Below are 243,793 nucleotides of genomic sequence, written 5' to 3'. Positions count from 1 at the left end.
TAAAGACCCAAATACAGCTATATTGGGAACTAGGTCTTCAGCATATGAATTTTGGGGATATAAAATTCAGTGTGGAACACAAGCAACAATGATAACCCCCAGCCGTGCATCTCTAATTAATCCTGTTTTAGGTGGGCTTTTATCCACCAGGAGTCAATTGTTTTTATGATTTTATAGTCTGAGAGTAAATGTGCTTAGGTAGCTTCTAATGGATGCTGTGAGGAACACCCAACCATGCATTCAATCAGGTTGCATCTACTTAACGGCCATGAATTAAGGGACCAAGGAAGTTCCTGGAGACTGACATTTAGTTATGATTCTAGGACTACGAAAAAGTTTGAGAATCACCAGAAAAGAGACCTTCTGCCTTTTTGGAGCTCATCTTTCAGAAGTGCCTTTAGTGAAAAGTTATGAGCTCCACAGTAAAGGTGGAGACTTGAGACTACAGAATCAGACCCCCTGACATTTTGAATAACAGTGATGTGGTCCAGCTTAATCGCCCACACGTTCTGTCAGATCTGGCTGCAAATGATCTTTGGATGTTAAAATTTCCTCTCAAATAATGAAGATTTCCATAGTTTGAAGACTCTGCTACATTAATTAAAGATAATTCCCCAAGACGAGCTCTGAAAACGTGATAAACAGGAACAGTATCTTTGCAAAGAAGGCATGGCCTTGCAGGAAGGCCAATGAAGGAATTGCTTGCAGGGTTACAACTCTGATTTCTTAATGTGAGTTACAACGAGCTTTTAAAAACTTCTTGTATTACTTTATCATGAATATTTATACATTATGTATTTATACACACACCTGCATATGCTTTAGAGAGTACATATGTGAGCATATATTCTCTTAACCATACATGTCAATCTTTTTATAAAATAAAAGCCTGATATTTTTATAGATAAGATTACCTTTTAGTAAGGTTCACTTGGAACTTCACTATTGTATCAGTCAGAATAGGCTAGGTTACGCTGCAGAAACAAATAACCCTTAAGACAGAGAAGATTATTTCTCCTCCTGCTCCATGTACAACACAGTTTGTCCAAACATGAGACTTCATGGTTCACGGTGATAGGATGAAGAGGAAGTGGAAAACCTACTACTAACTATTAAGTCTTCTGCCCAGGAGTAACACATGTCATTTCTGCTCCTTTTTCACTGGCACATGCAAGCAATGTGGATTGGTGATGGTAGTGGTGGAGGGTGGTTTCCAATCTCTGCTGGGCCAGGAAGGAGAGGGGGCAGTGTGGTGTCTAACACAATCGGGATCCCATGTCACACCAAGTTGGGCTCGTGATCGGAAAATTCAAAGGTGAAAAGTTGGAATTTATGGGGCTTCCCTGGTGGTGCAGTGGTTGAGAGTCCGCCTGCCGATGCAGGGGACATGGGTTCGTGCCCCGGTCCGGGAGGATCCCACATGCCGCGGAGCGGCTGGGCCCGTGAGCCATGGCCACTGAGCCTGCACGTCCAGAGGCTGTGCTCCGCAATGGGAGAGGCCGCAACAGTGAGAGGCCCGCGTACCGCAAAAAAAAAAAAAAAAAAAGTTGGAATTTGTTCACCTATTCATTCAATACATCTTTACTGAGCACCTAAAATGTACCAGGCACTGTGCTCAATGCTAGAAGTACAATGGGGAGACAAGATAGAAATGTTTTTGTTGCTCATAGAGACCTTCCAGTGGGGAGAGGTTACAACAAGTAAGTAGATAATTAAAATTCAGAGTGAGATGAGCTATGGCGGGCAAAGAACAGTGTGCCTTGGAAATACAGAAAACAATAGTCGGCATAATGAAGGCTCCTACTGTTGTCTATCTCTTGCTTTCCAACTCAGTCCCTACTATTTTTGTGGGCATCTCGTGCCCTGTTTTCAAATCATTCTACTTGGACCCAATCAGCAATTGAAGTATTTGCTAAGTAGCTACCACATGTAAAGTATCCTGCTTGACACTGTTGTAACTGTTAGGAAGCTTATGGAAGAGGGTGAATGAGAAGATTTCTGTTTAACTCAGAGTGCTTAAAATCTAATAGGAGCAGTAAGACTATATAAATATTAATACAGAAGAGAATGTGGTATTTATCGTGAGACAAACCACCTAAATGTCAATGGGGGTATTTCTGATTTGGGGAATGGAGAAATGCTCATGATGAAGTGAATTTTAAGATGGATTTTGTTGAATAAAGGGGATTTAATGATAAAAAAAATTGAGGTTGAAGGTTATATTTCAGTAGGAAAAATCAGCTGGTGCAAAGAAACAACATTTGGAAGCTCCACATGTGCAGGGACTGTGATTACTTTATTCTTTATTACATTCCCAGCACTGTCTTGTGTCTTGTATCTATCAGGTGGTCAAAGAATAGTTTTTCAATGAATTAATGAAGAAATAGGAAAATAAGGCATGCTCATTTGAGGAATGCAAACTAACAGTTTAACTGAAAGCTGGGGGTTTTTTTTGTTTTTTTTTGCGGTACGTGGGCCTTCCACCATTGTGGCCTCTCTTGTCGCGGAGCACAGGCTCTGGACGCGCAGGCCCAGCGGCCATGGCCCACGGGCCCAGCCACTCCACAGCATGCGGGATCCTCCTAGACTGGGGCATGAACCCATGTCCCCTGCATCAGCAGGCGGACTCCCAACCACTGCGCCACCAGGGAAACCCAAAGCTGGGGTATTTGAAGGCAAGTCATAAGTGATAAAGCTGGGGCCGAGTCAAGGTTTTGAATGCCATTGAAAATTTTCCTTACTCTTATGTTTATATAATACCAGAGTTTATGGAGGTGTCACAGACACATCGGTCCGTTGATCCTAAAACAGCCCCTTCAGGTGGGCAGGGTGGTAATTATTGCTCTGAGGAAGGACTCTTAGAGAGACCAAGTCACTGTGGGGTGTCTGTCAGGAAGTGGAGGACCCAAGACTCGAACCCAAGACTTGGGGTCCACATGCAATTCCCATCCCTTCATACTGCATTGCCTATCTGTTCTGGATCAAAGCAGCACATTTTGGTGTTTGGAAGTAGCAGAAATGACAATATCATAGATGTTTCTTGCAAAATATGGGAAACTGAGAGAGAGGGACCAGTGATAAGAACATTGGAATAACATGAGAGAAGACTAAACTCCTGTAGTAGCAGTGAGCTTAGACAGGCTAGGATTTCTTTTTAACAGAGCTACAAGATTTGGGGATAAATTCCACCTCTGCTTGGCTATGGCTTAGGCCAGTGTTTCTTAGTGTCGGCACGATTAATGTTTTGGGACTTAAGTTCTTTGTTGTGTGGGGACTGGCCTGTGTATTGGTGGCTCTTTATCAGCATCCCTGGCTTCTACCCATCACACGTTAGGAGCGTAGCCTCTCCGCCTCACCCCTCCCGTGGTGACAACCCCAGATATCTCCAGACGTTGCCAAACTTCCCCTGGGAGGCAAAAGTCATCCCCATTCAAGACCACTGACCTAGCCAGTCAATTTTGATTTGTTTCCAGAAAGGCAGTGGATCTTAAAGAGCACACTGGGCATTTAGTGGGAAAACATGAAGGAAAGAAATGCGGTTTCATCTTATGGATTTGGGTTTCCTCCACTGACAGTGTGTAAACCACCTCCAGTGATATTAACTAGGAAGTGGGTGGCCGATAGTTAATTCATATGACTGGTGCTGCATTTTCGACAATGAGTTTTCATTTTGTTCTGTTTATGGTCATTTTATTCAACTATTTGTATTCAGCACCCAGCTTTATAAGTGTATATAATCCTATTATGTTCTATTCCATTATGGGAGCTTCCTCATAGAAGAGCACAAAGTAATAAAATTAACTGAACATCTTAGCTATTGTGTCAGCCTCACACATTTCCTGACCTTGGCTGGATTTAAGAGTGTTGGTCGGGGGTGGTGGGGGGGGGAAGGTTGACAATGGGTCACTGGAAAGAAAGACAAAGGTGCGGGCTTCCCTGGTGGCGCAGTGGTTGAGAGTCCGCCTGCCGATGTAGGGGACACGGGTTCGTACCCCGGTCCAGGAAGATCCCACATGCCGCGGAGCGGCTGGGCCCGTGAGCCATGGCCGCTGAGCCTGCGCGTCCTGAGCCTGTTCTCCGCAAGAGGAGAGGCCACAACAGTGAGAGGCCCATGTACCGCAAAAAAAAAAAAAAAAAAAAAGACAAAGGTGCATGAAGCAGGTTTCCAAGATTGGAGAGAAGAATTTGGATACAACTGAAAATATTTTAAAGTGAGATGGCTAGAAATGCTGCCATCCTCCTACTCTTTCCAAAATTCCATAATAGAACCACACAAAAAAATTCCTACATGGTGCTTTGCATTAGCTGCAGCAAATGTTGGTTTAGAGGAACTGAAAAAAGAATTTGCATGTTATATATATATATATATATATATATGCATAAATATGAATATAACTATGACTTTATAGCAGCAATTACAAAAGCATTTTCAAATGCATGTCATGTGGCGACAGTCCTTGTACAAGGAAGAGCAGAGAGCACATTTTGACCTCACTCGGTGACTGGGCACAAGAGACAGGTCTGAGCAAGTCAGTTCAGGTCTCTGAGTCATTGTTTAGGTTTTCCATGGAAATGAAAGCTCAGGGGAATTTGACATAAAGTGTTTGCCAGCCTCTCTGGGTTTGTTACTCTCTTTGAGGGCCACTAATATCACTTCTCAGATGATGAGTATCAGCCAGTTTCCCTCCCAGAAGACTTGCTCTGAGTGCTTACCAGTGTTGCTTTGCAGAGAGATGGGGGTTTGGGGATGAGTCTCAGGCAGCCATTCCCTCAATGTGAAGACAGTATTAGGGAAATTTTGTGTGTGTACAACCAGACATCGCCTGTCTTCCCAGCAGGGAGCTTGTGACAGCTGAAAAAAATTGTTTATAGAGTGTTTTGAGCTCTCACTGGGGTGGTACCACAGAGACAAAGCTTTGATATGCCTCTTTCATCTCTTTCAACTATTACTAGTAAACAGAGAATGCCTCTACCTTTCTCAAAGTCCCAAGTTTAAAACGAACTATTAGGAGTCCCAGGTTCCATTTTTTACCCACTCAGAGAAGATCGTGTGACCTCCTTTGTTAAAGAAAAAGCCTTCAGAATTTACAATAGATTTTAAAAACTCCACCACTCTGTAATGTTTAACTGTGAATGACTAAGATGTAGACCAAATGAATTTTCTTTGAAATATTCCACACGTTCAAATGAAAGAGGGAAGTAGTTGGCAACATTTTGTGCTCAAAATTAAATGTTTGAAATATGGGAAGGGGACAGTTTTCCACATTCCGAGCAAGTCTATTTCATCTACTCCCACTTGAGGCTTCTGAACTTTGTAGCATTTAAAAATCATTTGAGTCTGGTTTTATTTTTTTAATGCAGCAATAGAAGCTGACCAATTTTCCCTGATTAAAGTAACATCTAATCTCTAGTAAGTGTCCTAGCATCTAGCAAGTAATCAATAAGTACTGTTTTTCAAAAATTGCTTTTGCAGAGCACAGGCCCTTCTCGCAAGATGAGGAAATAGTGACCCCAAAGCATCTGAGTAGGAGGAAATCTCGGCCAGTTGACTGAGTGCTTTTCTTTAAATTGCACATGATCTCACATTCCCAAAATACCCATGCTCAGGAAAGCTATATAAGGCCATGTGGCAATTTACTCCCAGTCATATGTGCCTGATGGTTAGTACTATAGACTGCTAGGGCTCAAATGGGCCTTCGATGCCACTTCTCAACCTCTGTCTTCATGGAGTAGGAAGCAGAGCCTATGAGGGAGGGAAGTGACTCACCCAAGGTCATGCAGTTCATTTCTTACAGCATCTAGAGAGATCCCGCGCCTGACATCTGATCCAGCATCTTTATTCCACACTCCTGCCCAGAATGCTGGGTTCTGGGTATTGCTCACTTTTAAATACTGTCTACCATGAGATTCCATGGGAGGGCCATAAATGATTCAAGAGGGCAGCAAATATGCTTGCAAAATATTGTGGTTTTTACGTTGAGTGTATAATTTGCCTGTTGGTATTTTCATTACACTTGCTGTACTTCATATTGTTATGCTTTTAAAAATGGTTGTTCTCATGCATTCATTCAACAAGTATTTATTGAGGGTCTGTACTAGGCACTGAAAGTGGTGGTGAGCTACATAGACAAGATCCCTGTAGCAAATCCTGTTGGTGCCCCACCAGGTCCTCCCAAGTCCCACCATCCCCATGCTGGCCTCCGTGCTGGCCCCCAGTGTCCTGCTGCAAACACCCGGGAATCTACCCCAGTGCTCTCTCTTAGCAGAATGACAGATGGTAGTTGGAAGGTAAATGACCCAACTTCCTCATGGTTTGGATGGGACAACTCTGAGATGCATTCTACACCCTGTCCCCAAGCACCCCAGGGATTTGAACTCTAGTTGTCCACAGTGTAACCTGCTGGATAACGCATCCACTGCAGGCTTCCCTCACTTCCTGTGTCACCGGCTCACTCCCCCTCTAGTTTTCCTGGATCCCTTCCTACTAAACTGCCTTCACTTGAATCCTTGTGTCAGAGTCTGTTTCCAGTGGGGGTGCGGGGGCTGAGCCTCTTCTAAGACAGTCACGGACTTTGTGGAGCTCCAGTTCTAGTAAAGGATACAGACAAGAAATAATACCTGAAGTGAGTCAGGTCCTTTCTTGGTACATACTGAGAAGGAGGAGATGATACTTAGTGAGAGGGGCTGAGAGAGGCTCGGGTTAGTGGTGAGGTCGGGGCTCCTCTGGGGTGTGATAGTTGCCCTGAAACCCGAAGGATGAGAGGTGGTGGTTAGGCATGAGAAGAGCCCAAACAGAGGATTCTGGAAGGAGGCAAGGAAACGTGCAGAGTGAGCAGGAACAGGAAAGAGGCCGCTGTGGTCGTTTCACAGGAGATGGGGGGGGGTGGGGAGGCTGGGGGAGGCCGCGTCGTACGGGACTCTAGTCATCATCAGGAGTTTATTCTAGATGCAAGGAGAAACCTTTAAATGATGTTAAGCAGGGGAATGCAATAATCTGACTGATACCTGAAAATACTTATCCCAGCAGCTCTGCAGAGGAGAGATTCCGGGGAGGCAAGAACAGAGCAGGAGATGAATGAGAAGGTTGCTATAGAAGTTTAGGTGAGAGATGATAGATGGTTATCAGCACCCAGGTTCAAGTGTTGATAGGGAATATAATCAAATAGAATTGAAATGCAGAGTACCTATGCATTGATATCTTTGTCTCTGAAACCATTTGTATGTATTTCAGGGGTTCTTAGCATTTTGCAATGAAGTAGCTTTGCAAAATCTAATAAAATCTGTGGATTTTCACACTGTGGATTTAAAAATGTAGATATACATGGAACACAATTATGAATTTGTGATGGGGGATTTAGAGGTTATGGAGTCAGTTAATTTCTGTGTGTACATCTTTCCCTTTGTACCGGGTTAGGATAGGCTCTCTACCATAGTAAAAAAGTCCTGAAGTGGAAAATGGTTCAAACACAATAGTTTATTTCTTGCATATGGATGAAAGTTGGAGGATACATAGCTCAGCTTCACTGGACCTCAGGTAGAAGAACTCGGTTTCTACACTGTCTGCATTCACCAAACAATACTGGGAGAATGAGCAGAGAATTTCTTTGCTATCTTCAAGTCATAACTTCCAAGTTTACTGTAATCATTGTCTTCAGTCTTCCTTCTGGACAAGTAGAAGGGGAAAGAGTGTGGGGTAGCATACATTTATAAGTCATCCAGCCCAGAAGTGGTGCTCAGTGCTCTGCACACCTTCCATTGGCTGGAATTTAATAGTATGGCCACGACTAACTGCAGGAAGGGCTGGAAAATGTAGTCTAGCTGTGGGCCCAGGGAAAAAGAGGGAAATACAGACTTCAGAGAGCAGCTAGCAGTTTCAGCCACAAAACACATATTTTTCTTTAAATTTGTCACATTGGAGGTCTTCAGTGTTCCTTTTCTTAAGAACAGTGGACATAACTCACATTGGAAGTTTGAGGGAAGGGAAAGTATGGAGCCAATGAAGGCTGGTCAGGAGAAATCCAGGGACCCTTTTTTTTTTTTGCGGTACGCAGGCCTCTCACTGTTGTGGCCTCTCCCATTGCGGAGCACAGGCTCCGGACGCGCAGTCTCAGCGGCCATGGCTCACGCGCCCAGCCGCTCCGCAGCATGTGGGATCTTCCCGGACCGGGGCACGAACCCGCGTCCCCTGCATCGGCAGGCGGACCCTCAACCACTGTGCCACCAGGGAAGCCCTCCAGAACCCTTTTGAACTGTGATTTCAGGAACTAGTTTAACTCAAAATGAGCCCTCTTCTTGGTCTGTGGAGATGGGACTTATATATAAAGGTTGTGTCCTTAAGTAAAAGATTAAGTTTAAATTGAAGTGGAAACTTGGCCCCAAACGACACTATTCTGTGCCCTGAGGAACTGGAATTAATTTGAAGCAAACTATTACTCACTCCGATTATGTGTCAGTTGGAAAGAGAGATGATTATATTGTCCACAAAGCGGTCCTTTGCATTCATTTCCTTTCCACTGCAATGACCAGTCATCCTACTTTGTGTGAGGTAACAGGCAGTCGGCTGCTCACCCAAGCACTTATGGAGTCTACTCTGGGCTCAACACTTTCCCTGCAGCAAGGAGCCCATAGCTCCTCTCTTATGTGTCCTTCGGGGAGTGGGTATGGCCCACTCCCCGAAGGAGAGGAAGAAGTTGGAAGTGAAATGCATTTCTGTCAGTGAATCATATTCTCCCATTAGCTTCCACCATTAGAGATGCTTTTCTTGGGGGCAGAGGGTGATGAGTTTTGCCTTAAAATATAAAGAAATTTCAATAATTAAAAAAAATATATATATAAAAAAAGAAATTTCAATTGAGAACACAGCAAATTTTAATTCCTCCAGAGTTAGAAGAGCTGCTTTTCCTTCTAATATACAAAATCAATTTTTTCTGAAACTTACAAAAAAAATCCAGAAATGGCATTCTCTTGAGATCAGAGCCCTTCTAAAAATCACATTTAGTGTTTGTACCATTCAGCAGCACAGGGAAGATTAAATTTCTTCCATGTTGCCTGTTTCTCGCTCTTTCCTCTGATTCTCTCCTTTGCATCATAAATATTCCTTTTCAACCCCCTAAATTTTAGTGATTTCCTCTGAGAGACATTTGAAAAGGAATCTTTATTGCTATTTATTTTATTTAGAGTCCCATTTTAGAGCTGTTAATACGCTATTTTCTTTTCTACATTCCTCTTCTCTGGATAGGGAAGATTGAACTTTCTTCAAGAAGAGATGGATTTAATTGGTTAATTTCATAATTTAGACTCTTTGTTGGTCTAGATTCCAAAAGAAGGAGTTCCTTTAAGCTCGCTGCAACTACATTTGCTTTTGAAGGAGCCCTTTATGTTGCAGTGAATAAAGTGTCTCTTATTAAGTAGAAAATAAATGAATCTTTGGCAGGACTCTGCTCCCAATGGGTGAAACATCACAGGAAATTGAGAAATTGTTTCTTTTTGGCCTTATGGGAAATTTTTGCGGGTGAAATTTAGTACCACGGTTTTAAGACTACTGCTTAAATTCATCAAGAAAAAGTCGAACAAAGGACAGTTTTTGGAAGGGAGACGTATCAATGTGATGATGCTCTGCCTAATTTGTTAAATTTTCCAAGAACCCTGGCATATGGTCAAGAAGATTATAGTCTCTCTTATGTAATAATTGTGTTACTGTTAAAAAGAACTTAGAAGTATTTTAGCAATTTAGGAATAAGTTTGTCAAAAGTTAGCCTTGTTGGATATCCTTTTATTTGTACCTACAAAAAAGGGTGTTTTTTTATGTGTCCAAGAAGAAATGTGTCCCAGCTGCAGCATCCAGCTTCTGTTCTCAGTTGGACTCTGGGCTCCGCTTAAACTTGAGCAGATCCACTTGGGACACTAGACCTGGGTTCTGAGCTCCAGACCTGAGCCCCAGACACTGGATGCCTCCCTCTGAGGCTTTCTGCACATAGTCACCTTATTTGGGAATTATGCCCCACACGCATGCTGTGAGTTGAACCCCTTGCCTATTTTCCTGCCAGGTTCCTTGGAGACACTGGGCAGCATCACCATGTGTCTTGTAGTCTAAACCCAAGAATGTCCCTGTTCATTTCCGATATTCCCCTCAACTTGCAATCGATCGCCATGTCCTCTTGATTCCCCTAAAGAGGCCGGACAGCCATCCCCTCCTCGTCCCTGCCCCACCTCCCCACTACCTGGCTCAGGTAACAATTCTCTCAGGCCCTGATTTCTCCAGCAGCCTCTTCAATCAGTCTCTTGCCCTCAGTCTTTCCGTTACATCATCCTGTTTCCATCCTGCAACCACTTTCTAAAATTAACTGTGATTATGTTCCTTCCTGGCCTGAAGTTGGTTGGTTGGTTTGTTTCTAGGGCCTATCTGCAATTTTCACCATAGATTTCAAACTCTTAACCTGGCCCTTGCTTATGTGTTTCAGCTTCTTTCCGCTTTCCAGCTTCATCAGCCCCTTGACAAATGAATGCTTCCCTCTCTAACCAGAACTGGACTATTTACAGTGAGAATGTTGTCCTCTGCTTTTTCCCATTCTTGGCAAATTTTAATCTATTGCCCAGAATCCAGAGAGCTCTCCCCCCTTACCTCCTCCCCCCCGCCAACCCGCTTCCCAGATTCAGCTAGATACTCCTTGTTTTGAGTTCCCATACACCCTGGTTGTACTTCCACGAGAGTTGATCCTTGATTGTAAACTCCTTGAGCGCCATACAGCTCTCTGGATTTGAATCTTCTGCTGTGCCTGCTGAATAAATAAATGAGGAATGAATAACTACTTCTAGTGCTTTTCTATATATAAGATTGAATCCTAATTGTAGTGTTGTAAACGCTACAACATTTACATCAGCTTTGGCTAATTTTGGCTAAGTATTTTGGAGGATTGGAAAGGCAACTAAGAAAGAATGGAAACATTGGATTTGGCATAGAAAGGCTGTGGCCTTTGCTAAGTCTGTCGGCCTCTCTGAGTCTCAATCCCTTGTTAAGGAACTGGGATATATTACAGGGTTTGACTGAGGACTAAGGGAGAAGTGTCTGAGGTGGGGGAGGCATTTTGTGAATTATGATGACTGCACAAGTGTTACCTGCTTTATTCTTATGCTTTTCATACCTGTAGTTCTCCCTACTGCACCTGTGTCAAACACAGCCTAGGGCACGTGGGGGGTGAGTGGTGTCATGCGGCACAGATGGGAGGGGAGTACTTACCAGGTCTCTGTTCAGTTAGGTGGAGACCTACTAATGGCAGGATAGACGTCGGAAATGGTTCACCCTTAGCTTTCCCATTGGAAATACACTCCACCCTCTTATACGCTGTTGGTGAAAGTAATACCTCATGTAGTGGGAAAACAATTAGATAATGTGCATTGAGAACCTTAACAATATTTCCCCCTTTTGACACAGTAATTCCATTTCTGGGATTTATCTTGAGGGAATGATTTCTGAAAATGGGGATGGGAGCACCTAAGACATGCAAAGATGTTCATTGCAGTTGTGGTTATGATAGTGGATGGTGGACAATAATCTGAATCAGGTAACCAGTGAGGAGTGCTATGGCCTTGCCCTTCAGTGGGCTCTCTGTAAGACAGAAACATGATTTTGAAAAAATACTCAAGTGAAAAAAGGAGTCCAGATATTCAATCCACGATTTAATTAAAACTATGTAAATCAAACAAGTATAGAAAAACAAAAAGTGACCAGTAGGAAAATACACTCCATTTTGAAAGAGATAAGTTGTAACTAAGAAATCCACAGGCACAGCCTGGCCTCGCTACACTGAGGACCCAGTGAATGAGGTCACTTTCTTCTGTGCAAACGAATCTTTCTTTGGCATTGGATAGAGGCCAGACCTTCCTCCTGCCTTTTAAAATCTGGAAGAAAGCATTCAGAGGAATACCAATCAGAAGTAAAAATTGGCTTAGAGCTGAAGTTGTAGAATACTAAGAAAGGAAAGGCTAAATGTACTTGAAAAAGATAGTAATCATGACAACTTTGTAAGGCATTTTTGAGTGTGCAAAGTGTTTTCGTATGTATTTTTCATTTCGATGGGTTCTTCTCTTATGTAGCTTTTTATCCTGCCTGTAAAAATCACTACAGATGTAAGGAGCTGAGAAACACAGTTACTACTTATTTGGGCTCCATTCCCTTTATTGGCCTCTTATCCAGGGATTTCCCCGCTGTGCAGAGTTTACTTTGAACCCAGCGGAAATTACCTAGAAGGGAACAGTCGGGCCCAGGAAATAAATAGGCATTTCATTGTGGCATTATTCACTGGAGGACCTCCAAACATTTGGCACACTTTTTCCCACACGTGCCTCATGGAACCTTGTGTTATAAAGAGGCGCAGAGCTGCTGGGAGCTGCCCACCGTCACACAGCAAGTCAGTTGTAGAATTGTGGTCCCCTTTTCTCCTCTTGAATTCCCATCTAGCCCAAGTGTCAGTTCTCCCAGAGGATTTCATGTTCCTTTTTTGTACTGTCTGTCTTAGCTCCAGAAAAGATCTGTTTTCTTTGATTATTTTCCCATATGTCTGTGGTTGAGAGCCATGGTGCATTTGTTGAATGCACTGTGTTGTTTTCATCCCTGCAGTTCCCTGTTTGATGATTCGGTACTTAGGGAGAAGAGAGACAGTGAGAAGGAAAATCTGCTCAGTGCCTTTAACCCTAGGTTTGGGCCATTTTTCTCAAAGACAAGCTCTTGCTGTCTCTTATCTTATTCCAACCTCCATGTTCTCAGGATGAGAAATAAATCTTTACACAAAAATCCAAGGGTTAGTTTCCAGGTGTTTGAGGGGAAGCTTCGGTCGCCAGTGGAGCTTTTTGGGGCAGTTTGTTATTTCTCTAGGGACAGTGCTGAATGCTTCTGGTTTACGCTTCTGTTTCGAAGTTTATTTTATGTTTTGTTGTGGTTTTCAGATTTCTCATGGTTTGGATTTGGGAAAGTAAAATCAAGACAAGGTGTTGGTAAGTAGTTCCTCATTCTTTGGATAAGTAATGAGTTTGTGTTGTTTAATTAGGATGAAACTGCTTTGACTCTCTTTATACTTGTTGGTCCTTGATTCTTTTTCTGTGTTTCCGGTTTCTGATTTGCCGAAGAAAGATGCCTAGAATTTTCCAGAGAAGGAATATTGACTTTAGTAAATGATTTTGTATTTTTGACATCACCTTGTTTTTATCCTATGGGGGAGTGTTAACTGTCATCCAGATCTAGCTTGTTGCTGCATTTTTAAGAAGGTTAAGGAAATAAAATGCAACTACACTCCAACTCCATGTACAGCAAACATTTGGCTGAATATTCAAGTCTGGGCAAGTTCGGATCTTAACTTTCTTCCATTGGCCAACATGTAATAAATTTCTGAATTGGGAAATCAGCTGTTCATTTATGACCACTTCTCTTTCAAAGCAAGACTCTAACGTCCAGACGCTATGATTTGTGCTTGATTGCATTCTGTTCCTTGCATTCAGACTATATGCTGGAAATTGAAAAGCAGAGTTTGTAGCTATGAAATGAATGCAGATAATGTAACTCATCACTGGGACTGGAATCAGGTGTGATCTCCTGGGACCTCCAATTTGTTCAGTATTTTCTATGGGTACAGAGACAATGAACAGGAATTGCTTAGAAGGCATGAAAACACAAACTGTCTTTACATCTTGCCTGTGTGTTTCCAAGATCTGGCCCCATCTTTAGTATCTGTTGGTTAGTATTTATTTCGGTAGCAAGGTTGGCTATAGGGAAAATTGTAAAATAGGGGAAGTGTACCAGGGTCATGGAGCCTTCCAGTTCTGAGCCATCCGCCCCATACGTGTTCATCCCATCCATACCAGGAAGCCTGTTTCCTTTCTCTTTTTGAGCCCCATAGCAGACCTTTCCTATTGGACAGCCTTTCTCAGTGTCGGTCCAGTGATCCAAAATCACTGAACCGAGAGGTGGCAGACACTGAGCCAGAGAGGGCCTGAAGGGGGAAAGTCACCCTGACCCTTAGCTAGCCCCAGGAATTCCAAGACTAAAGCTCTTAACCAGCAAAGAGAAAGTGGAGTGTGGCACAGTTGGAACATTAAGCTCCACCAGCTCAGGACTTGTCTGTGACTCCCCAGGGACAAATTTCAGATCCAGCTGATCATAGGCACTTTGCCAAGATAGCAGAGAGATTGTCCATACAGTCTTGAAGGCACCCTGTTCCAAGGCTTTGTGCTCACTCTGTGTGTGGAGGTGAAGAGGGGAGTTGAGTGACAAACTCTCTCAACAGCGCCATGAAATGGGGTCTTCCTTCCACTAAACAGCAAATCGGTGCAACCATGTAAATGTTTTGCTTTGCTTTTGTTTTAAATTTTTTTGAAGTAATATTTATTTTTTTAAAACAGAAAAGGATAAAGAATAAAACAAACAAACGAAAACACCATTTATCCCTGTACCCAGAGAGTGTTTGTTAACATAGAGAAAAATTATACATCCATAAGATTTTTCAAAAATTAACAGTACAGAAATGTAAATATTAAACAATGTCTCTCTTACCCACCTCCATGGTTTCCCCCCACCAGCTCTCTCCCAAGAGATGTATCTATCACATATTTCTTAGGTCCTTACAAATAAAATAAATTTTATGGCATATATAGATCCTTTGAAAATGTATACACCATACTCTTACTCTTTATCTCCCCTTTAAAAATAAAATTAATAGTTAACTATGTTTATTGGCATTTTACATGGTGCAACCATGTACATGTTTTCCAGGCCAGTTTGCTCTGCAGAGAGGCACTTGTTCCTGGAAAGCTTCAAAAACTGGGCTTCACCCTTTTAGGCTACAGCAGAGGGAATTCTTCTCCAGAATTGTTATTTCAGCTACAGTTCATCAGAAGTGCCGCTGCTTTAAAATGTAGGTTTTATGATTTTTCAGCTGTGGGGAGGCCACAGGTCTGGAGACGACTGCCACTGAAAATATCGCTTGTTACTCACAGATCCCAAGAGAAGAGGGCAGGCCATGACACAGTGGGGACAGTGGTGCTGAAGGGGGCACAGGGTCCCTCAGGAGGCAGAGGGAGTAAGGGGAAAACATAGACAAGAGCCTCTATTGTGGTTTCTGCAGAAAGGAATGGCTGAGGCAGGGTAAGCAGGTTTAGGACTGGCTGGGTTGAGTAAGGTCAGTGGGCTCTGGGATGTAGGGACAGTCCCCAGTTGTCTTATACCTGGCTCTGGGGTGATGGGGCAGGTGGATAGCGGCCTGGAGTGTGAGAGCCTGGTAAGTAATGCGGTTGGGGGCGTAGACTGTGGATTGGTCAGTTTGTATATGAAACGTACTCTCGTAGGCAGGTACTTTATTATCTCTAGGAATTGGCAGTCCCTCCTCTGTCACCAAAGCCTCAGATGTTGAAGCAACAGAATACAGAAAATAAAAGACATGGTTAATACAGCTATTTAGGAACAATAATCTGTCTCTCTCCTTGAAGACATGTTGGTCTTGAGAGAAGGAATCTCTTTCTCCAGATGACTTACATCAATTCTTACCAGGGAAAAAAGTCTCAGTCAGGTTTAAAAATGTCTGTAAAGTCATTTATGCAGGATACGTTACTGAGCAGCTCTGGTAAAAGAAAAATGCCTCTTTGCATGTGAGACATATTAAAATAAAAATGGGCTAAAAATGTTTCCAGGCATAGCTCCTACTTGTCAGCTCAGTAATTAGAACTATGTACCCCAAACTCAGCAAGCTGAACATACCCAGCAATTTAAAACTTTCTGTTAATATTGTAAGACATTTTTTCAAGTCCTCCTATGAATTTCTCACCCGCTGTGATGTGCCCCTGACTCTTCTTCTGTCTGTCTTTTTGGGGTGTTTTCCCCACGTGCACAGACACATAATGAGACATCCATGATATGCGCAGACAGGCTGCTGTCAAATTATATAGACATTCATCTTGCCCCCGAGAGCTTTCCCCCTTTGCAGCTTTGCTGTTCTCCATTCGATCAAAATGTTCATAGAAAAATGGCTGAATCTCTGCAACCTTGCCAGCCGTATCAATCTTCCAGGGTTTGGAACATCAATAATGAAGAAAACAGCACTTGAATTAACATTCCACTTGATAAATTGTTGAGGTTTATATGTTGCTCAGATTTGTCAACAGTGACCTTCTGGCAAAGTGAAAAAGCTTTTGAAAGATTACCTCTGGTGCTTTATACCGCTTCTGTGCTTAAAAAATTTCCCCCCAAACAGAGAACCTCTCCCCTTGGAATCTGTTACCTCAGAGTTGGGGGTTTTACTCAGCGAGGCCACAGGAAGGAAAGGGTGTCCTCTGATGATGGAGAAGCGAAGAGCAAGTCCCTTGGTTGAACTCTTTAAGTAAGGCTCCACTGTGTGCATGGCAGATGCTTCAGAGCCCAAATTCCTGGAGGAATTTCAACATTGTCTTCTAAGTATCATCCTCCTCCTAAATGATTGAATGCTATGGGAATGTGGATAGCCTGTCCTGGGCCAAAAGGGAATCAGAGGAAAAGCAACTGGGATCAGTGCGTTTCTAATTGTTGCAGGGAGTCCAGAAGCAGATATCGCTGGCCTTCTGACAGCATGTGGAGTGTTTGAACATGACAACTCTTGCATTTCTGGGGGTAAATGTGAAGCCTGGAATCTGTTGAGAAATGTGTGGCCTCTACTGCACCCTTCCCGGGGAGCTCGGACAGTAGCGTGCTTTGGTAACCTCGAAGGAGGGGACAGCTGCACGGGGACTGGAGCAACGGAGCCCATGATGGGAAGGTTTTATTGACAAGATGCAGAAAGCTTAGCATAACACATTTCCATTTTCCCCCTCTGGGTTTAAGCTCTGGGTGATCGGGGCCTGTCAAGAATGATAAAACAGGGATGGTTAAGGATATTAGAAAGGACTTGTCCGTGTAGCTATTCTTGGCAGAATTTCCACTGTTTACTAACACTGGTGAGCTAGGCTCAAGATGAATACAACTGGTAAGTTTGCCTTTGCTTTGAGTGTTCTGTGGCTTCTAAATTGGCTGTGTAAGGACTTGCTTGTGGAATTAAGCCAGAGTGTATCATTAAAAGCAACTTAAATACACAACCCCTTGAGAGAGTGTTTTTAAAAATTACCTATAGGGCTTCCCTGGTGGCGCAGTGGTTGAGAGTCCGCCTAACGATGCGGGGGACACGGGTTCGTGCCCCGGTCCGGGAAGATCCCACATGCCGTGGAGCGGCTGGGCCCGTGAGCCATGGCCGCTGAGCCTGTGTGTCCAGAGCCTGTGCTCCGCAACGGGAGAGGCCGCAGTAGTGAGAGGCCCACGTACCGAAAAAAAAAAAAAAATTACCTATAATAGCAGTTGGCTGCCTCCTGCCTAGTTTAAGATTCAGCTAGCTGGGGAATGTCGTTATCCCTACAAACTGTGATAATCCCCATATAAGAGGGAAAATGGATCTTGGAGGTTGGGGGATGGATTACCGTGATATTTCGTAGGGAATTCAAAAAAGTATGATACAACAACTTTTGTTTCTATCGCTGTGCTTCTTACAGAATAAGTAAAATGTGAGGAAGAGGTAGAGATTTGCTGGAGGTGCTGAAACATCCTGGGGGGCTGGGCAAACACACATGGTCTTGCTCAGGAAATAGCGATTAAGGCTTTCATTTCCCCAGTACACATTTGTCTTCTCTGCACATTGGATTTTGCCTTCTCATTGCCCTCCCTTTGTCTTTCCTCCATATCCTTTTCTTCCTGTCTTCCTCTTAGCTTATTATAGTAGCCCTGGCCAGTGGGAGCCTTCTGGAAGACCCTGCACCTATTCAGGATACTGTAGAATCCTGTGTACTATACTAGGGGGCTTTGTCTACTTTCCCTGTAGGGCGTGTCTGTCAAAAGCCACTGAGATCTTAATTGTTTGCAAGTTTTCAATGAATGTAGACCTTTATCTCTGTGAATGTATTTTTGGTTGCAAACATTATAGGTCAATGGTTGAATTGTTTAGATAAGATACAGTAGACTGTATTTATGGGTATATACGTTCTGAGACTCTGGACTGGAAAGTTTAAATCTGGTATGAAAAATGTTTTGGTTATTGCTTTAGTATAAAGACATCCATGTAATGACACTACAAGTAATGTTATGGCTAAAGGCAAAACAGGGAACTTTGCCGTGGGATTGGTCCATTATTGCTGTGAAAGTATTTTGCGTGCAAAAGTGGTGCCGCTGCTGAGAGAATATACAGAAAGTGGAGCATGGTAGTAGGACAGGCCAATGCAATTGTAGTCGACCAGTTATTCATAAGTTTATTTAGTAATACTTAGTAGTAATTCATACTCATGAAGCACATTTTCATATCAGTAGTTTCATTCCAGTCTCAGAAAGTAACAAGCAGATACTATTTTGCATATTTTACACATGTAAGCAGATGTAGAGGTACAAAAAAGTTAAGTGATTTGTCCAGAGAGTGGTGAAAGGATCAGATCTTTGAACTTCTAGGACGTCTTTCAGTACACTGTACAGCAGGAATCCTAGATTCATGCTGGGAGTTTCAATGAGAGAGTGTTCTAAAGATGTTCAGAGAACAGAGAGGAAAGCTGCATATTGAATTACAGGAGAAGGAAGTAAAGAAATTGGAACCCTCACACATTGCTGTTGCGGATATAAAGTATGTAGTGCAGCCACTTTGGAAAACAGTTTAGCAGTTCCTGAAAAGGTTAACCGTAAAGCTACTATATGACCCAGCACTTCTACCCAAGAGAAATGAAAACATATATCCACACAAACACTTGTACACGAATGCACATAGCTACATTATTCATAATAGCCAAAAATTTTAAACAACCCAAATTTCTATCAATTGATGAATGGATCAACAAAATGGGGTGTATCCATGCAATGGAATATCACTTGGCAATGAAAAGGAAAAAGTAATGATGCATGCTACAACGTGAATCAACGTTAAAAACGTTAGGCTAAGTGAAAGAAGCCCCAAAGATCACATATTATATGATCCCATTGATATGAAATGTCCAAAATAGGTAAATCCGTAGAGATAAAAAGTAAATTTGTGGATGCCCAGGGCTGGAAGTGGGGAGAATGGGAAGCGACTGCTAATTGAGATGATAAAAATCTCCTAAAATTAGATTGTAGTGATGGTTTCATAACTCTTTGAATATGCTAAAACCCACTGAATTGTACACTTTAAATGGGTGAATTTTAGGTATGTGAATTATAGCTCAACAAAACCGTGAAAAATTACAGGAGAATATGTATTTTTCCAACTCCAGGCCCAGCCTCAGTTATCAGCAATGATGATGACTCTGCCAGCCCACTCCATCACATCTCCAATGGGAGTAACACTCCGTCGTCTTCAGAGGGTGGCCCTGATGCTGTCATTATTGGAATGACCAAGATTCCTGTCATTGAAAATCCCCAGTACTTTGGCATCACCAATAGTCAGCTCAAGCCAGACACATGTAAGTACAGCTGTTTATACTTATTGGCCCATTTGCTGCATAGCTGTATCAAGCAGCATGCTTATCAGAGTCCCTGACGAGGATGACTGAGGGGAGGGTACAGTGTGAAATGTCTGAGGATCCTTGGGGCTTTGAGCCCAAGGAATAGATCATTTAGTTTGTTGATTATGGAGTTCTCAGGGTGTGTCTCCTGCTGGGATTGGAACTGTGGGAAGATACTGACTTCTCTTGAGATCCATTTTCCAAAACCATTTGTCAACATGAAGTTGGAATCAAGGCATGCTTATCTTGAAAAAGATAGACAGAAACTAGAAGTGTCATTAGAATGCACATACATCAGTTACAGAAGACAAGCAATTGGTGGGATTTAAATTTGGTTCATTGAAAGTCCTTAAGATATACACTAATGGTAGTCAGGAATTCTCTGTGTTGCACACAGGTGGTATCAACTTAGGTAGTTCTGTTTTCTTTGTTCAGTCCTAGTTCCCAGTATGAGGCTTGTTGTGATATCACAATAGCAAAGGGACATCACAACAGATGGTCTGCCTGTTAAGTACACTGAGTTATATTTCTTAGAACCAAATTAACCCACTAGCCTCTGTTGGGAAACTTGGAATCTTTATCTTATCCTATCTTCTGAGCCAGTGCTCAAATATAGAGACTGGAACACAGCCTGGAGGACAAGAAATAAAGTCACAGTAGACAAACAGCCTTATGCCACTGGAACTCCAGGCCTTCCCTTACACATGAATAAGGGGCCATGAGGGCTAGAATATCAGGTGGCTAAGGTCCCAGGGGTTCTCTGGCACTGACAAGTGGGTACCTTTTGTCTGTCTGCATGTTCTTGCCCCATCTTAAATACTGTTCTCCTGCCCTGTCTCAGGTAAGGTAGGACTATTTCAAGGTTAGATATTGGGGACTGACTTTCCATTGAGAATGCTCATGGATAAGGGGACTTAGCAGTGAGTATCTTTTCAAATATAAAGAAACATCTGTAATTTCCTCCTATTCATTCAAATTTATCCTGAGGTATGTTTAACAATGGATTTGAATTTAATCATTAGGGTGAACAGTATTACAGTCTTGTAATGTGTGAGACAGAACCTCAACATAGCTTTCAGTTGAATATGTAACATGACAAGATAAATAGAATAGCATACGTGAAGAATATTGAGCTCCTTGAAATAAAAGGTATTCTTTGAAATCAAAGTATTATTAATTCTAATATTATTATTATGGTGTGAACATGATGTGTGGAGGTTTGCTTAAAATGTGCATTCTTTGTTGAGATACGCATCCTCCAATGGTTCCTGAAATGCCCTGCATGTGTAACAGTCAAATACTGAACAAAGCAAAGCAAGATAGTGTAATGAGAGATTCTGTCATCATTTTGATTGTTCTCCCTAGGAACAGAGTACTTTGACACCCCTGTCACCACCACCAGCACCAGTCTGTATGATGTACTTTAGTTAACCTGAGACTGCATTAAAATTGAAGTTGACTAAAATCAACCTGTACTCAAAAATTTGCTTTTCTTTGTCAATGGAGGAAAGATAAAGCTGAATAATCAAGTAGAGAGCATTAGCCTAGCAAGTCCAATAAGAGAAAATGAACCAATCAGCAAGAAAGCAAACAAATGAGAGCCTATAGAATCAAGTGAGCTAGATGGCTTCTGAGTCTGTGGTTCTTTCTAGAAGTGCTTTCTTCCCTTAGAAATTCCACAAGAAAATTTCCAAAGGTCATTTCCCTAATCTAGAGTTCATAGAAGTTTTTACAAAGGTTTTGGATTAGACATTTTGGTAATTTTGGAGGAGTCTTGGTTTTGTGGCTCAGCCACTCCCACTTAGAAAGAGTTGGAAGAGTTGAGGAGACTTGCAGCTTCCCCTCAGCTTCTGCCCTCTACCAGAGGGCGCCAGACCATTGATTGTTTAGTTGTTCCTTATAAAGTCTTGTTGGGTCCTTCACTCAGCAGTCCTTACTGGCTCAGTGTTCTCAATCACTTAGTATCTTATATCAGAAGAAATTTTATTTCTTCCAAGCATCAAGCCATATGCTCTTTCATGATTTTAAGAACACTTAAAATAACACATCTTCCATAAATCCTTTTTCAAAGAAATGGGAATGAAGAAGCAATTTACTTCTCTCATTCCCTCTACCCTTTCTTAAATGTCATCCTTTACCCCATACTTTTTATCTTTATCTTCAGTGTATCTGTTGCCTTTTGTGAAGTCCTGAGTATGACCACTCTGGTGTATGTTTCTCTAGTCTTGATTAGGTTAGATTGTAAGCTCCTAGAGAGCAGAAACTATACTTGTTGAACTACATCTTCATAGCATGGGACATGATGTGCCTTTGATGTTGGCCAGATGTTGACCAGATATGGCTATATATTGCTGAAATATTAATTACTAACAGACTTGTAACAAGTATAGAGGACCTTTTACATTGAGCCTTTTACATTGGGTCCTTTCCTATTAAATTTGCCTGGGTAGACTTTGTTAGATGTATTTTTAACAACATGTTAGCCAGTTTAAATAGATTTAGATAGCGAATTTAGCAGAAATAAGCCTTTAACAAAAAATCCTTTCTTTGAAGATCCTAATTGTAGTCATTCAGAAATTTAAATATTTCAAAATGCATAGATCTGATGTACAGAGGGATCTGTTGCTATAGACCCATGATATTTTGGGAGCTTAGCTTTCAGTTAAGTTATTCCCATCAAGTATTTTTACAACCAATCTCTAAAGAAGGGCTCTTCCAAGAAGTTGGATAGGTTACATCTGAAAAACAAATTTAAGAAGCTCTCAGAAAAAGTATGGAATTTTTCCCATGTGCTTAAAGCAAAATATCACATAGACAGTATACCACCAAGCTCTGGATCCATCAGAGGCTTGGGTCACAAACCAGCACTTTTACTTCTCTTTCCTAAAGCTGCCTGCTATTCAAAGATGTTGGCTTTATATGTGTGCTCTTACAAACAGTGATCCCAGCTTATTTCACTGAATTGTAAGAATCTAATGTAGAAGGTGAAGTTCAATTCATTACATATTTATTGGCTACCCACAATATTCCTACAATACTAAGAATTGGAAATTCGGTCATAATGATGGCATGTTCCTTGCCCTCAGGGAGTCTCCTTGGGGAGGCCAGTGGTGAAAGACTTCATCGTATAATCACAATGCACTATGATAGCATAGCTTAGAGCAAGGATCCTAAACCCTGACAAGGATCAGGCAGGTCAATATGAGAGAAACAGGCTAGATCAGAAAGACGATATGGTATAGTGAAGGTCATGATGGCATGTGGGCTTGGTATTACCAGATACTCCAATTTTTCCAGAGAGAGCAGGCATTTTATATTTTATGTGAATTCTCCAAGATTTAAAACGCTGGGTGGAACCAACAAAATACATCAGCAGAGTCAGATTTGGTCCACAATCCACCAACTGTTTGTGACCTTAAAGATCAATGAATACATACACCTTATTTTACAGACAATGCTCAGAAATGGCTTGTCCAAAAGTAATACAGCCTCCCTACTCGTGTAGGTTTGCTCTAAAAACAGAACAACAAACAAACAAAAAATCATGATTAAACCATATTTCTTTAAATGATGTGTAAGATCATTTGAGTGAAGGATGATGATAAATTTTATCCCCCTAAGTAATTTTTCACTCTCAGGAGCTATGTGAGGTTTTCATTTACAAAGTCCAGAGGTTGTTTGCAGGATTTTAGAACAATCTGAACAGGGCTGAATTGCTCCTGAGCACTTTCCAATAGCAAGTCTGTCTACTTTATTGCAGGGCCCAGAGGTTCCCCCAAGACCGCCTGATAATAATTTGGTATTTGGAGGCTCCTGTGTCACTGCAGGAACTAAAGGAGGCTAAATCCATGCCTGATGGAGGAGAAGAGTTCTATGGTTATCTGCAAATTCTGGCCAGAGAACAACTTGACGTCACTCCTTAGCTTCCAAAACCTAGCCAAGCAAGAAGTTGCCTTCCCAAGAGAAAGCAGTGTGCTCTAATGACTAAACCCTCAAAGTGCTATGCCACTCTAACTATAGACCCATCTCCTCGATCAATCAGGATGGCAAGATGGAGCTGAGGAGCTCAGCAACATCAAGGCTGGAGTTGGTCTTTAATTCAACTAGTCTGTGTAGACGTGTCTGAAAACCACATCATCTGTCCGCACGGGGTGTTTTCCCAGTAGGACTGACCAACCCGGCTCAAGGGCAGCTGTGCTGCTATCCTCTCCTTGACCGCTAAGAACATTTTTGACAGGGTACAATGGAAACACACCTTCTGAGCTGGAAAAAAAAGAAAGAAAGAAAGAAAGAAAGAAAAAGAAAGAAAGAAAAAGAAAGAAAGAAAGAAAGAGAAAAAATACCACTCTAACCAGCAAAACCCCCGAATCATCAATCTTGGGTTCTCTTGAAGGGTGGGAATGCGTTATAGCTTCCCCTGCAGGAAAAGCAAATGCCATAGACTCATTGTCATCCCTAGAATTGTGTCTTTCCTAGAGCAGCCTTGTAAATTAGCTAGGGTCCTAGGCGGAGGGCCTAAATTAAATGAGAATTGTCCTGAAATACATACTGTATGTGTTTGTTCTTACAGCGCATGCCCTCTATGTATATCTAGGGCTAGTAACTCTGTGGCAGATGCAGATAAGGAATTCTGACTTTTTTCCACTTTAATTCCATTTCCAATGAAATGGATGTTTATTGATTTCCTGCAGCGTGTGCCATACTTCAAGTATTATAGTTCACGTGTGTATATATGTTTGTGTGTGTGTTTTCCCATTGGTTACATGCTTATTAGGCAACTATGTAGATAAGCACAGATTCATAGACCAGCTAAGACTAAGGAGATTAAATATAATAAAGGGAGGGAGTGTTTTAACAGTAGTTGAAAAGATCACACAGGACACCCCTCTTGCGCCCCTTAACTGCCATACCCACCCTGTCATTTTGTTACCAACCAGGGGAGGGAATGGAAGTGGTATTTTTCACAGAACTGCAGAGGTTTTGAAAATGTTTGTAACATTACTTTGAGTACACATGAGCAAAAATTCTGAATCATATCCAAGACCTCAGGAGCTCGTTATATCAAGGGATGAGAGTTATCAGAGGTTATCTTTGAACTTCAGTGCAATCTGTGCCCATGGTCCATTTTGATGGTCCATTTGATGGAAGTAAAAACAGGCAGAAACAATTGCTATAGCACTTTCCTAGGTCCTTTGCCTACTAATTTTGTCTTTCAAAAGTGTGTTTTCTTCTAAGTATTTAATTGGCCAAACAATAACTACTTTGGGAACTGTTTATATCCCTTTGAAGGCCATGGCCTGCACTTTAAAAATAACCTAAGTCTGTTTTGCCCAGCATGAGTGTTAGGGGCGAGAGAATGCAGTTATTTTAGGATCCTTAGAAATTGCTTCGTTTATGGCACAGTGAGCTTACGACTCATTTCGTGGGGGTCTTCATGGCACATTGCTCAGCCTCTGTAGGTCCCAGTCCAATTCTGTCTCTTGGTGCCATAGTCCCCCATTGCCAGCTATAACAGCTTGATACTATATTCTCCTTTCAACTCCAGAGGAGATGGTAAGAAGCTATCAAATAATGCTTAAAAAAAGCAACTTGAGTTCCCTCGAAGAAAGGAAACGAATACGTGCTGCACAATTACATGTAAAACGTAAGCCATGTTACAAACTCTATCGAGGAGATTTGTTAGGAAACCAGTTTCAAGCACATTTACAACTAAGTAAAATAAGAGACATCATTCTATTAGCATTTGACTGCTGGGTGATATTATTTGTTATCAAAAAAGAAATACCACCCAGTTACAGGGTACCTAGACCTCTTAGAGAAAGCAGTCCACCTTACATTTAATGACTAAAAGGGAAAAACAATTATAGATTTAGATCAGGGAGACACTCACAATGGTATTCTGATTTTACTTCCACGTTATCGGCCAACCAAGAGGGACTTATGCACCCCTCACACATCAGACAGTTCAGTCCACTTTCACCAAGTCATCAGTGATGTGCTGGAAGCATGCAGGCAGATGCAGGATGCTACTGCCTTTCTTCTGGGTATTTCCCAACGCCCAGCCCAACTAGAGAGCGGATACCAGCATGATGAATTTATCAAATGCACCCCCATTTTGGTATCTGGTTGGTCACTCTTGCACGTGCCAGCAGATTGGGGGCCAGGACCAGCTCAGCAAACACATATGCAGAGGAACCTCTTATGTTGCTAAGCAGCTCCTGCTACCCAGATGCTTTGAACACTGAATGCTCCCTGTCGTTAAGGAGAAATGAAAGAACGGGAGTTTTTCTTGGATGCGATGCTGGCTCACAGTTCAATTCTTCATGGCAGCTAATGTAACAGAGTGCAGGTTTTCTCCTTGTGAAGTTTTCTCTGCCTTTGCTAATTCTGCCAGCCAGAGAGGGTAAGCCACCATGGTTGGGATCTTCTCAGATTAGTCATTATGCCAGCTCTCCTTATGAAGTGCAGCCATGCTGCCTTTCATTCACGATGTTGTACTTGTTTATTTGTTTGCTGTTTTTCTTGGTAGTTGTTACTTCTCTTGAAAGGCATGTAAGATGAATTTGCTCCACACCATGGACAGGAAAGAATTGGAGAGAGATCTACTTAGTTCAACGTGATAACCAAGCACAAAGGCAGTCTCACTCCTTGAGCTCAGCCTCTAGGAGGAAAGCTGCTTCCTGAGATGGAGACAGCAGCCCAAAGGGTTCCTGAGTCCACGCTGCCCTCTGTCTGAGCCGGCTCCCTTTGGCTGAGAAGATGCTGTGTGTTTCTGAATGCTTGGGTTCCCTCAGGGAGGGAAAAATTAGAAGGCGGCATTTGTGGCTCAAAGGAGAAGGACATGTCAGTATCACAGTGACCTCCCCTCCACCCGCAGGGCTGAGGAGGTTCTTAGGCTGCAAAACTTTCAGTGTTAAAACTGGGACAGTCCCGGGCAGATGATAATGGATTGGTCACCCTAGTTGGTGTAGCTCTGATGATTTCTGCCAGTAAGACAGAATTGAGTCCTCCTTACCCAAAATGCCTGCAGGTACCCTAAAATGTGATTCTTTAAAATAAATAATATAGGTTGTGGTTGGAAATTTGGAAAACATAAGAAACAAAGATGAAATAAAAACTCATCTATAATTCCAACAGACATAATTGTTGATAATATCCTTTGGATATCCAACTTCCTCGTCTTATGAGTGTCCTTTTAACCTCCTGTGATATAAAGTCTAACCACTTGTACCCTGGCCTTTATTTGTACTGGGCTTTGTTCATATTTCTATAGTAAAGGCTTGTCTTGGGTGAATTGTGTTGGAAGGTCCATAGGAGGCTCGCTGGGTATATTATTGTCAGCGTCAGATTTTCTATTTGCTTGGTGATGCATAGGGATTAAGACAGAGCTGGGCTGGACTGGCCATGGCAGGTCAGGTTTTGAGGGACCGTGAATCCAGAGGAGCTTAGCTTTTCCAGGGTGAGTGTCACAGAGGAGACGAGCCTTGTGTTATGGGCCTGCAGGACTCAGGGAGCAAAAGGGTCCCGGATCTGCCAAGGCAAGCTGAGCACTCCAGTTTAGGGTCAGCTCTCTGGATGACTCCAAATGTAGTTGTCTGCTCAGCTGGAGCAGAGGATCAGTTTTTGCCCCCAGTTCTTCACCCCAGCTGGGTAGCTCCTTTCAGAGAGCCAAGTGTGCTGGATCTGAAAGGGCCAGTCTGGTTACATCTGATATGATTCTCACTATTTAGAGATGCCTTTTCTTCCACCCAGGATTCCTCGGCTGTGCAAGGACCTCTGATGAATTGGAATCTCCCCTTAATCATTCAGCCTCACCTAAACTTGATGGAGTCAGTAGCCTAATATTCTCCAGTCTTCCCCTCATGAAATGCTTCCTCTTCTCATGCCTCAGGCATCAAGGCCCAAGCTGGGGTTCTGGCCAGGGGACTTCTATCAATAGTATGACATACAGGAGTATTTCAGAGTTGGCATTTTGCACAGTAATATTAAGGTTGATAGGTTCTAAACACGAGTTCAGAACACATATTTTCCTATGATTTGTAAGAGATTAGATTTGTGTGACTTTGAACCAAAGGGGGTGGGAAGAATTCTAGAAAGGAAACAATAATCTAATGCCTAGTTTCTCTATTATGCTTATCAGTTACTATATACGTTATGAGTATGGGTAGACATCAACATTCTTTTTACCCTGTTGCTATTATTTAGCACATTTATTTAACCATGCCATTGACCTTCTGGGTGCATTAAAGTAGAACCTAGGTCATTATGAGATAATGATGGCATTTAGACTAAGTGCAATATTCCTAATGTTCCAATAAGTGGTTGATATAGAGGGGACAGGATACCATCCCGCACTATCTAATTATATCAAAAGAGCTAGTCTCCATATTATGGAATGCTTTCCTTAGAGGAGATTACATGATATATCTGCTTATAAAATAAGCAGAGATGACACCACTGAGTAGCCACCTCACATGTTTTCCTGAAAGAATGATGGATTTTCAGATCTGTTTATACTCTCATACCCACTACCGATCCCCACCCTTGCTCCTGAAAGGAGTTTGCTTTTACAAGTGAGTTTGCTTTTACGAGTGAGTTGCTAATGAACAGAGAGAAGCTAACTGGTTACCCAGGGACCTAGTCTTACTTTCTGTTAATAGAGTACTCCGGCTAGCTGGACTAATTGGCCTCACATTGTCTCTATCCTGGCTTTACTTCCTCTGACCCATAAACATCAAGTCCTTTTCTGCCCATCTCATTCTGTCATCTTCCCTCCTTTTCTCTATATATTAGGGTTCAGGAACCATGATGCTAATGATGACATTTCATCCAAGTTCCTAGTTCCATTAATGCCATTTCCTGATATCCAGAGAAGCAGTTATGATTCTGTCTCACTGCTTAAGCCTTATTTTGAGAGGACCATTTTCTTCTTTTCCAAGTGCTGTTCACTTTTAGGATATTTCTCTCCCTCTTAAGAGCCTTAGTTTTGACTAACATACCTTTGTGTACATATAAGGTCTTAGTTTTCCTTGAGCCCTACCTAGACCTTTATCAACATTGGTTTTGGAAGAGGAAAACTCTCATTTTCTTAGTAACATTTTGATGATGGGGAGCTCTGCCTTAGATTCCTGAACTCCTGAGCTTTGAGGAAGAAGACAATGGCCGAGTAGCAAAGGGAATGACCTTATCACTCACTTCCTGAGTCATGCGTCTCCTCTGGGCTTGTGTATACTCTCTGCTGTTTCCTGCACATTGCATCCCAAGTTTTAAATTAAAGTGGATCTTAGCCGGAATGGGGTCTAATGACTGATGCATGGGTACAGTCCTTGGTGTTAACAACCCAGGGCCTTCTTTTGTTCTTGTAGAAGAGATCTGTGTTTTCGAGGGCCAAGCTTCTGCATGGGGGCCAAGCTATGGGAGGGGGTTGTGAGGTTGGGGGTGAATCCATATGGTCTTCACACCTTCTGCCCACTTTTGGAAAGAGGGGGCTTGTGTGGATTGGTATGGATGACATTCCCCAAGCAGATCCTTCTGCTAACGGGCACCCAGTGTGGGTGTTAGCGTGGTCCTCTCTCGGAGGTCTCCCTGCTTCCCCATGACAAGCAATGAACCCCTTACCGCTTGCTGGGCACCTGCCTGCTGCTTTGCCGTGCTGGTCTCAGCACGGCATCTCCCTCTGATGCTGCACCACGATCTGCAGAGGTGGGAGACGGAGGGGTCTCTGTTGACTGCTACGTGTTGCTTAACTTTATTTCCCTCTCTTATGTTTGAAGAGAGTGGACTTGAAACATGACCTGCATTCTTTTACTATGTTCAGAACCTCCAGGGCTTGTCCACACATATGTATAAATGATAATAGAGCTTGGAAATCTTTATTATACAGACACGCTGATGGAAATGAGATCTGTTGTATTGGAATTTGTGATGTAGTTGATCAGTCAGAACCAAACTCGTACACCAATAAAGACAAGAGTGTCAGATAAATGGTCTCCATTGCCTACTTTTTATCACCTACTAATAATTATTTTTACATAAACTTGAGAATATAATTCAGTGTTGGGATTCCTAAAAGCACTACAGACAGCCTCCTAGAAGTTGTCCTGCTGATTTCCATTTAGCTCCCAAGCAGCCCCCTCTGCACCCAGCAGGACCAGGATTAGGGTAATGTGGGGAGGCCCTCAATTAAAGTGCAGAATTTAAAGGGGCACCAACAAACTCAGCCATCAAGGTAAATCATATTTCAATGCAATATTTTAAAAGCCAAAAATTAATGAAAGAAATCTATGAAGAAAATTTAAAAATTTTTAATTAAGACAGGATTGAGAGCGTGGGGATTAGGGTGAGGTGAGTGCTACAAATTCAAGGTCAAATACTGTCGTTATTTGAAATTTCAAGTTTTTTTCTTCATAGATGTTTTTGTTAAATTTTATTTTTTTAATATTACATTAAAACATTATTCATAGTGTTTTGATATTTTATATTAACTATAAATGGAATATAATCTTTAAAAATTGTGAGTCACTATATTGTACACCTGAAACATATGATATTGTACATCAACTATACCTCAACAGAAAAATAATTTAAACAAATAAAGGGAAAAAATAAAACATTATTCATGTCGATTACTGAATTTGTGGTGCTCCCTTAAATTTTGTGCACAAGGCAAGAATCTCACTCCCCTCACCCTAGCTTGGCCCTGGACTCAGGCTCCTTTTGGCCAGGATCTTGTGTAAACCTCTGGCCTTTGCAAAGCTCTGTTTTGTATCCATTAGCTGCTGGGTTGATTAGCTTTCGGTCTTCTCTCCTTTCCTGCATTCCTGGCCTAATTGTCCTTCCTCCCTCCATCCCATCTGCCCCTGGAGATACATTTCTCTGACTCCCTTTTGCTCAGCCAGCCTCAGCATCCCTGGCACTAACCATCTTGTGCTATCTGCTGAAATATCTGCATAGATGGGCACTCTCATCTTCTGATGGCCTTTTTTCTGTATGTGACTCTCCAGAGTGAGGAAATGAACAAGACTGCCACAAAAAAAAAAAAAGAAAAGAAAGAAAGACAAGAAAAGAGAGAGCAAGAGAGATTCTTTTAAAAAGGCAGAAAGGATAGGAGGGTCCAGGGATCTTCTTAGCAAATTTGAGAATTAATCTAGGGAAAAATTGGCTAAAATCTTTAAATATAAGTGAAATTTAAAAATATATTAGATATTGCTTCATTTCCCCACATTTGGAGTTGTAGTGTTAGATTTGCTAAGTTAGAGATACATACTCTTTGAGATTTAAAATACTCCATTTTCACTTAGCCTATTCCTTAATGTCATGAGCCCCTTTTGTAATGTGTGCATTTTTGATTATTTTAAACAACCAATATCAAATGCCTTTTATGTGCCAGGCCTTATGAGTTGCATTTTCACATTAAAAAAAAAAAAAAAAAGAGGAAGCCCTGTCAGCACTGCAGGATAGATATTATTACTCTGTTTTATAGATGAGAAAACTAAGGCTCGGAGAGCTTGAGAGGAAAAATAATGAACCCAAATTACAGCCCCAATGTGGGGGAGTTTCTGTTCAGTCCCCAGTCGGCCTCCCTGAAGTCTGGGGCTCTTTCCAGCTGAGTGCACTGCTGACCTTTTCCAAAAATAGCATGGAGCAATTTTGAAACTCTGCAAGAGGAATTGTAATGTTGGTGTTGTACCTTTCATGTGGGCTTATCAAGGTAGGCTGAGGGTATTAACCTTCAAACATGCAGCCAGGGTCGTGCCAGACAGCGGGGAGTGGGTTTATTGCTGGGGAGAAAGGAGCCAGTAGTAGGCTGACCCCGGGCCCAGTCTCTAATGTAAGGGTTGACACAGGGGTCACTAGGGAGGTCTTCTCAATGGAGTCGTTACCAGAAGTACTAAATAATCATGAATAATAAACTCTTATTTTTATTTTTTGCTGGTTAAAATCATGTAAAATCCCTCTTCCCCCACCCCAACCCACTCTAAAATGTTGGCCTTTTTTGTTTTATTTCAGAAAACCCTAGGAAAAGAATCCTATATCATAGATCTCTGACTCTTTCTTGGACACCTTCACTCCTCTGAGATAAGCACATCACCTTTCCTAGGTGAACTTGATGTCTATCTCTCCAAAGACAGAGTTCAAAGAGTACCAAGAGTTTTAGGAGCCAGATGAAGTGCACACATTTACTGAGGCTTGTAAACCAGTGTTGCGAGGGTTAAAGCACCCACAGCATCTGCCTGGGTCACCCTGTTCCAGGGAGACCAAGAGGACACAGGCTAATACTGCCTTCTCGATAACCATTCTACAGACAACCAATTTCAATGCCAGCCATGTGTGAACATCTTGTAGGACAGACAAGTCACTTTTCTGGCTTACCCTCTATGACTCATTGTTTTCATTTTCCATGCAAAGGTCCATGTTTCCAAATTGCCTACTCGAAAGGGGTCAAGATTCTTATAGATATTTAGCCTTTAAGGAGTCTTTTTAAAAAACAGGAATCACCTTTGGTAAGTGGCATTTCTTCCATGGGAAGAGCATGCATCAGGAGCTTCATAAGGTCAGGGAGCTGATATTCTAAGGTATCTACTTTGTCACAGGGGCATGTACACCCACAGATTTGTAAGTGTGACTTCATGGTAATCTTGTAATAAGTAGAGTAACACGTGCTCCCCCAAAACGTCACATAGCAATGCCTCACTGCGCATGACGAGTGCAGATGAATTAGAAATGGGGAGGTTAGCCAAAATGAATAAATTCTTTTCTGACCCAATGTTTTACTCTCTTAATTATCTTAATAACTTAGAAAAGACCAGAGTTCGGGGTATGAATTATTCAGTTGCCGTTCAAAGGCCATCATAACAAATAAGGTTACAATCAAACTATTGTTTGTTGGAGACTTCTAGGCCCCCTAGACACCCATGCCTGTAACAGTACAAAGCTGTAAAGCTTGGGCAACCCTTTAGTGTTTGTTAATAAGATGCAGCCCGAGAGCGGCTTGGAGAGACTACAGAGGATCAGACTTCACACAAGCAGAGTTGAAATATTTCCAGAGAGAATTTGATGAGTCTTTTGCTTACCCTGGAATAAGTATTGTGTGTGTTTTGCTTGTACCTACCATTTGCCAATATGGAAAAGTTTCCTAATGAAATGAAATCAAACAAATCTCTGACTAATGATACTGTGTGAAATCTTTAACAAAGAAACTCCCAGATAGGGCGGCATAGAGGGGATGAGGGTGAAAGTTCAGATTTGGTTCAGCCTGTATAACCATATGTCTTTGTCGGATGATGGATGTGTATCAGGAAGTCACGTCTTACCCGGGAATTGAGTGGCAGTAGTCATCGAATGATATTGAAAATCGCAGATGGAAAGACTTATTGACAATTGTGTAAGTTTCTAACCACAGACTGTTCAATGGACAAACAAGTGCTTTGGCATCTCCAGCTCTTAGAACGGTACCCAGGACATTGCATAATTAACATGTGGTGAATAACTGAAGGAACACATGAACGGATAAGTGTATTTGCTGTGCTTGTAACTGTACTGTAGCTTTGGGAGAAAAGTACGTCTCTACTTCACCAGGCATCTGACATGGCTAATAAGTTAAATTCTCCTCTGATTCTGTTAGGAGCAGAAGTTAGGCAACCTTTCCATTTGAATTGCTGAATTTGGTTACCCTCTCTGGTCTGCAAAGAGCTCTTAGAGGTCTCTAAACATGGAAATATTTAACTCATGATGGGTTAAGGCATACAAATTGTGATTTGGAAGGTATGGTAGCACAGGGGTTTAAAAGGCATTTAGGGGATAATCTTGTCATTCTAAGTATAACTGCAATGTCTCCATGAGAAAATGACTCCCATTTCTAAATAATCAACGTGGAAATGGACTTTGGTAACTAGATTCATTTATGACTTGAGGAGTCCCTACGTATGAACAATATACCTGCCACAATGAAATAGGTAAATAAATATTTTTTCACAAACACTTTTTATAAAGTTACCAAAATTTGAGAATTCCTAAACTCCACAATTTGAAGAGGAAAGTCAGTAGGAATTTGGCAAATTTTGCAATCCATTTAATAAACAAAATGTCAAGGTGCCCAAATGGGGTCAGATTAGACTCAGCGCTTCTGATGATTCTGTATCAAGACAATTAGAAACTACGATTACTTCAAAAGTTTACTTAAGAAAGTCAAGTTCGCTAACTCGGTTAATTTTCTTCAGAGAAAATATGCTATTAGAATGCAAAGTGATAAGAATGCTAACTGTGGTATAACTTAGTATTCATAGTATAAGAAATTATTCAGATATCATTTCATTCCCGCCTGCAAGTTCTTAAGTTTCTTTCGGAATTTCATCTTATGTGATTTGATCTGTACCAAATAAAGTGAGAAGAGATAATGGGATTTAAGGAGAGATATGATTGAATCACCATGTCCCAATAAAAAGTGTTCAAATTGGATTTCACTACATAATGAATTCTGCTTCAACTTACTTTGACATAAATAAGATTGGGTAAGGGAAACCAGAGTAAATCAAATAAATTAATAAAAGCTATCAGAGCTGCTTCAAATTTGTCCCCCAGACAGTGTCTGCTTATTTGTATAATAAAACCTGCTCTCATAAATTAAAACCTAGGCATGCCACTTGGTTGAAAGCAAAAATTTAAGGAAAAGTTAGCACATTTTTTGGGCCTGATTAAGGTGCCTTCTGGTTTCATCAATATCAATAGTCCCTTTGAAAACTGAAACCTGAAACCCAGAAGAACAAGGTTCAACTTTCAACTAGAATTTTTTTACAAAATAAGATTGGAGATACGGACATGCATGCAATATTGATGATTAGCTGTCCTTCATATTTTCTTAATTACACACATTTACTGAACACGAAGAAATTTTTTCATTTTGTCTAGATGGAGGCCGTGTCTCCATCAGCATAATATATCACAGTATTTGTGAGTCTCGTGCAAAATTGAATTTGCATCTCTCCTGCCACTCACAGGGAGTTCATTATCTTACAGTACAACCGCTGGGAAAAATGCAATTTCCAGTGCTTAATAAAACTGTGGTCTTTTCACAAGGCTTATGATGCTTGAGCAATTTGTTAGTCACAATTGATCACAGATGCTTAACACTAATTATATGGTGGATAGTGCCAGTAAGGGTGATTTTAAATATTTATTTACTATATTTCAATGCAAACAGGGTATTTTGCAACTGCACTGTTATTTGTATTTCTCAGAGTTGAAGTGTCTTCTCAAAATGTTAAACATAAAAGATATGTCACAAAGCTAAACATACAATGTATAAAATATGTGCTGGATGTGGTTAAGAGGCAAGGAAACTGATGGGAAAAGCCTCTTCTCTTGCTTCCTAGTTTAGCCACGGACAGTGGAAAGAAATAGGGCGTTGACTGTCCTGAAATGTGTCCCTTGGACTAACTAGTACTTTTTAACTCTCTGGGGTAGAGATGATCACTGCGGCCACTTTAAGCTAGTCAGTTTGGAAATCTGTGATCTAATTAAGCCTCACTGATCAAAAATTATTAAGCATTTAAAATATGACCTCAATAATTGGAAAACTGAAAGGCCAGAAGCCTGTTTTCTGATGATCCCTTAAAAATGAAGTTCAAGTGACAAATCACTGAAAAAGAACTGAGTTCTAAATAGTGAGGTCGAGCCCTCAAAACGTGATCTTCAGCTAATTAAACAGCTTTTTGAAGTATGGCTATCATATGTGCATGATTTCAGTGGCCCTAGATCTTTATATTAAAGATGCAATTTAAATTTGAACCACATCTGGTGTTCTTTGTGCTGTAATAAACCAAGTGTGTGAAATTAACTTGTAGTAGAAGTTATCCTTTATTTTTTTTGCTTTGAATAATCTAGAGAAGCATTATGTCATGCACTTATGAAAGCCCTAAGCTGAAAGCATAAACAAGAGTTAGCTTGGGCAACTTCAGAAGAAAAAGGTGTCAGGAGGACCTATTTCCTATGAGGTTTTTTAAACCCAGTATTCAAAATGGTTTTCTAACAGCAATTTTGAAGATGCTGTGCTTTCTTACATTGTTTCTACCAACAGATTACTTAGCCAGAAAGATGAGATCTTCAAAGAACTCATAACACACAGATGGGAAATGGGATTTATACTCGTTAGGGCAGCACTGTACGATTTTGTAGATGTTCCTGACTACTATGAAGAATTTGATGTGGACTCAGCTAACGCAGTTCACGGGCAAAGAACTTTCCACAGAGAGAAAGTTAAGGTTACCATACTTTATGAGGTTGAAGATTGTATCCCCATATTTTCTTTTAAAGGTAAAATTTCAGTTTGGACCGTGGATCCATGGGAAGTTGCTTCCCAAGCTTGTGGAGCTGTTGGGCCCCTAATCTCCAAATTGTCCCACATTTGATGGTTTGGAGAAAGGTAATTGCTACCTGAACACTATCTAGGCTTGGCGTTCAAGTTCAGCCTTACTTATTATCACCCAAACCTCGTGCTACTGCCACCCCTGGAGCACCCACTCCAACTTGGTGCCTCAGTGTTTCAGACCAACTTTGCCTCAGTAACATGCACACATTTCTGTTTGTTCTGTCGCCATGCAGAGGTATCTGAGACTGGTCACTGGAGTCTGGAGGCCAAATGCCTTTCCCTGAATGAGCTGATTGAGAAGATTCCATCCTGTCTTTTCATCTCACCATCTCCCATGACCTTTATCTCAACACCTTCTCCTTGACCTGACCCTTCACCAGCTTGAAACTAGTTCTAGCTTCCAGGTTTTGCTTAACAGGCATTTTCTGGGCCACTGAGTATTTTTCACTGGGTAATATAAAAAGGAGACAGAGTGAGCCAGGAAGCAGATGTCTCTTGGGTGGTGCGAGTCTTTGAGAGTTGGAATTTGAAATCTCTGTCTGAAAGAAACAGTGAATGGGTGTAATTAGTCAGGCTGATGAAGGAGTAAAACCTGGTAAGCAATTTTATTTGACTGGCTTAATGAAAAGCATTAGCTATCAGTTTCTGCCTAGACTCACTGCGGGTAAAACAAGTGTGGGGTTTGAACAAAAGATAAAGATTCCACGTGGGTTTGGACTCTGTTCCTGAGAATAAGTTTTGCTTGGGTGGTTGTTCATCCAAAACAAAAAAAAATCTATGACTTGTGTCACTTCTTCACACATTTTATTTTAAGAGAATGGATCATATTTCAGGAAATGGAAGAGGTTCTTGCAAAGGCCACAACTGGTATTTTGTAACCCAGTGTGTGTTGCTCATTTTCTTCTCATCCCCTTAAGCCAGGCGTTTTCCCTAAGTTAGTTTTCAAGGCAAAGGAATTTTTAAGGATTGACTTGAGGTTATCTCCCATCGCCGTGCATCCTCCCCTGATGGCGTGAATCTGGCCAACAGCTGCCAAAGGCCTTGAGACCTATTCATCATCAAGTGACTAGCAAGAAATTAAGTGCCCCATGGAGGGGATGCTTTACTGCTGTCAAAGGAATTAAAAAATGATCCTCTAGCATCATTAATGACAGCTGGTAAAGCCGTGGAGCCAAAAGATGTGACATTCAAGAAGAAAATGGTTTGATATCCAAAAACAAAAATGGCAGCCTCTCTGAATCTTGACTGTAAGCTGTACTGAGCATCCTTCACAAGGCCAGACCAAATATATCAGCGATGTGTAAGCTCGAGTCCAGAGTGTGGTCCCAGATGCTGTTTCTCTTTCTGGCCATCAACAGTCACTGCTTCTTGAGATGTTAGGTAACCATCTCCAGCAAGATGGCAGTATCCATTCTCAGATTCGCTTTGTTATATAAATTTCAGCTTTCTGGCTTGGATCCCAGTAGAAAAATCTCTTAAATTGGGATTGGACAGAAGGGCTGAATATACACTTTATTTTTCCTTGGGGAAAGATTATTTATTAGTGTTACTTGAGGTCACAAATTATTTTCTTGATAAAGTGGGGGAAAAGAGGGACACATGATCTTGTTTCGTGTCCTACTTGCTTAAGATTCAAATTAATTTTACAAGAAGTGACAAAACCCATTTTTTAAGGTACATGGCTTCTTGACAAACCACAGAGTAGAACAGAAAACAAAATAAATTCTGCCTCATTACTTTCCAAGTAGTTAATAAGGCAAACAAAAGTCAGCCAGGACAAAGAAAGCAGAAGAAAATGTTATTCTTGGGTTCAGATGTTAGAGAGGAACTTAACCAGTTCTAGAAAGGGATGAGGAAAGGAAACTTTTTTGAGACTTACCATGAGCTGTTTCCATGTACATTATCTCAGCTAAAGTTCAGGCAATTTCTTATGAATGAGGAGCGTGAGACTTGGAGAGTCTAAGTAAGACTCATGGTCTAGGTAGAAAGTGGAAGAGAAAAGACAAAAACCCAGCTTCTCCCACTTCAAAGCTACCTGAACACTTCTGTCTCCACCACTCATCACCAAGCACCTGGCCGCCAACCCTATGGAAATCCCTAAGGGACGGGGCTCCATCCTTAGAGAGCCACACACTATGAAACTGACCTGACCCCAGACACTCCAACCATAGTAGTGGAAGGTTGAGTCCATTATCAGGACAAATCATGGGTTACAAAATTTGCTTTGGTTCAAATCCTTGAGAAGCTCAGCCTTTATCTGCAGGCCGATTGCCTCATGGATGAACTTTCTCCGTTTGTTACCACTGATAGCAATTAATTTTTTTTTTTTTTTTTTTTTTTGTGGCACGCGGGCCTCTCACTGTTGTGGCCTCTCCCGTTGCGGAGCACAGGCTCTGGACGCGCAGGCTCAGCGGCCATGGCTCACGGGCCCAGCCGCTCCGCGGCATGTGGGATCTTCCCGGACCGGGGCATGAACCCGTGGCCTCTGCATCGGCAGGCGGACTCTCAACCACTGCGCCACCAGGGAAGCCCAGCAATTACTTTTTTAAATGGCTCTTTTAAAACATTTTTCCCTTCCTTTAATTCCAAAACACCCCTGATGCTTTAAGCAGGACCCAAAATATTTTTGTATTTTGAATTTGTATATAACATTATCATTGGGGCATAGTCTAAGGGTATAACTTTTTCAGCCCATTGCCAGGAGGAAACAGCTGTTCTTATAACACCATCATTATTGCTCGTATGGAGACAGTGGCATAAAGAAGATTTGGACTTTAATTAATCCTGGCCTCCCACTGTTGCTCTTGTGTGACCTCGGGCAAGTCACGTAACCTCAATCAGCCTCAGTTTCCACTCTGTAAAATGATATTAACATGATAAAAAATACTCATGGCTACTCTCTTGGGGTACTCATTAAAGCCAGCTGCTGTGCTAAGTACTTTGCCAACATCATCGCAGTATGCACAAAATGAGGATAATAATGCCCAGCAGGTCGGATTCTTGTGCATCTTCACTGATTTGGAATGCATATAACGCATCTAGTATATTATGCACAGCTCACTGTGGTCAATGCATGTCAATCGTGGTCAATAGATGTTCTCCTGTGTCTCCCTTTCCTTCTCTACCTCAGCTTGGGTCACATTAGGTCCCCATCGCTCAGGCTCTGGTGCTGGGAAATAATGGGTCCATGGATGTCACTGATTCGTACTAATGATTGCGGCCCTTATTGTCCTCATGTGACAGATCCTGACCCAGGCCGGGGCTTCTTCATTATGTGAATTCAGATATTTAACCCTGCTGGGAAGAGCTAAGGGTCTTGCTATGCAGGGGCCATTTGATGAACTGCTGGAGTGAGGGTCCAATCCTTAGCCTTAGCTTTAGGTTCTTCGTGCTGCGTAGAACAGATGTAGACCAGACTTTCCTGATGTTTTCTCACCGTCTAGGATTAGTTGCAACTGGCCATCTGGCTAGAGGCTCTTAGTAACAAGAGCAGTAATTTGAGAGAAGAAAATACACTTGATATAAATGAGGTTCCTACTTCCATAATGTCTTGAAATGATCCCTTGGTACGAACAGGCATGATTAAAAAGTGCTTATGTCTGATCATCTACCAAAGGCTTAGGATATGAGGCTCCTCTTGATCATGTAACAACTAGAAAATACTCTTGAATCTGGGGGATTATCTTCTCGTGAATTATATTCTAAGGAAATGCCTCTTGATCATCTTCACTGAAGTACCTTGACTGGTAGATAGAGGTCTCAGGGAGTAACTCTAAGTAAGATGCCTTTTTCGATTATAAAATTTCTTTGAGGGGCTTCACTGGTGGCGCAGTGGTTAAGAATCCACCTGCCAATGCAGGGGATACAGGTTTGAGCCCTGGTCCAGTAAGATTCCACATGCCACAGAGAAACTAAGCCCGTGCGCCACAACTGAGCCTGCTCTCTAGAGCCTGTGAGCCACAACTACTGAGCCCGTGTGCCTAGAGCCCATGCTCTGCAACAAGAGAAGCCACTGCAATGAGACGCCCGCCGCACCACAACGAAGAGTAGCCCCCGCTCGCTGCCACTAGAGAAAGCCCTCACAGCAACGAAGACCCAAAGCAGCCAAAAATAAATAAATAAAATAAATTAAAAAAAATTTTTTAAGTTAAAAACTAAAACAAAATTTCTTTGAAATCACAAATTTTATTTTAAACGTAAGTTTTGGTTATCTAATTCTGTGTAACAAACTGCCCCCAAATTTAGCAGCTTAAAACAAGAACAATTGATTATTTCTCAGAGTTCTGTGGGTTGACCAGAAGGTTTTCTACTTCATACGGTGTTGGCTTAGACTTTTGGAAGGTCCAAAATTGTCTCTTGCACATGGCAGGAAGTTGGTGATTGCTGGCTGGGAATTCAGCGGGATTATCAGTCAAGGCACTCAGTTCTCCTCTACGTGGACTTCTGCACATGGACACTTGTACTTTCTCACAGCGTGAAAGACTCAAGGTAGTCAAACATCTTAAAAAGCATAACAGTGAAAGCTGAAAGGCCTTCTTAAGTCTTAAGGTCTAGAACCAGCACAGTTTCACTTTCAGTTATTGGTTAAAGCAGACTGTAGGGCCAGCCTGGATTCAAAGCCAGAAGCTCACACAAGAACATGAAAATAGGGAGTCATAGTTTATTGAGACCACCAAAGTAGCAGTCTACTACAACATGGGAATTTTGCACACTGTCCCAGAATATATGTGTTATATTTTAGTATGAAAATATATTCCCCCAGATAGTCAAGTAAAATGAACTCTTATGGAAGTTCCACGGTCTTAGTTAACCTTGGCATACTACCATGGACATGCCACTTGGGAAAGCAAGTTCCAGGTTTTTCTTCTTTTCTCAGCTGTCTGGTTGGGTCTTGGGACTTAGCAGGAGGGATGATCTGGGAGGAAAGTGGGATACACCCTAGATAGTTAGTTCATGTATTTACCTCACTTAGTAAGCATCTAAGTGAATGCGTAGATGAAGACTGAATCCCAAAGCAAATACCAGTAATTTTTATTGATATTCATGTCTTTGTTCTCATCCTTTAGCCCTTAGACTTGAGAGTTATAAATTAGAACCTAAAGAAATTTAGAAAGGACCCTGTGTTGTTAAGGTGTCCAGGGATGTAACTTAACTTGTTTGGTCAGCCAATATAGTCTGCTTTTTTTTAAAAAACAATTCTTTACCAGCATGTATCACACTAAAAGAATTTTTTTAAAGAGGTGAACTTAGGTCAATATGATAGTAAGATGGATATAGGCAGGAGAGCTGTAGGGTAAGGTTTTAGTAACTCAGTCTGATTCATTTCCCTGATGGTGGAGGAGTTTTCCATCACAAGCAGTAACAAAGATACTTTGAAATAGCACAGCAGCCAGAAAACAAATCATATATCTAAATGTATCTGCCCTTATTTCAGGTCAAAGTCTGCAAATTATCCAAAGGAATTTTTTCTTGCTTAAGTTATCTGAGCTCTGCTGCCAAGCAGAATTGTGTATTACAGTCCAACAGAGCTGAGAGAGAGAGAGAGAGGCCCCAAGCAGTAGAATCCATGCAGAGCATAGGAAGAACTGTGTGTACTGCTGTTGTTTGAGACAGCCCTGGGTCTTACATCTTAGACTGCTTTCTGGGTGAGAGATTCCATCTGGCACATGCCCCAAATCACCAACTCTGAAACCTGACTTCTGAAACATAGAATTGAATTTCTTCCTTCCATTCCCTGTATTTTATTAACAAAAAGTTTCAAACATACAGAAAAGTTGAAAGAACGGTTCGGTGAACATCCATACACCCATCTGGATTCTCCAGTGAAGACCTCTTTATCATCATGCATCCCTTCATGTTTAGAAGCATTGCAAAGTAAGCTGCAGACAATAGGACACTTCAACCCTAAACACTTCAACAAGCACAAGCTAGAGTTCAATATTTGTTTATGGTCTCTCTCTTCCTCCCTCCCTTCCTCCCTCCGTTCCTTCCTCCCCTTTCTTCCTTCCCTTTCTCTCTCTCCTTTTTTTCTCTTTATTTCTTTGAGATGAAACTTACATGCAATGAGATACACTAGTCCTAAATGTCTTATTCCCTGAGCTTTGACAAATACATACTCCCGTGTAATCAAACCCCCATCAAGACCCAGAGCATTACTGTCACCCCATAAAGTTTCCTCCTGTGCCTTGCCAGTCAATCCCTTCCACCCACCCTCCATCAACAACAATCACTGTTGTGATTTTTTTAAGGCTTAGATTCATTTTGCCTATTCTAGAACTTTATATTAATTATACAGTATGTATTCTGGGTTAGAACTGGGCTTCTTTATCCAATACTGAAAAAAAATCTTAAACCTTGAAAGTGTACCTCTCCTTTGTGCTCTCAGAGCCATGGCTCCTTTTGCTGCCTCATGGAGAAGCAAGAATTTTTCCGCAGGGAGTCATCCTTGACTGCTCAGCAATTTGGGGGCAGTTGACCCTGAGTCTTGATTTCGGTCCCTGCAAGCCTGCAGCAACAACAGCTTCTCAATGACAAGGAGGATGAGAATGTTCAGGTGGGCACGTGGCAGTGATCAGAGAGCCAGGGACACCCACGCAGACCCCACACATCCCCTGGCGTGGCTGTGTTTATTAGCGGGTCTGCCTTTGTGTCTGTGAACTGGACTCTGTATTATTGGTTTGATTCTGGTTGTTCCGTGGGACAAAGGAGGAAATAGTTTGCCTCAAAGCATGCAGCGCAATCCAGGGACAGAACTGTGTTTATCTCCTGAGCAGGGTGAAGATTCTCAGCTAACCAAGCAGATGCTGCCCTCTCTGCCTCCAGTGTAGAAAAAGGAGCTGCATGGGGAGCTGACGTTATATTTGAGGCTTTTCCAAACCCACAGGGCTCTTTCGAGGACAAGAAACAGGTCACCCTACTTTCCGAGATAGATGTGGTACATTCAGTAACAAAGAGAGGGCAACCCAGATGAAGTGCACCCCAGGAGGCCTCTCCAATCAAGTGCTGCAAGGAGCTATCATTAGGCTATGAAATCCAGAGGGCCAGGCTGTGCAGCAAGTGTGTTCCCAAATGAGTATATTCAGTGTTATTTGGATAAATGAAAAGTCTTACAGGTACCTGGCGATCTCACGCACGCTCGGAGGGGTTTTAATAGTCTGCATCGTACACCCACATTAATCTAAGAAAGCTGCTGCTCCAGCGCCTTGAACACATGCCAACCGTGAGCTCGTTCTCTTTGTTTTGCATCTCACGTGCTTAATTTAATGGGACACAGTTTGTATAACCAGACCAGCAGCAATCACGCTTATCTCCACTCAGAGGTGACTTTATTTAGCTTTGTGCTTTAATGGGTCATTGGCTACTGAGCTAAGGCAAAGGTGAGCAGTTTTGGGGGGATTATTGCAGTTTAGTCGTCCCGACTTTCTGTTCTATCTCATTACATGGATCAGTCAGCAAATAACAGGAAGATTCCCTGTCTTCCCCCACCTCCACCAAAATATCCAATCTGAACTTTAGCATACCTTGCTTAAGGCTAGCCAAGAGCGAGAAGCTTCCTTGAGTTTCCCAGTATGGAAATATTGTGTTCATGTAAAATTATCATCCAAGCAATAGTTCCTCTACAAAAATCTTACCCTTAAGTGTAATTTACAAATACATGGAACCATGAGTGATGACAGACATCAAATTAATGAAGTGCCGTATGCATCTCAAGACAACAGATACTATCAATCATCTCTAATATTATCTATGATGACTTCAAAAAACAATACAGGATTGGGTGCACAATTCATAAACCTTTCCTCTAATTAGCTGCAGACAAAGCTTAATAGGTAGAGGGGAATTGGACAGGCATCGGAGAAGATAAGGCATTTGCTACTTGGCTCGGCTGGAATAAAATTGCAGGAAGATATAGAGATCTATGATTTAAGCTTATCCAAGAATAATGGGGAAAATATAATGCTTAGATAATAAGACAACCTGAGACAATAACGTGCACAACTTACGAAACTCGGGACAGAGGAGGAAGTGAAGGGTGAGGAGACAGCAGGATATTGGCTGTAAGACAAACAGACAAGAGGCTCAGTGGACTTTACGCTCTTTCTGTTAATGTCTTTTAAATTTTCAAGACATGCTTTGTAACTTTCCAGCTCTAACATTTAAGCAGTGATTTTGGCACAGAGACTTCCACTTTCTCTGAATCCAGGGATGCTGCCTGGATGCGAGTTTAGAAGTGGATAGGTTGGGAAGTTCCTGGCACCGTCTGATCCATTACCTGTCTCATTCACTGCAGCAGTTTTTGATGAAAGGCTTTTTTAATTGCTTTTCCCTGGAAATGATTCTCCCCAAGCAGTTCTCCTTCCCTTTTCCTGCCTGTCATCCTGTCCTGGCAGCCAGTTCATCAAATCCTAGAGGAGGGATGGGGAATTTTCTCCATGTGTCTCTGGAGCCGGTGGCCAGGCATCCATGGCCACAGTTAAGAAAGCAGAGGTCAGGAAGGTAGGGGCTGTCTGTGGCGCTGCCTTGGCTTCTTGGTAAGGTTTATGGCTTTTAAACTGATGCTTATTGCCTCTTTAAATGTTAAAGAGGGAAGTCCCCATGAACCCCTGCTGGCATTCAATTATGGTCACGGTTATAAAATGTCTCAGATCTTTGGGGAGTGTGAGCCAGTCAATTGAGTATTGCAGAGAAGGAGCGTAGAGCTGCAGAGGCTGGTCTTTGCCAGGTTTCCTTTTGCTCCCTTCTTCTATTTTGCTGCTGGAGAAGCTTGTTTATAAGGGGCTTGTTTACTGGCTGGAGGGCATTTGGGGAATTATTATCTAACAATAAAGGATGAATGGTGCCGGAAGAGGAGGTGTGATAGTTGTTCTCTTTCAGAGCCTATGTTAATTTCTTTTTAAAAAATTTTTTTAAATGAAGTATAGTTGATTTACAATGTTGTGTTAGTTTCAGGTGTACAGCAAAGTGATTTAGTTATACATACCTATGTATCTATGTTTTTCAGATTCTTTTCCTTTATAGGTTATTATAAAATATTGAGTGCTATACTCAATATACTCAATACTTCCTTCTCACAGCTAGATACCTGTGCTATACAGTACGACCTTATTGGTTACCTCTTTTATATATACTAGTGTGTATCTGTTAGTCCCAACCTCCTAATTTATCCCTCCCCCCTTCCCCTTTCATAATCATAGATTTGTTTTCTATGTCTATGTTAATTTCTAAACAGCATTTTCCTAAGATTCTCAGGCTGCTCACATTTGAGTAAGCCTCTCTATCTGTCTTTTGTTTTGTTGTTCTGTTGAAATAGGGTCTCTGTGAAATGAATCAAAGTTTGTTGGTTTGTTTAAAATTTTTTTTCTGAACATGGCAACTTTGGTTATGCACGTGGCTATGCTTGTTGAAGAACTTACAGAGCTACTTTAGATCTAGCGGCATGGTCTGGTCATTAGGGTGAAAGTGCACACACGTGTCCATGCAGCAGGCACTGTACAAGAACGTAAGCCCCACGAGGGTAGGGATTTTGTCTCATTTACCCACTGCTGTATCCTCAGTGCCTGAAACGCTGCCTGGCACCATGGAAGTGCTCAGTCACACGTTGCATGGATGGAGCCTGCGGTGATGGGAATTGAAAGCACATATTTTCCTCCGCAAAACTAACCTAATTCTAATGACTTGTGTAATCCCCCAAAATTGGAAAGAAAGAAGTAATTTCATGTTAGGCCTCTGTGGTGTGTCTCTAACGTGATTTAGCATCCTGCAGGATTCTGGGCCATCTCGCTCTTTTAACACATCCCTGAAGGGAAACTGGCAAAGTATAAGTGCATTTGAAGGGTCTGCTTGTTTAAAAGAAACTGATTTTTTTAAAACACCTTTTTTAAAAATCCCGTTACTTTTGACTATACTTTTACATAAATGACCTCATACCATACATTTTAAATTTTAATAATGAGATATTTCAAAGCCCCAACTTCAGGATGGCTCAGGTAGCAAAATTCTTATTCTGCCTTCCTCTAGGAGTGGCTTCTGGTAAGCATGGGGAGAATGACGACTAGGAAAGGTGAGAGGAAATGGGTTGGTGAAGAGTCAGATAGCCCTTGGGAATTCCATGACAGTAGCTGGAAATTAAGAGCAGGAGAGATGGATGTCACGTGGGGAGTGAGTGGGCCACCTTCTTTCCCAGAGCTGCTCATCTGACTCTTCCCGGAAGCATAGTCACAGACCTAAGAGAGAGATGCTAGTATTATTAATGCTGTTATCTGCATTCCACACATGAGGCAAGCAAGCCCCGGTGGGGTGTTGTGCATTCCTTCTCACAGCTAGGTACCTGGCCAATGGAAGAGCTAGACTAGCCCTCTGGAGGTCCCCTTCTGAGCCCAAGCTCTTAACCACTATGCTCTACATCCCTCGGGACCCCGTGCTATGGGTATTGCTGTGACATTGTTTATGCTGTGGCTCTGACTTCTGCTCCGGGACCTCTAACACCAGCCACCATGGTCACTTGCCTGTTCTGGCACAAGAGTCCCTTGGGTGCTGGCACCTCTTGTCCTGTCCTTGGACAAAAACAGCGGGAGGCTGAGAATGATGCCTGCACCCATGTGTGATCAGTGCCTTAGGACCCAGAAGGATGGGGCGCAGAAGCAAGCCCTCTGTCCACACCCTCCCAAACCACTTCCTCGGGACGCTTCTGTTCCATCACTCGCTTCTGTTCCATCACTCGTAGGTTGGTCATCACCCACGTTAGGTGGGGGCAGTCGTGAATTCCATCTGATTCCTGACACACGGGGATCTGAAGAAGATACACGAAATGCCAACTGAAAAGGCTCCTGAGGGGAAGCCCAAGGAATGTTCTTGTCTTTGTAGCCATGGCAACTACAGCCTAGCCCCGGGGTGGGTAGAAGGCGAGACCCACTGTCTTGTGTGAGGTGATCCCTTTGACTTGCAAAGAAACCCAGAGGCAGAAAAGCCTACAGATCAGACAAAGGTGAGGGGTTCTATCTGCTACCATTTGTTCTTTCCGTGACATCTATAAGGGGTTTTGAAAACCCCTTTTATAAGACAGATTCAACTCTGATGGAAATGCTACAACCTCTGATGCCTTAGTGGGAAATGACTTTAGCTGATGAGATTTGCTAAAGTCCCATAAGAGTGGCTTGGAAATCTTACTCCTGGGCTTGAGGAGCCTGCTTCTCTCACAGCTGGCATCCATGGTGCCATCGTTTTCTCAGAAGAATATCTATATTTCACAAGAGGCACACCTCATTTTGTTGCACTTCACTTCATTGTGCTTCGAAGATATTGTGTTTTTTTTACAAATTGAAGGTCTGGGGCAACCCTGCATATTATATGTGTTATGGTGATCTGTGATCAGTCATCTTTGATGTTACTACTATGAGTCGCTGAAGGTTCAGAGGATGATTTATCATTTTTCAGCAATAAAGCATTTTTAATGAAGGCATGTACATTGTTTTTTAGACATAATGCTATTGCGCTCTTAATAGACTTCAGTAGACTATAAGCATAACTTTGATTTGCACTGGGAAACCAAAAAGTTTTGTGTGACTCGCTTTATTGTGATATTTGCTTTGTTACGATGGTCTGGACCTGAACCCACAATATCCCTGTAGTTGTTTGTGGTTTTCCAAGTAATGCTGTGATATAAAAAATTGGGTTTGCCTGTGGCCGGGAACAATCTATTTAGGTGAAGTAGATTTTTCTGATTGGACAAATGGACCTGGTTCTTACTATAGACACACTCAGACTTGAAGAATTACACGGTGGTTTTAAAGTTACTGAGGAAAGAGCTTTTTTAGCGTTTTCAGTTTATTTCTGAATGAAGGCTCGCTTTACTGAGATACTTGTCTTCAGTGCCAGCAAAGGCTACTGTAGCACAAATGTGCCCTTTTTTGAGTGACCTGAGCACTGAGATTTGGGGGCAGGAGGCTGATGATTCTCAAAACTGATGCATTACTACTTCCTTTGGAAGGATGGGTGTTTAGCTCACTGCATTGAGAAACACTAAATATGTTTCTATTAAAGACAGTCAGAGTATTGATTTTTCAGAAAATTCTAACGACCTAGAGATTTTATTCTTTCTCTTATCTAATTCTACAGTAACTCTCCATCAAAAGCTGAATATGTATTTCAGGATATAACAGGAGAGTGTGCCTAAAATATCCAAAGGGATGTGCAGAAGACTCTAGGCATGGTAGCAATGTTTTTGTTTTGGTTTGTTTTATTGTAGGTCCTTGATGGTTGTCTCTTTTACATATACAGCAGTGTGTATATGTTAACCCCATCCTCCTAATTTATCCCTTCCCCCACCACCTTCCCCTTTGGTAACCATAAGTTTGTTTTCTATGTGGGTTTTAAATATGTGCCTTCAATCCAAAAAGAATGTTTAACAGTTCTGTCCGTCATTATCATCTGATTATTTTTTCTGTCTCTGGAAAGTTGGGAGGTCACATGCCCTTCCAACTGTCAGGCCTCACTCCTGTGTCTGGTGTTCCCATCCCTGGGACTATAGCTTTGAGAACGAAAAGGGCATTGTTTTCTTTTTATTGAAGTATAGTTGATTTACCATACTGTGTTAGTTTCAGGTGTACAGCAAAGTGATTCAGTTATATACGTACATATTTTTCAGATAATTTTCCGTTATAGGTTATTACACGATAGTGAATATAGTTCCCTGTGCTATACAGTAGGAACTTGTTGCTTATCTATTTTATATAATAGTAGTTTGTATCTGTTAATACTATATTCCCAAATTATTATCCCTCCCCTCCTCTCTTTCCCCTTTGGTAACTGTAAGTTTGTTTTCTATGTTTGTCAGCCTGTTTCTGTTTTGTATATAGATTCATTTGTATTATTTTTTAATTCCACATATAAGTGATATCATATAATATTTGTCTTTCTCTATGTGACTTACTCCACTCAGTATGATATTCTCTAGGTCCATCTGTGTTGTTGTAAATGACATTATTTCATTCTTTCTTAGGGCTGAATAATATTCTATTGTATATATATATACCACATCTTCTTAAACCAACCACGTCTGTTGATGGCCACTTGAGTTGTTTTCATGTCTTGGCTATTGTAAATAGCCTTTCCTTGAACATTGGGGTGTATATATCTTTTCAAATTAGAGCTCTCATCTTTTCAGAATATATGCCCAGGAGTGGGATTGCTGGGTTGTATGGTAATCCAATTTTTAGTTTTTTAAGGAGCCTCCACACTGTTCTCCATAGTAGCTGTATCAATTTACATTCCCACCAACAGTGCAAGAGGGTTCCCTATCTCCACACCCTCTCCAGCATTTATTGTCTGTAGACTTTTTAATGACCAGTGTGAGGTGTTACCTCATTGTGGTTTTGATTTGCATTTCTCTAATGATTAGAAGTATTAAACGTCTTTTCATGTTCTTGTTAGCCATCTATAGGTCTTCTCTGGGGAGATGTCTATTTAGGTCTTCCAAAAGGGCATTGCTTGAGTAACATATGTGAATGTGGGTCAGAAATTTGAACCAGCTCTTAAGGTAACATGCCACACTACCCTATACTATTTACGTGGGTATTTCTATTTCTATTTCTACTGCTTATATTTGAGTCATAGAGAAAGAGAGAGAATCAGGGACAGAGAGGACTATGAAGACTGAGAATGTGTCTGGACAAAGAACAGAGCAACATAGCAACGTGTGCAAGCTAGGAACCCCCCAGAACAGGAGTCTAGTCCCCTATCGTGTGGACAGTCAGCTCCTCAAATTCTTAGTTCCTTGGTCTATGGAAAGAAACATTCCTGCACTGCCTATATTTTAGGGCCAGGCAGAAAATCTAAGGAAAGAGTAGATTTAACAATACCCATCAGTGTGGATATAAAGGAAGGAGGCCATGTTAAGGAAACAACTTACTTTGGGGACATCTCAAGCAAAACAAATATTTCATAACTCCATGTTTTCCCATGAGACACAGCACCGAATGCTTCTCTTGTTGGAAATCAGATGTTTCATTCGTATCAAGGAAAGGAAGTGATGGCATCTCTATAGCCATAATCACATTCAGAATGTTAGTGTTGGCTGGGGCTTTAGAGATCATCTAGTTCTACCTCTTTAGTTAAAAGATAAGAAAACTATCCGAAGGGTAAGGGACTGATCCAACATCTCATAGCTAATGAGTAGCAGAGATGGGATGAGAAGCCTATTAACCTGTTTCTGTCTGGGGCTCTGTTACTGCCCTTCTCTCCCCTGCCCTCCTGGGGTTCAGGGTGTGTGAAAGATTCTGTGTGTTTCTGGGTGTGTTCGTTGGATTGAGGATTGTGAAGAGAGGATATTCTCAAAGTTTTCACCCTTAAATCTGGAACCTCCACACAGTCCTAAGAATACCATGGGCACAGTGAGGGCTTGGCTTCCATGGTTTCCTTTTTACTTTGTACATCACCTGTGTCTCTGAGCCTCGACAATTCTAGATGGGGCAATTCGAAAGTCAACCACAGCAGCTGCATTTCAGAGGCATGCTTTGGGAAGATCAAACAGTGCTTTTTTTAAAAAAAATTGCACTTGTGAGTCTAAATGTAAATTGTCAACTTTTCCAGTGACTGAATCATTAATATCATCTTCTCCAATCATTGAATTGGAAAGGAAGTCTCCCCAGCTCTTCTGAGATGACAGAGGGCAGCCTGGATAAAACCATAATGAAAAGGCCTCATTTTATTGATTCATTTAAAATGTGTTTCCCCAAATCTTCCATTAAAAAGTTTTTTTCACAGCGGAAAACATCTATCAATTTAAGTACAAAAACTTTTTTTTTCAAGTATAAGGAAGCAGCACATTGATCAAAAGATGAGTGAGTAGGTAACCGGAGGGCGGAGCCACTTGTGCCAGTGAACTGCATATAGTTGGTTCACATTTTAACTTAGAAATAAAATCACTAAGGAAAACATTGTAAATAGAATGATATTTTCTAAAAGAAAACGTGCAATTACAGGTTACGTGTTTGCTTAAGCAATTAACTTGCAGATAGGACCCCCCAAATGAAGAGATAAATATAAATTACTCTAAGCTCTTTTATAATTTTAAAAATTTAAACGATTCTGAGTCTTGTAACATAAGCATGAATGCACCATATTAATAATTATATAAGAAAGCCCAAATTATTATGAAGAGCATATGTGTTTTCATCTGTCTCTTTATTTATAACCCCGCTTTATCCAAAATATTATGGTTGTGCCCAAAATGCAATAATGATGGTGGTTGCAGAGAAGGTGACTCACCCCTGGGTCTTGGCTCCGCTTTCCCTCTGCTACCTCTCCCGCGTCCACCTTTGGGTGCTTTCTTCTCAAAAGCCCCAGCTCCACCCATATCTAAACCATAACTCCACAGCTCACAATGCCCAGAAATTCACCTTTCCTTTGAAGTATATATGCATGTTACTTCATACCATTGCCTAGTAAGAGTTTAATCTAAAGAGTACCATCAATCTTTTCAGTGCTTTAGACTTTAAGGAACGTTGTCTTTTTCCTACCAGTGAGAAGGCAAGAAACGTAAAAAAATTCTTCTGTGTTCTTTGAACAGCTTGAAGGATCCATGTGCACATCCTTTAGAGACGTGGGGATTAGGGTGAATCTGTGAATCTGTATTCTATTTCACAGCAGTTCAAGACAAAGAGAGGTGAGGTGAAAAGCTTTAGGACTGGGGTGGGATTTGGGGTACTTTTTTGTTTTCTGTTTTTAGCACTTTTAGAAGAAATCTGAATTTTTGCAAACAGTGAGTGTACATTGGCTTAAATTTCTTAAACATTTTAAAATTTCATATTATTGTAGGGAGAAGGGAAGTAGGCAGACTAATACACAGGGCTAGTAGTAGAAAGGTAAGGATGGCAGAAGGGCACTCCAGTTAAAAAGCACCTGCTACCTCTCCCGCCTCCACCTTTGGGTGCCTTGTCTAAGAATCCTGCTTCCTCCTTGCTGGTCCCTGTGACTTCTCTGTGATGGTGAAAACAACATGGGCTCTGCTGTCAGGGAGCCCCAGGTTCAAAGCTCAACACCACTGCTATTAACTCTACGGTTTCAGCCAAGTTATTCAAACTGAGCCTTAGTTCTTTCTTCTGTAAAATGGGTACAGCAAAGCCTGCATTAGCTTTTGTAGCTCTAACTGCAACAATAATTATCAAGTCCCTAGCATGGCTTCACATGTTTACAAACAAGCTATCTCAGTGATTCTTCATCCCTTTCCTCACCCCAGCTCATCTCATCGCAGTCACCATGTAACTTGGAGACTAGGGAATTTTCTGATTCTATTGGACTTCCTAGCTGAAAATCTACACATATAGTTATTTAAAGTTGAGTTAATTAAAAGGAAATAAAATTAGAATTTCAGTTCCTTATTTCAAATGGCTATGACATAGAACAGCACAGATAGAATGTTTCCATTATTGCTAAAAGCTTTAGTGTTCGGCTCTCTTGACTGTCTTGCAGCTATAGGTGTGATGCAGTTCTGGCCAATAAATATAAGCAAAAGCCCCTGGGTAGAGCTTTCTTGGAGGGCAGCTATAGCTGCAGGGTCAGTGTTGTGATCAGAGGTGACTTTGAGGATGGAAGTTATGGGGATGGGCTGGAGACAGAGCTGATCATTTAGAGATAGACTATAACTAATCATATTCTTACAACTTCATCTTCTTTCCCAATTCCCATGTTACGATCATTCCAGCACTAAAACACTTACTAACTCTGTCTTAAATTGGACAAAGTCTTTGATCTCAATGTATCATGTTTTGTTTTTGTTTTTGATGGGAAAAGAGGCCAGTTAGAAAAAGCAATGTACTCTTAGTAGGCAGGAAAATCTTTCCTTCTCTGTCCTGACCTCCATTAGTTCATTCATCCTTTTCTTCTCCTTCTTCCCTCCCTCCCTCCCTCCCTCCCTCCCTCCCTCCCTCCCTCCCTTCCTCCCTCCCTCTCTCCCTCCCTCCCTCCCTCCCTCCCTTCCTCCCTCCCTCCCTCCCTCCCTCCCTCTCTCCCTTCCTTCCTTCCTTCCTTCCTTCCTTCCTTCCTTCCTTCCTTCCTTCCTTCCTTCTGGCTTTACCTCCTTCCAGAATAAAGACATGACCTGACCTGGGAGCTGTGATCTTTTTATTGAATCAGGTGGATGCTTCATCAAATGAATCTGCAGAGCTCCCTGCCTAGAGTATTACTAAGCAGATGCTTCAGCTATTACCAAGAAGCTGCTTCAGGCTGTTCAAAAACTAGTGAATCTAAGCAAACGGTGCCTACAATTTCAAAGAGAAGGAATGAGACCAAAATCTGATAGGTGCTGCAAAACAGCTTACCTATGGAAATGCCCTTACTTTGAAATACCTTCTTCTCTGGCCTCCCTTTCTTAATCAGAAGTTATTATAGGTTATTTTCTTCTACCGTGTATGCTAGGCACATGGTGTTCTGAACTGAGAATTCATGAATTCTTATCCTCATCATTGAATTGGCTTCTTGCCTAACCTTGGGCAGAGGACACACCGTGTCTTTAATGCATTCCTCTAGGAATCACATGGAATGCTATAAAAGTTTTAATTATTAATGGAATTTGCAGAGCACTTGCCTAGCTGCGTAACTCCAGCCAACCTTGATTTTTAATCTTTATAAATACCTTTGAATTTTAATAAGTTCTCAGCAAGGTAGCCATTTATTCTTTAAGCATGATTTCTACCTTATGGTTTGTTCACATGCGTTGCTTTATCTCCTCTTCATACCTCCACTATGGATGGCATTTTCTGCTATCATCCACTGCCCTCATATTTTATCTTCTCATAACAACTCCAGTTTAAGAAAATGTAGTTAAGAAAGTGCAAGCTAATTGCTAAAAAGGGCATCTGAATTTTCTGTGAATGTTTGCATTCAAACTCTGTTTCCCTTTTGATATCAGAGATGAAAATTCAGGGATATCACTTTAAATAACAAGATATTCTGTGAAGAGAGAGGAGAGATTTTTCTCATATTACATATGCTTGCTGAATATAAAGCCAGGTTTTTGAATGCAGTACTCTCACAGGAACAATTTCATACACGGTGGTTAGACTGTGAGGCTAGCTCACACAAGTCTGTTTCACTCACAGTCAAATCTCTAGTTTTGCCATGAAAAATAGTGGAAAGTAATGCTGTTTTAATCCAAGTATTTAAGTGAAATAGAAAACATCTCCATTTTAGTTTATAAATTGCTGCCTTTTCTTCTCCTTTATACCAGTATTTTCCTAGCCTTACTTAGGCTTGTCAACCTTAAAGAGCATTAGAGATTTATTTTTTTTTCCTTTAATAAAAAGGAGAAAAGAAAGGTGGATAGAGAGATGGTGCTGTTGTGACTGTGTAGGCTTAGGTGAAAGGAGGCACACAGGGCTTGAGGTGTGCCCTCAAGGTGTACACGTTCATGAGAAAGGATTTGCTAGTGTAGTTATCTTTATTGTGGAAGGTACCATCCAAGTGGAGAATAGAGGAGGATAGTATGTCAGACAGTCCCTCTGAAGGGGAAGAGGGAAGATGTTGGAGATGTGGAGGGAAGGGAAGTTTCCTCAAGTGAAATACCAGGTGATACTATTGTCCCCATATGTACTCCGTGGTGGAGGTTTGGAAGGTGTGTGTGTTTGTGCATGCGTGTGTGTGTGTGTGTGTGTGTAATAGAAACTAGGAATGTGCAGGGAAATGATATGGACACAGAAGCAGGGCTTTAAAAGTACAAGGTAAAGCGTCCATCGATGGATGAATGGACAAACAAAATGTGGTGTGTACATACAATGTACACAGTAGTCAGCCTTAAAAAAGAAGGGAAATCTGACATATGCTACAACATGGATAAATTTTAAAGACATTATGCTGAGTGGAATAAGGCAGCCACAAAAGGACAAATGCTGTATGATTCCACTTATATGAGGTACAGTAGTCAAATTCATAGAGACAAGATGTAGAATAGTTGGTATCAAGGGCCGGGGGTGAGGGGAATGGGAAGTTTTTGTTTAATGGCTACACAGTTTCAGTTTTTCAAGAAACGAGATTGGAGATGGATGGTGGTGACGGTTGCACAACAGCGCGAATGTACGTAAGGCCACTGAACTGTATGCTTAGAAATGGTTAAGATGCTAAACTTTATGTTATGTGAAATCTATCACAGTAAAAAATGTGCTGGGCATAATTAAAGAATGATGAAATTTTCTGCTTCCCCTGAATGGTAGAAGATAGAACATGAGAGGGGATAAGAGGACAATGTTTCTACTAAGTTGTCTTATAAACCTATGCTTTTTAAACTGCGTGTTTCAGTGCATTAGTAAGTCATACTGTAAACCATAAGTGGGGTCTGGCTGCTCACCACTCAAAAGCCATTAAAGAGGCAAGGCTGGTGGAAAGGAAAGCTTGCTTTATTTCGGATGCTGGCAACCGGGGTTGGGGGCTTGGGGAGGTAGGACTCCTGTCCAAAGGCCGACTGCACCCCACTGACTATCAGTGGAGAAGCGCATTTAGGGATGGAGAAAGTGGGTTACATGCAGAAGCAGCACGGTCAGCTCTGACAGTCATCTTGAAATTGGTCCTGCGGTGGTCTGACCAGCATCATCCTGATTGTTTTAAGTACAGGTAATCTTCAGTGCCAGGGTCAGTTTGTTCCCATTTCCTTGAGGCCAGTTCTTGGAATTGGGGCAGCTTATGTCATGGCTACAGTCTGGTCATCATGTAGTTGACTTCTTCCACCTGGTGGCGGTTTCAGCATCTATAAGACAGCGCACAGGATGTGGCTCTGAATATTATCTATAGCCCTTGAGGAGGAACCTAAAGGTCCTTGACTTTGTTTCATGACTAAACTATTATTATGTGGTCTCCTTTGACTGTTTTCCTTTGTTTCTGCATTTTCTCACTTCTCTGATTAAAGTTATTCTTTGGCTGAAGTTGTTCCACAGACAAAAGGCAGGCTGAGGACATGGGGGGAAGGACTATAGGGTCCTGCTCTGTTTCAATACCAGTCATTCTTTTAAAGAAATTAAAATGAAGTCAAATTGAATTAAATTGACTTTCAAAAAGTGACCTTATTGAAAGTAGATATATGTGCTTTATGAAATTTTAGGTAAACAGTGGCTTATGTGTACTAGGTTACAATGTAAAAAATATTTCTTCATTTGAATTGCAGTCAAAATCAGGGAAGGATCCTGTCTGTCTTGTGCCCTAAGATAGTTAACTGGGAGTGTCAGGTAGGTGGGTTCTACATAGGTGACTATTATATTAACACAGATTAAAGGACGAAGGGCCTTTCTTGTGATGGCAGTGAATGGAATGAAGACAGGCAGACGTGGGAGAAATGAAAGAGGCAGGATAGATGAGATTTGGCTACTGATAGGATGTATATTGTGAAGACGGGGAGAAACTTAAAGTTGATTTGTTTCCATCTGGGTGTGTGCGAGAAAAGATATCAGGGACATACAGGGAGGATCAGATTGGGGAAGCCAAAGATGCATTCAGTTTTTAATGCTTGCATTCAAAGAGCAGGAAAGACATCCAGGGGAAAGTGTCCTAAAGGAAGCTAGAAATGGAAAACGAGCTCAAAAGACTATGGGACTAGAGATGTTGATGAAAAGAGATCAGTACAGAAAGAAGATTTGAGGCTTGGAAAAAAATGGGTAGTGGTAGTTGGAGAGAATGTGTAAAGAGGAAGAAAAAGAGGATATCAATTCCAGAATTCAAGGCGTGGGAATGCCTAGAATTCAGGAGCAGAAAAAAAGAAAAAGAAAAAAAACAAAGAGGGAAAAGAGGAAACAAGAGAACTGGTGTCATGGAAGAGAAAACACAAGAGAGGACAAAGAAGATAAAGGCAGAGAGTAAAACTGGGTCCAGGAGATGGAGCCAATCAGTGGCCTTGGAGGGCAGTTTCACCAGACCACCAGTGGGTGGAGGGACCACCATGGGTGGGGATAGTGGCTCTGTGATCTGGTGGTGAGGCCCCAAGGCAATGAGAGTGGCAGAGACAGGGAGAGTGAATGAGATTTGATTTGGCGCTTCCAGTTGACTGGTTTTTCACACTTCTGCCACCCCTACATCAATGACCTTTGCTGAATTTAGTGTATTTTCCGTCAAAATGGACCCATCAGAGCCCTAGGATTGGTGGATGGTAATGAGCCCTCTCCAGTCACATAACATCCAGTCCGTGAAGACTGTAGCTCACTCTGGGACTGACAGAGCTGCTGAGAGCTAGTTAGGGAGGTTTTCAGGCAGAAGGGTCCTTGGTGTTCTTGATCGCATGTGGGCAGTTGCCCATTGCGCCTGTGGACAGACTGCTTTGTTTTCACTGCTTCTGTTTATTCCTTTGTAAATTGTACTTATCAGTATACAACAGCACCCCACCGTTTCTGACCCGCTGCCTTTTTCCCTTTTGTAAAAGTAATGTTTAAATGGGTGCTCTTTTTTTAAAAAAAAGGAAAACTTTAATCAATTATGTGGCTCGGAAATTTCCAGTATGCTTTTGGGGAAATTCAAAGCATTTCTATAAACACAGTGGGTGTTGGGGCACTTGCAACAATTCTGGAGCAAGTGTGGAATCAATCTTTGTTGAAGTGAAACATGCGAATCTCCTTCAAATCACACAAAAAATATATTTAGCATCACCTACCACTAATAATAAGTGGTGGTGAATGTGAACTCGACACCTACCACTCTGTTCATAGCTGGCAGGACTGCTTCTAATGCAGGTTTTGACTAGATCATTACATATGAAAGGTGAGGAGATATGGTGAACCCAGTTAGAAGGTCCTCACCTGGGAAGAATGGTTTTCATTTGGATAAGTTGAAAGCCATTTCCATAGCAACAGAACTTTTTCAGGAAATGAACTGAAAAGCATGTTGCTTTTGGCATCGCACTTAGTATTTTGGTAAAAGTCTGGGTTCTTTGGTTCCCCATTATCGTTAACAGGGGCAATAAATAAACAGAAACACACTCTGAATTAGTTTACTTTTCTTTCAAAATGTGGAACAAACAAGAGCACACATAATTTTTGTACCTGCCTGGCAAAAATTCCCAAAGCTTTGCTTAATTCTTCTCAGGCTGGTAGATAAAATCTATACCAGCAACAAATATCAGGAGAGGAAAATAATGCATTTCTCTTAATAAAGTAACAGATTTTGCCTGGTTGTCTTTGGCGGTATTACTTTTTTCCCTTTAAAGGTTAATGCTTGTTTTGCTTTTCCTAGTTTTTCCAAGAATGTGAATTTGATGTAAATGTAATGTGGTTATGGACCCTAGCATCTTGTCCTGTGTTGCTTTTTGCTATCTTCTGTTTCTGATGCATTTGAATACATTCAGAATCTTGCCCAAGTTTACAGTTTCTGAACTCCCAACCTCTTATTTAAGACTAGTCGATAACCTTTCGCTATTTCTTGCCTTCTCTGTTGATTGTGGAGCCTGGCCGGGAGATGTGCCCTGGAGATGTCCTCTGGAAACCTTTACTGCTGGGGAAATACTCAGCTGTGTTTATCATTAACCAGGGAGGACTATCCTTCTAAGATATCAAAATACAGGAAACAGGTTATTCTGATAACAGAAAAGAGAAACAGGCTTCCTCTGGCTGAACCCTTCAAACAAGTGTGTTCATTTTATTTATAGGAGAATGCAGGGGGCCACGTTTACTTCTGGGTCTGCATGACTGCCCTTGGTAGGTCCTCAGGTAAGTCTGATGAATGGATGACTCAATGAACAAGAAAATGCAGGTCAAGCACTTTGGAAACATACCATGTCAAATTAGAAGTGACTCATCTGGTCATTAAAATAGTACAATGAAAGCCCTTTTCACCTTTCTAGACTTTAAAACTTTCCTACAATGAACATTGATTACATCTGCAATCCGACAAAAACAAAGAAAAGTAAATAAATAGAACACTAGTGAAAAAGCAAAGAAAGAGATCTAATTGCTTTTTTAAGGACGGCATTCATTTACTCCATGACACATTTATTTAATATCTTCTTCATTTGCAGCAAGCAATGTTTTAACTGTGCAGCATACATGTACTCACATACTCAAGGCATTACTGATAAAAACATTAAGTCAACAAACATTTATTGAGCACTTATTACATAGCAGGGTGCTTTCTATGCACTACGGGATATTTATGGATAAATAATACATGAGTCAGGCCCTCAAGAAGCTCACTTATGATGCAGGTGGGCCCAAAGCCAGAATTGTTCATAATGAATGGTAGCTTTTAGTGGCAAACTGTTCCTTACAAGCAAGTAATGTGCTTTGTCCATATTAAAAACTTACCCGATGGCACAAGGCATGTCTCTGACATTTTCAAACTTTTTACTTTGAGATAATTGTAGATTCACAGGCAGTTGTAAGAAATAATACAGAGTGAGCCCATGTATTTTTTACTCAGTTTCCCCCACTGGTAATATCTTGTAAAACTATAGGACAATATTACAACAGGGATATGGACATGGGTACAGTCAAAATGCAGAGCATTTCCACCACTACTGGGATCCCTCATGTTGCCCTTTTATAGCTACACTCTCTTACCTCCCTAGACTCCTCTTTCCTATCCGTAACAGCTTCGCAACCACTAATCTTCTATTTCTATAAATTTTTCATTTCAAAAATGCTATGCATATAGAGTCATAAAGGATATAACCTTTCGAGGGTTTTTTTTTTCTCAGTCAGCCTGATTCTCCAGAAATTCATCCAGGTTTTTGTGTGTATCTATAAATTGCTGAGTTGTATTCCATGGTATAGATGTATCACAGTTTGTTTAGCCATCCACCTATTGAAAGACATCTGGGTTGTTTCCATTTGGAGGCTATGATGGATAAAGCTGTTATAAATATTTGTGTATACAGTGTGCACATAAGTTTTCATTCCTCTAAGATGAATGCCCAGAAGGGCAATCGCTGGGTGGTATGGTAGTTGCATATTTAGTTTTTTTTTTTTAAGAAACTGACAAAACGTTTTCCAGAATAGCTGTACCATTTTACATGACCATTAGCAATTTATGAGTGACCCACTTTTTCACCCTCATCAGCATTTGGCATTGGGTCACGATTTTTATTTTAGCTATTCTGATAGGTGTATAGTGATATCTCATTGTGGTTTTTCTTTGCATTTCCCTAATGACTAATTATTTTGAACATCTTTTCATGTCCTTTTCTGCCATGCCACCTGTATATACTTTTCAATGAAATGTCTCTTCATGTCCATCTCATAATTGGACTTTTTGTTGTTTTTTAACAATTGAGTTTTGAGAATTATTTATGTATTCTAGATACTTTGTCACATATGTGGTTGCAAATATTTTCTTCCAGTGTTTTGCATGTCTTTTCATCCCCTTAACAGAATATTTAGTAAAAGTTTTGCTTTTGATTCAGTCCAGTTTTTTAATTTTTCCTTTTATGTATCATGCTTTTGGAGTCAAATCTAGGAGTGCTTTGCCTAGCCCTGAATCCTGAAGATTGTTTTCTGTTTGTTTTTCTAAAATGTTCTATAATTTTATGTTTTACATTTAAGCTTAATTTATTTTTTAGTTAGTTTGTGTATAAGGTGTGAGACTTAGGTCACAGGTCAGTTTTTTGCCCAAGGATGTGTAATTGCGGGAGCACCATTTGTTGAAAGGCTATTATATTAGTTTCCTACAGCTGCCATGAAAAATTACCACAAATGTGGTGGTTTAAAACAACAGAAATATATTCTCTCACATTTCTGGAGGCCAGAAATCTGAAATCAGTGTCAATAGGGCCTTGCTGCCTCCAGAGGCCCTTGAGCATGGTATGCTTCTCTATTTATTTAGACGTTTGATTTCTTTCATCAGCATTGTAGTTTTCAACATGTAAGTCCTGAACACATTGTTAGATTTCATCTAAGTATTTCATATTTTTGGAGAATTTTAAATGGTATTGCATTTTTAATTTTGGTGTCTACATGTTCATTGTTAGCTTAGAGAGACAAAATTGATTTCATGTTTATTTTGTATCCTGCAACCTTGCTGAACTCATTTATTTTAGAAAGGATTTTTTAAATAGACTTTTTGGAATGGTCTGTATAGACTGTCATGGCCTTTCATTTCTTCCTTTTCCATCTGTATGCTTGTTATTTCCTTTACTGCTTTACTGCACTGACTAGAACTTCCACTACTATGTTGAATAAGAAGAGTGAGAGCTGACAACCTTGCCCTGTTCTAATCTTGAAGGGAATGCATTGTCTTTTACCGTTAAGCATAATGTTATCTGTAGGTTTTTCGTGTATACTTGTATCAAGTTGAGGAAGTTTCCCTCTATTCTCAATGTTTTGAGAGTATTTGCCAAAAACAGGTATTGAAGATTGTCAGATGCATTTTCTTCATCAGTTGATAAGATCATGTGATTTTTCTTCTTGAGCCTGTTAATATGGTGGATTGCATTGATTGGATTTTGAGTATTGAACCAACTTTCCATCTCAGAAATAAATCCCCCTTGGTCATGGTGTATAATTCTTTTTATATATTGCAGAATTCTATTTGCTAATACATTGTTAAGAATTTTAATATCTATATTTATGAGGGATATTTGTAGTTTTGTTTTTTGTGCTATCTTCATCTGGTATTGATATCAAGGTAACACTAGCTTTAAAATGAATTTAGAAATACTCCCTCCGCATTTATTTTTTGGAAGAAATTGTATGGAATTGGCATTAAATCTTTAAATGTTTGGTAGAATTCTCCAGTGAAACCGTTGGGAATTAGAAATTTCCTTTTGGGGAGTTTTCAAATTTCCTTAAAAGTTATAGGACTATTCAAATTATCTCATTTTAGGTGAGTTGTGGTAGTTTCTACTTTTCAAAGAATTGTTTCATTTCATCCAATTTGTTGATCTTATGTGTGTAGAGTTGCTCATAGTAGTCCCTTATTATCCTTTCAATGTCTGTAACATCGATAAGGTTTCATTCCTGATTTTGTTAATGTGAGTCTTCTCTTTTATTTTCTTTGTCAGTCTTGCCAGCGACTTGCCAATTTTATTGATCTTTTCAAAGAACCAACTTTTTGGTGCAGTGTTTTTCTCTATTGTTTATGTTTTCTTCGTTGATTTCTGTTCTTATCTTTTTAAATTTCTTTACTTGTTTTGTGTTTACTTTGTGCTTCTGGTTTCTTGTGGCAGGAGCTTAGATTATTGGTTTGAGGTTCTTTTTCTTCCTAATGTAAGAATTTCGTGCTACAAATTTTCCTCTCGGCATTGCTTTATCTGTGCTCTACAAATTTTAATATGTTGTGTTTTCATTTTCATTCAGTTCAAAGTATCTTTTAAAATTTCCCTTGAAACTTCCTTTTTGATCCATGGATTATTTAGACATGTTTTGTTTAATTTGCAAGTGTTTAGTATTTTCCTGTTATCATTCTGTTATGATTTCTATTTTGACTCTATGGTGGTCAGAGAACACACACTACATGATTTCAATTCATTTACGTTTGTTGTTGTTTGTTTGATATGGTCTACCTTGGTACGTGTTCTATAGGTACTTGGACAGTTGAGTTGAATGTCTTATCAATGTCATTCAGATTCTGTTGGTTAATGGTGTTTTCAGGTCTTGTTCATCCTAGCTAACTGTTCTGTCTAGTAGTTTTATCAATTATTGAAAGAAAGATATTGAAGTCTCCAATTACAATTGTGGATTTGTCTATTTCTCCTTCAGTTATCTCACTTTTTTCTTACATATTTTTCATCTCTCTTGGTGCATTTACATTTAGGACTGCTATGCCTTTTTGGTGGATTGACTGTTTTATCAATTATGTAATGTCTCCTTCTGTCCCTGGTAATTCTCATTGCTCTGAAGTTTACTTTATCTGATATTAATATAGTCATTTCTGCTTTCTTTTGACTAATGTTTTCATGATCATCTTCCATTCATCCTTTTATTTTCAACTTACCTATATTGTTATATTTGAAGTGACTTTCTTGTAGATGTCATGCAGTTGAGTCATGCATATATCATCATATATCAATTTCTATCTTTAATTGGCCTATTTAGATCCTTCCATTTAATGTAATTATTGACATCTTAGGGCTTAAGTCTTTCATTTTTTGTTTTCTGTTTGCTCTTTTTTGTTGCTGCTTTTGTTTCTCTTTTTTCTTCTTCCTGCTTTCCTCTGGGTTATTTGAACATTTTTTATAATTGCATTTTGATGTATCTATAGTATTTTTGAGTGTGTCCCTTTGTATACCTTTTTTAGTGCTTGCTCTTGGTATTATATTAACATAGCTTATCATAGTCTACTGGTTTTGCCATTTTACCAGTTCAAATGAAATGCAGAAAAGTTACCCCCCTTATTACTTTCTCTTTTCAATTATAATTATATATAATTATAATCTTCAATATTTTTTCTACATATATCTACAATGAAAAAATGTTATAATTTTTGCTTCATCCCCCAAACACAAGTTAGAAAACTCAAAAAGAGAAGGAAAAAATTTTCTATTTGCCAATGATTTTTTTTCTTTCCTTGTTCTTTTTTTTTTTTTCATTTTTTTATTGGAGTATAATTGCTTTACAATGTTGTGTTAGTTTCTGCTGTACAATGAAGTGAGTCAGCTATATGTAAACATATATCCCCTCCCTCTTGGACCTCCCTCCCACCACCCCCCATCCCACCCATCTAGGTCGTCACAGAGCAGCGAGCTGAGCTTCCTGTGCTTTATAGCATGTTCGCACTAGTTATCTATTTTACACATGGTAGTGTATATATGCCAATCCTAATCTCCCAATTCGTCCCATCACCCCTTCCCCCTCATGTCCACATATTCATCCTCTATGCCTGCCTCTCTATTCCAGCCCTGGAAATAGGTTCATCTGTACCATTTTTCTAGATTCAGCCTACATGCATTAATATACAACATTTGTTTTTCTCTTTCTGACGTACTTCACTCTGAATGACAGACTCTAGGTCCATCCACATCTCTACAAACAACCCAATTTCGTTCCTTTTTATAGCTGAGTAATATTCCATTGTATATATGTGCCACATCTTCTTTATCCATTCATCTGTCGTTGGACATTTAGTTGTTTCCATGTCCTGGCTATTGTAAATAGTGCTGTAGTGAACATTGGGGTACATGCGTCCTTTTGAATTATGGTTTTGTCAGTGTATATGCCCAGTAGTGGGATTGCTGGGTCATACGGTACTTCTATTTTTAGTTTTTTAAGTAACCTCCATACTGTTCTCCACAGTGGCTGTATCAATTTACATTCCCACCAACAGTGCAAGAGAGTTCCCTTTTCTCCACACCCTCTCCAGAATTTATTGTTTGTAGATTTTTTGATGATGGCCATTCTGACTGGTGAGGTGATACCTCACTGTAGTTTTGATTTGCATTTCTCTAATAATTAGTGATGTTGAGCATCCTTTCATGGGCCCCTTGGCCATCCGTATGTCCTCCTTGGAGAGACGTCTATTTAGGTCTTCCATCCATTTTTTGATTGGGTTGTTTGTTTTCTTGATATTGAGCTCCATAAGCTGTTTGTATATTTTGGAGATTAATCCTTTGTCTGTTGCTTCATTTGCCAATATTTTCTCCCTTTCTGAGGGTTGTCTTTTTGTCTTGTTTGTGGTTTCCTTTGCTGTGCAAAAGCTTTTAAGTTTCGTTAGGACCCATCTGTTTATTTTTGTTTTTATTTTCATTACTCTGGGAGGTGGGTCAAAAAAGATCTTGCTGTGATATATGTCAAAGAATGTTTTTCCTATGTTTTCCTCTAAGAGTTTTATACTGTCCCGCCATTTGGAGTTTATTTTTGTGTATGATGTTAGGTAGTGTTCTAATTTGATTCTTTCACATGTAGTTGTCCAGTTTTCACAGCACCACTTATGGAAGAGGCTGTCTTTTCTGCATTGTATGTTCTTGCCTCCTTTGTCATAAATTAGGTAACCATATGTGCATGGGTTTATCTCTGGGCTTTCTATCCTGTTCCACTGATCTATGTTTCTGTTTTTGTGCCAGTACCATACTGTCTTGATTACTGTGGCTTTGTAGTATAGTTTGAAGTCAGGGAAGCCTGATTCCTCCAGCTCTGTTTTTCTTTCTTAAGATTGCTTTGGCTATTTGGGGTCTTTTTTGTTTCCATACAATTGTAAATTTTTTGTTCTAATTCTGTGAAGAATGTCATTGGTAATTTAATAGGGATTGCATTGAATCTGTAGATTGCTTTGGGTAGTAGAGTCATTTTCACAGTATTGATTCTTCCCAATCCAAGAACATGGTATATTTCTCCATCTGTTTGTGTCATCTTTGATTTCTTTCATCAGTGTTTTATAGTGTTCTGCATACAGGTCTTTTGCCTCCATAGGTAGGTTTATTCCTAGGTATTTTATTCTTTTTTTGCAATGGTAAATGGGATTGTTTCCTTGATTTCTCTTTCTGATCTTTCATTGTTAGTGTATAGGAATGCAAGATGTTTCTGTGCATTAATTTTTTATCCTGCAACTTTACCAGATTCATTGATTAGCTCTACTAGTTTTCTTGTGTCATCTTTAGGATTTTCTATGTATAGTAACATGTCATCCGCAAACAGTGAGAGTTTTACTTTTTCTTTTCCAATTTGGATTCCTTCTATTTCTTTTTCATCTCTGATTGCCGTGGCTAGGTCTTCCAAAACTATGTTGAATAAGAGTGGCAAGAGTGGGCATCCTTGTCTTGTTCCTGATCTTAAAGGAAATGCTTTCAGTTTTTCACCATTGAGAATGAGGTTTGCTGTGGGTGTTTCATATACATGGCCTTTATTATGTTGAGGTAGTTTCCCTCTATGCCCATTTTCTGGAGAGTTTTTATCATAAATGGGTGTTGAATTTCGTCAACAGATTTTTCTGCATCTATTGAGATGATCATATGTTTTTTATTCGTTAATTTGTTAATATGGTGTATCACATTGATTTGCATATATCGAAGAATGCTTGCATTCCTGGGACAAATCCCACTTGATCATGGTGGATGATCCTTTTAATATGTTGTTGGAATCTGTTTGCTAGTATTTTGTTGAGGATTTTTTCGTCTGTGTTCATCCGTGATATTGGTCTGTAATTTTCTTTGTTTTGTGATATCTTTGGTTTTGGTATCAGCGTGATGGTGGCCTTGTAGAATGAATTTGGGAATGTTCCTCCCTCTGCAATTTTTTGGAAGAGTTTGAGCAAGATAGGTGTTAGCTCTTCTCTAAATGTTTTGATAGAATTCACCTGTGAAACCATCTGGTCCTGGACATTGGTTGGAAGATTTTTAATTACAGTTTCAATTCATTACTTGTGATAGGAAAGAGAAAAAAAAAAGGCCAGAAAAGCCTTGGCTGTGGGGGCAGAGCTTAGGCGGGCACAGGCTTAGGTGGTGGTGGGGTTTAGGTGGGGGCGGGTCTAGGCTTAGGACCCACACAGCCAGAAAAGGCCCTGGGGGGTAGGGGTGGGGCTGCGGGGCTTAGGCTTAGGGTGGCCAGAAGGCCCCTGGAGTGCCTCCAGCCTCAGAGTGTGGATGATCAGGCCTGGGGCCTCAGTAGGCTCACTGGGGCCTGAGTGGGAGGGGGAAACTCTAGCCACATTCCTCCCCATCCTCGGATCCCAGAGGGTCACTCCCCGTTGGCCTCTACTCTTCTTCCCCCCACCCTCCCTCCCATGCCTCTAGGACCCATGTGGCTGGAGGGGGCCCTGGAGGGCAGAGGACCAGGCCCAGGACCCCAGCAGGCTTCCTGGGGCCTGAGTGATTGGGAGAAATGCTAGCTATGTTCCCCCGGATCCTCCAGATGTGGGAACCTCTCCTATCCCCCAGCCACCCCTCAGGTTCACCAGTCCCATCTGGCTTCCACTTCTCCTCCCCCCTCGCTCCCCACCATGTCCTACCCAGTCCCTCTGGGGTTCCTCCTGTCCCCTTGGGTGTCGAGGTCCCCCACCAGCATCTGGTAGGTGCCCTAGTACTCTTTCCTTGTTCTTGATGGATATTTTCACTGGACATAGGATTCTGAGTTGACAGTACTTAACTTTTTTTGATCACTTGAATAAGGTCAGGCTACTTTTCTTCTGGTCTCCATGGTTTCATATGAGAAATCCACCACCATTCAAATAGTTTTTCCCTTACAGATAAGGTATCATTTCTCTCTCACTACACTTAAGAATTTTTTCTTTGTCTTTAGTTTTCAGAAGTTTGACTAAAATCTTCGTAGTGTATATTTCTTTGGGTTTACCCTGTTTGGGGTTAACTTCTTGAATCTTTAAGTTTATGTCTTTTGCTAGATTTGCGAAATTTCAATCATCATTCCTTCTTTTCTCCACCTTTTAGAGTATTCTTATGTTTGCTTAATATACATTGTTAAGGGTCCTTAATGGTACTTAGTGGGAAACATTGAGAAAATGTTTCTCAATGGTACTTAGTGGGAAACATTGAGAAATATTTCACTGAGAAAAGTATACCTACTTTGTCTTCCTAGAAGCAGAGGTCACATCTCTCACATTTTAATTTACCACTCTATATTCCACATTTTCTGTTTAGCTTTCTGAAAAATTAATAAAACTGCTCCAATATAGATTCAGGACTGGGGGAATTCACCTGGCTAAAGTCTGGCATTTGAAATCTATCAGTCTTGAGAAAGCAATGTACAGTGCCCTGAAGAATGGGTCAGGTCTGCCTCCATTCCAAGGGAGTCCAGTCTGGTTGCTGGATCATGGCATCAAGAGCCATGTAACAAACAACAGAGTCCCAGTTTCAGTTACTTTGCCCTCTCAGAATAGAGTTCCACCAGGGGCCTGGGAGGATGAAAAATAAAGTGCAAGCATTTGACAAAGAGACCTAGAAAGACTTGGCTGGGGTTCAACGTGGGTTCATGACTCAAATGAGAACTGAGATGCTGTTTAGGAAACTGAAGAAGAGTACTCACCAAAGATAGGACTTTGGTGATCAAAGGTCAAGGTGATCAAAACAAGAGTGCTGATACCTACTACAACACGAACCTTGAAAACATTAAGTGAAAAGATGCCAGACACAAAGGACACATATTGTATGATTCTATCCATATGAAATTTCCAGAATAAGCAAATCCATAGAGACAGAAAAGAGATTAGTAGTTTCCAGGGGCTGAGGGGAGGGGGAAATGGGAAGTGAGTGCTTAATAGGTTCAGGGTTTCCACTTGGGGTGATGGGAAAATTCTGGAACTAGATAGTAGTGATGCTACTATGTATAAAATAGATAACTAATGAGAACCTACTGTATAGCACAGGGAACTCTACTCAGTGCTCTGTGGTGACCTAAATGGGAAGGAAATCTAAAAACGAGTGGATATATGTATATGTATGACTGATTCACTTTGCTGTACAGCAAGAAACTAGCACAACATTGTAAAGCAACTATACTCCAATAAAATTTTTAAAAAATGATAGTAGTGATGGTTGCACAGAATTATGAATGCAGTTAATGCCACTAAATTGTACACTTCAAAATGATACATTTTATGTTATACGTATTTTACCACAATTTAAAAAAATGGTGGAAAATTAAAACAAAACAGAACAAACAAAACCACAGTGCTTCTAATCCTAGTGCCTAGCAGACATTACTAGTTGCTCCTGGCACTCTTTCCCACTAAGCCCCAATCCTTTCAACATAATGTTCCACACAGGTACTTCCAATCGATAGGAGGAGACATAAATGAAGAAATCTGTTCTCTGTCTCAGGCAGGAAGCTCCTTTTGGGAACACTGGACATCCAACTAGGGTAGCACTATGGATCCCAGACCCTACCAGGAACTCGGGCTGATCATTTCTTGCCTTCCTTAATCAGAATTGGTTCAGGGCTGGGGTACAGTGGAGCCTACTGATGCCAACCTCAGTTACAACAGCTGAGATTTGTCAAGGGCCAAGTAGCAGAGCAAAAGCTGTCTTGCTTTCATATTAAGATCCAAGAGATAGCAGGCAGCTCTGTATTGTTCATTCCTGAAGATTTCAAGGCAGCCTACTTGCAAGTTCAGTTTCAGGGGAGAGATGAGAGTGATTTATGGTGACATCTATTAAGCTTTTATAGAACATAATACATGTGTTCTTGCTCCTACTGTAAAATTAATTGTTGCTAATTAGTTAGGGTTGCCAGCTCACTTGTGTGTCAGACTCTGTCACACTCCCTTCCCTGGTCCTGTTAATTAGCCATCCAGGGTCTCATCCTATCCCAGTGTCCTGGAGATTTCTCCCACTGTACACTTCTTATTTGAACAATGAAGCCTGCTTGTTGGCTTTGGTTGGTTTTAGATAGAGGTTTAACTCTGGGGGCAGGGAAGTCCTTGTAGGTAGTCTAACAATGTCAGGTGAGACAAACCATTATTTGCACACCATCAGGCATTATGTAAGTGTGTTTGACCCAAAATAAACATCTGTCTTTCATAAGTTCTTGCCATGGAGTACAAAATCCCTATGGAATAATAGAATTAAGCTCTCAGGTACTTGGTTTAAGTCATCCATGTCTGGGTTGCTGGAGTCTGGGATGGAGATTATTCTGCTGGAATAAGCCATGAATATGCGTGCAGCCAGGGGAGCGCCGGGGCTGACAGATCCTTGGCAGCAGTGACAACTGCCTGGCATGGAGCATTGTGATCATCAGCACTAAGGGAGATGCTTTGAGGTGCTGAAGCTACCATGGCAGTGATGGAGCTTGTCCACAGCTTTGGGGCCATTGGAGGGGCTCTGGTATGCCTGCCTAGGGTGTGAGGGTTGTATGTTGCTGTTGACATTTTCATGGGAAAAAGAGGTCAATTCTGTTGGATTTTTCTGAAAGCAGGGAGCCTGTTTCATCCAACCAGTGTGAATCTAAAGGTGACAGTCTCCTGAAGTCATTATCACATACAATGGCAATAAAAAGAAAAGGTTTTTCCTAGATACAGTTCTGCACCCAGTGAAGCTTGTTCACTTCTCTGCTCAATGAGCCAACAAAACAGGCGCAGGAGACAGAAAAATCCTGTTTACATTGATTGCATCGTGCATGCCTCCGCCCACCTCCCGGGAGACGGCTGATTTCACACGTCCTCATGACAGAGTAACGTGACTTCATTGACTGGCAAGCAGCTGTCGGTGCAGCGTGCGAGGTGTCTGTGTGTGTGTGCGTGCGTGTGTGTGTGTGTGTGATGCCCACACGCTGAAATGAAGAGGGAATGGAAAACACAGCAGAGCTGTTGAAATTTAAAGGGAAAGTATGTCTTTATTAAAATTCACTTAGGAAAACGGAGGCTGTTCAAATCAGACCATGTCTATGAACCCACCTGCCAACCAAAGAAAGGGGACCAATTTCAATCCTTAACCTCTTTGCTTTGGGTCAGGGTTCAGGTAAGTGTTGAAAAGGCAGACTCAGGCACTGAGTTCAGGCTGGACCAAGCAGCCAAGTTATTAAGATCCAGGCTCTCCATCCACAATACCATACTGGTCCACATCTTCCTGCCCTTCTCCTCCTTCTCTGCTCCACACTTGGCACTTGGGGCTTCTTTGCCTCTGCTTCTTCTCCCCATCTTCACGTCACCTCTTTGGAGATGGTATGGATCCAATGAAAGGTGACACGACAACATCTTCTGACATTAGATGCAGGGATTCATATGATATGAATACAGAGTTAAGAGCATTGGGAAGGTCTGAAGGTGACTCTAGTGATGTTTATGTGTGTATACAATCGTTTCACTTCTGAGAAGTCTTCTTGGAAAGAAGACCAAGGGGTGAATTAAAGAACATTTTAGACAAATTCCAGAGATTTTTAATGAACTCTTTGTTTTGGCAACTCTGGGTCACTTAATTTGGCAGCATGGTTAAGGGAAAATATGATTAAGAAAACTATTGATGTTTCTGAGAGTCATTTGGAGTGTGGTAGCTGAGTGAGTAATTCTCTTGCTCTGATTATCCAATGACTTGACTCTTAGGATTTGTAGCTTTCCTTTTATTTTCATTGCCACCACTGTGACACAGGGACTTCATGACTATGCTGTTATTAATGCAACAATCTTCTAGTTACTCTCTGTGCTTCTGGGTGCACTTAATACACTGTGCATATTCCTACCAGACAGTATACTACATATATAATGCCACTCCCTTGTTCAGGAACCTACAATAACTCCATTCTGCTTATAGGATCAAAGCTAGACCCCTTCATCTAACCTTCAGGCTCTCTATGATCTTGTCCCATTTAACCTATCAAAACTTCTATTAAAACTTCTATCCCACCACCTCTTACTATACCCCTGGTTAAACAGAGCAATCTTATTCCCACCATCCTGACTTCATGCTTTCGCTTCTTCTCCTTTAACTCCAACTATTCAAAGAAATCCATTTTTCACATGAAAACCCAGACCTTTTTTAATATGTGAAGCCTTTCCTGTGATTACCCATCCACATTAATTTCTCCTTTCTTGAGTTCATATCTGTCTAGTAGACAAATGCCTGGCACTATTTTTGCACGAGTATCTTGCATTGATCTTAGCATCATATCTACAAGTCTTATCTCCATAATGAATTTTTTTTTACTTTTGTCATTCGTAGTCTCCAGAATCCCTACTATGCCACTTTGGTGTAAAGAATATCAAACTTGGAATCAAAAGGCCAAGCTTGGTGTCTAGTTCTATAACTGTCCAGCTGTGCAACCTTGGATGAGCCCCTCAGCCTCTCTGAGCCTCTGCTTCCTCAACTGTGAAATGGAACTTGGGAAATGTTCATAGCCCATTTCACAGAGCTATTTTCATGCTCAAATAAAATAATACGTGAGAGTACTTTATAAGCTTTAAAGTGTTCCGAGAGCAGAAGGCACCATTAGTATTGTAGTTTGTCTATAATATTTAATGTTCAATTGAACCAATAAAATGTATCTGTAAGGCACTGTATAATCTTGAGCACCAAATTGCTCTATAGCAGTGGTCACACCATGTAACATTTATAGTACATTTTACTTTTCAGAATGCTTTTTATTTAGAATACCATTTTGTTCTCTCTAGGATGCAGGGGTCAGGTATTTCTATTCGCATTTTACAGTGAGAGGAGAGGAATCAACAGATACATTAAGTGAATTGCTGTGACTTACGTAGTTAGTTATTAGCAACAATTGGACTGAGACTTCCTTTCTGCCTCTTAATCCCTGCCTGCAAATTGTGGTCATTTTCACTCACTGCTGGCCCCATCATTACCCTGGGCCCTGCCCATGGGACACTTTCCTCCTCGTTTTTCACTTTTCTTCCTCAGTGGACATTTTCCTCCTGGGCCTTCATTGGTTCTTGCATAGTTATAGTGTTTTCATCTGGGCTTGTACTGATCTCACTCCTGTTCAGTTCATTATAATCATATGCAAATTCATAAGGGGCGGGGGACAAAAGTTAAGAACATTTTATTGTTCCTTCCAAATCCTTTTGGTTCACTCAGGTATTTTAAGGTGGAGGAGCCTGGATCAGGTAAGTGGCCTGAGTCCCATGTTAGGTCCTAACTGTCAGTTCAACCCCAGGCAGATATCAGCCCTCCTGAGGAATCAGGTTCTCCCTGGAGGCCTGTCCACTCAGGCCCCAGGTGGAGTTACAAGGCAGGGCTGGACATTGTTTAGCCACACCCATAGAGACAGATTGCCATCAGCTGACTGTTGCCTCAACTTCAGCACACCATATGATCTAACACTGGCTGCTTCTTTTTATTGTATGGGGTTGGCCCAAAAGTTCGTTTGGGTTTTTCCCTAAGATGGAATGGGAAAACCGGAACCAACTTTTTGGGCAATCCAATATTTTTCTTATTTATTTTTTTAATTGAAATATAGCCGATTTACAATGTTGTGTTAGTTTCAGGTGTACAGCAAAGTGATTCAGTTATATACATATATATATCCTTTTCCAGATTCTTTTCCATTATAGGTATTATTGTAAGATATTGAGTATGGTTCCATCTGCTGTACAGTAGGCCCTTATTGTTTATCTATTTTATATATCATAGCATGTATCTGTTAATCCCAAACTCCCAATTTATCTCCCACCCCTTTCCCCCTTGGTAACCGTAAGTTTGTTCTCTGTGAGTCTGTTTCTGTTTTGTAAATATGTTCATTTGTATCATTTTCTTTTAGATTCCACATGTAAGTGGTATCATAGGATACTTTTCTTTCTCAGTGTGACTGACTTCACTTAACATGATAATCTCTAGGTGCATCCAGATTGCTTCAAATGGCATTATTTCATTCTTTCTTTTACGGCTGAGTACTATTCCATTGTGTCTATATACCACACCTTTACCCATTCATCTTCCATGTCTTGGCTGTTGTAAGTAGTGCTGCTATGAACAATGGGGCGTGTGTACCTTTTTGAGTTAGAGTTTTCCTCTTTTCCAGATATATGCCCAGGAGTGGGATTGCTGGATCATGTGGTAACTCTGTTTTTAGTTTTTTAAGGAAACTTCATGCTGTTTTCCATAGTGGCTCCACCAATTTACATTCCCATCAACAGTATGGGAGGGTTCCCTTTTCTCCACATCCTCACCAGAATTTATTATTTGTAGATTTTTTGATGATGGCCATTCTCACTGGTGTGAGGTGATACCTCATTGTGGTTTTGATTTGCATTTCTCTAATAATTAACAGTGTTGAGCATCTTTTCATGTGCCTGTTGGCCATCTGTATGTCTCCTTTGGAGAAATGTCATTTTAGGTCTTCTGCCCATTTTTGATTAGGTTTTGTTTTTTTTGACATTGAGCTGTATGAGCTGTTTGTGTATTTTAGAAATTAATCCCTTGTTTGGTCCCATTGTTTTCTCGAATGAATTTGATATAATCTACTCTGAATATTTGATGCCATTTTAATAATTTAGACTAAACTAATCCCAGCTGTAAATGGTTCATATTAACATATAACAACATAATTTTTAATCACCCAGCATAAGTAGTTCCCTTTGTAATAGTTGCATTGAAACTCTCTCAGGAAAAGACAATTTCTAGAAGGGACTTCATTATAAAACTTGGGGAACCATAGCAGGAGCCAGATTTGTCTGACCCTCTACAGGATCCCCAGCAGTACCCCAAGCCCAATGGATAGGAATGGCCCTTTCCTCTCTAAAGCAGTGTGATTAGGTACTGTAGCATAACTGTGCACTTTTTATAACTGTTCTCCAAAAACCGAGTTTGTAGCATCGACTGTAAAGTTTGGAAGTGTTCCAGTTGACAGAATCACAAAAAATACATCCTTATCCCAAGACAGAAAGGAAGGAAACCCAAGCACCACGAGCCTCACGTTATAAATCTGCCCTCAGCTCATAAACTGCCTTCAACACCATGCTTCTTGTTGTGAGTTCACACCCAAGGTTTTGCAGCTCATCGAAGATGGAGCGTGTGAATAGGCAGAGGACAAGAGAGATAAATCTGGTAGCTGCAGAGGAAGGGTGATGTGACTTCTGAGGACAGGCTATAGCAATATTCTGCTGACTTCATACAGCCTTTATCTTCCCTGCCTTCCCCTCTTCTTACACGTTTGAACTATGTGTTGTGTTTGGTTGATAAATATCTATAATGAGAAATATCATGGTATAATGAAAATGGCACTGGATTTGAGGGCAAGCAAATGGTGGGTCCTGGCTCAGCTCTGGGAAATTAGCACTTTTACTGTGCCTTGTTGTTCTCATTTGTGAAATGAATAGGTTATTCAAAGTCCTCAGGCACCCTGGTTGAGCTCTTGGAGAACATTCCATCTGTGTGGAGACTCCAAGGAACACTTCCCTAGTAAGGTATTGAAGACATTCCATCCAGATTGCTGAGCGGAACATATCTGTTGCCTCTTATTCATAACAGTGAAGCAGAGGCTGAGGCTTTAATGGCTAAGATTTTTCAGTAGATTTCTGAAAAAGAGGTGGTGCCTGGTTGCCATGTTGATGCATGAAACATAGTGGAAGAATCTTCAGCTCAGAATATGCTATGGGGGTCTGCAGTGGAGGCAGGAGTGCCCTGTTTGGTGGAACCTGGAATGGTTGCAGGCTTGGGGCCATCATGTGCATGCAGCAGTTTCAACAAGGAAGCAGTGGGAAAAGGCTTAAAACAAGGGAGGCACTGCATGAGTGGTATGCACTCCCACCTCCAACTGGGCAGAGAAGCAGATAGCCCATTATTTATCCTCATACCAAAAAAAAAAAAAAAAATCTAAAAAACTTCTGTGCAGAAATTGCCTGATTGTCCTAGAGGATGAGGGCTAATATTAGTATGGGTATGGGAGAACAGAGTACTGTTCTCTTTACTCTGGCATGTTTATACTCCAGCTGAATGGTCCATTCTCTGCCTATTCACCCTAAAGCAAGCCCTTCCTATCTATGTGTTCTACCAATGACCCAATTCCTAACCAAACTTCCCACCTGAAATCAGAAATACTGACATAAGAGCCCAGGAAACCCTTATTAGCTATCCAGTCTTTCTTTCTTCAATACAAATAGAATTCAAGATCCACTCTACATGTAAGGACAATAAGCACCTGAAAGAGAAGATACAAAGAGAATAAATGACTTGGAGGGAAAAGAAAATTTTTAGGAGTGTAAGAAAATTTAAAAGAAAAAAGTGTTCTCTGATCTGAGATTTTATGCACATAAATCAAAGTTAAGTAGCTAGGAAAAAGGAATTGTAGGATAAGGAACTCATAAAAATTAAATATATGGTGGTAGAAGTAAAAGTTTCAGTCACAGGTCTGAAAGGCAAGAACATTTTCCAAAATAAAGAGCAAAAAGGCAGAAATAGTGCTGGAGAAGAAGAGAAATAGATAACCAACTCATGAGAGAGAATTCATACAATTCAATTGTATCATGAGAGGCGACATATGATTATTAAGATTTCCAGATAATGATGAGAACTGAGAAAAATGGCAGGGAGAAAATTATCAAAGAAAAAAACAAAGATGACTCCTCAGTGTTGAAGAAGCACCATGGACCTCAAATTGAGAGGTCCACTGAGTGCCAGCAGGAGAAATGAAAAATCTGTCTGCCTGAATTTGATGCTGTAACAATCTTGATGCTTAAGAAAGAGAGGTCTTTTGATCTTGATGCTATGAACATCCTCCTTCAAGTGGCTCAGAAGTTCTCTGCATGACATTAGGCATGAAAAGCGAATGCAGTCCTGGTACCCACTTAGCCTTGTAGTATACAGTATTAAGCTGGTCATATTCACATAAATTCTGTTTATTGCTGTTCAATTTTTAGAAGCATAAGACACTTAATTGTATCATATTGGGAATGGAATGTATATAACAATAATATTGACACAGTTGTAGGTCAAGCTCAAAGAATATACCTCAATATGTGAGTGGGGTAGAGGGAAGATAGGGGTGCTAATATGCTCATCATATACAGAAGAGTGTCAGGATACTGGCTGAAATAGAGGTATAGCATAATAGATAATCAATGGAAGAACTAAAAACTAATACAGCACCCAGTTATTGGGTGGAGGTGGGAGACAGTGCAAGCAAAATCCTCCTCTTATATAGTGGAGAATCAATAAGTGTCTTAAATTGAGAAAACAGGAACAAGAGGTATACCATATTAATTAGAGTTATGGAGCTCACCACTTGAAAACCAAAATCTAAATTGTATTGTATTGGTTGCCCAGGAGAGTAGGACCAAGGACAGGGATGAGTATGGAAGGGTACAACTTCTTTCTATCTTAAGGCTCGTGGTTTGTTACCATGCGCATGTATTGCTTTCCTTTATGTTTTTTTGAACATTAAAAGATATGTATTTTCTAATATTCAGAGTTTCTGTTTGTAAAGATACAACCTAATGTTAAGCCACATGAAATAGCTGATATTTGTCTCATTTGGGCCTGCACAAATGGAAATTGCATTTGGTTCAACCTAAATAGGTTTCAGATTTTGGACTTTAATGCAGGTATGTCTTAACATGAAGGTCCAGTACATGATCAAGTCAGTGACATCTTGACAATTTGAAAATGTCATAATTCATTACATTCAACAATGCCCTTCTCTTCCAACCAACATTTCAAGCCCTGCTCAACTTACAAGGGAAAATTCAAATGACACCCTCCAACCCCAAACCCTGTATTCAAAGAATGTTTTTCTTCTGAACACCCTCAACCCTGTATTTCTAACATCTGTCATGGTGGGTTTTACATTCTTCTTTTTACAACTGTTATTTGTGTACTTTGTGTCTCATCTCCCTATTAGACTACAGTTCCTTTAGGGGAAAGATTTGTGTTCTACTGTGTGAGACTGCTTGGTTTTGAAGCCATTTCTAGCTTGCCTTGGCCACTTTCCAGCTTGTGTGGCTTTGGGCAAATTACTTAACATCTCCAAGACTTACTTATTCCATTCCCCAAATGGAGTCAGTGATGTCTCTTCTTAGGTGCAGAAGGATGTCTGAATAAAAGATTGTATGTACAATGCTTGACATGATACCTCTCACGCAGCAGATGTGCAATTAATGAACACTGGCTTCCTGTTGCCCTTATTCACCCTTGAACCTTCCACAGCATCAAACACAATTCTTTACACATAGGTGCTTAAATGGTGAAATGAAGAGGAAAAAAAAAAGGTATGTTGGGTTGAAAGATGCTGAAAATATTGCAAAATCCTTTAAGGAAAACAAACATTAGTCCTACCTTTGAAAATATGAGTTCTCAAATAATCATATTGAACAGGAAATAGCATAGTACTCTGCTTGACATATCAATTGGACAGAAATCCATCCAGAGATGGAAAACTCTTGGGATGCAACCAAAAATCTTGTCTGTGATCCTGTCTCTTTCATTCACCACATATCATTGGTTGTGAGCTCTACTGAGCATTGCCTTTCTGTGGAATTGGGGCAGAGTCTACAGCCATGTGAGGCAGCCTGGGAACCTGGCACAGAACTCCGGACCTCATGAAGTGCCCACTGGCTCCCCACTGCTTCTTAGGCTAAGCACTTGCCCCGTTCTCTTGTGTTCAGAGCTTTCTTCATAAAGACTCTAACTTGCTTTTCTAGAATTGGCTCAATGACTCCACAGAGCCTTTCCTGAATGGCCTCACTTACAGAGCACTTGGCTGGCCCCTCTCATTACCGTTTATCGCATTCTGATCCCATTTTCATTATATCTGCATTTCTCTTACCTTCACTAGAGTGTGTGCACAGAAAAGAGACTCAATATATTTATGCTGGGGCAAACTATTCACAATTAAGACACAGGCTAGGAAAGCCCCTGAATGCACACTGGTGTGTGTATGTGTGTGTGTGTGTGTGTGTGTGTGTGTGTGTGTGTGTGTGTGTGTTATGTGAATTATCTCCACCAAAGACAAAACATTTCTTTCACAATGGAGCATTCATTCAGATGTGCGTTGGTTAAGGCCAGCTGACTTGAAGAAGTCAATTAGGAAGACATAGTGGCTACCAGTTGAAATTATTGAAGGAAGGAAGGTTTCTGTTTGGAGGGCATGGGAGTGGAGGATCCCAAATGATAAAACAGACATCAGCATAGAACTCTCAAATGGAGGTTGATGCACACAGCTTGGGAGGGGGGAAGCAGGACGTTAAAGGGGTGTTTTCCATCCTCGGCCTCAGGGACACAGTGTCGGAGAGGTAGACAGCTAAGCCTGTCTGGCCCACCTGCCAGGATCTTGTACAATCACTCTGCATAATTATTCTTGAAAATACAAACATTGCCGGGGCTGACTGACAAGTATTGTTCCAGCAGGGAGGGCTGTCAGGGCAAATCAATCCAATTCTACCACATGCCAGTGTGTAGAACAGATATAATTTTGTCTGTTAGGGGCTGTCAAAGCGAAGGATGTGCCGTATGTGTATTTTGAAGTGTGGTGTTCCCTTCAGTCTAACAGCTTGAAAGATTTCTGGGGCTTTCCCCCTCCCTGGCTGTTTTCTACAAGAACTTTTGGGAATTTTAACTTCAAATAACTCAAGTCTTTTATCTGATGTGATGTTCAGGTTAGATTAAGCCCAATCCTGCCTTTCTCTCCATAGCTGCTCTGTTCTCATTCAACATAGGGTATTAATATTTGGGTTAAGAGGAAAGGGTCCTTTGCTGCTGTTGGATGTTGTATGGGGCATCCAAGTAAGTACCTGGTGCCCTTCCTTCAATGCAAAGTCACCTTGCAAGAGTCTTATCTTGTCCATCACTGGACCCAATGCACGGTTTAGTCCAAAGGCTCCTACTGGGACCCTTGGGAATCCCTGAAAGTCCACTTCCTCTTTCTGTGGCCCAGTGCTGTGTCCTCTGCCCCCAGAAGTCTGCCTTCTGCTCTCCTCATGCTCATCCCTGGCCCTTTCTCCTGCCTCTCTCATTTGTCCATTTGGGTCTTGTTCTATTGCACCTTGTTCTCTGTCTTTCCCTGAAAACATCAGGATTAGTCCTTGGTGACATCCTCTGTTCCCTTCAGGGTCACGGACTTGACCTCAGCTTCCCTGGAGTCTGTCACCTTGAGCTGTGTGCATTCGATGGGCAAGGGGCTGGAGAGGAAAGATGGATGAGTGACTGCTGGAGCCCGCTCTCTGCTCAGCACAGGCCTCTGTGAGAGCGAGGTCTAAGTTATATCAGAACTGGCTTCTCTGCCTCCAGTTTGATCACTGCCAGAATAATCTAATTTGTCCTCGTCACTTTTCTTCCATGCTCAAAAGTCTTCTACATAAGACTTACATACAGAACCAAGCTACGGGCTCACCTATTATGGAACTGCGTGTGTGCTAGAGCAGATCTGAAATGCTGTTTAGTCTAAACTCCTTCATTTAAAGATGATGAAATGAAGGCAAAATAGCAGTGAAGCATTTGTCTGAGTCCATACTTACTAGTGCCCGAGATTGTTTAAACTACTTAGTGAGGTGTTCAGGGCCCTCTATGGTCCAACCTTGTCCTCCTTTTACTGAGTATTGCCTGCTTTTTCTCTTTAGGAAAAAACAATATAAATCAGAGTTTCTTTTTTAAAATTTTTATTGAAGTATAGTTGATTTACAATGTTGTGTGAGTTTCAGGTGTACAGCAAAGTGATTCAGTTATATACATATACATGTTCTTTTTCAGATTATTTTCCATTATAGGTTATTACAGGATATTGAATATGGTTCCCTGTGCTGTACAGTAGGTCCTTGCTGTTTATTGTTTATCTATTCTATATATAGTAATGTGTATACGTTAATCCCAAACTCCTAATTTATCCCTCTCCCCACCCCCCTATTCTCCTTTGGTAACCATAAGCTTGTTTTCTGTGCCTGTGAGTCTGTTTCTGTTTTGTAAATAAGTTCATTTGTATCATATTTTTTTGGATTCCACATATAAGTGATATCATATGATATTTGTCTTTCTCCAACTAAACTTGGTATGATAATCTGGACTTTTCCTCCTCTTCATCCTTGCTTTTTCTCTTCCCCCACTTTAAATGCCCTCCTTCCCACCATTCTCATCCCTTGTTCAACCACTCATCTATTTTTTCATGTTTATGTTATTATTTATTCATAAAATACTATTGATTGCCTAATATGTTCTAGACCCAGTAGTGGGTGTGGGAAATTACATCTATTCTTTAACCCCATCCCTAAAGCATTCTTTTTTTTCTTTTTAATTTTTGCATTTTATTTTATTTACTTTTTTATACAGCAGGTTCTTATTAGTTATGCATTTTATATATATTAGTGTATATATGTCAATACCAATCTCCCAATTCATCACACACCCCCGCCACTTTCCCCCCTTGATGTCCATACGTTTTTTCTCTACATCTGTGTCTCTATTTCTGCCTTGCAAACCAGTTCATCTGTACCATTTTTCTAGGTTTCACATATATGCATTAATACATGATATTTGTTTTTTTTTTTCTGACTTACTTCACTTTGTATGACAGTCTCTAGATCCATCCACGTCTCTACAAATGACCCAATTGCATTCCTTTTATGGCTGAGTAATATTCCATTGTATATATATACCACCACTTCTTTATCTGTTCGTCTGTCGATGAGGATTTAGGTTGCTTCCATGACCTGACTATTGTAAATAGTGCTGCAATGAACATTGGGGTGCATGTGTCTTTTTGAATTATGGTTTTCTCTGGGTATATGCCCAGTAGTGGAATTGCTGGGTCATATGGTAGTTCTGTTTTTAGTTTTTTAAGGAACCTCTATACTGTTCTCCATAGTGGCTGTATCAATTTACATTCCCACCAACAGTACAAGAGGGTTCCCTTTTCTCCACACCCTCTCCAGCTTTTGTTGTTTGTAGATTTTCTGATGATGCCCATTCTAACTGGTGTGAGGTGATACCTCACTGTAGTTTTGATTTGCATTTCTCTAATAATTAGTGATGTTGAGCAGCTTTTCATGTGCTTCTTGGCCATCCATATGTCTTCTTTGGAGAAATGTCTATTTATGTCTTCTGCCCATTTTTGGATTGGATTGTTTGTTTTTTTAATATTGAGCTGCATGAGCTGTTTATATATTTTGGAGATTAATCCTTTGTTTGCTGATTCATTTGCAAATATATTCTCCCATTATGAGGGTTGTCTTTTCATCTTGTTTATGGTTTCCTTTGCTGTGCAAAAGTTTTGAAGTTTCATTAGGTCCCATTTGTTTATTTTTGTTTTTATTTCCATTACTCTAGGAGGTGGATCAAAAAAGATCTTGCTGTGATTTATGTCAAAGAGTGTTCTTCCTGTGTTTTCCTCTAAGAGTTTTATAGTGTCCAGTCTTACATTTAGGTCTCTAATCCATTTTGAGTTTATTTTTGTGTATGGTGTTAAGGAGTGTTCTAATTTCATTCTTTTATATATAGCCGTCCAGTTTTCCCAGCACCACTTATTGAAGAGACTGTCTTTTCTCCATTTTATATCCTTGCCTCCTTTGTCATAGATTAGTTGACTATAGGTGTGTGGGTTTATCTCTGGGCTTTCTATCCTGTTCCATTGGTCTATATTTCTGTTTTGGTGCCAGTACCATATTGTCTTGATTACAGTAGCTTTGTAGTATAGTCTGAAGTCAGGGGGTCTGATTCCTCCAGCGCCTTTTTCTTCCCTCAAGACCGCTTTGGCTCTTCAGGGTCTTTGGTGTCTCCATAGAAATTTTAAGATTTTTTGTTCTAGTTCTGTAAAAATTGCCATTGGTAATTTGATAGGGGTTGCATTGAATCTGTAGATTGCTTTGGGTAGTAGAGTCATTTTCACAATATTAAGTCTCCCAATCCGAAAACATGGTATATCTCTCCATCTATTTGTATCGTCTTTAATTTCTTTCATCAGTGTCTTATAGTTTTCTGCATACAAGTCGTTTGTCTCCGTAGGTAGGTTTATTCCTAGGTATTTTATTCTTTTTGTTGCAAGGGTAAATGGGAATGTTTCCTTAATTTCTCTTTCAGATTTTCATCATTAGTGTATGGGAATGCAAGAGATTTCTGTGCATTAATTTTGTATCCCGCAACTTTACCAAATTCATTGATTAGCTTTTGTAGTTTTTCTGGTGGCATCTTTAGGATTCTCTATGTATAGTATCATGTCATCTGCACACAGTGACAGCTTTACTTCTCTTTTCCAATTTGAATTCTTTTTATTTCTTTTTCGGCTCTGATTGCTGTGGCTAGGACGCCCAAAACTATGTAGAATGATAGTGGCGAGAGTGGACATACTTGTTTTGTTCCTGATGTTAGAGGAAATGCTTTCAGTTTTTCACAATTGAGAATGATGTTTGCTGTGGCTTTTTCGTATATGACCTTTATTATGTTGAGGTAGGTTCCCTCTATGCCCACTTTCTGGAGAGTTTTTATCATAAATTGGTGTTGAATTTTGTCAAAAGCTTTCTCTGCATCTAATGAGATGACCATACGGTTTTTCTCCTTCAGTTTGTTAATATGGTGTATCACATTGGTTGATTTGCATATATTGAAGAATCCTTGCATCCCTGGGATAAATATTGATCATGGTGTATGATCCTTTTAATGTGTTGTTGGATTCTGATTGCTAGTATTTTGTTGAGGATTTTTGCATCTATATTCAACAGTGATATTGGTCTGTAATTTTCTTTTTTTGTAGTATCTTTGTCTGGTTTTGGTATCAGGGTGATGGCCTCATAGAATGAGTTTGGGAGTGTTCCTTCCGCTGCAATTTCTTGGAAGAGTTTGAGAAGGATGGGTGTTGGCTCTTCTCTAAATGTTTGATAGAGTTCCCCTTGAAGCCATCTGGTCCTGGACTTTTGTTTGTTGGAGGATTTTAAATCACAGTTTCAATTTCATTACTTGTGATTGGTCTGTTCATATTTTCTATTTCCTCTCGGTTCAGTCTTGGAAGGTTATAGCTTTCTAAGAATTTGTCCATTTCTACCAGGTTGTCTATTTTATTGGCATAGAATTGCTTGTAGTAGTCTCTTAGGATGGTTTGTATTTCTGCAGTGTCTCTTGTAACTTCTCCTTTTTCATTTCTAATTTTATTGATTTGAGTCCTTTCCCTCTTTTTCTTGATGAGTCTGGCTAAAGCTTTATTAATTTTGTTTATCTTCTCAAAGAACTGTCTTTTAGTTTTATTGATCTTTGCTATTGTTTTCTTTGTTTCTTTTTCATTTATTTCTGCTGTGATCTTTATGATTTCTTTCCTTCTACTAACTTTGGGTTTTGCTTGTTCTTCTTTCTCTAGTTCCTTTGGGTGTAAGTTTAGACTGTTTATTTGAGATGTTTCTTGTTTCTTGAGGTAGGCTTGTATTGCTATAAACTTCCCGCTTAGAACTGCTTTTGCTGTATCCGATAGGTTTTGGATCATCGTGTTTTCGTTATCATTTGTCTCTAGGTAATTTTTGATTTCCTCTTTGATTTCTCCAGTGATCTCTTGGTTATTTAGTAATGTATTGTTTAGCCTCCATGTGTTTGTGTTTTTTACGGTTTTTCCCTGTAATTTATTTCTAATCTCATAGCGCTGTGGTCAGAAAAGATGCTTGATGTGATTTCAATGTTCTTAAATTACTGAGGCTTGATTTGTGATCCAAGATGTGATCTATCCTAGAGAATGTTCCATGTGCACTTGAGAAGAAAGTGTAATCTGCTGTTTTGGGATGGAATGTCCTATAAATATCAATTAAATCTATCTGGTCTATTGTGTTGTTTAAAGCTTGTGTTTCCTTATTAATTTTCTGTTTGGATGATCTTTCCTTTGGTATAAGTGAGGTGTTAAAGTCCCCCACTATTATTTTGTTACTGTTGATTTCCTCTTTTATAGCTGTTAGCAGTTGCCTTATGTATTGAGTTGTTCCTATGTTTGGTGCATATATATTTATAATTTTTTTATCTTCTTCTTGGATTGATCCCTTGATTATTATGTAGTGTCCTTCCTTGTCTCCTGTAACATTCTTTATTTTAAATTCTATTTTATCTGATATGAGTATTGCTACTCCAGCTTTCTTTTGATTTCCATTTGCATAGAATATCTTTCTCCATCCTCTCACTTTCAGTCTGTATGTGTCCCTAGGTCTGAAGTGGGTCTCTTGTAGACAGCATATCTATGGGTCTTGTTTTTGTATCCATTAAGTGAGCCTGTGTCTTTTTGTTGGAGCATTTAATCCATTCACATTTAAGGTAATTATCAATATATATGTTCCTATTACCATTCTCTTAATTGTTATGGGTTTGGTTTTTGTAGGTCCTTTTCTTCTTTTGTGTTTCCCACTTAGAGAAGTTCCTTTAGCATTTGTTGTAGAGCTGGTTTGGTGGTGCTGAATTCTCTTAGCTTTTGCTTGTCTGTAAAGCTTTTCATTTCTTCGTCGAATCTGAATGAGATCCTTGCCGGGTAGAGTAATCTTGGTTGTACGTCCTTCCCTTTCATCACTTTAAATATGTCATGCTACTCCCTTCTGGCTTGTAGAGTTTCTGCTGAGAAATCAGCTGTTAACCTTATCAGAGTTCCCTTGTATGTTATTTGTCATTTTTCCCTTGCTGCTTTCAATAACTTTTCTTTGTCTTTAATTTTTGTCAATTTGATTACTATGTGTCTCAGCATGTTTCTCCTTGGGTTTATCCAGCCTGGGACTCTCTGTGCTCCCTGGACATGGGTGGCTATTTCCTTTCCCATGTTAGGGAAGTTTTTGACTATAATCTCTTCAAATATTTTCTTGGGTCCTTTCTCTCTCTCTTCTCCTTCTGGGACTCCTATAATGCAAATGCTGGTGCATTTAATGTTGTCCCAGAGGTCTCTTAGGCTGTCTTCATTTCTTTTCATTCTTTTTTCTCTATTCTGTTCCGTGGCAGTGAATTCCACCAGTCTGTCTTCCAGGTCACTTATCCATTCTTCTGCCTCAGTTATTCTGCTATTGATTCCTTCTAGTGTATTTTTAATTTCAGTTTTTGTATTGTTCATCTCTGTTTGTTTGTTCTTTAATTATTTCAGGTGTTTGTTCTTTAATTCTTCTAGGTCTTTGTTAAACATTTCTTGCATCTTCTCGATCTTTGCCTCCATTCTTTTTCTGAGGTCTTGGATCATCCTCACTATCACTATTCTGAATTCTTTTTCTGGAAGGTTGCCTATCTCCACTCATTTAGTTGTTTTTCTGGGGTTTTACCTTGGCCCTTCATCTGGTACATAGTCCTCTGCCTTTTCATCTTGTCTATCTTTCTGTGAATGTGGTTTTTGTTCCACAGGCTGCAAGATTGTAGTTCTTCTTGCTTTTGCTGTCTGCCCTCTGGTGGATGAGGTTATCTAAGAGGCTTGTGCAAGTTTCCTGATGGGAGGGACTGGTGGTGGGTAGAGCTGGCTGTTGCTCTGGAGGGCAGAGCTCAGTAAAACTTTAATCTGTTTGTCTGTTGATGGGTGGGACTGGGTTTTCTCCCTGTTCGTTGTTTGGCCTGAGGCGACCCAACACTGGAACCTACCCGGCTCTTTGGTGGGGCTAATGGCAGACTCTGGGAGGGCTCACACCAAGAAGTACTTCCCAGAACTTCTGCTGCCAGTGTCCTTGTCCTCACAGTGAGACACAGCCACCCCACACCTCTGCAGGAGACCCTCCAACACTAGCAGGTAGGTCTGGTTCAGTCTCCTATGGGGTCACTGCTCCTTCCCCTGGGTCCTGATGTGCACACTACTTTGTGTGTGCCCTCCAAGAGTGGAGTCTCTGTTTCCCCCAGTCCTGTCGAAGTCCTGCAATCAAATCCCGCTAGCCTTTAAAGTCTGATTCTCTAGGAATTCCTCCTCCCATTGCCGGAGCCCCAGTTTGGGAAGCCTGACGTGGGGCTCAGAACCTCCACTCCAGTGGGTGGACTTCTGTGGTATGACGTGGGGCTCAGAACCTCCACTCCAGTGGGTGGACTTCTGTGGTATAAGTGTTCTCCACTTTGTGAGTCACCCACCCAGTAGTTATGGGATTTGATTTTATTGTGATTGTGCCCCTCCTACTGCCTCATTGTGGCTTCTCCTTTGTCTTTGGATGTGGGGTATCTGTTTGGTGAGTTGCAGTGTTTTCCTGTTGATGATTGTTCAGCAGTTAGTTGTGATTCCAGTGCTCTCACAAGAGAGAGTGCCCAAAGCATTCTTGAATAAGCCCATAGACATTGCTTTTTATGCCATTACGATGATAAGCGCTGTGCATATTTGACTGAGGGTGGCTTTTGTGTCATGTTTATTTCTCATTGAGCTCTGCTATGAGAAATATTCTTAGGAAACTCACTATTTACTTTACAGACATTGTTAAGGACATTGATCTCCTGTGTAAAATCCATTCCATAAATTCCTTTCAAAACTAAATGCTGTGAAGAATCTTACTTACCATAAGACATATCTGTGTTCTTACTTACGGGTAGTCAAAATTTTATAAATTATTTCGTTTCCTCCTGCCTTCGTCTGCCAGGAAACTCAGAATCAATTTATGACTTAATCTTGATAAGCATGAGGAACCTTAGAATCTGCATGTTTGCATTTCTACTTAACATCTTGTTTTAGCCTTCTTTTCCGTTTTCTCTGACTTCAGTTCTTGTTTAAGTTTTTGCTTTCTTTTGCATGATCACATAAAGTACCTGAAATCTTTTGTGAATGAAGCAGAGGTACAAGTAAAAGTTACGATAGGTATAAGCATGTGTTTTTCTGCCCTTTTATGTTGTGAGTTCCTTGAGAAAAGGGATTATTTTGTGCATCCTTTATACTAGGCCACAGAAAAATGCCCAGGCTATAGTAGGTGTTTAATAAAGGTTTGTTGAACTAAGTTGATGAAAGTCGACCCATGACTCCCTAGGTGGGCAAAGTCAAGCTCACTTTCTCTTACACTTTGTCTGTTGTAAGAAGGCCAAGGAAAGGTGGAGTGTTGTAGTGGAAAGAACTTAAACTCTGCCTGTTACCAATCGTACAAACTTGGGTGACTTATTTAGCTCATATGATCCTCTTCTTTTTACTTTAATCTGAAAATGGAAATAAGGATACCCTACTGGATAGCTATGAAGATTGATATTGCTTGTAAACCTCTCAGCACATTTTCAGGCCCATAATAGCAATCAGCACATGTTAGGGCTCCTCTCTTCCCTCCGTATTTCCTCATTTCATTGGAAATTGCACTTGGAAAAGGATAAGTGGCTTGCTCACAAGGTAGTCAATTAATTGAGGTGTCATATGTAAAATAAATGTGACTATTGACCTCATGCAGAGGGATATAAAAATCAATCGATGGTAATGCACATTGAGATTTTTTGCTGAAAAGTGCTTAAGAATGGCTCAGTATTATTATGTTTTATTTCATCATTAATATTATTTACGAATATTTGGCTTTGTCTTGTCCTGGTGTGGTTATATCTCTGGTCTTAATTGCATTTATTTTCAATTTAGTCCCAATTTATATCTTAATAAAAATATAGATGAAATCAAAAAGCATAGTTCCTGTCTTTCATACAAACTTATTTTTACAAGGTGGATGATTTAACCTGTTTCAATATGCCCCCTATGAAATAGACATTAAGATATTTAGTAAATAACTTTTGTTAATTGCATTTAAAATCAAGCTCAAGCATTTTTCATAGTTTTGACATCACGCTTTTTGCACTCATATTTTATGTTTATTGGCCATTTTCTAATGAAATTCTTCATTATGAGATACTTGGTCCATTTCAGATGATAAACGTCAATGTTTCAAGTATTTCTAGTTGAAGAGATAATTAACTAAATGAAATACCTGTTATCACTTTACTGTCAGGGAATGCTCACTGCCTGCGGTCTCAAATGGGGTTTGTGTTACAGAGTGCAAGGTCATTCTTCTGAGAGTCAGGGGATCTGAGTTCTAGCTTGGTCTCCTTCTAGCTGTGTGGTCCTGGGGAAGTTATTTCACCTCTCTGAGACTCACTGGCTGACTGTCAAACACGAGGGAGTCAGCCTCAATGATCTTTAGCTTCTGTTCCCATCATAGCATCTGGTCCTTTGCATTGGAACTATTGAGGCAGGCCCTACATTTAGGTCTGTAGGGCAACGGAAAGATTGCTCCTAATACACAACATTATCTTCTGGGGTATATTACTTTTTACCATCCTACTCACAACTTTAAAATATCTTTCCTTTTAACTGCAGGTCACTTAGTACTTGACATATATTAGAGACTCAATAAATGTCTCAAATGTCCAGGTTCTGAGCAGGATGCGTCCAGGAGGCCAAGGATCTCTATGAAACCCCATTACTGAGGAAGTGGGAGGATATATTTCCGATTTCAACCTTAAGTGGGTAGAGTTGTATTTATTTATTTGTTTTGTTAGTTTTAGATTTAGTAATAATGAATATAGAGATGGGTTGATACTATAGCCTATGTGTAAATATGGAATATTTACTTCTGGGAGATATTGATACCAGGAATTTGATTTAAACCATCTGAAACTGCAAGCATCTCCATAAACTACTGAAGCTACTTTGTGACAAAATACATTTTTCAGTGGCTGTAATGTGATACTAATACAAAACCAGAAATCTACTCAGTTCTGGTACTTAGGAAGCAAATGACTAAGGGCACCAAATTTCCACTCTGGGAAATTCCATTAGTGATAAAGACATCCAGACAGTTTTTAGCCCCTCATCACGATTATTATTGCTGGTCATCAATTTCTCCCCAATTCCACACAGCAGATTTCTTTGCACAATAATCTAATCACACCCTTTGTTTTGACTATGTGAACGTACATAGATCAGTCTGCAGACCACATGAGTTTGTTGGTATAGCTCCTACACCACCTACACCTCTTCAAGATACTCCTTTTTTTTTTTTTTTTTTGGCATGGTGAATTTCAAAGAGATACTTTTTTTATAAAATTTTTTTTTAAAAAATCAATTATTGTTTTGAGTTTTCCTCCAAAACTAAGGAGCCATTTATGGTAGAGTCTGGGCTTTCATTTATTTTTTTTATTAGTTATTCATGTTGGGTTTGAGGTATTTTTACTGGGGTCTCCAAAGTTAAAAGCAGAGAATTGACTGACCTCAGAGAAATGAAGCGTGTAAAAATTTTAACATGCTTACCTGATAGCTTATTTATCATGGAATCTTTAGACTCACTTCACTGAGGATATTTTGTGTACAATGAGCCCAGGGTTCCTAGGACCCTTTAAGGCAGTGTTATTCAAAGTGCTTGTCCACAGTGAGACTGTCTAGAATAGGAACCAGTGCGTTGCTTCCTTCATTAAGAAAGTCTTGGGACTTCCCTAGTGGTCCAGTGGTTAGGACTCCACACTTCCACTGCAGGGGGGCACAGATTGATCCCTGGTCAAGGAACTAAGATCCTGCAGGCCACATGGTGAGCCCTACCCCACCCCCGCCAAAAATAAATAATACAATAAAATTTTAAAAAAGGAAGTCTTGCTCCCAGAAAAAGTCAGCTAAATGCCATGCAAACAGCCAAACCAAACTTCCCAATGCCTCGCCTCTCAGCCACACTATTGAAAGACACAAGACAAATGGCAGCCAAGTGTTTGTACAGCTTGGGCAAGCTACTTCAGCCCTCTGTGCCTCGGGCCCTGAGAATGATGGCATCGGGAGGATGGAGAGGGAAAGCTTGAGCCAGGAGCTCAGTGGGTGAGAGGAGTAGCCAAGATGTCAGAGTGAGGGGGCAGACATGGTCAGGCTGATGGTTCCATAAGATAGATGCTTTCAGCTGGCTGGGGCTCTAGCAGGAGTGGGGTGGGTAATGGTCAGACATCAGGCACACAGGCCTTGAAGAACTTGGGGGTGAGGAGTGGGGATGGCTTTCATTTGAGAGGGCTGCAGGGGGAAGGCATGAGTTTCCTCAGACATAGCCAAGGTTTTGTTTGAGTCGAGGAGGTGAAGGGAAGTTTATGGAGAGATTGAGGATACAGGGAGCTTGTGGATGACAGGGGAGCGAGCCCAGAGGGACCGATGGAAGGGGTTGTGAGGAAGGTGAAGACGTGAGCATTGGCTCAGCCTTGGGCACTTATGAACAATTTGGGGGTTTGAGGCTGGATAAAGAGGGAGGCCCTGAGAGGGTACCAGGGACTTCCCTTGATTGAGGGAAGCAGACAGTGAGGCAGGTTGGGATAAGTCCCGATGCTCTCCTGGAATGGGAAGAAATTCTTAGCTCAAGGATGTAATAGCTTCAGACTAGCTGTTCTCCCTACTCCTGATATCTTGGAGAATTGGGCTGCTTTATTGCCTACATACTCAGTAGGGTTATTGTCAGTTAACTGAAATAATATAACTAAACAGTATTTGTCTGTTGTTTTTATTATCATTCGGCACATTTTTCAACAAATGTTTGGGTAGCACCAGCTGTGAGACCCTGGCAGGAATGCAAATACAAACACAAAATTGTTACCTGTGCCCTTTGGTGGCTTCCAGTCTTAGAAAAGAGAAATTCATTCTATTTAGAGGGACTACATTGGCAAAAGGCCAGCATTCTTGTAAACTATTATATCTCAAACATAGCAAAACAAATTAATGCAAAATAGCCCATTTCTTAAAGAAAAGATGCATTTACTGCCTTCAAGGTCAACATGGGAAAACTGGTCTCAATAATTTTAGTTGTGGCTTTATCCATAGCTTTATGAACTTATTTGCCACCAACTTTTTTTTACTGCTTGGAATGAAAGAAAGAAAGAAAGAAAGAAAGAAAGAAAGAAAGAGAGAAAGAGGGAGGGAGGAAGGAAGGAAAGAAAAGGGAGAAAGAAACAAAGAAAAGAAAGAAAGAGAGAGAGAAAGAAAGGAGGGAGGGAGGAAGGAATGGAGAGAGGGAGAGAGAGAGAGAGAGGGAGGGAGGAAGGAAGGAAAGAAAGGAGGGAGGGAGGGAGGGAGGAAAAGTATAAATCAAATGCAAAAAAAAAAAAAGAGTTAAATACTTGCCTTGATCTGGTTGGAGTGTAAAGTAAATCAAGCGGCAATTTAATTCCCAATGAACATGTGACAACCATGGAGTTAAATATTAGATTTAAATAGGGCAGCTAATTCTCTGCAAGAATTACATTCGTCTCTTCATATGGGCACTCTTCCTAATGAACACATTTCTCCCTCTTAAATTCAATCATTGCTACTGGAGCATGAGAAATTAATATACATTCTTAGATTCATTAATAATGTTGCTCATAAAAGACCTTTTGGTTTTTATCACCCTGAGTTCCCAGAGGCCCATGGAAGCAGCCGTAGCTCCAAACCACATGAATTATAAGTGGAAAAATCCTATTAAAACAGAACCTTAATCACCAGTTGCATTTTATATCGAGCTGTATCTAAAAAGAAACTGTATAACATATCCATCAACATAGAATGGATAAATAAATGGTGTTACAGTCCTTCCACAGAATATTATAAAGTAGTAAAAGCAGAAGAATTACTACTACACACACAATGTAATTCAATCTCAAGGACATTGTTGAGTGACAGATGTAAGACATGGAAGGATGCTTGTAGTATGATTCCATTTATATAAGTTCAAAACAGGCAAAGCCCAGCACTCTCTGGTTTAGGATACGTCATTGATAGCAAACCAATAAGGCAAAGGATTAACACAAAATACAGGATAGTGGTTACCCCTGGGAGGTGAGTAGGAAGTGGGTACAATCAAGAAAGAACACAGTGGTGCTTTAAAAGTACTAGTGAAATTCTGTTTCTTACAATGGAATGGTGGGTTCATGGGTATTCGCTTTATTATTATTAAAACTACGGAGATATGCCTTGTATTTCCTTTTGAACTTTTGAGAGTTTGAACTGGCCTTTGAAGAGTGAACTAAGCACAGAGGAAGCTGGAGGACTATTTTTACTTTTTAGTCTATTATATATTTCTATTTCTCTTGTTATACTTAACACAATTTACAATTGGAAAGGAACTTTGTGGTGTCAAAGAAAAATCACGGACTCTGGATCCAGACAGACCTAAGTTCAAATGCCAACTCCTCCATTCCCATGCTATGCATCGTTGGATTTCTTGCAGACTTAGTTTCTCCAAGTATAAAATGTCGGAAGGAATGCTTCCCAGTGTGGTGAGAGTCAAATGAGAGAATATTGTCGGCTGCACATTCCAAGTTCTAGAGGGAGTCACAGTCCTTTTAAACTCTGCCATTCAGGGATGAGTTGTCCAGAAAAGCATGGTGCCATTGACCTGGTGGAAACCCTGGTCTAAGGGATCCAACACTTGATGTGCTGGGTGAAGAGGCCCAAGCTCACACTGCAGCTCCGTCCTCTGCACAGTCTCTTTTTGGGCTTCTCCACTGGCTCTGTCCTGAGAATCACTCACTCCCCTCCCACCTTGCACTACTGGGCTCTAAAGGACCCTGGACCACTTCCTGCCTCTTTCCCCAGTAAGGCGCATGGATGAGTGACATGGGCCAGCTCTGCTCTGAACGAGAGGGAGGAATATTCTCCCTTGCCCAGATACTTCTATTCTTGTCTCCTCTTAGCTTTGGAGAGCCAAGACTAGGACACAATCTTAGAAAGGAGCTAAGGAAGCCAGCCTTTTCTAGACATTTCTGGTCTAAACAAAAGGAGTCACTACGGCTCAACCATGGAGCCTACCTCAGCAGGAGGTGAAAAGTGAGGTGAGGACACAGCCTTAATCAGCAATGCACAGATCTTGCATTTTGCCTTTGTATCCTCTGAGCCTCTCTCCCCCAGGAGTCTGAGGGGGCTTAACAAAGACTTAAGGCTTCCTGGCGAGCTCTCTGCCTTTCCCACCAGACACGTAACTGACAAATACATGCAAAACATCTGGCCTGTGAGAGGCCTGCCATTAATATCCATTCCCTTCTCGTTTCTCCCCTTTCCTAGTCTGTAAAGCTCATTAACGACATGCTGCAGCCAACGGCTCGGTGGCTCCTCTAGTTCTATCAGAAACAATAATTCCACTCCGGAGAGCAAGCCAACGCCGCCACCTTCCGACCCTTTGGGGCGGACCTTGCGGATGGACACGGAGCTTCCCGTCTGGTTATCCTCGTGCGGAGGAGAGAACCGGGGGCCTGCAAGCTCAGGGTGCAGCCGCTGACTCCCCGTCCTCTGCCTGCAGCTCCACATGCCTCTATTCCAATGTCCATTCTGTCTTTGTTTTACAGTTGTTCAGCACATCAAGCGACATAACATTGTTCTGAAAAGGGAGCTAGGCGAAGGAGCCTTTGGAAAAGTTTTCCTAGCCGAATGCTATAACCTCTGTCCTGAGCAGGACAAGATCTTGGTGGCAGTGAAGGTAAGCGAACACCCCAGAACGTCTCACTATCCGTGGTCACACCCAGGTGTGGAGGTGATGCTTTATTTTATGTTATTGTAGTGGCCAATTCAGGAGCAAATTACATCTGCTGTGGTGGATGTGTTCAAATTCCTTTAGAGGAATGGACAGTGGGAAGGATATTTGGGGTGCAACCAACTGTCAGAGGTTCTGCTCAGGGACAACCTTCCAGTCTACAGGCTGTGAATGGCTCTGAGCTCCTCTTCCCGGTCAATGTGAACTAAATTCTGGATAGGGGTCAGTGAGGTCAAACAGAATCCAACCGGCTAAGTCTTGGAGACTCCACTGTCTCCTCAGGTTGCTTGGTGCTCGTCCAAGCTCAGTGGGAGCTCGTCTCCTGTTCGAAGGTTCTGGAAGGGAGACTGTGGCCTTCACTTCCCCTCTCAGCCTCAGTTCTGCTGAGAACTTCTGTTATACTTACTTTGTCCCTCCCAAATGTCTCCAAGGCCCTAGGCATGATTCCATCTGGGATGGGTGACATCTCTGGTAGATCCCACCTCCCTAGGAGACACAAGATTTTACACAGAAGTCTGAAAGTCCTTCATCATAGCCATGTCTTCGTAAACTCAAAAAAGGAGACCTGTTCTTCAATAAGATAAACATTATTGAAAGGGCTAAAATTTCCACTGAGCTCTCTAAATTGCAAGAATCAACATAAATAGCACAAAAGACTTCAGCATATCTTTTACACATGGCATTGTCAAAATTACAAAAAAAACAACTCACCAAAGTATAATATATAAAACACTTAAAATAGGCATATGTTTATAAAGTGAATTAAATGCCGAATGAATACGGATGTGGCTAATGTAATAAAATGTAACTTCTTGGCCTCACATGATTGAGTTTGGGTTTTTATTTGTTTGTTTGTGTGGCCAAACACAGAATACCTGTACAAATGACATTGATTTACTCATTATAACCAGGACAACTTTTTAAAAATGAGACATGTGTTCCATTACTGTTGTATTTAGCCTTAAAATACTTTAATACATGTGTAATGGGTAACAGAGGAGAGAAATTAAATGATTCTTGAACTTCCCCAGCCTGCACACTAAACACAGTTTCTGTTAAAGTTCATCCAGATGAAACACTGTGTATTTGCTTTCCTTGTCATCAAAAGTAACTAAGCCGACTGGCACGGATACTCTTAGACTCTCAGCAAAGGCTCCTAAAAAGCTGCACTCGGGGGCGAATAAAGGACAGACCTTTCTAGGGATGAGCAATGTAATATCAATCAAATAAACATCATCTCTAAGATAGGTAAATGGAGGAGGGGAGTGAGACAGAGGAGAGAAGAGGGGAAGGGGGATGCTAGAGAGATGCGAGGTGAAGTGCGGTGAGTGGCGTAAAGTGAGAATCCTGAGGGGACGCTGAGGATGCTTAATTCCTGCTGCTGCAATTGCTTCCTCTTTTCTTTCATTTACTCAAAAAGTTTGTTATTTTTTAAAGCACAAAATGTTCAGAACATTTGGCAGTGCTATATCTGCAGTCTTTGCTTTCTTCTGCTGCTATCTTTTTTTCCCCCCTTTGGAAAAATGGGACCGAAAGGTGCCTCTGTTTTTGTAGATTCATAGCCTGATGCAAGGTTAGAGCTGGAAGACACTTAGGGAACATATAAGCCTAGTCTAGCATGTGTCATAGGCAGGGAGACTGAAGGCCCTGGGGCCATGTTTCCCACTGATATTTGGAGGCCATCCAGGGAGCTAAGTCAGGCCTTCAGAAATTCACTTCATGGGGTCACAAGGTGAAATCTTTGAATGTGAGAAAATCCTGGGAGATTAGGGAAACCTAGAGGACAGTGTAGGAATAGCTGAAAGACCTCAGCCTGATAAAGAGATAGACTCACAGAATTTCTCAGTGGGTATTGCCTTTCATTTCCGTATCACTCCTAATTCTGCTCCTGCTTCGGCATACTTCTTGCGGTGTCCTTAAGGAGACTAACTCCATGGCGCCCTCAACTCAGACATTGCATTTCCTTCCAAACTAGTGCTAAAACAGGATTTCAGGGCTCGGGCTCATCATGATGAAGGATCAGCCAGCATCAGCAGTGTGTAGCCAGCTGTTCTGTCCACAGCATGCTTCCCAGCACTACTGCCGGTGAGGCTTCTTTCTGGTTTAAATCCCAGTCATAGCCCTAATCCCACCCCTGACTCCGACCCAGGCCCTAGTCCCCATAAACCTCCTGGCTTTGCCAAATAAATGTTTATAAATTAACGACCCGCGATGAGCGTTTGCTCTTTAATCAACACTGCTGAAAAACAAAACAAAAACAAAACCAGGGCTTCCCTGGTGGCGCAGTGGTTGAGAGTCCGCCTGCCGATGCAGGGGACACGGGTTCGTGCCCCGGTCCGGGAAGATCCCACATGCCGCGGAGCGGCTGGGCCCGTGAGCCATGGCCACTGAGCCTGTATGTCCGGAGCCTGTGCTCCGCAACGGGAGAGGCCGCAACAGTGAGAGGCCCGCGTACCGCAAAAAAAACAAGCAAATTTGTCCCTTTATCTCAAGTAGAGAGAGCAAAATATCTACAGCTTAAAAATTCATTTCAACTTCAAGGTCACACAGCTAAGAAATCTCATCTCAATGACCTTGAATGTGAACTTTTGTTGAAATTGGAGGCTTTGCTTACATTGGCCAGAATGATTTCAAGCTTCAGAGAGGAGGCCCATTTTAACTTTCTGGGATCCAGAGGCTACAGCCACGGAAGAAACGAGTCTGATTTTTCATGGGCTCCGGGATGAATTGGGTCAGAAAAACACATGAACCTTTCATAGAGCTGCCTCTTACCAGCCTGATCTGCTCATTTTTAGGCGTGTGGGCCAATTGAAAGTGTATTCAAAGACTATGTAATAAGCCTGGGAGGAAAATGTCTATGGTTCCGTCCTGACCACAATAAAGGGATTTTTTTAAAGGAATGAGACAAGCTGAACGTGGCCTCCAGGGCCTGCATAGCCCTTCACCTCTGAGGAATGGCTGCCAGGGCTGCTTCTCCTCCATTGGAGGCACCCAGGAATGTTTGACGGTCTTCCTGCCTGTTGCCTAGCAACCCCTGCAGCATTGATTATGCATGCTAAGAAATAGCAGCTATTGTCCTTTTTCCTTCTCTAGAAGGAACTGACTGGTTTGAAATCCGAGGTTTTGCTTTCAGACTGACAGATGTCAGGTTCCTGTAAATTCTGGCATCGCTTGCCCCGAATGACTTAAGGTTTGAGGGATCCACAGAAGCCAGTTTAAGGTGGGAGCGATCCTAAGGCATGCGCAAGCCCCTCAAGGGTGCATGGGAGGCTGAGCACGCCTCTCCCATTAGAGTATCTGCTTGTTTGGATCCAGCCGGATTGCCCTTTTCTTGATTTTTTGGAAGACCTTTGTTTTTTAGTGAAATGGATTTATCCCTTTCCACTGAATGACAACCGAAGAACCCACAGAGAGGATGAGAAGCAGAGAAACTGGTCTTTGATCAAAATGAGTTCCTTTACCTTTAAGTAACTCAATTGCCAAGGAAACACTGCATCACCATTTCCCTGCATTAGCTGTGGATGCGTTAACTAATTTTGGCTCCATCCAACCTGCATTTCAATAGCTACAATTCCTACAACCTTTCCTTGTGCTGTGAATGTGCGCTAATTTTCATTTTTTAAATACAGCCACAAGTGGGCTTTGTAGGATTCATGGCCTCTCTTCCCCCTCTCCACTAACTCAGGTGTACTTCTAGAAACAGAAAAATGGTGAACACAAGAGAGGCCTTAGGAATCATATCTATAATCCAAGTCCCATGTTTTATAAATGGCAAATCCAAGACCCAGAGAAGTTGAGTGGCTTCCTCAAGGTGTAAGTTAAAGCGAGTCAGGGATTCTGCACAGGAAGACTTGGCGAGATGCGAAATGGTGACATCTGAGTTCAGCAGGCACTTTCTTTAGCATCTAATGAAGGCCTTTTGTTTTTCATATTTCTGAATATTTGCTTGTCAGCAACAGAGGAAATGATGCAAGCGTTTTGGCAGAGTTGACTGATACACCCTGTGGCACGTTACCATGGGCCAGCCCAAAGTAGCATCCAGCACGCCGTGACCATGCCCGTGCCTGGAGGGCCCCAGTGCAGCCTCGGGGCCACACAGCTCCCACTCACCCATCAGCTCTCAGCTAGAGTTGCTCCTTCAAGGAGACTTCCCCTTGCTGCTCCCCGGTTGAGGTCAGAACTCCCAGTTCCACGTATTAAGGCCTCTGTACTTGTCCTTTACAGCATATGTCAAGGTTGTTAATTATACATGTATTCGTGGGTATATTTAATCAATGACATGAGTGTCTATCTTCTCCATTAGAGTGGCATATTCTTGAGGGTAGGAACCATGCCTTTTAGCACATTGCCTAATATATAGTAGCAGGCAATAAATGCTTGTTGAATGGATGGATGGATGGATGGGTTATTGAAATAATAGCCTTTTGAAAAAGTAAATAATTGGCAGTTGGCATTTCTAGGTAAGAAATAATTTCATGAGATTATATATATATATGATATAATCTAATGAGAAATCATTTTAGAAACGATTGAATCACTGTGCAGATATATAGAGCTATTATTGAAATTCTTTAGCTTAACTGATACATTTTGCCAATGAGGTCCAGGGAAGATAAATGACCTATCCAAAATTACATGGCTTGAATGAGATCACTTAATGTCAGACCTAGGACTAAAACTCCGACCTCCTCACCAGCCCCATGCCCACTGTGCACCACGTTTTCATGTACTGAATTCTACACATGCCCTAATAAACCGAACTGAGGAAATTCAACGTAATACCACTTATCAAGTAATACAAAGGAGTGTGTAGTTGTGCTTATTTGTGTGTAATGACGAGAGAGATTTTCATGTTTTCCTGGGTAGCAATGTAATTCAAGGCAATAGGTGGAAATAAGGAAAATGATTCCGGATGAGTGCTTTGGCCTCAGGAGGATACAAGCAAAATACCTTAATCAGTTTTGATAATAAGAGCAGTATAATATTCATTGAAAACCCAACTCAAGCTGGTTTAAGTAGAAAAGAGAATGTATTTGCCCAAGCTACTGGAAGACCTTGCTGCTGGTGCTCTAGCTTCAGGCACTGAAAGATCTAGGGCATCAGCAATTCTCTCTCTCTCTCTCTCTTTCTCTCCATCTCCTGGCTCTGCTTTCTTCTCTGCTGACTGTATTCTCTGGCAGGTTCTCCCCACACTATGCTAAAGACTCGTCAGCAGTGGCTCTGGGCTTAGATGCGGCCATCCTAGCAACCCAAAAGAGAGCTCTTCTTTCCCAACAATTATGCAAAAGTCGAAGGGCCAGCTCGTATTGGCTTGTCTTGAGTTGTTTCACCAGGCCCTCCAGACAAGGGAGTAGAATGTTCTGGTTATCTAGGCCTGGGTCACGTGCATATCCTTGCAAATGGAAGATGAGGTCAGCTCTAACCACACACATGGACCAAATGTAAGGAGGCATTGGTTCTCTGAAAGAATATTAGAGATGCTAAACAAAAAGACAGGGGAAAGAGATCTGACAGGAAAAACTGAAAGATGAATGACTCAAATAGGACCTGCAGGACCACTGGGCCTCACTGTGAATGAAGCAGCTGGGATCCAGAAGCTCACCAGGATCTGAGCTGGCCCTTAGGACGGTCCCTTTGTTATCCTCGCAGGAGGCACCAGGGCTCTCCTCCAGGCTTCCCTGCTGGTGTGGCGCAGCTGTCTCTCCCCTCCACTGTTCCCTAGCACTGGGCTGCTGCCTCCTGCCCGCTGCTGCTCCCACGGTCTCTATTACTCACCTTCAGATTCCTTAAGAAGGAAATGCCATGCCACCAGTTACTCCAGTCAGTGTTCCTGCCGGGCAGCTGCCTGAGGTCCAAGCATCCAAGGTGGTCATGTGACACAGGCGAGGCCACTTATGGGCCAGAAGCAACTAGAGCCAGTTGTCTCAGAATATGTGTAAGGGCAGTAGAAGAGCTCGAAAAAGACAGCTTATCCTTCAGTTCTGGAACAGGGAAACAATTTGTAAATGAGAAAGAGCGTCAAGAGTTCATCCATTCAAGTGCTTTCCCCAGGCAAGTTTATTTTTAAGGCAGATGGCTATTTTCTTTCTCCTCTCCTCCCTCCCTTCCTTCCCTCCTCCCTTCCTTCCCTCCTCCCTTCCTTCCTTCCCCTCTCCCTCCCTTCCTTCCCTCCTTCCTTCCTCCCTCCCTCCCTTCCTTCCTCCTCCCTCCCTTCCTTCCTCCCTCCCTCCCTCCCTCCCTTCCTTCCTCCCTCCCTTCCTCCCTCCCTTCCTTCCTCCCTCCCTCCCTTCCTTCCTCCCTCCCTTCCTCCCTCCTTCCCTTCCTTCCTCCCTCCCTCCCTCCTTCCTTCCTTCTTTCCTTCCTTCCTTCCTTCCTTCCTCCCTCCCTCCCTTCCTTCCTCCCTCCCTTCCTTTCTTCCTTCTTTCCTTCCTTCCTCCCTCCCTCCCTCCCTTCCTCCCTCCCTTCCTTCCTTCCTTCCTTCCTTCCTTCCTTCCTCCCTCCCTCCCTCCCTTTCCTTCCTTTCCTTCCTTCTTTTTATTTTCTACTGATAGTTGTCACATCAGTCTTCACATCTTGATTAACTGTGAAGCCTCTCAACCATTCCTTCCTCCTCCCATGTCCCCCTCCATTTCTCCATTTAAATTGGTGTGTGAAATCCCTGTTCCCACAAAATTGAAATTGATGATGACACGGTTAGTGTATTTAAGAGAACATTGGTCAGTGTTGCCCTAAAAAAATTGATTGTATTCCTTAACAGAATATAATGTTGCAGAAAGTACTATCAATTCCACCTTTACAAGTTTCTGGGAACAGAAATGGTAGAACTTTTAACAGTGGCTTGTTAAAAGGCTTAATCATCTTTATGGTCCGGGCATTGCTTAATAGATTTCTATGTCCTTTAGTGGAAGTTCATTCTTCCCTGGCGCATGTATGAGTGCATGTGCTTGTGTGTGTGTGTGTGTGTATGTACACACCCACATGTGCTGTAGGATGGTCAGTAACATTTTCCGTGTCAGAATCCCTCTTGTACTTGTCACGGCGGGCCCCCATTATTAAGTTTCTCCATCAATGTCCCTTTCCCAGTAACTTCAACTTTTAACCTTTGATGGGAGATCTGTTTTTTGTCTTGTTAATTTGTCCTGTGAACCCTTTTTTTCTGGCTTTTCTCCAATTTATCCACATCTTTTCAGAAATGCTGAAAACAAGCAGTGCGTTTCACTCTAATGAGGACTCATCTGATACAAAACATAGCTGGAGTATTCATTTCACTTCTCTGTATCTCTAGAACATGTACATTGTGATAGATGGGCTGCTTTTTAATTGACTTTAACATGACAGCAGAACTCGTAATCGAGTCATGGTCTACTGTGATCTACCAGCTCCTTTCTATCTAGTGGAATTGTCTCAGTCAATTGTATGCTAACATATTTAAAGCCTGTAAATATCTTGCAGTTGTCCATGTCGGAGGCCAACTTCTGATTCACTCTTTTGAGTCAATATTTCTCTAATATGACAGTTGCTATGAATTAGTTTCTCATCTTTCAAAGATTTAGCATTTGTAATATGCAACTCGATGTAATATACACGCACAAGCCATCAATTTTATCCCCCAAATTATTGCAAGTATTTTAAAGTATATGAATTAGAAATTAACCTCATGTTTCCCATTGGATGGTTGGCTTGTTAGATTTGGAACCATGAGAGCACCATTGTGAAAATAAACATGGCAGCAGTCAACACCCTGGCTGTGAATCTTGTATTTGATGCTGGCACTTGGTATAAAATTAAAGTCCTTGCAAAGGCCAGTTACATATGATTGGCTGGCCTTTGCCGTCAATCATATGTAACTGCCAAGTTACACAGTGTTGGTTTCTAGTACAGCGAGCACTATCTGAGTGTGTGTGTGATCCTTACTGGTTTTATACAGTCATCTAATTAGCTTTTACATTTGTAGGAATGTTGGGGAGACAGCTACTACACTCTTCCTAGTTTCTGAGATTTTCTTTCTATCAAGCTCTTTCTATCTCTGAATTTATTACAATATACTCCTCAAAAGTTCACTTTTGTAAGCATTGGTTAGAAGCTTCCTCTACTTTTCTTTAGAGGAGACCCTGTAAGTTAGAAGAATCACATAGCCTCGTGACTGTGGCTTACCCTGAGTACTTGAATAATCATTGCCTCTAAGGACCTTATAGGGAGGGTGTCTGCCTTAACTCTATTTCAGTTTAGCATTGTTTTCCAACATTCCCAAGAAGTAGGTTGACCCATTAACAGCTTACTAAGGTGACTTTTATAGAACCGGTCTGTCCAATAGAAGTATAACGTGGACCACAAAAGCAAGCCACATTTCTGTTTTAAAATTTCCTAGTTTACATGTTAAAAAGTAAAAAGAAACAGATGAAACTCATTGTATTGATGTGTTTTATTTAATTCAACCTATCTAAAATATCATCACTTCAATATACTATTAATCTAAAAATATTAATGAGGTATTTCATGCATACCAAGTTTTCAGAATCTGAAATCTGTATTTTACACACATCTCAATTTGGACCGTATTTCAGATGATCACTAACCACACGTGGCTATTGGCTACCATATTGGACAGTGCAGGTCTAGAGGATATCAGAAGAGTAAACAGTCTCCATTAGCAACAGATCTTGACCCAGAAGAGCTTAGGCATGTGGACAAACATTCTAATGCATCTTGGTTGCCTCGTAGGAGGGTTTACTCATTTCTGTCTCTGCTTTAAGCACAGTGGTGTGCATTGGGCATTGTGAGGTTTTGCCATAATAATCTCTTCTTTTTTTTCTCTTTCACCTTAACTCTGTTGCTATGCTCTCTAAAAAGTATAGGAGAAGAATATGACATCAGTATTTTAAAAAGGACACAATCTTCGTGTTACCTTGTGCCTCCAAAACCACCTATACTTTGAAATGCACAATCATTTGTCATGACTCACAACATCCAATCACACCAATGATTTCAAATAAGTGATCTTGCCTCCCCTACCAGCTTCCCATTAGCCTTAATATTCTGCAGAAGCATTTCAGACGAATGTTAAGCTTCCTTTTGTTTTTATTTTCTTACTTCTATTTTACTTTCACTAGTTTCTCAGTTCTGTGCTTGACTTTATGTCATGCTAACCCACTCTTCCAACTCTGACTCAGTGTGTGCTCCAGACGGCAACTCGCTGCAGCTCAGGATAAGACCTCTCCCTTGAGAATGTCTTCAGAAAGGATGGCATCTTTAGAGTGTCAGGAAATTCACCAGGAATAAGAAGAAATGAAGCTACAAAGCAGACACTAGGAATAAGAAAATAGCAATGCTCAGTGATGGGGCAAATATGCCTGTCAAAATGAAACTTCAGTGGAGGGAGTTGTCAGTGAGGGAAGCTGCCGCCTCATGTCCATTGCCAAGGGACACAATCAGCCATGGTGCTAAAACAGAGATGAATTCTATAAATAGGGTTGATAGCGGGATTTTTCCAGCTTCTGATTGCTGTCTGGCTATGGTTCCACCCTTAGAAAAATTCTGTCCTTCGAGTGCCAAATTCAGAAGATGATTTTGCCCAACTCGTTACCGCCATATTTTCTGAATCTCTTAAAATAGAATTGGATTATAATTTAGAAAAAGAACTTGACATGTAAAAATGGATGGGCACATAGGATGAGGCCAGGTTTGTGAAATGCATTGGTCCCATGAATAGTGAAATCTCCTCTTAAATTCAGAAATGTTACTGAAGCACAGTTTTTAACATTGCACTAAGAGCGGAGTCTCTTCGCATAGGATTTTGCTTTGAGGAAATGGAAATATGAAATGCTTGTTAAGTCTTTCAGTTTGGTCCCTCCCCAGTGAAAATCCTATCTTCTTTCCCACTATACCCCACTGTCTGACATCCCCCCACCTCTTTCTCTAACACGCACACACACAGACACACACAAAATTTAGCATTCTTGAATCAACACTACATAGCTGAAACTTGAGAAGAAAATTTACATGCAGAATTTGTCCATGCTTTGTGAAAATGACCTGAAAGTTTCATTTGCCTTCTCCAACACACGGTTAAAGATGGACCAAGGCCATAGAAATAAGCTATCTCAGCGACTCAGAGAAGCCCCTGCATAAAAAGACTGGATCTCTGAGAAAACTCTGCAGGCTTCAAGGGATTTCAGGAGGGAACCAGTGGCAGACTCAGGGGCACTTTCATGCCTTGGGCTGGCCCCCTGCCTTATCCATGCACCTTCTGGCCTTCTTGGATCCTAGAGTGAGCAAATTGAATGCAACTTGGTTGGAGTTTCAAAATTCAAATCTCCCAAATATCTGTCTGTACCAGGGAGCCTGGGAGGCATCTCAACTTAGTCTATCTCATCCAATCCTCCCAGGGACCCTGTGAAGTAGATGATATTGTTACCCTCACCCTACAGAAGAGAAAACCAGAGTTCAGAGAGGTCCAGGGCAGAGCCAAAGTCTGTGTTCTCCTTTCAGTCAAAGGCAGATCCTCACGCTATGGTACCCAAAGGGGAGGAGTTCTAGCTTCTCATCAAAAGGTCCAGGTTTAAACCCTGGCTCATTGCACAAATAAATCTTGAATACCTGCCATGTGCCTGGTGCCATGCCCAATGCCGGCAGTGTAGAGGTGGAAGGCACAGTCCCTGGGTCAAGAAGCTCACCATATACACCAGAGATAAGCAAATAAACATGCAGTGAGAATGTACTGTGGCTGGCAATATGATAGAGGTGGATACGAGGTGTACCTAGAAGGGTCATCCAACCTAGCCTGGGAGGCCAGGCCGTGGGGATGTGACAATGATGAGGGGGTCAGCGAACCCACCTTTGAGAACCCACCTTTCTCAAAAAGGTGATGGCCAAGCCCAGTCTTGGAGGACTGCTAGGTGTTAGCCAGGTGTATTCGTTGTTATGGCTGCTGTAGCAAACTACTACAAACTCAGTGGCCTAAACAACGCAAATTGTTTCTCTCACAGTTCTGGAGGCAGAAGTCTGAAATCAGTTTACTTAGTTAAAGTCAAGATGTCCTGGCTCCTTCTGGAGGGCCTAAGGTAGAATTTGTTAGAATTTGTTTTCTTGCCTTTTCCAGCCTTTAGAGATGCCCACATTCCTTGGCTCATGGCCTCTTCTTCCTTCTTCAAAGCCAGCAGCACAGCATCTTCTCTCCTCTCTGACCTCTGCTTCTATCCTAATAGCTTCTCTCTCTTCCCCCTCCTGCCGGTGTCTTAGAAGGACCCTTGTTTATGATGACACTGGGGCCCACTCGAATAATCCAGGCTCATTTCCCCATATCAAGATCCTTAATCATATCTGCAAAGCCCGTTTTGCTCCCTGGTGGCGCAGTGGTTAAGAATCTGCCTGCCAACGCAGGGGACGCGGGTTCGAGCCCTGGTCCGGGAAGATCCCACATGCCGAGGAGCAATTAAGCCCGTGTGCCACAACTACTGATCCTGCGCTCTAGAGCCTGTGAGCCACAACTACTGAAGCCTGTGTGCCTAGAACCCGTACTCCACAACAAGAGAAGCCACCGCAATGAGAAGCCCGCTCACTGCAACGAAGAGTAGCCCCCGCTCTCCACAACTGGAGAAAGCCTGCGCGCAGAAACAAAGACCCAACACGGCCAATAAATAAATAAATAAATTTATTAAAAAGTCCCTTTTGGGGCTTCCCTGGTGGCGCAGTGGTTGAGAGTCCTCCTGCCGATGCAGGGGACACGGGTTCGTGCCCCGGTCCGGGAAGATCCCACATGCCGCAGAGCGGCTGGGCCCGTGAGCCATGGCCGCTGAGCCTGCGCGTCCAGAGCCTGAGCTCTGCAACGGGAGAGGCCGCAACAGTGAGAGGCCCGCGTACCGCAAAAAAAAAAAAAAAAAAAAAAAGTCCCTTTTGCCGTGTAAGGTAACATTCATAAGTTACAGGGATTAGGATGTGGATACCTTTGGGGCGGGGCATTATTCAACCTCCAACACCAGTGACCCTGACCAAGTCAGCATCCCAGGCAGAGGGATCAACACGGGCAGGGGCAGGGGGACATGGCCCGTGTCATTTGGGCAGCTGCAGACATTTCATAAGGTGGAAGTATAAGTTTCAAGACAGGCATGTCAAGAGATCAAGCTGTACAGAGATGCAGCGGAGCCGGTTCATTCAGGCATTGTGTTTGGAGCTTGAATTATCATTGTGATGTATCACCCTATTTGCTCATGAATGTCTGAGGCCCCTGTCTGGGTCATTGTCTTCTTGATGCCACCGCAGCTCTGGTCAGTGACTGACACAGGACAGGAGCTCCGCGTGTGTGCATGGCACCCACAAATGCCAGCTGTGCCCTGCTGTGACACCGTGGTGGGTGAGCAGAGAACTAGAGGCACCAGAGGCCAGCTGGCATGCTCCTGGGCATTGTCTTTGTGGCAGCATGACTGGCCTTCTTGAGCTCACTGGCAAGGGTGTTTCCTGAGCCAGCAGTGTGTGTGGGCACACGTTGGGGAAGGCTTTTTGGAGAGCTTACATAATAAAGACTGGCAAAGTGATCATTGTTGAAGCTGGAAGATGGGTACATGAGGGGTCATTATGATCTTCTCTCTACTGAATATTTCCATAATATAAAGCTTTACAAAGGTTATATGAGCAGAGGCGAGGTGTGCAGAGCAGCCTAGAAAGTACAACCAGCCCCCAAATGGGAGAGATGTCCGAGGTAGTAATTGGGACCAGGGTTAAAAAGGATGAAGGTGATAAAAAGTTAATGTCTGCACCTTGCACCCATCAGAATGGCCATCATCAGGAAGTCTACGCATAATAAATGCTGGAGAGGATGTGGAGAAAAGGGAACCCTTCACATTGTTGGTGGGAATGTAAACTGGTACAGCCGTTATGGAGAACAGTATGGAGGTTCCTTAAAAAACGAAAAATAGATTTACCGTATGATCCTGCAATCCCACTCCTAGGCATATATCTGGAAAAGAAGAAAACTCTAATTCTAAAAGATACATGCACCCCAATGTTCACAGCAGCACTATTTACAATAACCAAGACATGGAAGCAACCTAAATGTCCATTGACAAATGAATGGGTAAAGAAGATGTGGTACGTATGTACAATGGAATATTACTCAGCCCTTTAAAAGGACGAAGTAATGCCATTCGCAGCAATATGGATGGACCTAGAGATTATCATACTAAGTGAAGTCAGACAGAGAAAGACAAATATTTGTGGAGTCTAAAAAATGATACAAATGAACTTATTTACAAAACAGAAATAGACTCACAGACATAGAAAACAAACTTATGGTTACCAAACGGGAAAGGAGGGGGGGGGTGGATAAATTGGGAACTTGGGTTTAACAGATAACAGATACACACTACTATATATAAAATAGATAAACAAGGACCTACTGTATAGCACAGGGAACTATATTCAATATCTTGTAAAAAGTTCATGTCTGTCACTTAATGAAAGAACATCTATGTAAATCCTTCATAAACTAAACCTTTGCGTACCCAGAAGGAACTTTTCCTCAGTTATTCATACAAACATTATTTCCTCAGGAATTAGGCTAGTTTTTCAATCTTTTGGGTGATACATGAGATGAATGTCCTTCCCATCCAGGAACCTCAAAGCCCCCTAAAGGAATTCCTCTCAACGCAGCTTCCCTCTCACGCCCTCAGTCTAAGCTGTGTTGGTTTTCTCCCCTCTGCCCTGGTCCCCAGACGCTGAAGGATGCCAGCGACAATGCACGCAAGGACTTCCACCGCGAGGCTGAGCTGCTGACCAACCTCCAGCACGAACACATCGTCAAGTTCTATGGCGTCTGCGTGGAGGGTGACCCACTCATCATGGTCTTTGAGTACATGAAGCACGGGGACCTCAACAAGTTCCTCAGGTATGGGGGGCACCGGGGGCCACGTGGGAGGTGGGCTCCAGACAGCCTGGGGGTGAGGAGAGGGGGCTTCCTGGGAAGGACCAAGGGGCCCTTGGACCTTTCTCTGGAACAGCCTGTCCTGGTGACAACATCAATGCCTACTACAGAGAAAGAACCTGAGGCCACTGCATTGCTCCTTTTCCTGAATCAACAAACTCTACATAATGTGATAGTAATGATTCCACTCCGTTTCACCTGTGTTTATTGAGCGTTGCTTCATTAAATGGTACATGACATGTGCATTTGAGATGGGCCCTAGGCTCTGTAGGAGTTTGCCAGGTGGATAAGGGAAGAATGTTATTGGGGCGAAGGGAACAGCAAGAGTTCAGGCACCCAGGTGTCACAGGGAAAGGTCTGGTCTGGTGAGAGTGGAGAGTCTGGAGATGCCAAACAACACAAGAAACCAGGGCAAAGGGAGGTGGAAAAGGGGGTAGGAGGGGTCACGGCTGGAAAGGTGAGCATTTGGACTTTACTCTGAGGACAGAAAGAAGAACCAGTAAGTCAGTTGGTCAGAGGATCGAGTGCAAAGAACAGAATCAAAAGAGCAAAACATCTAGGAGGAAGGAGGTAAAACGACATTGGACAGGACCATTGAAGACTGAGGATTGGGGCCCTACTGAGTCCCAGAGGTCAGAAAAAGATGGTCAGCTTCGACACGAGAGGTTTTGTGACCAGCGGGGAAAACTGGAAGGCAGCAAAGCGAGGAAAGAGAAAATGTCGAGGATAAAAGGGAGTCGTTGGGTTGTTAAATAGCGTTGTAACTTGGATTTCTAGCATGGGCCTAATTGGGTTTTGGTTCAGCAGCGGGTTCTCAGGAAGTCCCTTCCTTGGGGTGATGGGTGCGGGGGCCCGCGAGGGGCCTCGGGATAGAGCAAGTGAGAGACGGTTTCGAGTGTGCATAACCGGGGGTGGGGTGCGCGGGTGGGCGGCGCTGCTTTGAAACAGTGAGGACAACGGTGCAAAGTAAAAGGGATCGCAGGGCAGCGTCTCTCGAGGAGATAGTAACGATCCGGGCAGCATGCTCAGCTGGAGTTGAATCTCAGCTCTGGCATTTACTAGCTGAATGACCTTGGGCAAGTCTCTTAGCTGTTGTGATGATGATATTGAGCCAGCAGGGTAGGCAGGAGGGCTGAATTAGAATAAATAGAAAGCTCATAGCATAGGAGCAAGTAAGAAGTTTTCAACAAGCAGAAGCTTGAATTCTGCTAGTAGTGATTTCTAGTTATACACCAGCTGAGAGAAATCAAAAGGAGAGCTGAGTTTGATGAGAGAGACAGGAAGCTGGTGGTCACCCTGCCGGAGCCCATAGTGAGTGTCCTCATCCTGTATCTACCAGGGGAGAGAAGAAATGTGCTGATCCAGACCCTCCTTGGTGAAGGAGAACAAGCGATGCTTTCACTTGCATTAAGCAGAGGCACGATGGAAGCCGCACATTTATGATCTCGAACAAGGGAAAGAGTAAGAGGTCCCAGTAGTGAGGGCTGTGAGACCCGGGTTCTCCCTCCTATTCCGCATCAGATGCTTGGGTCCCTTGGGTGGGTCCCCAGCCACAGCACCTCAGCCACCAGAACTCTCAGGTGGGTCTGAGTTAGATACTCTTAAAGTCACATCTGGCTCTAGCACACTGTTTTCTTTAAAATATAACTAATCTTTGAAAGATTAGTATAATTTAGAAGAAATAAGAAAGATGTTCCTCACTGGCCTCAGTTTCCTCACCTGTAAAATGGGTGTGATAACACCCATTTCAAGGCCTAGTGTCAGGACTCTTGTGATGGCAGGTAATCAATAGATGTTGTCCCCACAACCCTTCTTCTCTGACACATTTTCCTCTTTATTTTGGCTGAGGCATCCGTAATCCCGGGGAAGTGATGCCTTTTGCGTTACAGCAGCACCTAGACTGCTCTGTCCTCCTCTAGCTTCTACGGGCACTGAAGAGAGCTGTCCACAGAAATCGGCACCAGTAGCTTCATGCAGCCCCTGGAAGGTTCAGGAACTGTACAGTTTAAGGAATAAGTCAATTGCTGAGACAACAGTGGAAGGGTAAGAGAGTACTGCTGTGTTTAGAAATGTCATCCCATGGTTTGTACAGTCTGGATCATTTTGACCATCCCTAGCCTCGTGAATACATGTGCACGGGTGATAGGGGAGAGGATGATGGGAGCTTTTGCACATTATCTTGACAGATCTAATGTGAAAGGAAGAAAAGAAGCTGAATTTGGTTGAGGTCTGCTGCTTATAGAGCTAATTTCCTTTGTTCCCATGTTTTAGGATATGTCCCTAACTTAAAATGGTACTTTCCAAAAACTGTAGCATAATAAATTCAAATGTACTCACCTGGATGCAATTAAATGCCTCTGTGAGCTCAGACTGTGTGTGTGTGTGTGTGTGTGTGTGTGTGTTGATTCTTTCAGTTCCATCCCTTGCTCTCCTTCCTGCCTTCCAGAAGGAGCAGGCACCTAATTCTCCCTTGGCAGCTTGCACAGGGCATGGAACTGCTGAAAACCTCCTGTGCTCCATTTCAGAATCTGCTGAACTCTGGGAACAAGAGCTTTTCCATGCCAAGAATCAGGTTCTCAGGTCCAAGGATGTGCTGTGAACTAGTCTGTCCTCTCCTTCTGGAAGGGAACCCAGCCCTTACACTGCCATGAATGTGTCCCCAAATGTCATTGGAACTGCCCTATAAAGACAGCTGTCTACAATTACCCTCCCACCCTTTTTATTCATCCAAAAGCCATACATTGAGAACCAACATGACCAGGCCCTATGCTAGGTTGACTGGGAGATGAGCAGTCAAACATTGTCCTTGCTTTCAAGGAGATGACAATGTTTCCCCTTAGAATTCTCCTGAATTCCCTTCCAATGAGGGAAGATAGAGACAGCTTTTTTTTTTTTCCAAGAAATAACAGCTATTTATCAGGAATTCCCCGGTGGTCCAGTAGTTAGGTAGGATTCAGCGCTTTCACTGCCAGGGCCAGGTTTGATCCCTGGTCAGGGAACTAAGGTCCTGCAAGCTGCGTGGCAAGCTAATTATTTATTGAGCCTTTCTAAGCATTGTAAATGTTTTGAATGTATCAGCATAGTAAGCTATTATTACCATCATTCCCATATTACAGTTGAAGAAAGTGAGTCAAGCAGTTAGTAAGTGACAGAGTTGAGATTCAAACCCATAGCCAGGGCTGCAAAACCCATAGTCTTAACCATGTCAGTACTTCCTCTTGAAGGCCATTAAAAGACCAGAAGGAAAGCAGTGTCCTGTAGAATTCTGGAGCCAGAGGAGTGTGGCTAAGTGCTGCCGTCCCCCTCATTGGGAGGCAACAGGCCCAACAAGGCAGGGTGGGCAGCCTCCCTCATCAGAATCCCGCTGAACCTACTACCTGCTCCCCGAGCCAGGGCACCGGTGGTGCTTTCCCCTCTTACGGTGTGTTCTCCTGGAAGAGGTGAAATACGTTTTTATTTCCAAGAGCTGAGGGGTAACCCGTGGAGTGAAGCAAAGTGAAGCAAAGCAACATTGTTTATACTCCTCTTAACTTTTTTAGAAGACTTGCCTGCCCTGTTTTTACAGCAGGACTTTCTGCCCAAGCAAGGCATTCAAAGGCTTCTTCTATTAAAATGAGCCTTGTTCAAATACCCAGAAGCAAGCAGGAGCAACGGCTGGTTAAAAATGCAGGAGCCTGTCCCAACCCACAGGGAAGGAGGTGGAGTGCAGAGGGCCCTGGAGGGCACCAGCTCTCCGGTGCCGCAGAGTGGAAAGCTGGCAGATGGGGGCTTTGCACAGAGGTGGCCTTTTGTGCTTGGCCTCTAACGTTTCCTCTTTCCTGGAGTCTTTGCAATAGACAGATTCTTAGAGGAGTCTGGATTTCTGGAGCTGAAATAAGGCTGTGAAAAATCAACAATTTATTTCACTCTTTGAACTAAATCTATGAAGATTTCATCCTGGCTTATATTCTCTGGGTGTTTCAGGATTTCCCATAATTTATGTGCATCCCTAGGTCCTTTTCCTGGTGTCTCCTATGATGAGTGAAAACACTGTCACTTTCCCCTGCCCCTTCAGTGCTAGGAAGGGTTGGGCTTCAGCGACCTTTAGTGAGGTGGGCGGGGCCGACCCTGAGAGCCCCATCACAGGCCAACCACAAAAAGAAATGCACGGATGGTGACTTGTGTTTTCGTATCACCATCCATTTCTTTTTTTAAAGAAAACTTTGTTTGCAAAGCCTTTCTCTCCAGCTTTCCAATGAAAGTCTACAAAGCACCATACAAGCAGAGTCTCAAGTGTCCCCTGTCAGTGTCATATTATTAGGAAGGTGTAGTCAGTGTCTCCACTTTACAGAATGAGGAAACAGGCCCAGAGACGTTCTGTAGCCTACCTGAGCTCACAGCTAGCATGTTAGAAGGAGACCACATTCAGTTCTGATAACCCAGAGCCTTGGCCGCTGCAGTGTAAGACTTCTTACTCCAGAGGGAGATTCTGAGCTGGAGAGAGCCCGAAGCTTTTCCCGTATTCTCCTCCGTGTGACCATTGGCAGTCGGGGCTGTAGTTTGAATGGAGGTGAAATAAATGTGTCAGGACTTGCCTTGTACAGAAACAGGAATGGCTAAATCCAGATATTCAGAGATAAAAGGAACCTAAATGATCACCCAACATAATACCCCTATGGATTTTTGCCTAATGGAGAAATTACAGACTGGACAAATTAAAAGTCTTCCCCAGATCATGGGGCTGGACACCGCGAGGACTGGGAAACTCCTCACCTCCTTGTCCAGTGCTTGTTCTCTGAAAATGCAAGAATGACTGATCTGGTGACAGCATGTTTTGGGAACCACTGTGGCTGGAGCCATGACGGGAGGGTCTATGGGGCTGGTGGGTTGGAGGCGGGGCAAAACGAGCTGGATGTTCTTGGGTAATTCTGGCTCTCTTATTTTCAAATACTCATATAGCTCTGGACCCCCATAGGTGGGGTCACCCACTTTAAATTCTAACATTTAGAATCCTCTATGTTTGTTTTAAGTGCTTCCAACTGTCCTGAAGGAGATCTCCTCCCTTGTTTCCCTTTGGGAGACAGAAGCCCTTTGACTCCCGCCCTGGCACGTCCAGCAGCAAAGGACACATTTACTCCTTGCCCTGCAGCACCCCTCCGGCCCTCAGGGGCAGTGGCTCCAGTCAGCTCAGCAGGGTTCCGGGGTGGGGAATGCGGAAAGGGGGGTGGGAGCGGTTCATGATAGCGTCCTAAGACCGGGACCCTCCCCTCCCTGAAGCACATGCCAGTGTTAAGATGCCTTAAGTCGGGCTTCCCTGGTGGCGCAGTGGTTGAGAGTCCGCCTGCCGATGCAGGGGACACGGGTTCGTGCCCCGGTCCGGGAAGATCCCACATGCCGTGGAGCGGCTGGGCCCGTGAGCCATGGCCACTGAGCCTGCGCGTCCGGAGCCTGTGCTCCGCAACGGGAGAGGCCACAGCAGTGAGAGGCCCGCATACCGCAAAAAAAAAAAAAAAAAAAAAAAAGGTGCCTTAAGTTGTCACATAGCTGGGAAAAGGCTGGGTGTGTATGACAGAAGATAAAGAAGGTATAAGACACCGTACTTCACAGCTCCCCCCTGGCCCCGCCATGGTGTGGGGAATAAGACTTGCCCCAGTAAAAGAATAAATGTGTTGTGATTCAAAAGGCTCTCCTATGTGGTACCCAGGACATGTGTTGAGCTGGAGGTCAGGGGTAGGGGTGGGCCGAAGGAGATGGTATTTTTCACTGGGAATGAATGTCCGGGATGAGGATGCCCTGGGATTCTGCTGAGTTGAGCTTGGGGAGAACATGGGCAGCTTGAAGCCATGTTGGGCCACAGGGCAGGTGGAATAGGGGAGAGCAGAGCTGCACTCTGGAGGGAGTGAGGGCCCTCTGCTGCAGCATGTGGCTGGGAGGACAGAGTTGGAGCTCCTGCTAGTGTGCAGTGACCCCTCACTCCAGGAGAGCCAAACTCTTCCCCCAGTGTTTTATTTTGATTTGGGTTTTTTTGTTCGCTTGTTTTTTGCCTCGTCCACCCACTGCTTTTCAGGGTCTTGGGATCTAGCCAGTGCCTGATCCCAGCATAGTTCCAGAACCCTAAAATGTGAACCTGTGTGTCGAGGGGGGCACTGTTCAGGCCCACCTGGCCCTGGAAATGCTAGACTTTCTGGGAAATAAAGCCTAGGTGCTCTAGAGGCTTTAGAGGTAAAACTGTGGGTGAAGCATCCTTCCCTCCTCTTTCGCTAAGTCAGGCAGCATCTTTCCACACCCGCAGCTGATGTGGGGCAAAGGGCCCCTCAAGGCAAAGAGCTGAGGCTCCAGCAAGGCCTTCTGTGTTCTCCCCAGGGCGCACGGACCTGATGCCGTGCTGATGGCCGAGGGCAACCCGCCGACGGAGCTGACGCAGTCACAGATGCTGCACATCGCCCAGCAGATCGCTGCGGGCATGGTCTACCTGGCGTCCCAGCACTTCGTGCACCGAGACCTGGCCACCCGAAACTGCCTGGTGGGCGAAAACCTCTTGGTGAAAATCGGGGACTTCGGCATGTCCCGGGACGTGTACAGCACTGACTACTACAGGGTGAGTGGCTGTACCGAAAAAGAGACCCCAGGGCCATCCTTCCCTGGGGCTCCCTCGTTGTATTAGTTTGCTAGGGCTGCCACAACAGAATACCACAGACTAAGCGGCTTACACAACAGAAATTGATTTTCTCACAGGCTAGAAGTCCAAGATCAAGGTGACGGCAGTGTTGGTTTCTTCTAAGGCTTCTCTCCTCGACTTATAGACAGTGCCTTCTCACTATGTACACCCTCACATGGCCTTTTCTCTGTGCACGGGCATCCCTGGGGTCTCTCTGTGTGTCTAACTTTCCTCTTCTTATAAGGACACCAGTCAGACTGGATTAGAGCCCACCCTAAGGGCCTCATTTTAGCTTAATCACCTCCTTAAAGGCCCTATGTCCAAATACAGCTGTGTTCTGGGATTCTAGGAGCTAAGCCTTCTACATATAATTTTGGGGGAGACACAGCTCAGCCCACAACACCATCCTGCTCTTTCCATGGCTCTCCAGAGCTGTGTGTGAGATCTCCAAGAGGAAAGTTCTCAACATGAGAGTTCTGCCAGGGGAACCCTTGGAAAAATTCCAGGAGGCCATGAGGTTAAAGGATTTTGAGGTTTGGATTTGATTCTGTGAAACTATGCCAGGAGCCTTTGCTTGAGGCTTGATCTAAGGTGAACTGGTTCACATAAATGAAAGTACACTAAGACCCTGGAAGTTCCTACTCAGAACCATCTTGGCTGAAAGTGGATTGGCTGGTGGCCATCTTGGTAAGAGGTTCTGTCCTACCGAGTCTGCCTGGGGTTCCACCATTTGAAACACTAACAGCTAGAGTTATAGACAATAATTCAAATCCACTGATTACCTGGAGTTGGCATCCTTGGTATGTTAGATTTGTTAACTGACATCTCAGAACTTGGGTATGAAAGAAAAGGTTTATTTCTGGAAACCGGGAAGTCATGATATTGAAGATTTGGGTTGTGCTCTACCACCTCAAACCACCAATTTTGTTTTCTTGTTGTTTTGCTTGATTTTTAAAGGGAGAGGGATGTAGGAAGAAAAAGAAATAAATGTTCTAGAAATATATTACCTAAGAGGATAAAACTCAGAACTCCACTAACTTTTATACTAGGTTAGGGCTGGTGAAGAAAATGCCTGTGCTCACCTTTGCTCTGCCCTTTATGATTTATGCTTGAGGAGGAGCCTTCTCAGTTTGTCTCCTGCACTCCTCCCTGCAGCCTCCCTCACCTCCAGTGCCTCTGCCCTTTAGCCGTGCTGTCTTTCCTACAATTAGTCTAAGACAATGAATCCATTGCCTTGCTGCGTATTCTTCTATAGATTGATATGTGGGGTTTCTTCCTTTGTCACCTTGATGAGCACTGTCCACGTTTTATACAGCAAGAAAGGATGGAGACCAAATCGTAAAGGATTTTCTTGGGTGTATTTGCAGGAAACATGGGCAGTCTTAACTTCAGGTGTTCAAAACAGAGTTGCAAAGCACCTGTCCTGAGTCTAGCAATGACTGACCAGTTTATTCCAGATAGCTAAAACATGGCGGGAGGTTACCTGCCAATGGATGCATCTTCTCCGTTAGCTCTGCTCCCTTGGCAGGAAGTGGGGATAGGGGCGTTTCCCGGTCTCAGGAGACAAAGGAACACATGAGTTCTTCCTTAAGTGCTGATCTTGATGAGCATCCGAGGAAGAAACATGTGGCCCAAGCAATAGCTCTCCCTTTCACAGTAAGTTAATAAAGGTTTCAGAGTGCCTGGCACAAAATAAGTGCTCGATAAATATTTTCAACCTTATCATTATCCAAATCGATAAAGTTATGCTTCATTCTCAAAACCGGGACTGAACTAAGTAGAACTCAGTGTCCTTTTCTACAATCTCTAGAAAAATAATTCAGAGGAAGAAGTCTGAAAAGCTCAATGATATGAAGATAAATTACCCAATCAGAAAATAGACAAAGGGTTTAAGTTTCTTTTGGTGTCCCCAGAGAAAATGTACAAATGGCCAATAAGTACATAAAATGATGCTCAACATCATTAGTCATTAGGGAAATGTAAATCAAAACCACAATGAGGTACCATTTCACATCCACTTGGCAAAACAGACAATAAGAAGTGTTAACGGGGATGTGGAGAAATTGGAACCCTTATAAAGTGCTGGCGGGAATGTAAAATGGTGCAGCTGTTTTGGAAATAGTTTGGCAGTTCTTCAAAATGTTCAACACAGAGTCACCATATAATCCAGCAATTCTACCCCTAGGTATATACCCAAGAGAATTGAAATCATATGTTCACACACACACACACACACACACACGCACACAAACTTGTACACAAACGAAATAGCGGTATTATTCATTGTAGCTCAAAAGTGGAAACAATTTCAGTGTCCATTAACTGGTGAACAGATAAAATGTGGTCATCCATATGATGGGCTATTATTCATTAATTAAAAGGAATGAAGTACTTATTCATGCTACAATGTGGATGAACCTTGAAAACACTATGGTGAGTGCAGAAAGCCAAGCGCAAAAGGTCACATTCTACATGCTTCCATTTATATGGAATGTCCAGAATAGGCAAATCCATACAGACAGAAAATAGATTAGTGGTTGCCAGGAGCTGAGGGGCAATGGGGAACGAGGAGTGACTGGATATGGAGTTTCTTTTGGGGATGATGAAAATGTTCTAGAATTCTATAGTGTGATGACTGTTTAGTGTATGTGTAAATATACTTAAAACCATTGAATGTATACTTTAAAAGGGTAAATATTATGGTATATGAATTGTATCTCAATAAAAAAGCCTAAAAAATACTAACAAAACAGTGACCATCGTTATAGACATGAGAAGTTAGCCTTGGTCATTTATGCATTATAAAAACACTGTCATTTGTCATCTACCATATATTCTGATTTGTTGAAAAGAAAATCCTCCACTTAAGTGACATTTTCCTGAAGTATTTCCTTCTGAACTGATTGGAGGAAACAATGATTCCCAGTTCCTTTATTTATTAAATGGTCTTCATGGAACTATCCCAGTCATTAAGAAATGTTTTTCAGATGCCGCATTGATTTAATCCCCCCACCATGGTCATTACTCAGTGGCAGCTGCAGGGTTTGTATGTTTGCTTGGTTGTTTGTTGTTCCCATTGAGAAGGAGGAGAAAAAAGCAGCCTTTTGTTGGCCTCTATGATAGGTGGGCCTGGGTGGGAGCCGGTAGGAAAGTGGATGATGGGTGTAAGAACCTGACAATTTGATGGTAGCTTAGGACAACTAAGAAATTATGCATTCTATTTTGCCTTCTCTAAAATTTCAAAATGGTGGTACACTTTTTGGTTCCATGAAAGTATTTATTGTCATAGAACTCATTTGTAGAATATTATTGCTTATTTAAATATCAAAAGTCTGTCAGTAGAGTCCATTCTCTTGAGTTTGTCAAATCGACAAGTAGAAGCTGGTGCTCTGTTTCTGCCGGTGAGTTGAGTACATCATGCAGCGGCTATTTCCCAGGACACTCTTGCTTTCACATGAGTTACCCACCTGTTGGATCATCCATAAGCTTAGCATTGAGCCTGTCCCCATCATAGTGTCTCTTCATCTTCTCTGCCACGTCAGCTGGGGAATGTGTTCTCCTTACAGCTCTGGTTTCTCATTTGTGGGCACATTTTCTTCATTGCTTTGTTCCTAGCTTCTCCAAAAGCCTGCACACTCCAAGGTGGGGAGCTGCTGTGGCCAATGTGGGCCGTCATCACCAGTGTTAAGTATCCTTCCTGCCACAGTAACGAAGGAGGATTTTTGAGTTCACCAAGGCTATCTTATATGGAAGGATGGCGATTGGGCCTAGAGTCAACTGGATTATTAAGGAGTAACATGTCCCTCATCTTTAAGCAAGAACCGGTCCCAATGGCAGCCTGAGCCTCTGTTCATGTGGCTTGTGAGCAGCCTTGCAGGGTGGCCCCAGCTCTGTGCGATCCATGGCAGGAGGGGCGGGTGGCAGCTGTTTCTCCATCATGGGGGAGCTGGCAGCACCAGGAAACGGCTGCCTCGAGGCTTCCACCCTGTTGCAGCTGAGCTAATTATATCTTCCCAAAGAAGGAAGAAATCGGAACACTACATTTGCATTGAAACCAGCCTGATATGGCAGGTCCAAAATTACTCTAGCATTTATGTTCTCTGAATTATTTTAATTAGCAGCTCTGCAGTACCAGTCTTTCATTTCATTTTTATTCCTTCCCTCCACTGGCAAAGCCTGGCATTTAGGAAGCATCTGAACCAGATTCCTGTCAGAGACCTAGGATCTCACTCTACTTGGTCATTACTATGCCACAGTGTATCCACTGAATTTTTTTAATGTGCACTTTGGTATTTTCCACAATTTGGCTTCAACATGCATTTAAAATGAATGTGACCGTTGGCGAGTAGAGAGCCCCAAACATCTGAAATCCTCGCTTTTAAGTCTTTTACCCCTTTGGGCTTTAGTTTTATGGTGGCAGGGGGTAAGAAATCCTATCCTTTAATCCATCTTTCACTTAAGAAGTAAAGAGAAGCATGCAGAATTGGCAAATTGATTAATGGTGGAGATTAAAAGAAGCAAATAAATATAGCTTGGCTAAGCAAGGCCATGGTCAGAATCCTAAAGTGTTAAAATGATATAAACAAGTCTAGAAATCATCTTCAAGTGCTCAATACAGTTTATGAACAGCAGAGAGAAAAGACGATGGTTTTTCTTAAAATAAGCTGATGTAACGTGTAGGAAAAGAACTGTTTTGAACTTCAGTACGTTGTCCCTTAATCTGCCCACCCTGAAGGACGAGGGGTAATAAACTGGAAAATAAAGTCCTGAACCATAGAGGAGAGAAGAAGGCTTAGGTAATTTAAGAACTGGACAAGCACATAGGAAATAATCAAGGATGAACTTTCATACCTTGGTCTTTGAAAAAATGTGTTTATTTTAAAAGAAATATTTGTATGGAATGTGAACATTTCTAGATAGGTAGGTAGGTGGACAGATGGATGGATGGATGGATGGATAGATAGATAGATAGATAGATAGACAGATAGATAGATCTCAGCTCATTCCACAGATGTTTTTAGTGTGTTGTGTAAAATGTCCAGGTCATTCCCTCTATGAGGACCAGCATGGCATCTACCAATTCCAGATCCACCTCCTCCCTGACTTTCTCCACACAGAGTAATGGCTCACAAATATGTGATCCCTCAATACTTCATATAAATAAGCATTACAGCATAGAGCATGTTGCATCATGGAAACCTGTTCATGTGCATGTCTTCTCAGTGATATGAGAGCAGGGAGAGGACAAGCCTAATATATCTTTGTATCTGTGCAAACTGTAAGAGTGCAGGGCACATACTATGTACGCTGAACAGGACACACATAAGGAAAAGCCTTGACGAGCATATCTTTTTAGCCCTGTTGATGAATACAGAAGATACTCAGATTTGCAGATACCCTGTCTGTGAGTCTAGGAGTGCTGTCTTCGGGAAGTAAAGCCAGAGATATAGGGACAACCTTATCTCAGACAATTTATTTTCAGTAGAAAACTCAGAGCTTAAACTTATTTACATTAATACTATAGTAGAAAAACTTCCTCTGATATACTTTGCCTAGAACCCATAAAGCCAGGCATGGCGTTCATTTTAAGAGGCAACACAATCCCTTCCTGAAAGAAGAATGAATGCCTCTATGTCATTAACTCTCTTTTGCAGATACCATTTCCTTATTTTCCTCCTTAATAGATACTCACACAATGACTCTTAACTTTCACATGAACAATTATAGACCTTTCTGGTTGGGTTCTTTTGATTAAAGTGGCCCCAGAAATGTAAGTTTGTTTATTCTTTGAAATCATCTTCAATTTATGCCTTGTACAACAGTTAGAGAGAGCACAGTTCAGAGGAACCTGTCTGTTGGAGAGAAATCAGAACACTGAGTTCAGACTAATTCTATATAAAAGCTGATTGGCATAAATTGTTTCAAGATTCTAAATTGGCTTAATTTGTATTCAAGCCGCCTTATGAACCTTTCACATATGCTTTGGAGTTGCAACAGGGTGGGTGAGTATTCATTCATTCATTCAACACACATTAATGAAACAACTGCTATGTGTTAGATACTGTACTAAATAATAAAGGAGGATGTTTTAGACATGTGATAATGTGATGAATGCTGTAATAGAAATATGTACTGGGAACCCTAAAGAGAAAGCCACCAGCCTACACTGGGAAACCAGAGTAGGGTTCACAGAGACATGACATTTGAGCTGGTATTTAAGATATGAACCCAAAATTGCTCTAGAGGCAAGAAGGCTGTGGGCCAGGAGGGGAGGGGTGGAATTCTTGGCATAGGAGGTAGCATAGGACAAGAGATGGCAATGTAAACATTGCGAAGCGTGGCCAGGGAATGGGACTCCTTTGCATGCCTCTGAGGCTAAAAAAGTAGGCTATTTAGGCTATTATCAGATTTCACGGGGGCCTGTTTGCCATGCCAAAGACTTTGGACTTGGTCCTTTTGTCAGTGGGAAGCCACTGAGAATTTTTATGCCAGAAAGTGACATGTCAGATTGCATTCTGGAAGCTTATGAAAATAGATCCGCCCAACAGATCCCCACATCTCCACTGCTGTATATATTTGCTTGGCCTAGAGCAGCCTCTCTCAAACTGGAACCATGAGCTGTCAGAGGCTGTTCACCAGTAAAAGAGATCCATGGTCACTAAGGTAAGAATAATTTCCTTTCTACAGAACACCTCAGAGCCTTTAATCTATTACTGGGACTTGTGGCCTTTTAAGAAGGGCTATGGAAAGCGGCCAAAGCCTGCGCAAAAGAGCTGGCCTGGAGATCCTTTGTCCAGGGGCCTGGTTTCATCCATTTCCTAACTAGTAAAGTCTGTTAATGAAGATGGCATAAATCCTCTTGTTTTTTCAGTCTTCTGAGTCTCTTCTTCTTGAAATCAAAAGTCCATCCACTTTGTACATGGAAGTACTACATACAGAAATTAAGTGTGCTTTCAGGTATGCTGGAAAGGAAGGTAGGCCATAGCCTATTGAATTGGTTGGGCCAGAAGGATTCTTATTCCTCAGAGTACTGAGAGGTATCCTCAGCAGGTACTTTCTCCCATTTTTGAAGCAGTCAGGCCTCAGCTGTCTCATGTCTGTGACATTCCATATCTTTGCATCACTGAGACCGGAGCTCCTTAAAGAAGGAAGCTGACAACAAAGAGTTAGCTGGAGTATAGAGGAAAGAGCATCAGACTGCGGTCCTAAAGGCAAAGGTTTGAATCTCCAATTTCTTTCTTCTAACTTTATGATTCTATCCGTTAAGAATGAATTTAGCACTTAGCTACTAGCAATGGCCTAAGCAGATAGGGAGTTGCTTTTGTTTGCATGACAAGAAGTTCACAGGTAGGCAGTTTCTGATTGGTTCAGAAGCTTTTCAATGTCGGAGCAAGTTTTTGGCACTTGGCATTTTCTTGGTCTTTTCCTCATGGCTGAAAGATGGGTGCAGCAACTCCAAACATGTCAAACATGCAATTGGAGGAGGAAGGGGGCAAGATGGCTGCAGAGAAAAGATAGTTTCTACCTGCATGCCTTCCTTTCATCAGGAAGTAAATCTTTCCCAGAACATCTCCTCTGCAAAGACTCCTTCTTATATTTCACTGGCCACACGTAGGCCAAGACTAAGGACTGAATACACTTGCAGAGATCAGTGGCTTTCTGAAGACCTAGACAAACTATGGTTCTACTATAGGTAAAAAGGAACTGAAAGTGAATGGGTGAATGGGTTTGGGAAGAGCAAAGAAAACCATGCCATACTCACCTGATGTGCCATCATGGTCTCTGTTTCTTTATTCTCAATGAGCTCCTGCCTTTAAAGCTTGTTGAGGACAATAAATTGAAGTGGCACATAATCAGTGCTAAAAATACAAAAGTGCTGGCGTTTTTCAGTAGGAGATTTTTACTCCTCTGTATGTAATGTTTCTTTTTTCTCAAGCCGCTTTTAAGATTTTCTCTTGGGTTCATTGGCTTTCTTGGATTTGTGGGCTTATAGTTTTCATCAATTTGAAATTTTCTGACCATTATTTGTTCAGATATTTCTTCTGTTCTCCCTACTTACCTGCTAGGGACTCCAATTTCACTTTTATTAAACTACTTAAAATTGTCTCATTGCCCACTGAGCTCTTTTCATATTTTCAGATTCTCTTTTCTTTATGTTTCATTTTGGATAGTTTCTATTACTCTGTCTTCAACTTCCATAACTTTTTTTCTTCTGCCGTGTCTAATTTTCCATTATTCCCATCCAATATATTTTTCATCTCACATATTCAAGTTTTCATTCCTACAAGTTCAATATGGGCCTTTTCTTATACTTTCTAGTCTTCTAGTTAACTTTTTAAACATGTGGAATGCATTTATATTAAATGTTTTCAGTATATTTGTCTATAGTTCCATCATGTGTGTCAGTCCTGGATCAATTTCCATTGGTTGATTTTTCTCATCATGGATCTTATTTTCCTGCTGCTTTGTATGCCTGGTAACTTTAGATTGGATGCCAGACATTGTGAATTTTGTATTGTTGGATGCTAGATATTTTGCCTTCCTAAAAATATTTTTGGGCTTTGTTCTGGAATGTGGTTATATTGCCTCGAAGCTGTTTGATCCCTTTGTGTATTGCTGTTAAGATTTATTAGGCAGTATCAGACCAGTGCCTACTTTAGAGCTAATAATTCCCCACTACTGAGGCAAGATCTACTAGGTACTCTACCTAATTCCCCATGAATCATGAGGTTTTCACTCTGCTTCATCGGGAACTGGCAGTATTACTGGTCCTGTGTGAGCACTGGGCACTGATCCTTTTGGACAGTCTTCCCCAGCCATTGATAGTGTCCTCACATGTGTGCAGTGATCAATACTCAGCTGAATACATGAGGGGCGCACTCTATAAATCTTCAGAGTTTTCTCTGTGTGCAGCTCTCTCTTCTTTGGTATTCTGTCTTTTCCATTCTAGTCACCTTGATCTTTCCAGGCTCTCTGCTCCATCTCCTTAATCCAGGGAGCATGCTGGGCTCCACTTGGAGCCCCCTGTCTCCTTCAATGAATTAAGCTTGGTAACCATAGAACTCACTATGTTTGTTTCTCATCTCTCAAGAATCGTTATCCCTCATTGCCTTGTTAACTAGTGTCTTGAAAATAATTGTTTCATATACATATATTTAAGCCGGTTTTTGGTTGTTTCAGACAAGAAGGTATATTTTTTCCCTGGTACTCCACCTTGCCTAAAGGTAGAAGACAGTCGCCATTTCTCATGATTAATATGTCATTAAAAAAAATCTATCAGTGAACCACTTACAAACTGCGGTAAAGAAAACAAGTTCTCCCACATCTTTAGAACATCTACTTCCTGTGAAGGATTTTTTTCTTTTTAATTAAATAACTTACATTTACATAATACTTCTTCTACAATCAAAGTTTTCCTGCCTACACAAGATTATTACTTTAGTAAGACAGTAGATTGTCTCCATCTTCAGTGAGTATTGAGCAAAAGGAAATTATCTAAGCTTCCCTGTTACCTCTGAGAGATTCCCCAGGCTCAAAGTGTGAACTGGTTCAAGAAGGCTTTGGAAAAAGATGTGTGGGCAGAATATTAATAATGCTCCACACTTTTTACCTTTTCCCACAGTCATTGTCCTGTGGTCAGAGACAGAGCACCTTGGATGGATAAATGACTAAATTAGTCCAAGATGGTACTGCATATATATTTTTTAGCCATACGTCTTCAATATGTAGATTCTGAATGAGACATGTTCTGTTCCCTAAAGAAAACCACAAATCTCTTGGGGAGAAGAAACATAGTGAATCACTCTGATGCTAGGCAGTATGATACAAGTTATGAAGCGTAGAGATAAATTGATTTTTATTGGCATGTGGGATGAAATCTGGAAAATTCTCTGGAAGAAATAAGGTTTGACCTGGGTCTTAAAGGAAGAATAGCAGATGAAGGTGTTATTGAACTTAAAGACTATTGCAGATGACTGAAGTTATAATCAAAACTAGGTGACCTGATTACAAGTGCTTCTTGGGCAAAATGTGCATCTTCTAACCTTGACCTCCACAATGCCTCACACAGTGCTGAGCACTTTCTAGGTTCTTAGTGATAATGATAATTGCCTAAAAGGAAGGTCTGAGGAAGATTATATACCATTCCCCCTGGAAGTCTTTGAAAGTAAAGATGTTATCCACCATAGTGGGTCTTCAGGATGGAAATAGCTACAAGTGCAAGTATGATTTGACTCCATCTCTCAACTCTCCATAAAACTTTCTTAGAATTCTGTCCTCAAGCAGTTAGTTCACATTTCTGTTTGGTCTATTTGTCCAGATTTGAAAAAAATTATAAAACTACAAAAGATTGTTACGACAACCTCACCTAATGCTGTGTACATACAAAGACATTAAAAACTTCAGGATTAGACATCCCTGGTGGCACAGTGGTTAAGAATCTGCCTGCCAATGCAGGGGACATGGGTTAGATCCCTGGCCCAGGAAGATCCATATGCCGTGGAGCAACTAAGCCCGCAAGCCACAATTACTGAGCCCATGTGCCGCAACTACTGAAGCCTGCCTGCCTAGATCCCGTGCTCCACAAGAGAAGCCACCCCCATGAGAAGCCTGCGCACTGCAACAAAGAATAGCCCCCGCTCACCGCAACTAGAGAAAGCCCACACCCAGCAACAAAGACCCAATACAGCCAAAAAATAAATAAAATTTAAAACAAACAAAGAAACTTCAGGATTGATTCCTCTGCAGAGTTGCAGCAGCTTCTCTTGGTGGTCATTCCATTTGTGGTCATGAGAACTTAGTACAGGCATAAAACCTGAAAAATTCTACCGACCAGATAAAAACGAATTCCAAATTGGACTCCACTAAGAGAATTTTCTAACATAAAGTTGCTTTATGATATCCAACTGTGAGACAACTTCTCAAATTCTCTTCATGCTAATGGAAGCATAGCAGGGTTACCTTGCCTGGTACTATCGTGCTCCCCACTATATAGGCTCCCAAGCTTGACCATACCTCTGAATAGCTCAAAGTGCTTTCTTCAAAATATTGATTACTAGGCCTCACCTTAGATATACTGATCCAGCATCACTGAAGATGAGAATTGGGAATTTATATTTTTAACAAGCTTCTTAGGTGAGTCTGATGGACAGCCAGGTACAAGAATCGTATGGGTCCTGCTCAGGAGCATTTATAGAAAATAGCTAACATGGTCTCATCTATGCTAAGATTCATATAGTAACTTTATAAAAGATCTTAATTATCAAGCTTCAAAAATAGAATAGGTGCTGTTAAAAATTCTTTCAAACTTGACCCATTGTTTTCCTGATGGAGATAGTGCTATAGTAATTAATGGATTTTTTAGGACTTCCAGCGGGAAAAACTCTTTGGATTTTAATCACTATCATACAGTCATATCCTACTCTCCTTATCTTCAGAGCCTAGATTAATTGAACCATGGCATTTCTGAATTGGTAAATGAAATATTATTTGATACTCTCCCCTCTCATCCTAGGAGGTAAACTTGACTCATTGTCTGGGTAAGTATTGTCAAAGACAACAGGAGGATAGAGAGAGAGACAGAATAAGCAGCAGGTTCAAACTGCTGTGACAGGTGCCTGGACAAGCCAACATCAGATCAGCGATGGCTCCCCCCAGGAAGGAGCCCGGGCTCCCCGACTGGCCCCGCAGACTAGGCAGACCCCTGCTGGCCTTCTCTGTCACTGCATGGTTGTATAGCCGTGTGGGCGATGGTTCGGGCCCTGTGCAGGAAAAGCAAGAAAAGACTTGTGAGGAGTCAAACAGCTTGTCAAGGTATCCTTGTGGGTGTCTGTATTGAAGTGTCACAGTATGAAGACTTTTTATTAGCAGCTATTTTAGAATTCTCACACTGAAATGGAACAGTTTCTTCCCTACATGGCATTTCCAGGCTGGCTTCCTCCCTCACAGCCCTATGACAGCATCAGCCATCTCCTAAGGGGGTGGAACATGACGCTGGGCTCCTTTGACGGCAGAGCCCGGCGATGTGGCCCACACCCTCAGCCCTGGAGATAATTTGGTTCATTCACATGTTGCTGATGACGGGGATACGGCCGTGGAGGGTGAGGAAGATTTGAGGCTCATGCCTCAGAATTCGTTTGAACACAGAAACCTTTTGCGAGGGTATAGAGGGATTGATGCCCCAATTTTCAGGGCGCAGAGGGAAAATTTACTCCAAGGTGAAGCTGCACAGGGAGTTAAATCCAATATCAGCATTTGTGTGTGTGTGTGTGTGTGTGTGTGTGCAGCTACCTCAGATGTTTGCACGCTTCCCAGCTCTTTTAAGGCAAGTAGTGAATTTCTTCTGGAAAACTCATTAGGCTTCATTGTAGGAAACAATTGTGACCTTAAAAGACTCCTGTTAATGTGTTAGAGGGTTGATGTTGGGTCTTGTAAGGAAGACTAACATTTACTGGCCTTCTTTAATATCTCAGCTTGACATGTAACCTTCTCAACCATCTTTAGCATACTGATGAAGGGAGTAATATTCAGAGAGGTGAAGTCAGTTTCCTGAGATGCCATAGCTCATCCAGGTGGCAGAGCTGACATTTGAACCCCTGTTCTGGAAGGAGAAAACCGTGTTCTTCCCACTCTGAACTTCCCTGGTGCCTTCAGCACAACCACAGCTGCCCCTAGTCTTCTCTCTGGGAGGTAGGGACAGGTTGCCTGGTGAATTCTCAGAGTTCTGCCCTTAGTGGTCATAACAGGTCCATCTAGGACACTGGCTCACTGGGTAGGACCGTGTCCTAAAGCTTTATTGTCTGCAGGAGAAAAAGGGATACTTTAAATTTCAGAACCACAATGTCATGGCCCAAGCGCAGTTTGGAAGAAGAATTTCCAAACACAAAGTATTTTAGAAAAGAGTGAGTTTATTGAGAACAAAGAGCAGAGTTAGTAAGGGGTGCTGCAAATACAGCGGGCCGACTTCCTGATAGACCAGGGAGAGCCGACCTGCTTTGTGGGCTACTAGCCAACTTTTATAGCCTCAAGACAAAGAAAATTCCTGCTGGCAGGATGGCATTAGGTGATTGGTCAGGATGCTACAAGGTTACTACACGGTGATTATTTTACCTAATATGGAGTCAGGGGGCTGTCTGGTTTAGATTAGGAGAGCCCCTGACAACAGTTGCTATGGGGGCTCAGTTAATTCCGGAGTTTTTGTCCTGTGTCCTTGACGTAGGGCTCCACACACAGCCTTAATAAAACCAGATATAGCCAGTCTGACTTCTCAAGGAGGGAATCTGGATTCTTTCCAGATGCCAAATCTGGTTACTACGCCAAGGAACATGGAACAAGCAGACCTGGCTCCATTCTCACCTGCAGTACGTATGCAGCGTGCAGCTTTGAGCAACTCACTTCACCTCTCTGACCTTACTTTCCATCTTAGTGAAATGGTGAAGAAGTCTGTTCTGCCTGCTACTTAGCGCTGTCATGAAGCCACCATGGAAGGTGCAGAGAATATGTATGTAAGTTATTCTTCTTGTTGTTATCAGTGAACAGGGACAACGTGGAATCCTGTGGCATATGTTGGGCTCCGCCTCCCTTGTTTGGAGGAGCGCTCTCTTAGATAAACATCCCTGAAATTGGGATGGGTTCCTAAGAATGTGGGCATAGTCTCACATCTTTATGGAATAGTCTCAGGGTGCTGCCTTTGGGGCACATACACTGGCCATCACTCTTTCCTTCAATTCTTGCCTCCTGGATTTATGACATACATCCCACAAGTGTTTTACAGCCACTCTTTATACACTGTTGGGCAACCCCCCCAGGCTAGAGTGATGTGTATGAGGTCTCTGAGAATGTCAAAGGACTTCCCGGATCCTTTCTGGCTGTTGATTTTTACTCTGTATTTCTTCTACCATATCCATAAAGACAACTTTAGCTGCTACCACAGGAAGCACGTTTTAATATTCTGTGTGATATACTTCCTTTGTCTCTTTGTGGTTGGTTCAGAACTATCACTTGCTTACCTTTGGCAGCCATGATGAGTCATAACTATTTGCTTGAGCATGAAACACATGTCATAGAAGGGAAGTCATCATGGCCTAAACTACACACACTGCAGCGCAAACTTGACTTAGACAACGTAGGACAGCCTCTGCCCTTTAGCAATCTGATGAAGCCTAGGGACTCCTTCCCCAAATAAGGCTTTAAATGCGTAAAATAAAGTACACGGGGGCTTCCCTGGTGGCGCAGTGGTTGAGAGTCCGCCTGCCGATGCAGGGGACGCGGGTTCGTGTCCGGGTCCGGGAAGATCCCACATGCCGCGGAGCGGCTGGGCCCGTGGGCCATGGCCGCTGAGCCTGCGCGTCCGGAGCCTGTGCTCCGCAACGGGAGAGGGCACCACAGTGAGAGGCCCGCGTACCGCCAAAAAAAGAAAAAAAAAAAAGTACACGGGGCTGAAAAGGAACACAGTTACATTGCAGTACATTTACGTGTTTAAAATGTGATATAATAATGCAAGTGTTTTTGTTAAAACATTCAAGAGTGAGAGCTGGTGGCAGGTCTAATAACCACTGTAATTTCAAAGTGATGAGCATAAATGATGTTTTGAGATATCTGCAGCAACAATAATGTAATATGAAAATATCTGATCTATGTGTGACAACTTCACACATGCTGCTGATACTACTGTGGTTTGTGGCCGACGTTAAGAATTGGAAATGCTAACTTTTTGATAGGTTAGTGAAAATTAGATGGAATCCAATCCAAACCAATCCAATCCAATCCAAAGAATCCACACATTCTTTTAAAAACAACTTTGAGGGGCTTCCCTGGTGGCGCAGTGGTTAAGAATCCGCCTGCCGATGCAGGGGACATGGGTTCAATCCCTGGCCCTGGAAGATCCCACATGCTGCGGAGCAACTAAGCCCGTGCGCCACAACCACTGAGCCTGCGCTCTAGAGCCCGTGCTCTGAAACAAGAGAAGCCACGACAATGAGCAACCCGTGCACCGCATGAAGAGTAGCCACTGCTTGCCTCAACTAGAGAAAGCCCATGCACAGCAATGAAGATCCAACACAGCCAAAAAAAAAAGAATAAATAAATTTATTAAAAAAAAACAAAAAAAAAAACTTTGAGCTCTCCATTTATTCATCTCCTTAGGGTTTCAAATTGCTCTTGATAATATTTGTGCCATTTTTTCTAGATTTAAGGTCAATTTCCTTGATGGAACCAGAGAATATCAAAATAGGAATTGCACAGTTAACTCACTCAATAAATACTTCGGAGCACCTTATGTGCACTAAGAGGAAAAAAAGTGAGCAAAAATCGACACATCTCAGCCTAGTGGAGCTAATGATCCAGCTGGGGAGCCAGGCATTAGTCAGATAAACATATGTAAATAAGAGCTGTGATAAGTGTCATGAAGCAGACGTCCTGAGGGCTGTAAGAATCTGTAACAAGGGATCTGACCTGGTATAGGAACTTTGGGAAGACTGAGGTAGGAATCTTTGAGCTTCATCCTGCAGGTTGGGTTAACTAGGCTGAAAGAGGAGAAAAGTACCCTCCATGCAGAGAAAACAACAGGTAGGAAGGCCCTGTGGCAGAAGAAGCAGAGCAGAGTGAAGGAAACAAAAGATGGCCAGTGTGCTAAGCACAGAGCAGGGGGTGCAAAATTCAGATGGAGAAGCAGAAAGGAATTACATCACATAGGACATTGTCAGCCATGCTAAGGATTTTTCATTATCATCAAACAGTGAGATGCTGCTAAGAATTTTAAGTAAGACGTGGGATGGTGCAACTCTGGAGAGCCAGAGCAGCTGTAGGCAAATGGGCTAAGAGGTTCTTACAGAAGTTCAGGAAAGACACGATGGTATGGCGGTCACAGGTGATGACAGTGGAGGCAAAGCCAAGTGAAGAGGCTTATAAGCTATTTAGAAGGCAAAATTGCAGGACTTAGTGGTGGATTGGGTGTGGAAAGTACAAAGCACAGGAAGTCAAGGATGTGAAATAGATTTCTGACCTGCATAGCTGGACAGACAGTGGTGCTATTCCCTGTCGTGGTTTTGGAATGGGCTGGCAGACAACAAGAACTCAGTTGGCACATGCTGAGTTTGATGTAATTTTAAGCCATCTATATTTCTAGGGTGTATATTTCTTGCTCTAACAAGCAAGAGGACACTCAGAGAAGGGTGGTCAAGGAGTCTAGGACCATGCCACAGGAGGGATGATTGAAGGAATGGGGAACGTTGGGACGAGAGAAAGGAAGACCTAGATGTAGACTCAGTAGCTGTCTTCTGCCCCACAGATGAGGACAGTAGTTCTAGAGGCCAGAACTTGGACTGCTGGGTAAAAGTTTCAGGAAGAAGATTTGGCACCATGTAAAGAGGCTGTGAGGGAGAACTGTGACAGGGGTTGCCTTGACAAGAGATGAGTTTCTTGTCACTGGAGGGAAGTGTCCAAGCATAGGCTTTCCATCTTCCATGATGCTGTAGAAAGGGCTCAGTGTTTTGTAAATTGTGTTCTGTGGAACACAGGGATTTTTGTGGAGGGGTTTCAGTGATTAGTTCTATAAACAGTTTATTTAAATGTCATCTGCTTATGTGTACTCTAACCATTAATATAACTGTTATTACTAAGTGCATTATAACCATTAATAAAAACTAATGGAAACCAACATGCTCAGATGGGTTGCACATACAGTTTTAGTACACTGGGCAACAGCAAACCTTTAATGTGTTTTTGTGGTTTGATTTATAATACATAAATGTTACCAAGGTAAAATTTTATAAATAAATTCAGACTGATATGATGCATTTTTATTTGACTTAGCTTGGTGGATTCTGTTTTAAGATTGTATGTGAGGTAGATAACTTCTAAAGCCGTTTATCACTCAAAGATTTCAAGGTTTTCATCCTGACAATCAAAATCAGCTACCATAGTCTCATTTATGTAAATTATTTTAGCCCAAACAAAAAGGATATGACCAGATATAGTTCTTCTATGTACAGGGAGAAATTCATGAAACAATCTGCTTCCAGAATCAACTGTGGTTCCAATTCACCCAACACTCTCCAGTAAGCCCTCTCCTTACTTCTTTCAAACTCTCCAAACTTCATCTGAGCTTTCAAGCCATTGATTATATGTGCATGGACTATTCTAAAAAGTCTGAGGCTTAGTATCTCATTATACTTATGACATAATTATTTAAATGGTTTAAGGACCGTGCCCAACAGTTTCTCCATGTCACAGAGAGGAGAATGTTCACAGCTTTGAAGCTGTGAATAATGAAGTGGCAGTAGTTAAAGAGGAAAGAGAGAAAATAGCAAGCAGATCAGAGAAACCCAGAGAATGTTTGATTCAACTTTTTACCAGATGACTGCTTCACTATTCTCTAGATTCTCAGCAAAACTCACCAACTTTGCAGCAGAGAGAACATTCAGCCAAGGACACACTTGGCTATAACCATATTCTCTTCTTGCCCATTCAGTGGTAGAACACCCAGTGTGTCCTTAAATACTCCCACTTAAATGAATGAGAAATGAATAGAAATATGGCAGCCTACTTCAGCCCCTTGCATAGCATTCCAGGTTCTTCATTTCCAAACGCCTATACCTCAAAACACTTTCAAGTGACAAACAAAGTTGGCCTGCTAACAAGCATAGTACTCCCATTATTAATAAAGTCAGCTGCCTATGGTTACATGAACCCAAAGTGTCATAAGTAATGATTTCTGTGCATTAAGTACCACCCATATGATTTGCCTGTCATCTGGGCAAACCCAAACCTCCTTGGGCTTCAGTGTATGGGCCTCAATTGTGAAATGAGGGCAGTGCTTGGGTCAGATGACGTCTATAGTCCTTCTAGCCTTAAAATTCTAAGCTCAATTCCCAATTCCACTGAATTAAATATTTTCTGCCCAGAGAAGACTTAAGATCAATTTTTAGAGAATTTACAAATCTGGCAAAAATAACAAAAACAGAGCCACACTTATGTCCTTCCACAGGAGGTAAAATTTTGGTTAGTGATATTTTTTTGAATGTGTTTCTTTGTTCTCTTCTCATACCCCAACTTCCATGAATCTTTCAGAATTTTCTTGGGGATGCATTTATCTCCTGGCCTAACAGATAAGAGGTTTAGGTGGTATTATCTCCTTCTACCTTTTCTCCCTTGGAGGAGTATCCCTATAGCAGTTAAAGAAGTTTGTTTATTTATTAGCTTTATGCAGGTTTCTTTGTCTTGGATTGTATGTGTACAAGGAAATACATAAAATGGCAGAGGAATGCAAAGTTCTATAAAACCTAATAACATCTTAAGGCAGCTGTATCTGCTATCATGTTGTAGATCAACATCATCTGTGGAAAACCAGGGCCTCTCCTCAAGACGAATATCTTAGAGAGGCAGAGGAACCAACGTAAACACAGTCATGAGATGGTTTTCATTAAATAGTACACCCCAGGGTACATGCCTTGTGCTACTTGGCTCTGTTCAAATAAATTAAACATTGTCAACAGTTGTCAGTGTAGTTCTTAAAGATCTCAGTTTTATAGATGGCAATTCAGAGCTTCAGAAGATTAAAGGCCTTGCCCAACTTGAAGCCACATAGCCCAAGAGTTTTCTTTACCTCTTTAAGGCATAAAAGAAGGAGGACTCCAATCTCATCACTCTTCACACATCACTTATAAGAGGACCGTCCTTTATTCCTTCAGCATGGAGACTGAGCAGGACAGAGAATGAGATGTTTTTGGCGGGAGGTCTCTGGTTTGGAGTAGTGATTTTTCCATATATAAACCCAGTTCAGTTTCTCAAACGATGGGAAGAACAATCTTTTTTCTTCTCTTGGTTCCCACCTCCTGTAGGTCAGCTAAGTGCTTCCGAGTGAGGGTTATAGCTCCTCCTCTTTCCCTGTCCCTGTTGGCTTCAGCTTTCCCTAAGCAAGTTCAAGGAACTCACCGGCAGTTTGGAGGTTAAGAGCAGCAGGCCTGGACATCCCCTTGGTGTGGCAGGTTTCCAGGAAAGAAAGCTACAAAAGGAAAGAGTAGTGTGGGAAAGCAATGTCCACTTGAATGAGATCAGGATGTTCTGAGCCCTGTCCTGGTGCTGCCTGCCTGGGGCTGCAGCTTGGCGCTGCCAGAAGGCACTCGTTGCCCTCGGCAGCCCTGGGTGCACCTTGGAAGGCGGCACCCACCCCCAGGGGAGTACACACAGTGGCAGCAGGCAGAGACAGGCCACCCAGGGGGAGTTCTCAGAGGAAGGAAGGTTCCTGTGAGGAGTGGTCAGCAAGACATTCTTACCCCGGGACCCATGAGAAGGGGAGCATTTTTCCTTCTTTCCCAAAATGCAAATAGCCTCTGTCCTTGGAATAAGAAAGATGGGTTGCTAGGCAATCAGTTCACAACAAGCACCCACCCTGCCTGTGTTTCCTGACCCCTAGAACAATGGAGACTTTTCAGTGAATGGAACCAAGATGCGGGAAAAGACATGGCAAAAATAAAAATGGAACCAGAGATTATGGACAATCTGGCTCATAGACTATGGGAAGAAAAATGTAATATGAATAAGTTTTGCTCTAGGCAGATCAGAGAAGTTTTCGTTTCTTACCATCACATTGGCATTGTCATCACAAGCCAAGCGGTATAGGCCATGCAACAGCCACTGTCCCATGGTGACCCCATTTGAGGATGTGACATTGTTACCAGTTAATTAGGAGTTCTTGGGTCTCAGCCTCTTTATCAGAGAGATAATGTTTGGAATTATGTTTTTATAAAAATAATCTTTTTAGCAATTCCCATGTTTTGTTGGATCCTGTCGGAGTTTTGGTAGGAAAAAAGTGCCACACTGAGTAATAGAAGCATATTTGAATTAAAGGACTATTTACAAAAATGTACGTAGGTTTTAGGGAAACCACAGGGATAGTGTTGGACCCCATCACCTGTTGGTCTGAAGTGACAGGGGAAGGAGTGAATCCAAGAAGGGTAGCACCTGGAGAGGGCCATCTGACAGGAGCTGTGACTTTTGGTAAAAGGATGTAGCCAGCCTGTGATGATTCCACACCCAATGCTCTGTCCTCTGAACCCAAGTGCATGAGTCAGCTCGGGATGCCGTAACAAAATGCCATAGACCAGATGGCTTAAAAAACAGAAATTTATTTCTCACAGTCTGAAGGTCAGGGTGCCAGCATGGTCAGCTTGTTGGTGTGGGCCTTCTTCCTGGTTATGTCCTCACATGGCCTTCCTTGGCATGTGAACACAGAGAGGAAGCAAAAGAAAAAGAGAGAGAAAGAGAGGTTCCTTGTTGCCTCCTCTTATTATAAGGGCATTAATCCCATCATGAGGGCCTAATGGCTGCATCTAATTCTAACTACCTCCCAAAGGTCCCACCTCTTAATACCATCTCATCTGGGGTTAGGGTTTCAACTTATGAATTTTGGAAGAGAAAACTCAGTCAATTGTTACCAAGGAACAATTTAGAATAGATACTCTGAAGACATTGATAGAGGCCTAAGATAATCAGAATATCTCCCTGGGAAACTTACTGCAAGATTTTAATGTATACATTCATACTAGGCCCGATAGTATTCTTACCTCTTAGTAGAGCCAACTTAAACACTGCAAGATCAGGTGACGTGTCCAGGAAAGCAGCATGAAGGACACATGCTGGCCAACCTGCTTTGTTTGATGGAGGTTGTATGGCACTGATTCTAAGAGACCTATACATATGACTAGAGAGCTCTGTTATTAGTCAGCAGGGGTTCTTTGGCTTTTGTCCATTTTAAATGTTTTCATGGTAAAAGCCATGCTATAAAAACATTTTTAAAATTTTAAGAGAAAAGCTAAACCATTCCTAAACTCACATAATTACATATATGTGTATTTGTACACACTAATCTCTTATATTGTGTGTGTATATGTGTGTATATATATGTATCTACATCTAGGTATATATGTATATATGTCTAGGTATGTATATACAGTCAGTTCTTCTTATTAGCGGTAGTTGTGTTCTGCACACACTGAGTTAGTAAATACTGAGCCATTGCTCCTAGGGGAAATACACGGTTAGGTTTTTGTGAGCCTCTGGTCGTGATATTTTTGTCAGCTGATCAATACATAGCCTTGTTTTATGTGTGTTTCTGTTTTAAGACACTTTCTTTATTGTATATTTTTGATCCATTAACACTGAACTCAGGGCCAACTGTATAACTATGCTTGAATGCAGCTTATCCTGCACACATATATTTTCCTGTAAGGTACATCATGTCCTTCTTGCCCTTAGGAATACTAGACAGCCCTTCAGCATTACCCTTGCAGACCATTTTAAACAGTGAATTCACCAGCAAAAAACATACAAATGCAAAAAACATGGCACTAAATAGACCATGAAAAAGGTGCTTATTTACAGTGTCAGAGCTAAAACAAGAAGGCAGAGTGTTGCCTTGTTCCAGCTTAACTGGGAATGTGAAGATGACCCCAAATTTTCACTACCCTGCACATGGCTGTGAATAACTAGGAAAGCACTGTGAGTATCGATTACAAATACATATTAGGGAGTAGGCGAATCTGCAAATACAGAATTTATGATTAATGAGGATCTGTAGCATATACACTGTGTACATATACACACATTATGTAGTTGTAATCATGTTGAACTTAGAATTCTTATTTAGTTTTTGTGCATAGTCTTTTAGGATAGACATTTTTCTTGTTACAGTGAATGATCACTGTATAATGATCATTTTTGATGACTAAGTAATATTCCATCAAGTTGAGTGACCGTAATTAGCCTAATTGTTCCCTCTCGTTGGATTTCCAGATTTTTCCTTTTCTTACTATTTTAAATAACTGTGCGAAGTGCATGATTGCATGTGGGACATTTTTCTTCTTTTGAGTGATTTACATAGGATAAGCTCCAGTAGTGGACTCATAGGCTCACAGAATATGAACATCATTATGACTCTCAATCTGTATTGTCATCCCGTTTTTAAAACAGCTGCACAGGATACACCACGATATAAATGTTGCTGACCACCAATCCCTGGGTGTTTCAGTTGCATCCAAGCCTGAGATGATTGGTGATTAAATGGAAAGTTTGGCAAATTCTTAAATAAAACACTGTCCCCTGGGTGTGACTCTGGATTCCTTTGATTATGGATGCATGATTTCTGTCCCTCTGACCGTTGATGAGTTCCTCTGGGGCAAGGCAGGAGGTCAACAGCCAAGAAGGTCCCTCCTGCACCATCCCAATACAAGGGCAGAGGCTGAATGTGAATCTGAAGGAGGGCATGCCAGGTCCCACTTGGGTAGTGTGTCCAAGATGGGACATCAAAGCATGTAATGCTGAACATGTACCTTAGAGTAGATGTAATGAAGAAACTGGGACGATAGAAGCAAGAGTTAGTGGGTCAAACTGTGAGAGAGCAAGTAGTCTGAAATAAATTCTTCAGATACCCATGCCAGGTTTTTACATGAATTTAGGTGATGCCTTCACAGGTAGAGAAGATCTTTCCAAAGGATCTGGAATGGACAAATGACTAAATCAATCACTCGCCAATTTTTGTAACCCATTTTCTGCCTATGTGCTTTTTACACATTGAGGTCTTAATTTTTTTTTAACTGAGTAATTCCTTAAAATATGTGGGATGTGAGTGTGTGTGTGTGTGTGTGTGTGTGTGTAATTACTCATCTATATGTAATTAAGCAAATATTTTTCCTAATCCATTGTTTTCCATTTTATTTTGGAAACAAAACATAGTTTATCTAACCTATAGTTCAAGTTGTATAATCATTGGAACTTGTTGATTTTTTCATTGTTTTCTTCAGTCCGTTGAGGAAGCATGATACTCCAATGTCCTTTTTCTCCATAAGTGGAAGAATTGTATTTTTTAAGAAATACCATTTCACTTCAGTCATTATGTCCACAGGATAAAAAGGAAAGAGTTTTGATGAGAGAAATCATTTTGAAATGCCTGTGTTTTGAATCATTTAGCAGTCTAACCTTTAAAATGATAGTTTCTGGATGTTTATTGATTAGCCTGGAGAAGAATCCATGCAGCTAGAATTAAATTGGCTTAGTCAAGGAATCAGCTAACTCAGTGGGCAAGGGGAATAACAATCCAGTTGATGGATTGGCATCATGTGGCATAACTAACCAAGAGATTTAATTTCTGAATTTCTATCCAGTGCCTTTGTTATTGGGTAAACATTCTGATTAATGCAAATGTAAATGTACATTCTTAATGTACATTAAGAATGTGTTGCATTTTCTTAGTGCTTCCATGCAATAACACTTTTCCTTTTGATTGGGTTGAATTATGAATTATACACCTCCGTGGTACAAAGTTTTAATATGAGATGTCAGTATTAGAGGTCTAGGAAAGGGAGCAGAGTTTGCTGGCCTTTAGCCAAGGTGGCTTTTAGGAAAACCCACCCATGGCCACACTGCGAGGAGGGACCCAGTTTCCCTGGGTGGCTCTTACTGACTGAGGACTAGCAAAGCGCAATTGATCAGGATTCTTTCTCAGCAGGACCTTAACCTTAAATTATATTAAAGGAGGCATCTACTCTAAATCCACATGGTAGCCAAGTGCCTCTCCCTTTACATGCTAACACTGTCCTCACAAACATCCTATGCTTTTCTCAGATCCACCTTATTCTCTTTGTCCCAAGCTCTCTACCTATTTTACCTCTTAGCGACAAACCAATGTGCTAATGATAAAATTACACTTTTGTGCACATGCCACAGAATAGACAAATGTAGGGTAACACATCTCCAGTACATGGCATAGCTACTGTTTGATATTCATATGACCATTAGGTTTAAAGGAAGTAATTCATATGCTTTGACTTAAAAATAATTTCAAAGATAGCACATATCCGCAGTTAATTTCCATTTCACAAAGATTTGTAAACAAAATATAATAATGCATGATTATTTATCAAAGGGGACGGACAGCATGCAGTTAAGGACATTGTATAGATTTTCTTTCTCAGAGCTGTGGTGGATTCCTTCTTCTGTCTCATTCTTTCCCCACCCAACTTTTGTTGGGTAAAGCAAGGATAGGGAGGTGGGAAAGGGCACATACTATTATTCTGACCCTTCTGAATCAGTTCTTGGTAGCGAGGTCATTTTGCAGATGCATGAGCTAAGGACAAAAAGGCCCCTTAAGTGTTCCCAATTCTAGTCTTAAAAATTACTACCCTTTTGCCCTTTGACAGCATCTTAATACCAAATTGCTGTCCTTTAAGTTTATCATCAGTTCTGTTCCCATGGCTCCCTGAAAACTTAATGACCCCAAGGTAAGACTGATGGAGTGAGAAGCAACATTAAATGAAATATGCAACCTCTTAAGCACAGGCCCTGTCCTGAGATTAGCATCAACAGATTCCAGGACATAGCCACAGAGCACCTGCTGTTCTCTGAAAAGTATTTCAAGACTTCCACTGGGGGCTTCCTCTGCTAACTCAGGCCTTCACCGTTATTTTAAGTCTTTACCTGACTATAAACAACTCTCTTTGCATGCTTGAGCTAGTTCTAGTTATGGAAATGGAAGTCAATTACATTTTTATTCCCTTAGAAAATAAGTGCCAACCGTTTGAGGAACTCAGCGATCAAAAGTGTTCTTCAGGACTTCCCTGGTGGCACAGTGGTTGAGAGTCCGCCTGCTGATGCAGGGGACACGGGTTCGTGCCCCGGTCCGGGAAGATCCCACATGCCGTGGAGCGGCTGGGCCCGTGAGCCATGGCCGCTGAGCCTGCGTGTCTGGAGCCTGTGCTCTGCAACGGGAGAGGCCACAACAGTGAGAGGCCCGCGTACTGCAAAAAAAAAAAAAAAGTGTTCTTCAATTCCAAATTTGGAGTAGTATAAAAAGTGACTTAGGCTATATGAGCCTGGATCCCACTGGAGTTGGGTATTTGTATGATCATTTTGTAGAAAAGCTCAGATCTCCACTGTCAAACTGATTATTTTAATACTTCATCCCCTAAGTTATATGATGGGAGTAGGGGGACATGATAGCCATCATTTTAAATGGGAAGGTCTTTTGTGAAGAAAAAGAATAGCCTTGTTTGGATAGAAATTATAGATAAACAGATTTGAATACTTGCAGTAAAATTCTTTCTGACAATTACACTTGTTGAGTGGCAGTGAGGCAGTGGGTATAGGAGCTGGACTTCTGGAGTCAGGCAGACATAGGTGTGAGCTTCAGTTTTCTCTTATTGATCACATGATGTTAGAAAGATTGACTGTTCTTTTAGAGCCTTGGTTTCCTCTATCTAAGATTGTGATGATGGTATTACATATCTTGGAGCTATTATAAAGACTAAATGAGATAATTTAGTTATTACTAGCCTCCTTGTTCTAGGGGAGTGGCTCTCAAACTTTGGTGTGAATGGGAATCACACAGAGGCCTTGGTAAAATGGACTGTGGGCCCCAGCCCCAGAGCTTCTGATTCGGGAGGTCTAGGGTGGCCCCAAGAATTTACACAGCTACCAAGTTCTCAGGTAAAGCAGTTGTTGCTTGTCTAGGCTTTCTTGCTGAGAACCACCACTACATGGTATGGCAAAATGTTTACTGCATGTACTCAGATTTTTAGAAATTAACTGTAGTTCATAAGGGAGTATTTCGTGGTAAACTCAAAAGAGCTGGGTGTTTAGAGTCAAGGTACCGAGGTTCCAGTCTCACTGTTGCCGCTAATTCATTGTATTGCCAAAGTACAACTTCTTAACCTTCTCTGTTTCACTTTGATTCTCTCTCTCCTGTATCTTTGGCAGATGGTGATCACATGAATGAACATACGTTATGAACCCTTGAAACAGTATCAGTATGTTAACCAGTAGGACAGTAGAGTTGCTGCTATCATTATGGGCTGTGAACATGACTTTGTTCTCCTATCATAGAAATGCCTTTGACTAAGCTACCAGTACAAGACTGTGTCTTTTTAGGAAAAAGAGACAAAAAATCTCTTATCTGTCCTCGCAAGGTTGTTTGTAGAAACAGCCATGCCCTTTGTCAATATATTATTTTTACTTAGACAAATCAGGCACATAGGGAACTAGTAATCAGGTATGAATCAATCTCTTGATGTTATTTTCATGTCCCTTTCCCATGATGGAGACAAAGTGAGGTTGCCCTTTCTGAAACCCCATAATTTGTATCTCTGCTTGAAAGAGTAGTACTATGATCAGCTGGCTGATGACTAAGGTTTCTTGAGCCTTACTAAGCACAAACCTCTCTGAGCACATTATAGGTGCTACTCATAAATTCAGCCAACAACTCCATGAGTATCCTGGGCCCTGCTGTAAAGGTCAAGAAACTCGGCCTACATCCACACTGTCAACAAAGGTTGAAAGCGAGGATCTGAACCTGCAGAGTGTTCCCTCCACAGCCAGAGATCTTAACTATCCCTCTGCCAAAAAGCTAAGCGCTATAGTAGCCTGCCCTTTCAGTATGCGATTGGCTTGTTAAGAGTGATACCTACCCGGGAATTAATATTTATGTTCATTTTTTGGTACAAATATGGATAAATATTATTGTGGTATCTTCTTGAAGAATAAAATCCACCCTCCTTGAATGGGTTAAGTACAATCTGAGATAGGGTTGAAGATTTTAAGGTGCATGATTCATTCGCATGCAAGTATTGTTTTTGCCAGCATCATCGTGAGCAAAGGGAACTTGCATTAATTCCCCCAACATTTATTAAGGCTCTGTGTTAAGATAAATAGGACATGCCTTCAAGGAGCACCCAATTTAGTTAGGAAGTGAGACTATTAGTTTCTTTGCAGTTTTTCTGCCACAGTTTCAGAGATGGATTATAAAGCCAGAAAGGGCGGGAAAAAGGAGGAAACGAGAGAATGTGAGAGGGGACAGGCGAAGCCTCTGAGACACAGGTCTCCGGGACTCTGAGTTTCTAGTGAGCAGATCCATGCAGCTGGAACTTTAATTACACAGAGGTGCTCTCTGTGTTCTTTGTAGAACCACCCCCAGAGTTGAAAAGGTGGCTGCTAGACAGTAAGGCACGAATAGGTTAAATTACAGTTCTTATCTGGCTGCTATTTGAAGGCCAGAGATGACTATCCTTGGACAGACAGCCCTCAAGCCAAATGATAAAGTTCTCAAGCCCTCCCCAATTCAGACTGACTGATGGTAACTCTTTAAAAGGAATGCTCCAGTCACAACTGAAAGGGTGGTGAAAGTTTTGCCACCCTGAAAACTTCTTCCACTTACGATAGTAACAAGTTTCATGGTCATTTATGCATCTCATTTGTTGGTAGACTTCATTCCTTTAGATCTGCTGAAACGATTTAATAAATTTTTGATGAGAAGGAGCAAAAGAGTTAGAGTGAGGGGGGAGAGAGAGACTTGTGCCCATAATTGGGGACCCACTTTCATACTCTCTGTGTTTCAGTCCAGAAAGGTGATTTTAATTTAACTGTCCCACTCAGGACATTCTAAGATATATCTAAACACCCTGTAAAAGTATCCTTTCAATCAGAGGAGATCATCTGATAAGTGGGCCTTGAAACACAGGTGATTTCACTAAGGAAATGTGAAGTCTGGGGCTGTTTCTGATGAGACTGAGGGAGAAAAGTCACATTTTCTCTTGTAAATGAGACCATAGATTTAATATCTTTTGATTTAAAAACGTCAGAATTTGAGACCCAAAATGGCCCAATTTTGCATTTCAAGGTGAAAGGAAATTGTTAGGAAATTCAGCCTTGTAGCCTAATACTCTACTGAAAGGGCATTATTGCAGATTTATGTTAACTGAGCACCCAGCTTTAAATGGGTTGGGCTGTCATCAATATCTGGTCATAACTGATTTGGGTGGAAGAAGAAATGATCCGGTAACTACATTTAGGTGACTCAGCACATGGATTGTGATGTAGTTTTATAAAACACATGGATAAGAAACCCCACCCCCGTTTTCTTTTTTAAGTTAGGAAATTGCAAGTAGTATTGTTTACTCACTTCAGAGAGGGGAACACCAGTCTTTGAAGAAAGCAGAGAATAAAATTTTCTTTCTTCCATCATTTAAACTCCCTTCTTTTGCTTTTCTTTGGATCCCTCCTCGTAGCCTCACAAACATTCAAAGCTCATGATTCATTTTTGAGGAATCAAAGGGTAGCACAGCATTAAGAATGAAAAATCAGTAACACCAAATTGAACAACTGAAGTATGTTTCTGAGCAGAAACATTAACTAAGCAATGGTGCACGTGAGGAGATAATTTTGTTCCTGCTTTTCTCTTTAAATAATTTCTTCTTCTTTTTTTAACATCTTTTTTGGAGTATAATTGCTTTACAATGGTGTGTTAGTTTCTGCTTTATAACAAAGTGAATCAGCTATACATATACATATATACCCATATCTCCTCCCTCTTGCATCTCCCTCCCACCCTCCCTATCCCATCCCTCTAGGTGGTCACAAAGCACCGAGCTGATCTCCCTGTGTTATGCAGCTGCTTCCCACTAGCTATCTATTTTACATTTGTTAGTATGTATAAGTCCATGCCACTCTCTCACTTCCTCCCAGCTTACCCATCCCCCTCCCTGTGTCCTCAAGTCCATTCTCTATGTCTGCATCTTTATTCCTGTCCTGCCCCTAGGTTTTTCATAACCATTTTTTTTTAGATTCCATATATATGTGTTAACATACGGTATTTGTTTTTGTCTTTCTGACTTACTTCACTCTGTATGACAGACTCTAGGTCCATCCACCTCACGACAAATAACTCAATTTCGTTTCTTTTTATGGCTGAGTAATATTCCATTGTATATATGTGCCACATCTTCTTTATCCATTCGTCTGTTGATGGACATTTAGGTTGCTTCCATGTCCTGACTATTGTAAATAGAGCTGCAATGAACATTGTGGTACATGACTCTTTTTGAATTATGGTTTTCTCAGGGTATATGCCCAGTAAATAATTTCTTCTTCATTGTTAAATTTACCACTACTAAAGTATACTTATGATGCAGAAAATACAAATTTTAATTTATTTTTACAATAAGAATTTTAATGATGGAACTTCTGAAATTTTATTGTACTTAAATTTTTTTTTTTTACAATTCTGGTCCACATATAATTAATGCTCTACATTCACCTATGCTTAAAAGTTGTAAATTTCTAATTTGACACTTTTTAAATGCTGCAGTTACTTCCTTAATGTATTTATTATGCATACCATTATGTATTTATTATCCATTGTTAACCAAAATTTTAGAGGCAGAAACCTGATTGAAATAAAAAGGTGTTCATTTGGGTTTGTTAGGACTACAGCCCAGGAGACACAAGATTTAAGAAGCACCTGAATTATGTTCCACTAGACTGCAAAATGGGGAGGCTTATAAAGGCAGACACAGCAAAGTTATAGTTAGTTATATGAGTTGTTTATTAAGAATTATAATTGGAGCTGGCAAGAAGTTATGGTGCTTGTTAAGTAAGGATTGGTTGGAGCCTGAAATGATTGCATGATTATAAAGGGAGACCTTGAGACTGTAAGGTTGCAGCTGGCAGGTGTTGTTCTGAATATGGCTGGTGATGTCCTTGGACCTGGTATAGCTCAAAGAAAGTCCAAGTTTTCAGAGATGCAGAGACGTGTCTGAGACCAGATGGTCAATGGCCGCCCAAGTCCACTTTTGTATGCCCAAACTGTGATTACGCCATGAAAATTTCAGTTTGTCATCACCATCAATCAACGAATGCTTATTTAACACTTACTGGGCACTCTGGGGACACAGATATGCACCAAATACAGTTTCCACTCTACACATTTTAATGTTATTGGAAGGACAAAGTTTATGCATAAAATGATAATCCCGTAAGTAGTTTTTTCAGAAAAAGTAAACGCTAGATGCTCTCGTGTATTGGGCGGGGGGTTCATAGAGTGATACTAAGAAGGCTGTGCTGTATTTTGAAGGGAGTTGACAAGATCCAGAAGAATGAGCACATTTCCCCGGGAGACACAGTCTAGAGGTGTCAAGTCCTTCAGGATGCACCTACACAGCGGACAGGGTGGACATAAGCTTGGGGGCACTGTCAATGTGACAGCCCACAAGCCAAAATGCCAAGGAGCAGAAGGGACCATGAGTGACTTATCTGATGGCAGGAAGTGACATCAAATGACAAATATCTTTGCTATAAGCTGGGACTCTGGACTTAAATCTGATGCTTGGATCTGCACAGAATTGTGCTGGCTTGGGGCTGGCTGCGTTTTCCAAATGCAAATATCTAGCATCAGAGGACACAAGCAACGCAGCTACTTAACAATAAATCACCAAACTAACCTTGAGGAAACAATAGTAGGACTAAAGGAGCAAAACTAAAAGTTCTTGTACACATGTACCCACCCACCCCACTTCCCTGCAAGGGACTATTTTGTTTCCTGGTTACGTGGCTTTTGGTTTTGGCGCAAGATACTTTGATACACTTCTCAGAACCATATCCTTTTGCATTCTCCAGGTTGTTGTCAGGACAAAATTCTGTTCTTTGCTCCCTAAGGTCATGTGTCCCTCATTTATTCATTCATTCATCTGTGTCTTCATGTGTTTAGGAAGCAAATACTGATGGAATGTCTATTTTGTTCCAGGCATTATGCTTCCCATCCTTATCCTTCCTATAGTACATGTGACAGGAGACCTCAAAATAAGACCTAGAAAATGCTATTTAGCCCTTGACATTGGACCAGTCTTGGCAATTATATAAATACACATATAAGTAACAATAATTGCATAATTTCTAAAACTGCATTTGCTCAAACCTTTTTCAGAAACTGCTAAACAACATTTAAAGTGGCAAACCTGTCTGGTCAATCATGCAGAATTTTTGACCTACAGTTTAGAAATAATCTGGCCCAATTTCCTCATTTGCCAAAAGCCACAGCGTAGGACCAGGCCATCAACCTCCCAACTCCTTGTTCAGTATTCTTTCTACCTCATTAAGCCAGCTCTTTGAAAATATCTTCTTTGCCGTCTTCTTTGGGAGTAAAGCCAATTTTCTTTCTGAATAAAGTGTCCTCACTTTCAAAGATTTCTTTGAAGGATAACATACTTAATCTCCCGAGAAGCTCTGCATACTCAGCCTTGCACTTCGGTACCCAGAGAACACGTACTTTTAGCACCTAAATTTCCTAGGTGCAAAGTGAGTTGCTAATATCAAGGATAACACCCGCCAACCCTGGTGGCATCTTTTGTCAAGGGTTTCCTGCCTCTCATTCCTTGCTCAGGCAGCCCAGGCTTTATCTACACTCTGCCGGGCAGGCTGGTCCCCAGAATTAAATGAGATGATGTGTGTGAAGTGCTTTGGAAACTAGAAGTAGTCTGCAAATGGAAGAGATTACTATCATCTCCGCTACTCTCTAAAAGGAGGCCAGGGGGATATTTGTCTTTGTGTTTCTGGCATATAGTAGAGTTTGCTCAATAAGTATCTGTTGAAAAGAAATGAATGAAAGATTTATCAAATGTCACATTGAAAGCCAGGGCTTGGGAGTCAAGCATGTCACAAAGTCTTTGTGTCAAAAATGACATCAGAGGAACAAAGGTAAATGTGACATTGTTGTGTATCTTACACAACCAAAGAAGGCTTTTCTCTGTTCCATCTGAAAAACAAGTGCTTCCTGTTTTTGTGTGGTTTCCAGCGCTTCATTCTCCAAGTGCAGGCCATCTCCTGCTCTCAGGCTTTTCTGGCTTGGATCTGAAGTGAGCTCCCAGCCCTGGCTTGGTTCTGGGAGTTGTCAGGCACATAGAAAGGCGTGGGGGAATTTGCCCGTTCCTTTGAGAGAAGGGGACTGTCAGAAACACAATCAGCTTGTGGTCGGCCTTTAGAAACTCTCTCCCACGTTGGTCCCGGAGAGAACATTTGTGTGTGTGTTTGCTTTGGTTTTGAGAACTAAACACCCCTTTTGACATTATGTGCGCCAGCTTCTGAACACTGGGGTGTTTCAGAAATGATGCCACGGGCTCATGACGCAAAAGACACTGCCTTGCTTTAGAAACAGGAAGAAAAGGGATCTGAAGGGGAGCTTGAAGGAACAGAGGGGAATGAATTAAAGTATTTCAGGAAGGATAGAGCTTCAGACAATGCTAAAGGGGACCCCAGAATTAGAGGGGATCACCAAACACCCCTGTCTGTTGCTTTCTTGTCCTATTTAAGAGGCTCCAGATGCCGTTGGCCTGGCATCTTTCCCCACGGCAACATCACAAAGTCTTGGGTCACAGTGGGTGGGAGCAGGCTGCCTCCAAACAAATGCACCAAGCAAACAATACACACGTCATGTAGAATATATTTCCTCTCTTTTCAAAGAAGATATAATTTCAAATATGCTCCAAATATGATTTTCTTTTTTTTTTTTTTTAGGTTTTTTTTTTTTTTTGCAGTACGCGGGCCTCTCACTGCTGTGGCCTCTCGCATTGCGGAGCACAGGCTCTGGACGTGCAGGCTCAACGGCCATGGCTCACGGGCCCAGCCGCTCCGCGGCATGTGGGATCTTCCCGGACCGGGCCACGAACCCGTGTCCCCTGCATCGGCAGGCGGACTCTCAACCACTGCGCCACCAGGGAAGCCCAAAATATGATTTTCTAGTAGAGCAAAAACAATAACAAAAGCTCTCAGTGACAAAGTCCACATTTTGATCAGAGCACATTCGAACTTCTCTGTATTTTACAGAGGATGGAGGGAGCATTTTATTAAGGAGACAGGCCATTGCAGACGTGTTCCTGTCTTCACTCTTCTGTACTGGCCACCCTCTGTGGGTGAGGTGATGTGAACATAAGCGTATGTAGATGGTGTCTCAGAGAGCCAGGCCCCCTCTGATCTTATCTCTGTGGGTTTATGTGTCTGGACGCACGTTTGTATGGGGCACCCACAGCCCTCAGCCGGGAAAGCTCCCTGACTCCAGTCACATCCTCTCCCAAATCTTTGTTCTCCTTCTCCCTCCCCTTTGAGCCCTTCTTCTTTGGAAATCCAACAGTGGAATTTTTCTCCCCACATCTCTATGGTGAGTTTTCTCAGCATTGGAAGGCTTGGTTGCCATGGTAGCAGCCTCCTCCGCTAGGAGCAGGCGATTTCGGAAGAGGGGATTGTTGCAGTTGCAGGGAGGGTATGAAAAGTCATTTAAATGGGCCAATTAGTATGCAGGACCAGAGCCTCCTGTTACAGCTTCTCTCACACAGCAGCCAGCACTCTTTAAGTCCCAGCAGCTGAGATGGAATGAGGCAGGCGAGGGGAACCTCCCAGCACATCTATCTAAATGAGGCTGACTGCAGCCCCAGTCCCGTGGGGATCCAGGTCTTGCTGCCACATTCCACCTGTGTCTCTTCCTTTGACTTCCTCTTCTTTGCCTCCTTCCATCTTGAGAACGCAGCTTCACGGAATGAGCCCAGTGGGGTAGGAGTTGGAATGAGGAACAGCAGTAATATCTATCCTTACGGTTTCATATACTTAATTATTTTTCTGGTTGTTGACCATCCATCAGCCGTAACAACAGACAAATATAAAACATGTCCTATGATACTGTTGGCTATTTGATACCTGGGGGTAGCCAACTTGGGTGGTATTAGAGAAAAGAAAATCTTCAAACTTTCATAGGAGGCAATGACTACTTATACTTACTTATACTACTTATACAGCTCAGTAGAATCTGTTTCTTGAGATCCAGGGCAAAGCAGGAAGAAGGGACCTCCCCGGCAGTGGCTGGAGAAGGTACACATACAGAGACAGAAGCATCAAGGCTCTTCCTTCAGGACAGATTTTCTGGGGACTTTGTCAACCCGATGCCTCTCAGATTTTAGAGACTTTTAAGAGCAGGGGACCTTTCTGCAGTGGAGCCCAAAACATTTTACATCTCTTACGTTTTCTACTTGAATTTTAGAGGGTAATTTAGCTAGTGGGTAGGAGTAACACGTTCGTAACAAGCCCACTTTATAGATGAATGCACTGAACCCCAAGACACAAGGGAACTCATGTCGCCCAACCCCATAGCAAGGGCCTTCCTAGATCTTGGAATTCAGACTTGATGACTTTTCCTTTCTCCAGCCACTGCCGGGGTTCAGAGCCTGTTCTCAATGACTCACCACTAGTGCCCCTGATCCCTGACCCGCTGTGGCCTCTGACGCTGGCACCCACTGCCACAGGTAGATTTTTACCCTCAGCTTTCTCTTCCCCTGAATCCCTGTCCAGATCCTGTGAATGTGAAGGATGTCAAGGTTTCCGCAGGGCTCCACACTGTGCCCAGGGCCTGGCCTCATGCTTAGCACAGAGTGGAATACAATAAATATTTACTCTGTACCATGTCTCTCTTCCCTCCTTTTACTCCCTGCCCCACCCACTACTGGCCTCATTGTTCCATCAGAGCAGCTCTTACTGTAATATGATTAAGGTCTGTGGTTGAATTCATTGTATTGTGCCAATGTCCGTTTCCTGGTTTTGATGTTGTAGCTGTGTGAGATGTTACATCTGGGGAGCTGGATGATGGTTCAGGGGACCTCTCCGCACTATCCTGGCAATTATTTGTGAGTCTTTAATTAGTTCAAAGTGAAAAGTTAAAAGAAATTATAGCAGCTCTCACTAAATCTTCAGTGAAATCTCTCGCGAGCTCAAGCCGATGGGCCTTTCCATCCTCACCCCATTTGACAATTGTCATCCATGCCCTCTTGGAATTTTTTCTCTCCTTGGCTTCCTTGATACTGGACCACTTTATTTTTCCCCGTCCACTCTAGCTACTCTTTCTTAGATAGAGGGCCGGCCATTAACTTTTGGAATTTCTCAAATCCCCTCCTCGGCCCACTGCTCTTCCCTAGGCTTCTCCTGCACCATCTGGCCATCAGTGACCCCTGCTGCAAAGATGACTCCCAAATGCCCACCTCCAGTCCAGACTATTTCCCTGCACCCAGGTTTCCCCTTGGATACTGCAGTGGCCCCTCCTTTGCAACATGATCAGCCCCTTCCCTTCCAACAGTCTCTCTCTGGCTCCCAACTCCAGCATGGTCCCAGGCCTAGTTGAGTGTTTCCTAGCTCAGTGGACGGCTATCATCTACCAACTTAACAAACAAGAAACTATATACTTTTTCCACCCTTATCACCAGTATCCTAGTCTGAGCCGCCAACCTCTCCCCTGGATGATCACAGCAGCCTTTTCAGCTGCTCCTAGGGCCATCCCTGCTCTGCACAGCAGCTTAAGTGTTCTGTGTAAAATGCAAATCTGGCCATGCCCTTCTCAGCTTAAAATCTTTAATGATTTCCCATTGCTCAGAGGGAAAAAAATGAAATCCTTTCACTGACCTTCAAGGTCCTGCAAGTTCTGGATCTTATCCAAATCTGCTGCCTCATCCCCTATTCGCCTCCCATTGCTTACTGCACTCCTGCCCTTCTGGACTTTTTTAAGCTCCTCAAACAAGTTTTGTTCCCTTCTGCCACAGGGCTTTGGAACATGCTCCACTCACTCTGCCTAGAATAATCTTCCTCCTCTCTTCCCCTAGTTAGTTCTTACTTACTCTTCATGTCTTGGCCCAAATGTCACCCTCATATGAAGCCTCTTACCAGTCTTCCAGCCCAAAGCAAATCCTTCTCTTAGAAGCTATTGGACAATGCCAGTATTCAGCCAGAGCGCTAGTTGCAAAATCTGAAATATTTCTGCGCAAGTTAGTAAATAGCCACTACCCCAAGTCTACTTCCTTCAGCCACTGGAGCGTTGTCTCCAGACACAACATGGAACCTTCAGACACCAAGCTTTATGTAGGTTACCTTTAGTCCGTGCTTATTAGATATTTTGACTCTCTCTCCTATTTTTATGTATCATGTACCTCTCCTTTACAACAGTAATTACACTTGAATTTCACACCTATTTTGAGATTATTTGATGAATATCTCTAAGTTCTGTTAGGGGGAGGACCATGTTCACCAATATTTTCCCCATATTGAATACAGAGTAGACACTGAATAAATATGTGCTCAACGAATGACTAATTTAAATGAATGAGCAGACCTTTCTCAGGAATCATCCAATTTGACCCCCGAGTCCCACAAAGATGAAGCTGCCAGCTAATTCTGCCCTGGCTCAGCAGCAAGTCCCCATCCAGCGCTCTTTCCATTCTCCCACCCTGTCTCCTTCAAGATGTCTTGCAGAAGACACTTTTTATTATTCCCATCCCTAGATAATTTCAGTGCTTCCAGACTCTTCAGCATCCCATATCCTCCATCCTGTTACCATGACCCAGTTTCAGACTTCGAAACTCAAGCATTGCTGACAAATCTGTGTGTGGCTTTTTTTTTTTTCCTGTTCTCTAAATAAAAGATTAAATCAGAATGGTCATGCATATGCTGTCTCAAAATAGTGCTTTATTTAGAGAGAGAAAGTGTTAGTTATTACTGGCATTTAACATTTGTTGAGTGAACAAAATCTGCTGAACATTGAAGAGAACATGGGATTGAAGAGTTCCTGCCCGGTGTGTGTTGGGGCCTAAATTAGACCCAGATGAATCACTAACGTGCAGAAGGACGGATGTACAGAGAGCCCAGTTGCAATGCACACAACATGCTCCAACCGGGGGTGGCGGGGTGGTGGGGGGAGGGATTGTCCCTGAGAAAAGGCGACACTGTTCAGGGCTTAGACGCAGCCTTAGACCATTTTAAAAATAGCAAAGTGAATGATAAACTCCACGTGAGTCCTTAGAAACAGAAAAGTCTTGGAAATTTTATATATTTTTTTCCTTGCAGAGCCTTCCCTAAGGGAAATGTAGTCCATAGATTCCTACTGAGATGCAGGCAGCCCCTGGCCCCCTGTCAGCAGGAACTGCTGTAGAAAGCCTGCTGGGCTTCAGAAAGAATCACACTGCACTGGACTGCGTGTCCAAGGATGACTACATACTGTTGCTGTTCTCCACCTCTACCCCGAAAAATTACAAAGTTGGTAGAATTTAAGGAAAGATCACTCCTTATCCCCGGCATTTTTTCTTGTTTTTTTTGCATTGGGGTGGACTCTTTTGAGTCTCACTCTGCCCCATCAGGGCCCATGGCATCCCAGATGCCCAAGCAAAGAACAGGTATGACTTCTGTAGGTTCTGAACTGAATCCAAGGCACCATGAGAATTCCAGCAAATTAGATTTTGGCCTGCAAGTCAAGGCGCTGCTGGAGTGATTCTGTCACACACTTGGGCAAATCGTTTAGCCTCTCTGAGCCCCTGTTTCTTTTTCTGAGAATTGGACATCATAATGCCTAGCTTGCTGGGCTGTTGCAAGAATTAAATAAATGAACGTATGTAAAGAACCAGCATATGGCCTGGAACGGGCATTGGTGATGTTTCCAGCACTGGAACATACCACCTGTATCTAGCCAACTAAACAGAAACTCGAGATCAGGTCCAAATTAAGCTAACAATTACAGACTCATAAAGTTTTTAACTCAGTAGATCACATTCATTTGTCTAAAGGTCATTAGCCTTTAAGAGGGGACAAGAAACACATGGACACCTGAGATCCCCAGGGAAGTCAGCATTCTCTTCTTAGCCTTTCAATATTGTTAACAGTCCTGGGAAAATACAGGAGGCAGAGCTTTAAAAGGAAGATATCTGATTGGATGCAAGTCTCAAATATAACAAGATGCTTAAAATTGACTTAACAAAGTATTTTTTGTATTGTGAAGTGATCATCATACTCTTTCAATTTGAACATTATTGTGAACATATGAGACTGCTGTACACAGGTCACAGAAATGTCAAAAGAGTGAATAGACTTAGCATGAAATATTAACCTTGGGGAAAAAGCATTTCTAAAGATGTAACCCCCTTCCCATTAATGTGAGTGATTAAGCACTCAGCATGAAAGTCATAGCTGTGATAAGACCATGACCTCCCTCACGGTTTTTACTCCACCAAGCTTACCAAAGAAGCTTTAAGGCGTCTTGTCAGAGGGACAAGCTACAGCAAGACAGTGATTCTGCCCCAGGTGACTCTGGGCTAGTGGACAGAGCACAGATGCCCAGAGGCAAGTCATTTAAAGCTCAGTTTTGCAGGTGGAAAAATGGAGCTGTTTCTTGCTCTGCCTGTCTCCTGATCACATCTTATTGGAGGAGAGAGATCCTACATTGGGGTCTCAGAGTCTGCCCTCCCTGTGTGGTTCCCAGGAGAGGACACAGATTGGTGTCCCCGGACACCATGCCCACTACCCTCCACCATGCCGTGGAGGGTAGTGGGCCCTGGATTCAGAGTCAGAGAGCTAGGGCTCTATTCTAGGTCTGCAGCTGGGAAGCTGCTAGCCTTGGGCAGGCCTTTAAGTACCAGATCTGCCATCTGTATCGTGGTATTACATGAAAAATAAAATTAAAAGAAAGTCAGAGGAAGAAGAAGTACAGAGAGATGGAGAGAGAAAGAGATGGAGAGATAGATAACAGCCTGCCCCTTACCTCAGGTATGTGCTGCATCGCAGCATGTGCTCTGGGAAGAGGCTGATTTTCTTGCGCTCTCCCAGTTGACCTTCTTCCTCTCCATGGCTGTTTCCAGGCTGGTGAACCCAGTTTCACCCACATGCAGAATCACCTGGGTCTTTGTCCACATTAAGCCACGTGGTAAGTAACATGTGTCTGCATCCCTGTCTCTACCTGGCCATGGAGGTGAGCATGTGCACCTTTTTACCCAGAACTGTGCCAGAAGGCAGCTAAGGATGAAGTCTCCATCAACTCCTGATTAGCTGTTGTCACCGTAGTGTCGAATTCACAGAGATGACATAGCAGCCAGACAGGGCAGGTGTAGGGCCAGGCAGCTGCTGGGATTTAGACCTGGGCACAATGATGATGAGCAGGTCCGACAAGTGGTAGGGAATCAGCCCAGGGGCAAAGTTTGTGTCTGAGATTAAAATCAGTCTCCAGTGGTTGAGAGTCTGCCTGCCGATGCAGGGACACGGGTTTGTGCCCCGGTCCGGGAAGATCCCACATGCCGAGGAGCGGCTGGGCCCGTGAGCCGTGGCCGCTGAGCCTGCACGTCCAGAGCCTGTGCTCCGCAACGGGAGAGGCCACGACAGTGAGAGGCCCGCGTACCGCAAAAAAAAAAAAAAAAAAAAAAAAAATCAGTCTCCAGTCGAGGCTAGGGGTTAAGAAGAAGCTGAGTGTCCCTCGAAACAGATGGGCCCAGAAATGAGGAGTGTTATGCACAGATACCTCAAAGATCTGTCAAGCCGGAACTGGTTTTAAGGAATCTGTCTTGAGGGACAGGGATAGTCACTGAGCTTGTGTTTAGAGGCACAGATCCAGGTATTCCTGGGAGCCTGAGGGACAGGTAACGTTACTGGAGTGATATCTAGAATGAGATCAAGCCGAATCCCTGTACCAGGAAAGAGCCTGCTTGGAAAAACTCCAGCACTGCGAGCTTTGAGCTGGGAGCTTGTCAACACAGACACTTGCCACCCCTTGGGGCAGGAGAACAAGAATGAATCCAGGCATAAGGTGGGAGAGTTGTCAAGTCAGCCTGACATGGAGGCAGATTTTGTATTCAGCAAAAAAAATTTAGGAAGGGGTTGGGGTAAGCTTAGGCTGCTTAAGCAATGATGGGTCTGTAAACCTGGGTGGGGAAAGGTGGGTCCAGCCATGGTGGAATGGCAGAGGAAAGAGATAGTGGGGTCTTACTGCCTAGCACCCTTCCTGTAGCAGATACCTCTCATGCTTCAGATCCTCTTGGCTTTGCCTGTCTTTGGGACCATTGACCACTTTGTTCTGCTCCAGCTCCTGTTGCGATGACCAGCTCTGTGCAGGTTCCCCAGTGGACTGCACAGCACCTTGCACCTTGCCCACATTACGTACCTCTCATCTCATGGCTGGGTGTCTCTCTATTGATGCTGAGATATCAAACTGTTGGACTCAGTCTGATGCCAATGCAAGCTCAACATGGAAGTGCAGGGAGGTCGAGACCCAGTGTTGGAACTTTTGAGCAATAGGAGACGGGAGCCTGTAGATAAATTGTTACCCGATCTTCTCTTCGCTCAGACTTTCTTGAGACCCAGTATTCCCTGTAGCCTCCCAGAAGCCCACGGGCAAGCAGTCAGTCACATGGACCCCACATAGGGGCTAGCTCGCTAACTCTTCCTACCGCCTCTGCCTCCTTTCTTACCTCACTCTCGTTACCCCTCACTCTTGCTTCCCTGGCATTGCACTCCCTGAGAAAGTAGGAGCAGATAAGCCTTAGCCTCAGGCTCTGCTTCATGGAGAAACTCTCCTTCCTGCTACCATTTTCATTTCTTAGCATTTGACATAAGGTGAATTCATCCAGGAAAGAAAAGGAATTTGCTATAGGAAGGACCTCATTTATACATGATACAGTGTCACCCCTGATGTGGTTCTGCAATACAGACTCAGATCTTCATTTTAGTGAAGCCCCAGGGTGTGAAAGTTTGCCCCAAATGGACCCTCATCTGTAGCTGAGGTTTGTCAGTCTCTTTTTTTGAATCCCCGGAGCAGCTTTTCCTTTCTCTCAGCCAGGGAAGCTCTTCCCTGTTGTCCTCTGTCCTTGGGGGTTCTTGGTCCATTTTTCGAACAATTTTTCTCGAGTGCCTCCTGGGCCCCCCTCCTCTTTGGTTCACATAGGAGAACCCGGTCACTTATTCATATGTCACTTATTCCTATGAATACCCAGCCAGCTCATTTTAGCCATTTGTCTTTTTTTTTTTTTATAAATTTATTTATTTATTATTTTTGGCTGTGTTGTGTCTTCGTTGCTGTGCGCTGGCTTTCTCTAGTTGCAGTGAGCGGGGGCTACTCTTCGTTGTGGTGTGCGGGCTTCTCATTGCAGTGGCCTCTCTTGTTGCGGAGCACGGGCTGTAGGCACGCGGGCTTTAGTAGTTGTGGTGCACGGGCTTAGCTGCTCCACGGCATCTGGGATCTTCCCATACCAGGGCTCGAACCCGTGTCGCCTGCATTGGCAGGCGGATTCTTAACCACTGCGCCACCACGGAAGCCCTAGCCATTTGTCTTATCCCTCTCCCACTGAACACCCACCCTTCGGTCACCCGATATGAGAGTTTTCCCTTTTATGACTGCCCAAGCCAGTCGAAGCTTTTTACGCGGGCCTCTCACTGCTGCGGCCTCTCCCGTTGCGGAAGGCTCTCGGATGCGCAGGCTCAGCGGCCATGGCTCACGGGCCCAGCCGCTCCACGGCATGTGGGATCTTCCCGGACCGGGGCACGAACCCATGTCCCCTGCATCGGCAGGCGGACTCTCAACCACTGCGCCACCAGGGAAGCCCCCAGTCGAAGCTTTTAAGAACAGTCATAAGACATTCACTGTTCTCAGTTGAGACTCCTCCCCATCAGTAAGCTATGAAAGCTCATTTTTTACTGTCTGTTAAGATTCCAAGATCCTTAAGAGAGAACTATCATGATGAAAATCACGTTCTAGTATCTTTCGCTACGGCACTAACAACATATTAGGCCGTTAAGGCATAACTCATTACAATTAAAGATGCTTTTCACTAATATCCTTCAGTTCTTCCTCATCTTAATTTTACGCCAGCTCAGCATCGTTGCTCTACTGATATGCCCAACATCCTTGTAATTGTCTTTAGCGAGTTTAGCTATCAAGTTCTCAGAATTAAACAAAAAAGTGTTTTTTGCTCCAAGTCATATGTGGGGAAAACAGTGTGTACCTTCCACAGGAAACTTAATTTCATCTTGGTAGGAATGGCCCTGCCCCAAATTCTCGTGACCTCTTTCCCCAACCCTCACTGCACGCCCCTTTCAGAGATTCCTGAGCATCTCAGCTTCCTGCTTCCTGTTGTGGGTGGACTTCCAGCCACACCGACTTCCACGCCGGGGCTGGGCAGGTGGATGGCTCCGTGCCAGCCTCCACCCTGCTGTGTCCTCTGTTGCTTTCCTCCAGCCACGCTTCTGTGTTCGCTGCTTGGGTTCTCAGTCCCTGTGGGGCAGCCTTCACAGCCCAGTGAACAACAGCAAGACCACAGTGAGAACCAGGCGGGCTGGCAACCTCTTCTCCACAAACTGTAGACGGCATGGGTGCTAAGTGAGCAACAGAGCCTCCCTCAGTCACTGCCACAGCCTGCTCACTGTGACACTTAAAAAAAAAAAAAAGCTTTCTTTTTTAGAGTAGTTTTAGGTTTATAGACAATTGAGCAGAAAGTAGAGTTCCCATACACCCCCTAACCCCACACATGCACAGCCGCCTCTACTATCAGCTCTCCCACCAGAGTGTACATTTGTTACCATCATGAACCTAACTGACACATCATTATCACCCAAAGTCCATAGTTTCAATAACAGTTCACGCTTGGCGCTGTACATCCTATGGGTTTTGATGAATTTATACTGACACGTAGCCACCATTATAGTATCATACAGAATAGTTTTACTGCCCTAAATATCCTCTGTGCTCCACCTGTTCAACCCTCCCTCCTGCTAGCCCCTGTCAGCCACTGATCTCTTTACTGTGTCCATAGTTTTGCCTTTTCCAGAATGTCCCGTGGTTGAAATCATACACCCTGTAACCTTTTCAGATTGGCTTCTTTCACTTAGTAGTGTGTGTTTAAGATTCCTGTCTTTTCACGGCTTGGTGGCTTATTACTTTTTAGTGCTGCCTAGTATTCCAGTCTGGATATACTACCGTTTATCCATTCACCTACTGAAGGACATCTTGGTTTCTTCCAAGTTCGGGCAATTATGAGTAAAGCTGCTGTTGACATCCATGTGCAGATTTTTGTGTGGACATAAGTTTTCAACTAATTTGAGGTAAATACTGAGAAGCATAATGGCTGGATTATGTGACAAGAATATGTTAGTTTTGTCAGAAGCTGCCAAACTGTCTTCCCACATGGCTGAATTTTCCATTCCCACCAGCAATGAATGGGAGTTCCTGTGGCTTCACATCCTCGTCAGCATTTGGTGTTGTCAGTGATTTCGATTTTCATCAGTCTAGTAGGTGTAGAATGGTATGCATTGCAGCACTTTGAAGCCAATATTTCCTACCACTTAAGAGCATCTTGGATAGATTCTAAGATTTTTTGTTCACTTTCAGTTATGAAACCAGTCGTATCCAGTTTACATCTTCATTCTTCTATCAGATGCAAATATTCCCCTCTGTCATCACTGGGTGGACATCTCCCTTTTCATCTTCTGTCTCTAGTTCCCATAAGGTTAGGTGCTGGAAGGAGGACCTGAGGATAAACAGCAAACATCTCTTTATTCTCAGTTGTGATCTTCTTTTTCATTACTGTTTCTCTGCAGGTACAGACAGGAAGGCTCAAACAGTGTTCACTCATTCATGAGAATCTCACACACCTCTGTCCTTCCAAACGATGGGAGAGCAGGCTCTTCTGCCACCCATGGTCAGTTCCCCCATCTTCCTCCATCCTCTTCCCTTTTCCTTGGCAGGGCACACCGTCTGCCGCCTACACAGAAGTCCAAATGCAAAATCAGGTCCCAGTCTCCCCTTCTTAAGGCACCCCAGTCTTCATGAGGAATTCTCTTGAAGTCTTCTACTGGATTTCAGGTTGAGGATGGGCTGGTGCAGAGAGAAGGAGAAGGGAAGGAAAAGCCCTCTGTTCAGGAACATTCCACCAGTGGTTCCCAGACCAGTGGCCCCATTACTCTTGCTCACTCCCCTCCCCAGTTCTCTCCCCACACAGACTGAGAGATGGGCGGGGGGATCTAGCATGGGGGGTGGTTACTGAAGGGCTTTTTCTATTACGGGTCAGGAGTCTGGTCCAGCTTTCAGATGCTGGACCCTGACTGATATAGAGACTTTCTCTAGAATAGGGGATACCCAGAGCTCCTTCTCCTTCAGCTAAAGCCTGGAATTTTTAAATCAGGGGACAACTGGGAAAGCCCCACTGAGTATCTCAATACAGGACATCAGGGGGAGACTTCACAGCCGCCCTCATCCGAACAGTCAAGCAGTTAATGACCTATTGGTATTCATGTCAAAAAGTTGACTGTGTCAAACATGAGATGCTCATGCTAAGTCCACCCTCACCTTTACCTGACCCGCCCTTGGGGACGAGCAGGCAGGCATTACTCGCCTGATGATCCTGCTTCCTCACTTGAAGATGACGTTTGGTTACACCTTAGCCTGCTTCCCTCCAGCTGAATAAACTCCTCCCCCCCCCGCCCCCACCCATTGCCCAGCTCCTAGTTTTCCTGACCAGGACTGTGGGTGATATAAATGCAAAGCAAGCCTGGTCCTAATTTCTGGAGACCCCAAGAGGATAACTCTCAGAATGAGGCCAGTTCTGATCGGCTGAGTTCTCATTAGCGGAGATCGTTAAGAGCCTGACCCGTGAGGCTTGTGGTCCACGGCTGGTGAGAGCCTCAGATGTGTGGGTGTGCGGGGCTTCCCAGGTGCTATTAGTTGCCGTTGTCTCTCCAAGGTGTTCTACTTTATAAAGATCACTTTGGGTTCCTTTTCTGCTGAACCTAATTTTTCCCTCCGGGGTAACTACTTTTCCCACTTTAAAATAATGGTGCAACTTTAGTGATTTAATTTAGAGAGGCGATGAAGTGACCATTAACGTGTTTAGCAAATGGATAAAAAGCCTTTCACAAATTCCTCAAAAAATAAACATTCCTATCTTCGAAAGTTTTACTAAGTACAGCCCTTAAAGAACTAACCACCTGAGCATATACTTTTTGTCATTTGACTGCTCCAGGATTCAGTTTTATTCAAATCTGGTTATGGTGATGGGCAAAGGTTAAAATATGACCCCAGGGCGAAGCGAGAGGCCATTCAGTGAGTCATTCCTATGGGGGCAGAGGTGGCAGTGGCAGGCACCAAGACCAGGAAGGAGTTTCTGGGAGCAGGGTAAGGTTGTCTTCAAAGGATGCCCTCAACATCAGGCCAGGCTAGGATAAGAGGAACTCGGGTCACTTGCCCTCCGAGTTGGGACAGCATTTGGAGGGTAGGGCTAGAAGAGCTTGGAGGGGACTCCTGCAACAGTCTGGGTACATGCACATGATGGCTTGGATTAAGCGGTACCAGTGGAAATGAGAAAGTGGGCACATTCAGGGCATGCTCTGCAGGTCGAGCTGAGAGAACCTGATGATGACTTGGATATGGCAGATGAGGGAGGATCAGTGGTGACTCCTAGGTGTTTAGCTTTGAACAAAAACAGTGGTGGTCGGTGGGTATAGTGGTGCTATTTAGGGGAAAAGGGAAGACGGAGGGACGGACAGGGATTCAAATGGGGGAAGAAATTGGAGGACGTTTAACCTTTAGGTAAGCAGAAGACACACCACTGTTGGAAAGGGGGACAGATTGTTTTAAAGTTCAGTGTTCTTCAGCTGGGAATCATTTCTGCCTTTTCCTACAGTGTTCAGTTAATTTGCAGTAGCTTGTTTGCTCTGTATAAACCTTGCCCTTCTCTGGAGTGTTCTTGTCTTCATCTCTGAAGACAAATTCAGGGCTGAAGAGAATTGTTATGCCAGAGTCTGTGCTCACAGAGTAGATGGTAGTGCTTGAAGACCTTTATGTGTTTCATGCAAGCTATTTCCGTAAGTGAAGTCGAGTAGATATTAACCAGTAAATATAGTATCCTAAATGCCAATGATCTGTACATAAATGGATGATTTGGTATAAACAAAATATTATTGCCAGGGATAGTGACCTTGGGAGGGAATTTGCAGGAAAATAAAATGCCATAGGGTTTGACTAAGGGGTTGAGAGGCAGGAAGGAAGATACACAAAGAAAGGACACTAACAGACCAGAATTAAGGACTCCAAGGCTATGGAATCTTTTCTCTTCTCCCCTGGGCTAACACAAGGGCAGCTTTCTTCCTCAAAGGAAACTCAAAGTGTTTTAGGAGTCAAAGGGTGACCTCAGCAGTGATGTGATCGTATAACTGTTGGAGTATTGGGGGAATAATCAGGAAAAACAAGGTAATGTGGAGGGAGCTTCCTACGTCTCTGCTGACAGAGAGAAGTATACTGGGACCATTAGCATAAATCCTAAAGCGGAACACCAACGGGGCTATAACTCATCGTTCTGCGAAACTCAGGAATGCATCTGTGCTACTTAAGGGACTAGAAGTAATAGGATCCCTCTCCTGCTTATTCCTCGTTCCACTGAAAGAAAGGGTGGGGGACCCACACAGTCAGACTCACTTTGTTTCCTAAATCCATCACTTCGTATAAAAAAAAAGCATTGGTTATTGCTGCATGCAATGATGTCATTGTTGACTTGTCTGGACCAGGGAAGAAGGGATTTCCTCCTGAACAGGACTCAGAGAATGTGGCTGATAATTGCTTTAGCTGGCTTGCATGGCTGGTCATGCACCAGGTGGATTTGGGGAAGTGGTACAAAATAAGGGGCAAAAATCAAAGAGAAAGAGGCAAGACTCGTGGATTTGGGGTCTTGCATTGTCACCTCAGACCCTGATTCTGATTGTGGCCTTGGGTTTCTATGTCATAGTTTCTCTACTTAGAAAATGGTAATGATGGTTAGGTCATAGATTATGTATTTGCTTTAAAACAGTATTAAGTGGCTTGCCTTAAAATACTATCCGGACACAGCATATTATTTAGATATTGAACTTAAGGCATACATATAGATACAGATACACAGCTATAGACACACACACACCCAGTACAGCTGTGCCATTACATAAAACCCCACCAATGATGGCCCCAGTAACATTGCACCCCCTGTCCTACCTGTCACCACCTTGCTGCAGTCACTGCAGCCACACTGGTCCCCTTACTGTCCAAACACATCAAGATTGTTCCTACGTCAGGGCCTGTGCACCTGTTGACCGCAATGCCTGAAACGCCCTTCTTCCTGATGTTTGCGTGTCTTGTTCTTCCACTTTATTCAGATCTCTGCTTAGATTTCACCTGCTTAGGAAAGCCCGTGCTGACCTACCCATCTAAAATATCGCTGCCGCTCTCACCTTTCCATCTCTTTACCTCCTTTTCCTCACAGTATTTCTCACCTCCTGGCATTATCGAGCACAGATATCTGTTTACTGATGTGTGGCCTGCGCCTCTCACTAAAATGAGAGAGCTTCATGAGAACATGGAGAGGACGCACGTCCACACCCCAGTGCCCACGACGTTGCTCAGCACCCAGCCCAGGTAGCTCAGTAAGTTTTTGATGAATGAGTGAATGATACCAAAACAAACAAATGATTGTCAATTCAGTGCTGAAAAAGATCAATCTTTACCCTGTGCAATGAGGGTTTGAGAATCCAAAACATGTTGTAACAGCTTTTTAAAATATCGTCTGCTGAGATGGCAATGGATAGTCCTTTGAAGCTGGGGGTTTGGCTTTTAGCTGAACTTCTCCAGACTTTGGCTACTCCGAGCACTCTGCTCAGGATTTAAGACTCTGGAGCTATGGTGGAGGTGAGAGTCACAGGGTAGCTGATACAGGAGGCAGGGGTGATGCTGAGTGGAGGTTTGGGGGCTTCAGACCTCCTCTCGTGAATCTCTATCTGCCCCCTTTACGTCTCCAGCCATGGAGACTAAGCCTCGGCAGTGCCGTCCAAGGCGTCTTCAGGATGTTCCTCTCCCACCTCCACGCGTCTACGCCCCGCCCGCAACCCTCAAGCCCCTCCCTCGGGGAGGTTCTGATGAGACCACACGGGGGCGCTGTAAGTGGGAATGGCTTCATCAAAGGAAGTCGGGACGGCCAACAGGACGCACTACAGGACAGGACGAGCAAAGGGACGGGAACCCCCAGGACAGGACGCCCAGCCTTTCCTCTCTGACTCCACCCTCCCCGCGCCCTCACCCTCTTCTCCTCCAAGGTGTCACCTCAGCTCAGTAATCTTCAGCTTCCACGGCTTTTCTTGGTAACTGATCCCATATGTTCATTATTCTGTGTACAGCACACGTCTGTTTCCATTCCTTATTTACAGTTTAAATTAGAAACGGGTGTTGTTCTCTAAAGCAAATTGGCTACTGTCCGTCTTTTCCTTTCCCCCCACCCGACCCCGGCACCCATCCAGGCTCCAAGGGCTCTGTGCTGACAGCCCCGAGGAAGGCTGACGGGAGCTGCCTTTGGGGCTTTAGCCCCTTCTTCTTCCGTATTTATTTTATAATGTATTGTCCATCCACCAAGACCATGCTCCCGGGCAGCCAGATGCAACTGTTTTATTTGACAGATATCTGTTGGGCCTCCAAGCACTGGATAATGCTTCCTTCATGAAGTTTGTAGTCAGACGCAGAGGAAGAGAGCAAGCATGTAACCACACAAATAAGCACATCATTGCTACTGATCGGTGCTGTGAGGGGAAGGTAAGTAGTGCTACCTGAGAGTCTAACTTGCTTCTGGTGGCTAAGCATATGGTATTGAAGTTTATTCCTAGTAGACAAGTAGAAGTCAACCAGCTAAAAATTGAGGAGCTGCATGTGTGAAGAACCAGCGGTGAGAAAGCGCTAAGGACATTTAAGACCCGGATGGATAGGTTACCGCAAGGAAAGGGGGAAAGAGGAGACTGCAGAAGGAAGCACTGAGATCAACCAGGGTGCTATCAGCCATTCCAGTGACTTTTAATTTTATCCTAAAGGCAACGGGAAGTCATTGGAGAGTTTATAGCAGAAAAACAAAAGATTTGATACAATTAATTATTTTAAGACAATTGCTCTTGCTATTGTAAGGACAGTGGTTTGGAAAAAGGTGAGAAGGGAAATGATAGACCAGTTAGGAGGATGTTACAGTGGCTGAGGGAGGGAAATGACCCAACCGGGAGATCAAAATAAGGGTGGAAAGAAGTAAACAGAGTTGTCTTTTGAGGGATGTCCTCAGAAGGACTTCTTAGAGTCCCACCAGCCCTTGACTGCATGCTTCAGGACTTCTAGTAAGGGAGAAAAGGGACCCCTTCCCCCGCTCCATGGTTAAGCCACTGTCTCTGTCCCATGAAGCTGACAGTGATCCCTAACTGTTGTGTCCTCTGCATCCCTGCATTGGCTCAGCTTGTGGTTCATTGCAGCTCAGTGGGGTAGCATGTGTAAAGTTCTTGGTTGTGCCTGCAGTACGTGGTATCTGGATGTGGAACATGAGCCACAAAGCTAAACACACCCCAGCCATCGCAGCCTCTTTGGGGCAGTTCCTTCTTCTCAGGGAACTTCAGTGGGGAATCAGGACCTTCATCTTCATTGACAGCTTTCTCTCCAGCTCTTTCCCAACAGTCTCCTTTCCTGTGACCCTCTGGACACGGTGGCAAATGTTCAGGCATCCTGATATCAACTTCTTAGTGGAAGGGGGCTGAAAGCATCACTAGATTAAGGAATGGGCCAAACTGTGCCGGTATCATGAGCCCCAGCAGTTGGTCACATTTCCACTATGGCATCAACTCCCCACCTTGCGTTATGGTTATAGAACAAGCTCCCAAGGGCAAGGACTTAACCTCATCCAACATTGTTTCCCCATAGTGCACGTAGCACTAAATGCAAATGGGTTGAAATGTACTAACATAAAGCCACGTGGATTAGGTGTTACCATGTAAGCCATATTTTATCTCAGCTACCTCACTTGAGCCTCACAGATAATGACACCGTCTCCATTCTATACGTGCAAAATCTATGGCTTAGAGGGAGGTAATGACATTACCAATGTCACATGGAGAGTCTGGTAAGCACCAGAGTAGACCCCCGGGCCTCTGATGCAGGACACCATGTTGGGCAAAAGGAGGGAGCATATACATGGACCGCAGTGGGAAAAGGGCCCCTCAGGACTGTGCAGGATCCTGGTCCAGGCTTGTTGCTGTTATCCCAAGGCGACTGCCTGAATATTTCTTTCTGCTTAGTTCTGGCCATCGGGCTGTTTACCACCGTTTCTAGAACTTAGCCTGTTGAGGAAGGATATAGGCTTGATTTAGGCTTATAAGGTTTTATTCCTATTTATATACAATGAAAGACACTAAGATATGAAGTAATTTATTTACACTCACTTAGTAAGTGGCCGAGCTAGAATAGGAAATAGGGTTTTTACTTTCTGCCAAAACCCTTTTACTTTCTGCCACCAGTGCGTCTCAAATAGGAATCTGGGTAGACTTTGGACACAAGTTGGTGTGTTCAGACCAGAGACTCACGAAGCCACAAAATCAACATGGCCCAAGTTTCTAAAGCATCACTTTAGAAAGCGTCACATATCACACCGTGGAATCGAATGCCACAATTATATCAGATGTTAAAGATGAAATACAAGACTTTAAAGAAATTCCACGCCTGCCATAAGCACCTTGGTCTACGCCTATAGACGTGGTCCCAATTCCTCCCCACTCCCCTGGTCCTTTACTTCTTTCTGCAGTTGTGGGTGCTTTGGTGGAATGGTTTGAGAGGCCCCCAGCGCCAGCACACTGGTTTCCCATAACACTGAGCAGCCACTGTTATTAACTCTTTTCTGTCCACCCTGCAGAGGAAAGCTGCTCGTCAGAAACTGAGTTCCAGTTTCACAATCACAAAATAACTGCCTCTTATAATATGTGCACTTTCTAGGGGTATATTTTATCGGTAATTATGTCGGGAGAGGTATGAAAAAAGGATCTTTAAGTGTAAGTGATGTCTTTAGCACACAACGTCTCACACAGCGTAAGAGCTCAGTAATTGAGAGTTACTTGTATTACATGATTTCTTAGCTTTCCCAATCATCATAAGAAATCACAGTGTCTTTTATAACCAAGGTCACAATCTCTATGCATTCCATGTATCACAGACATAACAGAAGGACCATAATGATGCCAGGTAGGCATTCAGAACTCCCTGGAGAAAGCAACTTTCCCATTAATGTTACGCTCACAAGGACACAGACATCAGTTTCTGTATCAGAATGAACTGGGAAGAAAGACAACTTATTCATTTTTAACTGGCTCTGGCGTATTAAGTTCTCATCTCAGGTTAATGGTGGAATTACATTCTGGCAGGTCCTCAGTGTTAACTAACAAGCTGGGGTTAATGGTGGCACAGATATGCACCGTCCAACCAGAAACCTGATCTGTCCACGTACTGGACATGATGCCTTGAGAGCAGCAAGAATCACGGTAATTACAGCTGGTATGGAGAGTGCTGTTTCTAGTACAGAGAAGCTTTTTCCCCCTACCCTGTTGGCAAATCACTGATTTCTTCCTTTACTTAAAGCTAGCTGGAATACCAGCCTTTCTGAGTTATTTCCATAGAAACAATTTCACATTGGAATTTTGGTACTAAACCAACGTAATGTGATCATTACGTTGACATAGACAGTGACATGAATCTATACAACTCCTGCTTTCCTGGTTGTCTTTGCTCATCACGTGTCAGTCTCTGTTGGCTTTTCATCCTTTCATAAAAGGATGCGATGCTTTGGTCTCAAGTACTAAAGAGTCAGATGATCTCCTGCGTTAAAAACCATAATGCTCAGGAGGCCATAGAAAGCTCAGTAATACTGAACATTAAAATAATGACAGCTTGGTGAGATGTGGATCGTTGGAATGTACAAGTTCCCATTGCTGAGTGATGTAGCAGTACAGTGACCACACGGCAGCCTGCATGCTGTCTTCGTTCTTTCCAAAGGCTTCATCCTGCCACTGAGCCACTTGGGAAACTCCCCATTACAATGGGTAAGACTTAGTGGGGCGAGGAGGGGGGAGGCAGTCAGAGGAGGGGGGATGCTGTTACTGTTTAATTTCACTGTATTGTTAAAATGAAGAATCCTCGTTTCTAGATCTCAATGTGATTCTTAAACATGAGTGTGATGGCAGTTTTAAGCTGTACTGAGAGAAGACTTTTTGCTCCTGATTAGAGCAAATGTGAAATAAGGTGAAAGTAGAATCACTTCTAAGACTGGGGCTCTTGGCTCCTGAAAGTATATATAGTGCACAAGCAGGGGACAATAGGGCCCACGAGGGATGTCACTTGAGGTGACATGGAGTCCAGGAAGCTCTCTGCCTTTATCTGTACATGACCGGGGAGTTCCAGGGTCTGCTCCCTCTCCCTTAGCTACCCCCAGGATAGTTGGGGTGGACTGGGGGGGACAGCGTGAGGACTAAGATTGCCCTAAGGTTTGCCATGGAAATAAGCTGAATCTGGGGGCTGCTGTGGAACAACAGCACCTGCTAAGCTCTGGAATCAGTTGATGACAGGGAAACTGTCAAGAGTAACCCAAGAAGGGAAAATAGAAGTGACGTTGAGTCTTAACTTGGGGCCATACGAATGCTGAGAGAGGACTACAGATCTGCATTATGGACCAGAATTGCACAGCTCCTAGTATTTGAAGCTGTTCTTGCCCCTCCTTGGAGTGTGCTGGAATCAGAAGGGGAAGCATTGACAAGGAGAGTATTGTGGCCTGAATGTTTGTGTTCCCCCAAAACTCAGATCTAACCCTAACCCCCAGTGTGGCTGCATTTAAAAATGGGGTCTCTGAGGAAGTAATTAAGGTTAAGTGAGGTCATAAGGTGGAGCCCCCATCCAATAGGATTAGTGTCCTTGTAAAAGGAGACGTCAGAAGTTCACGCACTCTCTGCACACACACAAGCTACACACAGTCATCTGTAAGCCAGGAAGAGAGCTCTCACCAGAAACTGAGCTGTCTGGAACCTTGATCTTGGATTTCTAGCCTCTAGAACTGTGAGAAAATAAATGTCTCGTTTTAGCCACCCAGTCTATGGTATTTTGTTATGGCAGACTGAGCAAACGAATGCAGAGAGCCTTTCCTAGCCCTGAGTCTGACTCCATGTCAGACTTGAGGCAGAATGCGTTTGGTTTGGAGATATGGGTCCTGATGTAGACGCTACCACGTCTAAGCTGTGTGGTCTTGGGTAGGTCACATTGTCTCTGGGCCTGGGGAATTCCTCATCTCTTAAACTGAGATAAAAGAACATGCCTGACTTACCCCAGAGGATTACTGGAGAATCAAATACTTAGCATAACAACAACAGCTAATATATTTTACACTTTTATTATGCAACAGGTGTTATTCTAAGAGCTTTATTACCTATAGTGAAATTCACCTTTTTTAGTGCACTGTTCTGAGTTTTGGCAAACACAGTCATTTAACTGCCACCACAACCAAGACTTAGAACATTGTCATCACCTCCCCCCAAATTCCCTCATGCCTCTGTAAGACAAGCCCCCACCCCCAGTTCCCAGGCCCTGACAACCATACGTTTTCTAGACCTATAGTTTGCCTTCTCAAGAATGTCATACAAATGGCACCACAGAGCTTTTCTAATATCAACTCATTTAATCTTCACAACCATATTCTGAGGTAGGTACCATTATTGAATGAATGGATACGGAAATGCTATGGAAAAGCAAAACACGTATACAAACATAAGGTATTATTATTTTTCACTGTTTATATTATTATTTCATGGTAGAATAAAGACAAAATCAATTCCCAATGGAAAAAATATTCACAAAATATTGTTAGCAATAAGGTCCAGCATACCCTCTCGTGACTAATTCAAAAACCCTTGGCTTGTAGTTAGTAAGTCACAACCCTTGTATCTGTGACCAGATTGGTAATGGTAAAAGATAATGGAAGATTTTCCAGGTTTCAAGCAACAGCAACTTCAGGTATAGTGATAAAAATTTCCTGCTATAAGAGAGAGGGGCAACCAGGCTGTCCCTAGCACTCCTCCTGGCCCCATTCATTCATGACCGCCTTCACTGAGTTCCATTCATTCAGGACTTATAGGGAAGGCAGGAAGAGCTGAATCACTTCCCATGGAGTACCCCCTGGTTCCGTAGCCACATGCCACGGAAGCACCCCATCACTCTTTGTAACAGGAGAACCCTGATCTTCCTGGATGTGGTCATAAAGCACCCACAGTCTGACCACAATGGTCCCAGGTTTTCCAAGGAGAAGATTTTGCACGAATTGTTTCTCCTTTTTTTAAACTTCATATTACAGATGCAACACATAATAAATAATGTCCAGTTATTTCTTAAAGTTTACAGCTATCATGAATTTTTAAGGAACAGATCAGGAGAAACTGTTGAAACAAAGGGAGCGGGTGCAGGGTGTGACAAGAAGGTCTATGAGCCTCTTCATTATTTAATGTGACCAAAAGCCTCTGACAGCTAATCATCTCTTACTGGGGCTTGCCCTTTGGCCTGCACGTTTCTAAGGAAGTAAAACGTTTCGCTTCCAAACAAGTTATCACTCACTCACTTAGTAAAGACCACAAGCTGAAAGTGGCCTCCCAGGCATCACTGCTCTTTGCTACTTAAGTATAGAAGGTCCCAGATTAGCTTTACTCACCTTTAAATCACCAGTGTCTTCAAAGCCAGCTAGGCATTTGCTTTGGGTCTATACAAGGGCTCCAGCCTGCCACCGTGCCTCTCATATACACAGAAGGGAGACGAGGCATCCCCATGGATGGGGAATGACTTGTGGGGAAGACAAGCATGATCCTCTGGGGAGATAAAAGAATTGGGCAAGACAAAAGGCAACGTTGGAATTTGAAATGGGACTGGACAAGTGAGATTTGAGAGGAGATTCAAAGAAAGGGAATCGGGAATGGACTGGGAGGACCCACACTGAGAGGGATGGATGCTGAAAGAGAAGAGAAGACAATGAGGGAGGAAGGAAGAGGGTGGATGCTTGTTACCTCCTCTCTCATCAACCGAGGTCCCTGGAAAATGGGTTGTGCATTCCTCATAAACTTGTACCAGGGATAAAGATGCTTCGTATGTTTGTAAAAATTAAGTAAGAACCTAGGGTCCCAGCGTGAATAATAGTGGGATAGAGAGCTGTCTTCAATACTGCTGGTCACCAATTCATATCTCCACTTGCTCAGCAAGTTTCTTGACCTTCCTAAATTCTAGTTTTCCAGTGTAGAAAAATAAATCATATTGTTTGTTAAGCCATGGGGAAATAGTCACCATTTACAACCTAGTCAGCAAAGAGAATGTACCCAAAGAGTATTTCTTGGGTAAGAAATAAATATTGTAGTTGAACTGATTAGATGTTCCCAATTTGATTTAAAAATAATAAAATCATCAATTTCTTTTTTTGTTGTTGTTAGAGTATAGATGCTTTACAATGGTGTGTTAGTTTCCGCTGTACAACAAAGTGAATCAGCTATATGTATACATATATCCCCTCCCTCTTGGACCTCCCTCCCTTGTCCATCCCACCCATTTAGGTCATCGCAGAGCACCGAGCTGAGTGAGCTCCCTGTGCTATACAGCATTTCTGACACAAGACAGTTTTACCAAGGGCCTTTTAGTATTCTTTCCAGGATTTATTGTCTTTATACCTTTCAAACAAGTAGATTTAAAGGATGCTCAGGCCTAGGTATTTTTCCTAGAACAGGTTTTGTTTTTTTTTTAAAACCAGATCATTCTGTACATTTCACCGTCAAAATTATGAAGTGTCATGGAAATAAACAGTAAGAGCTAAACGAACAGTTCTTTTTGCAGATGTTTTAAAAACAGAATCCATTACTTTCCATAACTTGATTTATTTTAGGCACTATGGAATTTCTTTTTGGCCATTGGCTCCAGACATTGTTCTGATTAATAACTTCACTGATTTAAGCAAGTTAATAACTTCACTGATTTAAGCAAGTCACGGTGATTAGCAGCCCTGATGGCCATTCATTCTTTCCTTTTTCATGGTTTAATGTTCTTCTTTAGTCTCTGTCCTTCCTCTCTCGCCTCAGAGGATATGAGATGCTATCTTATAGAGCAATATTCTCTCATGTTATTCATTATGATGTCTTCCTAAACTTCATTCCCAGGTCGAATAGTACCAGGTCTGCACCACAGACTCCCCCATCTACTGTACAGATGATAAACTGAGGAACGAACGGGATTTCACACACAGCTTAGAGAGTTTTTATACTCCATGTGAACGCCAGTATTTTGGATTGCATTTTATTAAGAAGTTTTGAATTTCATTGAATGGTTCTTATTTGTAGCATCAATTAGGTGAGCCAGTTTCCATCCATTTAATCTAAGGTTGGTTCTGTGAAGAGTTTAGAGAAGTTATTGGCGGTGGATGGGAAAGTAGTGAACACTGATCTCTTTGAAGGAGCACATTGAGAATTCCTCCCCAAATCTCAACAGTCAGAAGAAACTCGAAGATGTGGTCTGCTTACCAACCAACCCCCTCCATGCCTTGCCAGCCATAACTGCTCAGCATCCTTCCTCTTGAGGCATGTGATCCATTAGCAAAAATAGGGAATGCCTGCAGTGTTACCAGAGCTGTACTAAGGGGTGCTTAAAAACATTGCTGAGCTATAGCAGAGGAGGGTACGTTCCTTGAAGTGATGGAACTTGAACTTGCCTTTAGGAGACCTTCCAGAGTAGGTAGAAGAAAAGAGAGATCAAACTTTCCAAGAGGCATGAGTAGGTTTGGCCTGGGTGAGGAGCCACAACTAAGTTTGCTGGCTGAATATAGGGCATGAATTGGAGAATGCAGTAGCCAGAAACACAGAGTGACCCATCAGAGTGAGTACAAGATGTCCTGTGGGGAGGGGTTATGTGTGTGTGTTTTTAGATAAGCTACTTAAACTCTCTGAATTTGGCGGGCATTACTTATAATGTGAAGGCAAGTTGATGTCTTCTCAAGAGGGTAATTATTGGGCTCAAGCGAGATCATCGAGCAGAAGTTCTTTGTAAAGACCAACTGCTCTGTGTTGACAGATGATTGTGGTGGGAAGGTGGTGACAAGTGGTTAATTACAGAGCTAAAACCCCAGGCTCGTGGGTTGAGGAAAATAAAAACTGCAAGTCCAAGTCAACTCCCCAGCTAAGTGGATGTCCCATGTTGCATCAGCTTATTCTGGTGCGTTTAGTGAAGAGCATGTTCCTGACCCAAGTCGATCACTGAAAGGTCTCTCCTGGCACCACTGAGTATCTGGCAGTCAAAGCAACAGTTCTGACTCCCAGTGTCATACTTGGGATCACATTCCATCTCACAAATATTTAAGCAAGAGTGTGAGGGCCAATGGCCAAGTTGCACATACAAGACAAATATCTCATTGTGTTTGTCACTGCACAGTATGTGGTTTTGTGAGTTCTAAAAACCATCCAGTTGACTGTGACTGGAATGTGACAGTAATTTGTAACCACGGTGGCTCTTTTTTCTATTTTTACTTTTTGGGCCCACTTTTGTGACATGCTCCAAAATCCTGAGAAAGGGCTGCAAAAGAAATATTCAGAAATGTTCTAAACGGGTTTAGAAAACTTGTGAACCCTGTCTGAACTTTTATTAGATGCTCCCACCACTCACCCATTTGGCATCAGAACAAGGAAAGCATTATTTATAATGGCATGTGTGAAATCCCAGAGGGGATTCTTGAAAGAATTAGAGTGAAAAATCTGTCCCAAAGAGACTGCAAGCATAAAATAAATGATCAGATGGGAAAACATGTAAATCAGAAATTGAATCTTGTTTTCCCCTCCTTTACAGGACACAGGAGCCTCTTCTTTGGCCGTTAGCAATACAGGACAGAGAATCCGGAGGAGCAGGTGTAGTCAGAGGGGCCCCAGAGTACTTGTCATTGCGGAGTGAGGAGTGTGGGAGAGTTGTAGTGTTGACCCTTCTTAATGTCTCCATGGCTGCTTCCCATTGAGAAAATAAAGGCTACAGAGAAAGAGGCAACACCTAGAAAGCATTTAGTGCATTAAAATTCATAAAGGGCTTTCACAAATATTGTCTGCTTGAGTTAACCCTGGGAGGTATATATTGTTACCCACATTTTATAGTTGGAAAAATTAAGACACAGAGAGGTTTGGCAAGTAGTGAAATTAACTCTGGAGCCCAGAGGGTTTTTTTGTTTGTTTTTTTTTAATTGAGGTATACTTGACATATAACATCATATTCGTTTCAGGTGTACAATATAAGGATTTGATATCTGTATATATTGCAAAATGATCACAGCCATAAGTCTAGTTAACATCTGTCTCCTCACATAGTTACAATTTTTTGTTGTTGTGACGAAAACTTTTAGGATTTACTTTCAGATATGCAATACAGTATTATTAACTGTAGTCACCTTGCTGTACCTTACATCCTCAGAATTTATTTATTTTACAACTGGAAATTTGTACCTTTTGGCCCCCTTCTAAAGTCATGAATTGAGTGTTGTCCACTGCACCACAGCTGGGAACACAAAAAGAATATGGAAAGCCTGGCGTCTCCATAGGTTAACATGTCCCAAAGTGGGATATTTACCGTCTGGTTCTAGGAATGTATGTAAGTGGCTCTCCATCTCTCTCCCTCTCCCCCACAAACACACAGCCAAATTAGTTTAATTCACTAAGTTAAACAAAGTTAAATCTGTTCTTTCTGCCTGAGACACTTCAAGGGAATTCTGTGCATTATGAATCTCCAAGAAATGAAGAGGGTTACAGGTTATAGTGTATTTGACACATCTGAACTAGGAACACATGTGGCAAGCTAGCTCTTAATACTTTGAGGGTCAGGTATCCAAAAGAACACCGCATTGGTCCATAATATCCCACTCTTCCCTTTACTACCACAGACCAACTGTACATTGGATGTATGGTCTAATTTCAATATTTTTCTAATTCTACTTTCAATATGTCAATTTCAATTGTTTCACTATTCCCATTCAAGAAAGAATTATGTCTTTTTCACTAAAAACCTGGGCAGAGACCTCTCACTCCCCATAACTCTGCGCATATAGCTCCCTGCACTGCCACAAAGCCTCTCCTTGGTGCTGGGGTATAGGCTGCCAGCACCCCGGGGACCGTTCCGCTTTGGTATCCTTCGTGTTTGTAAGTATCTGAAAACGTAGGAAACTCTTGTGTGTTGGCAGATTTCCTTTCCCAAAGTCCTGGGTACGTGGGGTTTCAGAGTTGCAGAGTCAGGCAGATAGCCATCAGCCAGAAACACGCCCATTTGGCTGTGCCAGTATGAACACCAGCAACCTTTCTGGTCAGTGCCTGTGTTGCACAGGTTGTGTTTTCGATATCGACCCTGGTGGTGAGTATTGTCATGTCCAGGCAGCCCCATGAGGGAACTCTGTGCTCGTTGAACAGTGACAACCTGTCCTGCGGAATGAGGAGAAAGCGAGGAAATTGAAAGCTGATGGAAGGCAACAAGCTTGCACTTAGCGCATGAACTTTTGGTGTATTCAAAGCTGAACAGTAAAAATACAGGGGCGCCTTAACCCTGAGCCAGCAAGTCATGTTTCGACTTGTCAGACTTGGATTCCTCGTACAGAGAAGAATGGGGAAAAATCATGCATGCTTTCTTTGATGCTAAGAGCATCATTTGAAATCACCAAGCAAATTAGACATCTCTGACACTCTCCACTCCTTGGGCTACGGAGTTGAGCAGCATTTTTCAGGCATTGTTAGTCCATTTCCTTCCCTTAGTGAGTCAGAAATGGATATTGAGAATTATAATCGGGCAGAAACTCTGTGTGGCATTGGTCTCAGAGGTCAGGGGGTGGGAGTTGTCAGGGAAATCTAATTCCTGCTGTCCTGTGAGCTCACCCACCGCCCCGCTGTCAGCATGGCATTTGGGCAGGTAGCGCTGAGGTTCACCAGCGTGAAAAGTAGGACCTGCCACCCATTGGGCTACTGTGCAGAAATCTTATCTTGGTTTAAAAATCAGACAGCCTTGATGGGCTACAAACCTGTATATGGAATATACTTAATTTTTCTCCAGAAGGTAGGAAATCGTAAACAAGTCTCTTTGGTCAAACTTTTCTTTGCCTGTGCTAATGCTGTTGCTATCTAATGCCTCAGACTTACTGCTTTTACTAAAATGGGCTTTTCAAAAACCATACTTACTTATTAACTTATTTTTTAACATTTTAATTGGAATATAATTGCTTTACAGTGGTGTGTTAGCTTCTGCTTTATAACAAAGTGAATCAGTTATTCATATACATATATCCCCATATCTCTTCCCACCTGTGTCTCCCTCCCTCCCACCCTCCCTATCCGACCCTTCTAGCTGATCACAAAGCACCGAGCTGATCTCCCTGTGCTATGCAGCTGCTTCCCACTAGCTATCTATTTTACATTTGGTAGTGTATATATATGTCCATATATACACTACCACTCTCACTTCGCCCCAGCTTACCCTTCCCCCTCCCGGTGTCCTCAAATCCATTCTCTAGGAGGTCTGCGTCTTTATTCCCGTCTTGCCCTAGGTTCTTCACGATCTTTTTTTTTTTTCTTTTAGATTCCATATATATGTGTTAACATACGGTATTTGTTTTTCTCTTTCTGACTTACTTCACTCTGTATGACAGATTCTAGGTCCATCCACCTCACTACGAATAACTCAATTTCGTTTTTTTATGGCTGAGTAATATTCCATTGTATATATGTACCACATCTTCTTTATCCATTCATCTGTCGATGGACACTTAGGTTGCTTCCATGTCCTGGCTATTGTAAATAGTGCTGCAATGAAGATTGTGGAACATGACTCTTTTTGAGTTATGGTTTTCTCAGGGTATATGTCCAGTAGTTGGATTGCTGGGTCGTATGGTAGTTCTACTTTTAGTTTTTTAAGGAAGCTCCATACTGTTCTCCATAGTAGCTGTATCAATTTACATTCCCACCAACAGTGCAAGAGAGTTCCCTTTTCTCCACACCCTCTCCAGCATTTATTGTTTGTACATTTTTTGATGATGGCCATTCTGACCCGTGTGAGATGATATCGCATTGTAGTTTTGATTTGCATTTCTCTACTGAGTAATGATGTTGAGCACTCTTTCGTGTGTTTTTTGGCAATCTGTATATCTTCTTTGGAGAAATATCTATTAAGGACTTCTGCCCATTTTTGGATTGGGTTGTTTGTTTTTTTGATATTGAGCTGCATGAGCTGCTTGCAAATTTTGGAGATTAATCCTTTGTCAGTTGCTTCATTTGCAAATATCTTCTCCCTTTCTGAGAGTTGTCTTTTCTTCTTGTTTATGTTTTCCTTTGCTGTGCAAAAGCTTTTAAGTGTAATTAGGCCCCATTTGTTTATTTTTGTTTTTATTTCCATTTCTCTAGGAGGTGGGTCAAAAAGGATCTTGCTGTGATTTATGTCATAAAGTGTTCTGCCTATGTTTTCCTCTAAGAGTTTGAAAGTGTCTGGCCTTACATTTAGGTCTGTAATCCATTTTGAGTTTATTTTTGTGCATGGTGTTAGGGAGTGTTCTACTTTCATACTTTTACATGTAGCTGTCCAGATTTCCCAGCACCACTTATTGAAGAGGCTGTCCTTTCTCCATTGTATATGCTTGACACCATTTTCAAAGATAAGGTGACCATATGTACATGGGTCTATCTCTGGGCTTTCTATCCTGTTCCATTGATCTATCTTTCTGTTTTTGTGCCAGTACCATACTGTCTTGATTACTGTAGCTTTGTAGTATAGTCCAAAGTCCAGGAGCCTGTTTCCTCCAGCTCTGTTTTACTTTCTCATCATTGCTTTGGCTATTCGGGTTCTTTTGTGTTTCCATACAAATTGTGAAATTTTTTGTCCTAGTTCTGTGAAAAATGCCAGTGGTAGTTTGATAGGGATTGCATTGAATCTGTAGATTGCTTTGGGTAGTATAGTCATTTTCACAATATTAAGTCTCCCAATCCGAAAACATGGTATATCTCTCCATCTATTTGTATCATCTTTAATTTCTATCATCAGTGTCTTATAATTTCCTGCACACATGTCTTTTGTCTCCTTAGGTAGGTTTATTCCTAGGTATTTTATTCTTTTTGTTGCAATGGTAAATGGGAGTGTTTTGTTAATTTCACTTTCAGATTTTTCATCATTAGTGTATAGGAATGCAAGAGATTTCTGTGCATTAATTTTGTATGCTGTTACTTTACCAAATTCATTGATTAGCTCTAGTAGTTTTCTGGTAGCATCTTTAGGATTCTCTATATATAGTATCATGTCACTGCAAACAGTGACAGCTTTACTTCTTCTTTTCCGATTTTGATTCCTTTTATTTCCTTTTCTTCTCTGATTGCTGTGGCTAAAACTTCCAAAACTATGTTGAATAATACTGGTGAGAGTGGGCAACCTTGTCTTGTTCCGGATCTTAGTGGAAATGGTTTCAGTTTTTCACCATTGAGGACGATGTTGGCTGTGGGTTTGTCATATATGGCCTTCGTTATGTCGAGGTAAGTTCCCTCTATGCCTACTCTCTGAAGGGTTTTTATCATAAATGGGTGTTGAATTTTGTCAAAAGCTTTCTCTGCATCTATTGAGATGATCATATGGTTTTTCTGCTTCAATTTGTTAATATGGTGTATCACATTGATTGATTTGTGTATATTGAAGAATCCTTGCATTCCTGGGATAAACCCCACTTGACCATGGTGTATGTTCCTTTTAATGTGCTGTTGGATTCTGTTTGCTAGTATTTTGTTGTAGAAGTTTGCATCTATGTTCATCAGTGATATTGGCCTGTAGCTTTCTTTTTTTGTGACATCTTTGTCTGGTTTTGGTGTCAGGGTGATGGTGGTCTCATAGAATGAGTTTGGGAGTCTTCCTTCCTCTGCTATATTTTGGAAGAGTTTGAGAAAGATAGGTGTTAGCTCTTCTCTAAATGTTTGATAGAATTCGCCTGTGAAGCCATCTGGTCCTGGGCTTTTGTTTGTTGGAAGATTTTTAATCACGTTTTCTATTTTAGTGCTTGTGATTGGTCTGTTCATATTTTCTGTTTCTTCCTGGTTCAGTCTTGGAAGGTTGTGCGTTTCTAAATATGTATCCATTTCGTCCAGGTTGTCCATTTTATTGGCATATAGTTGTTTGTAGTAAGTGCCCATGATCCTTTGTATTTCTGCAGTGTCAGTTGTTACTTCTCCTTTTTCATTTCTAATTCTATTGATTTGAGTCTTCTCCCTTTTCTTCTTTTTGAGTCTGCCTAATGGCTTATCAATTTTGTTTATCTTCTCAAAGAACCAGCTTTTAGTTTTATTGGTCTTTGCTATCATTTCACTTATTTCTTTTTCATTTATTTCTGATCTGATCTTTATGATTTCTTTCCTTCTGCTAACTTTAGGGTTTTTTTGTTCTTCTTTCTCTAATTGCTTTAGGTTTAAGGTTAAGTTGTCTTTTTGAGATGTTTCTTGTTTCTTAAGGTAGGATTGTATTGCTATAAACTTCCCTCTTAAAAGTGCTTTTGCTGCATCCCATAGGTTTTGGGTCATTGTGTTTTCATTGTCATTTGTTTCTAGGTATTTTCTGATTTCCTTTTTGATTTCTTCAGTGATCTCTTGGTTATTAAGTAGTGCATTGTTTATCCTCCATGTGTTTGTATTTTTTACAGGTTTTCTTCCTGTAATTGATATCTAGTCTCATAACATTGTGGTCAGAAAAGTTTCTTGATACGATTTCAATTTTCTTAATTTTACCAAGGCTTGACTTGTGACCCAAGATATGATCTATCCTGGAGAATGTTCCATGAGCACTTGAGAAAAAAAGTGTATTCTGTTGTTTTTGCATAGAATGTCCTATAAATATCGGTTAAGTCCATCTTGTTTAATGTATCATTAAAACTTGTGTTTCCTTATTTATTTTCATTTTGGATGATCTGTCTGTTGGTGAAAGTGGGGTGTTAAAGTCCCCTACTATGATTGTGTTACTGTCGATTTCCCCTTTTATGGCTGTTAGTATTTGCCTTATGTATTGAGGTGCTCCTATTTTTGGAGCAGAGATATTTACAATTGTTATATCCTCTTCTTGGGTTGATCCCTTGATCATTATGTAGTGTCCTTCCTTGTCTCTTGTAATAGTCTTTATTTTAAAGTCTATTTTGTCTGATAGGAGAATTGCTACTCCAGCTTTCTTTTGATTTCCATTTGCATGGAATATCTTTTTCCATCTCCTCACTCTGACTGTATGTGTCCCTACGTCTGAAGTGGGTCTCTTGTAGACAGGATATATGCGGGCCTTGTTTTGTATCCATTCAGCCAGTCTATTTTTTTTGGTTGGAGCATTTAATCCATTTACATTTAAGGTAATTATCAATATGTATGTTCCTATTACCATTTTCTTAATTGTTTTGGGTTTGCTATTGTATGTCTTTTCCTTCTCTTGTGTTTCCTGCCTAGATGAGTTCCTTTAGCATTTGTTGTAAAGCTGGTTTGGTGGTGTTGAATTGTCTTAGCTTTTACCTGTCTGTAAAGGTTTTAATTTCTCTCTCTAATCTGAATGAGATCCTTACTGGGCAGAGTAATCTTGGTTGTAGGTTTTTCCCTTTCATCACTTTAAATATGTCCTGCCACTCCCTTCTCGCTTGCAGAGTTTCTGCTGAAAGATCAGCTGTTAACCTTATGGGGATTCCCTTGTATGTTATTTGTTGTTTTTCCCTTGCTGCTTTTAATATTTTTTGTTTGTATTTAATTTTTGATAGTGTGATTAATATGTGTCTTGGTGTGTTTCTCCTTGGATTTATCCTGTATAGGGCTCTCTGTGCTTCCTGGACTTAAGTATTTCCTTTCCCATACTAGGGAAGTTTTCAACTATAATCTCTTCAAATATTTTCTCAGTCCCTTTCTTTTTCTCTTCTTCTTCTGGGACCCCTATAATTCAAATGTTGGTGTGTTTAATATTGTCCCAGAGATCTCTGAGACTGTTCTCAATTCTTTTCATTGTTTTTTCTTTATTCTGCTCTGCAGTAGTTATTTCCACTATTTTATCTTCCAGGTCACTTATCCATTCTTCTGCCTCAGTTATTCTGCTATTGATCCCTTCTAGAGAATTTTTAATTTCATTTATTATGTTGTTCATGATTGTTTCTTTGCTCTTTAGTTCTTCTAGGTCCTCATTAAACATTTCTTGTATTTTGTCTATTCTATTTCCAAGATTTTGGATCACCTTTACTATCATTATTCTGAGTGCTTTTTCAGGTAGACTGTCTATTTCCTCTTCATTTGTTACGTGTGGTGGGTTTTTACCTTGCTCCTTCATCTTTCTTTGTCTTCTCATTTTGCATAACTTACTGGGTTTGGGATCTCCTTTTGCAGGTGGCAGGTTCGTAGTTCCCATTGTTTTTTGTGTCTGCCCCCTGTGGCTAAGGTTGGTTCAGTGGGTTGTGTAGGCTTCCTGGTGGAGGGGACTGGTGCCTGTGTTCTGGTGGATGAGGCTGGATCTTGTCTTTCTGGTGGGCAGGTCCACCTCTGGTGGTGTGTTTTGGGGTGTACGTGACCTTATTATGAGTTTAGGCAGCCTCTCTGCTAATGGATGGTGTTGTTTTCCTGTCTTGCTAGTTGTTTGGCATAGAGTGTCCAGCACTGTAGCTTGCTGGTCGTTGAGTGGAGCTGCTTCCTGGCATTGAGATGGAGATCTCTGGGAGATTTTCACCGTTTGATATTACGTGGAGCTGGGAGGTCTCTTGTGGACCAATGTCTTGAACTTGGCTCTCCCACCTCAGAGGCACAGCCCTGATGCCTGGCTGGAGCACCAAGAGCCTGTCATCCACACAGCTCAGAATAAAAGGGAGAGAGAGAGAGAGAGAGAAAGAAGTAAAATTAAATTAAATTATATTAAAATAAAAAATAATTATTATAAAATTTTTTTAAGTAATTAGAAAAAAAGAAAGAATAGCCAAACCAAAAAACAAATCCACCAATGATAACAAGCACTGAAAACTTCACTAAAAAACAAAAAGAAACGGACACACAGAACCCTAGGACAAATGGTAAAAGCAAAGCTATACAGACAAAATCACACACAGAAGCATGCATACACACTCACAAAAAGGAAAAAGGGAAAAAACTATATATATAATTGCTCCCACAGTCCACCTCCTCAATTTGGGATGATTCATTGTCTATTCAGGTATTCCACAGATGCGGTACATCAAGTTAACTGTGGTGATTTCATCCGCTGCTCCTGAAGCTGCTGGGAGAGATTTCCCTTTCTCTTCTCTGTTCACACAGCTCTCGGTGTTCAGCTTTGGATTTGGACCCGCCTCTGCATGTAGGTCGCCTGAGGGCGTCTGTTCTTCGCTCAGACAGGACTGGGTTAAAGGAGCAGATTCGGGGGCTCTGGCTCACTCAGGCCGGGGGGAGGGAGGGGTACGGATGCGGTTCGAGCCTGCGGCGGCCGAGGCCAACGGGACGTTGCAGCAGCCTGATGCGCGCCGTGCGTTCTCCCGGCGAAGTTGTCCCTGGATCACAGGACCCTGGCAGTGGTGGGCTGCACAGGCTCCGGGTGTGTGTGTGTGTGTGTGTGTGTGTGGATAGTGACCTGTGTTTGCACACAGGCTTCTTGGTGGCGGCAGCAGCAGCCTTAGCGTCTCATGCCCATCTCTGGGGTCCGTGCTGATAGCCGCGGCTCGCACCTGTCTCTGGAGCTCCTTTAAGCGGCGCTCTTAATCCCCTCTCGTCGCGCATCAGGAAACAAAGAGGGAAGAAAAAGCCTCTTGTGTCTTTGGCAGCTCCAGACCTTTTCCCGGACTCCCTCCCAGCTAGCCGGGGTGCACTAACCCCCTGCAGGCTGTGTTCACGCCGCCAGTCCTCTCCCTGGGATCTGACCAAAGCCCGAGCCTCAGCTCCCAGCCCCACCCGCCCCAGCGGGTGAGCAGAGAAGCCTCTCGGGCTGGTGAGTGCAGGTCAGCACCGATCCTCTGTGCGGGAATCTCCCCACTTTGCCCTCCGCACCCCTGTGGCCGCGCTCTCCTCCGCGGCTCCGAAGCTTCCCCCTCCGCCACCCGCAGTCTCTGCCCACGAAGGGGCTTCCTAGTGTGTGGAAACCTTTCCTCCTTCACAGCTCCCTCCCATTTTTTGCGGTACGCAGGCCTCTCACTGTTGCGGCCTCTCCCGTTGCAGAGCACAGGCTCCGGACGTGCAGGCTCAGCAGCCATGGCTCACGGGCCCAGCCGCTCCGCGGCATGTGGGATCTTCCCGGACCGGGGCACGAACCCGGCAGGCGGACTCTCAACCACTGCGCCACCAGGGAAGCCCCCTATTCTTTTGTCTCCATTTTTTCTTTTTTCTTTTGCCCTACACAGGTACGTGGGGAGTTTCTTGCCTTTTGGGAGGTCTGAGGTCTTCTGCCAGCGTTCAGTAGGTGTTCTGTAGGAGTTGTTCTACATGAAGATGTATTTCTGATATATCTGTGGGGAGGAAGGTGATCTCCGTGTCTTACTCTTCCACCATCTTGAAGCTCCTCCTGCTTATTTACTTTTGTAAATAAGCTCAGTTGAAGTTTCCTGTAGTAGATGAAATTCCAAAGACTGGACTTCTTTGTGTCCATAGCAACCTGAAACTCAGTTGCCCCTTCTGTAAAATGTGAATAATCATTTCTGCCCTGCCCATTGCTGGGTTGTGGTAAGCATGTTCAAGGCAGCTCTGTGTGCGCTCCTTACACTTTAAAGTGGAAGGAAGCTCCGGCCTTGCTAAGGAAGCAGAGTCCCTCGGTGGGTCATTTTGGATGCAAAACTCTCTACTTGTTATCCTGACCAAAGTTATCTTGTTAATTACAAGATCAAGTCATCCTCATACCAGAAAGTAGGTGTGTCTGGTTTTTTGTTTTGTTTTGTTTTGTTTTTTCCGGTACGCGGGCCTCTCACTGTTGCGGCCTCTCCCGTTGCGGAGCACAGGCTCCGGACGCGCAGGCTCAGCAGCCATGGCTCACGGGCGCAGCCGCTCCGCGGCATGTGGGATCTTCCCGGACCAGGGCACGAACCTGCGTCCCCTGCACCGGCAGGCGGACTCTCCACCACTGCGCCACCAGGGAAACCCTGTCTGTGTTTTATACAGGATGAATATCCACCCAATCACCATCTCTGCTCCTGTCTAGTTGTGAGAAAGAGAGAATTGCAAAAATGTGAGAAAAATCCTTTGACCACTCTTTGCCCTCTGCCTCTGTTGCTTGAGATTATAAACCAATCGTCTTTCCCTTGTTTTATAAACAATTAAAATTAATAAATACAAATAAAGGAAAGGGAAAAAAATGTCCCCCACATCTCCCTTCCAAACCTTTTCTCCTGATGGTGGGAACTGATGCCACCTTGTTTACCCCTTTTCTGCCAGGTCGGTGGCCACACGATGCTGCCCATTCGCTGGATGCCTCCAGAGAGCATCATGTACAGGAAGTTCACCACCGAAAGTGACGTCTGGAGCCTGGGGGTCGTGTTGTGGGAGATCTTCACCTATGGCAAACAGCCCTGGTACCAGCTGTCAAACAATGAGGTGAGTGGCGGGTGGCACCAAGACCCCTAGAGAGCTGACACAGAGAGGCATCCCCGGGCTGGAAGTCAGGACACGCTCCCATGTGGCTTTGTTGGGAGAAGCACCTCCCAAACGGCCTGCCATGTACCTAAATTTCATGGCCAAATTATAGTCACTCTCCAAATTTAAGAGTTCTAGAAAGAGAAAAGCACAGCATTTGCTGACGCGCCTGTGATCCTCTGGCACTGGGACCCAGGAGTCATTTCGTGCTATTCATCTAGTAAATTGATAGCAGATGTGGCATTCCGGTACCCTTAGAGTCCAGCTAGCTTTTTGGTATTATTCCAATAAGGTTTCAAGATTCTCTCCTTTTTGCATATTTCACTAGAACATTTACTTCTAGTGAAAAACTCAAACATTTTATTTTCCTTGTCTAATCTGTTTGCAAATATGTCTATATTTGAGGCATCACTTCTTGGTCAAGCACCTCACTTTTTCAGGCCCACGTCTGTCTTTTATCCAATTCCATTATCCAAAATGACTGCTCATTTCTGTACCCTGGGGTTCCCTGGCCAGTTAGCACCCTGACACAAAAGTGACCCTGGTCCCATCTCAGGCCAGTAAAACATTGGAATTCCAGGGTGTGTTTTGGGAGCATTCCATATAGATGAATTATTTCTCTAGCAGTTTGGTGAAATCAGTGTGGCTTGCAAAATGAATATAAACCCATCAAATTAACCATGACATACCAACCTAGAACAGTCACTCTCTTGCCTCTGAAAAAAAGTAAACACTGAGTGGGTTTCTTTAAAGCAGCCCTCTCTTTGTACTGACATTTATTGTATCCACATTGTTTTTCCTCTGGTCTGACCCTATCTTTGCTTTCCGTCCCGTCCAGGTGATAGAATGCATCACTCAAGGCCGAGTCTTGCAGCGACCTCGAACGTGCCCCCAGGAAGTCTATGAGCTGATGCTGGGGTGCTGGCAGCGAGAGCCCCACATGAGGAAGAACATCAAGGGCATCCACACCCTCCTTCAGAACTTGGCCAAGGCATCTCCGGTCTACCTGGATATACTAGGCTAGGGCCCTTTCCCCCAGACCGATCCTTCCCAAAGCACCTCCTCAGTTGGGCCGAGAGGATGAACGTCTTTTAACTGCCGCTGGATGCCGTCAATCTGCTGTTCTTCGCTCTGACAGTATTAACTACAAAGACACCGAGAAGCTTTCCGAGGGAAGCAATGTGTACTTCTCCATCCGTAGACACAGTATGGACTTCTTTTTGGCATTATCTCTTTCTCTCTTTCCATCTCCCTTGGTTTATTCCCTAGTTTTTTTTTGTTTGTTTTTCTTTCCTTTATTTTTTGTCTTCCCTGCTTCACAATCCTCACCCTTTCCTTTTTAATCAATCTGGCTTCTGCATTACTATTAACTCTGCATAGACAAAGGCCTTAACAAACCTAATTTGTTATATCAGCAGACACTCCGGTTTGCCCACCACAACTAACAATGCCTTGTTGTATTCCTGCCTTTGATGTGGATGAAAAAAAGGGAAAACAAATATTTGACTTAAACTTTGTCACTTCTGCTGTACAGACATCGAGAGTTTCTATGGATTCACTTCTATTTATTTATTATTATTACTGTTCTTATTGTTTGGGATGGCTTAAGCCTGTGTATGAAAAAGGAAAACTTGTGTTCAATCTGGGAAGCCTTTATCTTTGGGAGATTAAAACCAGAGAGAGAGAAGATTTATTATAAACCGCAGTATGGGAAGAACAAAGACAACCATTGAGATCGGCTGGCGTCAGTCCCAACTTAAGAAAACCCAGCGACTGTTAGCTGGGAACAATGTATTCGGCACCTTCCCCCGAGGACATTTCTGAGGAGTAAAAAGACTGTTGAACTCTGTGCCATGGACTATTCTTTTCCCATCACCGGAAACACTAGAGTGTAGTACAGAGAAAAGATGGCTTCCGGGAGGTAAGATGGCACATCACACGTTCCGACAGTCTTGTCTTTGTAGGCCACGGTGATGGCACTGGTTTGTTTTTCCAAGTGTTATCCACTGAGCCTGTGTCAAGTTCAGTTGAAAGGAGGTGGATTCTTGTCCAGCGATCATTTCAGGGTCAGGTGGGAAAGCCAAGGACTTGGAAAAGATAGGACAAGCTCTAAATTTGGAGGCAAGTTTCTCTTACATTGAACTTTTCAGATAGCACTTCCTTCCAACCCCTAGCCTCCACCCCACCCGTCCTTTTAACTGTGCAAGCAAAACTGTGCATGGTCTTTGTCGATAAAAATATCTTGTGTGCAGAAACTACCGCTCCAGACGTCGTGCCCCAGATATGTAGAGCAGATCCATAAAAGGCATAACTTATATAATTAGGGGAAGCTAATGGAATTCATCAGCTGAGCATAAATGTCTCTGGGTCGTATGGTGGCGATGGGTTTTAACAAATATGGACCCTGAAACCTGGCTATCCTCAACCATGTCACACCCACTGTGGCCCTGTGAGAAGGGCAAAATCAACCCCCAAGGGACAGGAGACCTCACCCACCCTGGGGGTATCACAGGCATTGATGTTCAGTGTACACAGGCCGAGACCTTGCTCTGGGCTCTGGTTGGGAGAGTGGTCGCATTCTAAATGTACTCCATTGTCAATATGCTGTTTTGTTTTTTTCACTGCATTTTAAAAGAAAGTAAAAACAAAAACTTAGGCACAGCATACCCATGGGACACTGTGCCCAGGCCAAGCTTTGGAGGTGTGCTTCTGGGCATAGCCACGGGTTTTGCGAAAAGAGGTTGTAAATTTAAATAGAAATTTACAGTTATCTGGGTGATCAGTTATACCAAGGAAGAAACATTTTTCTGTTCCTCAAGAAAACTTGCTACCCTCTGTGAGGGGAATTTTGCTAACTCGACATCTTTATAACACGAGCCAGATTGAAAGGGAGTGATTTGAATTCAACTTAGGTCATTTTATTTCATATTTGTTTCTGAAGGTGCAATTGCTCTGTTTAAGTTTTGCTTGTGCCCTTAGTTACTGAAGCACCTTATTTTCCATTCTAGACATTGAAAGCCAGTTCTCAAAACATCAAAAGTGTCCATTAACAGAGAACAAAAGGAAATCCAGTAGCATCTGCTGTCAAGTGAAGGGGGTTGGACAAGGCGATGCCCATAGTCCTTTCAGGTTCTGCGCTGCCTATGAGACATGGGAGTTGAATTGTTCTCTTTGTCGGTGACCAAAAACCCTCCAGAACACACATAATAATATAACGAAAGCCATATCTCCATGATATATACCTGCACGTATATATCCCATTAAGGGCCCATGGTACTGTTAAAACACTGTGGCACCCTGTGAAGCAGTAAGAAGAAGCAGATTTGTACAGAACTTTTCTAGATTCCATCAGTGATGACCTGAAAACCTACACAGGTTTGTTATTCTGTGCGACTGGCCAGCTGCTCTGGGGGAAGAAGCTGCAAGTTACTTGTTTTATTTTAACAGAGAGCAAAGGAGGTAATACTCTAAGGGATCAAATTCAAGGAGGGCTGTGCAGTTTTAGAGCAAGGATTTGTTTAAAGCAGATGAGAGGATGGGAGCATTCCCTTCCCCTTCCAGTGTTGTGTTTTCCTCTGAAGGAAAAAAGAAAAAAAAAAAAATTTCTCTTTACCTTCTGACAAGTCCCTCAAGGTCTTGAAATGAAAGGTTCTATGCAAGTGCAAAGTTTTATAGTTATTTATATTGCTGATTATTATTCATTTTTTCCCTCTGTTGTCTCAAGCGTATGTACTGATCACAGAGACGTCTCGCATTGAAAGAATCCCAGATTGCTTTTAAGGTAACCGAATGAACCACAGACTGTCTTCAAGTCTCCATCCCTGTTCCTCCACAATCTCCTCTTCTCATGCTCTTGTAATATTTAGAAAAGGGTCATCCTCATTCTGCAGTGTAAAGATCACAGAGTAGGGCCTGCCATCAGATTCATTAAGAACTACGACAGGAGCGGCGACAAACCTAATTCTCTAGCCTGAACTCATCCTGACAGCTGCTTCCATTTATACGTTGTTTAAGAGTTTCCCAAACACTTTTCACATATGTTGGCAAATTAGTCCCATTTTTTTAAAGGTGAGGAAATTGAGAGTTGGAGAAGTTAAATGGCATGCTAGTATTCTCCAGGCACCTCTGGGACTTAATCTAGGTACTCTGACTCTGATGTTCATGATTTGGTCCACTAGAGACCCTAATATATACACAAGCAGTCCAGGAGAGAAAGCACGCTTAACCAATTCATGAAGCAGGATATGAAGTTAGAAGAGCAAAATGAAATATGTGAGATGCAAGCAGCTGAGATCTCATGACATATAATGATGCTCATAGCTTCAGCGAAATCTTTGTACAATGAACCAGTGTCATAATCAGGCTTATTTAGAAGACATTTTGAACTATGCTATAAAAGACTATATCAGAATTCACATTATATGTTCACATCGCTCCCTGTGGTATTTCCATGTATTTATATGTGTGTTATAAATACTAGATTTATACATAGACAAACACACGTGCATAGTGTGTTTGTGAGCTTATGTATAAATTTATAGGCACACAGTAATAGAGATAATTATAAGTAGGGTGCAGTATGAATAATTTGCTTAAAATCTGCTAAATAACCAAAACTTTTTTAATGTCATGTTGCTGTTCATGCTTCCTTTCTCCATGTGGGTAGGACCCCATCACACTTTTCGACTCTCTGCAATACTGCATGGGTGGAAGACATATTTAAGATAATGTGCTTCCCAAACACATTATCACAAAACAACTAAATCAAACCCATCCCACTACATTGAGTCCTTCCTCTGGCTCCCTGCAAAGGAAAATGCAGCCGGAAATATATCTCCTTATGTAAAGGTCCAGAAAAGGAAAACTGATTTTTTTTTTTTAAATCCTTTTGCACATTTATTTGTATTATGCTCACCTGTCCCACTGTGACCCCTTTACACTCGTGTTCAGAGTCCAAGCATTCCAGAAGAGAACTGGGCTGTTGGGAGCCCAGTGTCTTGAAGGCCAAAGGTGAGAATCCAAGACTCCACTGTGAGGCGAGTGACTCTTAGGAATTCCCACATCCTAGCGGAATGCAAGAGGCAGCAGTGTCAAATGCTGGCCTTTGCAAAGAGCCATGACAACAGGATCCCCTGTTGTCAGGGGATAGAAGTCAGGAATAGACTTCTTTTTTTTAAACTTGCCCTTTTGTAAATTGGACCTTCTATAATGCCAATAGCATTAAATTGTGTATCTAATTAAATAAATGACTGCAGACACACATAGTCTCAATTCCCTTGCTCTTTCTTTTCTTTTTTTCCCATTTGAGGACTTTTGTTTCCAGTGTGGAGCTTCGGTTTGGCCCTATATCACTGCTACAGAAAATCTCACTAGGGGGATGGCCAGTGACCCACCTACTCAGGTGGCTAAGTGAGCAATTAAAGCAGTTTCCTCACAATTCGTAATGGTGGGATGCTGAGACTCCGAGGTTGAGACAGCAAATGATATTCTAAAGAATTTACGGTGGAAGGGATTTGTAGCAAAATATGACAGCATATGAAGGGGTATTTTCTCGTTTGTCAGGGCTGGAATGAATCACTGCTGCTATAAGTCAAAGGTTCTCGAATATCCTTAATTTTTGTATTTATTTCCTTTTTTTTCTTTTACCTTTATTTAAGTATTTATTTATTTATATATATATTTCTTTGCTCCATTCATCACAGACACAAAGCGAAGCAAAAAATATATATATATATATATATATATGTATATGTGTTGCAGGCAAAACACTGTGAATTTCACAAGAGCAACCAAGCAACTCTTTTGCCATCTTAACATACGTCTCAGGAGACACAATGGGAAAACATGGGATGTCATTTTTTTTAGTCTATGCATTCTAGGCCAGGTCTGTGTTTGTTTTATTTCTTTGGTCTGTACATTAACGAAAATGATCCTGAGTGAAGGTTGGCCGAATGTCCAACATGCTGGAGCAAGTATAACTAAAGCTGCTAATTGCCACAGGTTTGAACTGGAAAAAAAATTTGGAGAAAATGAAATGTAAAGGCCTACATTTTGCAAGTTGTATATCTTCCTATTGCTTTAAAAATGTAAAAAAAAAAAAAAAAAAACACTGGAAATGTTTAAATACAAGGTCTCTGAATTAAATGTGGATTTTGAATATATAATCCCTTGATAAATGACCAAATTATGGTGAAATATTGCTCCCTGCGTTCATTAATCATTATCCATCACTAACAAATCTGCCTAGAGGTGTGGACAGTCTCCGCATTTGCTTCTGTACATGGAGAGATGTTTGTATATATCCGGGCCGTATCCACACACACATTTCAATACCTCTCTGAAGATGTATTGCCCCTTTCATTGTGACCTGGTATTTGAAACCCCCTTTTCATTTGCTTTATTTTCCTTTTAATGTGACGTCTCTGTGCTGATAGTTGCTGGTTCTTGTTGTGCAATCTGTTTGGAGGGTCCATTGCTTTATTAAGACCCACTGCATCTTGGCTGATTTCAAAGTGACACCAGAATATCAGTGTTTAAAAAAAAAAAAAAAGTCTTGTCTGTAAATCATGTGACCAGCTTCTCTCAACCTGACATGGAAAGTCTCTTGTACTACAGTGTACTAATAAAAATGATGTCTTAAAATAAATAACATCCTCTAAAAGAGACACTAAAAGTGACATGGTGATTACTAGAACTTTCACAAGGCATGGTGTGCTCTTTTGTCTGTCTGTCCGTATGTATGTACTTTAGATAAGGTCACTGCAGGTGACTGCCGTGTTCATCAGTTGAAGCAACGAGAGTACAAGTCCCCTGACTGATCCCTCCATAACCTGACATTTTCACCTTCTATCTTGGATAACTAGAACATCACTGCCCAGTAGAACTTTCTACAATGATAGAAATGTTTTATCTGCACTGTCCAATATGGCCAGTAGGCACTTGACCTGCAGCCAGTGAGACTAAGAGCTGAATTTTAAATGTGATTTAATTTCAATTAGTTTACATTTAAATAGCCACACGGGGCTCATGACTACCATGTGAGACAGCACAGGGTGAGCAGACAGAATCACCAGGATTTCTAACAGATCAGAGCTAAGAAACCTACCATAAAAGAAATGTTGTGAATCGTGGCCTAGGGTTGGGGCAGCTTTGAGAATCATAATGACCCAGGAGCAGAGGTAGCCAAATAGAAAATGCCACATCCTCTCGGTCTCTCTGTTAACCAGTGTTTCCTAAAAGGTGAAGGAGGACAAAAGAAGGGTGGTTTCACGGGGATCCTGCAGCCTGTCTCTTCCTGGCCATCAGAGCAGCCCACCCACATTTGTATTTCTCAGAGTCACAGTCGTGTTTCCCACTGTCTGACCGTTTCCCCTCCATCTCCTCTGAGAGGCACAGAAGGCTTCTGGGCAGCATACCTGATGGAGGCTTCAGGAATGTAGAGTTTGCCAGCAGACTGTCCTCAAATCAAACTCCTCAGGAACTTTGCCCGTGAAAACCCCTCTTACTGGCTCAGGTATATTTTCCTTGAGTTAAAAAAATACAACCCAGGGCTTCCCTGGTGGCGCAGTGGTTGAGAGTCTGCCTGCCGATGCAGGGGACACGGGTTCGTGCCCCGGTCCGGGAGGATCCCACATGCTGCGGAGCAGCTAGGCCCGTGAGCCATGGCCGCTGAGCCTGCGCATCCGGAGCCTGTGCTCCGCAATGGGAGAGGCCACAACAGTGAGAGGCCCGCATACCGCAAAAAAATACAACCCAGTTAAACTCAGCAGAGACTTGGGGAATTCAAAGCTGTGCAAGGGGGGAAAACAACTCGTCTAAAAATCCAAGTACGAACATGTATTGTTGCTGTGGGATTGAAGTGTGTATCCCACTCAAAGAAACAGGATTAAAGAACAAAAGTTAAACCACTGATGCCTTGGCCAGTGGATTATTTGGATTATTAAAGATCTACACCTCTACCAGACAACGTTTTTATATTCTTATTATTTGTATGTTTATAATCAGTAATCAGTTAAATTCCAAACCTGAAGTCAAGTTCTCCAGAGCCTGCTGTTTTGTAGACCCTGTCTCATTTTCTCCCTCAGATACACTTTTTTAGTTCACTCTTGAGGATGCCTAATTGCTTGGCTAGGAACACTTCTCAGGTACTGTGATTAACAACCTCATTCAAACAGGCATCCTTACCTTTAGAACAAATTGACTAATAGAACAAATGCTTACTGCATGCCAGGGTGTTATGTATGTTGTGTTCTTGCTGTAACAAATCACCACACACTGAGTGGCTTAAAACAACAGAAATGTGTTCTCTCACAGTTCTGAAGGCCAGAGGTCTGAAACTGAGGTGTCAGCGGGGCCGCACTCCCTCTGGAGACCCTCAGGGAGAATCTGTTCTTTACCTGTTCCAGCCTCTGGGGGCTCCAGATGTTCCTTGGCTTGTGGCCGCATCACTCCAATCTCTGCCTCGGCGGCCACATTGCCTTCTCCTCTTCTTCCTGTGTCCTCTCCTCTGTGTGTGTGGCTTGGAAGGATACATGTGGTTGCATTTAAGGCCCACCGGGGATAATCCAGGAAAAGCTCTCCCTCACTCTTTTGCCTTATCAGGTCACGTTCCCAGGTTCCAGGGATTATTACGTGGACATATCTTTTTGAAGGCCACCATTTAAACCTCTACAGTATGTTAACTCACCCAGCTCTTACGTCAACACTGGGAGGTAGGTACTATTATGATCCGCAGTTTACAGATGAGAAAACTGAGGCACTGAGAGTTAAGGAAGTTGCCAAAAAGGTAGGTCAAAAGAAATTGACCGGCAAATGTAGTGTTTACTACTTGCCATAAAGGTAGTCATTGAATCCTGAAAACAAGGGAGGAACTCAGGGGTTTCCACTCCAGGCAATAGGCAGAAATGCAGGCACCTGGCTGGCCCCCAGAAGCCTGCAGCTGGGGTTTGGGCTCACCACGTGGCATGGTGTTGAGAGTCTGGGCTCCAGGCCCCTCAGAGACTGGTAAAAACAATTCAACATCCCAGCCCTGTAGGAATGGGCTTATCAGTGGGATCTAATGCCAAGATTCAAGGTTCCAAGAGGCTAGAGAGTTTCTAGGAAGTTAAACCTGGAGTGTAGGGATTTCGGTCACTAGGGATGAGGTAAGAATTTGGCCCCAAATCTGGCAAGGTCTTTGGTGCTTTCCTAGACCCATTGCTCCTTTTCCCTCTTCCCACCACTCATCAGCCTCGGGGAGGGGGAGCCTACAGTGGAAGCAGCTTCATAGTAGCGGGTTCTGAGGCTTTCAGTGACATGAGACTATCTCTCTGCGAATCTGTATTTCCTGAATGTCAGGATCTTCATCAGGCTCCCATGGTTAGAGCTATATGAGAGCTAAACATCCCGTCCCACCTGCCATCTACAGGTGGTGCTTTACAAGGATTGCCAGGTTCAGACCAAATTCATCCAACAAGCAATGATTTATTACAAGCCTGCAATGTAGGCCCAGAAACTTCCCTTGCCTGACCTTGCATGGAAGTCACAGATGCAAAGATATACTGATGCCAGGACCAGCCTGGCCTCTGTTCAGGTGACAGGGAGGGACAACGGAAGACCCAGGGAGCTCTGGTCACTGAGAGCTGCATTCCTGGCATTAGAGAGCTGGGCTTTGCCAGATTCTTCTGCCTCCTTCATGCAGGAATGATGACACTTGTACAATAATTCTAATAAATATTCAATCTTCAGGATCAGTCACTTCACATACATACAAAAATCTATGTCCCTTATCCTAATTAGCAAACTATGTGATATTGATAACGTTATTTTAAATACCAGTTAACTACTAAAGTCACTTCTCACATGGGCACTGCATATGTCATCTATAGTACATCCGTGTATCACTAGGTACGTCATGATATCTAATCACTTCTAGTGTATAGGCTATATTTGTACACACACATCACATTGTATACCCTAATTTTAAAGTCACACAGATGCTATAACAACCTCCCTATGGACAACTACAGCCTCTTCTCCTGTAGCAGGTACGTATGGATTTGTAGATACAAGCCTATGCATGGGAAATGCCGCTTTCTTCATTTCCTTTAAATCAGGCCATATTTGACTCAAGTCCACATCCTGCAGGGGCAAAACCAATCTCAGCAATTACTGGGTGTGACTCCCCTTCCTAGGGTATCCTTTGGATCTCAACGTTCATTGATACCCAGGAAATACGAGAAGGGCTTCACATTTACTGTCCATCACAATCCAGTGGCTCTGGTGCCAGAGCTGAGAGCCTTGCCTCTAGGACAGATGTCCTCTGACACACTGCAGCGCCCCCCCCAAGGGCCACCAACCCCTCACACTCGATCCACTAGGTATGATGGCTATCTACTCTCAAGATGAGTCACAAGGCCTTAATTTGGCTTTTAGTTTCCTTTGGCTTCTGGAGAGTTTGTTCTATTTCACCAAGCATGTGTATGTGAACAAGATGGAAGCCTTGTGTACTTGTTCCGTCTTCCATCTTCTCTGGAAATCTCAACGCTTTCTTCCTGCATTTAGATGAGGATTCTCTTCACACAGTCCTATTTTTCTGGCAAGAGCAGTTATTGTTGTGGATCAGAATCACTTAGAGAACTTTGAAAAATGTAGACGCCAAAGCCTCACCGTGTTTCTATTAGTCTGCGTTGGACAAGACATAGGCTGGCTTGTGAGAGAGAGAGAGAGAGAGAGAGAGAGAGTGTGTGTGTGTGTGTGTGTGTGTGTGTGTGTGTGCGTGCAAATCCTCTAGATGTTTCTAATGTGTAGCTAAGGTAGAGAATTATTGTTCTTGAGGATGATAAGGCTCAGCCCCAGAATTTCAACCATCCAAATAGAAACACCTGGTGCTAGCCCTAGGACTTGACTCAGCAGAGAATGGGCCAGACCGAAAAGGGCCTAGAACTTTCAAGAATGCTAGATGGAGTACTAGATAGATTTAAAAAGCAAATCATCAGTTTCCAAGGAGTTAAATAGTGAGCTACAATTTCTCTCAGAAAATAAGCTTTCTGCCAAGCTCCATGGAAACCCATTATGGCCCAGTATGGAAAGCAATCAATCAGTCAATCAATCAATCAGTCCTGATCAACTGAAAGGTTGGGGCTCCAGCTCCCCATTATGGCAGAAGAACATGGTAGTTCTCCAACCATGGATTCTGTTTTCTTGTTTTTTTTTTGTGGTACATGGGCCTCTCACTGTTGTGGCCTCTCCTGTTGCAGAGCACAGGCTGTGGACGCACAGGCTCAGCGGCCATGGCTCACGGGCCCAGCCGCTCCGCGGCATGTGGGATCTTCCCAGACCGGGGCACGAACCCATGTCCCCTGCATCGGCAGGTGGACTCTCAACCACTGCGCCACCAGGGAAGCCCTCCAACCATGGATTCTGATGAAGAGCATCCTGCAGCTAGCTTGCTATAACAAGCAGAGCAACCACAAGTCTTGGACCCAGCCTGTGACCATGAAAACCGAGCTGGCTGGATACACTGGAGTTCAAGTTCTGCCGTATTGCTATTAAATGCTAGCACGAGATCACTACAGGGGAGGGGCCAGTACCTCTTAATCATGCAACTTAAAAGTCCCACAGCCCCAGGGGTCAGGATCCCTCTTCAGGAGCCTAAATTCAGTCCTACAGGATTGTCGTGTGCCATCGCAGAGAGTGACGGGCAACTGGGAACACAGCTACAAGCTACTGTTTCTGTCCCCAAGAGTCTTCCCCCAAAGCATGACACTCCACCAGGTGTGCTATATGCAGTCTTTGGCCATTTACCCTTGTCTGTGTGACAGTATTATTATTTTTATTTATTAAAATTTTTGTTGGCCATTTCCTACTATTAGAATGTAAATTTTACACAGGCAGAGATTTCAGTGTCTTTGGTTCACTGTCTAGGATGACTCTTGACACATAGGTGGTGCTCAATCATTTTCAAATGAGTGAACAGAGGAATGAATGAATGACTGAATGAACAAATGTTAAGGAGCTTGAGATAAGAGGTCAGGGAACTAGGCAGGTAGTTACAGTAGACTGATGCTTAGAAATAGATGGTATGACCCTAGGCAAATCATTTTAACCTTCCTAAGCCTTAGAACTATTGACATATAAATATAAATGATAATTTATCTTATTTATAAACTACCTAATATGGGCTTTTTCTCCAGCTTCAGGTGAGCTAATCCATGTTTTGAAACCATAAAGTAAGTTATTCGTGTAAATGACTTCAAATGTTCCCACGTGAAAGGAGAGTGATTTTTCTTCTTGACTTAGTTTGGGGACCCCAGACAAGCCTCCAGAAGAGGCAAGGCTACCATGAGTGAAATTAAAAATGGTTAGGCTTTTATTTTCAGTTGGACAGCTAAGCCATTTCCCTTTAAAATAGAATCCATATCTTCAGAAGTAAGAGATTAAGTGTCCCTCAGAGAGGACCTCCTTCCATGCTTGCTGGAAACCAGGCAATGAGGCCAAACAAAAAAGCATAGTAAGCATTGTGGCATCTTTAGGATGACATTTATTTTTGTTCAATTCAGCTGGACCTGGGGACTTATCTAGAGTGGACTTTAAACAGCACTTTGCAAAGTTATTCAATGCTTTCTTAATTTGGGGACAAAAATTTCTGGAGACCATCAGTGGCCTTTCTGGCTTTAGGGTAGAGGGCTGATTATAGATCAGAATGGTTCACCTGGAGCTCCTACAGCATCACAGATTCACAGGGCTGGAGGGGCCACAGAGGGCAATCCTGTGGATACCCTTGCCAGGGAGTCCATTCCTAGTGAAAGGGAATTTATTTGAAGACCTCCTCCCCCCCAGCCCCGAGCCTCCCCCCACCGCCAGGCCATTTTGCATTTTACAAAACTTCCTTAGCAAGCACTTCCTGGTGCTGAAACGACATCTGCCTCCTATGGGCTCAGAGCTCCTGGGAGTACACAGAATAACTCTTATTCATTATTACTTGGCATCCCTTTACGACTTTCTTGTGCTCTTCCTCCCATGTCCATCCTCCTACAGAAAACTCTGGAACGTTTGCCAAATACCCACGACAAAAGAAGGAACCCAGCTCTGCCTGGTAAAGCTAATGTCCAGCCCACAAGTCCCATTTTCCCTCCCTTGTCCTCCAGGCTTCAGCTCATTCTTGGCACAAGGAGGAATTAACTTTTAATGGGATCAGAAAGATTAAAAGTAAGGTTTGTCTCCTCCTCTCCACTGATAAAATAAGTTATCAGTGATGTCAAGACAACTAATGGTCCTCACAGCCCTTATATCCGAGGTCCATCCAAAACCTCCAGGATGCTTTCAAAAACAAGGAAAATGAGGGGGCTTGGGTGTTCCAGGGGACAGAGAGTTTTGTCGTCTCTGATGAGAAAAAAAGGTGAAAAGCATTGCTTAATTGCCCGCTCAGCCCAGGGGGGGAGGTGTTTGCTAACCTAAAGACAGGCTTAATTTTATTTGTTTTTGCTGAGGAACATCTGCTTGTACAATGATTAGGCACTGGCACTCATTAACACAGGAAATAAAGTGTCTGAGGTTTGTGTCACTGGGAGTGTTCGAGAACACAGTAAGACAGACACTCGTGGGAGTGATTTAAGAGCATTTTTCATACTGGGCAAAGGTTCAGCCTGGGGGAAGGTCTAGTACTCAGACGGTGCAGTTGTTGAGAATTCAGTTATCTGTAGTAATCGAGGGTCCCTATCCCCAGAACTGTGGGCCAGGACAGACGATGGAAGACACTGACCATGGGTATGTGCCATGTGAATCAATACCTAACAAGGGCCTGGTGGCAGCAGCATCTCAGAAAATGCCTGCTGAATAAATGAATAAATTTCCCAGGCACACAGTGAAAAGAATGCAGAACATTCTGTGCACCCTTTCTACGTTCCAAAGTGCATTTACATATATTATGGCATTTTGTTTCCTAACATTCCTATGAGGATTGGAGCACGGGCTTTTACCTCATTTTACAGAGAAGGGTCTGGTCATGGTTCCAGAGGCTGAAGATAGAGTCAGAACTAGAAAGTGAGTTTCCTAATTCTGGATAGAGTTTTAGAACACTTAATCATACAGCCAGTGAGTTTAAGGAAAACTCCCCAGATTCTTAGTTCTTATTTATAAGATCAGGATATAATGTCAATATATCCTGAACCCCCCTGCCTCCTTCCATCCTCTTCCTTTGGTTAAAAAATAAAGTGATACTATTAAAAGTGGATTTTTGAACACGTTATGTATTGTATGAAAAGTGTAACAAAACGGAAAATAATAAATAATAAATTTAAAAGTAAGTTACTTCACTTGCAAATCTACTCTTCAGTAATTTGAATCGATATTGGAAAAAATAAAAAATGCAGAAATCAATCAGATAATTAATAGGAAAGAATTGAAAACCTCCACAAAGAAATGATATGACATTGTCCCCTGGCTCTGGGGAGAAGGTGGGACTAGATGTAGACTCCAATAAAGGTGGAGATTTGGAGTGTACTTTGGGGATGGACTAGCTCAACCCTGTCGGGTTACAGATAAGGAAACTGAGGCACAGAAGGGTCACAAACGGTCATGTAGCTGTTAGGAGCAGTGCTAAGTCTCACCACTGGGTTTCCTAACCTCCAGAGACCCTCAGCTGTGGGCCTAATGTTCTATTTCTTCGGCTCCCTGCAGGTGAAGCAGTCATCTTCATCACAGTGGCCCGTGTGCATGTATGCCTGGGTGTGTGTCCACAGCATGCCTATTTCTTACTCCCCCCCCCCCGCCCCCTGCCCCACAAATGAGACTCAACAACTATAATCAAGCACTATAAAGGTTGTTCATTTATATTTTAAGTATCTACAAAATAAAATCTTTCTCCTAGCCTTGCTGTGTCAATAGTAAGAATGAAAAGCAAACCACATTACTCTCCAGATTTTAGTTGTCTCTACCAATTTCCAGATTCCGCTTAGGAAATCAGTCCTAAATAAGAAAGCTGATGATAGGAAAGAATCTGGGAAACCTGTGTACAGCTCCCGATTTCTATCCCCAACGTGGGTCCTCCCCTCCCCCCACTCCGCTTCAGTCCTGCCTTTGGGGAACCCGCTGCCCTCTGAGGACACAGTCCGCCCTCCACCATCCTACCGACTGGCTCCGCATCCTTCTCACGTCTTTTTAAAGAGATATTTTGGGAAGCAGCACACGCACATCCAGAGACCAATTACTCAATCTCCCAGCAAGTATGGAGATGATGGAAGTATAGCCCTTCGGTTTCCTAGCAACAGTGTTTGGGGGGAGGCTGGAAAGCGATCTGGTTGCCCAGCACCACCCTGCGTAGAAGGCATTTGCGCATTTGGCTTTTGTTGTCTTTGAAGGCCATTTCTAAAACGGGTTCTGTATTCTTGGGGGGATTTTAGGCACTTAAGTTATTCTTTTAAAAGATCTCTGCTGATATCCACAGGTCCTATAATTAACATCTCAAGCCATAACAGGCTGGACGTGTTCTGTCACCCCTAAAACTACAAAGCCCTAGCTTGGTCTTCCTCCTATGGTTTATTAGGAACTTCTCCAGTTCCCTACTTCCTCCCTGACCTCTCTCACCTTTACACACATTCACCCCAGATGTGGATAATCAGTACTACTTTCTCTTTGTCTTTCCCCCAAACTGTGAACTCTGCCCTGCAGGAAAAGTCAAAAGATTACCATCACTGGACATCTTAGTTAGTTTGCTTTTTATTTATTTATTTATTTTTGCTGTGTTGGGTCTTCATCTCTGTGCGAGGGCTTTCTCTAGTTGTGGCAAGCGGGGGCCACTCTTCATCGCGGTGCACAGGCCTCTCACTATAGCGGCCTCTCTTGTTGCGGAGCACAGGCTCCAGACGTGCAGGCTCAGTAGTTGTGGCTCACGGGCCTAGATGCTCCGTGGCATGTGGGATCCTCCCAGACCAGGGCTCGAACCCATGTCCCCTGCATTAGCAGGCAGATTCTCAACCACTGTGCCACCAGGGAATCCCCATTAGTTTGCTTTTTAATCTAAAAGGATTTCCACACTTGTTGTCCCAATGCTTCCAGGATCCCCAACTCTGCTCCACCCTCCCCCATAGCAAAGGAAACATTTGACAAACTGGAGGAAGAATTGATTAAATGAGGGATGAAGGTGGGAGCTAGCATGATAGCTGACTCCCCTAACTGGAAATACCCAGGATCCCAAGAGAGAAGACTGTGGAGTGGAAAACAGTTGTTTCTGTTGTTTATGGGAGAGGAATGTTTGGGGGAAGAGAAATAGAGGTAGGATCGACAGCAATGTGGCATTTCCATTATCAGTAAAAGAAAACTCAAAGGGTGAGATAGTTGAGGAGAACTGGGTCTGCTCTAAATCCAGGCGCACATCTGTTAGTTCTGGCCCAAGGGTCTCTCAATCATGGAAAACCTTGAGAGGGTCCAGCCTTCTGGTTAAAGCTTGGGGATAAGGGAGGGCCAATGGGAGCGCCAAGGCCTGAGATGCTTTGGGGGGCAGGGGTCACCAAGGATCAGGAGGTGGGACACCGAGTGCTTTGTTGCAGGAGCGCTGAGTGAAGGAACAGGATGGGGCCCTAAGCCTGCACTTTAGTGCTAAGTGTACAACCACCTCTCAAATGTTGGAGTAGGAAATGATGGTTAACGTGAGAAGCTGGGATTCCTAGATAATCTTACAAATTTTATGCCAGCCAAGTAAGAGGCTGTTTCTCTAATAAACAGGGAAACCCTTCCATTTTCCCTCCTTTGCCCATCTGTGTCCTCATTCGCTCTCCCTGGGGTCAGGAAATTTACACAGATGGTACCCTTTCCATTAGCCCTCCCTCTGGGACCCATGGCTTCCCAGAGAGAGACTTGTCAGGCATCTACTTTCAGTCCTTCTGAGCAGGATCCTGAAATATGGTGATCATGCTTCTAGATTGAACTCAAGCCTGAATAATTTAGCTCATGAAGTGAGCAGTGACTAAAACTAGTGGAAAAGAAGAAGAAAGACAATTCTCACACTAGCTTTGAACCCCAGGATGAGTTTTATGGAGTGACCCATAGCCAACCCTAGGCACATGAGCTCCTTTCTACTCCTGGGCCCGACTCAGGAGCTAAACAGAGCCTGAGCTGATAGGCTGAGGGGTTCTAAGAAAAGGAAGGAGTATGGGGGAGAGATGGGGAAGGAAGATCTGGACCTGGTCATTGCTTGTACTTTTCAGTGTCTCTCAGGAGTAAGAAATTGTGTGAAAGTGACAAGACTGCTATTTCTATGCAAAATCCAAAGGAAAATCCTCCAGGGAAAGGAGTTTTGTTCATGTGGACTTCCTTCGGGTGTCCTTAGTCCCTACAGACCTGGGCTGTAGAAAGTCAGCATGGTTTATGTGCCCACTCCCCTCAGGAACGCTGAAATCTTCTGGTTCTACAGAGAAGGGAGAATCAGGCAAATTCCTCCCCATCTCCCCGTGCACCAGATTCAGGAGGAACCTGACATTAGAGCTCCCGAGTCTTCCAAGGGCATCCAAGTGCATAGGTGGGAACAAAATCCTAGTTTGGGGAAGCCCCTGAGCTAGTTAAGGGCAGAGCCAGGGCCACATCTCAGGGCTGTGGAGTCAAGGCCAATCCTCTAAAGCCACCCTGGCTCTCTGAAGGCTGAACACCAGCTTGTACTTTCTGCCTAAAGCTGTGAGCCTGACCCAAAGGCAGAGCCACAGATAGTGATTGGGGGGGACTAAGAGACTGTGAAAATAGTCTTTCTTCCACCCTTTCACTCAGGACCAGTGGGATGTCCAGTAAATCCCATGATCTGCCTCTCAGAACTTCCCAACTTTATGGATAAAAACACCTAGGAGCAAAACACAGTCCTCCAAATTGTTATTTTTGAGCCAGCTGAGGTTGATTCTTTATTTCACCACTTATCTGAAGTTCTGCATGTTCAAGTTCGGCTCTGACACAGGCCTTTGTCAGGAGCCCAGTTACCATGGCAGTGCCTCCTAAAATAGAACAAGTCCAACACACATCAATAGACGGCACAATGAATAGAAGAAGTACTACCTACAATACATGATTCTGTTTCTACTGGGTAGTAATTTGTGTGGAGAATTGAAAATAACTACACCTCCCCCCTTCACTTAATTAAAGGAAAACAATTCCACAAATCGGAAATGCACAGTGTTTATATCAGAATGGAACTCCAGTGGCTGTGTGATTAAGAGGCCAGGATTGTGGTTGAATTTGCAGGGGAAAACAATGCGTTAAAGGCAGGGACATTCAGTGAGTCACTTTGAAGCACTCTCTCCTAAAACTCAACTTATAGTGTGATTTGATTTGAGACAATAAGGATGAACTAAGAATGACCCATAAGAAACATAGAACTTTTTTTTTTTTTTTCCCAGTAGTAGGGGGAGCATTCCTTTCTGTTTTCCCATGACCATCTGTTTTTCTCCTATTGTCCCCTGATACTCCCAAGTATCATGCTTTGGATCAAACATTATATAAGTACCTTATTATAGGTAATCACAGGGTTTAGAAGGCTGGTGGGAGATCCCTTTGGAAAAATTTCTAAAGCTCAGTCTGAGAAAGAAGATACACTTCTTTATGGTTGATAAGTCAATGAATACTGCATAGTTTGGGATGTTTATAGGTAAATACGTGTTTCAGGGTTTCCAGTCTCTCGTGCTCTCTCTGGGTGGCTCTCCATCTTAGAGTAAGCAGCTTGACCTAGAGAAGAATGTGCCACCTTTAGAACCAGACAGGCTTGGGTTCCACAACCAACTTTGCCTCTTATCTAGTGAAAGTCCCTTAACCTTGGCTTTATCGATGTTTAAAATGGGGACAACTCTCTACTTTAATTGGGTTGCTGTGAAATTGAATGTTGTATAGGTACAAGGGTCTAGCAAAATGTCTGGTCTATGGGAGGAAATGATCATTAGTGTCCTTTTCTTTTTTCTTACAATAGGTGTAGCTACCATGGTAGACTTCCCAGACGTGGCCTTTGGAGTGGCTCTTGACCTAAAAGTGATAGAACCCTGGGCAAGTTCATTAACCTCTGAGGCTCCCTGCCCAAACTCTTAAAGGTAGCCACCATTCAAAACATCTCACAGGGTGTCGTGAAGAATAGTGGAGATGACAAATGTAAGTCATCCAGCATAGATCTTGACACTGAGTGGACACTTGTCACAGGTTAGGTTCCTTGAGATGCAGCTGCCTGGCTGGAGATCAGCATGTAAGATGTTTATTAACGAGTGTCCTTGGGATGAATACTTGTGGACAAGAAGAAAAGGAAGCATTGAGAATGTGAAAGAGGTCCAGTGTAGTTGACTTGACAACTTGACACCAAGTGGCCATTTTGCCTTGTTGAGAGATGGTGCCAATATCAAGGTTCATCATTGGCCCCCGTAACAGGCAGGTTGGGTCCGTTCAGCAATGGGCATAGCTAGATCAGCCTTGGTATGTTGGAGTACATGCTGATAACCCATGTGGGGCCTTCAGCCCTGGCCCCTGCATCCATTTCATGCATGCACCTTTGTACGTTTACTGTGATGGCTGATGGCAGAGCCTGGCTGAAGTTAGTGGACCAAAGCATTTTGTCTATTTGGTAGTTTAGTGCCTCTTTCAGGGGTGAATACTCTCTGCAGGACTTAACATGTTGTGTGCTTATCAAGTTTCAGTCTCTCAGCTTCAAATCTATTCTTTTTAAAATAAACAGTTATTTTAGAGGAGTTTTAGTTTTACAGAAAAATTGTGAAGATAGTACAGAGAATTCGTATATATCCCTCACCCAGTTCTCCCTATTACATCCTACATTTGTATAGTACATTTGTCACAATTAAGGAAACAATATTGATACACTATTATTAACTAAAGTCCGTTTTTCATTCAGATTTCCCCAGTTTTTCCCTAATGTTCTTTTCTGTCCCAGGATCCCATCTAGGAATCCATTTTACATTTAGTAGTCAAATCTCCTTAGGCTTCTCTTGGTTATGACAGTTTCTTGGATGTTCTTTGTGTTTGTTGATTTTGACAGTTTTGAGGTCAGTTATCGTACAGAATGTTCCTCAGTTGGGATTTGTCTGAGGTTTTTATCATGGAGTAATGTGCTTTGGGCAAGAAGATCACAGAACTATGGGCCATTCTGATCACATCATTGGAGAGTACATGCTATTAGTATGACCTGTCAGTGTTAATGCTAACTCTGGTCATCTGGCTGGTGATGATGTTTGTCAGGGTCTCCATTGTAAAGTTACTCTTTTTTTTTTTCTTTTTCCATGTTGTCACCGTGAGGGTGGAGGAGAAGCTACATTAATTATTCAGAATTCTTTGGCATGGAAGATTTGTCTATTTTCTCCCACTTATTAATTTATTTAATCATTTATTTATATCACTATGGACTCATAGACATTTAGTTTATGCTTTGAGCCATAATTCAATACTCCATTATTTATTTTATTGCTCAAATCATTGCAGCTCTGGCCATTTGGAACTCTTTTAGTTGGCATCTGGATTCCTTTGCTTTACTGTGGGATTTCCCATTACTGTGTATTTTTCTGTTTTGTTTTTGTTTTTTAGCATTTTCTTATTTTTTGGCACCATGGATACTCCAGGCTCATTTTGTATATTTCCTGCCTCAGTCCTAGCATAAGCCATTTCTTCAATTAGCCCTGGTTCCTTTTATTGGAGAACAGTATTAGAAACCAAGATCTGGGTTCTAGGTATACTTGTTGCATACTACCAGTGTATACATTTGTATGTATAAATATTTCTATATGTAACCAGGTAAATCTATATTGAGCCAAACATGGGTTGATACTGATGTCTCCAACTCTAATCTATTACCACATGGAACATTCTAGCCTCATTCCCTTGCTTAGTCATAATCTCCCACTCCAGCCTGGCTCCCACCGTCTACTTAAATGCTCAACCCAAATATACATGCATAATGGTTTCAGAATTGTTAACCCAAACCCTCATGAAACCAAACTATCAACTAGAACTCAATGCTTACGTGCAGTTCTTTTTGCCTTTAGCCTTCCAAACTCCGCTCTTTTCCAAAGTGACTTAGGTCAATTCTTTTTTCCTCTAAATCCATTCTCTATCTTGCATTGTGATGCTGGAGCTGGACCCTATTTTCTCATTGCCATCTGGCATGGTATTAAGCTTTGTTAGTAGAGAGCACCAGAGGGACCCTGGTGGGACGTGGAAAAGAGAAGGCACTTCTTTTCTTGGTTCTGTGTGTTCTCCCCTGCTTGCTTCTATGACAGTTTTGCAGCCAGCAGCATGGAAGACATCCAGTGACACTCACTTTTTGAGCAAGTTCTGCCAGCAGGACATGGTCATGTAACCAGTGTAGTCGCACAGGACTCCACTCTCCTAAGGGGCTGCATGCTTGGTTTAATGCTCTGTGGATACCATCTTGAAATTCGTAATGATTTTATCTTTGAACTTATGCCTTGTTGGTGAAGTCCAATGGAACAAGAGGGCATGGGTGTGCGCAGGGGAGCTAACCAGGGAACAGCACACACACACCTGGGCTCAGATCCACAGGCACAGCGGGCAGTGTTCACCATGCATGCCAAGCAGTTGGCCTGGCTACCTGGTGCACACAAGCATACTTGGGGCAGGTCTGGTCTCTGAAGACCCCAGAGGTATTCTGGACTGGGATGGTAGCAGCAGCAACAGAAGCAGCAGTGGTGGCAGCCACTGCCCTGGGAGAAAGGGGAGAAACTCATGAGTTTAATGCTGGGACCTGTGGTGAGAGGCCAGCCTTCCCATCCATCCCTGGAGCCTGTGCCTGTGGCATCTGCACCAATATTAACTCTTCAGCCTGAGGACCAAGATAGGAACTACCTGTGCTCAGCCAGCAAACATTTCAGTGAATTATTACAAAAGGAAAGTGTGGTACTGTGAATTATAATACGAAATACATATTTGGTCTTCATTCCCATTTCCGGCACAGAACTCCTAAAACCCTTGGAATTTCCTAAGTGCTGAGAGCTACAAAGGTGTCTTTTGTTATGTTAAAGAGGTGACTTTTGGAAAGCAGCTAGTTGCCAGGAGAACCAATCCTATGATTGGAAAGTTGAAACTGTCAGTCTCTCCTGACCTCCCTGGAGGAGAGAGGGGCTAGAAGTTGAATCAATCGTCAATGGCCAATGGTTTAATTAATCATGCCTATGTAATGAAGTCTCCATAAAGCCCCCAAAGGATGGGGTTTGGAGAGCTTCTTGTTTGGTGAACACCTGGAGATTTGGGGAGAGTGGCTTACCTGGAGAGGGCATGGAAGCTCAGTGCCCTTTCCCCATACCTAGACCTATGCATCTCTTCCATCTGACTGTTCCTGAGTTATATCCTTTTATAATAAACCAGTGATCCAGTAAGTAAAATGTTTCTGAGTTAGATGAGCTGCTCTAGCAAATTAACCAAAACCAAGGAGGGGGTCATTGGAACCTCTGATCTCTAGCCAGTGGGTCAGAAGCACAGGTGATGACCTGGACTTGGCATCTGAAGTGTGTGTGTGTGTGTGTGTGTGTGTGTGTGTGTGTGTGTGTCAAGAGGAGGGGGAGCAGTCTTGTAGAACTGAACCCTTAACCTGTGGAATCTGACACTATTTTTGGATAGTGTCAGAATTGAGTTGAATTGTGGGACACCCAGCTGGTGTCTGAGAATTGCTTGGATATGTGGGGGAACTGCCCTCTACTTCCATACACACATATCTATATTGGAACCAGAACCCTTTAGAAAACATAAACAAGGACCTAATGCATATCAGGGAATTGCTAGAATTCTTCAGAGAGTTTAGAATCTCTGGTTTTGAAATCTGTTGCAAGATTAGAAATCAAAGATCCATATATCTAGAAATAGAAATCAAATTTCAAATTGTTGCTTCCAATGGAAAAGAGCTGTAGTTTCATATAAACTTTCCAATGAACCAGTTGCTAACAAGAAAGGCAATCTGAAAATCAATGTTTTCTTGCCATTGAAGATCCAGCGATAGATGACATAACAGACATTTTGAATTGTATACAAATCACAAAGCCACTTTTAGTTTCTTGCACAAGCTCCATGAAATTTCAGAGGAAGCATTAAAATGTCATTGTATAAATTTATGTTTAAAATGGAACTCAGACTTCAACAAAAATGATTTGTATAAAGAGTTAAATCTTTTTAGAAAAGGATTTAGAATCATGCTCTAGAAGTACTGAAATCTCATTTTGAAATAATTTATCAGAGATTTGTCCCAATGTTATCACAGACTGTAATATACTCTTACCAGCTCCAGTAATGGTTGTATCAGCAGAAAGATCCTTCTAAAAATTAAAAATTATTTTTGATCTTACACTTTCCAAGAGCAACGATATTGCTTTCAGTTATATCATTGAAAATGAGGTCGCTAAGTTTTGATGAATTTGTAGAAAAGTGAGCCAGAAAAATCACATGATCAATCAAGATATCACAGTAATAAAGTACTATTATTTATTGTGTTACATGAAACTATGACACCCAAAGTATTAATAAACTCCACGTGGCCTTTCTTCCCAGCACTTTTCCTCTAATACCATAGGGTATCTCAGGACCTATGGCCCAAAGAGCCGTGCTGTTTGCACTGCACTGTGGACCTTCCACAGAGCCCTTTCCTGTTTTGGGTACTTTAAGCTGGCAACATTTTAGATCACCCAATGTGGGAGAAAGACGCTAGGGTGCTCCTATATTCTTATCCTGTAACGTGGGCAGGACCTGTGATGTGCTTTTAACCAAAAGATTATGGCAAATGTAATGGTAAGTCACTTCTTATCATCCATCCTTGATATGGTAATGGTACAAATTGATTAGTACCCTTGTTAGCCACCCGACTATTTTGCCCCATGAGCATGCTGTGTTCCACAGAAAGAGGTGCAACTTTGGGCACTTGGGCTCTCTCCAGGTGAAGGAGACCTGAAAGTACTATCGAAGGCTATCTGCTGAAAGCACACCCAGAAGCTGGGGCAAAAAATCTTTCATTAAAGGGGCACTTGGGCAATATATCACAGAATCTATCCATCAGAGTAATTAGTTAATTAATTTTCTTTCTTTTTCCTTTATATGTAGAAATCAGATACAGTATGAAAAAATACGTGCAACTCTTACTTGACATTCTGGAAAATTTTGGGCATCTGTGGAAAACAACCTATTATCCTGCAAAACTGCAGAACTAGGGTCAGCCTTGTGTAGAGGTAAATTAGATAGTCTCTTCTATGTTTTGAATGGCCCAGAGAAGCTTTGTGCCTTAAAATGTCTACCCCAACTACCGTCCTAATTTCTTCCCATTGCCCTCTCTTCCCACACTCTAAGGAAAGGAGAAATTTGGGCAGCTATAAAGCTTAATATGTGTAGTAATCAAACGTAAAAACTTCCCACCCAAATTCCATATGCTAAGAGCCATTCAGGAAAGGAAGCCTAAGACCAAAATTAACAGCTCGATTAGGATTCTTAAAATCTGTTTTAAAAGCATCCTCTAGGGGCTTCCCTGGTGGCACAGTGATTGAGAGTCCGCCTGCCGATGCAGGGGACACGGGTTCGTGCCCCGGTCCGGGAAGATCCCACATGCCGCGGAGCGGCTGGGCCCGTGAGCCATGGCCGCTGAGCCTGCGTGTCCGGAGCCTGTGCTCCGCAATGGGAAAGACCACAACAGTGAGAGGCCTGCGTACCGCAAAAACAAACAAACAAACAAGCAAAAGCATCCTCTAAGACAACACAAATGGATAAGACAATTAAGGTGGCCCCCCCAACAGCAGGTGGGGAGTTGGAATCTGTTCCCTGAATCTGCTGCAGCCAGATGATGGTATAGAGAATGTAGACTCTGCGGTGTCCCTCCTGCATGCATATTCACATCCAAAGTTACTGTGGCACCAGGTCATTTCTTACCTGATAGCCTACAAATAAGGTGTCCTTTGAAGATATGGACACTGCTTGTACAGCTTCAGAGGAAATGGGGAGATATTGGGAAGGAGTGATTTTACTCTAGCTCACTTCTATTGCAAAAATTTGCCCCAGTTCCCATGAACTCTTGCATTGGTTTTGTGTGTCTGCTCTAATTTGAGGAAGATATTTGGTTTTAATTAACCAGTTAGGTCTCCATGATGGGGAGTTGAGAGGGAGGGATAGAGTTTTAGGAGCCTGGCAGTATTTTGAATTCCAGGCTGTCTAAAATGCTATGATTCAGGGCAGATACACAGCCTCTGATTTTAGAGAGAGAGGGAACTCTCCGGGAATTTGATTCCCTCTGTCCCCCTTCCCCCAGAGTGGGGAGGTATGAAAACCACCTGTCAACATGAGGAGTCAAAATAAGAGCCAGGACTGCAGGAGAGATGGGTAAACACAAGCGGACTGAGGCAAGCGTGAGGTATGAGGAAGCTATATTCCCTTTTTCCGTTTCCTCCTTTTATAAATTTTAACCTTTTAACGCTTAAACTTTTCCCACGATTCTTATTCCTGTGGCTAGCTCTTTTCTTGTTATTACAATTTACTCATAGATATGATAAATGAATTTAGTAAATGACTACTGAAGGTCAACCAGATGGCTTGATGACTTCATTTACTCTCTCTTTGGGAAAACAATTGAAAGGAATCCCAGTTATTCATTCTCCTGCAGGCAGAGGTGTGCAGTGATTGCTTCTGAAAATGAAAAGATAAACATTCTTATTGTGTGCCTGGAATCTCTGGGGATCCTGGAGATACTCTCTGCTCCACCATTTTATTCGAGAACATAAGGAATTAATTGTACATCTTGCGGAGGGAAAAAGGCACATTGTGTATTCCAAATATCAAGATCTCTCTTTTAGGATTAGAATATGTAGTTGACACAGAGAAAATACTTTCAAGATGTTGTGGGGAAAAAACAACAACAAAAAAAACCCCTTAACACTGCAGCTCTTTAGAACTTGATATCATTCAGCACCTGCACAGTTTCATATCTCTGTGGGATAAGAGTGTCTATTATTTCTCAGAGACCATAACCCAGGCATCCATACTCAAACATGAGTTCTCCCAAAAGATACAGAAAGAAAGCAGGGGAGAAGACATAAGAACTGTTCCCAAGAGTTTATAAATATTTTCAGATATGAGAACTTGAGAGACCAGTTTCCTTCTCAGGGATTTCCAGGTATCTGAGTCTGAAAGGTAGGCACTCTGCTTTACAGTTCATCCATCCTGGATCCAAGCGTGAGCCAAGCACACGGACGGGCTTTCTCTGCCTGTGCAGACGCATTCAGACAACAAGCAGGGATGGAGCAAATAGGCGAAAGGACGGGACATTTGCAGTCACATCAGGGTTCTGATCCATCTCCATCTCTTAGCTATGTGCTTTTTCTGTGCCTCAGTTCCTTCATTTGGAAAATGGGCTTGGCAATGTTTACTTCAAATGGCTATGGCAACAATTAAATGAGAAAAATAGGCCACAAACTCCCTGCACAAAAGAGATATTTAATAAATGCATGCGTGGTTAGCTCCACGAGAACGGGACTCTCTTGATCCCCAGCACTTCTCAGGTATGTAGTAGATGCTCAAGAATATTTGTGGAATAAATGAATCATGCTAATTCTTTTCCACTTCCCATCACTGTCACCTATAAACTAGACAAAATGCTTCACTTCCTATGAAGGGGAGATCACATTGCCTTATCAGGAGAAACCATAGCAGGGCCTCACTTTCTAGATTCACATACTCTAATATCCTGCTGGTGGGGATGCAAATTGACACAACTACTTTAGAGAACAATTTGGAAAAGTAGTTTACTAAAGTTGAACGTGCACGCCCCTTGAGACCAGCAATCCCACACCTAGGTATATACCCTAAGAAGTGTATACAAGGCTACATATACCAAAATACGGATGTTTGTAATAGCAAACAATGGAAAACAACCTAAATGCTGAGCAGCTGGAGAATCAATACAAATATTCTGTATATTCTTAAGATGATATTTTACAACTAAGAAAATTAATACACATAGACTAGACTACATTTACATACATCGAGTTTAAAAGATGCGTAATATTACCATAGATTGCTTAGGAGCATAAATGTATATAAAGTATAAAGAAATGCAAGGAATAATAAACACTATATTCAGAATAGCATTCCCTCTGAGGTGTGGGAAGGGGATTGAAATCAGAGAAGACAGTGCAAGGGAATTTGACACAGAGGAGTATTGGTGATTTTTGGTGTTTCAGAAAGGAGGTGGGCACAAAGGTGTTAGATGTGTGTTCTATTCATATATCTTAAAAAATAAAAATGCATGTCTAACAGGATCTTATCATGTAAAAGCTGAAGGAATCCTACGGCACTAGCCCCATCTCTCCATTCTAAAGATAAGAAACTTTAGGCCCTGAGGAGTGAAGTGATTTGCCTAAGGGTGAGCCGGCGGATGGTGGTGGCAGGGATGGGATGACAATCTAGATTTCCAGGTCCTGGGACAAAGGTTTTACACTGCTCTTTTTTATTTTTACTTATTTATTTAATTGAAGTATAGCTGATTTACAATGTTGTGGTAGTTTCAGGTGTACAGCAAAGTGATTCAGTTATACAAATACGTACATATTTTTTTTCAGATTCTTTTCCCTTATAGGTTATTACAAAATATTGGCTATAGTTCCCTGTGCTGTACACAGGGTTATCCTTGTTGGTTATCTATTTTATATACAGTAGTTACACTGCTCTTCCTGATTACATTTGATCCTCTTCCCTTTTCCTTCCTGTAGGCAGGAAACTGAACATATGTGTCAGCAGGGCCGTCATCAGAAGCTTCAGATGCACCACAGGTGAGTCACGCAAAGAAGGTGCAGAGAGAGAGCTCTTGAGTCCAGGCAGACAGGATGTTCTCCAAGAGCTGTTTAAGCAGTTTCTCAGAGGCTTTTGAAAAAAAAAAAAAAAAAAGGATCTCTGAACCTACAGAAAGACAGTAGTCTTTGGCAAGAGAGAAAACTTTTCCTAAATTTTTAAGCAAGGAATGCTGTGTTATTTCTTATCAACGCAGCATCATCATTTTGCTCTTTTGAATTTTTCTCTGAGCTACAGATGGGACTCAGAGAATACATTCTCCAGCATCCTTTTTTGTACATGTTTCTGGGCCCGAGTTTGCAGGAAGATGGAAAATTCTGTTTGGTCCTCCAAGGTGACAGGAGATTCTGAGAGGCCTGAGTCCTGACACACACCTGGGAGTGGGCAGAGAGACCACCAAGGTCGGGGCCTCAGTGGCAACAATATAGTTCAGAGTCAGCAGGACAAGAGGAACCAATTACATTCCTGCGTTTATTCAAGAAATGATTCTCTTGCACCAATTATGTGCCTGATACAGCTCTTAGAAGGTGCCATGGAGGCAGAAATGAGCCAAACAGACCAAAATCCCTGTCCTTGTGGAGCTTCCCTTTGAGCAAGGACTTGAGCAGAGACCAAGCTTGTGTGTAGTAATTAGTGGGACAAAGCTCCTCTCCCAGAGCCCAGTGGAGGACAGCACTTCGATGGGCCACCCTATGGGTCAGCTTTAGCTCAAGCGGTTACTCCATCCCATCAGACTTCTGGATGGGCCACTACGGCCCATTTTCCTTTAATCAGTCAGATCCCCTAGAGATAATCTCACCAGACACCATCTTGGAAGGAGGATGGGTAGGAGTGTTGAACTAGTCCCCCTCACATTCATCATTTGCAGCAGGTGGTGCAAAGGAAATCTGACGTCACTTGTAGGAGGGGTCCTGGGTTCCTTTAAGGTGAATGAGAGAGGCTTCCAGCAAGCGGAAATCGCTCAAGATTTTGGTGATTATTGCAATCATCCCAGTGAATTCACGTTGTTTATATGGAAACACAGAATGAATATGGTCTGATTAGAAGGTGAGGAGAAGTCTCAGAGGGTCACTGCAAAGTAGTAAGAATCTGAATTATGCAGTATTTTAAAGGAATGAAGTTTTGTTACATTTAAGTTGGGAAATTCACTAGATATAAAATATTTACAAGAAGACGATGATACTTCTTATAGAGAGATTGTGAGTGAATAAATGGGTGAATGAATGAGACTCATTTCCCTCATGGGTGACGGACACATACCACTCATGGTATAAAATATTATTGGGGGTTATAAGGGAATAATGTATTAACTAATATAAAATTGGATAGCAAAAATTATTTCATTTGCAAGTCGCTTCATACATTCTGATTCCCCAAAGGAGAAAGACTCAATGCAGGACTATGATTTGATCATCACTTTTTAACACTTGCCAGTCTCCATTGGAAAAGAGAGAGAGAGAGAGAGAGAGAGAGAGAGAAAATAAGTGACAGGCAGGGAGCCTTCAGCAGGCAATATCTAGACAGAAGTTGATAATTTGTGCTTATCCTTTGAATTAATATTTACTGGTAGCTTTTATTTATGGACTTAGTCTTATTTTCCACCTATATGATGATATGAAATTTTCCTTAGAGATACATTTATTTATGTAAAAATGAGAGGGAAATTAGGAGTTTGGGATTAATTGATACACACTACTATATATAAAATAGATAAACAACAATGACCTACTGTATAGCACAGGGAATTACAATCAATATCTTGTAATAACTTATAATGGAAAAGAATCTGAAAAATAGTATATATATACATATATAAAAAAATCTTTTTGCTATACTCCTGAAACTAACACAGCATTATAAATTAATTATACTTCAGAGTCCGGAGAAGATGGCGGAAGAGTAAGAAGTGGACATCACCTTCCTCCCCACAGATACATCAGAAATACATCTACACGTGGAACTGCTCCCGTAGAACACCTACTGAACACTGGTAGAAGACCTCAGACCTCCCAAAAGGCAAGAAACTCCCAACGTACCTGGGTAGGGCAAAAGAAAAAACACAGACAAAAGAATAGGGGGCTTCCCTGGTGGCGCAGTGGTTGAGAGTCCGCCTGCCGATGCAGGGGACGCATGTTCGTGCCCCAGTCCGGGAGGATCCCACGTGCCGCGGAGCGGCTGGGCCCGTGAGCCATGGCCGCTGAGCCTGCGCGTCCGGAGCCTGTGCTCCGCAACGGGAGAGGCCGCAACAGTGAGAGGCCCGAGTACTGGAAAAAAAAAAAAAGGGATGGGACCTGCACCAGTGGGAGGGAGCCAAGAAGGAGGAAAGGTTTCCACACACTAGGAAGCCCCTTTGTGGGCGGAGACTGCGGGTGGCGGAGGGGGGAAGCTCCAGAGCTACAGAGGAGAGCGCAGCCACTGCGGTGCGGAAGGCAAAGCGGAGAGATTCCCGCACAGAGAATCGGTGCCGACCAGCACTCACCAGCCCAAGAGGCTTGTCTGCTCACCCGCCGGGGTGGGCGGGGGCTTCGGTCAGAGTGCAGAGAGAGGACTGGGGTTGGCTGCGTGAACACAGCCTGAAGGGGGCTAGTGCACCACAGCTAGGCAGGAGGGAGTCCAGGAAGAAGTCTGTAGCTGCTGAAGAGGCAAGAGACTTTTTCTTGCCTCTTGGTTTCCTGGTGCGTGAGGAGTGGAGATTAAGAGCGCTGCTTAAAGGAGCTCCAGAGACTGGCATGAGCTGCGGCTAAAAGCGCGGACCCCAGAGACAGGCGTGAGATGCTAAGGCTGCTGCTGCCGCCACCAAGAAGCCTGTGAACAAACACAGGTCACTATCCACACCTCCCTCCCGGGAGCCTGTACAGCCCGCCGCTGCCAGGGTCCCGTGATCCAGGGACAAGTTCCCCGGGAGAACGCATGGCGCGCATCAGGCTGCTGCAACGTCCCGCTGGCCTCTGCTGCCGCAGGCTCGACCCGCATCCGTACCCCTCCCTCTCCCCGGCCTGAGTGAGCCAGAGCCCCTGAATCAGCTCCTCCTTTAACCCCGTCCTGCCTGAGCGAAGAACAGACGCCTTCAGGCGACCTACACACAGAGGCGGGGCCAAATCCAAAGCTGAACCCCGAGAGCTGTGAGAACAAAGAAGAGAAAGGGAAATCTCTCCCAGCAGCCTCAGAAGCAGTGGATTAAAGCTCAACAATCAACGTGATGTACCCTGCATCTGTGGAATACCTGAATAGATAACGAATCAACCCAAATTGAGGAGGTGGACTTTGGGAGCAAGATACATTATTTTTTCCCCTTTTCCTCTTTTTGTTAACATGTATGTGTATGCGTCTGTGTGAGATTTTGTCTGTATAGCTTTGCTTTCACTATTTGTCCTAGGATTCTGTTTTGTTTTGTTTTTACTTTTAAAATTTTTTCCATAATAATTATTTTTTATTTTAATAACTTTATTTTATTTTATCCTACTTTATTTTATTTTATTTTATCCTCTTTCTTTCTTTCTATTTTTACTCCCTTTTATTCTGAGCCATGTGGATGAAATAAATGGCTGCAGCCAGGAGTCAGTTCTGTTCCTCTGAGGTGGGAGAGCCAACTTCAGGACACTGGTCCACAATAGACCTCCCAGCTCCACGTAATATCAAACAGCAAAAATCTCCCAGAAATCTCCATCTCAACACCAAGACCCAGCTTCACTCAACGATCAGCAAGCTACAGTGCTGGACACCCTATGCCAAACAACTAGCAAGACAGGAACACAACCCCACCCATTAGCAGAGAGGTTGCCTAAAATCATAATAAGTCCACAGACACCCCAAAACACACCACCGGATGTGGACCTGCCCGCCAGAAAGACAAATTCCAGCCTCATCCACCAGAACACAGGCACTAGTCCCCTCCACCAGGAAGCCTACAAAACCCACTGAACCAACCTTAGCCACTGGGGACAGACACCAAAAACAACGGGAACTACGAACCTTCAGTCTGTGAAAAAGAGACCCCAAACACAGTAAGATAAGCAAAATGAGAAGACAGAAAAACACACAGCAGATGAAGGAGCAAGGTAAAAACCCACCAGACCTAAAACAATGAAGAGGAAATAGGCAGTCTACCTGAAAAAGAATTCAGAATAATGATAGTAAAGATGAACCAAAATCTTGGAAATAGAATAGAGAAAATGCAAGAAACATTTAACAAGGACCTAGAAGAACTAAAGAGGAAACAAGCAATGATGAACAACACAATAAATGAAATTAAAAATACTCTAGAAGGGATCAATAGCAGATAACTGAGGCAGAAGAACGGATAAGTGACCTGGAAGATAAAATAGTGGAAATAATTACTGCAGAGCAGAATAAATCTAAAAAACTGAAAAGAACTGAGGAAAGTCTGAGAGACCTCTGGGACAACATTCAATGCACCAACATTCCAATTATAGGGGTCCCAGAAGAAGAAGAGGAAAAGAAAGGGACGGAGAAAATATTTGAAGTGATTATAGCTGAAAACTTCCTTAATATGTGAAAGGAAATAGTTAATCAAGTCCAGGAAGCACAGAGAGTCCAATACAGGATAAATCCAAGGAGAAACATGCCCAAACACATACTAATCAAACTATCAAAAATTAAATACAAAGAAAACATATTAAAAGCAACAAGGGAAAAATAACACACAAGGGAATCCCCATAAAATTAACAGCTGATTTTTCAGCAGAAACTCTGAAAGCCAGAGGGAGTGGCAGGACATATTTAAAGTGATGAAGAAGAAAAACCTACAACCAATATTACTCTACTCAGCAAGGATCTCATTCAGATTTGATGGAGAAATTAAAACCTTTACAGACAAGCAAAAGCTGAGAGAGTTCAGCACGACTGAAGCAGCTTTACAACAAATGCTAAAGGAACTTCTCAAGGCAAGAAACACAAGAGAAGCAAAAGACCTATAATAACAAACTGAAAACAATTAAGAAAATGGGAATAGGAACATACATATTGATAATTACCTTAAATGTAAATGGATTAAATGCTCCGACCAAAAGACACAGACTGGCTGAATGGATACAAAAACAAGACCCGTATATATGCTGTCTACAAGAGACCCACTTCAGACCTAGGGACACATAAAGACTGAAAGTGAGGGGATGGAAAAAGTTATTCCATGCAAATGGAAATCAAAAGAAAGCTGGAGTAGCAATACTCAGACAAAATAGACTTTAAAATAAAGACTATTACAAGAGACAAAGAAGGACGCTACATAATGATCAAGGGATTGATCCATGAAGAAGATATAACAATTGTAAATATTTATGCACAAACATAGGAGCACCTCAATACATAAGGCAAATGCTAACAGCGATAAAAGGGGAAATCGACAGTAAAACATCATAGTAGAGGACTTAAACAGCCCACTTTCACCAATGGACAGATCATCCAAATTGAAAATAAATAAGGAAACACAAGCTTTAAATGATACATTAAACAAGATGGATTTATGTGATATTTATAGGACATTGCATCCCAAAAGAACAGAATACATATTTTCCTCAAGTGCTCATGGAACATTCTCCAGGATAGATCATATCTTGGCTCACAAATCAAGCCTTGGTAAATTTAAGAAAATTGAAATTGTATCAAGTATCTTTTCCGACCACAACACTATGAGACTAGATATCAATTACAGGAAAAGATCTGTAAAAATACAAACACATGGAGGCTAAACACTACAATACTTAATAAACAAGAGGTCAAAGAAGAAATCAAAGAAGAAATTAAAAAATACCTAGAAACAAATGACAATGAAAACACGATGACCCAAAACCTATGGTATGCAGCAACAGCAGTTCTAAGAGGGAACTTTATAGCAATACAATCCTACCTTAAGCAACAGGAAACATCTCAAATAAACAACCTAACCTTGCACCTAAAGCAATTAGAGAAAGAAGAACAAAAAACGGCAAAGTTAGCAGAAGGAAAGAAATCATAAAAGTCAGATCAGAAATAAATGAAAAAGAAATGAAGGAAACAATAGCAAAGATCAATAAAATTAAAACCTGGTTCTTTGAGAAGATAAACAAAATTGACAAAACATTAGCCAGACTCATCAAGAAAAAAAGGGAGAAGACTCAAATCAGTAGAATTAGAAATGAAAAAGGAGAAGTAACAACTGACACTGCAGAAATACAAAAAATCATGAGAGATTACTACAAGCAACTCTATGCCAATAAAGTGGACAACCTGGAAGAAATGGACAAATTCTTAGAAATGCACAATGGCCAAGACTGAACTAGGAAGAAATAGAAAATATGAGCAGACCAATCACAAGCACTGAAAATGAAACTGTGATTAAAAATCTTCCAACAGGGATTCCCTGGTGGCGCAGTGGTTGAGAGTCCGCCTGCCGATGCAGGGGACACAGGTTCATGGTCCGGTCCAGGAGGATCCCATGTGACGCAGAGCAGCTGGGCCCGTGAGCCATGGCCACTGGTCCTACCCGTCCAGAACCTGTGCTCTGCAACGGGAGAGGCCACAACAGTGAGAGGCCCATGTACCGCAAACAAACAAACGAACAAAAATCTTCCAACAAACAAAAGCCCAGGACCAGATAGCTTCACAGGTGAATTCCATCAAACATTTAGAGGCAAGCTAACACCTATCCTTCTCAAACTCTTCAAAAATATAGCAGAGGGAGGAACACTCCCAAACTCATTCTATGAGGCCACCATCACCCCGATATCAAAACCAGACAAAGATGTCACAAAGAAAGGAAACTACCGGCCAATATCACTGATGAACATAGATGCAAATATCCTCAACAAAATACGAGCAAACAGAATCCAACAGCACATTAAAAGGATCATACACCATGATCTAATGGGGTTTATTCGAGGAATGCAAGGATTCTTCAATATATGCAAATCAATCAACGTGATACTCCATATTAACAAATTGAAGGAGAAAAACCATATGATCATCTCAGTAGATGCAGAGAAAGCTTTTGACAAAAATTCAACACCCATTTATGATAAAAACCCTGCAGAAGGTAGGCATAGAGGGAACTTTCCTCAACATAATAAAGGCCATATATGACAAACCCACAGCCAACATAGTCCTCAGTGGTAAAAAACTGAAACCATTTCCCCTAAGATCAGGAAGCATACAAGGTTGCCCACTCTCACCACTCTTATTCAACATAGTTTTAGAAGTTTTAGCCACAGCAATCAGAGAAGGAAAAAGAAATAAAAGGAATCTAAATCGGAAAAGAATATGTAAAGCTGTCACTGTTTATAGATGGCATGATACTATACATAGAGGATCCTAAAGATGCTACCAGAAAACTACTAGAGCTAATCAATGAATTTGGTAAAGTAGCAGGATACAAAATTAATGCACAGAAATCTCTGGCATTCCTATACACTAATGATGAAAAATCTGAAAGTGAAATTGAGAAAAGACTCCCATTTACCATTGCAACAAAAAGAATGAAATATCTAGGAATAAACCTACCTACGAAGACAAAAGATCTGTATGCAGAAAATTGTAAGACACTGATGAAAGAAATTAAAGATGATACAAATAGATGAAGAGATATACCATGTTCTTGGATTGGAAGAATCAACATTGTGAAAATGACTCTACTACCCAAAGCAATCTACCGATTCAATGCAATCCCTATCAAACTACCACTGGCATATTTTCACAGAACTAGAACAAAAAATTTCACAACTTGTATGGAAACACAAAAGACCCCGAATAGCCAAAGCAATCTTGAGAATGAAAAACAGAGCTGGAGGAATCAGACTCCCTGACTTCAGACTATACTACAAAGCTACAGTAATCAAGACAGTATGATACAGGCACAAAACCAGAAATATAAATCAATGGAACAGGATAGAAAGCCCAGAGATAAACTCATGCACATATGGACACCTTATCTTTGATAAAGTAGGCAAGAATATACAGTAGAGAAAGGACAGCCTCTTCAATAAGTGGTGCTGGGAAAACTGGACAGCTACATATAAAAGTATGAAATTAGAACACTCCTTAACACCATACACAAAAATAAACTCAAAATGGATTGAAGACCTAAATGTAAGGCCAGACACTATAAAACACTTAGAGGAAAACATAGGCAGAACACTCTATGACATAAATCACAGCAAGATCCTTTTTGACCCACCTCCTGGAGAAATGGAAAGAAAAACAGAAATAAACAAATGGGACCTAATGAAACTTAAAAGCTTTTGCACAGCAAAGGAAACCATAAACAAGACCAAAAGACAACCCTCAGAATGGGCGAAGATATTTGCAAATGAAGCAACTGACAAAAGATTAATATCCAAAATTTACAAGTAGATCATGCAGCTTAATAACAAAAAAACAAACAACCCAATCCAAAAATGGGCAGAAGACCTAAATAGACATTTCTCCAAAGAAGATATACAGATTGCCAACAAACACATGAAAGAGTGCTCAACATCATGAATCATTAGAGAAATGCAAATGAAAACTACAATGAGATATGATGTCCCACCAGTCAGAATGGCCATCATCAAAAAATCTAGAAACAATAAATGCTGGAGAGGGTGTGGAGAAAAGGGAACCCTCTTGCACTGTTGGTGGGAATGCAAATTGATACAGCCACTATGGAGAACAGTATGGAGCTTCCTTAAAAAACTAAAAATAGAACTACCATACAACTCAGCAATCCCACTACTGGGCATATACCCTGAGAAAACCATAATTCAAAAAGAGTCATGTACCACAATGTTCATTGCAGCTCTATTTACAATAGTCAGGACATGGAAGCAACCTACGTGTCCATCAACAGAAGAATGGATAAAGAAGATGTGGCACATATATACAATGGAATATTACTGAGCCATAAAATGAAACGAAATTGAGTTATTTGTAGTGAGGTGGATGGACCTAGAGACTGTCATACGGAGTGAAGTAAGTCAGAAAGAAAAAAACAAATACCGTATGCTAACACATATATATGGAATCTAAGAAGAAAAAAAATGGTCATGAAGAACCTAGGGGTAAGAGGGGAATAAAGACACAGACCTACTAGAGAACGGACTTGAGGATATGGGAAGGAAGGGTAAGCTGTGAAAATGTGAGAGAGTGGCATGGACATATATACACTACCAAATGTAAAATAGATAGCTAGTGGGAAGCAGCTGCATAGCAGAAGGTGATCAGCTCGGTGGTTTGTGACCACCTAGAGGGGTGGGATAGGGAGGGTGTGAGGGAGGGAGATGCTAGAGGGAAGAGATATGGGAACATATGTATATGTATAACTGATTCACTTTGTTATAAAGCAGAAACTAACCTACCATTGTAAAGCAATTACACTCCAATAAAGATGTTAAAAAAGTTAATTATACTTCAATAAAAAATGGTTAAAGGGCTTCGCTGGTGGCGCAGTGGTTGACAGTTCGCCTGCCGATTCAGGGGACACGGGTTCGTGCCTCGGTCCGGGAGGATCCCACATGCCGCGGAATGGCTAGGCCTGTGGGCCATGGCCGCTGGGCCTGCGCGTCCGGAGCCTGTGCTCCGCAACGGGAGAGGCCACAACAGTGAGAGGCCCTTGTACCACAAAAAAAGAAAAAAGAAAAAAAAAAGGTTAAAAATGGTTAAATTTTTTAAAAATGAGAGAGTAGATATAAAGGAAAGCTGTATATGTAATTCAAGATATGCCAATATTTTGTGCATTTTATATGAATGATAGGTATTTTAGAAGAAGTTGTTAACATAAATAATGCAAATACCATGGTTCTTCAAATATTTGTTCCTTAAAGCAGGTCAAACATGTCCCTGGTTTGGACTATTACTTGCTTAACACATTATTTCTTTATAGATGCCCCCCTACACATGCAAAAAAACAATCATCTCTCCATTTTTCCCAGTGCAGGGGCTTTATGGGACTTTCCCAGTGACTTGAGGCAAATTTAATGAAGTTTTATTGTAAAAGAAACCTAACACGGCATATTAGTCCCCAAAAGAATAATATTCCCCTTAGGAAATTAGGAAATTGTTATATGATGAACAAATTTAGATGAGGGGACTTGTTTGGAAAGCTCATGGTATCCTTGGTTATCTAGTGCAATTGATGAAAAATAACACAATCATGTTTACATGCCAATCCTCTAATCAATTTCCTTTCACTGTGGCTCTTTCTGCCATTGCAAAGTAAGAATGGTTGGAGACAAAAAAAAAAAAAGCTCTTAATGTGGCAGTGATATTGGTAGGGGTTGGGAAGTAGGTGGATGTGCTGAAGTAAATGGAGAAGGGAAAAATAAAAATGGGTAAAATCTTGGTGAAGGAAGGGTTTTATAGATAATCCATTCTAGGAGAATGCAAAACACGTATCCTTTGGAAATTGACAGATGTGAGTTCAACTGCCGGCTTCCCAGCTTAGCAGCCGCAAGCTTGAATTTCTCCATGCTGTAACGGGGTAATTCATCTGGAGAAAATACAGGAGTAGGGGAGGCGGGGGACCATGGCAGGGAATGGCTCTGGGTGGTTGACTGAGACAGTACTCCCCTCTCTAAGAGAATTCGGAAGTCATAATTCTCGATAAGAGTAATTAGGGCCTATAGAAATTATTTTCATGAAGGTCAATCAAATTATATCTGTTGTCAGACAAATATTTTCAACGCACAGCTAGAGAGCAACGCAATCGCTTTTTCAATAAAAAAGCACAGGTGTTATTTTTCAAGGGTCTATCAAATATTAAATTGAAGTTTAAAATCATACCCATCTTTGCCTATGAAGATTCAGGTTTCTCCTGCAGTTTGGAGAACCTGGGCCTCTTTCTAAGCATCTATGGATTTTAGAGCAGCAGGGTTCAGGTGCTGCTATCAATCAGCTGTATTAAGGGGAGAAGATGTGGGCCAAATTGCCCACCCTAGAGCCATGAGTCATATTGGCAGTACAAAATGTGTTTTCCTACAAGTGAATAGCTCTAGTCGCCCTTAATTTCTTACAGATCTTGAGCCTTTGGATCTAAGCTAATTTGCATGTCTGTCATAAGGGCTGGCCTTATGCTGAAAATCTGGCCCCAGTGTGTTAGGAAGTGCAGTCTAAACAATGTCATCTTTACTCTGTGGGGACAGTCCCCTAAGTCTGAAAGCCAGTGATTAAGAGTAAGTAGGAGAGGAGGAGAGCAGAGTAGTGACAGGTCTTGGTGGAGTACAGCAGGGTACACATGTGGCAGACAGTTTGATGAAGGCAGGGTGGAGAAGTGAGCAGATGGAAAACAGAATTGGCAGAATGAGGATCCCACACTCATTCCTCAGATGTAAGAGAGGACTAGAGATTTAAGATGAGGCCAGTGTGTCTAATGCAAAAGCTAATCAAAGAAGCCAGACAGACCTCCCCATCCAAAGTGGGAATTGGCTAAGTTAACCTTTTCTGACTGTCTGGCAGGTATGAGACAGGCCCATGGCCATGGAGAACCTTTCCTTATTTCATTGAAATACCAAAATCAGCTCATCACAGTGTGCTAAGGAAGCTGTTTGGGGGACCAGGAATTCCAGCTTTGGGCATCAAGAATATCCTTAAGACCCTTATAGCTTACAATTTTTTTAGCTCACAAATTTCAGACAGTCTTAAAACAGAATGCATTTTAAGATCACTAATTTAGTGAGAATAATGTATGGGGAAGCATGTTGTAACTGGACAGCTTTGCACAACTGAAGAGCAGGTTTGTTAATAAATGATCCAGTCCTTTGGGTGATATTCCAAGGAGCCCAGCAGAGGATCCCTCAAGGAAGGAGCAGGGAAGTTAGGGGTCTACTGAGATGCTGAGGGCCAAATGCTTATGCCTGACTCAGCCAGAGCACCCTCATTTTTTACTAATGTTCACATTAGGATTCTAAGATTGTTATTTTAGGGGCACTTCTGAGGCTAAAGTCACCATAAGAATCATTTATATGGCCCAATCACCCCATTTGCCTGGGGAGGACTTCCACAAGAATTTTGTCTTGTTGCTGTCAGATATGGGTATAAAGCAGTGGTCAGGAGACAGTCCCAGCACTCTTGGAAGTTGCATTCCACTGGGGTGGAAGTGGAAGACCTGTGCATATTAAATGTAGTGTTACCAGAAGATACAGTAAGATGTGGTCTAGATCAGCATGGAGTGCTCCAGAGCACTCAGACTCTCTAGAAGTCTATAACCTTTCCTTATTCCCCATCAGGCTTCCAGAGATCCCCTTGGGTTCACAGATGCCCTGGGGCTCTCCTCACACAGGGGATGGAGAGTGGCTTAGGTACAGGTAACTTGGAATTGCCACTTGCATGAAGGCTGCCTGGTGGGCTTTGCCAGCAAATCCACTCACAGAGAACTAATCTGGATCAGGCCCCCCCATGGGGAGTTCCCAAGAAGTCCTCAGACACAGAACGCTCTCCTTCTTATCACCAACCTCCCTCCGCCCGAGGTGTCCTCAGTTCTGTCCTTGGTCCCTTAATGTTTTAGCTCAAAACCCTTATGTCTCTTCTAATAGAATCTCACTCATCAGAAGTTTGAGTCTCTGTGAGACCTGCTCTCAAGTCATTTTCAACAGAAAGCATGTTTCCCCTTTCTTAAGGGTGCAATGCCCTTGGTCTTGAGAAAGAATTCCCTGGTCTCCATGTGGTGGAAAGAGTAGAGGGAAAGAGGTAGATTTTCACTCAGACCTAGAAAGAGTCACCCTTGCATCAAAGATGGGCAAAATGACTCTTTTTGCAACAAACACACAAAAAAGAGAAAGAAAGGAAAAGAATATATACATATGTATATATATATATATATATATTTTCACATGTCAATGATATACTGAATATTCAAACATTAAGATGCCGCTACCATTCCCTTTGTGGCAAATGGTTTGATAGAGAAACATGGAATAAGGTGAGAACTTGTAACAAGGTCTGACCCACCTAAGGGTCAGGAAGTCACCTCTAAGGGGACAAGGAAAGAAGAGAGTGTTCTTAGCAGGGGTACAACATGTAAAAAGATCCTGGGGCAGTATGGGGGCCTGACATAGTCAAGAACTGAAGGAAGGCCAATGCAGATGGAGGAGAGAGCATAAAGGGGAGAAGAATAGGATGAGCTTGGAAAGATACCTGGGCGCAAGTCATCAGGGGCCTTGTAGCCTGTGTCACAGGTTGGCTTCACTCTAAGGGAGCAGTGAACTGATGCACTGTTATTTATTTGTATTTACCAAAACTGGAGGAAGGTAAAGATCCACGTGAGTATGTGAGTTAGGAATCTACGACAGTCATTCAGGGGAGAAATAATGTTGTCTCACACTAGCTGGAGGCAATGGACATGGGATATGTGGATGAATTCAAGAGATATTTTGGTGGTTGAATAGTGGGACTTGGTTGGGTTCCATCAGAAGAGAAAGATATTTTAAAATTGACTCCAAGGTTTGTCATCAGAAAATCTGACTCTTGACTAAGATGGGGAAGACGAGAAAGAGCACATCGTGAGTTCAGCTTTTGACATGCTAAATTTGTGATTCTCCTGAGCCCCTCATCCAGAGCTGCTGTACTATAGGTGACGCACTGCACAGATCCAGGGGGCTCCTTCCAAGAGCACACAGATCAGCATTATCCAGGCAGCCCTAGAAGGCAGTCTCTAATCTCTGTTCTCTACCTTCAGGTTCCCAAAATACCATGGCTGTAACTGGCCATTTTTAAAAAGTAATTTTCTCTAGAATTCCTCTGAGGAAGGTCACGTTTCTGGCCTGTGACTTTGTTGTCAGGTGTTAATGGTACCCAGACTGTGAAGGAGACGTTAAAAAAAAAAAAAGAAAGAAAATCAAAGGGAAAGGGGGAAAGGTTTCCTTCCCCTTGGGACATCTTTAAGTTCCTATTTCAGGAATAAAAGAGGGGTATGTGTTAATGTTTCTCGATGTTCAATAAGTCTTTAAAACTCCATTGACAATTTAGCAACAAAGAGAGACTTTCTCACATTTTTCTAGCACATTTTAGAAGGTGATGATCAACCAGGACTTCTCAGAAGTCAAGTGAGGCCTCTTTCATTTTTTGAAACTCCTGATATATCAAGAATAAATACCAAAACAGAGATACAAGAATTATGCCATAATTTAAATGTACATTAAAGAATTTAATGCTCTTAACAAACACATAATAGCATATGACCAAGCTATTCTCAAAGGGATTGACAGATTTATAAATGGTACTAGGTCATAGTTCAGTATAGGCATTGTGGATTGGTAAAAGGTGTGAAAATACAATTTTGCACAATATATAGGGAACATGTGCCAAAGTTTTCACAATATATTATTTCACTCATTAATGGAGAAACAGAAGGATAACAACACCAGTTCAAAAGGAGAATATGGGAGGAGCTTCAAGATGGCAGAAGAGTAAGACGTGGAGATCACCTTCCTCCCCACAAATACATCAGAAATACATCTACATGTGGAACAATTCCTACAGAACACATACTGAATGCTGGCAGAAGAACTCAGACCTCGCAAAAGTCAAGAAACTCCCCCACGTACCTGGGTAGGGCAAAAGAAAAAACAGAGACAAGAGAATAGGAACAGGACCTGCACCAGTGGGAGGGAGCTGTGAAGGAGGAAAGTTTCCACACACGAGGAAGCCCCTTCGCGGGCGGAGACTGCAGGTGGCAGAGCGGGGGGAAGCTTCAGAGCCGCGGAGAAGAGCACAGCAACAGTGGTGCAGAGGGCAAAGTGGAGAGATTCCCGCACAGAGGATCCGTGCCGACCAGCACTCACCAGCCCGAGAGGCCTGTCTGCTCCCCCGCCGGGACAGGTCGGGGCTAGGAGCTGAGGCTCGGGCTTTGGGTCAGATCCCAGGGAGAGGACTGGGGTTGGCTGCGTGAACACAGCCTGAAGGGGGCTAGTGCGCCACAGCTAGCAGGGAGGGAGTCCGGGAAAAAGTCTGCAGCTGCCAAAGAGGCAAGAGACATTTTCTTGCCTCTTTGTTTCCTGGTGCACGAGGAGAGGGGAGCGCCGCTTAAAGGAGCTCCACAGACGGGCACGAGCCGTGACTATCAGCACAGACCCCAGAGATGGGCATGAGACGCTAAGGCTGCTGCTGCAGCCACCAAAAAGCCTGTGTGCAAGCACAGGTCACTATCCACACCGCCCCTCCCAGGAGCCTCTGCAGCCCACCACTGCCAGGGTCCCGTGATCCAGGGACAACTTCCCTGGGAGAACACACGGCACACCTCAAGCTGGTGCAATGTCATGCTGTCCTCTGATGCCACAGGCTCACCCCACACCCGTAACCCTCCCTCCCCCCGGCCTGACTGAACCAGAGCCCCCGAGTCAGCTACTCCTTTAACCCCGATCTATCTGAGCGAAGAACAGACGCCCTTCGGCCACCTACATGCAGAGGCGGGGCCAAATCCAAAGCTGAACCCCAGGAGCTGTGCGAACAAAGAAGAGAAAGCGATATCTCTCCCAGAAGCCTCAGGAGCAGTGGATTAAATCTCCACAATCAACTTGATGTACCCTGCATCTCTGGAAAACCTGAATAGACAATGAATCATCCCAAATTGAAGCGGTGGACTTTCGAAGCAACGTTTACATATTTTTTTCCTTTTTCTCTTTTTGTGAGTGTGTATTTGTATGCTTCTATGTGTGATTTTGTCTGTATAGCTTTGCTTTTACCATTTGACCTGGGTTCTGACTGTCCTTTTGTTTTTGTTTTTTTTTTAGTATAGTTTTTAGTGCTTGTTATCATGGCTGGATTTGTTTTGTTAGTTTGGTTGCTCTCTTCTTTCTTTCTTTCTTTTCTTAATTACTTAAAATTTTTTTTATTTTTAATAATTATTTTTTCTATTTTATGGTAATAACTATTTTCTTTTCTTTCTTTCTTTCTTTCTTTCTTTCTTTCTTTCTTTCTTTCTTTCTTTCTTTCTTTCTTTCTTTTTCTCTCTTTTATTCTGAGCCACGTGGATGACAGGGTCTTGATGCTCTGGCCGGGCATCAGGCCTGTGCCTCTGATGTGGAGAGCCGAGTTCAGGACATTGGTCCACCAGAGACCTCCCAGCTCCACATAATATCAAATGGTGAAAATCTCCAGAAGATCTCCATCTCAATGCCAAGACCCAGCTCCACTCAACGACCAGCAAGCTACAATGCCGGACACCCTATGCCAAACAACTAGCAAGACAGGAACAAAAAACCCACCCATTAGCACAGAGGCTGCCTAAAATCACAGACACCCCCAAACACACCACCAGACATGGACCTGCCCAACAGAAAGACAAGATCCAGCCTCATCCACCAGAACACAGGCACTAGTCCTCTCCACCAGGAGCCTAAACAGCTCACTGAACCAACTTTAGCCACTGGGGACAGACACCAAAAACAACGGGAACTACGATCCTGCAGCCTACAAAAAGGAAACCCCGAACACAGTAACTTAAACAAAATGAGAAGACAGAAAAACACACAGCAGATGAAGGAGCAACGTAAAAGCCACCAGAACAAACAAATGAAGAGGAAACAGGCAGTCTACCTGAAAAAAATTCAGAATAATGATAGTAAAGGTGATCCAAATCTTGGAAATAGAATGGAGAAACTGCAAGAAACGTTTAAAAAGGATCTAGAAGAACGAAAGAGCAAACAAACAATGATGAACAACACAATAAATGAAATTTAAAATTCTCTAGAGGAATCAATAGCAGAATAATTGAGGCAAAAGAATGGATAACTGACCTGGAAGATAAAAGAGTGGAAATTACTACTGCAGAGCAGAATAAATAAAAAAGAATGAAAAGAATTGAGGACAATCTCAAAGACCTCAGGGACAATATTAAACGCTTCAACCTTTGAATTATAGGGGTCTGAAAAGAAGAAGAGAAAAAGAGATTGAGAAAATATTTGAAGAGATTATAGATGAAAACTTCCCTAATATGGGAAAGGAAATAGTTACTCAAGTCCAGGAAATGCAGACAGTCCCATACAGGATAAATCCAAGGAGAAACATGCCAAGGCACATATTAAGCAAACTATCAAAAATTAAATGCAAAGAAGAAAATATTAAAAGCAGCAAGGGAAAAACAACAAATAACACACAAGAGAATCCCCATAAAGTTAACAACTGATCTTTCAGCAGAAACTCTGCAAGCCAGAAGGGAGTGGCAGGACATAATGAAAGTGATGAAAGGGAAAAACCTACAACCAAGATTACTCTACCCAGCAAGGATCTCATTCAGATTTGACGGAGAAATTAAAACCTTTACAGACAAGTAAAAGCTAAGAGAATTCAGCACCACCAAACCAGCTTTACAACAAATGCTAAAGGAACTCATCTAGGCAGGAAACACAAGAGAAAGAAAAGACGTACAATAACAAATGCAAAACAATTAAGAAAATGGTATTAAGAACATACATATTGATAATTACCTTAAATGTAAATGGATTAAATGCTCCAACCAAAACACATAGACTGGGTGAATGGATGCAAAAACAAGACCCATATATATGCTGTCTACAACAGGCCCACTTCAGACTTAGGGGCACATACACACTGAAAGTGAGGGGATGGAAAAAGATATTCCATGCAAATGGAAATCAAAAGAAAGCTGGAGTAGCAATTCTCCTATCAGACAAAATAGACTTCAAAATAAAGACTATTACAAGAGACAAAGAAGGACACTACGTAATAGTGTAGATGCTATTAGATGCTACATAATGATCAAGGGATCAATCCAAGAATAAGATATACCAATTGTAAATACTGATGCACCCAACATAGGAGCACCTCAATACATAAGGCAAATACTAACAGCCATAAAAGGGGAAATTGACAGTAACACAATCATAGTAGGGGACTTTAACACCCCACTTTCACCAACAGACAGATCATCCAAAATGAAAATAAATAAGGAAACACAAGTTTTAATGATACATTAAACAAGATGGACTTAATTGATATTTATAGGACATTCCATCCAAAAGCAACAGAATACACTTTTTTCTCAAGTGCTCATGGAACATTCTCCAGGATACATCATAACTTGGGTCACAAATCAAGCCTTGGTAAATTTAAGAAAATTGAAATCTTATCAAGTATCTTTTCCGACCACAACACTATGAGACTAGATATCATTTACAGGAAAAAAATCTGTAAAAAATACAAACACATGGAGGCTAAACAATATACTACTTAATAACCAAGAGATCACTGAAGAAATCAAAGAGGAAATAAAAAAATACCTAGAAACAAATGAAAATGAAAACACAATGACACAAAACCTATGGGATGCAGCAAAAGCAGTTCTAAGAGGGAAGTTTATACAAATGCAATCCTACCTTAAGAAACAAGAAACATCTGAAATAAAAAACTTAACCTTACACCTAAAGCAATTAGAGGAAGAAGAACAAAAAATGCCCAAAGTTAGCAGAAGGAAAGATATCATAAACATCAGATCAGAAATAAATGAATGAAACAATAGCAAAGATCAATAGACTATTGATCTATAAGACTATTGATCTATAAGATCAATAGAACCTCGTTCCTTGAGAAGATAAATGAAATTGATAAACCTTTAGCCAGACTTATCAAGAAAAAAGGGGAGAAGACTCAAATCAATGGAATTAGAAATGAAAAAGGAAAAGTAACAACTGACACTGCAGAAATACAAAGGATCATGAGAGATTACTACAAGCAACTATATGCCAATAAGATGAACAACCTGGAAGTAATGGACAAATTCTTAGAAAACACAAGCTTCTGAGACTGAATCAGGAAGAAATAGAAAATATAAACACACCAATCACAAGCACTGAAATCGAAACTGTGATTAAAAATCTTCCAACAGACAAAAGCCCAGGACCAGATGGCTTCACAGGCGAATTCTATCAAACAGTTAGAGAAGAGCTGACACCTATCTTTCTCAAACTCTTCCAAAATATACCCGAGGGAGTAACACTCCAAAGCTCATTCTACGAGGCCACCATCACCCTGATACCAAAACCAGACAAAGATGTCACAAAGAAAGAAAACCACATGCCAATATCACTGGTGAACATAGATGCAAAAATCCTCAACAAAATACTAGCAAACAGAATCCAATAGCACATTAAAAGTATCATACACCATGATCAAGTGGGGTTTATCCAAGGAATGCATGGATTCTTCAATATATGCAAATCAATCAATGTGATACACCATATTAACAAACTGAAGAACAAAAACCACTTAACATCTCAATAAATGCAGAAAAATCTTTCAACAAAATTCAACACCCATTTATGATAAAAACTCTCCAGAAAGTAGGCATAGAGGGAAAGTACCTCAATATAATAAAGGCCATATAGGACAAGCCCACAGTGAACATTTTCCTCACTGGTGAAAAACTAAAACTTTTTCCACTAAGATCAGGAAGAAGACAAGGTTGCCCACTCTCACCACTATTACTCAACATTGTTTGGAAGTTGTAGCCATAGCAATCAGAGAAGAAAAGGAAATAAAAGGAATCCAAATCAGAGAAGGAGAAGTAGAGCTGTCACTGTTTTGCAGATGACATGATACTGTACATAGAGAATCCTAAAGATGCTACCAGAAAACTACTAGAGCTAATCAATGAATTTGGTAAAGTAGCCAGATACAAAATTAATGCACAGAAATATCTTGCATTCCTATACACTAATGATGAAAACTCTGAAAGTGAAATTAAGGAAATACTCCCATTTACCACTAAACAAAAAGAATAAAATATCTAAGAATAAGCCCACCTAAGGAGACAAAAGACCTGTATACAGAAAACACTAAGACACTGATGAAAATAATTAAAGATGATACAAGTAGTTGGAGATATATATCATGTGTTTGGATCGGAAGAATCAACATTGTGTAAATAATTATACTACTCAAAGCAATCTACAGATTCAGTACAATCCCTATCAAAATACCACTGGCATTTTTCACAGAACTAGAACAAAAAGTTTCACAATTTGTATGGAAAGAGAAGAGACCCCATATAGCCAAAGAAATCTTGAGAAAGAAAAACGGAGCTGGGGGAATCAGGCTCCCTGACTTCAGACTATACTACAAAGCTACAGTAATCAAGACAGTATGATACTGGCACAAAACCAGAAATATAAATCAATGGAACAGGATAGAAAGCCCAGAGATAAACTCATGCACATATGGACACCTTATCTTTGATAAAGGAGGCAAGAATATACAGTGGAGAAAAGACAGTCTCTTCAATATGTGGTGCTGGGAAAACTGAACAGCTACATGTAAAAGAATGAAATTAGAACACTCCCTAACACCATACATAAAAATAAACTCAAAATGGATTAAAGACCTAAATGTTAAGGCCAGACACTATCAAACTCTTAGAGGAAAACATAGGCAGAACACTCTATGACATAAATCACAGTAAGATCCTTTTGACCCACCTCCTAGAGAAATGGAAATAAAAACAAAAATAAAAAATGGTACCTAATGAAACTTAAAAGCTTTTGCACAGCAAAGGACACCATAAACAAGATGAAAAGACAACCCTCAGAATGGGAGAAGATATTTGCAAATGAAGCAACTGACAAAGGATTAATCTCCAAAATATACAAGCAGGTCATGCATTTCAATATAAAAAAAACAAACCACCCAATCCAAAAATGGGCAGAAAATCTAAATAGACATTTCTCCAAAGAAGATGTACATATTGCCAACAAACACATGGAAGAATGCTCAACATCATTAATCATTAGAGAAATGCAAATTAAAACCATGAGGTATCATGTCCCACCAGTCAGAATGGCCATCATCAAAAAATCTACAAACAGTAAATGCTGGAGAGGGTGTGGAGAAAAGGGAACCCTCTTGCACCGTTGGTGGGAATGTAAATTCGTACAGCCACTATGGAGAACAGTATGGAGGTTCCTTAAAAAACTAAAAATAGAACTACCATACGACCCAGCAATCCCACTACTGGGCATATACCCTGAGAAAACCATAATTCAAAAAGACTCATGTACCAAAATGTTCATTGCAGCTCTATTTACAATAGCCAGGACATAGAAGCAACCTAAGTGTCCATCAACAGATGAATGGATAAAGAAGATGTGGCACATATATACAATGGAATATTACTCAGCCATAAAAAGAAATGAAACTGAATTATTTGTAGTGAGGTTGATGGACCTAGAGTCTGTCATACAGAGTGAAGTAAGTCAGAAAGAGAAAAACAAATACTGTATGCTAACACATATATATGGAATCTAAAAAGAGAAAGAAAAAAAAAGGTCCTGAAGAACCTAGTTGCAGGACAGGAATAAAGACCCAGACCTACTAGAGAATGGACTTGAGGACACAGGGTGGGGGAAGCGTAAGCTGCGTCAAAGTGAGAGAGTGGCATAGACATATATACACTACCAGATGTAAAATACATAGCTAGTGGGAAGTAGCCGCATAGCACAGGGAGATCAGCTTGGTGCATTGTGACCACCTAGATGGGTGGGATAGGGAGTGTGGGAGGGAGTGAGACACCAGAGGGAAGAGATATGGGATGTATGTATATGTATAGCTCATTCACTTTGTTATAAAGCAGAAACTAAGACACCATTGTAAAGCAATGATACTCCAATTTAAAAAAAAAAAGGAGAATATGAAAAATTGGGATGTTTATGATCAATGGGAAATCCAGGAATGCCAACATAAGATTAGTAAAGTAGATGCTCACTGTTGAGTATGCCATAGAGCCATGAAAGTATCATCTTCAGCTGTCCTGTCTCAGAATCAGTAAAGAAATTCAGCTCGCCTTATCAGTTTCACAGAATTGTAAATGTCTGGACCTTCATCACTTGTGCAAACCAAGTTACATTCCCCTAGAGAGTTTGCTGTCTTTTAACAGGCTTGTTAGGCAATGCTTCACCAGGGCACTAAAGGATGCATAGTCATCCTTTTGCCTTATTTCTATGTTGTGGATAATTTTTCTTGGCAGGATACAAGTTTAAAATCATACAATGAGCATCTTCTGCCTTCAGTCCTATCCCTGTGTCTCTGTGACCAGTTGTCCTTTGTGCCCTGGAGACCAGTGCAAGTAGCCCACTCTGCTCTCCCCAGCAGCATCTTAGCTTTTACATTGAAATCCACAAAGACCAGTCAGTTGCATCAAGCTCCAAATTGAAAAAATATTCTTGCACATTCAGGTTGTTTGATAGTGAACTGCAGATTCATCAGGCAGACTTCTCATGTTTAAAAGCACTGCTGTGCTCTCCTGCTTGGAGGCGGTGATTTACAGAGAAAGCTGTCGAAGAGGTGAAAAGAGGCAGGATAAGCTGAAGGACAGCTTTTTTAGACAAGGTACTTAAGGAGGGAAATTCAGTAAGGAGAAGCAGGGAAAGTGAAATTTTTATATAGTAGAAGATATTGTCTCATAAAGTTATTTTTAGAAATGCAAATTTTCTGATTATGACCAAAACATACCCATCCAAAGCTACATTCTCCTGCACAGTGAATACCATTAGGGGATGACTTGGGAGTACATTTTATGTTTGAAATTTACATATAATATTCATCATTTTCTAGAGTTCTATTAAATCTGAAAAACTTAGACTAGCATGGTTTTAGTATGCATCCATTATTTTTAAAACCAATTCTAAATTCACTTCAAAAATAGATTACAGGAAAAATTACAGGGAAAGTTACAAGCTTGACATTGAAAAATTCTAAATACTCACTCCAAATCAATCACTAGTCTTTTCCAATTCAGCATCAATCCTGAAAAATATCCAGACAATCCAGAAACTGACGTGTCTCCAGAGTCCTATGCAGATTAAAAAAAAGTGCTGAGAACAAAGATCTCTCACCTGCATTTTCTGAGGAGGATTGCTAAAGGCAACTTTAACTGCCTTATCAACAGGGCCCACCAGCCTCACCTGGGAGGATTGGGACATTTGGGTGGTATCTGTAAGTGAACCTAAGTTTTATGTTTCAGTCACATTCCTACTTGGTTGGACTTAAGGATGATCCTGGGATTTTAATCAAGTACCCGTTGAATAGTAACTATATGGGTGCCTCTGAGCTTTATCTTCCCTTATACTTTTTCTCAAGATGCATCCTCATCTTGTTTTATTCATCCGTATATCTCCAGCACATATCCAGATGAATGTCACATGCATAGAACATATTCAATAAATACTTCTGACTTGACTGGCTGCAAATACTGGGTGCAGTTTCTGGTGTGATGCCTCATTATCCACAACGGCAAACTGTATAAACAGTGTATATTGAGTGCAGAAGTGAGGAGAGTGGCTATATGATGATTGCAACAAACATCCAGTAACTTCTCATGGAAAACCTCAGAAGATGTAAACCAGTCAGAGTGACAGAAAAGCCAGGAAAGCATGTGTACCATTTCCTAATGTTAGTGCTTTAACGGTGTAGATGCTATAGACGGAATGTTTGTGCTCGCCCCCAAATTCATATGTTGAAGTGTGATGGTTTTTGGAGGTGGGGTCTTTGGGAGGCAACTAGGTCATGAGGATGGAGACTTCATGAATAGAATTAGTGCCCTTATAAGAGATACCAGAGAGATGATCTCTCTCTTTATCATGTGAGAACACAGTGAGAAGATGGCCATCTGCAAACTAGGAAGTGGGTCTTCACCAGTCACCAAATCTGCTGACACCTTGATCTTGGACTTCCCAGCCTCAGAACTGTAAGAAATAAATTTCTGTTGTTTAAGTCACCCAGTAAATGGTATTCTTGTTGTAACAATCTGAACAGACTAAGACAAGAGGAGACCACACTTATGGGGTTTGGACATTTGTCAATTAGGGCATAATCTACCTTCTCCCTTAAGAAAGAAAACTTGAGGGAAATGGCCAATGAAGCCCTTCGCTACAGGCTCAGCTGGGAGGCTTGAGAGAGTAGGGTGCCTCTTGCTTAGCAGTTTTGGTGCCTTAGGTAGGATATGATATTCTTGTCAAGTTTTGATCCTAAGAATGAGGCCTTTATTTTACCTCTTTAGAAACTCTGGTGGTTGGGGAGGAGGGATGATCACTTAACACCAAGTTTCACGCAAGCCCAAGGTCTGAAAAGTCAGCTTCAGGCATTTAAAAACTGAAAACTGAACATGACTAGCTGATTGCAATTCCTGTATTTTTTTAAACTGAAGTACAGTTGACTTACAATGTTGTGTTACTTTCAAGTGTACAGTAAAGTGATTCAGTTCTCTCTCTCTTTCTCTCTCTCTCTCTCTCTCTATATATATATATATATCTGAAAAAGTGTGTGTATATATATATATATATATATATAGAGAGAGAGAGAGAGAGAGAGAGAGAACTGAATATATATATATATATATGTATGTATGTTTTTTCAGATTCTTTTCCTATATTCCTATATGGGTTATTAGTATAGGTTCCACTGGTTGCCGTTCTTGTATTACTTTTTTTCCTATCAGCTCATAATTAACAGTGAAAACAAGGAAGATCAAAAAGGAAAGGAAAAGAAAACTGCAGTGAATTCAAAGCTTTCTTTGTTGAAGAAATACAATCAGTAGGTATCATTTTGTGCCCTCTGAGCAGAGCCAGCACAAAGGGACCTGTTGAAGGGAGAAAACCATTAAGAAACTAAGCATAATTAACCATTAGAATTCTTTAGTGAAAACTATCAGAGTGCTTAGCTAATTCTGCAGATTTAAAATTAGGCTTAATTTCCAGAAATAGATACACAGTGGATGTTTCTGCTGGTAAAGCAGGTAGGGGCATCTGAGAACCTCCTTTTGTCTACAGGATGATCTTCAGGTTCTGGGATGTTCTCTGTAAACCTTGCTCTCTCCACAGCTGAGAGGGACCCCATCCTAGTCCCCATGACCAGTCCTCCTCTTTGGAGAAAGGAGCTTAGGATGTAAGAGATTCCCAACATTCAGGGCTTTATTTGCTCATTCATTCATTTAACAAATACTGATTGAAAACCTAAGATGTGCCGGGCACTCTTGTAGATGCTGAAAATAGAGATGTAGACAAGATGGAAAAAACCCTCTGCTCTCAGAACTCATTCTAAAGCAGGGGTAGGCAATTTTTTTTTTTTCCTGTGAAAGGGCCAGGTAGTAAATATTTTAGGCTCTGCAGGCCATATGATCGCTGTCTCAACAGCTCAGCTCTGCCGTTATAGCATGAAAGCAGACATAGACAATAGACAAATGAATGGTGCAGCTGTGTTTCAATATAACTTTATTTATAAAAATAGGTAGTGGGTGAGATTGGCCCATTAGGCCATAGCGTGCTGACCCCTCTTCCAGACATTCACGGTCAAGTTGACTTCCCTTTGGGTTTTTCCCCATTTTCAGTTTTACTAGCCTGCGACACTTCCCACTCATTTTCTCACACCTTTACCTTGTTTCTGGGGCAACAGTTCTGTGCATTGAAATAGAGCAGGGGTCTGCTCCCTGCTGTGAGATTTCACTGATGCTCCCCAAGTTCCTGCAATTGAGAACGCCAAGCAAATCCACCCATGTGTGATTAGCCGCTGGGTTCTCCATTGTCAGTCCCTGCCCACCTGCTGGACATTGTGTCACTGAGTCTGTGTAGACTCCCCTGGTGCCAGAGGAAGTATTAGACTATTCCCTTTTATCTGTTACCTTTTGTCTACCAGTCTGAACTTTGTCCTAGGACTTCAAATTGTTAGGGGACCACTAAGCCCACTAAGAGTCTGCAGTTCTAATTTCTGGATCTAGTCTAATCTATTGCACTGCAATGAACCAGAAAAAAACTCATCTGTGTCTCGAAGGCTATCAATTATTTTAATTCACTTGGCTTTCATATTGGTTAAGTTGCTTTGTAATGCACAAAGAGAGGCAAGGGGAGAAGCATGTGCATGTGGATGGCTGTGTGTGGTGGTAGTCGGAGTGTGATGGGAGAAAGCAGTAATGGGCCTGTTAAATGTCATGTAAATACAATGAGATAGAGAACATTTTATGATTTCGACTGTTGGCACCAGATTTCCATTTGGGTACAAATCTGTCTTTGTTGGAAAAACTCTATGTGGTCTCTCCCCTTCCTGCTGGGCACCATTTCAGGGGAGGGAAATAAGTCCTTAGACCAGGGCAGTGGGGAAGATGATGACGAACAGAGGCAGAGGGTTAGGAAGGGGAGAAAGATGGTGCCAGCGTGATGGTAGAAAGTTTCACCCAAAAGTGTCTTCAGTAAACTCCACTACACCCGCAAAGATTTGGCATGAGGGATTTTCATTGGTGATTGGGTAGCGACAGTGGAGGAGGATCTGTGTTTGCCTGGGGTTCACGTGCGGAGCTGGTGAACAAGATGAAGAGGCAGAGGAAGCAGGAGAACTTAAGACTCCCAGAAATTCTCAAAAACGCTTGAATGGGCTTCAGACCATCCAATGTCTCTCACATCTCAAGGGGCATGGAGGCTCAGAATTGACATCTCTGTATTGCATGAGAAAACTCCAAAATAAAATTGCACATATCTCAAAAGCAAGGTATCTTAATTAAGTTAGTCTTAGAATTATTGTGAAATAAGCAAAATTCACTCTTGGAATTTCCAATTTTCTCTTCCTATACACTTGCCTCTTTAGTGGAAACTTCTCTCTCTACACCAACCAGCATTCTACTTTGTCCCATCATTCCATCGAATAAAATCTACACTTCTCAGAAATGTGACCCAGAGCCTTGAGGTGAAGGCATGATGTGCTTATGGTGGGATTTTGTGGACCAACCAGTATGCAGAGGGCTTTCTAGGCTCATTCAAGTGTCCATAGCACAGGGAAATCAGCTCGATGCTTTGTGACAACCTAGAGGGGTGGGATGGGGGGGTCAGAGGGAGGCTCAAGAGGGAGGGGATATGGGGATATATGTATACATATAGCTGATTCACTTTTTTGAACAGCAGAAACTGACAACATGGTAAAGCAATTATACTCCAATGAAGACATTAAAAAAAACACACACAAACACAGTAAGGCAGAAAATTTTAAGTTAGATTACTTCCACACATCTTATAACAAAATATATTTTAAATGAATCAAAGAATGATATTCTTAACCATGGAAATTTTCATGAACCTTTTACATTGTAAAAATAAATAAATAACCAAGGGAATCTAAAAATGAAAAAAATTTTTGCAACACATATTGGGAGTCAGAGGGCCTAATTTTCTTACTGTATAATGATTTTTTAAATTGTTCATACATTTAACAAATACTATGTGTCAGGCACAGTTCTGGGCATTCCTCAGGGGCTCAGTGGGCGAAAAAGACAGATAAAGTCCCCGTATTCTGGAAGGATGAGGTGTGGATGAGGTGTAGGAGGTATTAAAAAGAGAAACTCCAACACCTCAATGAACAAAGCATGAACTGACGGATCCCATAAAAATAAACATGAAAGGTGATGGTTTATACAATGTTATACAATCATATACAGTGGACTTTGATTTTCACCTACCAAATTGGTAGTGATAAGGCTCAATGTTAAGGAAGATGTTGAGGAAAAGGAATTCTTATCTCCCGTTGGTGGAGAGTTGATTCTGTGCAACTTTTCTGGAAGGCTATTTGTCATGATGTATCAAAATCTAAAACCACTTACCCTTTACTCAGCAATTCCACATCTAGGAATTTATCCTCCAGTTACATTCACTCATTTGTACAAAGCTACCTGTATAAGGATTAGAAATTTTAAATAGTTTTTAACAGACAAACACTGGTGACTACTTAATTGTTATTAATAAGGGAATAGGTCATTCAAATGTAGTACATTCAGTCAAAAGAATACTATGCTGCTATTCAAAAGGAGCCAGATTTGCATTTGCTGATGTGGAAAGATCTTCTCATTATATTACTAAGTTAAAAAGAAAAAAAAAAAAGAAGCAAGAAAGCAAGAGCCAGGACAGTAGGGCAACTTGTTCCCCATTGTATAAAGTAACACACATACATACGCACACACAGATTAAGGATACACAAGAAACTCTCAATAGCAGTTCTTTCAAATTTGGAGTCTAGGGTGGAAGGAAGACTCTTTCATTGTATAATTTCTCCTTTAAAAAATTATATTAGTCTTTTGTTGAAAAATACTTCTCAATTTAAAAAATACCCCGAGTATGTAGAATATTTATAAGTCCAATCTTGAACACTAGAATAAGCCCTAAGTTCCCATGAGGGCAGTGCTGGGAAGGCGATTCCCATGGATTGGGGTGGCCCCTACAACTTTAGAGAAGAGGGTCTGGTCCCTCGTGGACCTTGAGGGAACCTGCCCCAGAGGCCATGAAGACAATTCCAGAAATGGAAATACCCCCAATGTAACACTTTTCTGAGCCATCTAGATAGCCCGATCTCCACCAGGGTCCACAAACCCCTTCCATAAAGGGTCAGAAAGCAAATGTTTTAGGCTTTGGGGGCCACATATGATCTTTGTTATATATATTAAATACATGTATATAGCCATGGGCATACAGAGAAAAGCAGGATAGGGGAGTTTCTTCTTTAGTAGATACTGATTTCTTCACGTATTCCTGCTGCTGTGCCCTTGTTCATGTTGTTACAATGTTCCTCACACTCACTTCATGAAAATCCTACCCATTTACAAGACCCAGGCATTCATAGAACGATCAGCTTATCTTCTGCTCTACACAATTACAGACTTACCCACTTTATTAATCTCTAAAGATTAGCTGTGCTTTTATGCCATCTTTCTCCTACCAGGTTGGACGCTCCTTCAGGGCAAAGACTGGGCCATGCAATTTTCAATGTTACCCACTGTGCTGGGACACAGCAGATACTCCAAAAAACTTTTTGATTCACTGGATTAGAATTGAAAAAATGTTGATATTCGGCAAGATCTCACTCAACCTAACCTCTTAGAATAAGGAATGGAGAATGCAAACGTCAACTCACATCAGGTAGTATAGAGAGGGAGTATACCAGGAGCTTTGGAGACAGAGGATGGAGTTAAAAGGCATGACTCTGACATTTATTAGCCGTTTGGTGCTGGGCAAATTACTTAACAATTCTGCGTCTCCATTTCCTCTTCTCTGATCCAGAGTTCATATCATTTACCTGACTGGGGTAAAAAATATTAAGTATCCTTGTCGCTTAAAACATGTTAAGTAAGGATTTATGTCTTGCAACCAAAAACATCCTAACATGTGGAATTCCAGGGTAGGAAATTTACATTTAATATAGAAGGATAGGCAATGACTTATAAGATTGTTGATGGGTTGCAGTTTTTACGTGTGATACGATTATGTGATAGTGTGTGCTGTGTGACAAACGCAGTAACACGTGATGTAATTGTATATTAGTGTGTACTATGTGAAGAGTGATGTAGGAGAGGACAGAATTTGATTGTGTGATGGCTTGTATCTTGTGCCATGATATGTGATAGCATGTGATATGACTTGTAGTAGTGTGTACTATGTGACACACAATATATGATGACAGTGTGTGATATGATTGTGTGACAGTGTGTACTGTGTGACAGGCAGCATGTGATGAAGTATGGGATATGATTGCATGGTAGCATACACTGTGCCTTGTGTGAATAGGATAGAGTGGCATACAACTGTGGTCTCGCTCTGGGATGATTAACCCAACAGCACAGGGGAATTTGGGACAGGAAGTAGAAACCAGGAGACAGAGACCCCATTCAGCTGGCCTGTTCAGGCTGTTCAGTTGGCCCAGGTGAGCAGTGATCAGGGCACTGGCAGAGGATTGGAATGGGGGGAGATGTAAGAGATAGGACAGCAGCATATGCCACCTGGATGTCTTGCAGGTAGCTCAACCTAAGGTGTCTAAAACTGAAGTCCTTATCTTCCTCCTGCTTTCCCTCACAGGTGGTGGCAACTTCCCTCACAAGTTGCCCAAGGAGGAACCTCCAAATCATCTGAGCCCTGGCTTTTCCCACTCCCTCAGCCACACCATGTACTTGGCCACTGAGAGCTGCCTCAATGTCAAGAGGCTTCTGACTCCTGGCCTCCACTCTTATTTCCTAGAGTTCTCTGAGCACTGCAGGCTACAATGTGACATCTCAGGAACAGGAGGAGGAAGAGACATGATCACAGAAGTAGAAAAGAAAATAGGAATGGAAACCAAGGAACAACAAAGTGTAAAGGAGGCTGGTCAGCAGGATCCAGCCCAACAAAGATGTCAAGGAAGAGGTGGAGGGCTAGAAGAAAAAGCAATGTCCCCAGTCAGAGCTGCAGCCGACTTCACCCATGAGAAGGCAAGGAAAGGCTGTGTTTCCGTAATGCTGAGACACAGGATGCAAAGGAAAAATCCATGCAAATCATCTTTTTTTGGCACTCTGCAGATGAGAAAAAATAAGGGGGAAGTTACTGAATTCAAACCTCAGGAGGTAGAAAGCAGAATTCTTAATTCAGATGAGCACAGCAGGTATACATTTCTTCAGTTAACAAACACAGGTGTGGAAAACAAATTTAATTTTCTTTGTTTTCCTACAACTGAACTTAGCTTCTGTCTTAAGTTTCCTTTTCATTTAAAAACTTAATATAAAATATTCCATGGAAATGGGTGCAGCTGCTATGGAAAACAATAAGGTGGTTCCTCAAAACATTAAAGATAGAATCACCATATGTCCAGCAATTCCACTGTTGGGTAGGTACCCAAAGGAATGGAAAGCAAGAACTCAAAGGAGATATTTGTACACCCAGATGTATGGTAGCATTTGTTCACAATAACCAAAATGTGGAAGAAATTCAAGTTGTCATGCAGGAATGAATAAACAAAATGTGGTATATCCATACAGAACAATATTATTCAGCATTTAAAAAGAAGGAAATCTTGACTCCCTCTTGCAAGAGCACAAGAATCACAGCTAACTGCTGAACAGTCATTGAAAAGAAAACACTGGAACTCACCAAAAAAGACCCCACATCCAAAGACAAAGGAGAAGCCGCAATGAGATGGTATGAGGGGCACAATCACAATAAAATCAAATCTCATAACCTCTAGGTGGGTGACTCACAAACTGGAGAACAATTATACCACAGAAATCCACCCACTGGAGTGAAGGTTCTGAGTCCCACATCAGGCTTCCCAACCTGGGGGGGGGGGTGGCAATGGGAGGAGGAATTCCCAGAGAATCAGACTTTAAAGTCAGTGGGATTTGATTGCAAGACTTTGACAGGTCTATGGGAAACAAAGACTCCACTCTTGGAGGGCACACACAAAGTAGTGTGCACATCAGGACCTGGTGGGGAAGGAGCAGTGACCCCATAGGAGACTGAACCAGACCTACCTGCCAGTGTTGGAGGATCTCTTGCAGAGGCTGGGGGAAAGCTGTGGCTCACCACGGGGACAAGGACACTGGCAGCAGAAGTACTGGGAAGTACTCCTTGGTGTAAGCCCTCCCGGAGTCTGCCATTAACCCCACCGAAAGGCCTGTAGGCTCCAGTGCTGGGTTGCCTCAGACCAAACAACCAACAGGGAGGGAGCTCAACCTCACCTGTCAGCAGACAGGTGGATTAAAGTTTTACTGAGCTCTGCCCACCAGAGCAACACCCAGCTCTACCCACCGCCAGTCCATCCCATCAGGAAGCTTCCACAAGCCTCTTAGATAGCCTCATCCACCAGAGGGCAGACAGCAGAAGGCACAAGAATTACAATCCTGCAGGCTGTGGAATGAAAACCACATTCACAGAAAGATAGACAAAATGAAAAATCAGAGGACTATGTACCAGATGAAGGAACAAGATAAAACCCCGAAAAACAACTAAACGAAGTGGAGGTAAGCAACCTTTCAGAAAGAGAATTCAGAATAACTAGAGTGAAGGTGATCCAGGACCTCGGGAAAAAGTGGAGGCAAAGATCGAGAAGATGCAAGAAATGTTTAACAAAGACCTAGAAGAATTAAAGAACAAACACCTGAAATAATTAAAGAACAAACAAACAGAGATGAACAATACAATAACTGAAATGAAAAATACACTAGAAGGAATCAATAGCAGAATAACTGAGGCAGAAGAACGGATAAGTGACCTGGAAGACAGAATGGTGGACTTCACCATTGAACACAATAAAGAATTCACCATTGAACACAATTCACATGGAACACAATAAAGAAAAAAGAATGAAAAGAAATTAAGACAGTCTAAGAGACCTCTGGGACAACATTAAACGCAGCAACATTCGCATTATAGGGGTCCCAGAAGGAGAAGAGAGAGAGAAAGGACCCAAGAACATATTCGAAGAGATTATAGTTGACAACTTTCCTAATATGGGAAAGGAAGTAGCTACCCAAGTCCAGGAGGCACAGAGAGATCCAGGCAGGAGAAACCCAAGTAGAAACCCACTGAGACACATAGTAATCAAATTGACAAAAATTAAAGACAAAGCAAAATTATTCAAAGCAACAAGGGAAAATTGACAAATAACATACAAGGGAACTCCCATAAGGTTAACAGCTGATTTCTCAGCAGAAACTCTACAGGCCAGAAGGGAGTAGCAAGATATATTTAAAGTGATGAAAGGGAACAAAGCACAACAAAGATTACTCTACCCAGCAAGGATCACATTCAGATTTGAAGGAGAAATCAAAAGCCTTACAGACAAGCAAAAGCAAAGAGAATTCAGCACAATGAAACAAGCTCTAAAACAAATGCTAAAGGAACTTCTCTAAGTGGGAAACACAAAAGAATAAAAGGACCTACAAAAACAAACCCAAAACAATTAAGAAAATTGTCATAGGAACATACATATTGATAATTACCTTAAACGTGAATGGATTAAATGCTCCAACCAAAAGACACAGGCTTGCTGGAATAAAAATGATATTCTATGCAAATGGAAATATATAGAAAGCTGGAGTACTAATACTCATATCAGATAAAATAGAATTTAAACTAAAGAATGTTACAAGAGACAAGGAAGAACACTACACAATGATCGAGGGATCAATCCAAGAAGAAGATACAACAATTATAAATATATATGCACCCAACATAGGAGCACCTCAATACATAAGGCAATTGCTAACAGCTATAAAAGAGGAAATTGACAGTAACACAATAATCGTGGGGGACTTTAACACCTCACTTACACCAATGGACAGATTATCCAGACCGAAAATTAATAAGGAAACACAAGCTTTAAATGACACAATAGACCAGAGAGATTTAATTCATATTTATAGGACATTCCATCTGAAAACAGCAGATTACATTTTCTTCTCAAGTGTAAACAGAACATTCTCCAGGATACATCACATCTTGGGTCACAAATCAAGCCTTTAAGGAAATTGAAATTGGATCAAGCATCTTTTTTGACCACAACACTATGGGATTAGAAATAAATTACAGGGGGAAAAAAGTAAAAAACACAAACACATGGAGGCTAAACAATATGTTCCTAAATAACCCAGAGAACACTGAAGAAATCAAAGAGGAAATAAAAAAATACCCAGAGACAAATGACAACAAAAACACAATGATCCAAAACCTAGGGGATGCAGCAAAAGCAGTTCTAAGAGGGAAATTTATAGCAATACAAGCCTACCTCAAGAAACGAGAAAAATATCAAATAAACAACCTAAACTTACACCTAAAGGAACTAGAGGAAGAAAAACAAACAAAACCCCAAGTTAGTAGAAGGAAAGAAATCATAAAAATCAGAGCAGAAATAAATGAAAAAGAAACAAAGAAAACAATAGCAAAGATCAATAAAACTAAAAGCTGGTTCATTGAGAAGATAAACAAAATTGATAAACCTTTAGCCAGACTCATCAAGAAAAAGAGGGAGAGGATTCAAATCAATAAAATTAAAAAGAAAAAGAAGCTACAACTGACAAGACAGAAATACAAAGCACCTTAAGAGACTACTACAAGCAACTCTATGCCAACAAAATGGACAACCTGGGAGAAATGGACAAATTCTTAGAAATGTATAACCTTCCAAGAGTGAACCAGGAAGAAATAGAAAATGTGAACAGACCAATCACAAGTAATGAAATTGAAACTGTGGTTAAAAATCTTCCAACAAAGTCCCAGGACCAGATGGCTTC

At 42.1% G+C, this 243,793-nt stretch overlaps 1 protein-coding gene across 1 annotated transcript; it reads left to right on the top strand.

The window, feature by feature from the left end:
- Positions 1–16,966: 16,966 nt before the first annotated feature.
- LOC149748918 (BDNF/NT-3 growth factors receptor) lies at positions 16,967–183,073 on the top strand. The gene is made up of 7 exons (XM_089912623.1): positions 16,967–16,979; positions 19,270–19,458; positions 93,270–93,400; positions 107,161–107,333; positions 113,712–113,946; positions 181,852–182,010; positions 182,888–183,073. The coding sequence occupies exons 1-7, from the start codon at positions 16,967–16,969 to the stop codon at positions 183,071–183,073; spliced, it is 1,086 nt and encodes a 361-aa protein (XP_089768749.1).
- The last annotated feature ends 60,720 nt before the right edge of the window (positions 183,074–243,793 follow it).

Source organism: Delphinapterus leucas, chromosome 6 (genome assembly GCF_059928025.1).
Source record: "Delphinapterus leucas isolate spDelLeu-1000000601 "Yukka" chromosome 6, BTC_Dleu_Yukka2, whole genome shotgun sequence".
Classification (NCBI taxonomy): Eukaryota; Metazoa; Chordata; class Mammalia; order Artiodactyla; family Monodontidae; genus Delphinapterus; species Delphinapterus leucas.
This window is presented reverse-complemented; position numbering and strand designations above follow the sequence as displayed.

Coding starts and splice junctions, on each gene's coding strand:
- LOC149748918 (XM_089912623.1), top strand. Junction 107,334..113,711: donor GACCTCAACAAGTTCCTCAG/GTATGGGGGGCA, acceptor TGTTCTCCCCAG/GGCGCACGGACCTGATGCCG. Junction 182,011..182,887: donor ACCAGCTGTCAAACAATGAG/GTGAGTGGCGGG, acceptor CGTCCCGTCCAG/GTGATAGAATGCATCACTCA.